At 48.6% G+C, this 231865-nt stretch overlaps 6 protein-coding genes and 1 long non-coding RNA gene across 35 annotated transcripts; 3 read left to right on the top strand and 4 right to left on the bottom strand.

Moving 5' to 3' along the window:
- Positions 1-280: 280 nt before the first annotated feature.
- On the bottom strand, positions 281-12292 carry Mtrfr (mitochondrial translation release factor in rescue). Its single transcript, XM_048343091.1, has 3 exons — positions 12148-12292; positions 3657-3966; positions 281-710 (listed from the first exon to the last, which is right to left on the bottom strand). The coding sequence occupies exons 2-3, from the start codon at positions 3936-3938 to the stop codon at positions 468-470; spliced, it is 525 nt and encodes a 174-aa protein (XP_048199048.1). The 5' UTR covers positions 3939-3966; positions 12148-12292; the 3' UTR covers positions 281-467.
- A 145-nt stretch (positions 12293-12437) lies between these two features.
- Positions 12438-65419, top strand: Mphosph9 (M-phase phosphoprotein 9). 12 transcript variants are annotated; one of them, XM_048343079.1, is made up of 24 exons: positions 12438-12607; positions 12955-13095; positions 21050-21203; positions 22543-22632; positions 22814-23337; positions 26139-26259; positions 31230-31320; positions 32900-33003; positions 37781-37906; positions 38066-38505; positions 39388-39543; positions 43887-43974; positions 46791-47006; positions 48263-48310; positions 48436-48500; positions 48994-49095; positions 52662-52799; positions 54030-54202; positions 55613-55759; positions 56773-56893; positions 58130-58233; positions 59897-60144; positions 60473-60541; positions 64914-65419. In XM_048343079.1, exons 3-24 carry the CDS (start codon positions 21147-21149, stop codon positions 65013-65015), a joined length of 3330 nt encoding a protein of 1109 aa, XP_048199036.1. In that variant the 5' UTR covers positions 12438-12607; positions 12955-13095; positions 21050-21146; the 3' UTR covers positions 65016-65419. The 12 variants fall into 12 exon arrangements, with proteins under 12 accessions (XP_048199036.1, XP_048199039.1, XP_048199037.1 ...); XM_048343082.1 differs by lacking the exon at positions 12955-13095 and having other exon boundaries at positions 21094-21203; XM_048343080.1 differs by lacking the exon at positions 12955-13095.
- Positions 65420-70130: 4711 nt separating this feature from the next.
- On the top strand, positions 70131-184667 carry Pitpnm2 (phosphatidylinositol transfer protein membrane associated 2). Of its 11 annotated transcripts, XM_048343061.1 has the most exons (27): positions 70132-70317; positions 102689-102785; positions 154331-154507; positions 160796-161010; positions 162215-162336; positions 163343-163570; positions 166927-167232; positions 168160-168255; positions 170092-170196; positions 170559-170629; positions 172825-173072; positions 173490-173679; positions 173939-174058; positions 174894-175120; positions 175380-175558; positions 176461-176631; positions 177127-177276; positions 178275-178439; positions 179922-180083; positions 180870-181018; positions 181372-181488; positions 181789-181905; positions 181999-182147; positions 182248-182397; positions 182969-183152; positions 183292-183420; positions 183498-184667. In XM_048343061.1, the coding sequence occupies exons 3-27, from the start codon at positions 154430-154432 to the stop codon at positions 183819-183821; spliced, it is 4152 nt and encodes a 1383-aa protein (XP_048199018.1). In that variant the 5' UTR covers positions 70132-70317; positions 102689-102785; positions 154331-154429; the 3' UTR covers positions 183822-184667. The 11 variants fall into 11 exon arrangements, with proteins under 11 accessions (XP_048199014.1, XP_048199012.1, XP_048199015.1 ...); XM_048343057.1 differs by having other exon boundaries at positions 70131-70317; positions 173939-174046; positions 181372-181905; XM_048343055.1 differs by having other exon boundaries at positions 70131-70317; positions 181372-181905.
- Positions 184668-185317: 650 nt separating this feature from the next.
- On the bottom strand, positions 185318-200898 carry LOC125349190. The gene is made up of 3 exons (XR_007210478.1): positions 200887-200898; positions 199133-199139; positions 185318-185454 (listed from the first exon to the last, which is right to left on the bottom strand). It is a non-coding gene; the product is annotated as an uncharacterized LOC125349190 (long non-coding RNA).
- Arl6ip4 (ADP ribosylation factor like GTPase 6 interacting protein 4) lies at positions 186957-189538 on the bottom strand. Of its 3 annotated transcripts, none has more exons than XM_048343075.1 (6): positions 189362-189538; positions 188813-188987; positions 188204-188518; positions 188005-188122; positions 187303-187372; positions 186957-187223 (listed from the first exon to the last, which is right to left on the bottom strand). In XM_048343075.1, exons 2-6 carry the CDS (start codon positions 188970-188972, stop codon positions 187167-187169), a joined length of 720 nt encoding a protein of 239 aa, XP_048199032.1. In that variant the 5' UTR covers positions 188973-188987; positions 189362-189538; the 3' UTR covers positions 186957-187166. The 3 variants fall into 3 exon arrangements, with proteins under 3 accessions (XP_048199032.1, XP_048199034.1, XP_048199033.1); XM_048343077.1 differs by having other exon boundaries at positions 188204-188494; positions 189362-189534; XM_048343076.1 differs by lacking the exon at positions 189362-189538 and having other exon boundaries at positions 188813-189090.
- Ogfod2 (2-oxoglutarate and iron dependent oxygenase domain containing 2) lies at positions 190457-193729 on the bottom strand. 2 transcript variants are annotated; one of them, XM_048343072.1, is made up of 8 exons: positions 193687-193729; positions 193184-193410; positions 192741-192876; positions 191948-192061; positions 191778-191877; positions 191314-191441; positions 190873-191130; positions 190457-190805 (listed from the first exon to the last, which is right to left on the bottom strand). In XM_048343072.1, the coding sequence occupies exons 1-8, from the start codon at positions 193687-193689 to the stop codon at positions 190542-190544; spliced, it is 1230 nt and encodes a 409-aa protein (XP_048199029.1). In that variant the 5' UTR covers positions 193690-193729; the 3' UTR covers positions 190457-190541. The 2 variants fall into 2 exon arrangements, with proteins under 2 accessions (XP_048199029.1, XP_048199030.1); XM_048343073.1 differs by lacking the exon at positions 193687-193729 and having other exon boundaries at positions 192741-192797; positions 193184-193388.
- On the top strand, positions 194170-223225 carry Abcb9 (ATP binding cassette subfamily B member 9). Of its 5 annotated transcripts, none has more exons than XM_048343068.1 (12): positions 194170-194862; positions 203947-204634; positions 210398-210512; positions 210962-211092; positions 211836-212041; positions 213763-213960; positions 215005-215133; positions 216601-216789; positions 217461-217634; positions 218699-218858; positions 219193-219329; positions 222131-223225. In XM_048343068.1, exons 2-12 carry the CDS (start codon positions 204034-204036, stop codon positions 222389-222391), a joined length of 2301 nt encoding a protein of 766 aa, XP_048199025.1. In that variant the 5' UTR covers positions 194170-194862; positions 203947-204033; the 3' UTR covers positions 222392-223225. The 5 variants fall into 5 exon arrangements, with proteins under 5 accessions (XP_048199025.1, XP_048199027.1, XP_048199026.1 ...); XM_048343069.1 differs by lacking the exon at positions 194170-194862 and adding an exon at positions 199225-199573; XM_048343067.1 differs by lacking the exon at positions 194170-194862 and adding an exon at positions 199225-199580.
- Positions 223226-231865: the final 8640 nt, after the last annotated feature.

Here is a 231865-nt window from a genome sequence, read left to right as displayed (position 1 = left end):
CTATTTCTAGCCTTATTAAAATAAATGCACAAGGCAATGTCTACCAAGAAAAATATGGGAAACCAAGCACCAAGTAGTAATGGCTTGTGTTTAAAAGTTTTATTTGTTGTAATTTTTGTCATAGTGGGGTCTGAACAGAGCCTCACTTTGCAAAGCAGGTGCTCTGCCATGACCCCTAGCTCTAGAGTTTTAGTCACCCCCTCCCCCTCGCCAAGTCTTGGGGCTTGAACTCATGCCTGTGCATTGTCCCTAAGCTTCTTTTGCTCATTTTGCCCCTTGAGCCACAGTGCCACTTCATGCATGGTAGGCAAGCACTTTGTCACTAAGTCATAATCCCAGTCTGATTGTTTTATTCTTGAGAGAATGAGCTGACATTGTCTGCTGTCTGTCTGTGTGGATGCTTGCTTTAAGTGTACACCCAGTGGGAGATGGGCCTGGCCACTTCTCTGTGGAAACTTCTCATGGATTCAGTCCAAATTGGCAATTCTTTTCTCAGTGACATTTTCACTTGATTCCCTTAGTTCTTTCAGTAATTTCTTTTTTTCTAGAGTTTCCTTTGCTCTTTTTTTCCTTTCTTGCTTTTTCTTCTCTGCCTCTCGTTTTTCTTTGTGAACAAGGCTCTTTTCACCATTGTAGAAAACATCCACTTTTTCTTGTAGGATTTTCCGAGCTAGCTTTCTGTTTTGATCAACAGATCTTGTCTGGTGGCACTGCAAGAGATCATGTTTGGTCATGTGAAATCACAGAATGACAAGAGATTGACAGGACCTCAGAAGTCATTTATTTCCAGCTGGTCTCTACAGATGGGAACAGACCGTGGAGCAGTAGTGAGGGCCAGGCCCTTTTTGCCTCTGGCCTGTGCCTCTTCACATACCAGCTGTTTTACGTGACTTTCACTTTCACTGGGAAAGTTCTATTATTTATTTTTGGATTGGTCGTGGGGCTTGAACTCTGGGCCTGGGCACTGTCCCTGAGCTCTCAGCTCAAGGCTAGTGTTCGACCACTTGAGCCACAGTGTCACTTCTGGTCTTCTGGTGGTTCACTGGAGACAAGTTTCACAGACTTTCCTGCCCAGGCTGGCTTTGAACTGTGATCCTCAGATCTCAGCCTCCTGAGTAGCTAGGATTATAGGCCTGAGCCACCTGTGCCCAGCTTAACAAAGTTTTATAATTAAGGGTATTATTTTTGGCCAGGTAGTGGTTCACACCTATAAACTGTTACTCAGTAAGTTGACATCTAAGGAAGATAAAAATACAGAGTAGAAGCCGGGCACTGGTGGTTCACGCCTGTAATTCTAGCTACTCAGGAAGCTGAGATGTGAGGATCATGGTTCAAAGCCAGCATAGGCAATGGTATCCTTGAGTCTCTTACCCCAGTAATAGCTAGAAGTGGTTCCAGTTTCTAGCCTTGAGCAAAAGAAGCTCATGGACAGCACCCAGACTCAGAGTTCAAGCCTGAAGACTAATTAAAAAACAAAAGAGACCAGAGCTTGATGAGAAAATAAGTAGCAAAAAAGCAGAAAGTGGCTGTGTGGCTCAGATGGCTGAGTGCCAGCCATGAGTTTAAAAGCCTAGGAAAGCTTGAGGCCCTGAGTTCCAGTCCCAGTACTGGCACTGGCTTACAATGAAATCTCAGCTATAAAAGAGGATCACAGTTCTAGACCAGCCTAGGCAAAAGGCTCATGAGATCCCATTCTCGATTACCAGCTGGGTGTGGTGGCCATATGCTCGTCACCCCAGCAGTGCTGGAAGTTGAGATTGGGAAGATAAAGGTTCTAGGCCAAACCAGGGCAAAAAAATTCACCAAACCCCATCTTAATGGAAAAAGCTGGGGGTGCTACTATGCAAATGTTATCCTAGATAAGACTGGAAGCATAAGAGGTGTGAGGTCCAGGCTGGCCTGGGCCAAAAGTGAGGCTCTATTTCATAAATAGCCCGAGCATAAAGGTTTGGAGGTGTGGCTCAAGTGGTAGAGTGCTGGCCTACCAAATGCAAAGCCCTGAGTTCAGTCCTCAGCACTGCTAAAAAACACCCACAACCTTCAAATACATTCTAAAAATCAAAGGGGAAGTGATAGTGACAAGATGGAGAGACTGACTGGATTATAGTGTAAATGTGTGGAGATGTAACCCTGAAATTTCCCTCTGTAAAACTGCAAGCATATTTTTAAAATGCTAAAAACAAAAATCTCTCAAATAATTATGAAAACATTAAGTGATGAATCTAGTTTGTGACCAAGGAGTAAACTTGCACCATTCACAGGTATAAGGTTCTATCTGGAGGAATAGAAAACAGCATTTTCATTATTAGCTGACCATACAAGATGTTCAGTATGGGCAAGTGCCTCGCAAAGCCCATAAAGGAATGAACACTAGAAGCAAACGTGAAGTTCTCTAACACAGGGAAGCTGAGTCAGATTTCAGTTTGTTCTTCATAAATGAGTTTTCAAGAGGAAGGATGGGATGGCCTTAGATCCCACACCTGAGATTTTGGAGGCTAGAGTTCACATGCATGCAGCACCCTATCATGTGGTGTGCACACGTTTGCTATTGCCTTCATTAAGGATGGATGCCTTTGTGCTCACTGTCCTGGCTCTCAAGACTGTGCATGCTGCTCTGGGGCCCTCTAGTGGTCAGTCATTGGCAGTGCATGGTGAGCCTGCAGTTCCACTGGCCAAGGTTCCTCTTTCTGAGACAGCAGGGCTGCCTCTCCCAAGTAAGAAAGGGCCTATTCCTAGAGGCCGGATTTGTTGAGAGCTGGTCCTTGGGCTGGGAATGTGGCTTAGCGGTAGAGTGTTTGCCTAGCATGATCGAAGCCCTGGGTTCGATTCCTCAGCACGACATAAACAGAAAAAGCTGAAAGTGACGCTGTGGCTCAAGTGGTAGAGTGCTAGCCTTGAGCAAAAAGAAGCCAGGGACAGTGGTGCTCAGGCCCTGAGTCAAAGGCCCAGGACTGGCAAAAAAAAAACAAAAAAAAAAACAAACCCAGCGACAGCGTGTCCAAGCTCCAGGATTTGCAAAAAAAAAAAAAGCTGGTCCTCCCCTTGGCCAGAGTTTTGTTTTTGTAAGTCTGGTGGCTTGAACTCTGGGCCTGAGTTGCTACTTCCAGCTTTTTTTGGAATAGTTTATTGGAGATAAAGAGTCTCATAGACTTTCCTGCCTGGGCTGGCTTTGAACCATGATCCTCAGATCTCAGCCTCCTGAGTAGCTAGGATTACAGACATGAGCCACCGGATTTTTGCCTGCAGCTGTGCCTGGCACTCAATCTCACTGGGCATACCTCTCTCCACAAAGACCAGGGTCACTGATATTTGCCAAAGACAGGAGAACCTTAGTCTTCCTGGTTAGCTGAGGGCTGGATGGCAGCCTGGGGCTGTTTGCTGCTGCTCAGGGGACTGGAGCCAGTGACAGTGGCCTTTGTCACACTGCCTTCTGCTTGAGACGGCAGCACTGTCTGCTACACTCAAGCAGCCATATGCCTGGCCCTAGGGCAGTGGGCCAGGGCTACTAAGACTGAAGGCTCTGCCTTAGCAGAGTGCTCCACTAGGGGGCTGACAGGGTGGGCAGTGCCAGGATGAGCTACTCTTCATGGCCAACCAACTGCATTCAGGAGAGGCCTGTGTAGCCACAGGGCCCAGATCCCCCATCCCATGTCTACCTTGACCACGATGCCGGAGGGCATGTGCTTCAGCACCACACAGTTGCTGGTTTTGTTGGTGGCTTGGCCCCCTGGACCATGTCCCTTCACAAACTGCTCTTCCAGTTCATTCTCATCCAGGGGATGCAGCACTGAGCAGGCCTTCTTGCCTGCCACCTGCACTGTAGTGGGGCCCATTCCTGGGGACAGCAGTGCCAGCATCTCCCACAGCCCAAGTCCCTGTGGTGCTGTGCATGTTCTAGTCAGTGGTGCAGGAAATCGCCACAAAGCCCAGGTGCTCATCAAGGATGTGGCTCAGCCTGTTTGAGACCTGGAATAGACAGAGGGCAGTGTTTCAATACAATGCCTGGGCTCTCAAGATGATACTTCTGCTTCTAAGGCAGCATCTATCGATAGCCATCGTACCCAGGGTAGTTAAGAAACCAGTGGCTGAGCAAGGCACACCTCTCCAGCGCAACTGCCCACTGCCCACATCCTGCTGGCTACTAAATTATTTCTTTACAGCAGACCCAAAATACCTTCATGGCACCAGAGGTGTGTTTTCCCCAGGAAGATGTTTTGAGTGTGAAATTCAAAGAAATGGGGTTGTAATTTGATAAAGAAAAAAATAAACAGTACAACAGGCAAGAATTAGCATGTGAGTCAAGGGACAGTATTTAGACATTTGTGAATCTGAAATCTGCAAAGATGACAGTATGAGAGACTATTCTATGACTGAGCTTCAAGAGTCTGACACAGTAAAATTCATTATCAATCAGTGTCATGATTGTTGTTTTTTTTAATGTTTCCAGTTTCATGGATCTGAATAGGAACATTTGTTCCCTGAGATATTCTGCCAATACTGTGATCAAGCTGGCCCTCACTAGTACAACTTTCAAAGCAACTGATTTTTATTAAAGCGCCTATTAGGTTTAACATGCCAGGAAAGGTATCATGAGATGAAAAAGAGTTGGACTATCTTTGTGGATCTTATGAGCTAGGAGGAGAGAAGAAATTCAGAGCAAGTTCTGTTTGTTGTAGGGATCATGGCTAGTGTTGAGGATTGAACCCAAGGCCTCATGCATGTGAACCTACATTCTCCATCCCAGCCCCACTGCAACAGCAAAAGACATGAATGACAAGACCCAGCATAAGGTGGAAATGACCTTGCTGACATGATCAGGACAAGAGGCAACAGTGAATCCCCAGAAGCCTCGCAGTTTTCAGGGGTCAGGGGAAGAAGAATCTGAAAGGTTTCCCGTGTGAACAGCACTCAGTTACAACCTGGGTCAGCATTCCTAAGAAAACAAGTGAATCAGCCTTTCTCCATCAGCCTATACAGACAGACCTGGGGGGTCTATCTTCCTCAAATCTGTCAGCCAGGTGGGTTCTGATCACTAGGGCGTCTTCACTGAGGAAGAGGGGGTGCTTCCGGAGAGTTCACCATAGCTGTGGTTGCCATTTGAAACCTTCTAAGCCCTTCTGAGGTAACTGACAGGTGCCAGGTGGCTCTGTACCCCCACCCCCCTTCGTCACAGTCCCCTGTGACAATGACATCTGCTGAGGCTCACCTGGAGCCCTAAAGAAAACATGTCATAGGGAGTGCACTTCCAGTGTGAGTAATCAGTGCATTGGAGGTGACCCTGGGTCCCTTAGGACCACATTCCTCACCTCTGCCCCTGCCATTTCTACAGGAAACAAACCCAAGGGAACCCGACATGAAGTACTTCCTTTTCAAGCCTCATGCTACTGCTGGTTCTTCATTCCAGTGATGGTGGGCCTACAGCTGGGTCTTTTTTTTTTTTTTCCGCCAGTCTTGGGCCTTGGACTCAGGGCCTGAGCACTATCCCTGGCTTCTTTTTGCTCAAGGCTAGCACTCTACCACTTGAGCCACAGCGCCACTTCTGGCCATTTTCTATATTATGTGGTGCTGGGAATCGAACCCAGGGCTTCATGTATACGAGGCAAGCACTCTTGCCACTAGGCCATATTCCCAGCCCTCAACAGCTGGGTCTTTTCTGATTCAATGTGCCGGTAGTCCTAGTGGGTGACAAGACAGTTCACGAGGTGGGGAAGGGATGTGTTTGGAAACAAGAGTGCCATTGACCACAGGGCTTGTTTACCATCTCAGAATCAACTGCTCTGATGACTCAGAGTGCAGTGAAACAGGCTTTGTTTAGTGTGTGGAATATTCTACAAGTATTCTCAAGAAAAGATGAGTGAGTGATAAACCAAGACAGTCTCCTTGGAGCATCTCCGATAAACAACTAAGTGACACAGGAGAAGGGAGCAGACTCGAGTTAATATATAGTTTCCCTTCCTTCGGCTCTGAATCTGCAGAACAACATTCCTTTGTGTATGAGACGGTGGCCTCACCTGGTCCTCTTGCGCTAGTGAGGAAAATGAGTTGGCAGGATAGCCCCAGGACACAGGGCAGTGACAGGGACAGGAAGCAAAGGGGAGACGGGAGAGTGTTCCAGACAAAGGCTGGGGAGAGTTTTATCAGATTCTTTGTCACAACCCACTGTTTCACGTGGCTTCCCTTCTGTCCTAGCTCAGAGCGCACAGATGTCCTGGATGTGCTCCCACCCAACTGAAGTTCAAGAAGGTCCCCAGTGTTTAGTTACTGGCTGCTTTGTTTAACAGCTAATCCCAACAGCCAATCAGACAATTCTAGACACTTCTAGTATCTCCTGGAGCTTTGGCCCCATGCCAATGTCTGCTAAAAATGACAAACACACCCATGGTTCCACTTCTCTAAAGCCCAGAGAATAAGAGACTGGATTTCAGCTCTCCTGACACCCACAGAGTCACCCGACGTCCTTGGGGACAATGAAAGCAGCTTGAATTGTAGCTTGTTGTGACATTTTAATCAAAGAGAAAGAGCAAAATGGTGAAAGGAGTGCTAGAAAGGGGAAACCTGCAGTGGCGACAGGAATTGCCGGGTCCCTTTCTGAGTGAGGGTTGAATTCAGGCCTGGCTCTCCATCCCTCCATTTGACTGGTCCTTTGACCATGGCTTCTGCTCTAGATAGCTAATCAAAGTTTAGGTAAAACCCCTGAAAAACTCATTGTCTTGAGTCCCTTCTAACTTGGACGCTCAAGAGACACAGGTCTGAGGACTTTACAAAAGGGGATGGATCATTTGTCCAATGACTGTAACCATCTCCTGAGTATCTATCATAGGCCTCAGGGAACACAAGGAGCTATACAGGAACAGAGAAATGAGGAAGTCCATAAATCCTGCATGTGTCAGAGCCTCGCATGGGCACCCCACCACAGAACAGCAATTCTCAAACTTCCGGATGCCCTGTTCCATCACTGTCAGGACTTGAACTTACTGCACAGCCAACCAAATCATGCAGTGTCTGACCCTTAGCTAGATGGCCAGCAGCAATCCCAGGGCAAAAGTAGATATAGGAGGTCAAGCTGCATCATCCACAACTCCAACAGCCTGTCTCAATTCTGGCTGCCTTTAAAAGATGTTTATTTTTGCCACATTTAAAGAAGCTGAGGTCATTCTCACTCCACAGATGACCCACTTCTAGTCTACTGAAAGTATGTTGTTTTCCTAATAAACTTTCTTAGCACTTTCCAAAAAAAGAAAAAAGCTGAGACTAGAACTCAGGAGTGCTCCCCACTTATTTATGTCATCTCCTCCCTCCTCAATAAGGAGATGAACACACAAGTCTAATTCACAGCAATCAAAAATGGTTAAGGATCCAACACAGTGAACTCAAACAGCCTATGGACAATGTTGGAGCTTTGAAAGAGAAAATGCCCACTGATGGAGGCACCAGAAGGCAAGTGTGAGCACAATGGTTTTCTAAGAAATGCTTCATAGTAATTCATGTTTCAAAAGTATAGTGTTTCTTTGGTTAAAAAAAAAAAAGCATAGGGGCTGGGGATATGGCCTAGTGGCAAGAGAGCTTGCCTCGTATACATGAGGCCCTGGGTTCGATTCCCCAGCACCATATACAGAAAATGGCCAGGAGTGGCGCTGTGGCTCAAGTGGCAGAGTGCTAGCCTTGAGCAAAAAGAAGCCAGGGACAGTGCTCAGGCCCTGAGTCCAACGCCCAGGACTGGCCAAAAAAAAAAAAAAAAGCATAGTGTTTAGCTAGGGGTGTGGTTCAAGTGGAAGATCACCTGCCTAACAAGTGTAAGGCTCTGAGTTCAAACCCAGCACCGCCAAAAATGGAAAACAAAAATATGTGGTGCCTTTTTAGACACAAGCCCAAGCTTGAACTCTAAGTCCTCCTGCCTCTGGGTCCTAGTGCTGGTAATACAGGCATACACCAAAATGCCTGGCTCCCAAAGTATAGTATATTTTAATTTTTGCAGTTCGGTGAACAGAACACAGAGCCTTGAGCACGCCCAACAAGTGCACGACCACTGAGCAACACTGCCAGGACTTCCTAAGTGTTGTGGTGTTCCCTACAGGTGTTTGAGTTGCTTTTCCCAACTATTCACATGCAGCTTATCCCTGGGTTCCATTCCCGGGCCAGCAGATCCTTCCAGGCATACACAGCAGTCTAGTGGGGCCCAAAGGAGGGCTGAGGGCCATCAGGGAGGCTGGAAACGGGCAATGTCCTTCCCTAGGCTGGGACTTCACATATGCGATAAAGCAGCTCCATGATAAAGCAGCTCTGACCTGCAGTTGTTGTTCACAGCAGTGACTTCTCTAACATGGAAGCACTGTGCTGTTAGCTCTGATCTGGGACAAGCAGAATAGGTGACCCACCCTGAGTCAGGTTTGAGTTCAAAGAGACAACTAAGTTCACCAAGAGAATAACATCCAATCATACAATACTGACATCTCATTCATCTTTTTTTAAAAGAGAACTTTTAACCCAAGGAATGACACCTCCCCTATTTATGTGCACCACTGTGATTTTCTTCTATTTGTGGCATGGCACAGGAACCTCACAACTTATCAACTGCAATATTAAAATAAGACAGACACAGCAATCACACCACATTTTCTCTAAAATCTTAAAGCCTGTATTACCACTAATAATACCTTGTACTTAGGAATTACACAAAACATCAACTGTTGTATTTGATACAAATTAAGAGAATTATGATATGCTTATCTTGGAAGACCATTGGGGCTTCAATTTTTGAATTAAGTTTCTCCCATAGCTTGTTTTGCTATTTTCATAACATCTCCTGTTTTTTTCCAAGTTCCTTAAAAAAGAAAAGTTAGTTCATTTTCTCTTTTTGGCTCTTTGTTTGTTTGAAAAGGAATGTGAGTTTTAGATTTTTTTTTTTTCTTCTTTCTTGGTCAGTGCTGGGGTTTGCACTCAGGACTTTTTGCTTGCTAAGCAAGTCCTCTATCACTTGAGCCATGGTGAGCCATAAAAAAAAAAAAAAAAAAAAAAGAGCTGGACGTTGGTAGCATACACCTGTAATCTTAGCTACTCAAGAGGCTGAGATCTGAGAATTGTGGTTCGAAGCCAGCTTGGGCAGTAAAGTCTGTTAGACTTTCTTGTCCCCAAATAACCACCAGAACACTGGAAGTGGCATTGTGGCTCAAGTGGTAGAGTGCTAGTCTTGAGCAAAAAGAGCTCAGGGACAGCATCCAGGCCCAGAGTTCAAGCCCCATGACTGCCAAAAAAATAAAATAAAAATTAAAAATAATAAATCCTTGGTCATTTTTCTTGCATTTTTGTCCAGGTTTGGCCTACCAATGCCTCTTGCACAACTGAGATAATAGGCATAGGCAACGCCTGGCTTGTTGGTTGGGATGACAAATCTAAACTTTTTAACTCAGATGGTCTCAAACTATAATCCTCCCAATTCTTGCCTCTTAAATAACTGGGAATACAACCACATTTGCTTTTTTTTTTTCCCTTAGTGTAGTCTAGGCTGGCTTCAAACTCCAGATCTTCTTGGCTTAACCTCTTGAGTACTGGAATTACAGGCCTGAAACAAGTGCCTGGGCAAGTGCAAACTTTGTAATCACCATGTCCTGTATGTATATTTCAAGGTTGTGATTTACTTACTATGCAATGTTGGCCATGTTTCATTTGTAAATGAAGATACTGCCTAGGGTGAGAATAGAAACTTACATAATGCCACAAATGAAAAAAACACTTCAGCTCCCTAAACTACAAATCCGAGGAGCCAGTGACTTAGAAAACGGAAATTGTAGTATTACGATGTAAACCCAGTGACTGGTAAACAAAAGTCTCATGGACTTCACAGAGGTGAGAGTAAACAGCAGCTAACATAATGATCTGCAAACTATTCTACTTGGGATGGTCCAATTTAAGAAGTACCTGGAATACAGGATTGCCAAAGACATGCTATTTGGTGAGGTCACAATTGTGGCCTATGAATTTAGGTACCAAGGAGATTATTATGATGCTGAAACACAAGCCTGACTTCCCACTAGGCTCACATTAACAGAACCATGGTCAGCAAACAGAGTGTATTCTAAAAGCCATAAATTAGCAATAAACAGCTCACTTACAGGTAGTGCGAGTATGAGGGGTGAAAGGTTCCTTAGATGAATAGTTATGAACGTTATAAGCATATTTACTTGAATTTCTGAAGTCTTCTACTTCTGTTTTCTTTTAATTTTTTGTTTTTGTTTTTGCCAGTCCTGGGGCTTAAACTCAGGGCCTGAGCACTGTCCCTGGCTTCTTTTTGCTCAAGGCTAGAACTCTGCCACTTGAGCCACAGCGACACTTCTGGCCATTTTCTATATATGTGGTGCTGGGGAATTGAACCCAGGGCTTCATGTATATGAGTCAAACACTCTTGCCACTAGGCCATATTCCCATCCCCTCAACTTGTTTTCTGTATTTGGAAATTTGCTGGGATTTTACTTTTTGTCGGTTGTGGGGCTTGAACTCTGGGTCTGGGTGCTGTCTCGGAATTCTTCAGTCCAAGGCTAGTGCTCTACCACTTGAGCCACAGCACTACTTCTAGCTTTCTGGTGGATGGAGGTAAAGTCTCACAGACTTCCCTGCCTCAGCCGGCTTTGAACCGTGATCCTCAGATCTCAGCCTCCTAAGTAGGATTATGGGATTGAGCCACTGGCACCTGGTGGATTTTACATTTTTAATTTGTTTATAATAAAGTTTTTCAAAAGACTTTACAAAAATGGGATATATATGCATATGTTCATGAAAAATGTCATGATGAAATACATTAAGATGCAAAAACAAAAATCCTCCAAAGAGTCAAACCTAACATAAGAAATATGGTATAGAAAGCCTCACCGTTTGGCCTCAAGTGAACTGAGACTGTTTTCAAGAGACTGATATTATTGTCTGTTGTAGAGAAAACTAATAAAGTGTTCGTGTGTGAAAAAAAAAAAGCCTCACCAAAAGATGTCACTACATCAGTTCACGAGGTGACAGTGTACCAGAACACTAGTTTCTGAGCATGTTGGCTTCTAAAACAATGGGTTAAAAAGAAATGACTTGAAAATTACCTAAAAACTGCCTAAAATCATACTGTCAAAAAGACTCAAAAACATACACTCAAAGTAATATAGCCTAAATGTGTGTCTTGTACAGAGTAACTGGTCACTAGCACTTGCATTCTGGCTTAAACTTTTTTCTAGTAAGGAAGCACATTTCTTCCTAGTATTGTCTCAGAAAGCCACACTTCTCAGATCTTCTTTGAGTGCACAGTCTCTAATAGACTTTGTGACCAACTGCAATAAGTGATAAAATTGCCTTTCTTTTTTTTTTTTGGGTGGGGGACGACTTGAGATGTAGTCACTGAAAAAGTCTGTGTGTTTGATTCTGGCTAGGTGCTACATGATCATAATATTGCTTCGTGGATTAACACATGGGGGGTTCCATCTATTTAACCTTGAGGGTTTACACTGCTGGGGTTTTGAATGAAGACAGGCTTACTGTTGAATACCTAGTAAGTATTCTGAGGATGCGTCGAGATGGAAGGCCTCCGGTGGAACGATAATTCCAAGGGCAAATGTCTTTCCCTCTTCGTCTTCTCAGTGCCAGCCTTGGCACCCTTAAATGAAATGCCAGTAACTACAGATGGCTCGGGCCTGGGCACTGGAGAGAAAACTAGTTGTAAGTACTTCAACCGGGGCTGAAGACTGTGGGCTGGACAGGGCGTCTGAGAGACTGTATCTGCATAGAAGGTTGAAAGCCCAGCAAGGGCAGTGGGGACACCCACTATGTGCTATTCCTAAAACTGCTCTAGCTAGCAAGGCCAGAGGCGCACCTGGCTCCAGGAATAATTAGGCCACCCGGTCAGCCTTTCTGGACGATCTCTCCTCTTCCCTCCCAGCATCCTCCGCCCACAGTGCGTGTACACACCCCGCCCCTGCAGCCGACCCCTTCAGGGTAAACTGAGTCCGCAGAAATCTTCGAGGTCAGGGCCGGCTCCTCCCCGCCAGGAAGCCCACAGTAAAGTTGCGCGGCTCAGCCTCGCAAGCGGGGAACTCAGGCGTCCTAGCTCCGGGACCTCTCTCCCGTGCCAGTCGTGCGCAGCCTTGGGGGTACGTCCACTTCTCCGCAAACGCTTACCTGGCCTCCCGCCCGAAACACGCGGGGAGAACCCGAACTCCGCGGACCCGGGAATCGCTACCGCGCTCCTCGGTCTGCGCACGCGCACTACAAGCAGTGACGCTTCCCTCACCTACCCAAGGCTCGTTCTCACTAACTGCGCATGCGACAATCTGGGAGGTCCTTTCACGTGACGTGGGTAGGTTCCCAGTAAGCCAATCAGAACGGAGGATTTGACCGCAGCCCCGGTCCCCGCCCAGCTCACGCCCCTTTAACGTCAGGCAGGCTTTCCTCTTTGGCGTAAGCCTCGCGTCAGGGCAGTGGGAGGTCAGCGTGCACGTCACTCTCGATATTCTCCGCCCCTTTGAGGAACAGCCAATCCGCGGGCGAGACGCCGGGCGCGTGCACGCTCCCCGGAGTTTAACGGTCGCGAGAGGCTGGTAGCTAGATCTTAACACCGGCTGAGGAGCCAGCGGCCAAGGTAAGGGATCCTGTTCTGCAGACAGCCTGCTGGCTGCGAGGGTTGAGGGGACGAGATTCGCAGGACACCGTCCTAGCGGCCTCCTGGGTGTATTGTTAGGAGTGGCCGAAGGAAGGCAGCGGGCACAGAACCTCCTCCACCGAAGCCCGCTGGCGTGTGGGGGGCTCTGCGCCCTGCAGACGCCTTCTCTACACTTGTTCCCTTGAGTTACGTCCGCGCGGCCCAGTCGCAGAACGTCCTGCGGTTGGAAGTGACTGGAGGGCGGGGCTTGAGGGCTTTTCTTTTTTTTTTTTTTTGGAAGATGCTTAGGCTTCTTTTGTGAATCAACCTCATGGTGGTTCTTCTAGGTCCTGTCTGGTGTCTTTTCGCTCTGGACACTGTCTGGGCTCTTCTTCGGCCCACTGTTTTGACCCAATAGCCGCCACCAGAGTCTGGGGTCCGGCTTCCACACTTGGAATCATCCTGCTCTCGTTAAAGAGGGCGTCTAGGTAACTCTTAAGTTATTTAGTTGATCCCTTTCCCCAGCTCCCATTTTTTGCTATGAGTTGTGGGGTGGAACGGGAGCATTATTTTGTGGCTGGGAAGTATAAAAATCTATCTGTTCCTATAGTCGTTTCCTCATGGAGTTTGCCAACTTTTGTTTTGTTTGTTTGGGCCAGTCCTGGGGCTTGAACTCAGAGCCTGGGCACTGCCCCTGAGCTGCTCCCCCCCCCACTTAATTGTACATTTTTTATTACTATTAAGCAGTTGTACAAAAGGGTTACAATTCCATAAGGCAGATTATGAATAAAACATTTCTTGGTCAATGTCCACCCCTTCTTTTGTTCTCCCCGATCCTGAGCTGCTTTTTGCACAAGGCTAGCACTGTACCACTTGAGCCACAGTGCCAATTCTGGCTTTTTCTGTTTATGTTGTGCTGAGGAATGGAACCCAGGGCTTCATGCATGCTAGGCAAGCACTCTACCACTAAGCCACATTCCCAGCCCTCAAAGTTGTTGTTTTTTTTTGGCCAGTCCTGGGGCTTGAACTCAGGGCCTGAGCACTGTTCCTAGCTTCTTTTTGCTCAAGGCTAGCACTCTACCACTTGAGCACAGGTTCTATATATGTGGTGCAGAGGAATCGAACCCAGGGCTTCCAGTATACGAGGCAAGCACTCTACCACTAGCCCACATTCCCAGCCCCAAATTCCATTATGTATAAGTACCACATTTTTGGATCCACTCATCTAGTGTAGGGCATTTGGGCTGTTTCTTTTCTTTTCTTTTTTTTGGCCAGTCCTGGGGCTTAGACTCAGGGCCTGAGCACTGTCCCTGGCTTCTTTTTGCTCAAGGCTAGTACTCTGCCACTTGAGCCACAGCGCCACTTCTGGCCATTTTCTGCATATGTGGTGCTGGGGAATTGAACCCAGGGCCTCATGTATATGAGACAAGTACTCTTGCCACTGGGCCATATCCCCAGCCCTGGGCTGTTTCTATAACTTGACTAATAGTGTAGCAATGAGCATGGATGTGCAAGTGTCTTTACAGTATCTTGACTAGTGATGTTCTGGGTAGATACTGAGGAGTGGTATGGCTGGGAAGTCCTATGTTTAGTTTTTTGAGGAACCTCCAGATGGCTGCCCAGAGTGATTATACTAGTTTACATTCCCACCGACAGTGCAGTAGGGTTTCTTTTTCCCCATATCCCTGCCTACATTCGTTATTGGAATTCATGATATTGGCCAATGTAACTGGGATAAGATGGAATCTTAAGAGTTCTTCTCCACCCCCAAGTCCTGGGGCTTGAACTCAGGGCCTGGGCACTGTCCCTGAGCTTCTTTTGCTTGACGCTAGCACTCTACCATCATATGCACCTCTGTGCCACTTCCGGCTCTTTCTGTTTATGTGGTACTGAAGAATCAAACCCAGGACTTCGTGCATGCTAGGCAAGCACTCTACTACTAAGCCACATTCTCAGCCCCTAGAGTTGTTTTGATTTACATTTCCTTTAGGGCCAGAGATGGTATTTCCTAATGTGTTTCTTTGCCATTCTTACCTCTTCTGAAAAGTCTCTCCTTAGCTCCTTTCCCCATTTAATGATTGTTTTTTTTTTTAGCTCTGGGTGGGGTTGATTTCTTGAGCTCCTTGTATATGGAGATAATTGGTTGAATTTTGTTTTTTGATCAAATCTGCTGCTCTATGTCTTTTGGTTGGGGAGTTAAGCCTGTTTACTTTGCATATTTTGCTTCCTATATGGAGGTCTTTTCTTCCCTTTCTTCTCCCCCCCCCCCCCCCCCCGCTCTTTCTTTCCTGGTATCCACTCAGGCCCAGAGAAGCATCATTGAATTTCTAGTGGTTTTCCATTGGGAACTGCTTCATCCGGCCTACCGCAGCCCAGGAAATAATGGATGGAGTTGTCCACCACCAGGGGGGTGTCCCTGGAGAACTTGGGTTTCCAGGGGCTAAGAGCAAGGTAAATGGAGTCCAAGTGTGCTCATTGCCACTGGATGGGGCAGCCTCTGACTTTCAATACCCATTCATGGAGCTTCTGGGAAGAAATCCATTTAGTTAGATCAGGTTTCTCTTAGCTTTCTACACCTGTCCCTAAAGGAAGTGCTTCCTTGATCTGATCTCTCTTTGTTTTGTGTGTGTGATCTCTTTTTTTCCCCCTCTTTCTTGTCTCCCTGCCCTGCAGTGCTTTATAAAACTAGGCCCTAAATATTGTGAATCTAGAAGAACCAGAATACAAGGTAATTTTGTTGAATTCTAAACTTTTCATTTTGTAAGCAGTTGGGTGTAGGTTTTCTTCCTTCCCACCCCCCCCCCCTTTTTTTTTCTGTCAGTCATGGGGCTTGGGGCTTGAACTCTGGGTTTGGGTGCAGTCCCTGACCTATTCAGCTCAAGGGTAGTGCTCTACCACTTGATCCACAGTGCCACTTCTGGTTTTCTGGTGGTTTATTGGAGGTAAGAGTCTAATGGACATTCTTGCCCAGGCTGGCTTTGAACCGAAATCCTCAGATCCCAGCCTCCTGAGTAGCTAGGATTACAGGTGTGAGCCACTGGCACCTGCCTGGCGCAGCATCTTTTTTAAATGCAGGAATTCTTTAAAAAGGAATTTATTCAATTTGCCTCTGCATACCCAACTCAGTAACATTTTAGCTGGGCTGGCAAATAATTTGTTTTTCAAGAAATGAGCATGCAGGAAGTGGTGCTGTAGCTCAACTGGTAGAGCACTAGCCTTGTGCACAAAGAAGCTCAGGAACAGCCCTGAGTTCAAGCCCCACAACCAAAACAAAAACAAATTCCTGATTTCATTTGGCTGGGGATATGGCCTAGTGGCAAGAGTGCTTGCCTCTTATACATGAAGCCCTGGGTTCAATTCCCCAGCACCACATATGCAGAAAATGGCCAGGAGTGGCTCTGTGGCTCAAGTGGCAGAGTGCTAGCCTTGAGCAAAAAGAAGCCAGGGATAGTGCTCATGCCCTGACTAAGTCCACGGCCTAAGACTGACCAAAAAAAAAAAAAAAATGAACATGCACATGTGGGTGTGGTGGCTCACACATGTAATCCAAGCTACTTATTAGGTCGAGATTGGGAGGATCAGAGTTTCAGGTCAGCACAGGTGAAAAGTTCACAAGATCTTATCTCAATAAAAAGCTGAGTGCAGGGCTGGGGATATGGCCTAGTGGCAAGAGTGCTTGCCTCGTATACATGAGGCCCTGGGTTCAATTCCCCAGCACCACATATATAGAAAATGGCCAGAAGTGGCGCTGTGGCTCAAGTGGCAGAGTGCTAATCTTGAGCAAAAGGAAGCCAGGGACAGTGCTCAGGCCCTGAGTCCAAACCCTAAGACTGGAAAAAAAAAAAAAGAAGCTGAGTGCAGTGATCTGTAGTTTATCATCCTAACCACTAGGAATACTACTGAATAGCAGTAGACTGCCTGCCTAGCCAAGTGGGAGAGGCCCTGAGTTCAAATCCCAGTACTGCCAACAACAACAAACCCAAAGCAAATATGCACAGTATAAAAGGCTATACAGTACAAATGTACTTGTAGCTAGTCAGGTGTGTGTGTATATGACAACGTATTAACAGTTTAAATGGTGTTCTCTTGTTGTTGTTGGTTGTAGAGCTTGAACTCAGGGCCTGGGTGCTGTTCCTGAGTCTCTCTGTACTCAAGGGTTGCGCTCTACCACTTGAGCCACAGTGCTACTTCCCGATTTTGAATGGTCAATTGGAGATAACTTTTCTGCCTGGTCTAGCTTTGAACTGTGATCCTCAGATCCCAGCTTCCTGAGCAGTTAGGATTACAGGAATGAGCCACTGATACCTAGCTAAATGGCTTTAAATAAAAAAAAATTTTTTTGTTGTTGTTAAGGTGATATACAGAGGGGTTACAGTTACCTTATTTGTCAAACTTGTTACCCCTTCCCTCATTTTTCTCCCACTTTCCCTCCCCCCAAATGGCTCTTTCCCTCCCTCCCTCAATGGCTTTTTTAAATAGCAGATTAAATTATTAAGTTATTCTAGTCATTGTGCAAATCAACATGTACACACACTTGGAAGAATTTACTAAACTAATGAACAAAGTATGTAAGTATTCCAGTTGTTATGTAAGAGAATTGTATGTAGAATTGTATGTAGATTATTAAACACATAAAAATTTGAACTGTCACCTTAGAAGAATGCTGCTGCTTTTACAAATCATCCATAATAGAAGTTTTTGTGGAGATACTAAAAGTAGATACCAAGAAATTCACCCTTTTCAAAGTGACCTTAGTGTTTACAAGTTCTGTCTAATTCAAGGACTTTTCATGGTCCAAAATGAAACACTGTGCTCATTGCATTTCCTGCTTACTGCCATTTTCTCCCTTCCCAGCTGCTGGCCAGCATTAATCTCCTTTCTGTTTCTGTGGATTTTCCTGCTTTAGTTGCTTCATATGAATGGATGTGGTCCTTTATGGCTGGTTTACTTTCCTTAGCATGGTGTTTTCAGTGTAGCATATTCCTTCTGTGGCTAAATACTATTCTACTACATAGACGTACTATGAGCCATTCACCCATTCATGGTCATTAGGGTTGTTTATACATTTTGGCTTTTGTGAGTAAAGCTGGTATTCCTTAAGTAGATTTTTTTTTTTTTTTTGGCCAGTCCTGAGGCTTGGACTCAGGGCTTGAGCACTGTCCCTGGCTTCTTTTTGCTCAAGGGTAGCACTCTACCACTTGAGCCAAAGCGCCACTTCCAGCCTTTTCTATTTATGTGGTGCTGAGGAATCTAACCCAGGGCTCGCACATCTTGCAAGGCAAGTACACAAAGCCACATTCCCAGCCTCCCTTAAGTAGATTTATATGAAAGAAGTGAAGGCTTCCAAAGTCATAAAAACACAATTTCTAAGTTTAGTGGCTTTTTATAGCAGTATTTTTCCTCATTCATTTTCAGACTCTTGGAAATTTAGGATATTTCACAGTTTTGAATGTTAGCAACTGCCAATATCAGTATATGGTGAAATATCTGAAGATGACTTGGATCAGTTTCCTCACACAGTGAACAACTGTATATTTTCAAATAAGAGCATATAACAATTTCTGTACAATATGGAGGATTGTGCTTTGGTGAAAACGTTACAAAAAACTTCATTTTCTGATAAATCTGATATAAAAAATTCTCCCCATTCTCTTGGACTGAGCTTAAATACTAATAGGTAAGAATGGGGTAGATTCTTTAATGTAACAACAAACCCAGTAAACTTTCATAGTTTGCCCATTTATCCAAGTAGTGTCGTAGTTGCTGATTTGAGTTTGTTTAAAAATCAAGACAACTATGATCAGGAATGAATGTCAAGGACAGTTAAATTTTCAAGTTAAGAACAGTTTAAGTTCTATTACATCTTTTATTTCATGCAGAGACATGTACTTTTGAATGGGGAACTTCATGAAAAAAGAACTTATTTTGCTAGTTGTAGATTGCTTCACACATTTTTTGTTTTTAGTAAATTACAAACATAACTTTACATTTTAATCTCCTAAATACTTATTATTACTGTAAATTAATGATATAATTAAGGCTTTCCCATCTGGGAAACACCAATTAAGGTTGAATATCAGAAATGAAAGCAAAAAGCAGTTTCTGAGTTGACAAAATAATCAAGAAATACATGTTAGTTTTAAGCTATCCTGCAGTTAGGTGTTGTTTTTCTGTTCTGTTTGTAACTACCTAAGATCTCATATCTATTCTACCATTGAGCTAAGTCTCCAGCCACAAAATAATGTTCATATGTTTGCTTTAGTAGTACATAAACTGTAATTGGAAGGATACAGAGATTTTTATGGCTCTTACACAAAGGTGATACATAAATTGGTGAAATGTTCCACATTAAAAAAAAAATTAGCTGTGTGCCTGTGGCTCACCCCTGTAATCTTAGCTACTCAGGAGGCTGAGATTTGAGGATCGCAGTTCAAAGCCAGCCCAGGCAGGAAAGTCTGTGAGACTCATACCTCCAATTAACCACCAGAAAAGTGGGAGTAGAGTTGTGGCTCAAAGTGGTAGAATGCTACCTTTGAGCAAAAGAGCTCAGGAACAGCTCTCAGGCCCTGAGTTCAAGCCCCACAACTGACCAAAAAAAAAAAAAAGGAAGGAAGGAAGAAAGAAAGAAAGAAAGAAAGAAATTGTGCTGGGTGCCACTGACACATGCATAATATAATCCTAGCTACTCAGGAGGCTGAGGTCTGAGGATCAAGATTTGAAACCAACCTGGGCAAGAAAGTCTGAGACATTCGGTTTGCTTAGTTGTGGGGCTTGAACTCATGTCCTGAGTACTGTCCCTGAGCTCTTTTGCTCAAGACTAGTACTCTATCACTTTGAGCCACAGCACAACTTCCAGTTTGGGGGAGGTTAATTAGATATGAGAGTCTCATGGGGACATGGCACTGGGGCTCGTGCCTGTTATCCTAGCTCTTCAGGAGGCAGAGATCTGATGATTGCTGTTTAAAGCCAGCTCAGGCAAGAAAGCCCACAAAACTTATCTCCAGAAAAAAAAACAACAAAAAACCAGAAGTGGTGCGGTGGCACAAGTGGTAGAGCACTAACCCTGATCAAAAAGAAGGTTACTTAGCCTAAGCCCTAGTTCAAGCCCCAGGACCATCACAAAAATAAACATAAAAATAGTCCGTCCTTGGCCTACCTCACAGGAATTTAAAGCTGCTAAGGATAGTGGTGCATGCCTGTAACCCACCTAATTGAGAGACTTGGTTAGGAGGATCATGCATGAGGTCAGCTAGGTAAAGGTAACAGGGAAGCCCAACAGGGAGACCCTGTCTGAAACACTAGATAAAATCCAAAGAGCTGAGAGGTGTGTTTCAAGTGGTGGAATAGCACTTTCCTATCATTTCCAAAGCCCTAGGTTCAACCTCCAGCACTGCAAAACAAAATAACAAAGAAAAACAAAACAAGGATGCATAATGAAGGGAAAATTTGTGAAATATGGTCCAAGGACATCTGAGACGTTAACCTATATGGGCTCACTCAACATGGGCCCCGCATTTTATTTCTGGCCACTTGGTGGCCCTACTAGCGTCCACTTTCAGTGGTTAGATTTAAATGAATTTTAACAATTTGAGCTATGCCTTTTGTATGTTTATACAACAATTCTAAAATAAACTTGTTTGGTAAAGTATTCTGCTAGAAAGTAGCAGTATCATTTTACACACTAAGTAGGCTAAATAAATCCTGACTATTTGCTGCTAATTTGGTTGGCATAACTTTCATTCAATGACAGTGTAGAACGATAAGCATCAGCTTATCAGCAAATTAGAGGGATCTAGTGAACAAGACTTGACTGTAAGTCTGGCAATGGAGAGAATCTCTCTGCACAATGGAGGGCTGTTCTTAAAGTGGGCCAAAATGATCCTCTGGAAGAATTCAGAGCAGGGAAGCTGGACAGTTTTCTTCTTTATCACAACTTATTTTCTGCTGGTACTCTGTAGAGTGTTCTCTCACTTTGGCAGAAGGTCTTTTTTTTTTTTTTTTTGGCCAGTCCTGGGGCTTGGACTTAGGGCCTGAGCACTGTCCTTGGCTTCTTTTTGCTCAAGGCTAGCACTCTGCCACTTGAGTCACAGGGCCCCTTCTGGCCATTTTCTGTATATGTGGTGCTGGGGAATTGAATCCAGGGCCTCATGTATACGAGGCAAGCACTCTTGCCACTAGGCTATATCCCCAGCCCGGCGGCAGAAGAGGGGTGTGTGTGTGTGTGTGTGTGTGTGTGTGTGTGTGTGTGTGTGTGAAGTTAGTGCTGCCTGTCACTTTATTTTCATTTTTTGTACAAGCCAATCAGATTTTCAACAAATGAGGTGCCATTAGAAGTATTAAATGTCAGTGGTTTTGTACTGCTCTACTAAATCTTGAACTACTGAATTATTCAACACTTTGGAAGGATGAAGAAAACCATTTGAATTATTTATGTTTCAACAGAAGTAGTCCCCACCTTAGTACAAATGGGGTATCCTCTTTCTCAGGGAAGACTAGACCGCCTGTCATTCAAGGGGCAGCCAACATCCTAACCTCTTTGATGCAAGAGCTACAGAGCAGTGGGAAGACTGATTCAGAACTTTGGAAAAACTGTGAGGTATTTTATTTTGTTTTATTTTAGAGACAAATGTACTTCTACTGAGCATTAAATTATTAGAAATTTCTTTCCAGACTGACTGACTGCTAAAGTTAGGTGATCAAGTGGACCCGACTTTCATTTTTTTAAAATTGTTATTATAAAGGTTATGTACAGAGGGTCAAGTCTATTAATTGGATGAATAACATTAAACAAATCTGAAAAAGATAATCAAAATTATTTTGGGGGCTGGGAATGTGGCTTAGTGGTGCATGAAGCCCTGGATTTGATTCCTCAGTACCACATAAACAGAAAAAGCTGGAAGTGGTGCTGTGGTGCAAGTGGTAGAGTGCTAGCCTACCCTTGAGCACAGAGAGGCTCAGGGACACAGCCCAGGCCCTGAGTTCAAGCCCCAGGACTGAGACAAAAAAAAGTATTTTCAGCTGGGTGCCAGTGGCTTTACATCTGTTTTCCTAGCTACTCAGGTAGGTGGGATCTGAGAATCATGGTTCGAAGCTAGCATAGCCAGGAAAGTCTTATCTCCAGTTAATCACCAAAAAGCTGAAGCTGAAAGTAGAGCTGTGGCTCAAGTGGTAGTACACTAGCCTTGATTATAAGAGCTCAGGGATAGTGCCTAGGTCCTGAGTTCAAGCCCCAGGACTGGCAAGTGTGCACACATGTGTGTGTACATGAGTGCACACACACACACAAATAGTTTTTGTGAGCTGGGAGTGTGGCTGGAGCTAAACAATTGCCTAGTAAATGAGAGGTCTTGAGTTCAATGAAGTTTGTCTTTAAAAGTATTTTAGCAATATATTAGTAATTAGACATACTAATTTGTATGTTAAATGTAAGTTAAAATGTCTTTGTTCAGAACTGAAGAAGCAGGCTGAGCAAGTCCAGGCCCTGAATTCAAGCCCTGTTACCCACAAAGAATAGAAAGAAGTAGCAAGCTGGGAACCAATGAGTTATGTTTGTAATCCTAACAGCTCAGGAGGCTGAGATCTGAGAATTGCAGTTTTAAGCCAGCTGGGACAGGAAGGTCCATCAGACTCTATCTCCAATTAACCACCAGAAAACCAGAAGGGTAGCTGTGGCTCAAAGTGGTAGGATGCTAGCCTTGAGCAAAAGAAGCTCAGTGACAGTGCCCAGGCCCTGAGTTCAAGCCCCAGTACTGACAAAAGAAAAAAGAAAGCCATCCCTTCAAAAAAAAAAATCCCAGAAGACATTCCTTAATGATTAATGGATAGAGAAAGTTGAGAATACAGGAGAAATTAGGAAAAAAGTCTGTTTGTCACTGGAGGATTTTTCTATTAACTACTGGGTTAATTTTTAACTAAGATATTTTACAATTTAATAGACCAGGTGGTTACAGTTGTTCCATTTGGTGGAAAAGCAATGCCAGGAACAGATAGTTGCTCAGCAGGAACAATTCCACAACCAAATTCAAGTAAGTTGTCATTTATATTGATTTTTTTTGTAAGATTTTCAGAAAACCAATTCCTATTATTACCTTTATTTATAAATTAAAAGATGAGGCATCATATTTAGAGCCGCATCATATTTTGAAACATGCTATTTTCCTAACATTTATAAAAGTGTGATACCCAGCTCTATAATTTTGTTCCCAGCGTATACAGGAGGAGATAAGAAATTTAGTCAAGTTACAGACCACTAATGTTTCCTGGACTTCCTGCGATAGACATTCTTCTGGCACACAAGTATCCTTGGAAAATCAAATGGGTTTTGTCTCTGAAAACAGTGAGAGAAATGAGTCTGTTATTAGTTCTCCTGAGCCCAAGGAACCTGAGCTTCAGCAGGAAGTTTGCACGTCGCTACCAGACTCCAATGTGGACAGTAGTTCAGTGAGCAGTGGGTATGGCACCTTTTGTGTCTCAGAATTGAATACCTACAAATCTAAAGGCCCCACAGAACTCATGGAGCACACGAGTGCTTCTAAGGGCCAGTTTGGAACACCTGTTGTACAGACAGAGTCACCTGGAGGTGGTGCAGGAAACAGGACTTTTTATACACAGGCCCCTGAAGAGTTTTGTGCATCTTTGAAGAAAGATAATTCCACATTTCCTGGCGAATTTCAACATAATTTTCTTGGTGAAAATAAGATTTCTGAAGTATACAGTGGAAAAGCAAAGAAGTAAGTAGAATTGCTCCATCATTTGAAGGGAGTTGACTTGTTATGTTTAGAATCTAATAAGCAAAGTTGCTTTTCATTGGGCTTCAATTAAATGAAATTATGCCATTAAAATCACCCAGTTTCTTCATTAAAATCAGTTTTGCCATTAAAAATTGCTCGGGGGGGCTGGGGATATGGCCTAGTGGCAAGAGTGCCTGCCTCATATACATGAGGCCCTGGGTTCGATTCCCCAGCACCACATATACAGAAAATGGCCAGAAGTGGCGCTGTGGCTCAAGTGGCAGAGTGCTAGCCTTGAGCAAAAAGAAGCCAGGGACAGTGCTCAGGCCCTGAGTCCAAGCCCCAGGACTGGCCAAAAAAAACCCCGAAAAAACCCAAAAAAAACAAAAAATTGCTCAGGGACAGTGCCTAAGCCCTGAGTTCAAGCCCCACAACCGACCCCCCCCCCCAAAAAAAAAATCACTCATTTGCATGTGAAAGATAAACAGAATACAGTGGATATTAATGATCTGACTCTTCCCATTTGCAGTTTTTAGGCTGTTAAAACTCTTAAGGGTAGGGGCTGGTAATGTGGCTTAGTGGTAAAGTGCTCATCCAGTATGCATGAAGCACTAGGTTAGATTCCTCAGTACCACATACACAGAAAAAGCCAGAAGTGGGTGCTATGGCTCAAGTGGTAGAGTGCTAGCCTTGAGCAAAAAGAAGACAGAGACAGTGCTCAGGTCCTCAGTCCAAGCCCTAGGACTGGCAAAAGCAAAACAAAACAAAACAAAAAAGCCTCTCAAGATAGAAGAACTTGCTAGAAAATATCTTACTTTCTAGTCACTGTAAATTTGCTTGAAGTTAGAGTATAGTTGCATTCATAGGTGAATTTTATCACACATGTTCATGTGATTTGAAACAAAAATTATGCATGCATAAAGTTTAAAAAATACATACATAAGGGACTGGGAATATGGCCTAGTGGCAAGAGTACTTGCCTGGTATACATGAAGCCCTGGGTTTGATTCTTCACCACCACATATATAGAAAAAGCCAGAAGTGGCGCTGTGGCTCAAGTGTTAGAATGCTAGCCTTGAGCAAAAAGAAGCCAAGGACAGTGCTCAGGCCCTGAGTTCAAGCCCCAGGACTGGCAAAAACAAAACAAAACAAAAAACATACATAAAGAATTTTTTAAGTTTAATGATATTTTACTTGACTTGGAACTTTCTAGTAAAAGATACTGTGACTGAATATAGAAGAATAATATTGGGGCTGGGAATATGGCCTAGTGGCAAGAGTGCTTGCCTCGTATACATGAAGCCCTGGGTTCAATTCCCCAGCACCACATATATAGAAAACGGCCAGAAGTGGCTCTGTGGCTCAAGTTGTAGAGTGCTAGCCTTGAGCAAAAAGAAGCCAGGAGCCAGGGGCAGTGCTCAGGCCCTGAGTCCAAGCCCCAGGACTGGCAAAAAAAAAAAAGAATAATATTGTTTTGTGCCTTGTGCTAAAACTCAGTGCTTGAACTCAGGGCTTTAAGCTCTATCTTAAATTTTTTTCCCCTCACTGTTGGCATTCTACCACTTGAGCCATGCTTTTTTTTTTGCTAGTTAATTGGAGATAGAGTCTTTAGACTTTTTAACTTGGGCTAGCTTCTAACCTTAATCCTTAGATCTCAGCCTCCTGAGTAGCTAGAATTATAGGTGTGAGTCACTGGGGGCTGGATGATCTTGTGAAATTTTAGACTATAGATTTTCATTTTTTTTGCACTCTTTGGAACAGGAATTGTTTCTGTCTCTTTCTCATTTCTCTTTAGTTTAACCTTATTGTACTAAAATAAATCCTTTCTAAAACCTACATTTATTTGTTTATTTATTTAGTGCCTGTTCTGGGGTTTGAACTCAGGGCCTGGGTGCTATTGATATGAAGGTTCTTTTGCTCCAGGCTATTGCTGTACCACTTGAGCCACATTACCACTTCCAGCTTTTTCTGTTTATATGGTACTGAGGAGTCAAACCCAGGGCTTCATGCATACTAAGCAAGCCTACCAAACCATACTCCCTGCCCGAAAACTTACTTTTATGTCTCTGAAGTGTATCATCTGCAGTAAGATATTTAGATATATGGTAATGCTAGTATCATTACTAGTCCATGCCAACAAATGTTCTTTCATAGTGGAGATTAATACTTGAAGGGACCAGAGTGGTGGCTTTTGTTATAGTCTATGTCTACTATGTGTTATTAATTACTGTTATTTTGTTCACTTGGCTTTTGGAAATAAAAAGCTTAAAAAAATTTAGGCAGGGCTGGGAATGTGGCTTAGCAGTAGAGTGCTTGCCTAGCATGCATGAAGCCCTGGGTTTGATTCCTTGAGCAAAAAGAAGCCAGGGACAATGCTCAGGCCCTGAGATCAAGCCCCAGGACTGGCAAAAAAAAAAAAAAAATTAGGTAAATCAAATAGAATCTATCATTGTTCCACTTGGAACAGTGGACCAGTGCATTTCTAAACACTGAGGCAGTGTTTATTTATTGTGTTTGCCCTTACAAGTGAAGAACAGCATAGAAAGAAAGTAATATTGAGGGCTGGGGATATGGCCTAGTGGCAAGAGTGCCTGCCTCATATACATGAGGCCCTGGGTTCAATTCCCCAGCACCACATATACAGAAAATGGCCAGAAGTGGCGCTGTGGCTCAAGTGGCAGAGTGCTAGCCTTGAGCAAAAAGAAGCCAGGGACAGTGCTCAGGCCCTGAGTCCAAGCCCCAGGACTGGCCAAAAAAAAAAAAGAAAAAGAAAGTAATTTTGATTTTCTCTTTTTAAACAGTAAGTCTATAACATCATGGGCACAAAAGCTGAAGCAGAACCAGCCAAAGCGAGCACAAGTAGAAGATGGAGGCTCAAGATCTAACCAAGGGCCTGAGCAAAGCAGAAAACCTGTTGAGAAAGTAGGTGATATATCATTTTTTCTCTGGTAGCTTTGGCTACTGACAATCATGTTTACTATTTACTCATTGTCATCATTAGTTTGTTCATTTATACATCTTTGTATTGTTTTGGTGTCTCAATATGGTTTTTTTTTCTTTTCTTTCTGGCATTGTTGTTTAAACTCAGAACCTCATTAGCTTGTTTTCTCTGCTGGTTCTCTGCCGTTTGAGCCATACTTCCATCCCTAGCAAGCATGAAACCCTGAATTTAGACCCCAGCATTGCCAAAAAGTTTAAGTGATGTCTTTACCAAAGTATGATAGTATGAAAACATTTGGAGATGGGTTAAAAAGTGCTTTTTTTTACTGCAGTAGGTTTACATAAGTGGAGAATGTTTGTCTACCTAGTAGTTTATTTCATTTTTATGACTGGAGCCCCCTCCCCCCTACTTTCCCTTATATAGGATCTCTATACAGCTTAGGCTAGCCTTTAACTTTTTTGGGGGTGGGGGAGAGTTAGTTGTAGGGCTTGAACTCAGGGCCTATGTGCTGACCCTGAGCTTTTTCACTAAAGGCTAGCTAGTGCTCTACCCCTTTGAGCCACAGTGCCACTTCCAGTTTTCTGATGATTAACTGGAGATAAGAGTCTCACGGACTTTCCTGCCCTGGGCTGGCTTGGAACCACAATCCTCAGGTCTGAACCTCCTGAGTAGCTAGAATTACAGATGTGAGCTACTGGGCCTTGAACTTTTTTTTTTTAAAGAGGAATATAAAACTATTGACCACTGTACACCATTATTTACAATAAAGTAAACAATATACAGTTGGGTAACATTCTGATTACTACAAAGTTGTTTCTCTGGCTTTTGTGGAACCAGTAACCCAGTACTGAAAACAATTGAGCCTACATGTAAGGAATGAGTTGGGGTAAAGAAAAAGCATGCAGGTCAATAATTATAAAATTCTGTTAATTCATTTAGGCCAGCAGGTCCTAAATAGTCACATCTCTAACCAGCTGATTTTACATTTCCATGAGCTGAGTGTTAGATAGATAATGACCCAATATTCTGTAAAGGAATGCTCACTACAGAAAATTTAATGAAAGGAAATCAAGATTTGTCTTTTCTCATTTGAGTGAGGGAAGTTGTTATTAGCTTAAATTTTTTCTTTTTTTTTTTTGGCCAGTCCTGGGCCTCAGACTCAGGGTCTGAGCACTGTCCCTGGCTTCTTTTTGCTCAAGGCTAGCACTCTGCCACTTGAGCCACAGCGCCACTTCTGGCCGTTTTCTGTATATGTGATGCGGGGGAATCGAACCCAGGGCCTCACCAGCCCCTAGCTTAAATTTTTTCATTCAAGAAGTTTTGCAAAGCTATTGCATTTGCATATCTATGGCAGAGGAAGGAGGACCTAAAGTTTGAGGCTAGCCTGGCTACCTAGGAAGTTCAAGGTGAACCTGAGCTGCCTAGAGACCCTGTCTCAAAAATCAAAAAACTAAAACAAGGGCCAGGGATGTAACTAAGTGATACATCATTTACCTACATATGAAAGGCTCTGAGTCTGATGCCCAATACCTCTCAACAAGCAAAATCTCCAAAACAAAAAATTACCTATGTAAGTATTTTGTTTACACACACACAAACACAAAAAAGAAAATCAGGATGGTCCTTCAATATAGCAGTTAAAGACAAGTTGTTCTGATTAAGTAATGACCCCCCCAAATTGCCTAATATTAAAAAAAGCCACAATCTGTTCCTGAATGCAGAGGAAATATACCATGGTATTAAACTTTCTTTTCTGATAAAGTAAGCAACTACAGAAAGCCTTTATTATATTTGTTCAAAGTAACCAGTGCTATTGAGGAAAAAACACACAACTCAACTCCCCCAATACTACTTTCAAAACCAACATATCATACTTGTTTTTCATTAGAATGTAGTTATTGTTTCACACCATTAATTAAAAAACCAAGACTCGGATTTTATATATATATGTATAAATATATATAAAAAGCAATGCAAACAATTATTGAGCTTCATCTTCTGGACAAGAATGCCAAGTTAGTCTTTCTTCATAGAAAGCAATCACAATCTGAGGACACTTCATATTCGCCTCTTTTTCCAGCACCAAGTCAGCCTCATCTGAAGCCATTTCATGAGAAACATCAATTCTCCACTGCTGCCTGTGGCACCAATGATTCGTTCAGGATCCAGACCCCTGGCAAAGCCCCTTGGTTTTATCAGCAGTATCTGTTTCCTTTTTTGATTTGCTATCATCAGATTCACTGTCGGCTAAAGATTTTCTTTTCTTTTTTTTTTTTTTGGCCAGTCCTGGGCCTTGGACTCAGGGCCTGAGCACTGTCCCTGGCTTCCTTTTGCTCAAGGCTAGCACTCTGCCACTTGAGCCACAGCGCCACTTCTGGCCGTTTTCTGTATATGTGGTGCTGGGGAATCGAACCCAGGGCCTCATGTATACGAAGCAAGCTCTCTTGCCACTAGGCCATATCCCCAGCCCCATAAAGATTTTCTTTTTGTACGATCTTTTTCTTTACCAGCTTTTTGAGAATTAAGAAATGCTTCAGGGCTGGGGATATAGCCTAGTGGCAAGAGTGCCTGCCTCGGATACACGAGGCCCTAGGTTCGATTCCCCAGCACCACATATACAGAAAATGGCCAGAAGCGGCGCTGTGGCTCAAGTGGCAGAGTGCTAGCCTTGAGCAGGAAGAAGCCAGGGACAGTGCTCAGGCCCTGAGTCGAAGGCCCAGGACTGGCCAAAAAAAAAAAAAAAAAAAAAGAAATGCTTCAATTAATTCTGGACAATCTAAGTTTTCTTCAGGTTCCCAAGTATTATCAATATCTGTAAATCCCTTCCACTTCAGGAAATATTCTACCTTCCCATTCACTACACGTCGGTCCAGTACTTTTTCTATAACAAATTCTTCAGGCTCTGCATCTTCCACTTTTTTACTCTTTCCATTCTGTTTCTTTCCCATTTTTTTGCAATGTAGTCTTGTTAGAGGCCATTTTTAATTGTAGACTTGAAGAGCTATTACCAGCTCAGACGCTTCGGTTGTGATCCTGCAGCAGCAGTGTCTCTGGACTGTGGGCCTGGCCTTGAACTCTTGATCCTTTGGCATCTGCTTTCCAAGTGCTAAGATTGTACATGCGTGTGCCCCAATGCCCAGCTTGTACCTTTTTTTTTTTTTGGTGCTGGGCATTGAACCCAGGGCCTTATACATTTTAAGCATGTGCTTTACTACATCCACAACCCTGAGATGTGTCTACTTTGGGTTTGTGGTTATGTTTTAACTAGATGAATTCTTGTTATCTTCTGTGTTTGTAACTAAGTCTATATGAAGTGGCCCAGTGATTCCCAAAATTGGTTGCATTTTGGAGTCACTTGAGAAGATTTAATACCATACTTACTCTGCCTATCATCCTAGATGTGCTCATTGCTTCAGTGGAGTGCCTAGTCTGTGTGTGAGGAAATTTGTAAGTTCCCTGGGTGATTGTGACAGTTAATCCACCTGGGAACAGCTGTTCTAGCCCAGCTTTCTGCTGCTCATTGCAGTGGCAAATCTTGTCAGCTGCTGCCACCTAGTGGTCTACTGAGAAATGCCTTCTGTTAGCATGTTTCATCTGGGGACTGGAAGGGTAGTGTGGAAGCTCAGAGCATGAGGTGATTCCCTCTGAGTCTTTCCTCCTTTTGATTTTTCCTTTTTCTTTAGGGGAATGATTTATTTATTAAGTCATTTGGAGAGAAGTCAAGCTATTTTGCTATTTCTGAACTTGGAATGGTCTTGAGGTTGTACTCTTCCTACCTGCATAGTCTGGTTTCACAAAAGTAGGAACTTTCCCCTTCATTTGAGCATTTTTCTTTCCCATTGTTTTCAGTTTCATCCTTTTCAAATCTCTTTGGGTTGAATTTCCTTCCTTTCTTCCTTCCTTTTCGGTTGTAGCGCTTGAACTCTAGGTCTGGATGCTATCTCTGAGCTCTTCAGCCTAAGGCTAGTGCTCTGCCACTTTGAGCCACAGTGCCACTTACAGTTTTCTGGTGGTTAATTGGAGATAAGAGTCTCCCAGACTTTCCTGGCCAGTCTGGCTTTGAACCATGGTTCTTAGATCTTAGTCTCTTGAGTAGCTAGGATTATAGGTGTGAGCCACTGGCGCCTGGCTTTGAATTTTCTTTTGGTACACTGCTAGCTTAGTTTGGGTAATAGCTACTTTGTGAAGTGCATCTTCATACTATGTTGTTTAGCACTAGCGTTTTCCAGAACTCACATTGTTCTTTGTTTCCTTGGCCCTTTGTCTTTGACAGCCATGACTTTCATTTCACAGACTGAAGAACTTTATGGGTATTTCTAGTACACAAGTCACTAGACAGTTATGAAGATAATTAATAGGCCCTTGTGGTAGGGGTAGGACAATTTCTTTGGCTCTGAGGCTTTACATTTATTTATTTGATTAGCTTTTATTAGTTATGAAGGGGGATTTCATTGTTACATCCCCATACATGTTCACACTGTACTCCAGTTCTCACTCCCTCTACCATACTCGTGCTTTTATTTGTATTCCTATTTTCTCCCTTGCTTGTCCATTGCTCTGCCGCTAGAAGCTGTGTACAGGAAGTTCAGTGTGGATTCATCCAATGCGTTGAACTTTGTACTTAGAATTGTGGCAAGACTAAATTTTTTTTTTAAGACTAAATATTTTGCCTGCAAGTATTTGATTTCTACTTCTCTAGTTACCTTTCTGTGGTCTCTTAAGTACTATATAAATCCAAACAGGTAAACAACTATTTGAGATTTACATTGATTTGTAGTTCTCCGAGTTAATTTGATTTATTGAAGTTGTAATGATAAAAATGAAGCAGTAAGGCTTTTTAGCTGGGGATGTAGCTTGGTGGCAGAGTGCTTTCCTAGGTCAGTAGTGTGAGTCTTTTGGATTTTAGCTGTCTTAACAATTAGCTGTCTAACAATTCTTTCTTGAATTGCAGTTTGATTTTGCTGCTGCTCCTCATCCTCATTCTTTTTACCTCAGTAAGCCGGATGAAAGTCCAAATTCTTGGGTGTCTGATTCAGGAACAGGTATGGAACTTACATTTTTAAAGGTGTGTGTGTATGTGTGTGTGTGTGTACATATGTTTAGCAGTTTTACCTGTATTTCTTAACTACAGAATGAGAGTCATATATGGTATACCAGTGTGGCTTTGCAAATGGCTGTGTGGTGTTCTTCTGGTACCTGTAACTTTCTTTCTGCCTTAATTTGTGCCACAAGTTCTATAGGACAGAGGGAAGAAGCATTAATTTTGTACAAACACTTGAAAAAATCTCAGCTCAGCCTTTTTCTATTGTTCCTAAATAAATTAGTAAGCTGAAACCCTTTGTAAGCCATTCTTGGTTTTCCATGGAGAGCTATTCTAACCTTTCTGGCTTCATATACTGACTCCTCCCTCCCCACCCCATCTTCATTTTGTCATTTTCCACATCCAATTTATCACTTTCAGTTAGCTTTGCAATATAGAAATTTCCATAGTCTAACCTCATTTCATCATCCACGTGTAACCCTCCTGTATTTCACCTGGTTGCTGAAGCTTTATGACAGCCTCTGCCACCACCTGTGCTCCCTACAGTCTGTTCTCAGCACAGTAGCTAGAGCAATGGCAAAGGATAAATTAAGTCATGTGATTCCAAGGCCCATAAGTCCCAGTGGAATGGGTCCTCATTACCTCTCTGTCCTCTCTTCTTACTCTTTCCTTCCTTTCTCTTCCTCAGCAGAGAACGTTTACTCTGAGAGTACTTAGTGTCTTGTTCACCTTCTGTGTGTTCTGCATGGGTTACTTACTCAATTCTCAATGCTCCTGCCTCCTAGCCAGGCACACAAGATTAATAGGTACTTGAATTATTGAATTTTTACACACTGATTCTGTGTAAGTCTGTATTAGTAGTGAGGAAGTTGTTTGTTATAAAATATATTTTAAGCTGATCTAATCCTTTTGACTTTTAATAATGTTTCAGTTTTAAGTAGTTGCATTATTAAATTGAGATCCTTATATGTTACAACATTCATGTGACTTTCCCTATAAAAATTCAACCTGCTACAACCAGCTAATACAAAAGTATCCTTTTTTTTTTTTTTTTTTTTTTGGTCAGTCCTGGGGCTTGAACTCTGGGCCTGGGCTGTGTCCCTGAGCCTCTCTGTGCTCAAGGCTAGAGCTCAGGACCTAAGCTACAGCGCCACTTCTGGCTTTTTCTGTTTATGTGGTACTGAGGAATCAAACCCAGGGTTTGGGGTTAGGAATATGGCCTCGTGGTAAAGTGCTCACCTCGTATACATGAAGTCCTGGGTTTGATTCTTCAGCACCACATATACAGAAAAATCCGGAAGTGGCGCTGTGGCTTAAGTGGTAGAGTGCTAGCATGCTAGCCTTGAGCAAAAAGAAGCCAGGGACAGTGCTTGGGCCCTGAGTTCAAACCCCAGGTCTGGCAAAAACAAACAAACAAACAAACCCAGAGCTTCATGCATGTTAGGCAAGCACTCTACCTCTAAGCCACATTCCCAAACCTTCTTCCTATTTTTAATTTGTTTTAGATGTGAATAAGTTATTCTGAAGGCGTTTTTGTTCTTTTCTCACTCCCTTGTGTTCAACATGTTGGTGCACATTAGGACTCACTTATTGGAAACTGGAAGAGAAGGACATGTATCACTCGTTGCCTGAAACTTTGGAGAAGGCGTTTTCACCCTCCTCTGTAGAGAGCTCTCCAGGCCAGGTAATGTGAAAGTACATTATGTTGTGCATATTTTGTGTTTTACCATTGTAGCTCAATATGCTAGTATACAGTGTGTTTTGTAACTTCTAGTACTCTAGAAAAAGCATGAGCTTAAAGTTATACTCACCTGCTTCAATTTTGTCTCTAGTTGCATGCCAGTGGCTTATAACTATACTCATAGTGTACTCCAAAGCCTGAGATCTGAGGACAGTGGTTCAGAGCCTGCCCTGGCAAACAAATCCTCAGTTAATCAACAAAAAGCCAAAACTGGAGTCATGGCTCGAGTGATAGATTAAGGGAAAACTCTGAGAGTGAGAGGCTGAAGTGGTAGAGTGAGGGGAAAAGCTGAGTATGAGAATCCTCAAGTTCAAGCCCTAGTACCAACACACCCCCCCCCCTTTGTCATTTTTGTCTTATGTGATCTTAGAAAGGCTACTTAAACGTAGAAGTAAAGCTGGACAGTGGTGGCTCATACCTATAATCACAGCTACTCCGCAGGCTGAGATCTGAGGATCATGGTTCAAAGCTAGCCCAGGCAAGAAAGTCCATGAGATTCTTATCTTCAATTAACTACCAAAAAGCTGGAAGTGGAGCTGGGCTTAACTGGTGAACTACCCTTGAGCAAAAAAGCTAAGAAACAATGCCCAGGCCCTGAGTACAAGCCCCAGGACCAGTACAATAGAAAAAAAAGTATATATATATATATATATTTTTTTTTTTGTTGTTGTTGTTGTTGTTCAAAGCAAAGAAATAAAACTTTGTTATTTTTACATTGATGTACATTTTGTTCTTGTGTATTTTGATAATTGAGTAGATTTGGGAAAGGAGAGATGTAATTAAAGTAACCAAAGAAGATATAAAATGGGTGACACGTGAAACAGATGGGACTGTGGGACATCAGGTACTCCTAAACATCAGAGTCCCAGAAAGCAACTGAAACTAATACTCCAAACTTGATGAAACAAGATGAGAGGGCTGGAGATGTCCCTCAGTGGGAGAGCAATTAATTGTCTCCCCTGTATGAGGGCACTCCCTCTGCACAGCTCCTTTCCTTACCTTTGCATAGATAGATAGACAGGCAGACAGATGGATAGATAGATAGGCAGATAGATTAGATAGACAGATACGTATATACATGTATACAAAAGATAAATGATTTTAAGGGTGATAGAATTGTGAAGGAGATGAAATCTTCATAGACTTTGTAGTTACATGGCTTACTGCATTACTGGGGTCTTGAATATTAGTAAATACTGTTAATTGAATCTAAGATAACAATAATAATCATCATCATCATCATCACAGCATCATCAATTATCATTATTTTTGCTGGTCCTGGGACTTGAACTCAGGGCCTGGGTGCTGTCCCTGATTTTCTTTGTGTTTAAAGCTAGCACTCTACTTCAGGCTTTTTTTGAGGAGTTTATTGGAGATAAGAGTCTCATGGACTTTCCTGCCCAGGCTGGCTTTGAACTGTGATCCTCAGATCTCAGATTCGTGAGCAGTTAGGATTACAGTGTGAGCCACTGGCACCCAGCTAAGATATCAATAGTTTTAAGAAATCCTGCCTCATATTTTTCTAAAAAATTACCAGTTAAACCAATATTATACTTTATTTTCACATACAATTTATGTTTTATGTTTATGGATATTTTAGACTTTTTTTTTTTTTTGGCCAGTCCTGGGGCTTGGACTCTGGGCCTGAGCACTGTCCCTGGCTTCTTTTTGCTCAAGGCTAGCACTCTGCCACTTGAGCCACAGCGCCACTTCTGGCCATTTTCTGTATATGTGGTGCTGGGGAATCGAACCCAGGGCCTCATGTATATGAGGCAGGCACTCTTGCCACTAGGCCATATCCCAGCCACGGATATTTTAGACTTAAATGAAGATTTTCATTATGTGACTTCTGCATACTTAAAAGTAAAAAGCATAAGCAAGCTGGGTGTTAGTGGCTCATGCCTGTAATCCTAGCTACTCAGGAGGCGGTTTGAAGCCAGCCTGGGAAGAAAAGTCTGTGAGACTCTTATCTCCATTTAACCACTAGAAAACTGGAAATGGAGCTGTGGCTCAAGTGGTAGAGTGCAAACCTTGAGTGAAAGAGCTCAGGGACAGCACCCAGGCCTTGAATTTAAGCCCCATGACTGACAAAAAAAAAGCATAAACACGGGCTGGGAATATGGCCTAGTGGTAGAGTGCTTGCCTCGTATACATGAAGCCCTGGGTTCGATTCCTCAGCACCACATATATAGAAAATGGCCAGAAGTGGTGCTGTGGTTCAAGTGGTAGAGCGCTAGCCTTGAGCAAAAAGAAGCCAGGGACAATGCTCAGGCCCTGAGTCCAAGCCCCATGACTGGCACACAAAAAAAAAAAAAAGCATAAACAAAAAAAAAATTGCTGAAATATCATCTATAAAAATTTATACTTCTTGGGCTGGGAATGTGGCTTAGTGGTGCATGAAGCCCTGGGTTTGATTCCTCAATACTACATAAACAGAAAAAGCTGAAAATGGTGCTGTGGCTCAAGAGGTAGCGTGCTAGCCTTGAGCAAAAAGAAGCCAGGGACAATGCTCAGGCCTTGAGTCCAAGCCCCTGGTCTGGCAAAATTAAAATAAAATTATACCCCTCCCCCTCTCTTTTCCCAGTCCTGGGGCTTTAACTCAGGGCCAGGACTCTGTCCCTGAGCCTTTCTATGCTCAAGGCTAGCATTCTACCACTTGAGCCACAGCACTACTTTTGGCTTTTTCTGTTTATGTGGTTCTAAGGAATTGAACCCAGGGTTTCATGCATGCTAGGCAAGCACTCTACTGCTAAGCCACATTCCCAGCCCTACACTTCTCTCTCTCTCTCTTTTTTTTTGCCAGTCCTGGGGCTTGAATTCAGGGCCTGAGCACTGGCCCTGGCCCTGGCTTCTTTTTGCTCAAGGCTAGCACTCTGCCACTTGAGCCACAGTGCCACTTCTGTCCATTTTCTATATATGTGGTGCTGGCGAATCGAACCCAGGACTTCATGTATACTATGCAAGCACTCTTGCCACTAGGCCATATTCCCAGCCCCACTTCTCATTTAATAAAGTTTTACCACATGTTTTCTTCCAGGGTACCAAGAGCATTGGTGATTTAGCATTTCTGTTTTCTTTTTCGGTAGTACTGGGATTTAAACTTGGCCTTCTTCTCGCTAGGCAGGTACTGTACTTCTGAGTCATGTCTACAGCCTTTGTTTGCACTGGTTGTTTTAAGATAGGTTTTGCTTTTTGCCTAGACCATATTTAGACCACAGTCCTCTTTTAAAAATTTTATTCTGCAGAAGCTGAGATGGCAAACGTGTTCTTATCCAGATTTTTTCAGTGAGATAATCTTCTAAACTTTTTTTTGCCCATGTTGGCCTCCAACAATGATCCTTTTATTCTCAGTCTCCAAAACCTCTAGGATTATAGGGGTAAGCCATCGTGCTTGGCTTCAGGATTTCTTTAACAAGATGCAAAAAGCCTTGGTGTCATGTTTTTATGTTGAAGTTGGTCATTGGTGGTGCATGCCTGTAATCTTAGCTACTGGGAATGCTGTGATCTGAAGATTGAGGTTTGAAGCCAGCTTGGGAATACAAATCTAGGAGACTCTCTCTTTTTTTTTTTTTTTTTTTGGCCAGTCCTGGGACTTGGACTCAGGGCCTGAGCACTGTCCCTGGCTTCTTTTTGCTCAACGCTTGCACTCTGCCACTTGAGTCACAGTGCCACTTCTGGCCATTTTCTATATATGTGGTGCTGGGGAATTGAACCCAGGGCCTCATGTATACGGGGCAAGCACTCTTGCCACTAGGCCATATCCCCAGCCCCATAGGAGACTCTTATCTCCAGTTAGCTAGCAAAAAGTTGAAGTGGAGGTGCAGCTCAAGCAGGAGAGCACTAGCCTTGAGCAAAAAAACAAACTTGGTTTTAAGCCCCATTGCTGGCACATACTCAAAAAATTGTGTTGAACTAACTTTTGACTCTCAGATGAAAATGACTAAGTCCTTTCCTTGAATATCGGGTCTCAGAAATTCTCTTGTAGTTGCTATGATAAAATATGTAAGATAAAGGAGGGAAGGTTTGGGTCATAGTTTCAGATGTTTTGGTCCATGGTTACAACTTGGCCAAGTTACTTTTGAGCCTGTGGCAAGGCAGTACCTCATAGCAGGAGTTTTTGGCAGAGAACATTGCTCACCTCATAGAAAATGAGACACCAAAAAAAAAAAAAAAAGAAAAAAAAGAGAGTACAAAGGACTGAGGTCCCATTGTCCTTCAAGGATGTGTCCCCAGTGCCCTAACTTCCTTTTACTTAACCTTACCTTTAAAGATTCTACCTCACAGTACTGCTGTTAGCTGGGGACTAAGCCTGTAACACATGAGACTGTTGGAACATTCAAGATCCAGACCGTTTTAGAGACTATCAAGGATTTAATTCTTTGGAAGTTTTGATAGGCTGCTAAATAATTAGTATAACCTGATCCCCTTAATGTTTATCATTACAAGATAAGGAAATACTTTCATTATGAGAGAGCCTCCTGAGAAATGACTTCTGAACTTACTATTTTTCTTTTGATGGTACTGAACTCAGGGCTTTATGCTTGCTGGGCAAGCATTCTACCACTTGAGCCACATTTCAAGCCCCAGAACTTGTATTATTAATCTAACAGTCCAGCTTTTCAGTCTAAGATCTTTCAAAACTTTTTGTGGTGCTGATATTGATATCAGCTATTTCATCACCAATAACATCATTTAAATGATTTTGTTTCATATCTTTAAGTTTAAAACTAGTAATGAGATGAAGCTACCATCACTGAAGGATATTTATCATAAAAAACAAAGAGAAAACAATCAATTACCTGTGAGGAATCTCACTTCTGCTTCCAACCCAAATCATCCACCTGAGGTAACGTCATCATTCTGTTAGTGGAAGTGAAAGATGCTCATAACTGACTTTCTCATAGCTCTCTTTCCCCTGGGAGATCTAAAGCCTTCTTACTTAAAAGTAAGCAAACCAATCTAAGTATCGAGGGCAGAATCTTATAGGTGTCTGTCTTATTTCTAGGTCCTGACTTTAGATCCAACATTACATAGGAAGCCAGATCAGCAGATTTCTGGGACTCAGCCACCTGGTTTCTTGAATGCTTGTGGTGACAGAATATCCTTTTCACCTGACTCTGTTCTACAACCAAGTATGTCTGGTCACTCTGACATCGACTCATTTTCACAAGCAAGTAATAACGCTTCTCAGTTATCTGGATTCCCAAAATATCCTTCAAGTACAAAAGCGTCACCAGTGGACTCTTGGAAAAATAATGTGTTCCAGAGTGAAAGTAGGACCAGTTCCACATTTCCTTCCATATATACTGTTGCTAGTAATGATATCTCAGTCAATACTGTAGATGAAGAAAACACTGTCAGTCAGTCCCAGCTTCCTGGTACAGCCAACAGTGTCCCAGAATGCATTTCCTTGACTTCTATGGAAGAGCCTGTGGTGATGTCTACGTATGTATTTCAGTGAATGGTTTGCAATGTTCATAGCTATTTCTTTGGTGTCTGATTGAAAAATAAAAATGATTTTTATCAGTCTCCAAGCAATATAACAGCAAGTGGTGCTGTGGCTCAAGTGGTAGAGCACTAGCCTTGAGCTGAAGAGCTCAGGGACAGCACCCAGGCCCAGAGTTCAAGCTCCATGACACATCCCACAAAAAAAAAAGCGAGGGTGCTTATGGCTCAGGCGTGTAATCCTAGCTACTCAGGAGACTGAGATCTGAGAATCATAGAGAAGTGGCACTGTGGTTCAAAGTGACAGAGTGCTAGCCTTGCGCAAAAAAACTCAGGGATAGTGCCCAGCCCTTGAGTTTAAGCCCCATGACTGACCAAAAATAAAATTCATTGTCAGTTTTTTGAGATTTTAGACAAGGTGCTGATGAAAGTACTCACTACCAAGTAAGCAATAGCAACTTAGGGTACTTGTATATGGAGAAGGTGGTGGGGTGCACGGAGCCTCTGTTATATTTTTTATGGGTATGTAGAAAAGGCAAGCTGTACTTTTTTTTTTAATCCATTGTGGGGCTTGAACTCTGGGCCTGGGCACTTTCTCTGAGCTCTTCAACTCAAGGCTAGCTGTCTATCACTTCAGCTACAGCAACACTTTGGTTTTCTGGTGGTTAATTGGAGATAAGAGTCTCATGTACATTCCTGGCCAGGCTGCCTTTGAGCTGTGATCCTCAGATCTCAGCCTCCTGAGTAGCTAGGATTACAGGCATGAGCCACTGGCACCTGGCCCAGGCCCATTGCCTGTGGAAATGACATACTGTTGTTTTCTCTTAGGGATAGAGAGGGAGAATGTGCTGGCCTGACAGTGTGTTTTACCCTCATCAACAGGATCAGGCAGAATCTAAAGGAAAAGCATGCTCGACATATAGCTGATCTACGAGCTTATTATGAATCAGAAATAAATAGTTTGAAACAGAAATTAGAGGCGAAAGAACTTTCTGCAGTTGAAGAGTGGAAGAAGACTAATCAAGTTCTTATAGACAGGTAAACTTTACCATGAAGTTAGTTTTTCTCCCATGTGGATGCATTTCTTCCACATAAGTATGCTATGTGGTAATAAAACACTTTGAAAAAGTATTTGCATTTGAAATTTTAGCAGAGAGACATATTTACTTAAGTAACTTTTTTTCTTGATGCAAGGCCTGGGTACTGTCCCTGAGCTTTATTTTGCACAAGGCTGGCAGACTATCACTTGAGCCACAGCTCTACTTCTGGCTTTTTTGGGTAATTTACTGGACATAAGAGTCTCACAGACTTTCCTGCCTGGCTGACTTTGAACCATGATGCTTAGATCTTAGCTTCTTTTTTTTTTTTTTTGGCCAGTCCTGGGGCTTGGACTCAGGACCTGAGCACTGTCCCTGGCTTCTTTTTGCTTAAGGCTAGCACTCTGCCACTTGAGCCATAGCGCCACTTCTGGCCATTTCCTGTATATGTGGTGCTGGGGAATCGAACCCAGGGCCTCATGTATATGAGGCAAGCACTCTTGCCACTAGGCCATATCCCCAGCCCAGATCTTAGCTTCATGAGTAGCTCGGATTACAGGCATGAGCTGCTGGTGTCCCCCAACTTCTAAGTAAATTTTTTGGTGGCATTGGAGTTTCAAACTCAGGGCCTCACACTCATTAGCCCTCTACCACTTGAGCCAAACCCATAGTAAGTTTTTTGTAATGTTTTTTGTTGGTCATGGGGCTTGAACTCTGGTGAGTGCTATCCCTGAGCTCTTCAGCTCAAGGCTAGAGCACTACCTCTTGAGCCACATCGCCAGTGATTACAGTTCTTGTCAAACTTGTTACCTCCTCTCTCATTTTTCTTATGTAATGTCGTTTATGGGAGGAATACTACTATGGGGTCCCTAAGAAGAATTCTGTGACTTCCAGGGCTGAGGTTGTAGCTCAGTGATAGAGCCCTTGTTGGTATACTCATTAAACAGGTCTTCCCCGAGCTCCTAGCATCATCTATTCTGCTTTCTTTTTAATTTTTTTTGCCAGTCCTGGGTCTTGAACTCAGGGCCTGAGTACTGTCCCTGGCTTCTTTTTGCTCAAGGCTAGCACTCTGCCACTTGAGCCACAACGCCACTTCTGGCTGTTTTCTGTATATGTGGTGCTGAGGAATCGAACACAGGGTTTTATGTATAGGAGACAAGCACTCTACCATTAGGTCATATTCCTAGCCCTATTCTACTACTAGCACTCTGCCATTTGAACCACAGCTCCACTTCTGGCTTTTTCTTTTCTTTTTTTTTAAATTTAATTTTATTGACAAAGTGTTGTGCAAAGGAGGTACAGTTATATAATAAGGCAGTGAATACATTTCTTGTGATATCTTATACCCTCATTTTTTTTCCCCTTCCTAGATCAGGTAGTCATATATACAATATCTAGTGTACCAAAATCATATACAGTAACCATGTAGGGTACGCCAAAGGAAATTCACCTCGAACTTTAAAGATAATGTCAACAGTAGAATCCTTCTGTGTCCTTCTCTTGGAGTTGTTTTTGCTTATCCTCGTCTTATATGATTATGTGTACATAGCTGTTGAGCTATTGTGGTCCACTGATAGTTTTATTCTAGATAGACCTTTTAATGTTTAGTAGTTGTTTGGTTTTAGATACATAATGTAAAGTTGCTGACCCAAACATGTGGAAATGCCATTTGAAAAGAAGTTTGTTGTTTTGCAGACCTGGTCTCTACTGTCCTCCCTCCCTCCCTAACAGTCATATATCAAGGAAACCATGCCCCTTTGTTGTCTGTGTTCTAGGCTTGTCTCGCTCAACATTATTTGTTCAAGTTCTGGCCATTTCCCTGCGAATACCAGTATTTTATCATTTCTAATCACTATGTAGTATAGTGTAGTGTATAGGTACCACATTTTTTGAATCCATTCATCTGTAGTTGGGCATCTGGGTTGTTTCCATATTTTGGCTATTGTGAATTGTGTAGCGATAAACATGGATGTGCAAATGTCTTTATGATATCTTGAGACCTGTTGTTCAGGATAGATGCCTAGGAGTGGTATGGCTGGATCATAGGGTATGTCTATGCTGAGCTTTTTGAGGAACCTCCATACTGTTCTCCAAAGTTGTTATACTAATTTGCACTCCCACCAACAGTGGAGAAGGGTTCCTCTTTGCCTGTATCTCCTCCAGCATTTGTTGTTGCCTGAGTTCAGAGTATAGGCCATTCTAACTGGGGTGAGGTGATATCTCAGGGTTGTTTGTATTTGCATTTCCTTTATTGCCAGGGATGTTGAACATTTCCTCATATGTTTCTTTGCCATTTTTATCTCTTCTGTGAAATCTCTCTTTAGCTCCTTTGCCCATTTCATAATTGGTTTACTGGGCTTGGGGGGGTTAGTTTTTGAGTTTGAGTTGATATTAGGCCTTTGTCTGTTGCTGTGCTGGTGAAGATCCTTTCCCATATGGTTGGCTGTCTTTCTAGTTTAGTGGCTATGTCTTTAGCTGTGCAGAAACTTTTTATTTTGTAGTAGTCCCATTTGTTGAGTCTCTCCCCTATCTGTTGTGCCCCTGGGACTATGTTCAGGAAATTCCTACCTGTGGCTATAAGTTCTAGTGTATCTCCTACTCTGTCCTTCAGTAGTTTCAAGGTTTCAGGTTTGATGTTAAGGTCCTTAATCCATTTTGAGTTGATCTTGGTGCATGGTGATAGGCTAGGGTCCACTTTGAGTTTTCTCCATGTGGCTACCCAGTTTTCCCAGCACCAGTAGTTGAAGAGGCTATGTTTTTTCCATTGTATGTCTTTTTTTTATTTTATTTTGCCAGTCCTGGGCTTGGACTCAGGGCCTGAGCACTATCCCTGGCTCCTTTTTGCTCCAGGCTAGCACTCTGCCACTTGAGCCACAGCGCCACTTCTGGCCGTTTTCTGTATATGTGGTACAGGGCTTCATGTATGTGAGGCAAGCACTCTTGCTACTAGACCATATTCCCAGCCCATCCATTGTATGTCTTTAGCTCCTTTATTGAATATCAGCTGACTGTAAGAATGCGGCTTTATTTCTGGGTCTTCTATTCTATTCCATTGATCTTCAGGTCTGTTTTTATGCCAGTACCAGGCTGTTTTTGTGATGATGGCTCTATAATATATCTACTCTTATTGATGAATTCATACAGTATTTGTCTTGTTGTGACTCACATTTTGCTCATCATAATGTCTTTAGGTTCATGCTTCAGAGTTTCCTTCCTTTTAAAATTATATGTGGGGCTGGGGATATAGCCTAGTGGCAAGAGTGCCTGCCTCGGATACACGAGGCCCTAGGTTCGATTCCCCAGCACCACATATACAGAAAACGGCCAGAAGCGGCGCTGTGGCTCAAGTGGCAGAGTGCTAGCCTTGAGCGGGAAGAAGCCAGGGACAGTGCTCCGGCCCTGAGTCCAAGGCCCAGGACTGGCCAAAAAAAAAAAAAAAAATTATATGTGTATGTGTGTGTATACATACATACATATAACTATATAACTAACTATATATGTGTATATATATATATGTATGTACCATTTATCTGTTGAAGGACACGTGTTGCTTCCTGCTGTTGGGTGTGTTGTGAATATACTGTTGTGAACATGAGGTAGAAAGAACTTTTCATATGATGCTTCTTCCCTTCTTTTCTTTCTCCCTTCCTATTTTCCTCTCCCTCTGTTTCTGCTTCTTTCTTTTCTACCTTTTAGAATCTCAAAATAAATCTCTCTCTCGCTTCTCTGTATTAAATTCAGAGTCTCACCCATGCTAAAGCACATGCTGTAGTGCATAGTTTATAAATATGTATATATATACATATATACATGCATTTATTTAAATACATGTATCCTTTTTGCAGTACTAGGGTTTGAACCCAGGGCCTCATGCTTGTTAAGTGGGCACTCTACCACTTGAACCAGTCTTCAAGCCCCCTACTTAATATTTTTTAAGAAGCTTTTTACATTATTCTTTTAGCCTTATCTTTTCTCTAGGAACTAGAGTAATATCATATTTGGGGGGATTTATTTTACTGAAGTTGCATTCTTAGTCAACATTGGAGAATTTGCTTTTGTAATGCACATTGGTCAATCAGTTTGGCTTATGTAATACTTTTTTGGAGGGTGGGCCAGTCTTGGGGCTTGAACTCAGGGCCTGGACACTGTCTCTGAGCTTCTTTTGCTCAAGGCTAGTGCTCTACAACTTGAGCCACAGAACTACTTCCAGATTTTTCTGTTTATGTGGTACTGAGGAATTGAACCCAGGCAAGTCCTCCACCACTAAGCCACATTCCCAGACTTGTAATACTTTTCAAAGGGAAATGATTATGTTCTAATTTAATCTGAACTTATGATTTTTAGATGTGGCCAGTTAGATAGTGCTTTGAATGAAGCTACCAGTCGCGTGAGAACACTTGAAAATAAGAATAACTTACTAGAAACAGAATTGGTAAGTGCTTTAAAAAAGTTTTTTTTTTGGTAATTATTCTAGTGGTTTAAAATTTAAAATCCAGCGTATGAAACTGACTGCTCTGTATATCAGTTTGACAATAAAAAAATAAATAAATAAAATTTAAAATCCTTGTTTTGGGGCTGGGAATGTGGCTTAGCAGTAGAGTGCTTGCCTAGCAAGCATGAAGCTCTGGGTTAGATTCTTCAGCACCACATAAATAGAAAATGCCGGAAGTGGAGCTTTAGCTCAAGCGTTAAAGTGCTAGCCTTGAGCAAAAGGAAGCCAGGGATAGTGCTCAGGTCCTGAGTTTAAGCTCCAGGACTGGCAAAAAAAAAAAAAAAAAAAAAAAAAAAAAAGCCTTGTTTCTTGTTTTGTGTATGTATGTAACTGGTCTTGGGGTTTGAACTTGGCCCGGGGCACTGTGCCTGAGCTTTTATTATTCAAGGCTAATGGACTACCATTTGAGCCAAAGCTCCATTTCAGCTTTGTGTGAGAGTTAATTGGATATAAGAGTCCCATGGACTGCATGGACTGGCTTTGAACCACAATCTACAGATCTCAGCCTCCTGAGCAACATGAGTTACAGGTGTGAGCCATCACTGCCTGGCAACTACCAGCCTTTTGGTAATTAGAGATAACATTTTCATGGACCTTTCTGCCCAGGTTAGCTTTACCCATAATCCTCAGAACTCAGCTTCCTAAGTATCTAGGATTATTGGCATGAGCTATATCAGTGTCTGGCTTACAATTCAGTGTGTGTGTGTGTGTGTGTGTGTGTATGTATGTGTGTGTGTATGAGTATATAGTTTATGTGGTGGTGTAACCATCACCACCATGGATTAAGAATATTTTCCTTAAGGGGTGGGGATATGGCCTAGTGGCAAGAGTGCTTGCCTCGTAGACATGAAGCCCTGGGTTCAAATCCCCAGCACCACATATGCAGAAAATGGCCAGAAGTGGCGCTGTGACTCAAGTGGCAGAGTGCTAGCCTTGAGCCAAAAGAAGCCAGGGACAGTGCTCAGGCCCTGAGTTTAAGGCCCAGGACTGGCAGGAAAAAAAAAAAAAAGAATATTTTCCTTAAAAAGGAGCTCCAAGCAGAACATTTATGGCTCACTTCTGTTAATTCTAGCTACTCAGGAGGCTGAGATCTAAAGATTGAGGTATGAAGCCAGTCTGGACAGGAAAGTCCTTAAGATTCTTTTTTTTTTTTTTGCCAGTCCCGGGGCTTGGACTCAGGGCCTGAGCACTGTCCCTGGCTTCCTTTTGCTCAAGGCTAGCACTCTGCCACTTGAGCCACAGCGCCACTTCTGGCCATTTTCTATATATGTGGTGCTGGGGAATCGAACCCAGGGCTTCATGTATACAAGGCGAGCACTCTTGCCACTAGGCCATATTCCCAGCCCCCATGTCCTTAAGATTCTTATCCCCAATTAACCAGCAAAATGTTGGACACTGAAGTGTGGTTTAAGTGGTAGAGCCTAGACTTGAGTGAAAAAGCCAAGAGAGGGCATGAGTCCCTAAGTTTAAGCCCTGAGTGTATACACACACACACACATACACACACACACACACACACACACACACACACACACACACACACTCTCTGTCTCTACTGTGCTATAACTGCATGAAGCTATTCTGTAAAAGTGATCCTTTTTGGCCAGGTGCTGGTGGCTCACACCTGTAATCCTAGCTACTCAGGAGGCTGAGATGTGAGGATTGTGGTTCAAAGCCAGCTTGGGCAGGAAGGTCCATGAAATTTCTCTCTAACCACCAAAAAGCTGGTCATTGCCAGGCATTGGTGGCTCATGCCTGTAATCCTAGAAACTCAGGAGGCTGAGATCTAAAGATCGCAGTTCAAAGCCAGCTGGGACAGAAAAATCCTTGAGACTCTTATCTCCAATAAACTACCTCCCCCCCATAAAAAGCCTCAAGTGGAGCTGTGATTGATGTGGTAGAGCACTAGCCTCAAGCAAAAGAAGCTCAGGGACAGCACCCAGGCCCTGAGAGTTCAAGCCCTAGGACTGGCACCAAAAATAAATAAATATACACACATATATACATACATACATATATATATATATAATTACACACACATGTACATATATAGGAGGCAAGCACTAGGTTTTTTTTTTTTTTTTTTGGCCAGTCCTGGGCCTTGGGCTCTGGGCCAGAGCACTGTCCCTGGCTTCTTTTTGCTTAAGGCTAGCACTTTGCCACTTGAGCCACAGCGCCACTTCGGGACATTTTCTGTATATGTGGTGCTGGGGAATCGAACCCAGGGCTTCTTGTATAGGAGGCAAGCACTCTTGCCACTAGGCCATATTCCCAGCCCCCCCCCCCCCCAACTTATATATAGTAATCCTTTCTGGACTTTCCATTCTAGAATAAAATAAACATTAAATGTATTGTTACTTTTCTTTCTTTCTTTCTTTCTTTCTTTCTTTCTTTCTTTCTTTCTTTCTTTCTTTCTTTCTTTCTTTCTTTCTTTCTGTCAGTTATGGGGCTTGAACTCAGGGCCTGGGTGCTGTCCCTGAGCTTTTCTGCTCAAGGCTAGCACTCTACCACTTTGAGCCACAGTGCCATATCCAGATTTCTGGTGGTTAATTGGAGATTAGAGTCTCATGAAGTTTCCTACCTGGGCAGGCTTTGAGCCTCGATCATCAGATCTCAGGCTCCTTAGTAGCTAAGATTACAGGTGTGAGCCACCAAGTGCCCAACTTATTTCATATTTTAATGCCCATAATTTTATTAACTACTACGGACGCATCTGTTTTTTCACTGCAAATAATTTAGTTGTCCTTACTCCATAGAATGATCTGAGGGAACGCTTCAGCGCAGCCAGTAGTGCCTCCAAAATTTTGCAGGAGCGAATTGAAGAAATGAGAACCAGCAGTAAAGAAAAGGACAATACGATCTTTCGACTGAAATCTAGACTGCAGGATTTGGAAGCAGCATTTGAGAATGCTTACAAACTCTCAGATGATAAAGAAGCTAGACTTAAACAGGAAAACAAAATGTTTCAAGACGTAAGTGACAGCTGATGGGGACTTGAATGTGCGGTTGCTTCAGCTACGGAGTGTGTGTGTGTGTGTGTGTGTGTGTGTGTGTGTGTGTATTCCAGTACTGGGGCTGATGCTCTACCACTTGTACCACTGCTTCACTTCTGGCTTTTTGATGGTTAATTGGAGTCTCATGGATTTTCCTGCCCAGACTGGCTTTGAATGGCAATCCTCAGATCTTAGGCTCCTGAGTAGTTAGGGATTACATTTATGAGCCATTGATGCTTGGCCTGGCATTGTATTTAAATCCTGAAGAACAAACTTAGCAAAATGTACTATGGAACAATTTAAAAGAGAACAGTACAGGGCTGGGAATGTGGTAGAGTGCTTGCTTAGCATGCATGAAGCCCTGGGTTTGATTCCTCAGCACCACATAAACAGAAAAGCTGGAAGTTGCTCCGTGGCTCAAGTTGTAGAGGGCTAGCCTTGAGCAAAAGAAGCTCAAGGACAGAGCTAGGCCCTGATTTCAAGCCCCAGAACTGGCAAAAACAAAAACAAAAACAATACAAATAAATTATAATTTTTTTTTTTTGTGCTGATCCTGGGGCTTGAACTGAGGGCCTGGGTACTGTTCCTGAGTTTCTTTTATTCCAAGCTAGTGCTCTACCACTTGAGCTACAGCTCCACTTCTGATTTTCTTTGTTGTTGTTGTTTTTGTGATTAATTAGAGGTAAGAGTCTCATGAATGTTTCTGTCCAGGTTGGCTTCGAACCTCGATCCTCAGATTTTGGCCTCCTGAGTAGTAGCGAGGATTACAGGCTTTGTGCTACTGTACCTGGCTTAAATTAGGAAAGTTTTTTTTTTTTTTGGCCAGTCCTGGGGCTTGGACTCAGGGCCTGAGCACTATCCCTGGCTTCTTTTTTGCTCAAGGCTAGCACTCTGCCACTTGAGCCACAGCGCCACTTCTGGCTGTTTTCTGTATATGTGGTGCTGGGAATTGAACCCAGGGCCTCATGTACACGAGGCAAGCACTCTTGCCACTAGGCCATATCCCCAGCCCAAATTATGAAAGTTTTAAAAGTCACCAATTGGTATTATTTTGTTTTACTTTTGAAATAACTTCAAACTTGCAAAAATGATGCCAGGAATTATCACATTCCTTTCACATTCTTCCCTCATGATAGTAGCATTTTTTTGAAAGGGTCCTGTGGTTTTTGGAGAGCTCCTGCAGTTGATGTTATACCATTTAATTTTGTGGTGTAATTCTTTGTTTTTCTTTGTAGCTCCTAGGAGAGTATGAGTCCCTTGGAAAAGAGCATGGTCAAGTAAAGGTAATAGGCTTTGTATAATTTGCACATAGCTGATTTAGCCTTAGGTTAGTTTTATATTATGCATTTTAACCTGAAAGAATACATCTGAATACATCAGTGATTTGAAGTTTTCTTTACTTTTATAGGATACCTTAAATACAACTGAGAACAAATTGCTTGATGCATACACTCAGATTTCTGATTTGAAAAGGTAAGATGTCTCAAGAATAACCAAGGGCTGGGAATGTGGCTTAGTGGTAGAGTACTTGCCTTGCATTCATAAAGTCCTGGGTTCAATTCCTCTGTACCACATACACAGAAAAAAGCTGAAAGTGGAGCTGTGGCTCAAGTGGTAGAGTGCTAGCCTTGAGCAAAAGGAAGCCAGGGACAGTGCTCAGGCCCTGAGTCCAAGCCCTAGGACTGGCAAAAAAAAAAAAAAAAAAAGTATAGACCTCTACTCATTCTTGTGTGTGTGCTTGAACTGAGAGTGACAAGAAGGAATCTGTGCCTTTGTTTTATTTTTCCTGATTTTGTTTGACTTTCAAAGTTATAATTGTATTTTTCTGTGAAAAAGGTTTGTGGGCAGGGAACACTTTTGTCACCCCTTTTCTGGGGGTGGGCCATTACCATAAGTAACTTGGAAGTGAACTATATTCTAAATAGTGTTGAAATAGACTCAATTTATCTTATTGCTTTTGAATTAGAATGGTTTCAAAACTTGAAGCTCAAGTGAAGCAAGTAGAACATGAAAATATGTTAAATCTTCGTCATAATTCTAAAACTGCCATGAGACCCTCACGTGCCAAGTAAGTTATGTCATTTAATCTCTGTACGTCTCTAGAAGTAAGTATACATTTCCATTAAAATGAGAAACTCATCTGTTTAAATCATACTGATACTAAAGTCATGCTTAAATTTCCTTGGAGAAGTAAGACATGTATTAAGAAATTAATTTTGGATCTTGTCAGTGTTCCTACACAGAGCCATTTGGGTTGTGAAGAAAAATATCAGGAAAGCATTTAGTTCTTGACTACACCTGGAAAATGCACATGTTGAAGCATCCTCCTGCAGGACACCACTGTGGCATATCCTTCACAAGCTATGCCATTAGACCAAATTCAGCCTACACCAAGTCCATTCTTACACTCACTGTGTGAGTGAGCAATGATTTCTTCATTGTTTAGTGTTCAGAGGAAAAAAGAATAATATTTTGTGACATGTGAAAATTGCATGAAATTCAAATACTAGTGTCTATAAATAAGGTTTTATTGACACACAGGCAAGGCTATTCATTTACAGATTGTCTGTGGCTACATTTCCATGACAACACCAAAGTTGCGTAGTTCGTACAGATGTTATGCCAGTAAAAATTAAAATATTTACTAAGTAACTCATTAGAGAAGAAAATGGTTGACCTCTGAACTAAACTGTCAACATGATTTCATTTAAGTACCAGGTGGGAAACAACAGAAATCTAGTTGTAGAAGAAATAAGTGCCTTATTTTTTCTTAGGCTGCTAATGATGGAACCCAGGGCTTTATGAATGCTGGTCAAGCCCTCTCCCACTAAACTGCATCACCAGCTTGAAATAGGATACTATTTATAGTAACTTCAATAGGTCTCCTCATTTTCTGGGTCCAGATGTAGTAAAGTATGAAAGCTGGGAATACATAAACTTAGATAATTGATTTGGTGGAGGGAAGAATGACTTGGGATTATAAGCATGTGACACTATGTGTGGTCTGAACTATTTTATATTCTGAATGTTGAATTGTGAATATTTTGAATGTTGAATGAATTTTGAATTTTGTTTTGAAATTTATATTTGAATTTATAATGGAATGAAGAATGATTATTCAGAATATAAAAAAACTCAGAATTCAATAAAAAAGACAACTTCCTTAAAATGGTAAAAGAATAGGAATATCCCTAGTATCTTAATTTACAGAAAACCAAACTGTGGCTAATAGAAATGAATGGATGCAGGAGCTGGGAATATGGCCAAGTGGTAGAGTGCTTACCTCACATACATGAAGCCCTGGGTTCGATTCCTTAGCACCACATATATAAAAAAGCCAGACGTAGCATTATGGCTCAAGTGGTACAGTGCTAGCTTTGAGCAAAAAAGAAGCCAGGGACAGTGCTCAGGTCCTGAGTTCAAGCCCCAGGACTGGGAAGAAAGAAAAAAAAGAGAGAGAAAGGAGAGAATGCTTGTGGTCATAAGTAATCAGAATAATGCTAATTAAATAGCTGTAAAACTGGGCTTGGTAGCTTAAACCTGTAATTCCAGCTACTTGGGAGGCAGATGCAGGAAGATCTTGAGTTGGAGGCCAGGGGGAAAATTGAGGTCTTAATTTGAAAACAAAAAACAAAAAGGTTGGGAGTGTAGCTCAAGTGGTAGAGTATTTGTTTAGCATGGGCAAGGCCCTCACTTCCTTCCCTAGTATTATACATAATATACACAACAACAACCACAATAACTGCATACCATTCACAAACAGATTGACCACACAAAATCTCATAATTCCAAAGTTTGTTAAAGATGTAAAGAAATAGGAAGTTATACTCATGGCTGATTGCAAGTTGGAACAGCCTGTCTGGAGAGTGGTTTTTCAATAGCAGGATGACTGGTGATGGTGGGGATACCCAAAATTTCATAGTTCCATTTTTATATATTTACTTTAAATGAATTTTTCCACCTGTTAATTATGGCATTGTTGATGAGTGATGCATTAGAAACTTAGCATTGTTACCAGGAGAAAGTATAAACAGTTTGTGAGATAATTGTTAAATGACCTATATTAACAGAATGCATCATAAACATAATGTTGAGCAGGACAGTAGCAGAAAAGAATGTCTATACCATCATCGAATTTAACAAATATAAGTATACATATAAAATTTTTTGTCCTAAATGATAAAACCAAATATGGAAAGATCTTAACATCAGTTAGAACTGTGGGTGGGTGCTTGTAGTATGTCTTATAATTTTTTAAGGATGTTTAATACATTTAAAAATTGAGGGAGAAAGGATAGAGATGTAGCTCAGTGGTAGAATGTGGACTTAACATGCATGGGGCCTTGTGTTCCATCTCTAACATCTCAAAAAATTTTTTTCTTGAGCAAAAGTGACTTGGAGTTGATTTGACAATAGATGAGAGATACTAAATCTGGCTGTGAAAGAAATGGAAGCAGAGAGAAGGGAGTAAGAGTTATGAGTTTTTATTTCAGGGTTTATGCTCACTTTGATGTTGGACTTGAGGTTATTGTTTGACATTGAGGGCTGGTACAAGAGACTTACATAGTGGAGAGAGGAAAGTCAGTTGTGTTGGAGAACAGGAGCTTGCTGATCGTAGATGTGTGGCCATCTCTGTTCAAGATGCTGACGATGACACTGTGCCATTGGGTGACTGCTTTCCAGTGGAAATGGACTGTGCAAGTACACAGAGGAAGTATGTCCATTGCAGTCAGTCAAATTTGGGATTTTGCTGCTAGCTAAGTATGAATGGGAGAAGACATGAGGGTAGGGATGGAGAGTAAGGGTCATGAGTAATTGGATTCCAGAGCAGATAGTGGAGGGCTTGGTGACCAGGGCCATGGTTTACAGGCAGGTTGCTATGGTAGGTCTAGGCATGCATGCTGAAAAGTAGGAGAAGGGTCTTTGGAGTGCTGGTGTTTTCATTGGCTGTGATCTCTGGAGATAATGGGATCCAAAGATAGCTTTTGAGGTGGACAACTGAGGAGTTATAGGGTCAGGTCACTGAATAGAGGCCAATCATAGCTCCTGAGGGTGTCTGTTGTTACGACATCAGCAGGTGTGGAGAAGAAGAGACAGGAGCAACATGACGATGGGGAGCCTGAGGCAAGCAGAGTTTTTATATAACAACATGGAGGAAATGATGACCTAGAAGGACGCTGGGCCCTGGTGGAGTGATAGCCACATGTGACTTGGAATTGATCAACATTTCTGTAGCCACTTGTCAGGTGTTCAATAGCAGCATGTGACTTGAGGCTTCTCTACTGGATAATACAGACACGGAATGTTTCTGGCTTGGCTTCATCCCTTTGTGTCTAAGGAAACACAGAGGGTGGCCCTGCTTCCTTTCCTTCCCCAAGTCCTGCAGCAGAGTAAGCCATGTTGGAGAATGCTAAGAAGTAGTTGAGGGGCTGTGGAGTACCTCAGTCTTGACTGCAATTAGGGAATATTCAAAAGTTCTGTTCAATTCATGTATCTAAAGAATAGATTATTACATGTTTTTAAGTCACTATGCGAACATGCAAAAGCCACGTGAAAGCAGGTTGTCTTAACATACATGTAATGTGTGAATTGAAGAGCAAAACTTGCAGTGTTTTGGAATGTTTCTCATTCCAGTAGCATGCTAGCCACCTCGGATGTCAGCAGGCGGAAGTGGCTGATACCAGGTGCAGAATATTCCATCTTTACCGGTCAGCCTCTAGACATCCAAGACAGGAAAGTGGATAACCAGCTGGAGGAACCCCATGTTCCTGGGTAAGATAACTACTAAAGGGCTAGTTAAGAGCGTTATGCTTTCTTCAGAAAGATATAAAAAGCCACCTTTGAGTTTCTGTTTTTATGGGGCTCAGACCCAGAGCTTGAGCATGTCTGGTAAGTGGTCTACCACTGAGTTACAGCCTCGGCCCAGGAGCCATTTCTTTGGTCCTTTTTTAAAACATGAGTTCTCAGTATGTATCCTAGGTAGCTTGGAACTTGATGTGCAGTCCAGGCTGGTTTTGAGCTCATGCTCCTCCTGCCTCAAGAATTTTGGCTTGCAGATGTGAATCACCATGCTCAAGTCTTGATTTTTTTTAAAATGTTTTAATTTTGAGGCCCTGAAGACTTAACTTGAGCTTGGGGCAGCTAAGCAAGAATTCTACCACTAAGCTTTACTGCAAACCCTGGGCTTTTTGAGACAGGGGCTTTAAACAATGTATACAATTAAATTTTTTTTCTTTAGTTGTACAAAGGTGTTTCAATTCAGCATGTCAACTTATGAGTACAAGACACAGGGTGTTGACAAGTAGCCCAGGCTGGTTTTGAACTCTGAATTGTCCTGCCTTAACCTTCTAAGTGCTAGGATTACAGGCATTGTCAACTTTGCTTCTTAATCCTCTGTGAATCCTAGTACTGTTGTCCTGGCTTGGTACACTCTAAGCAATTATCACAGAATTAATGGCTTAAGCAACAAACACTGATTTCTTCAGTCTGGAGATTGCAAGCACAGGGTCAAGATGCCACATGGCTGAGGTCCTTATAGCCCATCTTTAGTGTGTGCTAAACAGTGCTCTCAGATTTCTCCTCCTCTTCTTTCTTTTTCTTTTTTTGTTTTTGCTAGTTTTGGGATTTGAACTCAGGGCCTGAGCACTGTCCCTGGCTTCTTTTTTCTCTAGGCTAGCACTCTACCACTTGAGCCACAGTGCCACTTCCAGCCTTTTCTGTTTATGTGGTGCTGAGTAATCAAACCCAGGGCTTCATGCATGCTAGGCAAGCATTCTACTACTAAGACACATTCCCAGCCCCTCCTCCTCCTTTTCTAAGGACATTAATCCCAGGGCTTCATCTTTCAGCACCTTTTTACCTTTTTACCATTTACAAATGTCCTTGTAAAAATCCCTCCTCAAAATACCATCCTGTAAAGATCAGGACTACAACCTAAATACATTTGTCAGGTGGAAGATTTACAAATACTCAGTGTGCTTACAACTACAATTATTATTTAAGGTACCATTCTCCTCCAGAAAAGGATTCTTCATCTGGAAGTTCATCAACAAGCTTATTGGTTAAAAAACAAAAAGAGATGTCAGACACGCCAATCATGAAAGCTTTGAAAGAACTTGATGAAGAAAAAATATTAAAAAATTGGGGGACACAGACAGAGAAAGAGGACACCTCAGGTAGTATTTTATTCCTTGTTTAAGATAGACAGGCATAGGTATATTTACTCCTCCAGTTCTTCATTTAATTAATACTACTGTCTTTTTGCTGGGTGCCAGTGGCTCACATCTGTAATCCTAGATACTCAGAAGGCTGAGAGCTAAAGATGGCGCTTTGAAGTAGTTGGAGCAGGAAAGTCCATAAGACTGTTATCTCCAATTAATCACAAAAGTCAGAAGTAGAGTTGTGGCTCAAATATTGTAGAGAGGCCCTGAGTGTGTGCTTGCATGCTTGAGTGCATCTGGAGCTTGAACCCAGGGCCTTATGCTTTCGCTCAGCTTTTTGTTTTGTTTATAACTGGCATTTCTGGCTTTTTGCTAGTTAACTGGAGATAAGAATCTCAATGATTTCTGCCTTGGCTGACTTTGAACCATGATACTTAGATCTTAGCCTTCTGAGTAGTTAGGATTATAGTCCTGAGCCACCATCACCTGACCAATATTACTTACTTTAATATTAAATGTGATAGTACATACCTAATTACCCCACCACTCAGGAGGCAGAAGGCAGCAGGATTGCAAATTCAAGGTCAGTCTGATACCTTATCTTAAAAAAAAAAGTCCTCAGATAATATAATGAAGTTTAATTTATGGAACTATTGCTTCAGCCCCATTTCATGAACAATTACATTCTCTACTTAATAATTTGTCACTGTTCTGGTATAATATATTCCTTTTATGCAAAGAAAATTGCATATTCAGATGATGAAAAGACTTAAATTCCTAAAAGCATTTGAAAAAACATTTGTATTGGTTTATCTTCTTTGCAACATCAGAAAATTGTGACAGACATTTGGCATTCAGAAAGCAGAGAGTAACACACTCTATTTTTCTTCCTTGGTTATTGAGTCTCTGTAGAGAGGAAGAGAAATATCTTAATTGATGTTTAAGATTAGGGTCTCACTTGGTTGCCTCCCCTGGCCTTGAACTTGCCATCCTCCTGCTTTAGCCTCCCAAGTGCTGAGCTTACGGATGTGCTACCTCTATGGGGAGCTGAGAAGCATCTTTCATGCTATATCTTTCTCCTTCTACTTTCTACTGTACATACATACATGCTCAGATCTGCCAGCCCCAGCCTTAGGTCTTTGGAGTTGCAGTTCTACAGCAGCATCTCTACTAGTAAATAAATTAGTAACCTGCTTCCTAAAAATAAACTTCTGAAAAATCACCTTGAATGCCTGTTGTAAACAAGAAGCCATGTGAATCTGTTAGAAGTCTCTTATTTCAGCACATTTGCAGATAATTATTACACCCTTTATGGTGAGAAGAAATTTTTGAGCCAAGTGTATGTTCAGTGGAGGACCCTTGCGCAGTGTGACATCTATAATAAAGGCTTGTTTTGACTTTGGTTTTTGTATTTGTCTTGTACAGAATTAGTGAGTTCTCGGCACACTGAGTCTTCACTCAGTACAAGTCGTTCACCTGAAAAATGTGCTCAACAGAGACAAAAGAGACAGAGTTCTACTTCGCAAAGATCGTCATCTTTACCACCTTCAAATCGTAAAGCCAGCACTCCAAGTAAGAATTCGGTGCACTTTTCTCTTAGGCTAGAGAGAGTGACAGGTGCTTGGTTTCCAGCATCTCTGTGCCTGCACAGGCTGATTCCCATTGGTCCACACTGAAGGGGCACAGATAGATGAACATCTTAAGTTTAACCAGGTGCCAGTGGCTCACGCATGCCTGTAATCTGAATTACTCAGTGAGGCTGAGATCAGAGAATCAAGTTTTGAAATCAACCTGGACAGGAAAGTATGTGAGACTCTTATCTCCAGTTAACCACCAGAAAAATCTAGAAGTAGAGCTTTAGCTCAAATGGTAAAACCTTGAGCAAAACAAGCTCAGGGGGGCTGGGAATATGGCCTAGTGGTAGAGTGGTTGCCTCCTATACATGAAGCCCTGGGTTTGATTCCTCAGCGCCACATATATAGAAAAGCCAGCAGTGGCACTGTGGCTCAAGTGGTAGAGTGCTAGCCTTGAGCAAAAGAAGCCAGGGACAGTGCTCAGGCTCTTAGTTCAAGCCCTAGGACTGATATACGCGCACACACACACACACACACACACACACACACACACACACACACTGTTTATTAATCCAGTGTTTTTGTGTGTCCATTAAGTAGACAGTTACACATTAAACATGATTCCAACTAGTGACTTACTCATCTGAAAAGAGAAACTACTTTTTAAATATTTGACCTGAGTTACTTCCTTGAGCTTCCTGTGTTAGAGGAGGATTCACTATTGCCCTGGTGTTCCCTTATTTCCAGTTGACTTCTAAAATCCTGAAAAACCAGTTTTGAGTCAGTCTCAGAAACTCCAGTCTGCTACTAGAAAATGTCATTAGGGCTGCCTTTAGGTGTTAAGATTATAGGTTATTTTATTTTTACTTTGTGTACTCTTACTTAGCTTTCAAAATGTTATGGTAAAATTATGTTACTTTTAAAATTAGGAAAAAATATTTCCTACTGAAAACGAACATATCTATTTAATATAGCAGGAAAAGAATATTTCATCTTTGTTTTCTTCTTCAGCCAAAAGAGAGATTATGTTAACACCAGTGACTGTGGTTTATAGTCCAAAGAGATCCCCTAAAGAAAACTTGTCCCCAGGATTTAATCATCTGCTTAGCAAAAATGAAAGCAATCCAATTCGGTAAGTCCTCTAAAATTATAGAATAATATACTTAAGTGTGTTTGATTGGCTTTTAAAGGTTGACTTTTGCCTATAAACTATCACTAATTTTTCTAGTTATGAGTGGGAACTTTGTAGGTTTATTATTTACATGAATATCATACTAAATAAGGTATTAGAAAACATGAAAACAATTTTAACTATGTAAACTTGCTATTACTAGATTTTAAATACTATCTCAGCATCTTATGCAGCTTTTGTATATAGAATGATAGTTCTTTGGATGTGTGTGTATTACACACACATGTGTGTGTGCATGCACGCCAGTACTGGATTTAAACCAGAGGGCCTGGGCACTCTCCCTTAACTTTTTCACGGTGCTTTACCACTTGAGCCACAGCTCAATTTCTGGCTTTTTTAGTGGTTAATGGCAGGTAAAAGTCCCATGGACTTTCTTGGCTGAGCTGACTTTGAACCCTGATCCTTAGATCTCAGCCTCTTGAGTAGCTACGGTTACAGGTGTGAGCCATTGGTGCCTAGCAGAATGTCCTTCCTGAAAAGGTTAAATACATGGGGAAACTTTGGGACAAGACATTGGGCTGCACAGGTGCAAGTTCCCCTGTCCCCACCTGTCCTCTAGAGGGGGAGCAGGGTGTTCTGAGTGGGAACCCCTCCCAGACCCACTCCCCTGGGCACTTAGGAGCTCAGTTAAGCACATCAAACTCTAGTTTTTCTTGCTATAAAATGGGGAATGATGCTGACCTGCTGTTATAAAGGTCAGATGACATAATGTGTGTTGAAAGACTTTAGATCTGTGTGTGGAAGTATAATTTATTGTTAGAAAATGGACATTAAATTTCAGCTTTAGAAAATTATGACCAGCTTTGTTATAAGAAAATATGTAGGCTGGGTGCTGGTGGCTCATGTGGTAATACTCCCTACTTAGGAAGCTAAGATCTGAAGATTGTGGTTAAAAGTCAGCCTGGACTGGCAGACTCTTATCTCCAGTTAACCACCAGAAGACCAGAAGTGGTGACGTGGCTCAAAGTGGTAGAGCACTATCCTTGAGCAACAGAGCTCAGGGACAGTTCCTAGGCCCCAAATTCAAGGCCCATGATCACCACCACCAACAAAAAATGACAAAAAAAAAAATGTAAATGTAAGAGTTCACTGGATGCCAACTCATCTTTCTAGTGGAGATAGGGAAAACCAGTTAACATTTTTTTTTTCTCACAAATAACTTGCTTCATTCAATAGATTTGATATACTTTTGGATGATTTAGATACTGTTCCTGTGTCCACATTACAACGAACCAATCCAAGAAAACAGCTCCAGTTTCTTCCTCTACATGATTCAGAAGGTATCTTTTTCTAAAAAAATAAATTGATCAGTCCTGGCTATAGTAATTCATTTCCCAAGATTTTGATAGCTTTTCAAGGTTCTTTTGTTTATTTAAATTAAATTAAATTAAATTTTTGTGTGTGTGTGTGTGTGTGTGTGTGTGTGTGTGTGTGTGTGCGCGCGCATATGTGTGCGCATCCAAGGCACTTTTCTTTTCTTTTTTTTTTTTTTTTGGCCAGTCCTGGGCCTTGGACTCAGGGCCTGAGCACCATCCCTGGCTTCTTCACTCTGCCACCTGAGCCACAGCACCCCTTCTGGCCGTTTTCCATATATGTGGTGCTGGGTAATCGAACCGAGAGCTCCATGTGTAGGAGGCAAGCACTCTTGCCACTGGGCCATATTCCCAGGCCCTTAAATTTAATTTTATTGTCAAGGTGATATACAGAGGGCTTATAGCTATATACAGAAGGTAGTGAATACATTTCTTGGCAAACTTGTTCCTCTCTCATTTTTCTCCCACCTTCCCTTCCCCTCCAATTCAAGATTCTAAGAGATAATTCCTACAATTAGCCATTTGTGATGTTGCACTTTGTTGCCCTCATGCAATTGGGCAGCTGAGGTGTGGGGAACTGGGCTGTACTCCATTATTACACTCTTTACTAATCAGCCCAGGCTTGGGTAATGCTCTCACTGTGTTAGAAGCTTGGATAGAGTCACAGGTAATGTGTGTGAAGTTTCTTGGGCAGGCTCTCTGAGCATCAGCTTTTCAATGTCCATTCATGTCCACTGAATGTCAGGATTCATTTTCAGATTTTTTTTTGTTTTGTTTTTTGTGATGGTCTTGGGGCTTGAATTTAGGGCCTAGATACTATTCTTGAGCTCTTTTTGCTCCAGGCTAGCACTCTGCCACTTTGAGCCACAGCTGTACTTCTGGTTTTCTAGTATTTAATGAGAGATAAGAGTCACTTGGACTTTCTTATCTGTGTTGACTTCAAACTGAGATCCTCAGATCTCAGCCTTCTGAGTAGCTAGGATTACAAGTGTGAGCTACCGGTGCTTAACAAGGCTTTTATTTTTTTTCCCTCTGCTTTAAGTTTATTATATGGCATCAGTTAGACTCTCCTTTTCCAAAAAGAGTTTAAAATTCAACTACATTTACATAAAGTTTGCTTACGATCATTTAGGGAAGCTGTGAAGATTGTCAAATGGAGGGCAGAGCTTTTAATTTTATGGAGAAAAAAAATCTCTGAACAAATATGATTTATTACGCAGTAGAGAAGTCCAGTGGTGTAACTTCTACAAACAACTAACTTACAAAATGAATTTTAGGAGGCCAGAAAGAGTGTTGATCGGGGAAGGGAAGGATTGGGCAGAAGGAGGGGCAGAAGAATGGAGAAGGAGTGGGAAGTTATATGAAAATGGAAGCAGGCAATTTAGGGATGGGTGGGGTTGGGAGGGATGATGCTTTGCTTTGTACACCACATAACTGTGACATGTTGAATTGAAATTCCTTGTGTAACTATTTAATAATACTATGATTCATTAATATATCTCTTCGTTACTGGGCTATTTGCATCTATTTCTAGAAACTGAAGTTGGGCATATATTTGATATACATACATATCTATATATTATCTGTTGGAAAAAAATGAAAAGTATAAAATTTCTTTCCTTTCTGACAGAAAAAAACTATTCAGAAAAAGCCACCGACGACTATGCCAATCATAGCTCTAGCCCCGAACCCTTGCCAAACGGAGTGAAGACAGTGTCTGTGAGACCAGCCTGGGAGAAGACTAAGTCAGTTAGCTATGAGCAGTGTAAGCCTGTTTCAGTAACACCACAGGGTAATGATTTTGAATATACAGCAAAAATTAGGACCCTAGCTGAAACGGAGCGATTTTTTGATGAACTTACAAAAGAAAAGGACCAGGTAAAACAAACAAAAATGTCTCTAAAAAATCTTTTTCTGAACTTAATGCTAATGTCTAGGAAATAGTCAGAAGGGTGTTGAGTCAAACTGTCCCATGGAATTATTGGGTCCCACACCATGGGGTAATCAAAGCTGTGTTAGAAATGTCATGAACTATGTTGTTGTCAGTTATCAGCACCTAAAGACAGAGGGAGCTTACATTATGCTAGAGCAGAGCAGAAAACACTAGGCTAAAGTCTTCCCCCCCCCCCCCTTTCTATGTCATAAACCTCCCTGCCAGGAATCAGAATTCTTCTATTTTTATTTGGCTATTTTCTTATGCTAACAGATCGAGGCAGCACTGAGCCGAATGCCTTCTCCTGGAGGAAGGATCTCTTTACAGACGAGAATGAATCAGGTGAAGTGGCTTGGCTTGATCACTGTTGGCATCTGTGTTTCAGCACTCTACTCATCCAGGAAGAGTTTTTAACTGCATGGAGTGCTAAAGCAGCAATCAGAACATTGTAGCCTTTGCAGGAAGTCTTTGACAATCACAGTTATTTTATAACTGCCTGTTAGCTTTCAGGAATAAAGTGGGCCTTACCTGTAGACCTCAAGAGAATGATGTTCATATCATCGTATTTTCAGGAAACTAACTCAGGAACAGAGGGCAATCTATCTTTTTTTTTTTTGCCAGTGCTGGGGCTTGTACTCAGGGCTTGGGCACTGTCCCTGAGCTTCTTTGCTCAAGGCTAGCACTTGAGCCACAGCGTCACTGCTGGCTTTTTCTCTTTATGTAGTACTGAGGAATTGAACCCAGAGCTTCGTGCATCCTAGGCAAGCACTCTACTACTAAGCCACATTCCAACCCCTCTTTGGTTTTTTTATTTGTGGTGCTGGGACTGAGCCCAAGGCTTCATGTGTGCTAAGGACTCACTCTAGCATCTTCCTAGTATTACACAAACCTTTGAACAGATTTTACATGGTCCAGTTAATGCTACCTTCTCTCCTTTCTTGTTATCTTATTTGCCACTTATCTCTATTTAATAAAATAGCACACACAAAAACAGTTGCCCATATCACTGGACTAGCAGTAGGGAGAGATGTGATTTCCAGTTCTGAGCAGGAGGTGGTGCAGGCGATGTGGCCAGTGTACACTGCTTTTCACAGAGAATTAAAATGCATGAAGCCACAGGACGTTTAAAATATGCTCGTTTAGAACATTTTTAAACAGAACAGCAAGTTATATATTTCTTATAGCTTCTCAGTGCCTTAACTTTAGCTAAGGTTCATTTTCACACTGATCTGTGGTAGCAAAGAGACCCAAGGAAAATAGCAGAGGGCCTTTTTCAGGGTTGGTTGCTGCCTTGCCTTTTTCTCTGACCTTCAGTATTTCCTTGTTGTCCTGAAGATTTTTATTGAATAATTTATAGGATTCAAAACATGGAACTTAAAATAATTGCCTTGGGAGGCAGAAGGAAAATTTGATACTCTGATTCTAAATCACTTTGAAATGCTAATATATTTATAAATGAATGTAGTAAGGTCCTTTTCACTTTTAAAATAAGACTTTTGGGGCTGGGAATATGGCCTAGTTGCAAGAGTGCTTGCCTCATATACATGAAGTCCTGGGTTAAATTCCCCAGCACCACATATATAGAAAATGGCCAGAAGTGGCGCTGTGGCCCAAGTGGTAGAGTGCTAGCCTTGAGCCAAAAAAAAGAAAAAGAATCCAAGCCCCAGGACTGGCAAAAAAAAAAAATAAATAAATAAAATAAGACTTTTTGAAGGACAGTAGTTCCTATTTGTACAGGTTAATGCTTCAATCCATTGAGAAAACAAATCTTCAATCCATTGAGAAAACAAATGGCAGAAAAAGGTACATGGGGTAGAGTGCTTGTAGTTCAAGCCTGTAATCCTAGCTACTAAGGAACCTGAGATCTGAAGATCGGGGTTCAAAGCCAGCCTGGGCAAGAAAGTCTATGAGGCTCTTATCTCCTTTAGACTTTTGTGCTTAAAGTGGAGCTGTGGCTCGAGTGATAGGACACTATCCTTGTGCACAAAAGCTCAAGAACACCCAAGCCTGGAGTTCAAGCCCCAGGAGCAGCACCAAAACAAAGCAAAATCTACAGGCACTTTTGGGTAATTTACTCCTATAATCCTAGTACTAGAGGACAACCGAAAGTTTCAAATAACTTACAAAACACAGAAAAGCTTGTTCTCATACAATGCAGGTAGAAGTTGAAATTGTCAGACTTTCTGGAATACAACATGACATAGATCTAAAGCCTCAGAATTTTGCATTTCTTTGAACCTAGCACTTTTTTACTTCTGGGAATGGTTCCTAAGCATTATTTATAGATACTGCAAAGAGATGTGTTTAAGAAACTTATTGCAGCCTTATTTATAGTGTCCCAAATTAGAAGCAACCTAAATTTCTACTCAAAGATTTCCTGGTTAGATATGTTAGTTGTGGAATGTTGTATATTGATTCAAGAGGATGTCATAAGATAAAGGAAATTCAGTTGAAAATATTGGAAATAATAGTTTGTTTCTGTTTTCCTTTTCAAAAGTGTGTGCATATATGTTCACAAGAAGTAGGAAAGAGAGACTCTTCTGATTATGTAATGCAATTCTTTTACATTTAAACTTATTAAAATATATATAAAACACATATATAAGTTTGAACACACACACACATATATATATATATATCAATTTTTTGTGGTACTGAGGTTTGAACTCAGGGCCTTGCGCTTACAAAGCAGTCCCTAGCCCTAAAGATAGAAATTTGTATCTTTATTATCTTTTTTATCTCTTATTTTTATTATCTTTAATTTTATTATCTTTATTTTCAGTTTTTGTTTGTTTTTGTTTTTTGGCCAGTCCTGGGCCTTGGACTCAGGGCCTGAGCACTGTCCCTGGCTTCTTCCCGCTCAAGGCTAGCACTCTGCCACTTGAGCCACAGCGCCGCTTCTGGCCGTTTTCTGTATATGTGGTGCTGGGGAATCGAACCTAGGGCCTCGTGTATCCGAGGCAGGCACTCTTGCCACTAGGCTATATCCCCAGCCCCTTATTTTCAGTTTTATTTCATGATAACATTAGAATTAATACTGAGTAAAGTATCTAAAATGATAAATACGTATTGTGGATACTATTCATTGGTGTTACTTATTATAACTTTGAAATCTTTTTTTTTGTTGTTTTTTTTGTTAGTCCTAGGGCTTGGACTCAGGGCCTGAGCACTGTCCCTGGCTTCTTTTTGCTCAAGCTAGCACTCTACCACTTGGAACTACAGTACCACTTCTGGCCTTTTCTGTTTATGTGGTGCTGAGGAATCGAACCCAGGGCTTCATGCATGCTAGGCAAGTGCTCTACCACTAAGCCACATTCCCTGCCCCTATTTTTTAGAATTATTTTTAATTTTTTGCCATTCTACTCAGGACCTGAGCACTGTCCCTAAGCTTCTCTGTGCTCAAGGCTAGCTCCCTACCACTTGAACCACAGCACCGCCTCTGGCCTTTTCTGTTTATGTGGTACTGAGGAATTGAACCCAGGGCTTCATGCATACTAGGCAAGCACTCCACTGCTGAGCTACATTCCTAGCCCTTATTTATTTATTTTAGAAGTCTCCAGTTTTGTTCTTTCCCAGGCCTGGTGCTTCAAATGGGTGTGGGTGCTATCTCTGAGCATGTTTTGCTCATGGCTAGCACCCTACCACTTGAGCCACAGCTCCACTTCCAGCTTTTTGTGGTTAGAGATGAGAGTCTCATAGATTTTCTTACTTGGACTGGCTATGAACAGTGATCTTTAGATCTCAGCCTCCTGAGTAGCTAGGATTACAGGCATGAGCCACCAGCACTTGGGTTCCCTTCCATTTTTATATTGCTATTTCTAGAATTTGCACACATATTTGGCAGCACTAGGACTTGAACTCATAGTCTTATACCACCTTTCACCACCCTTTACCACCTGAACTGTCTAGTCCTTTTTTGCTATTTTTTTTCTTCTTTATTGTCAAAGTAAAGTACAGAGGGGTTACAGTTTCATATGTAAGGCAAGTACATTTCTTTTTTTTTTTTTAACATTTCTTTTCTTTTTTTGGGGGGGGTTATTACATATATTTCACAGTATACATTTTGACATTCACAAAGATGAAAATTGTCATTCTACTCTACATAGCTTATGAAATCTATAATATTTAGTGCTTTACTTATTTTTCAGACAGGGTCCCTCAGGGCAGATCCTCCTGCCTGTGCTTTCTAATGCCCAGCTTTTTTTGTTGAGATAGGGACTTGGTAACTTTTTGACCAGACTGGCTTCCAACCTTGACCCTTCCTAACTCTGCCTTCTGAGTAGCTGTGATTATAGGCGTAAAAGACGATGACTAGCTAGAATTTTCAAATATTGACTATGCCAAGCATATTAAGAATATTTTGAAGTGCAACAGTTACTTTGAAGGGTTGTGACACTGACACATTGTTAAGTTTAAAACAAATAGTAGGACTGAGAATGTGGCCCAAATAGTGGCATACTTGTTAGCATGAAGGAGGCCTCAGATTCAGTCTCAAGTAACACAGCAATAGAGAGATGCTAGCATAGAGAGAGGAAGAGGGGAAGAGAAGAAAGAAAAGAAATAATGAAAATAAAGAGATTTTCATGGAAAGCAAAGTCAGTATAATTTAAATGTTCATACTCTTTTGTTAAAAGAAAAGATGAACTTGGTGGTTACAGAACCAGTGAACTTGATGTGGAATTCTCATTACATTTTTCCCATTATTCTCACCTAGGAAGCACTGGAAGATCGCTTGGAAAAGATCAACCGAGAACTGGGTTCAGTTCGCATGACGCTAAAGAAGTTTCATGTTTTGCGCACGTCTGCAAATCTTTGAGATTTGTAGCCATTAAATTCGAGACATTTTTGTTTGCACTAATATATGTATAATTATGCAGAAAAGGCAAGCTATTTTGTACTGGTTTATAAGCCTTCAAATAGTAGTTTTACAATCATGCTATTCTTACACTTGCTATTTTATACTTCAGACGGCCACATATTTTCAAGATATTTTTGTTATACTCAGGAATCTCTTGTATATTTTACTATTTAAAAAGTATTATTTTCAAATAGAATAGGTCTTCAATTTATAGCAAGAATAAGGAAATGTACCCAGGGGAAGCAACTTGTTTCTAGAGAAATAGTGTTAACCTTTTATGATGAACTTTGCACACCAATTTTATACAGTTCTGCATTGTAAATACATTTTTCAAAATAAATGCCTAACAGCTTCCATAGTGATAGATGAGTACATGTTGAATATTAAAAATATAGCATATCTTGGCTTTCAGTTATGTAGAAGGTGAGTTTCTTTTTCCTTTTTGTTCTGGTCCTAGGTCTTGAACTCAGGGCCTGTGTGCTGTCCCTGAGCTTTTTTGCTCAAGGCTTAGCCCTCTACTTGAGCCACAGCTCCATTTCTATATGTTTTGGGAGTTTATTGAAATTAAAGTCTCATGGATAGGCGGGCACTGGTGGCTCATGCCTGTAATCCTAGCTACTCAGGAGGCTGAGATCTGAGGATCAGGGTTCAAAGCCAGCCCAGGCAGGAAAATCTGTGAGACTCTTATCTCCAATTAACCATCAGAAAACCATAAGTCTCACTATGGCTCAGTTGGTAGAGTGCTAGCCTTGAGCGGAATAGCTCAGGGACAGTGCCCAGGCCCAGAGTTTAAGCCCCACAACCAACCAAAAAAAAAAAAAGTCACATGGACTTTCCTGCCTAGTCTGGCTCTGATCCATGATCCTCAGATCTCAGCTTCCTGAGCAGTTAGGATTAAAGGCATGAGGGCATGAGCACCTGGCTTATGTAGAAGTTTTTGAGGATGGAATTCTTGTATAAACTATTAGACTATTGAAAACTGTGCAAATATAATTCATCTTATTTTCCTATAACTTCATTGTTTATAAGGAAAGAAAACATGAGAGGGATGTTGGTTCTTCTGTAATTTTGTCTTAGTTAAGCCACTAGAGAGCTGTAGATCTCCACCCATCATTTTGAGTGTGACTGTCCCATCCTGGACAATAAATACATGGATAGTGTCAATCTTGCAAAGGCTATTACCCATGGAGAAACCAGAATAGCCATGCTTTCTTTCAGGGGTGTGGCTTCAACTACCAGTAAAAATCCAAATATTTTAACCTGCCAAGCTCTGATCCACCTCCTCACTCCTGCCAAAAAGAAAAATAAATACTTCATGGGTGCTGTAGTACTAGATTTTAAGTCAGAGCAATCTACTCTGCTTGTTAATGAAGGAGAACTATATCCAGGTAGAGCCTGGTGCTACTTTGATTCTGGGGCCCCAATTGCTGAAGCAGGTTTGTGTTGGGACTGTTGAGGAGGGCCAGGCTGCCTAGCCACCCACTTTGATGGCCAATCAGATCTCAGTGCCCACATGTTCTAGCTTGGCACATATTTATAAACAGACTCCTCCAAACTCAAAACTAATTCCCACTCAAAATGCTCAGGTTTTCAAGTTTAGTTTCCTTTTGAGCTTTTTCTCCTTATGTGGTTCTTAATATATAGTTATAATGAACTAAACCAACCCATTTATTCCATGAACCCAGTTATTGTGTATGCCTTCAAGCAAGCTCTCAGGTGATTTTTGTGTACTTTTCACCAGTTTCACCTAGCTGCTCTGCAGGGTTGGAGCAGGGGTACTCTCTTCTTGTGGAGACTCTCAGCCAGGAGGGGAGTCCTTGGGATGAAACAGTCGAGCCTTTGTGCTCCCCTTCTGCACCCACTTGAAGATGTGGACCTAATCTGAATTACTTGTCAAGTGCCTTTATTCTTGATTTTTCCTAGCCTTTAAAAAATTAATCTTTTAGTTATAGTAAAGAAAAAGTTCATTTAAATTCAGCTTGTATCTAGACCTCATGAAGAAAGACTTGTTTCATTTCCTCTATTATGTCCCCCATATGTGACGTTAAAGACTAACCTGCTGGTTAGGACATCTCCTCATTCCCTACTTTCATTTCATTGTGAAGTCTAGACTACATTCTTGTTTTTTTGTTGTTGTTTTTTTGCCAGTCGTGGGCCTTGGACTCAGGGCCTGAGCACTGTCCCTGGCTTCTTTTTGCTCAAGGCTAGCACTCTACCACTTGAGCCACAGCGCCACTTAGGGCCGTTTTCTATATATGTGGTGCTGGGGAATCGAACCCAGGGCTTCATGTATACAAGGCAAGCACTCTTGCCACTAGGCCATATCCCCAGCCCTAGACTACATTCTTAAGAACGAGAAAATTGCCATTTCAGAAGAGGATATGATTGTTTTATCTTGCCAAGGAGTTATCTTCTGAGTAGCCTATAATTGGCTTATTCCAAAAAAGGCATCACGCAGACGTCTTTGGTGCCTCTCAGAAAGCGTATGTCTTGATTTTTGAAGTGTATAAGAGATTGAGACTATTAGTTGTTTTTGGTTTTTCTTTCTCTTTTTGGCTAGTCTTGAGGCTTGGACTCGGGGCCTGAGCACTGTCCCTGGCTTCTTCCCGCTCAAGGCTAGCACTCTGCCGCTTGAGCCACAGCACCGCTTCTGGCCGTTTTCTGTATATGTGGTGCTGGGGAATCGAACCTAGGGCCTCGTGTATCTGAGGCAGGCACTCTTGCCACTAGGCCATATCCCCAGCCCCTAGTTACTTATTTTTTAAATAATCTTTTCACATCTGTGAAGGGGGACAACAAGAGAAATTCTTCCAGCTGCCTTTCCTCTTGGTAATTCTTCTGAACATTGAAAAACAACTCAGCCCCAAAGTGAGAAAGGTAGCAGTTTTAAAGAACATGTGTTACCTCAGAGAAGTCAACTGTGCGTGGAAAACAGTCAACTGTGCCACCTAGGGCCTGCCCCTTTCTTTGCAGGAGTTGCTTATGAGGCACATCTCCAGCTGAAGCAGGAAAGAAACCATGCTGGGGCAGTGCAGCTGGGCACGGGGCACAGGGGGAGGGTTGTCTTGGAGCCAGGCCGACCTGGATCATACCCTGGCAGTCCTGCTTTCCTCACCTGAGAAGCCTTTCATGAAGGGAGGTGAGGTGAAGTGCCTGATGTTGAGTAAAATGCACAGTAAATTCTGTGTTTCACATTTCCATTATGAGTTCTTGGGCTTTAGAAGGAGCAGGAAAAGGATTAATGTACAGTTGATCTAAACACGCTGAGAAGGCATTTCTGTTAGGTGCACCTGTCTTAAGATGGTCATCACTGAATAAAAAGCATGGCTTTCCTTGAAGTTTAAATGAGTTTCCCTCTGGTGTGGGTCTTTTTGATTTGACTAAAAAAGAAAAAAAAGGTAACCTGTCCAATGTAAGTTGATGAAGTATTTAATCTTGATAAAATTGGGGATCTTGGAATCCTTTGATATAAGCTGTTTCTCTAAAACTTTGGTGCCAGTTTAATCAAAATAACTTTTCTTTCTGATGTTCCTTGAGTAGACCTCTAAAGGCCATGGCTGGTAGACAGGAGTACCTGGAGGACATGTCTGACTCTGGCTGCCAAGTTTATGCAGAGATTGTGATTTAGAAGTTGATAACCGCCCCCAGGGACCAAAGCCAGGTGCTTTGCTTAGTGCTATTTGAATTCTGAACCCTGCACCCATGTGTGTGGTAAAATAAGACATTTCTCTCACCTTAAGTTTTACATCTCTCATAGCAATTTTCACAAAGTTTTAGTCTATCACAAATGCACACCTAAAGCCCTTTAGGAGTTGTAAAGGTAAATCATATCTCTCCTATGTGAATCATGTATAGTTTGAGATTTCCAGGTCAGATGAAACTGATAATGTTGTGCTCTGCCAAGCACTCAGTGATAGTTTGGTAAAATACTAAGTCAACTACACCAATATTCTTAGGCCTGTGTTACTAATCCTTTCCCTATTACATTTGCCCTTTATTTTAGTAGAGTCCTCATATAAGAGGAATCAAGTAATAAATTCGCATTTGCTGGATTTTAAATACAATGTCATCACTGACTAGTTTTAAAGATCATTATGTTTTTCATTTAACAATTTTACTGTAGCTGTGACCACTGAAAAAGTGGCTTTATATAGTGTTGCTGATGGTTAGACAAAAGACAAGTTTTTGTTGCAGTTTTCAATCTGGTCAGATATTGGAGTAATGCAATTGTAAGCGGGACAGCAGGGACCATGTTGTCTTCATCTTGAATATAGGCTAAATAAATCTGTGGATATGAGCTGTCTGTGCGGTGTTGGTGGATTTATTCGCGGCGGTTCCCTGGTCTGTAGTAGTTGTTTAGGTCCCTGGCATCACAAGTCTTTGGAACTCGCTTGGGTACCACCAAAGGTTGGCTATAGTTACATTCACCGGGGAGCTCGCTTCCGAATGGCTTAACGGGCCAGGAGCCCCACCCTGGGGCCAGTCGGCTCGCAGCGTGGGTCGGGGACCCCTTCGTGGGCCTGTCTCATGGAGGAAGTGAGGGGGGCATAGAGGGAACACCTTCACTTGCCTCTGGGGCGGCTCAGCCCGGCGGGAGTCCGCGCCCCCCGTCCTGCTCCCGCCCTGATTACAGAAACTTCTCTGCATCCACCCACCGCCCTTCTGGAGAGGAGACCGTCGCGGGGCGGCGGTGGCTCCGGGGCCCCGCTATCTGTCCACGTAGGCTGCACACCTTCCGCTCCCCCTCCCCCGGGAATTCGAGGCCCAGGCGCCCCGTGAGCGCCCCTCGCGCCCTTTACCCCGGGTCGACAGACGCGGACCCCACGGGGCCGCGGCCGGCCGGCCGCTCTTCCGGAGACGGCGGTGGCGCCCGCCGCGGGCCGAGCCGCTCCCCCGCGCGGCCTGAGGAGGCGCCGCCCGCCGCCGCTCTCCGCCGCCGCCGCGAGTGAGGGAATGCGCGGCGGGCCGGCGCGCGCGGGCAGTAGCGGCCGCTGAGGCGCGGGAGCGGCGGCGGCGCAGAGCTGTCCAGCCGGCTTGGCCCGCGGCGCCGCCTCAGCCGCCGGCGCCAGCACGTGCGCCGCCGCCCGCCCGCCGACGGCCCGGAGCATGCCCGCCGCTGCCGGGCCGCTCGCCCGGGGCCAGCTGGCGGCACGGCCGCGGGGGGCCGCGGGGTGAGGACGGCCGGGCCGGGGCGGCGGGGCCCGCGCTACCGGGAGGCGTTGTGAGGCGGCCGAAGAGGACGAGCGTGGCCGCCGTGCCGGTGAGTGCGGGGGCACGGCGGACGGCCTCGGGCCCGCGGGAGCCCGCAGTGCCGACCGCGGGCCGGGGGCCCGCGCGCCGCCCCGAGGACCCGGGAGGCCGCGGGTGGGAGCGGAGAGGACCGCGGGAGCCCCGGGCCGGCGCGCGGCGGGGCGCGGGGAGCGGGATGGCGGGAGGGCGGCAGGGAGGGCCCAGGGAGGCCGGGGCGAGTCGCCGCCACCCCGTGTGCTCCCCAAACGCTGGTCCGAATTGGGTGGCCGCGGCCGGGTGATGACCAGTGTCACCGCGGGCAGGGGTGGGGGTGCGTGCGGTGCGGCCCTCGGCTGGCGGGCCGGCGGGCGGGACTCCAGCCCCGGCCTGGTGGGGTGGGCGCCGGGCCCAAACATGGGGTGTGGCCCATCTCCATCCCGAGTGGCCTTTCCCGTAGTCCCGGGAGATGCCAGCTCGGCCTGCGGGCTGCCTGCTTCCTCTCGCACCCACCGCACATCGTGGCCGGACAGGTGGGTAGCTCGGGGAAGCAGAAACTTTGACGAACCCCCTCCCCAGTGTGTGCGAGCCAGCCGTACCCCCCATCCAGCGGGACTACATCGCCCGTAAACCGTGTGTGCCTCACAAACGCTGCTAGCTCAAGGCCAGGCCTCAGCGTTGCTCTTTTTTTTTTTTTTTCTTTTTTAACGGTCTTGCTCCTGCATAGAAACCCGTGTGTTCCCCAATCCCACCATCTCTAAAAGTCCTGGCCTCTCTGCTCCTCCCTGCTGAATCTGGGTTCTTCAAAGGACATGCCACTGAACTTTTTGTTTGTTTGGTTTGGCTTGGTTTTCTTTTTTTTGTTGTTGTTGTTCTGGTGCCAGTCCTGGGGCTTGAATTCAGGGCCTGGGCACTGTCCCTGAGCTTTTTCCCTCAAGCCTCGTTCTCTACCACTTGAGCCACAGCTCCACTCTCAGCTTTTCGTGGTTAATTGGATCAAAGAGTCTCTTGGATTTTCTTGCCCAGGCTGGCTTTGAACCATGATCCTCAGATCTCAGCCCCCTGAGTAATTAGGATTACAGGTGTGAGCCACTCCAGCCTTGCTGACTGCTGAGCATCTTTGTCTATTGTCAGCTTTCTCCCCTGCCTCCACCTGGGAGTCACCACAGCTAACACTCTGCTCTGCTCTGAGGAGAAGATATTACATGTACTGCCCATCTGAATTATGCCTTCATGAAACCCAGATTCACTGGGCTTTATCTGTGTGGCTCTTATCACAGTCTGCCTTGTTTTATAGTTACTTTTGTGCCAGGTTTATCTCCCCTTGAGGGTGGTGAACTCCTGGGTGGAGTTTGAGTTATCTCCGTCCCCTGACCTGGGTAGCACCTCTCTGTGTATAATCTGTCTGTGTGGAGCACAAGTCCCTCTGAGCTTTTCCTCCCCACCTTTGCTTATGTGGCTGCTGGGCCATAACCATCCAGTTCTTTTTCTCTGATGAAGAGATTGTTCTGGGATTGGAATAGATGCTCAGCCCTCCTCTACTGCAGAGAAACACAATGAGTTAGGAAGGACTGTTCTAGGGAGTGACTTGCCAAATGACTAGGACAGCACATTCTCTGCTGTGAAGATGGCCAGTTCCACATGTAGGTTCTCTCTTCTGGCCTTCCCCAGCTGCCAGGGCTTGAGAGGTCTACTGGAGGCGAAGATTGGGCTGCAGGAGTCTAGACAGCTAGGTAAGATCCATGCTTGGTTTTCCACCTAGCTTGCTGTGCAACCTTAACTAAGTCTCAGATTTCTTAGTCTTGCTTGGTCCTCATGGAATTTGTAAGAGCATTCCTCTGCATGTCAAGGGTCTTGAGGGTCTGGACCCTGTCCATCCTACTTGTCTCCATTGTGTCATCCCTCACATTCTAAGCTCCAGCATCCTTCAACTTTCCCTGTGTGCCTTATGCCCTCATCTCTGATGGGGACTCAACTTGGCTGTGTCTTTCCTGGCCTTCCCAGCAGGTCAGTTCCTCTGCCTCTGTACCCCTCTGATTTGACTTGCCACCCCGAATTGACAGCAGTTTCCTGTGTCACTGGAGCCCAGTAGACTGAGCCCCCAGGCAGTTGGTGCTGCATCCTGTTTCTCTCTCCCCAGTGCCTGGCCCACAGTAGGCACTTGCCCATTGGTGATGTGATAGTGAGAAGGTGGGCCTGGATGAGCGTCTGAGAGCCTTCCTAGGCCACAGTCCCGAGGGACATATTCTGTCCTCACATTGTCTTCCTATTTTAACACCGGCAGATGTTCTTTTAACCAGCCCTTCCGGTTAAAGCTTTCAGACTTGTTCTTCTAGAAGAATCAGTCATGGAGGATGTGCAGTTATTTGTAGAGATTAGCTGAGGAAACGTCTGCTGTTTCAAGAGCCCCATTTGCTGTTTTGGGAAAAGAGGCTGGGTGCTCTTGCATGGGAGGACAGGGATGGGCTCTGCTGCCTCTTGCCACCATCAGGGAGGCTGCTGTTGGTCGCCAGGCAGTCTGTCCAGAGGCAGCCATTAGTGTTTGCATGCCAGTTCTCAGCTTTGCTCAGATAGAGCAATCTTTGTGCAGACAGCCATCCTCAAAGCTGCTAAACAGAACCCCTCCTCAAGACACTGGAGCAGCTAGGGGGTCTTTGCAGCTTCTCTGTAGGTCATCAGGATGTTTATTAACCTTCCCTGGGTATTTGGTGATATTAGTAAATAGAGCCATAACAAATCTCATCTAGTTTGCTCTAAAACCATAATCTGAAGTGTTACCCCCTCTGCTGAAGGCATCTTACAGTGTTTCATATATTTTTAAAAATTGCTTTGGAATTTAGGGCCAGGCAAACTTTGCTTTCCCTGGGAAACTTGTTTCTTTCTCCTTGGATAAAGAAAAGGAAAGTGTTTACCTGCTATGTACCACCCAGGGGGCCTCATACACTCCGTAGGGCATGTGGTATTTATTTCCCAGTTTCCCAGAGTCCAGTCCTGAGTCTGTCTAGATTTGTACCTATTTCTGCCCAGTGTGTTCCATAACACATTGTCTTTTAGTAGCTATTTTCCTCTTCTTCTTGGCTCCCAGGGTGCTCAGCATACAATGTGATATTCATCCATGTAGAAACGATACTCCCCTTTATGGTCAGCATACTTATTCCTGCTTTATTGTCTGACTCTCTGTGTGTAGATATTCTTATGTAAATCTATCCACAACGTTTTATTTTGTTTGCTTTTTTTTTGGTTGTTGTTGTTCTAGTTCCAGGGCTTGAACTCAAGCACTGTCCCCAGCTTTTGTGCTCAAGGTTGGCGCTGTATCATTTGAACCATAGCTCCACTTCCACTTTTTGACGGTTAATTGTAGATAAGAGACTCAGACTTCCCTGTCTGGGCTAGCTTTGAAATATGATTTTTAGATCTCAGCCTCATCAATTCAAGAGTGAGCCACCAGTGTCTGGATTGTTTTTGGGGAAACAGCTATGTAATCAGGGCTGGCCTTGAACTCATGGTTCTTCTGCCTCAACCTTTGGAGTGCTGGGATAACAAGTGCAAACCACCATACCTGCTTGTTTTTTTTGTTTTTTGTTTTTTGTTTTGGTGGGGGTACAGTTTGATCCTGGGGCTAGTTCTCTACCACTTGAGCCTCCAGCCCTGTTTTTCTGCTGCTTATCGTGGAGTGGGAGTCTGAGAAATTTTTCTTCCTGGGCTGGCCTAGCCCCTGTGTAGGTAGGATTATAGGTGTGAACCACCTGCCAGCCTTATCCATATTCTTTTTTTCTTTTAAAAATTTTTAAAAATTTCTTTCTTTATTGTCAAAGTGACGTACAGAGGAGTTACAGTTTCATACGTAAGGCAGTGTGCACATTTCTTTTTTTTTTTTTTTTGGCCATTCTTGGGCCTTGGACTCAGGGCCTGAGCACTGTCCCTGGCTTCTTCCCGCTCAAGGCTAGCACTCTGCCACTTGAGCCACAGCGCCGCTTTTGGCCGTTTTCTGTATATGTGGTGCTGGGGAATCGAACCTAGGGCCTCATGTATCCGAGGCAGGCACTCTTGCCACTAGGCTATATCCCCAGCCCCAGTGTGCACATTTCTTATCCAACTTGTTAGCTCCTCCTTCATTTTTCCCCCTGCCTTCCCCCCTCCCCATTTTCTTCCCCACCATCCATATTCTTTATAAGTAATCACAAAAGGTTTCTGGAAAACAGATAAGTGAATTGAATACAAAAGTAACATTTATCCTAACGCTTATGCTGAATTGCAGTGTGTTTAGAGGCAAGTCCTCAGGTAACCCTCTGTGTGTGTGTGTGTGTGTGTGTGTGTGTGTGTGTGTGTGTGTGTAATAATTGGTTCTCCAAGGCAGAGTTCAGAGGCAGACACCCTTTGTGTGTAGGGTAGTCAGGGTTAACTTCCTGGAAGAGTGGGATTTTAAGAATAGGTGCAGTTTGGATCAGCCACAATGACTGTCAGGTTCTGTGGAACTTAGAATCTAAAATTTCTGGCAGTCATCATAGCCCCACCACAGCAGGCCTGATCCGGGACAGGGAAGATTGCTTAGAAGCCTGCAGTGGGTGGGAGCCTGGTGACTCCCTTTCCAAACCCTCATCACAGAAAGCAGAACTGGTGGACCACCCTGTTCGGAACCAGAGGCTGAGGCTGGCAGAAAGGATTGATTAGCCCAAGGCCACACTGCCAGCCTGGGACCAAGGCCCATAATTGCCAGTTACCACTCTTTCTTATACTCACTAGCCTGGGGCAGTGGCCAGCAGTTCTTACATTGCTCCTTTTTCCTGTGTAATAACTTCCTTAGGCCCAGCCCAGCAAACACTATGATAGCATTCTGCCAAACCTTTGTGGCCAAAGACAGAAAGAGTGCTGTTATGAGGAACAGCCTAGCATTTGCTTTAGTTACGCACATTCATAGCTGCCCTTGCCAGAGGACAAAGTGGAAGTTAACCAGAAGGCAGGGATCAACCCCAGGTGTGGTGGCACATGCCTATAATCCCAGCTTTTGGGAGGCAGAGGCTCAAGGATAGGGAGTTCTTGGCTGGCCTAGGTTACATAGCAAGTCTGTCTCAAAAAAACAAAACCTAAACTACTATCTTCAGAAAGATAGTCTCATCACTGTCACATCCTCTCCTTGCTGAAGTCAGTTTCCTGACTGCATGTACTCGCCCTGCACACTGTCCCCCCTCCCTCCCATGAAGATCAGATGTGAAGATCAATGGAGAGCAGAGCGATCAATAATGGAGGAGGTGGGTAGAACCTTATAGAAACAGCAAGGGAGACCAAGAGGTTGATTCTGAATTCAGCTGATAGGACTTCTTGCTAGACTTGGGTGTGGCCATTTGCAGCCATAGGAGCAGATGACCCTGCAGAGCTGAGCACTTCTGTGAGAGAAATGAACCACACACCATGTGTTTATACAGTCTTCTTATGCAAGGTGGTCCTGTTTACTAGCGTCACATCAAACACACAATCAGTACTGCTTTACTTAATGCATATGGCGGATTCATTCATGTGGCACCCATGGCTAACAGTGCCATGGTAGCTCGTGTCTGAAGGATGCGCATGTAACAATTCTCTCCGTGCACGTCATAATCTCCTGCCTTCAGAGACACTGAACGGCATTTCAGCACTAGGCTTGGGGACATGTTAAACAAAAAATTCAACAAAAAGTACAGTCATGTGAAAAAAAATGGCACTAAACAGCCCACAGAAGACACTTGTTTACAGGAGGAGAACCGAAGTAAACACAGAGTGCGCCTTGCTTTACCTCAGCTGGGAGGCAACCCATGTTCTTTTTGCCATTCTACAAGTTTGAACATGACCTTGTGAACATTTACTTGGGGGTTACAGAAAAATCACCGTGAATAGCTGAGTTTGAATTCATCAATAATGTAACCCGCCATCTTGGACGTGTTTTCAGCATAGGTCAGGGCCTCTCTGTGCTGTGCAGCTGGTGCTGGGGATGAGTCTGAGGGCCAGGTTGGTTGAGGTCCAGGCTGTGGTAGATTCTTTGTGTTTGTTGTTATTGTAGGAGCTAGCTCCGGCCACTACACATAGCTTCTTCCAGAAAGGGCCAAAGAGCCTACTTCCTGCTGAACAGTGCTCTCTCCCCTTCTCACAGGAGAGGATGGGCCCTGTGCCCTCATATAAGGGGTGGCAGCAGCCCAGTGTCCACCCACAAAGGAACTGGACCTTGTTATAGGGAGCTAAGGACAAACTTTCACCCAAAGGCCTGGCCTGATTTCAGGGCCATGATCCCAAGGACCCCACACCTTCCATCCTGAAATCTTGACTTTGCAAATTACTCAGCTCTTACACAAGAACCTTCCCCCAAATGTGCCTCTGTGTGCCCTGTCAAGCCTCTTCAGGGCTCCTAGCCCCTGTGAGCAGTGGCTCCTGGTGAGGGACTGCGTTGTTGAGTTCTGCATTTCCCCTGTCCAGGTCAGCCCAACAGGATGTGCCTATTTTCCACCCTTGGCCTCCTGTGATTGGAGTCATAGCCTCATGGGACCCCAGCATCCTCTGGGGTGGCAGGGCATGGACTCAATGAGATGCCATTCTCATTTTCTCACCAGCCCAGAGGCTGGGCCTCCAGGTCCTCCTGCCTGATGTTCCCAGGGAGGAAGGTGGCTCCTCTCTCTGCCTTCTGCCCATTAATTGCTTTCCTTGGCACTTTGTAAGAGTTGACTTTTCACTTGCATTTTTTTTTCCTAAAAGGGAGTGAAACCAAACTTTTTTTTTTACAATTAGACTTTTCCCCACTTGGGTAATCACACTGAAAAAAAGGCATTAACTCCTTTGAAAACCACACTTAAGTGCAGCTCGCCAGGCGGGCAGGGGTCAATCAGCATGGTGAGCCAAATGTGCTGGTGGTTCGGAGGGTTCTCGAGTAAGGAAACGGTAATTTCACATTTATTTGAGGTTTGCTCATTGTAGCATATTTCAATTAGTTTGTCAGTGTTGTGCATCTGACAGGCCAAACGTTTATTGTGGTTGGACCATCTGGGAGGTGGGAGGCCCGCAGCCTTCCCGGAGGCAGGCAGCAACTAACAATCCAAAGAAATTTGTTTGATATGTTTGAGAACCCAACACTAAAATATCATTAATAACCAAAGTCTTGGCATTCTGAAAGCATGCTCCTCTGCTCAGTGCCCCCTGCTGTGCTACACCTGAGACTTCATTCTTCCCCATGCCTGGCTTTTGCCAACCTAGTGAAGCAAAGTCCTGGAGTGGCTTCTTTAATTGGTTCAGAGCACGATTTGTATTAAGCCAGAAAGGAAAGGAGCCCAGTAATTTATCCTGGGACATGATGTAGCTTGTGCATTTGCTGCTGGAAGTAGCAAGGGATGTGTGTCACAGATTTTTTGCCATTAGCACACGGTCGAGCTCTTGCCCTGTTTTGTGACAGAATACTAGTTTGATGTCAGTGACAGCCGTGGGTGACTCATGGAAGCATCGTGAGTTCACAGTAATGACTGCTGACAGTGCAATTTGTCTTGCATGCCTTGGTCCCAAGGTTTGTAGTGTTCATTTAGTACTCACTCGTTTTTCTTTTCACCCTGTTCATCCTGCCCCCTTCCGCTTCCCAGCCAGGGGCAGGGAAGAGGGAAGGAATCTAGAATCAAACAAATAGAGACAGGAGGAGCACTGGAAAAAACCCGAGTCCAAGAGTTTGACCTTTCCATCAAGAGCAAATGACTTTCCATTTCCCTGAAACCCTAAGATCTCAGGGCTGGGTGTGGGGTGTTGGCAGTGGAGCAGGATTAACACTCAAGGATGTGGCTACTGAACTGCAGGCTGGCTCGTAAGATCTAGGAAGTCTGGTTCGTTCAAGGTTGCCCTGGTGGTCTGGGAAGCTCAGGAGGTTCAGGCTGACTGTACCCTACCCATACCAGGCTCTGGATCATGAACTTTTACACTGTACTAGAAGGTAGCTCTTCCCGGTCATTACAAACTACAAGGACCTGGGGCCAGCACAGCTGCTGCCCGGGCCATGAGGGACTGTGGCTTGTCTTGGGGTCACCGCTGCCTGGCACAGAGGCTTGGAGCTGATTCATCTTGGTGCCCCTGGGGAGCACCCCTGGTAGGGTGCAGAGGTAAGGGGCCCTTTCCCACACACCCACCTTTATGTGCCATCCCACAGTGCAGAGCACTTCTGCCACTCACTGCATCTGACTCACAGATGCCACTGCACTTGTACAGCTGAGGAAACTGAAGCTCAAAGAGGTCATGACTTTGGTCCAGCCACACAGGAAGTTAACTGCTGGCCTACACTGGGCTTAGAGAGTTCCTGGCTTCCTCACATGCTCATTTGTGTTTGGTCATATTAAACAGCCCACATTGGAGGTTTATGCTAGTTTTAAAATTCATCAAGTTCTTGATCTGGCTGCTTCTAAACAGTATGAAAAAAATTTAATTTGAGTTTGTGTAGGTTATTGCTTTTCTTTTTTCCCAGAACTCCTCTTCTATTTGTTCTCTAGCCTTGCTTTCCAAAAGAGGCCAAAGGGCTCTGTCGACTGAAAACAGATTCCCTGAGACAGGATCACATGCCTGGGATCCCATCTATTTATGGAATTTTGAGGCCAAATTCTGATCCTGCTGTGCGTTCTCTGGCCATGAACTGGAGACCTGGAGGTCAGAGGCCAGGTGTGGGCCATGTTCTGAATGTGGTCTTAGTGGTCCCAGAAATTACCTTACCTGGGAATCAGTGTCCTTTTTTCTGCCCTGATGAGGAGATCAGAGTGGACAGATCACAGCTGGCCAAGGAATTCCTGTGTATGGCCTTTACATGTTGGTACGAAAAGAAAAGGATTTATTTTTTTTTGGCCAATCAATCCTGGGCCTTGGACCCATGGCCTGAGCACTGTCCCTGGCTTCTTTTTGTTCAAGGCTAGCACTGCCACCTGAGCCACAGCGCCACTTCTGGCCATTTTCTTTATATGTGGTGCTGGGGAGTGGAACCCAGGGCTTCATGTTTACAAGGCAAGCACTCTTGCCACTAGGCCATATTCCCAGCCTGAAAAGGATTTTTTTTTTTAAAGACAGCAGTTCTGAGTGGGCTGTGGCTTATCTTAGGACAAGGTATGCTACCCTGGAGCCAGGGCCTGCTGAGTCTCCATCTTTCCATTCTGCCTAAAGACTTTTAGTCCTCTTCACTGAGCTGGTCTTGTGAAGGGGCAATGGGAAGCCAGCCAGGGCAGGAGTAGGAAGCTGGACCTGGCCTCATCCTCCCTGTAACACGCAGCTTAGCTCTGAGTTTGATAGTAGAAGGAGCTCAAAAGTCTGTGGCTGCCCAGTTAAGAAAATCAGCTGGGGCTTGAGTCTGAGGCTCAGCAAGAGATGCTGGATCTGTTTGCCCAGAAAGCCTGGCAGTGGAATCTACTTGGCAGACCCTTGAATTCACATTTGCATGATTGTCCTCTTGGTTTAGCTACAGGGGCCCTAGTGTCTCAGACAGGGAGCCCACTAGGACAAGCCAACTTACTCCTTACAACTTACTGCCTGGTTACAACTCAGGACCTCATGCACTTGATCAGCTTTTTCATTCATGGGTTGATACTGTGCCACTTGAGCCACATTTTCAGTCTGGCATTTTCCTGAATAATTAGAGATGGAATCTCATTGACTTTTCTGCCTGGGCAGGATTCAAGCTGTGACCTCCCAGGTCTCAGCCTCTTAAGGAGCTAGGACTATGGACTAGCCACTGGTTTCCATTGGCCCATTGTTCCTTCTCTATCTCTGTGGATTTGATGACTCTAGAAACCTCAAGTCATTGGAATCATCTAGAAACCTCAAGTAGTTGGAATTACATAGTGTGTTTTGGTTCAGGCATCTTTTTGTTGGCACAGTGTCTTCAAGGGTTACCCACAGAGTAGTACATGTCAGAATTTTCTTCCTTCTTGGAGGTGAATGATAGTCCATTGTATGCATAAATCATACTTTTATTTTCTGGTCATCAAATGAAGGTTTAAGTGTTTTGGGATGATTTCTGGCTTTGCTTTGTCTCTGGATGAGGAACAATGACTAGACTAAGGCAATTAGACCAGAAGCCTGAGTGCCCCATTCCCAGGCAAGTGGCCTTTGATGATGGCCCCTTTCAGGGCCTTGGTTTCTGTATTCATCCACTGAGGATGTCCCTCCTGGCAGGGTTGCAGTGTCATGTGGCAAGAGATGGGCTTTGTGAGCACTCAAGCCCTGCCTACAGGAGCAACAGTCATCCTGGCTGAGTGCAGAGCAGGTCCTTATCAGGCATAGGTACAAGAGCTGGTGGTTCTAGATCCCTGCCCAGACCTGCCCAAAGATTCATCTGTGACTTCCACCTGCCAGAGGGTCCCTTCTCTCTCTTGGTTACTCTCTTGGTATTTCAGGAAATACAGCAGGAGTTGCATGGGCAGCCTCCTGGGTAGCTAAGTGAGAGAATGAAGTCAGTTTGGAATGCACAGTCACACTTGCTTTCATTTGTCTAATTAACTTTCCTGTGCATTAACTCTGAGCAAGGGACTGGTGGGGCCAACATCACTGGCAGTGATGTCTGGAAGGTGGTGCCACTCCAGACTCACTATAAACAATGCTTAATTATTAACTTAGGGCCTTGACTACTGAGGAGTTGCTTTCACCATGCTTTACTTTAGAATTTTAAGGCTGTTTATAAATTGGAGGGAATGTAGTTAATAATCATACCAGAATCTTAGTTGTGGCCTGCGTTGCAGATCACACAGAAGATCATCTGTGAAAGAAGGATGGATCTATGCAAGGTCACATAGACTGGAAGGGAGATTGAGATTGGGGGTGAGCAATCAAAAAGGATAAGTAGGGGCTGGGAGTGTGGCTTAGCAGTAGAGTGCTTCCCTAGCATGCATGAAACCCTGGGTTCGATTTCTCAATACCATATAAACAGAAAAGGCCAGAAGTAGCTCTGTGGCTCGAGAGATGGAATGCTAGCCTTGAGCAAAAAGAAGCTCAGGGACAATTCCCAGGCCCTGAGTTCAAGCCCCAGGACTGGGAAGAAAGAAAAAAAAAAGGATAAGCAAAGGACCTCCAAATTAAACTTTTTATTTCCATTTAGTTTTTATTTCTTTCTTTCATTTTTGTCAGTTGTGATGGCAAGGATGGACCTTGAAGACAGGACAGTGGACAGTATGCTAAGTGAAATAAACCAGCCTCAGAAAGACAAATACTGCATGATTTCACTCATGCAAGGAACTTAGAGAAGCCAAATTCAGAGTATCAGTGGACTAATGGCTGCCAAGGGCTGGGGTCGGGAGTAGAGAATTATTTATCAACAGGTAGAGACATTCAGGCAGGCAAGATGAGCAAGCTTTAGAGACTAGCTGTGCAGCATGGAATTACAGCCAGCCCTCTATCAAACATGAGAAAATAAAGAGAGTGGATCTCATGGAAACTATTCTTATTGCAATAAAGTATCAATCATTTAAAACACCTTGGAAACCAGGTACCCATGGCTCATGCCTGTAATCCTAGCTACTCAGGAGGCTGGGATCTGAGGATCGTGGTTCCAAGCCAGCCTGGGCAGAGGAAAGTCTGTGAGTGGCACTGTGGCTCAAATGATAGAGTACTAGCCTTGTTCAAAAGGAGCTCAGGGACAGTGCCAGGCCCAGAGTTCAAACCCCAGGAGTGGAAAATAAAATAAAATAAAAAGCCTTTAACAAGTAAAGTAGTGGGGCTGGGAAGGTGGCTTAGCAGTAGAGTGCTTGCCTAGCATGCATGAAGCTCTGGGTTTGATTCCTCAATACCATATAAACAGAATAAACCAAAAGTGGCACTGTGGCTCAAGTGGTGGAGTGCTAGCCTTGAGGGAAAGAAGCTCAGGACAGAGCCAAGGTCCTGAGTTCAAGCCCCAGGACTCGAAAAAAAAAAGTAAAGTAGTTTTAAAAAATATAAAATGAAAAGTAGTGTTCCTAGTTATAAGCACTTTTAATTCCCTTCCCTTCCTTTCCTTCCTTCCTTTCCTTCCTTCCCTTCCTTCCCTTCCTTCCTTCCTTCCTTCCTTCCTTCCTTCCTTCCTTCCTTCCTTCCTTCCTTCCTTCCTTCTTTCCTCCCTCCCTCCCTCCCTCCCTCCCTCCCTCCCTCCTTCCTTCCCTCCCTTCCTCTCTCCCTCTCTCCTTTTCTTCCTCCCTCCCTTCCCCTCTCCTTCTCTCCTTCCCTCCCTCTCTTCCTTCCTCTTCTGATCAAACTCTAGGCACCTCATGCAGTGTATCACTGCCTTCCCACACCTATTTTGTTTCTATTTTGGCCAGTACTGGGGCTGGAACTCAGGGCCTAGACGCTGTCCCTGAGCTTCTTTTGCTTAAGATTAGCACTCTACCACTTGATCCACAGCTTCACTTCTGGTTTTTTTTGTTATTTATTGGGAAAAGAGTTTTATGAACTTTCCTGCCCAGGCTGGCTTCAAACCACTATCAGATCTCAGCCTTCTAAGTAGGATTACAGGTGTGATTCCCTGACACCTGGAGCCCTGTGTGTTTTCAGTGGCATTTGAACTATAGGTCTGTGGTGTCACTGGGAGGGATTTTGCCCTCATCCTGGACAGCTTGACCTCTGTCCTGTGGTCTCTGGGGCTGGGCATAGCCAAGCTGAGTTCTAGTGTATGATGTGCTTGGTGACATGAGAGTGTCCGGCCAGCACAGGCAGGACTGCAAAAAAGCTGCTTTCACAGGGGATGTCCATTCCTATCGCTTAAACTTAGGTTCCCAGGCTAGCCCACCAGCAACAAAACACACCCATATTGCTGAGTCACTGAGTTGGTCCTGGCAGGTACAGTACTGCGGAGCACCTGGTGTGCCCCAGATCGTCACCTCACTTCACCACACAACTGAACTTGGCCCAGAGCTGGAACCTGGAGAGGAAACATAGCGGCCCCAAGGTCCCATAGGTCCTGGGTCAGATCTACATTGTCTGGCTGTGAACTCTGTTGATCCACTGCTTTTGACAGTGCTGTCTTGTAACACACTTGGGGGTTGGGCAGGTCTGGGGGTTACCTATTAGGCCACTGTGCGATGGGAGCACCGTGGAGCCGTTCTTTAAGCACAAACCTGTGGTAGGCTCACCTGGGAAGGGCATCTTGTGCTGTCAAGACTTAAGGGGATGCAGCTTGCCAGGAAGGGGCGTTTGCCTGCTTGTGCTAGAACATTCTGCCAAGGCCTTCTGGGGCTCCCCATAGACTCTGTTTTCTCAGGACCTTGGCTGTGCTGCACACTGCTGCTGCCCTCCTCCCCACCCTCACGACTGTGGCTGGTGCGGTGGGAATGCACTTCCCTTCTCTTTGCTCTTGGGCTTCTGGGCACCCTGGGAAGCAGGAGCTGCACACACGGGGCTTTCAGCAGGTAGAACTTCTATTTTTAGCCCCACAGCCTCTGTCACTATGGAGATACCTGACTGGTGGCCCACAGGGCTGCATGCCTTTCCTGACGGGGAGTGGGGGGGGTCCTCTTTCCTCCCTGGAACTTCTCAGGATCTTAGTCCACACATGCACATGAGTGTGTGTGTGTGTGTGTGTGTGTGTGTGTGTATGTGTAGGGGAGGAGAGATAGACAGGGATTAAGAGAGTCCTGGGGGGCTGGGGATATAGCCTAGTGGCAAGAGTGCCTGCCTCGGATACACGAGGCCCTAGGTTCGATTCCCCAGCACCACATATACAGAAAACGGCCAGAAGCAGCGCTGTGGCTCAAGTGGCAGAGTGCTAGCCTTGAGCGGGAAGAAGCCAGGGACAGTGCTCAGGCCCTGAGTCCAAGGCCCAGGACTGGCAAAAAAAAAAAAAAAGAGAGAGAGACCTGGAGCGGGGCAGAGAGAAGAGGCCGGTTGCAGCTGCTGAACTGTCTCTGGGGCTTGGCCCTGCGTGTGGACAGTGTTTGCAGCCATCTTGTGCTAGGTTGGACTGGACTAGCAGCTTGGGCCCTCATTCGAATGGGGCTGCCTGACCACGCGTGGGCAGGGTTGTTTCAGCTCCTTTGGCCTGCTCCACCTGCTTCTCTGAACCTGGTGACACAACTGGGATATTTGACGCAGCAGGGAGGAGCACCGTGTGTGTACATGCGTGTACACATAAATGTGTATATATGTTCACTATTGTGTTACTAAGGTTGCCCTCAGGAAGATAACTAGATTTTTTCCTTACTTTTTGTTTTTCTGCTTTTTATTTTGCCTTCTCTACTTGAAGGCAGAGAGGAGGTTGAAGGGAAGAAGTATCTTAGCTCTTTCTGTGCCTTGTCATAAAGGATATTTCAAGGGAGAGTGATACAACCCTCATCCCACTGCCTGAGTATTGTCCCATAGAGTTTGAGACTTTTTTTTTTTTTTTTGCCAGTCCTGGGCCTTGAACTCAGGGCCTGGGCGCTGTCCCTGGCTTCTTTTTGCTCAAGGCTAGCACTCTGCCACTTGAGCCACAGTGCCACTTCTGGCCGTTTTCTCTATATGTGATGCTGAGGAATCGAACCCAGGGCTTCATGTATACGAGGTGAGCACTCTACCACTAGGCCATATTCCCAGCCCCCCATAGAGTTTGAGAACACTCAATGTGTCACATGCGAAGCCCGCCTCTAGGGCCAGTGACACTTGGTGCAGAAGCCCCTTGGCCATTGCAGACAAAAGGCTTAGAGAGATTCAAGTATTTGCCAGTAAGCACCAGAGCTAGAACTGGAATTGAATTCTCTACTAGCATTTCTTCATTCCACTGCCCTGTGCAGAGTGGAAGGTCCAAAGCAAACACATGGCAGCCTTGGCTGGAGCTGCATCCAGGGGCCTGTGGGACTTCCCTCTTCCCTCTCTTTGATATTTCACCTCTGGCTGTTACCCAACAAGTTAAAATAAAATAAGTGCTGGAGATGATGTGGAGATTTTGGAATGCTTGCACACTGCTGGAGGAAGTATAAAATGGGGCAGCTTCTGTGCAAAACAGTCCAGCAGGTTCCCCAGAGAGTTTACTGAAGATCACTCTGGGACCCAGTGAACCTGCTTCAGCTCTATACCCAGAGAACTGAGAGCCAGGGCCGGGGTGTACCTCACTGGTAAAGGATGTGTTTATTAGCATATGCAAAGCCCTGAGTTCTGTCTAGTCACACACACACACACACACACACACACACACACACACACACACATGCATGCACACACACGTGTGTGTGGGGGAATTGATAGCAGAGACTCAAGCAGATATTTGTTCACAACACACTGTGACTCAGAGGTGAACTAGCCCAAGAATCTAGATAAACTTGAGTATGGTCTACCCATACAGTGGAATATTATTCAGCCCTGGAAAAGGAACGAAGCACTGACACAGGCTGCCTGCTAAACAAACCTTGAAAGCATGAGGCTAGTGAAAGAAGCCAGGTACAAAAGGACAGTACTAGATGGTTCTGCTTATTAGATAAGGTTCCTCAGAGAGGCAAATTTGCAGAGACAAAGCTGAGCAGTGGTTCTCCTAGGGCTTGGTAGGACGAAAATGGAAGCTGTTGTTTAGTGGGCACAAATTTTTTGTTTGGGATGATGAAAATGTTCTGGAAACAGTAGTGATGATTGTGCAACATTGTGATTGTACTAAATATATTGAGCTGTACACTTAAAATGATGAAATGGTACTACAGAAAGAGAAAACAAACACCAATCTCAGGCTCGCTGGCTCCCTCGTGGGTATTCTGAGATACCCATTGGCCTTCAGGCTTATGGCACCTTGCTGTGCATTTACTGAGAGCCTCATCCCTGGCCTGGCAGGGGAGGGAGTGCTGAGACAGACCTCCCACTCACCAGGGCACTGAGCTCTCCTGCCAGGGCAGGGGTGTTGCTGGCAGTTAACGGCCTGGTGTGTGAACGCCATCTGTCTCTGGAGTGCTGGTGCACCTGACCTTGGGCATGCCCTTTTATGGCTTTCTTTGCTTTCAGCAAGTGGAAAGACAAATACCTTTTCAAAGACCACATGCCAGCTGCTGGAGGTCCCTCAGCCGCAGCTGCAGAGTGAGTGGGAAATGGCCCTACCAAGGGGCACAGGTGGCAGCATCAGGAGAGGGTGGGCCCTGAGGACCCCAGGCCCTATGTTGACAGCCTGGGTCTGCCACAGAGGAGATGGGCCCTTGAGGAGGTCTTGGGCTTCTCTGGGAACTTGTGTTTCCTTTCCTACCTCTGGCGGATTCTGAGATTTAAAGGAGAAAGTGTGAGAGTGCCCAGCACCAAGCATGGGCCTGAAGCTTGATGGTGCCCTGATCATCTGTGGGCCCCCCCCCCACCCAGGCTGCTGTCTCACCCGGCTCAAGGCCCCCAGTTGATGGGGCTCTGCACCTTCCTGAGGCATGCTGGAGGCAAGGCCAACTGACATGCAGGAGGACTGCCATGTGGAAGTGTGGAACTGCAGCCCCGGAGATGCTCTCCAGTGTGTCTTTCTTTCTATTTGTGTCCCAGGACTGCCATCACAGTGTACCATGAGCTGGGTAGCCTCAAACAACCAGAATTTATTCTTTTACAGTTAAGAGGCCAGAAGTCCAAATGGAAGGAGTGGTAGGAATGCTTCCTTCTAGAGCGGTGGAGAATCTTCCAGTCCTCTCTCCTTGCTGCAGGTCCTGGATATGTTGATGTATCATACACACACACACACACACACACACACACACACACACACACTTTGCTGTCACTTTGCTGTCTCCTTGAGTGTCTTTTCTTATAAGGTCTCCACTGTGACTTCGCCCTCACCATGTCTTCATATGCCCTGTTTCCAAAACTAGGGGTGTGAGAAGATCATGGGGACATTTCATCCTAGCAATGTCTTCTTGTTAGAATGGCCCTTGTGTGTTTGCTTGAGTGTGTTGGCATAGAAGGTAGGGGCAACTCTGGTGTCCTGGTGTGTCTTTGGAAGGCCTCAGGATCACCCCCCTGCACATGCAGGCCTTCCTTACCACTGGGCTTCACACCTAGAGTCTGATACACAGGCCACCTCCTGAGTCAGCCCATTTTCCAGGTAGGAGCCATAATATTTAGCACAGGAAAGTCACACTACATAGGGTGTTCTTTCGCTTCTGCCCAAGATCTCAGAGCCCTCAGTTGTTCACTTTTTTTTCTCCCCTTCTCCTTTCAGCCACAGACATAGGTATGGGCCACCTTTGAAGCTCAGCCTCAGTCTTCAGTGAAGGAGGCTCACCTAGGTATCTGAATCTCTAAACGTCTTTTTCAACCTGTAATTATTTCTACTGTTTTACTGTAGGCCAGAAGTGTTCCCTAGGGCCCCCACACAAAGCAAGGCTCTAGTCCAGAGGCCCTCATTCTTACCTCATTCCGGGTGTTCTGTGTCTTCTGCAGGAGGGTTCCTGTGGTTATCTTGATTCAGCTAGGGTGGTCTTTGCTAGGCCCAGTTTGTGACATATCTTTTTCCAAATACTAGCCTGCTATTTCCATGTGTGCAGAGGTGTGTGTGTGTGTGTACATGTGCACATGCGTGTGCAGGTTGTTTTCCCATGCTCCTCCACCCTCACCTTCTTCCAAAGGCCAGAACCCCATTTCTCTGCAGCTCTCTGTTTCCCCAGTACTCTGCCCAGCACTGGGCTTGTTGCCCTGGGTTATGGACCAGCCTAAAAACGTAGCAGATGGTTCTGTATTAGGTGATCTACTAAAGAAAAAGAGGGAAAAATAAAACAACTGAGATGATTTGGATAGAGGCCAGAAAGGCATTCGATAAAGTCCAATATCCATTACTCTTATAAACAGAGATTGAGGAGTAGGCAAAGATTTCTGCCTTTCATCACCAGTCAGCACTGATTTTTCCCTCAACAGCCGAACACTCTGGCAGCACTTTCCAAAGTATGTTTGAGAAGCACAGACCCGCTGAGCACTGCTTCCAGACAGGGTCATGGGGCCGAAAGTATCTAGAAATCTATAGAAGACATCGCTTTACATGTCTAATGCAAGATAAGCATCTCTTTCCTGTCATTACTGAATCTTACTCCAGAATCACACCAATTCAATGGGCAGGTGGGACTTAACCCTTAGAAAGGCGATTGCCAAATTAATATCTTGAGTGGATACAATGGTGCTCTTAAGTTTTGAAAGTAAATTGGAAAATAGTTACAAATATAGTAGTAAAACAATATGGTAGCCAGGTGCAAAATAAGCAGGCCATGATCATGTTCCATTGTGTCAGCAGAAACTAGTTGGTGAGTTTAACAGGAAGGAGCCCTCTGACACATGTTTGGGTATCAGTGGCCAGTGACCCAATTTTTTTGGTTAGAGTGACACCTAGGTAGTTCAGGCAGTTGCCACATACCTCCCTCAGGGGCTTCCCTGGGACCCAGCAACCCAGGAGACAGAGTGGCAGAGGTGTGCAGGGTTATTCTGACAAGTCTCCCAGAATGTTCCAGAACACATTTGCATACCATTAAGTTGTCCTTACAGAGGGTGGATGTTCATGATCTCAATCTGGGATAATGAGTTCCCTCCGGGGAGGACATACCATTCTCCAGGAATTCTTCAAGAGCAGATCTGGGGACAGTGCTTTAGCCAAGGATGCTGGGTGGAGTTTGGGGAGGGCCACATTTCCAGGTGGAGGAACGTTTCTAGAAGTAAAACATTAACTTCTGCTAGAAACCGGAGCTCAGCACTGCCACAGTTCGGTCACCTGAGGCTGTCTGTCAGCCAGCTTTATCACATTTTCCCAGTCGATGTGCCGATCTTTCAATCAATAGAGAATGCAGGGGATAATTTGTTCCTTGAGGATGGCTGAGTCATCCAGCTGACTCCTTTAAGTTCCTTCATCGGGAGCTGGGCTGTTCCCTGAAATGACCGGGAGGTTGGACTCCTAGGGGACCCTCTACTCCCTTTTGGTGTCATCTGTGCTTGTGTGATTGGGCCAGCATAACTCTCCCAGGACTGGAATCTTCTGGCTTCTACTGGCTTTTCTTCAAAGCTCAATGATCTGCCAGTCAGCCTGCTTCTGAATGGTTCAGGTTGTTGCCAACCTGCCTGGTGGGCGTGGCTGTGGGGTGAATAGGGAGGAGTTAGAGGTTCACAGGCATTCCCAAGCCAAGCAAGCAGCAATGTCTGCAGAGTCAACTGGTGGGAGCATCTGATTGTTTCTTAGTTCTATTTTCTGATTTTTGGCTCATAGGATAAGGGTCACAGAAATAACACAGTCCATAATGTGGTTCCAGTAAATGTATCTAAAACATGGACCAGTTATTATTTTCATTGCATTTTACTATTTCAAAAGAAATATTAAAGGTCAGCACCTTTTTGTATACATGTGGTACTAGGGTTTGAACTCAGGGTCTTATGCTTGCTAGGCAGTGCTCTACCACTTGAGCCACACTTCCAGTTTTAAATGTCAGCATTTTTTTTTTTTTTTTTTTTTTTTTTTTTTGCCAGTCCTGGGCCTTGGACTCAGGGTCTGAGCACTGTCCCTGACTCCATTTTGCTCAAGGCTAGCACTCTGCCACTTGAGCCGCAGCGCCACTTCTGGCCATTTTCTGTATATGTGGTGCTGGGGAATCGAACCCAGGGCTTCATGTATACGAGGCAAGTGCTCTTGCCACTAGGCCATATCCCCAGCCCCTAAATGTCAGCATTTTAAAACACATAAAATAGTGCTAATTGTTTTAAAAAGTTAAGTCCTATTGACTTCTTTTACTCAACCCTACTCAGTGGTGTGTATGATCCTCTAATATCCCGAGTCTTTGTTCTTATACCTAGATATCTTCCCATTAGTTCCAGAATATCTCCCTCTTCTAACAGTTTCAGGGTCATGGCTTTCTAGTATTCAAAGAACAATCATTTTTGAGTGCTTTTTAACACTATTCATTCACTTATTTATTCTCTTTCTCTTTTTGTCCATTGTGGAGCTTGAACTCTGGGCCTGAGCTGTCCCTGAGCTCTTCAGCTCAATGCTAGTGCTCTACCACTTGAGCTACAGCACCATTCTGGTTTTCTAGTGGTTAATTGGAGATGAGAGTTTCATGAACTTTCTTGCCTGGGCTGGCTCTGAACTGTAATCTTCAGATCTCAGCCTCCTGAGTAGCTAGGATTACAGGTATGAGTCACCAGTACCTGGCTTGTCTTTTTCATTTTTAATAACAACAGTCAGTTACTGGTAGCTCATGCCTGTAATCCTAGATACTCAGGAGGCTGAGATCTGAGGATTACAGTTCAAAGCCAGCCCTGACAGGAAAGTCCATGACATTTTTATTTCCAATTAACCAGCAAAAAAGCTACTGTGGCTCAAGTGGTAGAATGCTAGCTTTGAGCAAAAAAGCTAAGAGAGAGTACTCTGCTCAGGCCCTGAGTTCAGGCCCCAGTATTGACATACAATAAAAGTTACAAAATAATTTTTAAAAATGTGTATGATATAGTACCATACACTGGCAAATTAGATACATTCTTTAAATTTCTAGAAGTCAAGTAGATAGCTTATTGGAACATAATAAAATATATGGTAAAGGTCATATGTGTTACTTCAAAAATTGTTTGGCCAAGTAATGAGTTTTGTATTTGGCAAATGCCAGACTTCCTGCGGGCCTTGTCTTTAAGTGTCTTCATCTCCCTCTGCAGAGACAATAATGGTTGCTAGTTTGTGTGTGTGTGTGTGTGTGTGTGTGTGTGTGTGTGTGTGTGTGTTTCCAAGATTCCCTGCATATATGAATATACATTACTTTAAAAACAAACCCAACACAAATAGCTGCCTACTGTACTGTCATGCATCTGTGGTTTTGACTTCCCAGTATGTAAATCGTGGAGGCTTCTGGTAGCTCATTTAGGGTTGCTGGTTCTTTCAACCACAGGCTTTGTGTTCTATTGCTGGTGGACCCTCGGTCCCTGTAGCTGGAGTGTGGCTACCAGTGGAAAATGGGAAGCTAAGGTTCTGAAGCTAGGTTCTTGGTAGCAAATAGCTCTTCTACCTGCAGAACACAGTCCCAGAGAGGGAACTGCTGGGTCAGTGGGCATTTATTTTTTGTTTCTGATAGCTATGGCTAATTGCTCAGTATTTAAGAATGTGAGTGCAAGGTGGTGGTTTTTAACCTCAGAACCCCATTTCAAGTATAGTAGAAATCTGGAGACAAGTCCTGGGAAAGCAGCTCTTTGATGAGGACAGGCCGAGGCCTGCGCCATCAGGCCCATGTGAGCACAAGAGAGGAGGGGGCTGGGGGTTTGGAGCCCTGCTGAGGATTCCTTCTGGGAAGAAGGTGGAAGAGGGGACAGCAGCTGCCTTTCCCTTCTGTGGACATGTCCACAGTATGGCTAAGAAGCACCAAGCACTGTGTGCCTGAAGGTCTGGTATGACCAGAGATCGTGCCTTCAGGAAGCTATGTGTAGGACACCCAGATTCCAGGAGGAACCTTGGATTTCATGGACCTGTGAGATTAGAATTAGTTTTTCCAAACAAGGACATTATACCAGGGTCTGGGGGTGTCCACTGGGGACAGATCTTGGCCAGAGAAGATGAGATACTCTGGGGAGCTCTGACAGTTCCCCCATGCATCTGAAGACAGCTAGCATGGTAAAGGTGTGTATTTAACCACACACAAGGACACAGGAATGTTGCAGAGAGCTGTCTTGACCTCTCATGGCCACCCTGCCTCATTGAGGTCCTGGGTGTTGGCCAGTGAATGCTGTCATCCAGATGGTAGTTATTCTTGGGCAGCTCAGTCAGTAGGTCTCAGTGCTGTCCTAGGGTGTCCATTCACTCATCCTTGCTCTCCAGAGTGGCCTCTCAGCAGATGAGCCTCTGCCAAATCTAGCCAAGGGTTCTGACTTTGGTCCCCGTCCTCTATCTAGAGGTGAGGTATTCAGCCTTACCACATTGCAGAGAGAGTTGCACGAGTCCCCCAGGAAGACCACTGGCCCTCCATGGAATCAGTAAAGCTGATTCCAGGAAGCCCAAGTCTGCATATTCAGATGGGCAGAGATGGCATGGCAATGGACAGCCCTAAACACCCTAATTTGGCATTTCATTTATTTAATTCATTTAATTTGGAGGAGGGAAGGGTACTGGAGTTTGAACTCAGGGCCTTGTACTTGCTAGGCAGTCATTCTACCATTTGAACCATGTCCCAGCCCTTTTTTCCCTCTGGTTATTCTTGTATTTTGCCCAGGTTGACATGGACCACAATCCTCTTATTCACCCTTGTCATTATAGCTGGGATGACAGGTATGCACCACCATACCAGCTTTGTCTATTGAGATAGAGAGTCTCAGGAACTTTCAGCCTGAGCTGGCCTTGAGCCTCAGTGTTCCCAATTTCTACCTCTTGAGTACCTGGGATTACAGGTGTGAGCCCCTGGTGCCTGGCTCATTTAAATAATTTTTTGAGATAGTGATCTCACCATGTACTTTTGAAATGGCATTTCTCCTGCCTGGGACTCCCAAGTTCTGGGAGAGATGAGGTTAGGCCTCCCCTGAGGTGTGCCCCCTTGGAAAGCCCCAGTGAGAGTCATTAAGCAAACCCCAGTGGCCATGCACATACCTGGGTGAGCAGCTCCCTTTGCCTTGGTGGCTGTCAGGAGGACATGACTTGCCATATCGTGAGTGACGCTCACTGCTCAGAGCTGACACAGCCTCCTTGCGTGGGCAGCAACGTATGCTTCTCATTAAGAAAATTGCTACTTTAGAATAGACTTCCAGTGGAACTTTTCTCCCTTTACTAAAATTAAGAAAATAATAAAACAACCCACCCAATATTCCAAACTTAAAAAAACAAAAGGAAAAAAAATAACATTAACCTCAGAGGAAAACTCTGCATATCCAGTGAGGTGTCAGAACTCAGGGACTTATGGGCAGAAGGAGGAGGAATTTCTCACCAGGTCTAAGATCACCATCTTCCATGTCTGCTGCATTCGAATCCTGAGCCTGTCCAAGTGTGACCATGTGCAGGCAGAAACTGCTCCAGTGCAGAGCAGATGAGCTGAGCTGAGGCACTGAGATGTCTGGGGAAGCCCAGGGGTGCAGAAGCAGCATAGTCTTTGAGTGCAAAGTCTTGAGGATCACACACTTGTAAGGCCTCAGGTTGGGGGTCACCACTATCCACAGATGAGTGGGGGAATTAGGAGAGCCCTGCGTTGACCTTTGGGTCACATAGACACAAACAAGAGGTGGCCTCTCTTTTCCCTAGGGTGGACAGTGTGACAAGGATGGGGCCAGGTTCCCTTTGGGTTCCTGCAGCCCGGCCTCTATGGGTACTAAGGCATAGTGTCTGTGGAAGGGCCATGTGTTTGACAATACTTATTGCATCCAGTAGCCAGATGGTCCAAACAAACCCATCAGTGGTGCGGTATGTAAATATTTTCCATCATTATTGTGGTGCTGCTGCGTTCACATTAACGACGATGGAGAATTACTCCAAGGAGCTCTTTGTGAGGAGTCATCAGGCCCCAGTGGGGTTGTCAAGGGGCTCCTGGGCTTCCCTAGGGGAGCTAGGTCTGTGGCTGCTCCTTCCCAGCACTGAAGTCCCAACTGGTGACCCCTTGGACCATTCCCTTTAGAGCTCTTTTGCCAGCACAAAGTTTATTTCTCATCATGACCCAATGTTTGTCAGTTGGGAAGAACTCTGTGACCTTGCTCATTTCCCTCTTTACTTTGCCAATCGGGAAGCAAACCAATAATAGTTTTACTCATTTGCTGGAAGATTGCTTTTATTTGTTTGTTTATTTTTGGTGCTAGTCCTGGGGCTTGAACTCAGGACCTGTGCACTATCCTTGAGCTGTTTTTACTCAAGGCTAGTGTTCTACCTCTTGTGCCAAAGAGTCCCTTCCAGCTTTTTTGGTAGTTTATAGAGACAAGATCTTACTATGGAGCCTCAGCAGATCTTGTATTTTTTTTTTTTTTTTTTTTTTGCCAGTCCTGGGGCTTGGACTCAGGGCCTGAGCACTGTCCCTGGCTTCTTCTTGCTCAAGGCTAGCACTGTCACTTGAGCCACAGCGCCACTTCTGGCCATTTTCTGTATATGTGGTGCTGGGGAATCGAACCCAGGGCCTCATGTATACGAGGCAAGCACTCTTGCCACTAGGCCATATCCCCACCCCCTTTTTTGGTAGTTTAGTGGAGATAAAAGTCTCATAGACTTTCTTGCCTGGGCTGGCTTTGAACCGTGATCCTCAGATCTCAGCCTCCTGAGTAGCTAGGATTATAGGCATGCGTCACCAGCTCCAGGTGCAGATTGCATTTAACTAGGAGTCTTTAGATTTTCTCCTTAAATTTTCTTTCTTTGTTCATTTCATGTTTGGGAGAAAATGCAGTGAATATTTTATGGTGCAAGATTTTCAAAAAACAGGCAATATCGAATAACATGAGTAAGCTCCCCTTGTGTGCTTAGTCTGTAGTTTGTGTCCCATCTCCCTGAATTAGTGGCTAGGCTGGTGGTTCCAAGAGGCTTAGCCCCAATGGGACCTGGGTCTACTTTTCCTGGTTCTGTTGTGTATTTGACACATAGTTAGGTAAGTGGATTAGTTAGGATAAATAATACTAACTGCTGTACTAAGCAATGTGCTGGTATCGGTTCCTATCACAGCAAGGCATGCTCTCACTCCTCCCTGTCATCTTCCAGTTGGGTGAGTGCCTGCCATGCAGTGAACTGGGGACCCAAGATCCTTTCACCTTGTGATTCTTTCTGCTGTCCTTTAGAGTGCCCTTGGAGTCCTTCTGTGGGTCTGGTAGGGGCAGTGGATTGCATGGTGGTGTACATCCTCTAATCCCACAGTCTGGCTTACAGTCCCAGGGATATGGTTCCCTTCTGCCTGAACTATAGGTATGTCTGGGGTTAGCAATGAATTGAAACACATTTTAGAAGGCATGGAGCTCATCTCTTTCTGCAGATGGGAAAACCAAGGTCTAGCAAAGGGAGCTGACGTATGCAGTCAGCAGGTATTGCTCAGTACACACAGTGAATCTGTAAACCATTTACACATCTCTGTTCTTATGTAAGCAAGCAATGGCTTGCGCTGATTAGCTGTGGCCTGGGTCCTTCCTTGCTCTGTCGGAGAAGTTTCCTGGTCTCAGAGCCGCTATTGGACCTCAGCACTGACTTCATTCCAATGCATGCGTGCATGTATGTACATATACTGGCGCAAGTGCACACACACACATGCTGGGACACTGCGGATGGAAAGTCAGTCTCTTCCCAAGAGTCACTCACGCACTGGCTCCTCTTAGTGACTCACGGGACTCAAATATACTGAGAGTGCACAGAACTTCTGACTCTCCCACTAGAAACAGAATTTTCTGCAAACCCCTCAGGCAGCTGCATCATCACCATTGTTTATTGCTGTATAACCTCCCAAACTTAGCCATTTGTGTATTTGCTGATACAGTGACAATTTGGAGTGGGCTTTGTGGGGACAGCGCCTCTCTGTTCTCTGGCATCAGCTGGAGGGTGCACTTCAAGATGGCTCTACTGGGGCTGGGAATATGGCCTAGTGTCAAGAGTGCTTGCCTCTTTTATATGAAGCCCTGGGTTCGATTCCCCAGCACCACATATATAGGAAACAGCCAGAAGTGGTGCTGTGGCTCAAGTGGCAGAGTGCTGGCCTTGAGCAAAAAGAAGCCAGTGACAGTGCTCAGGCCCTGAGTCCAAGCCCAAGACTGGCAAAAAAAAAAAAAAAAAAAAAGATGGCCCTACTCCCTTAGCTGGTGAGTTGGGCTGGCACTTGGCTGTGGCATCTGTGGCTGTCTCCCTATAGCTGCTTCCCGAGTCTTGGCTGGCCTTCTCACAGCTCAGAGACCTCTGATTAGTTGACTTCTTATGAGGCCACTGCTCTCCCAGATCACAAACTCAGAAGCATACATCCTGTTACTTCCATAATCTCCTCCTATATCTTACTATTAACTTTTTCCAGTACTAGGGTTTGAAGTCAGGGCTTCCAGCTTACGTGGCTGGCACTCTATTGCTTAACCACGCCCCCAGCCCAGCTTTTTTGCCTATTATTTTGGAGATGGACTCTATTAGACGTTTCTGCCTGGGCTGACTTTGGACCATGATCCTCTGAATCTCCTAACACTTTTAAGTATTTAGTTTGGGAAAGTGGCATTAACATGCATTCAATCTGGAACTCTATTAAGTAAACACTAGCTCCCCCTTGCTCTCCCTCTGGTCCATGGCTCCCACCATTCAACTCCCATTTCTTGAATTTGACTACTCCAGTTACCTCATATAAACGGAGTCATATAGTATCTGTCTTCCTATGACTGGTGTATTTCCCCTAACATTCTGTTCTGAACATTCATCTGTAGTGTGGTATGTACCAGAATTCCCTTCTGGTCAGTTCTGTGGAGAGACTGCATTCTGTACCCATCTGTCCACCTGTGGACGTGTGGGTTGCTCCCATCCCCTGGCCATCGTGAGTCATGCTGCTGTGGGCATGGTGGACAAATACCTGTTTGAGGCCCTGCTTTCAGTTCTCAGCCTGTTCTTCAGGACCAGGTACAAACCTGGGACCGTCACTCTCACACAGCGCTATTGGTTACGACTAGTGAAGGGCCAGGCTGTATTCTAAGGGCGGGACACTTGAGGACCTTGGAGGACACTTAGAGGCCCCTAAGTAGCAGTCTGTCACACTCTGGCAAAGGCTTTGCAGACCTGCTCACACAAACCCACCCAAGATGGCTCTGCTTGCTTATGCCTGGGGAACCCTCTGGAACACACAGACTCAGTGGCCCAGGCGTTTAGACAGGGTACTGGTGAACAGCTGAGGCCAGCCCCCGTCTGTTCCCTCCATAGAGAAGGCCATTGCCTGCTGGCTCTATGTCCTGTGTTGCTGATGGCTGTGCTGCTTATTACATAATCTGTTATTCTGTGCTGCAGCAGGCCCTGGTTACTTGTCAGAAGTTTCTGAAAGCCAGCTGCAACGGCTCCCAGCAACTGGGGTGCTGCCTGTCCCTCATAGTATTACTCACTCTGTACTTAGCTAAATTTAACTTGTTATCATCCCAATGATATTTTTGTGGGCTTGGGATTTTACATAATGCTACCAACTGCTGCAGGCTAAGAATTTCTCCTTTTTGTTATGTGTGTGCATGTGTGCTGAGTGCATGCCCGCGCACACACACTCCACCCCCCACCCTGAGACCTTGCACACTCACAGAAGTATTGCTGTTTTCCTTTGCCCAGATCTGCTTCCCAAGCCCTGGATTTTGTGCTTCAGCTCTGCCCTTGCTATCTACCACCTGGGACAAGAGCTCCTCACTGCTTCCCAGTGGCCCGATAACACTTCTGTCCACACCTGAGTCCTCTCCACTCTGAGAGCCCTGAGTTCCCTGCTGCCTTCAGTGGGCCAGGCCTGGGAAAGAGCAGTGTGTTTGAGCCAGTGGGAGCTTTTGGGGGCTGTCAAACAAGGAGAAGCACGGCTACCTTGCCTGGGTATGGGGACCAGGATGGGCACCATCAGAGCGGTTCCCAGGGAGAGAGGACAGGTGCCCAGCTCTCAGAAGGGCCTAGGACAGCATGGGAGGGCATGTGCATGCAGCTTGACCCCTGTGACTCTCTGGGCTCTGCTGCCCAGAAGTGGCATTGGCTAGACTCTCCCCCTGGGGTCTCATGTATCTGTGATGCCTTCTCGATTCTCCTGATGAGGAGGCGGGGTGAGTTCTGTAGGAGAGCAGCCACAGTAAAAAGGCAGCTACCAAGCACATGCTGTGTGCCAGGCGCCATGCACGCAGCTGGGTGAAGTAGGTACTAGTGTTCTTTTTCTCAGATAAGAAAACAGAGTCCCACAGAGGCCAAACATGGACACCTCAGTGCCAGGATGTGGCCAAGCCTGAGTTCGGAACCTGTCTACCTCCAGGCCCCAGTCAGCTGTCTCTTCTAGGCTAAGCAGCTTCTCAGGGCCTAACACTGCCAAAGTAGACAGAGGACCCGCCCTGTGCCCTCGGCTCTTCCACTGGCAACCAGGCTCAATCAGGTCTCTCCAGCATGATCTAGTTGCCCAGTTCCTTCCAGGCACTGTCTTTACAGTGAAGTAGGGTGTGCATGTAGAGGTAGCCTCTAGGAAGATTAGACAGAAGCTGGAATTTGCCTCTGGGTAGAGGAAGTGGGTACTGGGGTACAAGGACAAGAAAGAAACTCACTTGAGTTATTCTGTGCCTGTTTAACCTTCTGAGTTTTGAGAATTTTCATAACACAGATATAAAGCCTGCTAGGATGGCATACACCTGTAATCCCAGCACTTGGGAGTCTGAGGTGGGAGAATCGTAGTTTGAAGCCAGTCCTGACTAGCAAGACCCTGTCTCAAAACAACAAATATATGTGTGTGTGTATATACACAATATATAAATATATGTATATATGCATATATATATATATATTTAATGCTGGGCCTGGGGCTTGAACTTGGGCCTAGGGCTGTCCCTGAGCTCCTTTTGCTAAAGGCTAGCACTCTACCACTTTGAGCCACAACTCCTCTTGTGGTTTTTGAGTGGTTAATTGGAGATAAAAATCTCATGGGAACTTTTCTGCCTATGCTGGCTTCGAATCATGATCCTCAGATCTCAGCCTCCTGAGTGGCTAGGATTACAAGTGTGATCCACCAGGGCCCAGCTTCAGTCCATAATTCAAATGACATTGTTTCATTAAAAATTTAGGAACTCTCAGCTGGGTGCTGATGGCTCAAGAACCACAAGTAGAGCTGTGGCTCAAAGTGGTAGAGTGCTAGCCTTGAGCAAAAGGAGTTCAAGGACAGTGCCCAGGCTCTGAGTTCCAGCCCTATGACTGACCAAAAACATAAAAATTAAAAAAAAGAATTGAGGAACTCCAGGTATATATGTAAGAGAACTGAAACATATGTCCACACAAAAACTTGTAAAAAGTTTTGTGGTAGCTTATTCATAATTTCCAGTAGGCAGAAACACCCCAGATGTCCAACAGCAGCTGAGTGAAGAAACAAAATGTAGTTTATGTGTTTTGGCATACAGTAGAATATTTCTCTGTCACAAAAAAAGTGAAATGAGTACTGCCACACACTTTGACATGGATAAACTCTGAAAATGTAATGCTTAGTGAAAGAAGCCAGACATGCAAGGCCACCTATTATGTAATTACACTGAAGTGAAAAATGTCCAGGATAGGCCATTCCATAGAGGCGGAAAGCAGATTAGTGATTGCCAGTGTCTGGTGGGGAGAAGACATTGGGTAGAGACTGCTCATGAGTCAAGTTTCTTTCAGGGTGTTGAAAATGTTACAAGTCAAACTAGTGGTGATGGTTGCATAACCTTGTAAATAAACTAATAACCACTGACCTGTACACTTTTTAGAAGGGTGAACTCCAGGACTGGAGGCCCAGCTCCAGTGGCTTGAGAGCATTTGCCTAGCAAGTACAAAGGCTGTGCTCCATCCCTGATACCGATCCCCCCAAAAGATGGACTTTATGGCATGTGAATTATATCTCAATTTAAAAAACTTAGGGGCTGGGGATATAGCCTAGTGGCAAGAGTGCCTGCCTTGGATACACGAGGCCCTAGGTTCGATTCCCCAGCACCACATATACAGAAAACGGCCAGAAGCGGCGCTGTGGCTCAAGTGGCAGAGTGCTAGCCTTGAGCGGGAAGAAGCCAGGGACAGTGCTCAGGCCCGGAGTTCAAGGCCCAGGACTGGCCAAAAAAAAAAATAAATAAAATAAAAAAATAAAAATAAAAACTTAGGAGCCCTTCTGTATATCACCTTTATTTGTTGTCAACTGACAAAAAATAAAATTGACTGGGCCTGGGGCTTGAACTTGGACTGGACGCTGTCCCTGACCTATTTTGCTCAAGGCTAGTACTCTACCACCTTGAGCCATAGCGCCACTTCCAATTTTCCGGTAGTTAATTGGAGGTAAGAGTCTCATGGACTTTTCTGCCTGGGCTGGCTTTGGACTGTGATACTCAGATCTCAGCCTCTTGAGTAACGAGGATTGTAGGGTTGAGCCACCAGTGCCCGACATTGTATATCACCTTCCTAATAACAATAAAAATACTTTTTAAGAATTAGGTGCCTTGCCTCCCCATGGAATATGGAGCCCTGGCTTGGCATTAGATCCCAGGCAGTTTGCTTCAGGAGCACCTTCCATGTGTGTCAGTGTCCACCTATTTTCAGCCACCACCTCCATGTCCATGTCAGTGGGAGTGGAGAGTGTTCTTCAACCGCACTCCCGCTTCGTGTGGAGCCTCCATCCCAGCCAGGGCCAGCTCAAGGCATGTGGATGTCTGGGCAAGCTTGCAACTTGGCACCCCATCAAACCAGTATTCTTTAAGTGTTTGTTTGACATTTATTTAGTGGTGATGAGGAGAGACTGATAGTCTATTAATAGAAGTGGTGTAGAGAAACAGATTCATGTACTAATTCACTTCCCCAGACTGAAACAGCATCAGGGTTCTGAAAAATTTTTAGCAAAGCAATTCTGACTTCTGTTCTTGTATCTGAGGCGGTTATATTTTCTTTTTTCTCTCGCGTGCAGTTCTCTGCATCACTCATGAGGCATACTAATGATTTAGATGTCAAAGTTAAAGCAATGAAATGGTTTTCCCCCCTTGTTCCTGGGCACAGCAGAGCCCTGTGTGTTATTTGGGCTGACTCCCTGCCCTAGGGCCATGGCTATGATCCTGTGGGACAGGCAAGCATTGGATCTCAGCAAGGAATTGTGCCTGAATTTTCATTTTCCTGTCAGGCAATGGACTGGTTTGTTTTTCCACACTTAAGTGTGGAGTCATTGGAGGGGCCCTGAGTTATGAACAGCTCTTTAATTCCAGGGATGTTTTGTACCCCCAAGGTCTGTTTCCTAACCTCATCTTGGGTTGATTACTGAACTCAGGGTACTTTGGTCAGAGACTTAAGTTCCTGCAACAGCTCCTTTGTGTTCCCATAGTGCCTTTTCCCTAATCCCTGCCAGTGTGAGTCACCGCTGAGCTTCTCAACCACAGGTGGAATGGAGGAACTTACCTATGTCATTTGCTCTACCTCCACAAGCCCTCACCCCTCTCCATGAGTTGCCTTATTCAAAAATGGCGCTACTTAGCTCTGACCTCCCAGTGGTTGGGAGGTGTATCCAAGAAAGCTAAGATTCTGGCTGGAGAGGTCCCTGCCAGGGTTTGGTAAGCTGTGGCACTTGGTGACATGTAGAGGAAAATGGTTGAGGGCCTTGGAGAACTGCCCCCGCTTGGCAGCATTTTGTTTTTCAGGGGTCAAGTGTGTCTTTGGTTGTGTACATGTAGCTGTGGAAATGAGGGGCAAAGGCAAGATGGCTGAGAAGCCTGGGGCTCTGAAGGCCGCCCCACAAGTTTCTTGCTCCCTGTGCTATGGATTTCCCAGGAACGTAGGATGTGTGGCGGGGCGGGGGTGGCATGTAAAGAGCCAGAAGAGCCAACGTTCTCTGAGCCTCACCTCCCACTGCTCTACACGCAGTGCTCTCTGCGCCTCCCATTCCCTTCTCTTCTGCTCTGGCTCCGGCTAGCCCTGCTGCTCACTGACAGTTGATCACTTTGTCATCTTGAGCCTCTGTGCAATTCCTCCCGGGTATTACTTTTACCTCTATCAAGACCACTCATCCTTTGTGGCCAGGGAGTGGTCCCAGGAGCTCCGTGCCTGGCCTCAGCCCTTGAAGGGGTGCCTTGGACTTGGCAAGTTGTTCCTGGAACAGTCCCAGCGCCTACAGCCTGCAGGGAGCAGCTTTCTGGTCACAGTCATCTGAAGGTCTCCTAGGCTGCTGCCTGCTCCCTGGGCAAAGGTACAAGGGGCTCATAAATGTGTCAAATAAGGTGTGTGTTGAGCTGTGTTGTGGGCCCTGAGGTGTCTCAGTTCCCTGTGGGAGCTCTAGGCTGGGTGGCAGCTTTAGGGTGTCTCTGCGTATTTTGTGTCACCTGTGAGGTCACCCGGGCCTGGGACTCCCTGAAAGTTCATTTCTCTGTCTTTCTCATTCTGTTTTGTGGGCTCGGCTCTGGCCTGCAGGAATCAGTCAAGGTGGGTGTTGATCCCACACCATGTAGCTGAAAGGCATGCTGGGAAGCCTCAAGGGCTGTGTCTGCTCACCCAGCACCATTGGGCTGTTTCCCACTCCTTGCTGCTTTGTCCAGGTCTTCTGCCCCATCTATCTGCAGCCTCAAGTCCTCCAGCCTCAGCAGGGTCCTGGGTAAAAACCCTCAGGCTATAGTGCCAGAGCTCTAGAAGGCAGCTGTGCGTGCTGGGGTTTTGAGTTCCAGCTCCCTGCACAGTCTAAAACAGAGGGGTTCAAGCAGTGTTGCGGTATTTCCATCATCTGTTCCTTAAACACTTGCTCTCTGAATACATCCTAGACAAGATGCATTTGTAAAACAGAGACCCTTCAGCTGGATACCCATGTTCCACTTCTTATTCTGTGGGGGATTTGGGTCTGGTGTTGCTCAGGCTGAGTCTGGCTCTGCATTAGTGTGAAGGGAGGGGATGTACAGGTGTCTCACCAACTCTCCCACTGGGCTTATTGCAGGATGCTGGCACATGTGTCCTGGTCCCTGATCCCCTTCTGTGGGCCTACTGAATCTTCTGTCTTCCTGAGACATCAACGGAGCTCTTCAAACCTACAGGTAAGTCCCAACCTCCTTTCAGTGAACTTCCATCCTGGTATTGGGGCCATCCTGGCCTCTGGGGGTGCAGAGGCTTTGCTGTTTCTTTTTTCCTTTAAGAACTTGACCATCTGATTGCTATAGGATAGACTATGTGTTTTGATTATGCTTCTTGGAAGTATTGACTCAGCTTCACTAACTTAAGGGAGGATGATGTTCTGCCTCAGATATCTTGAGATTCCAGGATTCACTACAACCTCCAGGCTAGCCTTGCAGGCTACCATTCTCCCATTCACAGAGCCACTTGGCTGGTGGCTCAGCCCAGTCTCACCACTGAGGACCCAGGATCAGGACAGGATACACGATGAAGCAGGCAGGCATTTTGGCTTGAAGGTGATAGCCCCTTCTGGGCTGTGAAGCCTGGGCTCTGACCACTCTGTAGCCATGGCCGTGAGCAGAGGCTGGACTGCTTCTTTGCCCTGTTACCCAAAAGCTGTTAACAGTGGCCCCCAAATCTCCCTGCACAGGTTTTCTTAGGCGCATCTCTCTGTGCACACTCATTCCCACATTGAGAGACTGAGGCTGAGGTTGTTGGCAGCTATGTCAGTGCCAGGGATGGAATGGCCCAGTGCTGGACTCCTATCTTATGCCCTAGCCAAGAGCAGAAGTCATGAGACTTCCGGCTTCTAGTCTATTCAGGTCTTACCCTGTCTGCTATTTTTCATGTCAAGGCCTTTGGCAGTTGAAACAGGAAGTGAAGTGATTTTTCATTTTTCTTCCTTAAATTCCCGGACACCTTGCCGCCTGGGTACTCATTAGCCAGTCAGAACTTCTGGGCATGAAGGCTGGGTATTCCTTTGAGGGAAGGTGAGGAGTCTGGGCAGGGGAGTGGAAGTTTAGTCTCTACCCTATGTTGCATGGGGTCTTTAAGTGCACCATCTGCTAGGTCCACAGCAATCCTGTGAAACTGGGATCCCATTTTACACTAAGGAGCTGAAGCCGAGGCTTAGCAATGGCAGATGTTGGGCTTGTGTCACACAGCTAGAATGAGACCCCGAGTCTGAACTCTGAGGTAGGTTGTGTGATTTTCTAAAAGGAGGTTGCAACTCAGGGTGCAGTTCCAGGTTAAGATCCCACCCTTATTTGCTCCCTACCCTGGCTCCTACTTCCTTGCTGAAAGACTGGGATGGAGCGCAGGGCCTCTGAGGCTGCCTCTAGCTTGGTGAGTGTGCCCCTCTTGCTTCTGCTTTTCCAGGCTGGCACCGCGGGGTGTTTTCTTTAATTGCTCATTCTCTTTGCTTGTTGTGAAAAGGCCTGCAAGTGCTAAGAAGAGAGCAAGTGCTATGTTGTGTGTTTTGGTTTTTGTTTTGTCTTAATTCACTTTCCAAGGTGTCTTAGCCTCAGATGTGGGTGTGGGGAATGCGACCCCATTAATCCATGGTTACATGGGTTCTGCGGGCTTAGAGCCCCATGGTTTCACATGCAGGTGAACATGGCTTCCTACTCTAGGTGGGGACCTTCACAGCCTGAGTTCTGCTGACCCCAGCAGCCTTGGCTTCCTGTTTCCTTTCTTACAGAAAGGGGGTTCTTTACCTGGCTGGCAGCTGTATCTCAGAGACCAGTGGGTTTGCAGAGACAATGGCCTCACTGGAACCCTGAATGTCTTCAAAGATTTCTCTGCTTCACTCACTTCTCCAGAAAATATTTATTAACTCTTTAATGCCCTGGGTACTATTCCAGGGGCCCCTGGGCATCAATGAACTAAATACAAGAAGCCCCATAGAAGCAGTTTTGTTCTTTGGTGCACTCTGCTTTGCTTGTGCCATTTTAACATCCTGAAATTCCCTTCCTTCTCCTGCCTGTCAGGTTCCTGACTTTGCTTCGCAGCCCATTTCAACACCTCCTTTTCTCAAAAGATCTTTGCAAGCCAGGGATCAACACTGACCTGTCCTTCCTTCCCCTGTTCATCTCAGCATTCTTCTCTATTCTGATAGGGTTCTTGGCATCATATGCCTTGAAATATTTGGAATTCTATACCAGCACCTGCTGGGGCCCAAAACATGATAGGCCCAGCTGGGATAGTAAGGTTCACTCCTGCAGGCCTCTGAGTTGCCCCAGCAGTTTGTGGCTGTGGTGGGGAGAGTGAGCAGTTAGTGCTAAGCTCTGGGCAGAAAGGAGAGTAGAGAAAGCAGCCCTCCCCCACCCCTAAGGGTGCTCCCAGTCCTCTCCTCCTTGGGGAGTGGAGGAAGGAAAGGGCCCAAGGAACAGGTTTTAGTTTTAGAGAAGCTGCTAGCTCCAAAGGAACTCAGAGTCTTTCCTTCCAGGGAAGAGGGATGCTGGGTTGTTTCTCAGCACAGCTTGGCATTTTCAGACTCTACAGTGGGGGCAGGGGTCCCACTTCAGGAAAACATTTGACCCCAGTATCCCACTTCAAAGCGGGAGATGTTTGCCATTCCAAGGGGGTAAGCAGGCTCCTGGCCTTGCTTTCCACCTTTATGTCCCTGGGGAGGGAGCCAAACAGGGAGGATCTCTTGACTGGGCCCTGGCTTCCTTCCGACTCCCTGTAGTGTGGGCTCACAGGGAGGGGTGCTTCCTGTCATTGTCTGTGACAGGTCTGGCAAGGTCACTGTCTCCTGAGAAGGAAGAGAACTAATGATGTGGGCAGAACCTCAGACCACAGCAGCAATGGATACAGACTCCCATTGTCAGTGCCCACCTCATGCTGGAGTCCTTTCCTTTGCCTGGCCCTGTGCTGAAGCCAGGACCTAGGTGGATGCTTCAGCCTAGGCAGCAAGACCTCTGAGCTGCTCTTCTCTCTTCCTTGAGGTATCCTGGGTCTCACAGGGAAGTTTGCTAGTCTGCCCCCGTGGGTAAACATCATGCCATGAGCATAAGGAAAGAAGCTTATTCTGAACTCCTTGCTGTCCCCCAGTGCTGCTAAGAAGCTGAGCAGGGTTCATGGCCCTGGTCATGTAGGGATCAGCTCTGTCCTCTCACCTTGACACCCAGCACTACACAGGACATAGCTTCAGTTAGTTTTCCCAGACTCATCCTTTACCTGCTCTTTGTACTCCCCTGCCTGGCTGTGTACCTCAGTGCTGTCTTTTTCATTCTCTATTCCATTCCCCTAAGCTGCATTGCCCTGTAGCTTAAGTGGGGCATGTCTTCCCGAGAGAACATTGTGGTTTTCCAGCCAAATGGCATAGTCTGGCTTGTGCTTCCTACCATCACCTGTTGAGGTACACCCAGGTTTTCTTTTCTTCTTTTCTTTTGGCCAGTCCTGGGGCTTGGGACTCAAGGCCTGAGCACTGTCCCTGGCTTCTTTTTGCTCAAGGCTAGCACTCTACCACTTGAGCCACAGCATCACTTCTGGCTTTTTCTATGTATGTGATGCTGAGGAATCAAATCCAGGGCTTCACGCATGCTAGGCAAGCACTCTACCACTAAGCCACATTCCCAGCCCTCAATGCACCCAGGTTTTCTATTCTTCAGGAGAGATGGGCACAAAAGCTCTAGGCTGCTGAGCTTGGAATAGACAGAGCCAGCTGTGAAGCCAACCTACTCTGTTCAGGCCCGTAAAAGAAGAGGGGCTCCTCAGAGCTAGGCCTACAGGCTCTCCACTGGAATCCCCTTCTCATACCTTCTTTCTTTCTTTTTTTTTCTATTTATTGTCAAAGTGATGTACAGAGAGGTTACAGTTTCACATGTTAGGCCTTGGGTACATTTCTTTCATACCTTCTTTCTTCCTGCTCCCCCTGGATGTCATAACGAGCCTGTTATTTCCTTTCTTACTTGTGACTGATTCTTGGCATGCTCAAGAAGCCCCTGTTAGTGACCTCATCTTGCTTGGTCAGGAGGCAAGCCTTTACTGGTGAACTAGTTATACCTTCCATAGCCAGATACTCTCAGCAGGGATTTCTGGGTCCATCCCCTGTGTCATTTTCTTGCTTTATTCTTTTTCACACTTCTTGTCTTGAATAATCACTTTTATTTCTAGCAACAGTGTCCAGAACGAGGAATTATTGGAAGGATTTCTGAGAGGATGCATTCAAGTTCATACAATTCATCTCAGCAGTATGAGTAACCCTACAGTGGATCGAAACATAGGATAAATCTCTAAATGGTTCTGGCCCTCCTGGGGCTTGCTTGTATTTTAGTGGAGTAGACAAACTGTGAGTCAATAGGCAGTAAGATGTGCAGGTGAGCAAGGTGCTAGTGGCTCATACCTGTACTCCTAGCTACTCAAGAGGCTGAGATTTGCATATCTGGGGATGGTGATTTGAAGCTATCTCAGGCAGGAAAATGTGTCAGACTCATCTCCAATCAACTACCTACCTTCCAAAAAAAAAAAAAAAAAAGCCCAAAGTAGAGCTGTAGCTCAACTGGTAGAGTGCTAGTCTTGTGCAAAAATGCTCAGGGACAGTGCCCAGGTCTTGAGATCAAACCCCATTACCAACACAAAATTTTATAAAAGTAATTAAAGGGCTGGGAATGTGGCTTAGTGGTAGAGTGCTTGCCCAGCATGCATGAAGCCCTGGATTCGATTCCTCAGTACCACATACACAGAAAAGGCTGGAAGTAGTGCTGTGGCACAAGTGGTAGAGTGCTAGCCTTGAACACAGAGAGGCTCAGGGACAGAGCCCAGGCCCTGAGTTCAAGCCCCAGGAACAGCAAAAAAAAAAAAAAAAAAAAAAAAGGTAAAGACAAGCTCCTTGGGCAGTGAGGACACTTGTCTTTAGCACTCTGTCCTCAAGTGCTCCAGCACTTCCCCCTGCTCAGCTGTATCTTGTACTATGCTGCAACACTCTAGAAGGCACTGTGAGGGACTCCTTTGTTGCTGGGGTGACTCCCAGGTATAGACCTGTGCTCAAGGGCCCTGAGGCAGTCTGGGATCCCTAGATCTGGGACCCCTGTGGCTGTGCCTGGACTGCGGTGCCACATGTAATGACTTAAAGACTCAGCTCACTCCCTGGCTTCCATCTCCTCAAAAGAGGAGCTGCTGGCTTGCCCTTGGAGCAGGTGGGATCACAGTGGGAGGAGCGGGCTTGATAGGGAAGTCTTGGGAATGGCAAGTACCAAGCACTCTCTGTGCCTGAGCACAGAATAGATGTAAACGATATAAGTGGTATGTTTTGAAGGGTTCAGGAAAGAGAAAGACCCTTCACTCTCCCTGGTGCCTGAGCTGTGTCCCCCTCTCTCCATGTGCTACTCAGAGGTCAGTGCCCTTGGGATATGAGGCATAGTTACTCCCTGATCTTCACTGTGAAGACATTGATAAAAGCAGAATAAATGGGGAATAGTGTGACAAGATGGGGGTGTAGAGATGACACCTTAGCACAGGGGACCTGCTTCTATGCCACAGATTGGCCCAGAGCCAGGCCATCTAATGTCCCCTTTACTCTATGAGTGATGGGACAGAGCTAGAAGGCAGCTGTTCCAACTCCATAGGTGAGTCTTTTGATTGCTTTCTTTCCCTCTGGGAGGTCTTCAGTGTATGTGCCAGCTAGACTGAAGATGGGCACTGAGGCTGGAAAAAAAAGAACAGGGATCCCCCCATGCCCTGGCTGTCCCCATCTTCTTCCCTAGCCAGCTTCACTGTTTGCATCTTCCCCTGGATCCTGGCTGGGAAGTGGTTTGGATGCAGGAAATGGGCCCACACTCCTGCAGCTGGCTAGTGCCAGATCCAGAGTGAGGTAGGGCAGGAGGGTGGCTCCCTAGAACCTCAGGGTAGCAGTGACCTGCTTTCAGTGAGCCTGGGCCTACTGCCTGAGCTGGACGATCTCCTCTGATTAGACACTGACGTCAGAAAACCATGTCAACTCCAATCTCCCCTCAGTTTGGCAGCTGTGATGTGTCGTTTTAGACGTGTCCCTGCCTCATTACAGAGGGCAGAGGCCAATGGAGAAAAGGATTATGTTGCTTCCATCTGGCTGCAGCCGCCTCCTTGGCCCCATCCAGCTGTTCCCCATTCTACACTGCCAAGCGCAGATGTCGGGGTGAGGTCAGCCTGGGAGCTGAGGACCTGCCCGTCAGCTTCACGTGAATGACTTCAAGGCTATTTCTGGCCTTGCCATTATCCCAATGGCTCCAAGTGATAAATATAGACACAGATTGAAAAGCCCCAGTGGCAGACAGGCAGGCAGGCAGGAGCACAGGAGAGTGTGTGGACGGGGGCTTGGCTATAAATAAGTCTGCTGGAACACCGCCCCAGCCATGCTGCCACTGCCAGGCCCAAGTGCATGCATGCATGTGGGCAGGCTCTCTTCCTTCATGCCAGAGTGCACTTGTACCTGTGGTATCTTGGGCAGAGGAGAGAGGGAGGGAGAAGGGCTGCTGAGGAGAGGGAAGTAGGTGCCACCATTCACTAGGCACCTTGGACAACAGGACAGGCTGCTGGATGTCATCCTGTTGGCACTTATTTATAAAGGGGCATAGTGGGTAGCCCAGCAAGAGGGTCCTGGGAACAGCCATATGGGAGGCAAAGTGTGTTGCAGTAAGAACACTGGCCTCACTCCAGCATCCATCATTCCCCCTAGCTGAGCTGTTTTGAGGGGCAAGTTGGCTGAGGCTGGACTTCAGGAATTCTTGAGTCTGGGTTTGGAGTCCTGCTAGGAGCTTTCATATGCCTTGCACCAATCTGTTTTTGTCTGCTTTGCCTTGCCTGAACACATCCTCTTTGTAGGAGCACAGCTCTGTTTATTTTCTGGCCCCAGTCCTCACTGCTGGGGCCCCAGGCTGGCTGGCCTGGTCGCCCTTGTTTAGGTTAGCTGCAGGGGTGGGGATCCTAGATGTTCCTGCCTTTTTGCTCCTGCCAACATCTGTCTCCTTTGGCATCTTTTGCTTTTCTCCTGCCTCTCCTCCCCAATATCCCTCTAACTCCTCCTGGCTTGAAGCAGATACCTGAGATTGTGCTGGATGAGAAGCAGAACTGTGCCCACGAGACACTGTTCTTGAAAAAGAAAAAAGGTTAGTAAGCTGGCAAGAAGCCCAGGAACTCACCCTGAATGAGGCACCATTGTGTAGTTACCAGTCCCGGAACCCTTGTCCACAAGCCTGTTGCCTTCTGTAGCCTCATTAACAAAGGCATGGAACATGCAAGTTGGGTCTGGCATGTATTAGTACTGTGTGAATAAACAATACTGGCATGTACTCATATGCTTGCTGGCTACACTGGTGTGTGAGTGCTGTGATCCCTTAGCACTATGCCCCCCATATATTCTCTGCCTTAGGGCTTCATGGGGCAAAGGGAAGCAGAGGGCCCCTTTGGCCTCTTGAGTGGTGTGCTCATGGACCCATTATTCAGTCCTGAGTGTGAACTCTGGGCTCACAGCACCGCCAAGATGAATTGGGTTGGGACCCAGGCTCCAGGAGCTTATGAGGGACCATAATGCCAAGTCCCACGGGAGTGGAAGATTCAATTCCTTGGGTGCTGACTCATGTACTGTGTCCCCCAAAATGCTGAGGTCACTCACCGTAGGTCCGGTGTTGGTTGGGGTTGGGTGGATACAAAGGAGGGCCTTCTAGGAGGAAGAAGTAAGAGCCTTGTGCAAAGGCACCAAGGCAGGAGTGGGTACCCTGGGATCCTGTCTGTGGCAGCCTGGTCAGGGCTGTATCAAGGAAGGTTGGACTGAGGGAAGGGCCAGAGGGAAAGAGCTAAGGCAGGAGTCCAGATGTTGTCTTGGAATCCAGGGAGTGTTGAAGGACTTGAACTGGAGGAGTGACATGCACTGGGTGTACATTAGAAGCTTCATCTGACTGTATGGGTGACCAGTTGGAGGCAGGAAGTGGGAGCAGGGTGGTGATATCACTTGTTTAGTTGAGTACCTGGGAGGTGCTTTTGCTTTTCATGGTGCCTGTAAAAGTGGGATGTACAAATGTGGGTCTGATTATTTCTAAAGATGGCTGCACGGAGCAGCAGCAGCAGCGCTGGCTAGGGGCCTTTGCTGAGCACAGGGCTGTCAGCTCTGACTGGCTCAATTGGCTCAGCTTCCATCACAGGTAACTTTGTCCAGCAAGCGTGGCCCAAGTCGGTAGCTGGGTCTGGAGCAGAGATAGCTAATCCCCTGTGTCCTGACCTGGGGCTTCCTTGCCAAGCTCCCTGACTCGAGGTGACTGTGCAGATGGTTACTGCACTGGCCATGGCTGGCTCTCAGGGTCTTGCTTGCCAGTCTGACCTCCTCACTGCAGTGCTGATGCAAGCTGGGAGCTCCAGCCCCAAAGAGAAAGGAGGAAAGCAGGCGTATTCTGTGATGGATGATAAGCATGTCTGCTTGAGGGACCACAGAGCTCAGGAGTTAAGTCTGGTTGTGTAAATATTTTCATGTGTGGTTCTGTGGGTGCTGAGTGATAAACATAGTGAGGAAAGGAGACTCGGTGGCCTCCTTTGCCCTGGGGACAGGGAGGTGTTTATGAAGGACCGAGGGAGAAAAACGGTGACAAGGCCACTGTTCCCAGATTGAGGTCATCACAGAAGCTGCTACTGGGCCCTTCAGGCCCAGGCCCCATTTCCTTAACACAACAGGGAGAAGACAGGTATACAGGTGCACAGGGAACTTGGAAGAGCCTGGCCTTGAATCAGAGCTGTGACCTGGTTCCCAGGGCTCTCTCTGATGAATGCTCTGGGACCTGTGGCAGTTGTTTTCTTCCATTCCTGAGCAGGAAGGTGCGAAGCCATTCACTGAGGGACCCCCTCCCCCATCCCAGAGGCTTTCCTATACCCTCTCTTTCTGATGAGCAAACAGACTGGAAGTTGCTATACCATCCTCAATGGGGACCCTGATATTCTTATCTAGCTGTTTGTGCTTGTACCTTTGAGCAAGGCCTGGTGTCTGCTGCTTTCTTGTGTGCCTTAGGAAACAGGTCAGGGCGGCACTGAAATGTTGTCTTTGGGTCTAAGTGGTTTGAGCTCTGTGGCCTTGGACAAGTCAGTTTGTTCCTCTGTGCTTCTACCAGTCACTGCAAAGTGGGAATGGAATCCTAAGTTGCCAGCCTTGTGAGGTTGATGGAGTATTAGATGAAATAAGCTGAAGCAGGTGAGTAAGCTGGCCATTCAGCCATCCTTTGATAGGGATTGTGGTATGGGGGGAAACTGAGGCTGAGGAAAGCCATGATGGGTGAGGGCCACAGAGCTGAGGTCCTCTTGGACCTGCCCCTTTCCCATCTAGGGTTTTTGTTCCTATGCAGCAGTGGAAACACCTCTGAGGTATGCTACAGGTGGCTGGCAACAATGGAAAGTGGTCTGGTTAGAGGTCAAGGTGGACAAGCATGGGTGAATCACTGCAGGCTAAGTTTCCTCACTCATCCAAGTGCTTTCACACATTGTCCCAGCCAGCAGGCACTGGGTGGGTTATAGGAGTTCGTTCCCTTGGCTGGCACTGTGGGGGTCTTTGAAGGCCATTCTTATGCAAGCACTAGAAGACTGAGGAAACTTTGTGTTACCTTCCTTTCTTCCCTGCTTCTTCCTTTGTGTGGAAGACCTGGGGAAAAGCTTAGGGAAGGTCCTACTATCCTTCTGAGATGGGTTCTCAGGACTGGTCTAGATGAGTGTGGCTACCTTCCATGAAGGACTCCATCCCATAGCTGCCGGCCCTTCCCCTTCTCTGAAGCCTGGAAACTGTCCTTGGGATGTTGGGGCTGAGCAGAGCCCTTACCCCCACCTTGCCCAAGCCCAACTTGGGGCCTCAGAGAGGCTGGGCTGGCCTTTGACTCATCTATGCAGATGGGTTGCAAATTTATGATGCTGGAGGGGGAGAAGAATTCCTCGATCAGCTTTCAGGATTCTGGCTTTATGGCCAGAGTTGGAGGCAGCTGTTTGGATAACATCCCCAGAGGACTCAGCCAGCTTTCCTAGGCCTGAAGACACAATGACGACTTCAGTGGCAGTCTTGTACTCCAGCCAGAGGTGCCAGATTTTGAGTTTAGGGTGCAAGCACAGCTCATAGAGCATTTACTAAGCCCACCAGATGAGGACGTAGAGCCTTTCTGTGATCAGCCTGGGTCACCAGGGTCACCTCCACTGGGAAGTCTCCTCTGAGCACCTGGACCGTTTCTGTGCCACTTCATTTCCATCCTCGATTGAGCTGTCAGAGCTGAGGCTTCTTCCTCTAAATCTGTGGTCCTCCTGGGCTAGTGAGGCTCCAACAAAGTGAGCACTTCTGAAATGCATTGCCTGGCTTGCCTGGCCAGGTTGGTAGCTCTGCAGATAGTTGGAGACCTATGATGTGTCTGCCACTCTGGGCCAGCCCTCAATAACTCTTGCTTGGATCCTGAGCTTTGTACCCTGGGATGAAGGGAGATCCTGGGAGTTCTGGTCAGAACCCTCCCCGCCCTCCCTCCCCCGCAGGGTGCCGCCAGGGGCAGTCCTGCCCAGGCTGCTGGTTCTACATTATTTCCGACCCTTACTTTAACTTCACCTCAACTTTGTTCTAACCCATGTGAGTCCAGTGCCCAGGGTTGGTAGCAAGCCAGGCCAGGATGCATCTGGGCCAGACAAGGGAGGATGATTGGAGCACATCTGTCTCTGGATGTGGGTGTTTGTTTTTCGGAGCTATTGTGTTGCAGAGATAAGAGGCACCTCTTTCTACCAGCCCTGTCTATTCCCAATCCAACTGGATATCTGCTTTGCTTCTTTTGGTCACAAAGTGGGAAGGGTCAAAGACATGGGATAACACTTTCTGCTTGGGCCATGGCCTGCCTGCTAGGTCCTCTGGGGAACTGTGTCCTCCCACTTTTCCTGCCCAGGGCTGGCCCCAAGTTGGTGCTTCAGAGTCAAGAGTGTCATCTGTGTCCTAGGGGAGACTGACTGATGAGTGGCAGGAGGGGAAGGGTCACAGGGGCTCAGGGGCCTGCACCACAGAGCCTTCAGCAGCTAAGAATATGGTGACTACAGGTAGTTATTTGGGGTTACTTTCCTTCCTTCCTTCCTTTTTTTTCCCCCACTACTGGGGTTTGAATTTAGTGACTTCACACTCAGCTTCTTCTGCCTGGACTGGCTTCAAACTGAGATCCTCCAGGTCTCGGCCTCCTGAGTAACTAGGATTACAGATGTGAGCCACTGGCATCCAGCTGATTTTCTGCATTTTAAAATAAGCTTTATTTGAAATGTTCAGAGTTTTGTAGTCATCATCATAGTCAATTTTAGAACTTTTTTCTTTACCCCCAAAACTTATAGACATTATTCCTCCCCCTCCCCCCTCCAGGGTGGTGGTTAGGGGTTGTTGTATTTAGGGTCTTGCACTTGAGTGTTCTGCCACTTGAGTTATATCCCCGGCCCTTTTTGCTTCAGTTTTTTCAGATAAGGTCTTGCTTCTGCCCAGGGCTGAACTTGGACTGCATTCTTCCTACTTTATGCATACATAGGATGGCAGACATGAGCCACCAAACCTATTTTTTTCTTTTTTTTTTTTTGCCAGTCCTGCAGCTTCGACTCAAGGCCTGACCACTGTCCCTGGCTTCCTTTTGCTCAAGGCTAGTACTCTACCACTTGAGCTATAGCGCCACTTCTGGCTTTTTCTGTGTATGTGGTGCTGAGGAATCAAACTTAGGGCTTCATGAATAGTAGGCAAGCATTCTACCACTAAGCCACATTCCCAGCCCCCAAACCCAGCATTTTTGTTGAGATGGGAAGTTCACTAACTTTTTTGTCCAGTTTAGCCTTGAACTGTGATCCTCATCACTTCCTGGTCCAATATCCTTTCTTTTTGTTTTTTGGTCAGTCCAGGGAGTTGGACTCAAGGCCTGAGCACTGTCCCTGGCTTCCTTTTGCTCAAGGCTAGCACTCTGCCACTTGAGCCACAGCGCCACTTCCGGCCATTTTCTATATATGTGGTGCCGGGGAATTGAACCCAGGGCTTCATGTATACGAGGTAAGCACTCTTGCCACTAGGCCATATCCCCAGCCCCCCAATGTCCTTTCTTAAGCAGCCACTAATGAGGGAAGAACTGGGGAGGTCTGGCAGGACAGTTTCTTTCTTTCAGGTTGCCTGGTAGCTCATTTTTTTTTCTTTTCCAGACCCAGAGTGGACAAGCTGATTGGTGTTTGAGGAGGTTCAGCATAGGCAGACTTGGCTCTGCAGGAGAAGGGGGCATGGGAGGGAGGCAGGAACCGTGGAGCCTCTGTCTGTTTCTGTTTTAAGGAGCTGATCTGAGGCCTAGAGGAGCCTCATAGGCAGTTCCGGAAATTGAACTGAGATTAGAACCAGCCTGATTGATAACAGCCTGGGGATTAGAGGAAGGGCAGTTAAATATTTGTTTAATCTTGCTCTGATGGTCTGTCTTTTCTTACAGTCCTATTGACCTGGTGGGGCAGTGCTTTCTGGAGAACAGAGCTCCTCTAGTGCAGGCGATGGCCATCTTCTGGTAACATGTCAGGCTGGGGGAGGGGTGGCTCCTGCAGGCTCTGGTGGCCACAGGGAGGTGCCTCCTGTGTGGTTAGTGTGGCCCACCTGAGGATTGCAAAAGTGTCAATAAAGCTGACCCTAGTGCTTGTTTTCTTTATTTTTTATGGTATTTTATTTATTTATTTATTGTTATTATAAAACCAATATACAGAGGGGTTATAGTTACATAAGTCAGGTAAAGAGCACGTTTCTTTGTGGACGATGTCAGCCTTTCCTTCAATGTTTGGTTATTTGAGATAGTGTCTCTCGGTGCAGTCCAGACTAGCCTCTAACTCTCAATGTTCCTGCTGTAGCCTCCCTAGTGCTAGACCACTACGCTCGCTTGGCTGGACGTGTGTCACATTGGGGTGCTTACCACATTAGAGGAGGTTGGGGGAGTTAGAAAGCAGATGGCGTACTGATTTCAGCTTCCACTCCTGATGCCAGCCTACTCCGGCCAGGCCCATGTCAGAGAGTAGCCAGGATGGAGAACCGAGGAGCCCAAGACAGAGAAATTAGATTATAGACTGAGCACTGCTTTCTCCCTGTTGTGGTAAGAATGAAGTCAGGGAAATTTATAAGCCGGTTGTGGTTTATTGAGAGACCGACCAGGAGGCTATGGCAGCTGTAGAACTGATGTGTTTTCACCTGGGTCCTGTGCCTTAGAGAGGCTGCAAATTGTGCACCCCATGAGGCAGCACCTGCGCCCCAGCCCCAGCTCACTTAGGTGCCTGGCCCTCCAGCAGGCAGCTGGAGGCAGCAGCTTCTTAATGAAGTGGCTGCAGGCTGGGATCCCGCTGTGGAGTCAGGCACCTTGGCAGGGGGTGAGGTGGCAGATTGAGAGCCGAGATGCTCCTTGCTGTTTCTGCAAGGCCCTGGTGGCAAGAGAATGAGGATGGTGTGAGGGCCCGCCTGTCCACCCTCCCAGCCGCCTTGTAGCCGCCTGTCTGCTGGACTCATGGCCTGGTCCTTACCACCCAGCTCACTGCTAGTTGTTCTCTCTGCCCAAGGAAGCTGGAGGCAGTGGGGCCTGCAGAAGCCTTGCTGGCTGGTAGGGGATGTGGACAGGTCAAGACATGCACTTCCTAACTTGTTCATGCAATGGCTGCTTTTCACTGAGCCTTGCCACTGAGCATCTTGTTCCCTCGGTTCCTCAGTAAGCAGAAGACCATGACTTGATTGGCCTGGGATTATAGATGATGGAGCTCTGGGAGATTTAATAACAAGGCCAGGCATTGCTGACCTGGACCTTTGGCTTCCTGGGGGTGGGGGGGCGGGGAGCCGGCAGAGCAGGACTGGCTGTTGGCTGGTCTCTAACTGCCCTCAGGATGTGGGGCAATTAATTGCTCACTCAGAGCTTCCGCCTGTAAAATAAGATAAAATGCCTGTCTCCCAGGCTGCCTGGAGGGTGAAAGGAGATGGTCTAGGTCAAGGGTCAGGCCCACCACAGCGGCCCAATCAGTTGTCCCTTTGGTCACACCCTGTGCTGTCCTCATCCATGCTGAATAAGCCAACCTGTACATGTTTGGAAATGCTAAGATATCACTTCCAAGACCCAAGTCTAAAGACTGTGGCTTATACTGTCATTTCTCTTGGATCATTGGCTCTGGGAGGCTAGCTGCCATCTGTGAAGACACTCAGGCAGCTCACAGGAAAGGTCTGGAAAGGTGTTGAGAAACAGAGAGAGAGGAAGTGAGTTCCTCAGGAGTGAGTCTCCAGTCCCAGCCAAGCCTTCAGGTGAGCAAAGCTTCACATAACGACCCCATGAGGATCCCTGAGCCAGAAACACCAGCCTGGCCACTTTCAGCTTCCTAACCCACAGAAACAGAGTGACATAACAAGTGTGTGTTGTTTAACCACTGTTTGGGGTGGTTTTTATGCAGCCATGGATAATACTTCTATGTCTCCCTAAACATCAGCCCCTTCCTTTCTGCTTTGCCACTAAGTCAATCTGTTCCTGGAGCAAAGCTCATTTTCTCACTATGCCAGGTTGCCCACTTGTTGGCTCTCATTCGAGTTTGTAGGTCTCCAGGACTTGCAATGAGGCTTTCCCTCTCTGGTGGCCCCACCTGCTTTCCTGCTGTATGGCGGCCTACAGCCTGAGCCAAGCTAGCTAGGGCTTGGGCTTTGGGACTGCCTGGGTCGTGTGGTGAGTGGGAGAAGGACTCATTTGATGGGGCTTCTTCTGGCATGAAAGGCCATAGTTGGGCATGACACTGAGGTGTCTCAGGATCTCTTGTGGCAGGTATATGTGGGGGAATCTGTTCTCTTCCTCTTCTACTTCCTTCCTGTCTTTGCCTCTGCTTTAGGGATTACAGTACCTAAGGCACCAGGCCTTGATCTCTTTACTCTCACTGCAGGGTTCCATCCTCCATCAATAAAAGAAGGGCCTTGAGCTACATAAAGGGGGAAGTAAACATCTAGAAATGTGAGACCTGAGACTGTTTCTCACTTTCTTCTCAGCTTCATTTGGGAGGAGGCATGATTTCTTTTTTAAAATTGTATTTATTGTTTATGTGGTAGGGAAGAATTGAAGCCAAGGCCTCATGCATGCTAGGCAAGCACTCTACCACTAAGCTACATTCCCTGCCTCAGGAGACATGATTTCTGTGGGTCACCATCTTCTGGCTCATTGTAGGAACCAGAGACTAACTCCATTGCTCTCTGCTGTCCTAGCGAGGTCAGGGCCATGCAGTCTACCTGCCTTGGTCTGCAGGCCCACAGCAGAGGTACTGAAAGCTCTTAAGTAAACAATGTGTGATTGCCTCTAGGCCTTTTATGTTATTGTTCATTTCCTCAGCCACTTTTAGCATATCTGCTGTGCTTTCAGGCAGTGGGGATAAGAGCTCGTGTTAGGAGTTCCCACCTTGGTTATTATTGAGCAAGTGAGTCTAATAGCCGCCAGTATTCATGGGGTGCTCCCTGTGTGCTTTAAGACCAGAGTGATGGAATGAGTTGGGCGGGGCAGAGTTCAGACCACAGAGGTCTGTGAAGTGGAGAAGGACATTTCTGGAGGAGGCAGCATTAGCACAAAGGAGACTCAGCACGTGGTTCCCTGGGTGATCCCAAGTTCTCAGACCCAGATCCTACTCTAGGGCCTGTTTATGAAGACGCTTGGCTCCCGCTCCCCTCACCCCCACCCCACCCCCGAATTTTCCAGAGTTTTACTAGAATCACTATCCTGTTCTCTGGGCCTGGTTCTTTGGGGAAGGGTAACAGCACAGCAAAACTTTTTTTTTTTTTTTTTTGGCCAGTCCTGGGGCTTGAACTCAGGGCCTGAGCACTGTCCATGGCTTCTTTTTGCTCAAAGCTAGCACTCTTACCACTTGAGCCACAGCGCCACTTCGGCTTTTTCTGTTTATGTGGTACTGAGGAATGGAACCCAGAGCTTCATGTTACTAGGCAAGCACTCTACCAGTAAACCACATTCCCAGCCCCAGCAAAACTCTTTGATGGTGATGGAATTTATTCATGCTGTTTAGCTAGGCTCTGCATTCTTTCATCTATCCCCAGCAGCCTCTCTTGCCTCCATCTTCGTACTGCTTCCACCATCCAAAGCCATCAGCAGAGGTTTTTGATGCCACTCGTGTGCCAGGCTTTATCTTAAAAACTGGGGTTCAGGGCTGGGGATATAGCCTAGTGGCAAGAGTGCCTGCCTCGGATACACGAGGCCCTAGGTTCATTCCCCAGCACCACATATACAGAAAAAATGGCCAGAAGCGGCGCTGTGGCTCACGTGGCAGAGTGCTAGCCTTGAGCGAGAAGAAGCCAGGGACAGTGCTCAGGCCCTGAGTCCAAGGCCCAGGACTGGCCAAAAACAAAAAAAAAAAAAAAAAAAAAAAAAAAAAACAACACAAAAAAAAAAAAAACTGGGGTTCAGAAGAAGTTTCTTCCTAAAATATATCCCTCAGAGCCAGGCACAGTGGCTCAGGCCTATAAATCTAGCTACTTGGAAGATGGAGATCAGGAGGTTGAGGTTTGAGGCCAGACTAGGTATAAAAGTTTGTGAGACTCCAGCTTACTCAGTGGCTGGGTATGGTAGCATGCACCTGTCATCCCCACTGGGGGAATGGGGTGGCAGGGGAAGCACATGGCTGATCGCAGTGGTGCATGCATGCCTGTCATTCCCAGTGGTACAGGGAAGCATGAATATTTCAGTCTAAGCCAGCCCTGGCATAAAGGGAGACCCTACCTTAATGCACAAAAGCAGCTGGAGATGTGGCAGTGTGGTATAGTGCCTACCTAGGAAATATGAGGCTAAATTTAATTCCCAGTACTCCTAAACAATACATACCTGTATGCTGCTGTGTATGAGCCTGTATACACTCTCCAGTGATATAAATGCCCAGAAAAAAAATAAGCAAGGGAAGTGGGGAGGTGTTGGTGGACTTAGCTAGGATGATCAGAAAGAAAGCCACCTATCTATTCAGTCAGAGACACATCTGGAAAAGGGGAAAAGGGAGTAGGTCCAAGGCCCAAGATAGAAGTTGGGGGACAGTGAGGCAGAGACAGGTTTTGAGAGAGGCCACTGGAGGCAATGGGGTAAAAGTCATGGCCCAGTCTTAGGGCACTGGTGGTCATGTGAAGACTTTGGACTTGGCCTCGGTGTGAGGGCATCACCGATGTCTGTGAGGCTGAGTGACATCCTTTCCTACACACCTGCATTTACCAGGCTCATTTCAGCCCACTTAGAAGTTCTGTATGGCAGTGGCCTGAGTCACCAGCTAGGGATTGCGCAGGTATTTTCAGAACTTGCTTGGAAGGTGCTGTAGCATCTTCAGATTGTGTTGAAAATCCCTGAATTGCCTGAATTTGGGGCTCCTATGTCCAGCCCTTGGAAGAGTTGGGCCTCCAGGTGTCTCCAGGTCTCTGAGGAGCAGGGAAAATTCCCATATTAAGGGTATCTAGTCTTCTCTTGCTGAGCTCGGCTCTGGAGTTCATTGCACACTTGGGTGCTGACCAAAGCAGCTAGCCTAGTGAAAGATGTATGAAGCTCTTGGCCTGAATCCGGGGCTCAGCCATCCTGTCCTGGGCACTTTCCCCAGGGTCTCCATCCCTATGTCAGAGTCACAGCAGGCCCTGCTGTCTGCTGCTGCCTACCTGAGGATCCTTTCTGTGCTTCCCTCCCCACTTCCTTCTTCCTCATTTCCCCTAAAACTTTCTATGGAAGTTTCACCGGTAGTCACCAGCTCTGTCTGGGGAAGGAGGATTTGAATGTGGGCTTCATTACCTTGTAGCTGTGTGATCTGGGGGCAAGTCAGCCAATCTCTGTGTGCTTTGGTTTGCTCATAAGCACAGGGGGCAGAGGAGTGAAATGACTTACATGCTGTGAGGTGTGGTTGTTATGGCTCCGGTCTTCCCCTGCCTCTAGGCCAGCCTTGAGTGATTAGTGTTGTAGGTTAGCCTTCTTTGAGCTTTCTGGGATGGCTGCCCTGATCCTCTTAGGAAGAACATTCTTCATGTTTTGGAGATTATAATCGTAATCCGTTTGTTGTTACCATTTATGGATTTGACCATGTTCTGGCCATATGCTAAACACTGTATGTGTGTCATATCACAGGGTCCTTGAAAAAAGCCTAAGAGACACATATTATTTCCACCTCCATTTTGTAGAAGAAAGAATGGAGTCTGAGAGATGAAAGAACTCTAGCTGGTAAAAGAGAGAGCCAGGACCTGCTGGCCTTCTATAATGTCTCCAGCCAGGAAGAACACATGAGGCTGATTTTTCACACCCATGCAGAGCTCTTGGCTTCCTGTTCTTGCTCCTGGCTCCCCTTCCTGGCCACAGTGACCTTCCTTGATGTTTTCTGTTGTTTTTGTTTTTTTTTTTGCCAGTCCTGGGCCTTGGACTCAGGGCCTGAGCACTGTCCCTGGCTTCTTCCCGCTCAAGGCTACTCTGCCACTTGAGCCACAGCGCCGCTTCTGGCCGTTTTCTGTATATGTGGTGCTGGGGAATCGAACCTAGGGCCTCGTGTATCCGAGGCAGGCACTCTTGCCACTAGGCTATATCCCCAGCCCCCTTGATTTTTTCTGACTGTAAATGGTCAAAGAGGAGCGCAAAGTAAAAACCTAAGTAAACAAGGGAAGCAAGTGTAACTAGGGCAGTACATTCCATGGAAGGACATAGCAAGTGCTAAGGCCCTGAGGTACCTTCTGGGGAGGGTGTCCCCTGGGTCTTCAAAGCCTTGCCTGTCCTTTGACATCTGGCAGGCCTCAGGTCATCAAAGGCCAGGGAATTCTGACTCAGTTATGTGAGCTAACATAAGGAGTCTTGCTCTTAAGGTTGAGAGGACCATGGACTCCTGAACTGCACTGTTGGAGGAATCTTGCCTAGAACTGGGGCAGGCTGCAGAAGGTCTTGTCACAGTGACTGTGCAGTGACCTACCACTCCTGTATCTTCAGTAGCATTTGGAAAATAGAACTCTATTTCTTGTTTTGTTTTTGTATTTTTAAATCATGGGAAAATGTACATAACATGAAATTACCCTGCTGGCCATTTTAAGTGTCCAAGTCAGTTTCATTAAGTCCGTCCATAGTACTGTGTAGCATCACCCCATCGAGTCCCAGAACAGAAGCCATTTGCCTTCTTATGACCAACTCCTGTACCCTCCCCTTCCCCTGTCCTCTCTCTATGGACCTGTCTGTACTGGCCATTTCATAGGATCCAATTAACGGGATGCGTGGCTTTTTGTGTCCACTGAGCATCATGTTTTGGGGGGTCATCTGTGTGGTTGGAGGTGGACATTTTTAACCAAATGAGGTGTCAGTGCTGTGTCACCAGGTGCTGCAGGAGACAGGAGAGAAGGAGAAGCCCAAATCCTGCTATCTGCATCTGGCAGGTGGCAGTAACTCACATTACTGGCTCTCCAGCTCAGCTGCTCACCTTTTCCCAGTCAGGTGCACCTAGCATTCACATCAGCTCCATAGCACAAGTCACAACTCTTGTTGCTTAGAGGCTTTGCATCTCTCAGTTATACTTTTCCCATTTGTGAAATAGATCTTGGGCCTTGACTTGTAAGAGTTATTGCTGGCCTGATTAGGCTGCCTTCTCAAAGCCAGACCTAGCAGTGGGAGGGGTGGAGCTGTGCTTCCTAGGCTGATTGTTTTATTTATTAAAAATTAATTGAGGGGCTTTCACGTATCCGGACTTGAGAGGAGTTGACAGGTCATGTGGTCTCTGAAAGCACAGGCTGGTAATCCATTTAAAAACATTTTCTTCTTCTTTTTAATTTAATGGAGGAAATCATTAGCTGGGAAATTGGTAGCACTGATTTATTCCTGTTTGAGGGAGAGGGAGTGGAAGAGAAAATCTACTCTAATTGCTGCTTGTTCTGAAAGTCAGCCGGACAGTCTCATGGGGTGGGGCTTGGGGTGTGGGCCCTGATGGGGGCAGCAGGTAGCATCTCTTCCCTGTAAGCCACACCCCAGGGGCGGGAGGGGCTCTTCGGGCTCAGGTGGGTAAAGAAGTGTCAGCAGCAGATCATCACTGTCTCAGCAAAGCTGCTGGACTCTGGCTGTGAGTGGTTGTACTGTGTGCATGGGCTGGGAGAGCCACGCTCAAACCCTCATTCCCAGGGAAACAGGAGCAGGACCCCCATCTGGGAAAAGAGACTACGTGCCTCCAGGGCTTCATCCGGTTCCAAAGGAGAGGCAATTGGGTTCACCCTAAAAATAACCAGAGATGCAAACAGCTTCGGCGTGCAGATAATTTAAAGGTACAGCTGTTTTTCCACTGTCCCAATTTGTTTGTTCTTCTTCGGGCAGAGGGAGTCTGGGGCAACCTGGGCCCTTGAGAGGTCACCATCTTCCAGCACCCCAAGCTGCTGCCCTCTTCTCAGATGCCATCTCCCCAGGGCCACCCCAAGCCTGGCTGGGCATAAATCACCTGTGACTCTCAGTAGGCCCTGGGGAAGGCAGGGGCTGGTCTAATACTACTAGCCCTTCAATTTGCTGAATGCTAAGGTGGGGGCCCACCTGACTTCCATTTATCAAGTTGCTTCAGCTCAGAAAAATGGATAAAGAGGCGGGGGACCTGGGGGGGGGGGGCTATAAATAGCCAGACAGGCTGTGGAGAAGGTAAGTTGCAAGTGGCTACAGAGGTTGTGAGCCTAGCTCCAGAGCATGGCCCCAGGCTTCTGAATGCCCCTCAGGCATCTGCCCTTCTGAATGCCCCCTCGGATGGCTATCCTTCTGAGGCTGTCTGGCCTTTGGCTTCATGGTGGGATCTGTGTGTACTGGGCATCTTTACTGCCACCCACTGCACTGATGGTTGTTACTCTGCCAGACTCCCAGCCACACTGTGACATTGTTGTTGGGAACTTTCATCTGCCTAGAAAACCTCTCCTGAGATGTGTCACATCTGATAGGAATGCCCCAAAGCAGCTAATAAGCCTACATTAAGTGAGAGGTTTTGCTGTGCTGACTGTGGTCTCTCCTGAGGGATGATGGGTCTGGGCTTCAGGGCAAGGGGCTGAACAGAAGTGGGGTCAGTAGTTAGTAGTTGTGGAAAGTGGACACACTTTTGGCCAGGTGCAGACCCATGAGATACTGATCTCTACATCCATCCCTCCATCTGCTCATTCATTCGTTCATCTGTTCATTCATCCATCTACCCGTTCATTCATCTATGTGTCCATTCATCCATCTCCCCATGCATTCATCTACTTATTAATTCATCCACTCTTCATTCAGAAGAGTAGTTCTATGTCAACTGGATACCAGCTGCTCTTCCAGGCTCCGGGGATACACAGTGAATACAACCACCGCAAATCCTGCCCTATACAGAGTCTCTATTCTAGTTCTTTTTATGAAGAAGATGCTGCAACATAGATGAACCTGTAAGACATGCTAAATGAGAGAAGGCAGACATAGAAGGACAGGTGCTGTAGGATTCTACATACCACAGTTATATTATGAAGAACCTAATGGAATCAAATCTGTAGAGATAGACAATGGCAGTGGATGCCAAGGGCTGGGGCTAGAGGGGAAGGGAATTATTTTTAAAATTCTTTTTCTTTTTTATTAGCATAAATTGTACAAAGGAGTTTCATTGTGATATTTATATACACACATATAATTACTTTGATGGATTCATTCCCTCTAAATCACTTTTTCTTAACTCTCTACCTTCTCCCTTCCTTAGGAGTTTTTAGTGGGCTTTATTATACTATTTTCATGTATTTAGGTAATTTGCTTCTATAATCTTCACAATGATTATATTTACTGTTAATTATATATTTATTATATTTGCTATTCCATAATATTCAAACCTGTCACCCTCTTTTTTCTTCCTTCCCCTACTTGCTGGTTTCCACCCCCTGCAAATAGTTCCCTTTATACAATCACGTCATATTACTATTTTTTTAAGGTCTAGATAGCACAGATTGGTAAAAAGATGTGATATTTATCTTTCTGGACTTGGCTTATCTCACTTAATATGATGATCTCCAGTTCCATCTATTTCCTTGCAAAAGACATTTCATTCTTCTTTATAGATGAATAGTACTCCATTGTATGTATGTACCACATTTTCTTTATCTCATCATCAGTTTTTGGGCACCTTAGGCTTGTTCTATATCCTGGCTATTGTAAATAATGCTGCAGTGAACATGGTTGTGCAGGTGTCTCTATTGTATGCTGACTTAGATTCCTTAGGATAGATACCCAAGAGTGATATAGCAGGATCATGTGGTAGCTCTATTTTTAATTTCTTGGGCATCAAGATTTTTGGTTTTTTTTGGCCAGTGTTGGGGCTTGAACTCAGGCCTGGGCACTGTCCCTGAGCTTCTTTTGTTCAAGGCTAGCACTCTACCACATGAGCCACAGCGCCACTTCTGGCTTTTTCTGTTTATGTGGTACTGAGGAATCGAACCCAGGGCTTCATGCATGCTAAGCCACATGCTCAGCCCCAGGAGTCAACTTTGAATGGGTCCCATTTTGGTTTGCTTTATAGAGATAGTAGTGAGGGCTGCACAACAGTGTGAATGTACTTCATGCACTTAATGATTTGGCCAATGTTGTGGGTGTGTGCTACCATCATTTAAAAAACAAAGAATAAAAGAAAGTATATAGTATGTTAGGTAGGAATTAGTGATCTGAAGAAATGAGATTAAATGAGTGCTAAAGCACTGAGCCACTGGCCCTGCTTAGAGACAAATATGCTTATTGATCCCCCCAGGAGTTTCTGCCACCTCAGTGGGGCAGTGGGGAAGGTCCAGTCCTGCAGCCCCTGCCCAGACATTCCAGGATGACCTCAGGAGTTGCTGAGGGAGACCAGAGCAGGAGAGTTCTAGAACAGGGCAGAGAGGAAGGACTGTGGCTCAGAGACTCTTGTTATTATGGAGTCTGAGGAACCCACTCCCCAACTGACATCTGTTTGGTTCCCTGAGAGTCCAACCATCCATCCTCTGGCCTTCTAGAGGTCCCATGGGTCAGGCTGCAGAGGTAAGCCTGCCCCACCACCCAGCACCTGGGGTAAGTAGGGAGAGGAAGGGGAGGGACAAAGACCTAGAAGCTAGGCGTTGGCCTGAGCCATGCCTCCTTCCACGTTTGCCATCTCTTCAGCCTGTAGAGCTGCTCTGTCCAGAGCAGTCACCACTGGCCCCATGTGACTCTACTTTTCATTGTAAGTTAAAGTGAAAGTTCCCACTTCCCCCTCACATTAGTCATATTTTGAGTACTCAGTAGGCACCTGATAGCAGAAGCCAGCAGGGATAGTGCATGTGTGTGTGCTGGCCAGCACTGGTCTCTCTGTGGAGCTACCCCTCAAGGCAGAGACCATCACCTCCACTTACAGATGGAGAAACTGAGGCTAGAGAGGGGAATGACTAGTCATGCAGCCGGAGAGTACCAGACAGCACCGGACCTGGGTTTGTCTGTTCTCATGAGGGTGTGCAGTTGGTACACATGTCTTACACACACACGCACACACACGCACGCACACACACACACACACACACACACACACACACATACCACACCAGCCTCCTTGGGACAGGAGGCTGAGGCCACTTGACCACTCTGCCTTGGACCCCAGGCCAGAATGAGTCTTACTTGTTGGCTATCCAGCTGGGAACTTTGCTTAATGGCAAAGCAGTATACATTAACACTCAATTTAGGGGTCTACGGTCTAGAGACTAAATATCCTGAGAGGGTTTGGGGGAGGGGGTGGTTATGCCAGGACACTTTTTGAGATCTAAAAAACTCACTTTAAAAGTGAGAAGAGGGGAGAGGAAAGGCAGGAGAAAAGTGAAGGAGGAGGTAACAAGTTTGATAAGAAATGTACTCTGCCTTACATATGACACCGTAACCCCTCTGTACACCATTTTGATAATAAATAAATTAATTTTTTTCAGTGAGAAGAGCCAGGCACCAGTGGCTCATGCCTGTAATCCTAGCTACTCAGGAGGCTGAGATCTGAGGATCTGGGTTCAAAGCCAGCCTGGGCAGGAAAGTCCATGAGACTCTTATCTCCAATTAACCACCAGAAAAGTGGAAGTAGAACTGTGGCTCAAGTGGTAGAGCACTAGCCTTGAGCTGAATAGCTCAGGGACAGTGCCCAGGCCCAGAGTTCAAGCCCCATGACTTACAGAAATATTTAAAAAAAAAAAAAAAGGAGAAGACTTACTAGCCAAAAGAGGAAACAACCCACTGATGAATGTATAAATGTAATCTATCTACTCAGCCATGTAAGGGAATGAATGGAGTGCGACATAGGCTGTGGCAAATGAGTACCTGAACATGTGACATGAAGTGAAAGAAGCGAGGTGCGAGGCTCCTTATGCTGCCTGACCCCACTTGAATGAGTGTGTCTACTCAGTGGATGCAGAGTACATTAGTGGTTGTCAGGGGGTAGAGGGAAGGGGATATAGGCTGTCTAGTACGAATCCCATCAAGGTGATGAAAATATTAAGTGTACACTTCAAAATGGTTAAAATGGTGAATTCTATGTTATATGTATTTTACCACAATAAAAAAGTGAGAGGAAACAGAAGAATATAGATAGTGAGTATAGGGATGTTCCTTATAACATTTTCCCGACTTTACCATATGCTTGACATCTCTACAGTAAAACATCTAGGGAAGAAAAAAATGTTTCCTTGGCTGTGGCCTTCAAAGACAGGGTTGAGCATGCAACCTCAAATCATCCTGTATCAGAGTGACAAGGCCTTTTGCTTGTGATCCTGAGGTTGATATTAGGTATTATCCCAAGGGTGTTGAGTGCTGTCCAAGTACTTCTACCCCACAGTTCAGTGTTCATGTCCTTAGTCCCCACCCCCAAGCATGACAGTACCCCAGGGCATAGAGCAGGCAGTCTTGTACAGTAATAAGGAAATGAGAGACTTGCCCTCCCTGTCATCCCCAAGAAGAGCAGTGGTGCCTCCAGCCCCACCCCAGCTCTATCCCCAACCCCAAACTGTAGATCGGTGCATGAGGCCAGTGGCCCAGGCCAGTCCTACAGCTTTGGCTTTTGCAGCAGTGGGTGGGCGATACAGCTCAATGCTGGCATGGCTGAGGGTATCCAGGACAAGCATGCTCCTCTGCCAGCTGGTGCCCAGAAGCCTTTCTTCTCCTGCCTGGGCTCTGGGCCATGGAAGCCCTCCTGTAGGTGGGAAAGTGTGACTCAGGATTTTAGAAACAGGGAGGCAGGTGTAGACTAGCAGCCTCCTCAGACACCAGGGTTTGGGTGTTCTCCAGGGATGAGAGGGGCCTGTGGTCTCCTTAGACTTGACCTAGGGTTCTTGCCAGGCAGTGTGTAGATGGAGGTATGAGATGTAGGTTGTCTCCCAGCTAAGGGGCAATACAGCACCCCATGCAGGGAGGAAGCCCCTTGGGCCTCCCTTTCCTTGGGTGGAAGTGGACAAAGGCCACTGTTTTGCCCACCATCTGGCCCATGCTTACCACCTGCCCCAGGCCCTTCCAACCTTGATGCCCAAGGCCCAGAGGTCTGCTGGGGGAGGCTGCAGCAGCAGAACTGTGGGATTGGCTCTCTGCTGACGCCTTCCCTCTGGCATATGGCTCCTCCACCCGCCGCAAGCTCTGCCAGCGGCTCCCTTTTCTCCATGGCAACTTAGCTCAGTGGTCCCAGTGGAGGAGAGAGAATCAATTCTCCCTCCTTCCCGCCCTCCTGCTTCACTCCCCACCCCTTCCTCTCTGGCCTGCCTTCCTCCCTGCCTCTGTTATCCTTGCCCACTGTGGCTCCTCTGTCCATCTAGCCCAGGAACACGGGCTGACACCCTCCTGGCTCCGGGCATGGGCTGGCCTGAACACTGCAGGCCAGCGGGAGCTCCCTGAGGCTGGCACATGGGGAGCTTGACAGACCTCTGCAGGGATGGGGATGCTGGAGGAGCCCCAGCCTGGCTCCTGCGGCGAGTGGCTCCTGGCTCTGATACTTTGTCCCCCCTCTCCCCTTACCTCACATTGGCTTCCTGAAAGGTAATTTTCTGCTCCTTCTGAAACATGTCTCAGCCTTAGGATGGATTTATTTGTGAAAGAGGCTCCATCTGGTCACGCAGGCTGCTTGTATTTCTCTTCGAGTAGCAGAGATAGGGAGAGGGAGGGAGAGAAGAAGGAGAGAAAGGCCTGGCCTGGTGTGTCTGGGCTCAGCCAGCAGGGCAGAGTTTGGGTGCCTGGGCTTCTCTTGAGTCCGTGAGTAGCTTGGCTCCTGCCTCCCCAGGCTGGGGACCTCAGCTGTGTTGTGCTTCCATTTCTCACTGTGATTGCTCTAGAACACAGTTTTCTTTCCTGGAGTGTGGTTGGACTAAGGAGAGGATGCACATGCCCCCCAGCGGGCAGGGCTCTGGCTACAGGCTGATGTCTCTGACTAATCCTTTCTCCTCTGAAAATGGGCATTCAGTACAGAATGTTATGTCCCTCCACAAAGATCTCCAAGAAGCTGTAAGATGGGAGGCTGCCTGCCCGAGAGCTGCCCCAGCCCTGCACTGCTGGTGCCTTCCTCCGGTAGAACCATCCTGCCAGTATGTCCTGTGTCAATTGTCAGCAGTCCCATGTGTTTGGGTTAGCCCTCACCACTGTTTGATTTGGACTAAGGATTCTAAGACTGCTGCCCAGTAGCAAGCATTCTCCATGTCTTCCCACTTGACTGTGGCATTCAGAGAGTGGCTCCCCGAGGCAGTACAAAGGCAGGCCATCCCCATCACCTCTGCTTCCTGTGCAGCTGGCAGTGGAAAAATGAAGCTGTGGCAGTCAACAAGAGCATCTCCTGTGTTGATGGAAAGTGAGGGTGAAGAGACCGGATTTAGCACCCAGTTCTTAGAAGCTCCAGGTTTGAATGGTTTTGGAGTGTAAGCCCTGTCTGATCTTTAAATAGAAAGCGCACACCAAGTTGCCCTGTCTGACTCACAGGGGTGCTTCAAAGTTTGGTGTGGGTATCAGGGAATCCATATTCAACTCTGAAAGAGGTACATAGCTCAGAGTGCTGACTTGACTGCAGAGCGATCGAGACTTTTGGGTATGTTACCTGTGTCCCCAGGTGCTATGGGATTGAGGGTGGGAATAGTAAACACAGGACTTAGTTTCTGTGTTGAGAAAGTCAGGCTTGCAGCTATCTGAGTGGGTTTTATTTTTTGCTTCAGCCTTCTCTCTGACAGATTGCTTTAATAACAGAATCAAAGCCTTGAAGGCGGCCACAACGCGGCTCCCCATGTGATTCTGTGGTTAAGTGCTCATCACCCCCCCCCCCCCCAGCCCTGTTTCTTTTAAGCTGCCAGAGAACTTCCATAGACCCTGCATTCCTGGTGCTTCCCTCTAGGCATGAGATACCCTGTTGGACAGGAAGAGACAGATTCTGTGTCTGCAGACAGTCAGAGCTGTGCCTTGCTTTTTCTCTGCTTGAGGCTGGAGACTTACCAGCCCCTTCTGGCATCTGGTGGTGTGCAGGCTTCTTAATGGCATTATCCATATCTGGGTTTTGGTTGGCTGGCAGTGAATTGTGATGGGTGGAGGGACTGGTTTTGTTTGCCTTCAAATGGAAAATGTGATGTGACATGATACAGGCCAGCCTTTAAGTGCAGCACTCTTTTCTCATCTCTGCTCTTAGCCTTCATGGGAGGCCAGTCCCGCTCCACTGCTGCTGTCACCCGTGCAGCAGGAACTCCTCTGCCTGGGGTCTTTCATTTGTACACAAAGCCATCCATGGGCAAGTTCACTCAGCAAAACAGGAGGGACAGCCAAAACCAAGCTCAGGAGGAAAGAGGCAGTTTCCCTCACCCTGGCTGCTTTTATCCAAGAGGGACCTGCCCCTGCCCTCCCTATCCTTTCTTAGTGGATGCTCCAAAGTGTAATTGCCAGTGCATAGCAGTGACTTACTTGAAAGCATCGGGTGAGGCTGCAGAGGTGTGAGAGCAGCTTGGAGAGGTGGGAGCCCTGGCTGTCAAGGGCTGCAGCTGGCAACAATGTGGAAAGCTCATTCCAGGAAAAGTGGAGTGATCACTGTGCTGGCTGACTTTCAGACGGTGAGTGGGTCTTTCTTTAATTTGACAAGAGTGCTGGGATTCAGGGAAAGGCCAGTTGGGAACCTGTAGTTCAGACAGACCTTGGAGCCCAAGAGCTCTAAGGGCAAGGCATGGTGTGTTTTCCCCTGTGCTCTGGTCTACTACCCAGGGCAGAGTGTGTGGCTCCGACTCAGCTCAGAGTTTGTGGGGCTCAGGATAGCATCTACCTGGGAAGATGAGTCACTTTCTCCATGCAGCACACCTTGTACCCAGCTTTTTAAAAGTGTCTTGGTAGTGGGGCACCGGTAGCTCATGCCTATAATCCTAGCTGAGGCTAGGTCTCAGGAGGCTGAGACCTGAGGATTGTGGTTCAGAGCCAGCCCAGACAGGAAAGTACATGAGACTCCAATTAGCCACCCATAAAAATTCAGAAATAAAAAAATAAATAAAAATTTAGAAATAGAGTTGTGGCTTGGGGACAACATCCAGGCCCTGATTTCAAGCTCCAGAATGGCCACACCAAAAAAAAATGACTTGGTAGTTTTACTTCAATTGCACAGAAGGAATAAGGTCATAAATTCAACTCTCCTTGGCTCTATGATCTCCCTCATCACCTACACATGTGCATATACCCTGTGTGCAAATACACTTGTACAGAAGACACACAGACATGTGTACACTCACATAGCCCATATCCACCTGAACACAATGCATGCACACGTACACACACCACACACAGGTACTTCTTTTCCTTCTGCTATGTACCAGTTGGCCTTCTGCTTGTACTACTAACGTGATCTCAGGTAATTGTTCCCAGCACTGCTGAGATCACACGCTGGCCCTTTATGCATTTCCTTTCAGCTCAGGTGTCTCGAGGCAAATTGCCCTGTCAGCTTCTGGAAAGAGCTATCTGCCTCTTCTACTCTCTTTCCCTCCCTATGTTGTGCTGTGCTGTCTGGTGTGTTACAAAGATGGGCCTGTTTTTTAAGAGAAAGCCTGGGATGAGGGTCTCCTGCCCTAAAGGAGGGGTGTTGTCAGAGAGATGGCTAAGATTAGGGTATGCTGAGTTGTAAGCCTGAGTAGATGTATGTGAGAAAGTGCTGTGTACCATGCATATGTGCAAGAAGGGCTATGTACGTGTGTAAGAGTGTATATAATATATAGTGTGTAATATGAATATGAACAGGTATAAGTATGTGTCACATGATATATGTGCACATATATATGAGCATGTGGGGTGTATGAAATTAGGTGCATCTATATACATGGTCTGTTGTGAGGTGTGGGTGAACATATATGAGTGTGAGCTCTTGTATGCATGTGAGTGATATGTGTGATTGAAGTATGTATAGGTATGTGAAGTACGTTATGTGCCTGCTGTGGGGGCTATGTGTGTGTGTGGATGTGGCATGTGTGGATGGTATGTTACATGTGTGTTCATACAGAGGATATGTGAACATGTGCATATGTGTATTGTAGTATGTGGGGTGTATGTGTATGAGCTATTTGTGGCATATACATATGTGGTGTCAAATTGTAAGGAGTGTTTATAGTATGTACATGTGTGCTTGTGTATGTGTGATGAGTGTATATGTGGGGTTTGCATGTGTTGGTGTATGTAGTGTGTCTGTATCTGTATGTCTACTGTGTATGAACTTCTTCCACATCTCTTGGAGCTGGGTATCCTGGCTGCCTGTCCATTTCCCTGCTTTTTGGCTCAGTTCCAGAGCAGGGCTAGGCAAACACTTGTGGCAAGGTTGACCTGGGACCTCTCTGTTGCATCTCACTGATTTGCAGCAATGTCACTTCACATATAAACAAGCCAGTTTCAGGGCTAGAGCAGCCCACACTATGAAAGCAGAACCAGAACTCAGCTCTCTGACTACTCATTTATTGATCAGTTATTTATGCAGTTATTCTCCATGACAGCTTCTAGGTGGATAGCCCTGGGGAGGGAGCCCACCTGGGAGGAGGCCCAGTAGGTGAGAGGAGAGCACGGCAGGTGGCACTCGCTCTACCTGTGCTCCTCTTCCTTCATCCCAGTCATTTGAGAAAAAGAAAAGTATAACAGGCTCAGGAGAGGTGAGAGGAGAGCTCCTGAAGTGGATGCAGCCTGACTTGCTTTCTTTTGAAAGTTGTTTTGACCTGGGTTGCCACTAGCTACTCAGGAGGAGATCCAGAGGATCTCAATTCAAAGCCACCCTGGGTGGGAAAGTAACCAAGACTCCATCTTCAAAATAACCAGCAAGAAAAGAGGGACTGGAGGCATGACTCAAGTGATAGAGCTCAGCCAAACAAGCAGGTCAAGCAAGTAGGAGGCTCTAAATTCAAACCCTGGTACCTTGACCCATCATCAGGAAGACAGTCTGTGTGGTGGGTCTGTTTGTTTTGTGAGGAGGACTTGGGTGTCATTGGCTTTTAGAGTGGGAAGAGGGCTCCACGTCAAGAGACCCAGGCCTCAGGTACAAAGCACTTAGAAATGGACCAAATGCAGGGATGGAGGAGGTGGAGCTGTTGTAGACAGAATATTCTGGTAATTTCCTCTCTAATGGGCCAGGACAGATGATATGCCCACAGAAACGTACACAGAGGGAGACACAAGGTAAACAATTAGCAATTCTGGGTAGAGTATAGGGAAGTCCTTATGTTAGTTTTGCAAGTTTTCTGTAAGTTAGAGATGATGTGAAAATAAAACATTTTAAATAAGCCTTAGGCATTCAAGAACTCTTCCTCAAATGTAGACAGAATGCTGTCTGACAGAAGAGGATTCATAATTTAAAGACCCCACAGGAAGCCAGATGAATAAAGCCAATGCTCCCTCTTTATAGAGGCTGAAGGTGGAGATGGGGCAGGGGGCAGTAGCTGTAGGGTGGGCACTGCATTAGCCAGAGTCTCAGGCAGGGCTTTCTCTACGCATGAGAATCTCTGAAGTCTGTGCTTGGGATTCAGGCTTGGCAGTATTCCATGGGGCCTCCACCTGGTGGATGCCAGGCAAGGGCAAGTTGGATTTTATTCTGGCTTCTAGAACTGAGCTCTGGTTTCTTAGGAGTCCAGTGTTCAGTGGTAGGTTCTCTTGTTGGAAGAGGTTCTCAGCTGCCATTCAGCCTCTTGTGAGCCCCTTTCATATCAACTCCAACCTCAGAACCTTGATATCTGATGAAAGCGAATTCCAGATCCAGGATCTAAGAATCTGGAGTCCTCCCATTGCTCTACAGGGACCTAAATGTGCTGTCACCTGCAAAGGGCTAGGGAGTTGTCTTGGGAGAGGGAAGAAACTGGGTACTTTGCAGCCTTACTGCTTTGTGCCTCACTTTCCCCTCTTAATTGCCATAGCAAGTGGAACTTTCCTCACCAAATCCCCAGCACCTCTCCCAAAGCAGAGTTGAAGGGAAGGGATCAAGCAAGTCAAAAGACTTTGTCTGGGGCTGGGGATATGGCCTAGTGGCAAGAGTGCTTGCCTCGTATACATAAGGCCCTGGGTTCAATTCCCCAGCACCACATATATAGAAAACGGCCAGAAGTGGCGCTGTGGCTCAAGTGGCAGAGTGCTAGCCTTGAGCAAAAGGAAGCCAGGGACAGTGCTCAGGCCCCGAGTTCAAGCCCTAGGACTGGCCAAAAAAAAAAAAAAAAAAAAAAAAGACTGTCTTAGCCAAGCGCCAGTGGTTTATTCCTGTAATTCTAGCTACTCAGGAGACTTAAGATCTGAGGATTGTGGTTCAAAGACAGCATGGGCAAGAAAGTTTGTAAGACTCCTATCTCCACAAAACCACAAATGCACAAAAAATCCCCACAAAAACAAAAATATGCTGGAAATGGAGCTGTGGCTCACATGGTAGAGCATGAGAAAAAAAGCTCAGGGCCTGTGCCCAGTCCCTGAGTTCAAGTCTCAGGATCCACCCCCCCCCAAAAAAAAAACAACCTCATCCCAGTCCCTGCTTTGCCTTCAGACTTGGCAGCAAGGTCCTGGAGATTTCCCTGGCCTCTCTGAGCTGTTTGCACCACAGGGTTAGTGATGGATGCCCTCAAGAGCCTGGGAAGGACAAAAGGGTTGACATATGCCATGCGCTTTGTTCCATGCTGGTGCCCTACTCTGCCTGGCGCCCCATGCCCTTGTAAAGCACTTCACAGCTTTATAGGCGTGGGCACAGCACGAGTGCGGCCTGTGGCTGTGAGCAGGCTTTGTTAAGGCTGTGCAGACAGGGAGCAGAGAGCGGTTAATTTTAAAACACTTGCCACCCGATTTCATTTGCCTTCTGGGCCCCTGCTAAAGGCATGACTGAACTCCTTTCCAGGACTGGGTTCCTGGGCTGGAGGAGGTTGGGAGCAGGCTGCTGGAGGCAGGGAGTTCTTGGTGGTAGGAACTACAAAACATAGCAGCTACTCATACCAAGGTTTGAGTCTTGGCTGTAGGACCCATGGCACCCATGGGATCCTGTTACACAGAGCATAGGCAATTGTCCCCAGTGTCCCTTGCTCTTCATTCTGCTCAGAGTAAGGGCACAGGACAGGGTGGTGGTTCACAGGCTCACCTTCATTAGCCACATTGTACCAAGGGGTCATCATAGAACTGGGGCAGGCCAGGCCACTGAACTGTCTGTCCCCACTATCCCCTTGACTGCAGTGTCTCCTAGACCAGGCTTGTCTGCTAGAGGAAGAAAGTGCTCATCAACCTTCAGGTCTTCCTTTGGCTCCCCCACACCATTGCAGATGCCAGGAGGCAGCCCTGTGCCCCGCTGCTGAGGTTGTCATGGTCACAGTGCCAAGGGAGCCTCCCTTGGGTCCAGAAAGCAGCCTCAGCTTGGGGTGGGGGGCTGACACAGCTGTGCCTTCTCTATTACCGCAGTCCTCTGCCCTCTTCCTCCCCACTGCATTATAGTCTACTCTCTGGGCAATTATACCCAGCTAGGATCCCAGGTCAAACCTGATAGAGAGGGAAACTGACATTCAGAAAGCTAGGGACTTGCCCAAGTCACTGTAGCACACCTGACAGCATCCCTTCTGTGTAGGTTGGGCAGATGCACAAAGGGGAATGTTGCTTCGGGGTCCTTAACCTCCCTCCCCAGCTAGCCTGGGATGAAGAACTGGTCCAGCCCTTGAGGTAATGCGGAAGGCTCAGGACTAACTACCTCCACCCCCACCCCCAACTCCTCCTTGACAGAGGCCTGGGCTGAGCTTTCTACCCAGCCTGAAGAAGCGGTTCAGTTAACTCTTATAGGTTCACCAGTCCTAGATCCTGTAGCAGCCAGCTGCAGCAATGTGCCTGCTCCTAGCTTTGGCATAAGTCTGTCCTCTAGCTAACCCACTGTCCTCCAAGAGGCATTTCTCTCCAGGGTACAACCTTAATTGCTGCCCTGCCAGAGGCCCTGATGACAGTGATTCTGCCTGTATGGACCTAGGTCCTGTGGATGTGGTCTAGATCCAGCCCCTCCTCTGTAGCTGGAGACTATGAGATGCCAGCTTCCAGAGCCTTGTGACCACTGCTTGATGTGAGATGTCTGCAGCCTGTGGGAATTCAGGGGCTGGTCCCAGATCCCCACCGTGGAAGCTATGTTGGGGCAGGGCCACCTTTCACCCTGGGCTCCATGCAAGGAGGAAGTGAGTGGGGCTCTAGAATCTGCCCCCATACTGGAGACAGGTAGGGAATACTGAACATTTGTTCGCTGGGTTAGTACTGACGGCCTCTTGTGTCATATAATAAGCCCTAGGATTTTTGACAGAGCAGGGCTCTGACATTGGGGGTCTAAAAAGGGCTCTCCAGGTGCCAAGGTGGAGAAGTGAGGAGAGCAGAGAGGCTGGGTGGCAGAAAGTCAGTGTGCTACAGGCTGAGTGGCCAATTCTCTTTGAGTATCTTAATAGCTTGGATACAGGCAGGCTTCTCACACTGGCTCTCAAGTGTTCTGAGCTAATGTGCTGCAGCCCTGGTAACTGCCTAGCAACAGGTCAGTCCTGTGTGAGTACTGGGGTCACCCTCCCCACCAGGCCATCAGCTCTTCTCCCGCAGGGAGCCCAGAACAGTGGATCGCATGTGGTCAGCCTGGAGTATATATGGTCTCCTGAGGCCGTCATGACAAAGTCCCACAAGCTGGTGGCTTAAACAGCCAAAATCTATTCTCTCACTATTCTGAAAGCCAGAAGCATGAAATCCAGGTTTCCGCAGGGCGACTCTCTCTCTCTGATGGCCTTGGGGAGGATCCTCCCTGCTTTCCAGCTCCTGATGGCAGCAGGATATCCTTGGCTGTGGCTGCATTATCTGCCTCTGTCCTCACAGGGCCTCATCCTCTGTGCTTCTGCATCTTCTTCTCCTAAGGACATTAGTGATTGGTTTTGATCCTACTCTAAATCCAATATGATTTAATCTCAAGGTCCTTGACAAACACATCTACAAAGACCCCATTTCCAAGTAAGTTCACCTCTGAGGGTCCAGGTAATTATGATTTGAGACAGAGGGCCAACCTGCTGTGCTGGTCAGGGAACAGTGGCCTAGCAGATGGTCTTGGAAACAGATCTGGAACTTTTTTGCTGCCCCAGACTCATTACCATCTAGAACAAATTGCCAGGGAGTGGCTGGTTGTGCAGCCTTCCTGAAGAGGACACCCTCAACATCAGCGACAAGGTGTCCAGGAGAAGAAAGGCTGAATGAAGGTGGCTCTGAAGAGCCAGCCAAATCCTGAGTTGAGTCACAGAGAAGCAAACTTCAGAGTATAAGGACTTTAAACAGTGCCTGGTAGGTGGTGAGAGCCCTGTCCAGGGAGGTGTGGAGCTATCAGCAGGTTGAGTAGTGGAGAGATTTGCATCTGTTCTTCTCAGGCCTCAAGACAATTGGTGGCATAGCCAGCCTCAGACCTAGAGCCGCTCCCCTTGGCCTGGCCTAAGCTCTTGGGCCTGGGCCTGCTTGTGAGTTTGTGGGGTAGGGAGAGTGCCCATGATGGTTTTGCCTCCAGGGTGGCGGCAGCAGGTCCCCTCTCTTAGGCTCTCCCTTCATTGTCCCAAACTGTTCCAGTCACAGCTGCATCTTCTCTGAGCATCATAAGGCACTCCCCTCTGTCTTGAAACAGGAGCTGCACACTCCTCAGCCTCCTCTTTGTCTTCTGGGGCTCTGGACTCATTGGTCAGGTCAGTTGATGGACACTGATGGGCCTTGAAGCCTTCACCTGTGTGTGTCAGGGCCATCCAGGATAAGGCGCACTGTATGCCTCTCAGCAGTGAGAGTTCTGTTAGTCTCCACTAGTCTCTGTGTTCTGGGTTGGACTGGGTGGGATCAGACCCAGCTCTGTTGAGTCTGCCACAGACCTTGGGGGAGTTTCTGCCCCTCAAAGGGCTCATGTCCCCATCAGTTAGTGACAGAAGTCTTGATGCTTTGTGAAGCCCTTACCGTGTGGAACTACAGGAAGTCTCTGATGTCCATGTTGACCCAGGATGGTGGGCCCAGGTGGACAGCACATTACCCATAGTCACATTTCCAGTGCCCCATGTGGTCTTTTAGCAGTGTTAATTGGCCCAGCCCTGTGAAGTGGTGCTATTCTTACAGATGAGTAAACTGAGGCCTTAAGCAGTTTGTGACTTGCTCAGAGACAAAGCTTGCATTTGAATTTAGTCTTTCCTTCTGTATCTTGTCTCTAACATAGTTTTGTTCACTGTTTTCTCCACCACACTTCTTTTTCAAGGGTGGGGGCGATTGTGCTCACCTCCCCCGATTTTCCCCCATTCCTGCTGTTCTGTTTGGGGCTGTTCAGCACCTCCTCACCTCCCACCCTGTTGACACAGGGCTGTTGCTGGGCTGCTTTTGTTTTTGACCCAGTCAGCCTGGCAGGGAAGTGACGGGCTGTGTGCAGAGCTTCCCAGAATAGCCCCCGGCTCCCCGCCAAAGATAGAGGAGCCAGACTGTGTGCGATGGGCTTAGACCAGATAGAAGATGACTCAGTTCCCTGCACCCTGGCCACCCCCTCTTCTTGCTCTCCTCTTATTACTCTGTGCCCCACGCCTCCCCCAGGCCAGGCATAGAAGCCCTTCCACACACCTTGCACTGGGTTGTCCAAAGGCTACTGAGGCCACTGGCTTCAGGTTGCTGGTTGGGACTCACAATCTTATATTCTTATCCTCTTCCTGCTGACCTGCTCAATGACCTTGACCAACTTCCCATTGCTGTTTTCTAATGTGCAGTGGGAAGAGGGCACCTACCCACCTGGTTACAGCATGGCCACAAGAGTGAGCGAGGCAGTGGGGTAGAGGTCCCACAATGCTGGGAAGGCTGATGATGAGGCAGAGATGAAATAGTAATGTACCTGAGTGTTTCCCTCTAATTTCTCTTCTTATATTAGTTATATGGGAGGGATTTCACTATAACATTTCCACACATTTAAAATATATTTCCATCAGTTTCACTCCCTCTATCATTCTCCCTTTTCCTTCCCCCTTCCCCAATTTCAAGAGGCTTCATGGTTCTCTTTTCATATTTGCAACAGTATTCGTCCTGTTTGTTAACTCAGACTCTTCCTGCTACTACCCACTGCCTCCATCAGAGCCTGCTTTTTTTCTCCACCCTATCCCCTGTTAAAAGCTTTCATTGAGGTTCTTTGTGCTGTTTTCAAATATAGTTGCAATGTAATTCAGAACTATTCACCCTATGTCTTTTTCCTTTCCCCCTCCCTTTCTCCTTCTAAGTAGTACCTTAGTTAGATTTTGTTCTGTGTTTATCTATTATCCATATGTGTGTATGTGGTATGCATATGGATATGTAAGTAGATATGGATATATATATGCATATACAAATACATAAATATCCATGAGTGTACATGTCCTTGAATATATATATATATATATATATATGGAGAGAGAGAGAGAGAGAGAGAGAGAGAGAGAGAGAGAGACAGTCATGGGGCTTGAACTCTGGGCTAGCTCAAGGCTAGCACTCTACCACTTGGGCCACAGCACCACTTCTGGATTTTTGGTGGTTAATTGGCAGTAAGAATCTCACAGACTTTCCTGCCCAGGTTGGCTTTAAACTGTAATCCTCAGATCTCAGCCCCCTGAGTAGCTAGGATTACAGGCATGAGCTACCAGCACCTGGCGAGTGAATATATATATTTTTTTTCACATAAAAATGAAAACATATTTTGTTTTGTGAACCTGGCCTGTCTTGCTCAGTATGATGTTCTTCAATTGCATCTATTTTCCTGCAGCTGATATTATTTTGTTTTTCTTTATGGCTGTGCAATATTCCATAGCACACACACAAACTCACCACACCATACCAAATCCCATCTTCTTTGTTCATTCATCTGTTGTTGGGCATCTCAGCTGGTTCCATTGTTTGGCTATTGGGAACAGTACTATAGTAACCATAGATATGCAGGTTTTCTTCTGGTATATTGATTTGCTCTCCTTCCAATATATACCCAATAGTGGTAGGGAGGTCATTGGAGAGGTCTATTTTTAGTTTAGGTTTTTTTTTTTATTCCAGGAACTTCTATACTGATTTCCATAGTGTTTGTACTAGTTTACATGTCCACCAATTTCTTCTAATCTTGCCATACGAGTGTGAGAGTGCAGGTCAAGGGAACTGGGGACAGGGCTGTCCCCATCACTGTCATCATCACAGCACTCTTGTCATTTCCAGGGTGTTGTGTGCTTGATGCTTTACCTTCACTGTCTCTTATTTCCCTCAATCCTACCCTAGGAGATGTCTGTGGTATCAGATCTACTTTCATAAACAAAGAACTGAAGCTCAGGCAATTTTTTTTTTTTTTTGCTAGTACTGGGGCTTGAACTTGGGGCCTGAGCACTGTCCCTGGCTTCTTTTTGCTCAAGGCTCTAGAGCCTTACCTCTAGAGCCACAGCACCATTTCTGGTCTTTTCTGTTTATGTGGTGCTGAGGAATTGAACCCAGGGCTTCCTGTATATGCTAGGCAAACACTCTATGGCTAAGCCACATTCCCAGCTCAAAGCTCAGACAATTGACATAACTTTCTTAAGACCAAATGAAGGGTAGAACTGTGACCAGAACCCCTATGCTGACTTTATCACCTGTGTTCTGTCACTGGATTTGTGCCCTCTCCTGGGAGAAGGCTGCCATGCTCCGGGTTCTTTGCTGCAGATCTTGAATCTGACCTCTCAGAGGAGCCTCAGCAGGTTCTACTGTCATTCAGACAGGGAAAACTGGTGTAGAATAGGTGCACATGAAGAGCCCAACCTTGGCAGAGGGGCTCAGGACATGGGAGAGCCTTTCTGGGAAGAAAGGGCCACCCATTTGAACCTCTGATTCTTAAAAAAAAAAAATATATATTATATATATATAATATATAATATATAATATATAATATATAATATATTATATATATACATATATATATATAGTTAAGTAGCTTTCCAGAATGATTAATAAGCATTTCCCAGATACCAACTACGGACCAAGCCCTGAGGGTGCCTTCATTCTCCTCACAACCCCGGTGAGGCCTGTAGTATGCAGACTTCATTGGTGAAAAAGTACAACTCCACTAGGTCAGTTCCTGATGGGAAGCTGACCCACTTGTGTGGCTCCTTCACGCCTAATGTGTGTGTATACACTGGTGAGCTCTCACCCACAGGGCTCTAGGAACCCTAGAGTTTGTCCCAATGCTGGCTCTTGCCAGTGTGGGAAGGCAGAGATCAGCTGGGGCAAGGGTTGTGGCAACTGGGTGCTGCCCAGGTTCCATCCCTGAACTGGGCACTCTGTCCCTGTTTACTTCTGTATCTGCTATCATGAATATATTTCTAGGTGTTGCTATTTGTGCATTTGGTTTTATATGTGACCAGTGTCCTTGGACTGTGTCCCCCAAGGTCAGAGGGCCTGGTGAGTCCTAAGAGTGAGGCACACATAACCCTGATCTGAACCGTGTGGGTTGTGGGATGAACCAGAACCGATGTGCAGTTGGCTCATGACATGTGGTAAGAGCATTGACATGCACACCCACAATTCCGTACTCTCAATTCCAAAAATCCAGCACGCTCTGAAAACCAAGCTCTTTGTCATAGCTCATTTGGCAGCAAAGTCCTGCTACGGCTGAGGTGAGGTTATTTATAGTCCAAGTGAAGCTATTTATAGCCTTTATGTATTCTATACTCATGTCTTCAGTACAGAACTTTCTATGTATTTGATTCTTGGATGCTGCTGAAATATGCAATATTACCTGTCTGACATGCAGAAAATTCTGCACACATCTGGCTCCCTGGGCAAAGCACTTTTTTGCTAACTGAACACGATTGCTAGGCCTGGTGTAGGATGCTTATGCCACTTAGGTCGAACCTTTTACTGGCCAAATTACTGTTCCCTTTACAGATGAGTAAACCAGTTTTGAGTCTTCAGAGGAGAGAAGGGCCGGCTGGAGCTCAATCACTCCATCTTGCCCGCTCTAAGGAACTGGGGGCAGGGCAACTTGTCTCCCTGTATTTGCAGCCAGAGAACATTGAGATTGAGAAAGGGCAAGTGTCTGGTGGAAGATGGTGAGTGTAAGGTCTGCCCCTGGGAGGGCAGATGCCCCATCCTGTTTGTCTTCGCCCAGTACCTGCATTACCTAAGTAACTGGAATACTTGGAAGTAGCCACCTCCCCTCATCTGGCCACACCTCCCTGCCTTGGCCCTAGATAAGGCTTGGCCCAGAGGTGGCTCAGCCCTTCTCCAGCCATGCAGTGAGCAGAGAAACATAGGCCAGGACAGCTTCCCCTGGGGCAGTGGAGTCAACAGGGGCTGCTTCAAGGACTCCCTGGGGAACCACTATACCCCCTAGTTCTTGCTTGTTAGTCCCACTCTTAGAAAGGGGATCCCTCTCACTTCCCACCTGACTATTCCTAGCAGTATAGTTCATGTAGCAGCTCCAACCCTAGGATCTTCTCCCCATACTCTCCAATGTCACAGGCACACAGCAAGAGGATGTAAATTTCCAGACTCTGTATAGTGGCTGTTCTCTGGGATTCTGGTGGCAGCCATCTCCCCAGCAACCTGCAAGTACTCTCTTGGTTTTGGGAAGTTTGGTGGGCCCAGATGTCCCAGGCTTCCCCACTGTAGTGTCCAGGCTCTTTGTCATCTGTGTCCTTTGAGACTCATCCTCCTGTGACCACCCTAGGCTCCCTCCATATGCCAGTCTTTCTGCTTCCCTGGAGACCCTGTCCCAGCTGCTCCTACCAGAGAACATCTTATAGAAAAAAAGGGTGTGATCTTGGCATGCAGACAGCCTTTGAAGTAGTCATGGCTGCCCCCATTCCTATCCTCTGGGTGGTTGGAAGCCTCTTCAGAGCACCCTCTCTCCTGCAGAGCAGTCCTAGGGACAGCTGTTTGGCCACTGTGGATGAGCCCGGCCAGGCAGAGGATAGACCTCACCTATCAGGAGCTCTGATCCCCTTTCCTAGTCCCACAGGCAGAGGCTGCCACTTAAGGGTTTGGGTTTCTCAGAGCTACTAAGAGCTTAAGTAACTTAACAGTGGCCCATCAGAAGAGCACTGGGCTCCAGTCCCAGTTTTCCCTGGCTCCTTGGAGTGGGGGAGGGAGGGAGGGAAGGAGAGATAAAGGGAGGTGTGTATGGGTGGGTGGATGCAGAAGATAGCTGATTACTTTCCTCTCCCCAGACCATCCTGGAAAAGCCACAGGCTGCTTTTCTCTGGGCATGGACCTGAAGCAAGTGGACCTCTCCATACTGTGACACCCTCCACTGGTGTCTCATTGTCTGGCTCTCCTTAGCCAGGGTGCTAACCTCTGCCCCCAGCTGTGCCTCCCTCTAGTATTTAGAGTGCCTGGCCATGAGCTTGGTTAAAAGACACAAATACTCTCAGCAGGGCTGGGAATGTGGCTTAGCCATAGAGTGTTTGCCCAGCCTGCAGGAAGCCCTGGGTTCGATTCCTTAGCACCACATAAACAGAAAAAGCTGGAAGTGGTGCTGTGGCTAAAGTGGTAGAGTCCTTGAGCAAAAAGAAGCCAAGGACAGTACTCAGTCCTTGAGTTCAAGCCACAGCTGGCAGAAGGAAAGGGAAGGAAAAAGGAAAGGAAAGGACTGATTCCCAACAGGCACAGCCCTGAGCTTCAAGGTTAGCACAGAGCACCAGAGGCTGTGGCGAGAGGAGGTTGAGTCCTCTGGGACCCCTGGGGAGTCGGTGCGAGTAGACCTTCTCCATGGAGGAACAGGCAGACCTGAACCTGAGCTCATGCCTCAGGCAACAGTCAGCTCCATAGCATGCTGGGCTCAGGTAGCATTCTGGATTCTGGGGCTGCCTGTAAGGGTTTCCAAACACAGGGTGCTGAGTTTCAGCCAAGAGGGAAATGGCAAGGCATATAAATAGGGGGAGGATCAAGAGAGGTCCAGGGTACAGAGCACTGGCCTTGAGTGACATTCTGAGGATCTGTCAGATCTGCCTCGGGAAGATATTCTTGGCAGCTTCTAGAAGAAAGATTTCAGGTGACCTGAACTGGGAGCAGGTGGAGAAACTCGGAGGTGTGTCTGCCATCTCAGGACAGTTGATGAAGACTGGCACAAAGCCCCTTGCCAACAGGGAGAGAGCAAAGGGAAAAACTGGAAGGGGTCCAGCTGGTGTGGTGCCCAGGCCTAGGATTCAGCCACGGGTGACCTGAAATCCCCCTGAGTGCCACCGAGGGACCTGGGGCACATTTTGGCCTCAAGCTGGGTAGCCACACAACTGTGGCTGAATTGTCTGATCTCACCTGGTCTCAGTTTACCCTTCTGCTCAGGAGAGTGATGCCCAGAAGGAATGAATAAGAAATGCTGGTTTTCAAGTGCTCAGAAGAGGAAAAGGTCAGGGAATGGAGCCCTTGTATGAATAGCTCTGGGAGCAGGATGAGCCCAGTGGTATCTAGGAGCAGTGACCCAGCTGTCATTGGAGGTCACCTCTCAACTCAGCACCAGAGGACCCCAGTCCTGCCCCAGCCTCCATAGGGCAGGCACACCAGGTGCCCACCTTGGCTCACCGGAAGCCTTGCCTGCTTCTCCATGGTTAATAAATCAGGACCAGCAGATGCTGCTTTCTCTCACTTCTCTTCCACAGCCTCCCAGGCTGTTCTCAGCTCAGAGGGTCATAGAGCTTCAAGATGGGGCATTATTAACACCGATGAATTCTCATCAGAAGGTTGCACTTAACTCAGGAGATCCAGACCCCAGTGTTACTGTGGCCCTTGGTCTGGTGAAAGCAGGAAGGCAGGCCAATATCCAGTATTCCCCAGGGCAGAGAAAGCCCTTCTCTATTGACCCAGGAGGACACTGTTGAAAGGAGTGAGAGTCCAGCACAGAGCTGTGAAGCAGCTCTAAACAGAAAAGATGACATGCCCATGAGACATCAGCTTTGCTCCCTGCCAGCACTGCCTACAAGTTGGCCAAGTTTGGTGTTAGGTCCTCCCCAGACTAGTAAACTGAGGCCGGGTCTCACATGCAAGTGGCCTGCTTGCCCTTTCCACAAATCCACAGCTGTGACCCAGTGCCACTGCTATAACCTCTGGACAGGGGCCTCAGAGAATTGGGATGGCCCAGGGCCAGGCAGTGAGCTAAGATCCAGAGTGAGGTTAGCACCACAGAAATACCCCAGGGAGATAAACCGGCAGGGTGCAGGGTGTGAACACAGTGAAAAGGAGCCATGCTCTCGCTGCCTTCTCTCTGTTTTCCTTCCTGTTTTCACTCATATTTTGCGTGTGTGTGTGTGTGTGTGTGTGTGTGTGTAAACTATCAGATTAGCATATTGGGGAAGCTGCAGGTCTCTACCCTTGTGCTTCTGCTGTGGAGACGACAAGTGGGTGCTGAAGAGAGCCTAGCAGCCTTACAGCAGGGATCTGCTGTAAGGATCTTGTTTGGAAGTTAAACAGAGGGTCCCAAGACCCGAGCTGCCCTCCCATGGTCCAGGAGCATGCGTTTCTCAGCCAAGTCTACTGATTAGTTTACAAATCAGTGTGCAGAGTGGAACCATGTGTACACAGGAGCCTGCTGTCCCTACAGAGCTACAGCAAGATGTCACCCAGCCACTTTCATTTCAGTCCCAAGTATTATATTTGTTTAGCACCCAGCCTGTGTGGTGCCGTGTGCACAGTGAGTTTGCCGAGCCTGGTGGCATTTGCTGCCTCTTGAATGGAAGATTTATCAGAGCGTTTCAGGCTCCATGCAGGTGGTCTGAAAACACCTCCCCAGAGTTGCACGTTTCACCGATGGTGACATGTCCAGAACATGGAACCTCAGTTGGCCTTGCACTTGCCTTCCACCCCAACCAGGATCACACCACATCTTACTGTACTCCAAGAACATATTACACAGAGAAAAACCACATAGCCAACTGGGAGTTTTGAGTCATCTTTTTGCCCTATGGTAGAGGAAAATGTACGTTAAGAGGAAAAAGTTGGCTTAGCAAATGGGTGACATGCTAAAGATCAAAAGACATGTCCCACAGTGAATGAGAACTTGTGTGGTTGTAACAGAACTCTCATTGAGTTCTCCCACTGAGCAAAAAGGGACTGTTGGTGTCACCCCAGGAGTGCCATGGCCTCTTCAGTGGCGGGATCCAGGCTCCTCCCACACTGGTTCCATGGAGGAGGACATGGCTGCTGACAGCATCCTGGCACTCCCTGCCAGTGAAGAGATCACCCACACCCTCTCTTTGACCCCAGGATTAAAAAGAACAAAGTCCCAGGGAAGTTTAAGCAGGGGTGAGAGCATGAGGAGCTGAGGACTCACCAAAACCCCCTCTTCTGTTACAAAGTCCTCAGTGCAGTGGAGCAAACTATTAATGCCATTTCTGTGGGAACAGAGATGCCTGTAGCAGAACGGAAACCACAAGGAACCCCAGGAAGGCTGAGTGAAACCTTGAGCTTCAGTGTTTCAGTGAATGGCAGTAAGTAGTAGCTGATGTAAACAGCTGTGAAACAGGTGAACCCAGGTCAGCACAAAGGACACTTTGTCATCCTGAATTCTACTATTTGGAGACAAATAAAACTCAGAATTGCTGAACTTTTTAATCCACAAAGCTAGAAAAATAAATGCATTCAAAATGGTAAAGAAAGGGCTGGGAATGTGGCTTATGCCTAGCATGCATGAAGCCCTGAGTTCAATTCCTCAGTACCACATAAACAGAAAAAGCCAGAAGTGGCACTGTGGCTCAAGTGGTAGAGTGCTAGACTTGAACAAAAGAAGTTCAGAGACAGTGTCCAGACCCTGAGTTCAAGCCCCAGGACTGGCAAATAAACAAAAACAAACAAACAAAATGGTAAAGAGAAATAATTAACGATGAAGTCACAAAACATCAGCAATTCCAAAAACTGGTGTTTGAAAGACTAACAAAGTCTTCATCTTTGGAAGTCTGATTAAAATAAAAAAGCAGAAGCTAGACACCAGTGGCTCATGCACATAATCCTAGCTACTCAGGAGAGTGAGATCTGAGGATCTCAGTTCAAAGCCAGCCAGGGTGGGAAAGTCTGTGAGACTCTTACCTCCAGTTAACCACCAGAAAACTGGAAATGGAACATTGGCTCAAAGTAGTAGAGCACTATCCTTGAGTGAAAAAGCTCAGGGACAGCAACCAGTCCCTGAGTTTAAGTCCTACAACCCAGACCCTGAGTTCACGTCCTATAACCAACGAGAGAGAGAGAGAGAGAGAGAGAGAGAGAGCAAGCTGCTTCTAGCTTAGAATTTTTTTTCTTTCTTTTTTTTTTTTTTTGCCAGTCCTGGGCCTTGGACTCAGGGCCTGAGCACTGTCCCTGGCTTCTTCTCACTCAAGGCTAGCACTCTGCCACTTGAGCCACAGCGCCGCTTCTGGCCGTTTTCTGTATATGTGGTGCTGGGGAATCGAACCTAGGGCCTCGTGTATCCGAGGCAGGCACTCTTGCCACTAGGCTATATCCCCAGCCCTCTAGCTTAGAATTTACAGTCATCTCACATGGACTGTAACCCAGGCATTTGACAACACAAAGTTGTCTCTACAAAAACAGACCTTTGTCTCAAGGTTCCAAGAATGTCTTCAAATAACTTCTACCAAGAATGAGCACTTGGGGCTGGGGATATAGCCTAGTGGCAAGAGTGCCTGCCTCGGATACACGAGGCCCTAGGTTCGATTCCCCAGCACCACATATACAGAAAACGGCCAGAAGGGGCGCTGTGGCTCAGGTGGCAGAGTGCTAGCCTTGAGCGGGAAGAAGCCAGGGACAGTGCTCAGGCCCTGAGTCCAAGGCCCAGGACTGGCCAAAAAAAAAAAAAGAATGAGCACTTGCAGACTACTTGTAGACTAAGGGGGTAGCTCAGTTGTAGACTGCTTGACAAGCATGCGCAAGACTTTGGGTTCAATCCCAACACTGCAAAACTTTAAAAAATGGTACAAACAAAGGAGGACTTCAGATGCTGCAGCATCAAAGCCTAGCCATGGTGCATTTAAATCAACAAAAGGTAAAGCTAACAATCAGTGCAGGGAACAAAAATCCCTAGAGAATGATGAAGCAGATTTGAAAAAGAACCAAACAAGCCAGGTACTGGTGGTTCAGGCCTGTCATCCTAGCTACTCAGGAGGCTGAAATCTGAGGATCGAGGTTCAAAGCCAGCCCAGGCAGGAAAGTTCATGAGACTCTTATCTCTACTTAACCACCAGAAAACCAGAAGTGGTGCTATAGTCAAAGTGGTAGAACGCTAGCCTTGAGTGAAAAAGCTCAGGCAGGGACTGCACCCAGGCCCTGAGTTCAAGCACTATGACCAACAAGAAAAAATAAAAGAAAAAGAATAAAACAAATTTATAATAGACCATTCATGGCTGAAGGAAGGAGCAGTATGGGCAAGCCTAAATGTGAAGAAATTATTCAGAATACAAAACTAGAAAGAAAGGAAACCATCAACCATATGGGAAAGAGAAAGTCTAACATTCATTGCATGAGGTGGCCAAGAAAGAGCAGAAAACCAATCCAGAGTCCATATGTGGGAATCAGCTCTTGAGATGGCTAATAGTTCTCTTGGGTCTGTGCTTGGAGTAAGTTCTAGCCCAGCCCATACTTGTCTCAAGAAGTGATCGCAAGGGGCTGGGAATATGGCCTAGTGGCAAAGAGTGCTTGCTTCATATACATGAAGCCCTGGGTTTGATATACAAAATGGCCAGAAATGGCACTGTGGCTCAAGGGGCAGAGTGCTAGCCTTGAGCAAAAAGAAGCTCAGGCCCTGAGTCCAAGCCCAGGACTGGCCAAAAAAAAAGAAGTGATGGCAAGTCCTTTAAGTCGTTTGCCTTCACTCCTCCTTCTTGGTCAGTTATTTCTGTCTGAGGATTATGGACCAGCAGTTCCTGAGAACTGAGCAATCCTCCAGCTTGTGCTTTGAGATTATTGAAGACTGTCCCAGACATAGCCCTTTCCCTGCCCTGTGTAACTCAACAGAGTACCATTTGCCTTGCAGTCTGTGAGAATGGCACCACTTAGACTTGAGCAGTATGCAGCCTATGCAACCAAACTAGGCCACCCAGCTAGTTCTGATGCAACGGAGCTTTCCAGGGCTGACCAGTGGTTTCTTCCTTTATGCATTCTTCTTCCCTCCTTCCCTCCCTGGAGAGGGATGGCCTCCATCATCACCTGGAAGTTTTTATGGGACAATGAAAGGAAGTTAATAGCTCTGTAAAGTAGAGCCAGTCACCTGGGAAACTGTCCAGGCATGTTGTGTTCCCGGCAGCCCTGGGAGGCCTGGCAGTAAAGGCCACAGCACTCAGAACAAGAGACTGGAGTGAAGTTGCTCCAACATTTTGCATGTGCCTGGCCTGCATTCCCTGGGGACAGTGGCTGAACTTTTTGTTGTCCTCCAGGGACTGTGCAGTCCCTGGATCCAGGTCTGCTCCCTTGAGGTAAGCATTGAGAATGCTTGTTGGCCCTGAGTTGCCCTGGGCCTTTGCTTACCCAAGAATTCATTGGCCAGGAAATGAGGGTTCTGATACTATTCTGGCTGGCTGTGTGGCCTTTCAAATGACTCAAACTCTACTTGCCTAGCATGCATGAAACCCTGGGTTCAATTCATCAGCACCACACATACAGAAAAAACCAGGAGTGGCTCAAGTGCCAGAGTGCTAGCCTTGAGCAAAAGGAAGCCAGAGAGAGTGCTCAGGCCCTGAATTCAAGCCCAAGAACTGGCAAAACAAAACAATAACAAAACAAACTCTCTAGGCTTCCTTTCCTCTTTCCCCTTTGCCTTGATTCTCCTTAGCATCCATATTGCAATTGTCCCACAGTATTTGAGAAACCATGATGTGTGCTCTGTAACAGGGGATCTTTGAGGGTGTCTGGGGTGCCTGGCCTTGCTTGGCCTCACTGGGGTCCAAGCTTGCCTCTCTCCACCCCCATCTCATTGGAAGTGGATTGAAGTGGCCCAAGCTACCCCATGCCTGCCACTGTGCCATGGAGGATAGCCCTCATTCATCATGTGTGTCAGATGGGTTTGTGCCCCTGCATGTACCTTTGGGGGAAGTGAGTCTAGCTCAGGAAGAGTCTGAGTCAGATGTGTCAGGAAGCTGGGCCATGGCAGGCGGGTGGGGTAGTGCACTATTCTTAGAGAAACTTAGTAGCTCTAAGGAACAGCTAACAGAGCAGTTGGGAATTAGTACTCTTGCTATTGAGCTGTCTGGAGAAGGGAGTTGAGGACACTGCCAAGCAGCCCTTCTTAGCACCTACAAAGTGCAGCCTCGCCCCTGCTGTGACAGTACGCCACCCTTCTATGTTTCTCCAGCTGGGATTCTAGCAGTGGAGCTGGCCAGGTGCCTACCCTCCCATCTCATAGGAAAGGGAGGAGGTTTACAGTAAACAAGTGACATGGTCTGGGGAGGGGGCTGCAGGAAGGGACCAGGGCACAGAGGGCATGACATTTGAACTGAGGCCTGGATGATAATGGGGAGCAGCTGTGCCCAGATGTGGGGTAGGGTGGGCACTTAATGGGTACAGCAACAGCTCAACATCAAGGGTGACCAAGAAACAGCAGCATCCGGTGGCCAGAGTTCAGTGGTGGAGGAAATGGGGCTCTGGTCAGCTGAGTGCAGTGGTGGAGGAAATGGAGTTCTGAGCAACTGAAGTGCAGTGGCGGAGGAAATGGGGCTCTGGGCAGCCAGGGCTGGGACCACAGGCAGTTAGTTCTACAGATATGCCCTGGAGCCACCAGGACAGAGCCCAGCACAAATCCCTGCCTGGGGCTGAGGAAGGAGAAAGAGACAGTAAAGAAAAGCTGGGAGAGGGGCTGCCCAGGAATCTCCAGCAGCTCTGGCCCTGCCAGAATTTGTGTTTTCTAATTTTGGCAAAATCTACATAGCCTACTAACCTACAACTTACCTTGTTGAGTATATTTTGTGAACAGTTCTGTCATTAAGAACAATTCACCCTGCTGTGCAGCCTTTCTACCATTTACCTCCAGAATGAATCTCTGTTCCATTAAACCAGTGCTCCTCACCCCATGTCCACCATTCTGCTTCCTGTCTATGCACTTGACTGTTGAGACATCTCAGCAATGGAATCATCCTGTGTTTGGCCTTTGGGGACTGGTGGGTTGTTTTTTTCTTTTTTGTTGTGTTATTGTTGTTTCTCACTATGTATTCTAGACTGGCCTTGAACTCACAATCCCCCTGCTTCAGCATCCCCAGTGCTGGGATTACAGGCATGCACTGACATACCTAGTTTGAACTAGTATTTTTCACTTCACTTAGTACCTTCAAGGCTCATCCATGTGGTCGCATTTATCAGTACTTCCTTCTTAAGACTGAATATTATTTTCTGTCAGGCTTTAATGACTCTTGTCATAGTACCATAGGTCCCCTGAGGACTTGATTTTGGTTCCTGGTACCCTCAACTCCCATCTTTTCCTGTGGCTTCTAGCAGGTGCCGAGTAAGCATTTGCTACAGGCATGAAGTTCAGATTGGCTGGTGGTCTCCAGAGGACTGTGTGGAGGTAGTTCCAGAGAGGCCCCTGCTCCATGACATGGGTTTCAGTCAGTGTCACGTCCTCAGTTACAGGCTTTTCCTGACCTTTCCTCATTCAAGGTTGTGGTGCTGGCAGCCACACCAGGGAGAAGTCATAAACCAATACCCTGATGTATGGCTGTCCTTGGGCAGGGCGCCACCTTCTCCAGGGCTGATCTGAGGGTGCAGGTGTCACAAGTAAAATTCCCTGCAGAGTCCCACACCTCTGTGGTGCCCAAGGTGGCTGCTGGGCCATGGGGTCTGGTGACAAGTCCTGCAGTGGCTTGACAGTCACCCTGGCTTGGCACTCCAGGCACACAGTGCTGAGATTTACAGCCTTCTGAGACTTCCAGCAACTGCAGCAGTGTCCAGGGCTTTGGGACTCTCTGAGCCTGCCTCTTTACCACCCAGGGCAGAGAGAGCTGGGCCTGCCCAAAGGCCACAGATACTGGGAGGACAAGGGCTCTGCCCTCTGCTTGGTCCCTCCATTTTCCTGCCCTGCTCAGCAGGGAAGGTGGACGAGAGAATACCAACCTCAGACTCCTCCTGTGTCAGGTGAAGGTTATTGGAGCTAGTCTTAGTTCAGGAGCCCAGAGTCTGCCAAGTGAAGGCAGAGCTTGGGGTAAGCCTAGAGAACTCAGCAAGATATGGCCTCTCCTGCCCAGAGACTGCTGGTCAATGCTGACCACACAGGCCCATCCAGAGCAACCCAGGCCTAGGACTGCTCTCTCCTGTGTCCTGCAGGTGGCCTCTCACCTACCTTCACCCCTGCACTCAGAGGGACTGAAGAACAGCATGGGGCTACCTTCCTTGCCCTTCTGGGTTTCTACTTGGGGAGCAGAGGGCCGAGGTAAGGCCTTCCTGACCAGCAGGAAATTTCTAGTGCAAGCAAGTCACTGCATCCCAGGGATTCCCTTTCCCAGTACCATCCTCCTCATGTCTACCAGAGTCGAGGTGCCTGCTGGCTTAACTTAGAGCCATTTCCATACTGAATGGAGTGCAGCTGAACTGCCTTTGGACAGCTTCCATTCTCCAAGTCTGCATAGCCTCACTCTAAGTCCTGTCCCTGACGTCAAACTCTAACTAATCCTGGAAAAAACAGACTAATCTTCCCACCTTCCCTCCCTCCTAAGTCAAGGTATCTCCAGGAGCAACTCTCCTCCCTGCTAGCTCCCTGGCCCCTGTAGAGCCAACTCCTAATAATTTTCTAAGTCTTTCCCAACTGGCCAGCTCCACACCATGGTTTGGCTGTGGCCTTCCCCTATGAAGCCCACTCAGGAAGACCTCTGCTCTCCAGGCCCAGGAGGAAACTAATTCTGTGTAAGCAAGAACCAGAGATGAGGCGTGTGTCTCATGTCCATACAGCCAGACATGGGTCATGTTGACTATCAAATTTATATAGCATACCATGATGCTAAGTGCCCATCCAGGAGATTCTAGTAAATACACTACTCAATGTTGTTAGAGACCCATTAATGCTTTACTGCCAGGGTGATGTTTACCTTCCCTGTGTACATCAGGGCCTCTCTGGAGTGGGCTTTCTAAAGTACAAGTACACTCTAGCTGTGCCCTCCCTCTGTCAGAAGCCTGGAATAGCATGGAAGCTGGAGATGACCCAGAAGTCCTCACATAAAGCTTTAGCCACCAGGACATGGATCACACAGGAAGCAGTGTCTTCCTGATGGGGGGAGCCTCAAGCACTGAGTATATACGGTTATCTTTTAAATTTGGTTTTATTAAATGCAAAACTTTGTTAAGTATAGTCTTTATCATCTTAAAAAGAAGTTGTGCCTAGCATGATAGTGAAGGTCTATAATCCCAACATACCAGAGACAGGCAGGAAGATAGTGAGTTTCAGGAGCTGGGAATGTGGCTTAGGGGTAGAGTGTTTGCCTAGCATGCATGAAGCCCTGGGTTCAATTCCTCAGCATCACATAAACAGGAAAGGCCGGAAGTGGCGCTGTGGCTCAAGAGGTAGAGTGCTAGCCTTGAACAAAAGGAAGCCAAGGACAGTGCTCAGGCCCTGGGTCCAAGCCAAGCCTCAGGACCAAAAAAAAAAAGATAGTGACTTTCAGGACAGTGTGGGTTACATAACCCTGGTTTGTTTGGGGTCTTTCTTGGTGATACCAGGTCTTCAATTTGGAGCCTCTCATTCATGTTTGGCTTTTTCACTCAAGGCATTATAACACTCTACCACTTGAGTAGCCAGAAGGCTTTAAGAGTTGGTCTGAGCACTCTGCTGGATTATCTAATTTAATCTCTTCTACCTCTAAGACATAGTACAATGCTGTCATTGGAAACGGAGCCATAGGTGGTTGGGTAGAACTGGAACCAAGCTTGTCCTGTGCCAGTGTGCAGCAATGCTGTGCACATAATGTGTGACAGAGCTGGTTGCCTCAGCAGTTGGGCTCCATGCTGAGATTGTATTCCTTGCCTCTGCTTGTTTCATTTGTCCTGCCTTCTTCCTCATGGCCAGAAGTGGAGACTTGTACCACAGAGGAACTGAGGCTGTGGCTTGCTGGGATTGTATGGCAAGAGTGCCCCTCCCCTGGGGTGGGAGACCATCCTTTACTTTCCCGAGGCTGTGGTGATTGGAGAACTCCCAGTCCTGCCCGCAGCCCCTCAAGATTGCTTAGCAAACAAGGAAACAGCTGAAGCCAGAGAAGTGAGGAATTTGCTGGAGGTCACACTCTTCAGAACCAGAATTCTAGCCTCAGGTCTGGACTGGAGCTTTCCCCTGCTATATAAGTACTAACTACTGTTCTCAGAATGTGACTGTCCTCTCTCTCTCTCTCTCTCTCTCTCTCTGTCTGTCTGTCTTTCAGGGGTCCTTGGTGAATCCTATCATGGTTATTTAAGGAACCTTGCCTAGAAGTCTCCACACAAGCGCAGTTCCCCATCGCCGGGAAGGCGTGGACTCCAAGATGATTATAAAGGAATACCGGATTCCCCTGCCGATGACTGTGGAGGAGTACCGCATCGCCCAGCTCTACATGATACAGGTGAGTCCCGGGTGGCTCGGCAGGCCAGGTGCACAGGCACCTCTGGTTTCTGATGATGGCTGTCTTCCTGGCTTCATATGTCCACCTCTTCCCTGTGCCCTCACATGGTGTGAGGGGGTGGGATGCTGCTATCTTTTCTTACACGTACACTAATGATGCCACCCCCATGACCTAATCTAAACTTGGTTACCTCTGAGCTCCCTTCTCTACATACCATCAGTGTGGGAAGTTAAAGCACACCCAGTATTGACCCATTGCACCTCACTTGTGGACAGGGAAGCGTGATGCAAAGAGGTTATGACTTCTCAGGAGAATGCAGCCTGGGCCCACACAGTCACAGCAGTGTAGAGTGTGGCTCATTTACTGACACACCTGAATTTGAGGGTGACAGGCTCTCTGAGGATCCAGAGACCATCACCCTGTCCCAGGACATTTCCAGTCTCCCTCCTCAATGCTGGCCAGCCTAGAGCACAGACTTCGCCACTGGGGTTCACCTCTGTACTTTCTGCCCAGCCTGGTGGCTTTCCTCCATGCTGAGGGCCGTGGGGCCTCTCACGCTGATTGTGAACATGGCTCCTCTGGACATATGGGAGCCTACCTTGGTTCAGCTTCTGACTGCATTGTCCCCATTTATGGCCTCACACTGGACCCTTGGCTCAGGGTGGGGGACAGGGAGCCACAGCTGGCAGCCGGATTCTCCTGTGAGCTCATAGCCTCAGCCCAGATCAGGGTGGTGTTGTGAACCCCCAGCAGATGGTGGAGGCCCAGCTGCAGTCTGGGAGGGACTTGAAGGAGCTGCCAGGGTTTAGCCAGGCTCCCACATGGGACACTCATCTGGGAAGAGAGCAGGAGGCGCCCTCAGCCTCTCTGAGGGGCTGTTTGCTTTGAGCTGCTTCAGAAGCGCCACTCAATTTCCTCTTGAACCACTTACCCCCTAATTATTTCTAGAGAGTAGGGAGAGGAAGAGGCTTAAATCAGGCCCTAGCGCTGGAGCACTCTGGAAATAGCTCAGCCTGTTCAAGAACCAGACTCATCTGAAAAGCTGTCATTTGCCCTGTGGCTTCTCAATTCCCATCCCAGCAATGAACCCCTGATCAGAGCTGACAGAGCCGCACCTGGCCTCCGCTGTGCTGAGGGCCTCAGGCTCCTCCACACTGATTAGGAACCTCACTGTGAACAGTTGAGGCCCAGGAGGACAGACATCCGGCCTCTGGGATGGGTCATCCCAAAGCTTTTCTTGAGCATAGAATCCTCTCTGATGCTGGGCTTCTCCACCCAGACACCTGGCATTTCCACAACCTAAGTCCTTCTGCCCCTGATGAAGGCAGCTGCTGAGTGACTACATGAGCATCACATATCACATGAGCATCACAGCTCTCATGATGCTCAGACCTTCATCTGCTTTGGAACAACACGTGCAATGCCTTTTGGTACAGTGACTATTGCCTGTTAACTAGGATTTTGGTAGACAGAAATGTCTCCCACCTTTCAAATCATGAGTGTCAACACTGCCACATCCTGTCACTGGGTGTCCCCTTCACATGAACTGAGCCAGAGTGACCTCTTAGTGTTGGCTAGACTCCTCTGCTGCTATGAGCTTCCAGGTTTTTCCCTGTATTTCTGGTGAGCAAGCATATGTGCACACACCAGCCAGGTGTCACCAGGAGCCATGTTTTGTGCCGAATGCTAGCATGTCTGGAGGGAGTGGAAGCTGCGGAGCATGTTTGGAGCACACTAACCCCTGTGAGGTGCTTGGCAATACTTTGCCAAGAGGGGCTCCTGGAGCTTAGCCAGGACCCTGGAGAGCTCAGGGTTTCTACAGGGTTTCTCAGTGTTTGCCCCATTTCCTCAGCCCCAGGACAGTGGCCTGACTGCTGACCCAGGTCACCTATGGATCAATTGACAGAGACAGGAGGCACCACTTCCTCCTCCATGGCTTGACTATACTGTGGCTGTGCTAGAGCAGGCTACCCCCTCCATCTTATGTCCATGGGGACCCTGAGGTCAGCCAGTTCCTGAGCATTCCCCCGGGGATGCAAGTTCCTGGTGACAGTGGTTCAGTCTTTACCAAGTAGCTACTGGGCAGAGGCTCCACAGTGCTATGTGGGTCACACAGACCAAGGGCCATTCTAGCTTCGCTTTTACCGTGTACCTCACACCACTGAATCCCCCATGAGTGGCCAGGGTGATGACAGAAGGACAGGTGCCCTGAGCCTGAAGGCCACCGACTGCTTTATTCTTTGGCATAACTCTCAGAGTTGGGGCTGTTCCTGCCAGCCCCTTACTGGTGAGGAGGCTCAGAGATGTCAGGGAGCTCATCAAAGATGCACGGCTGACCCAGTGAGGCCACTCTTTGTCTGGAGGCATAGCTGGCCCTTTCCACACTTGGAGCACACTTGATATTCTCTTACCTTGTTTTAAATCACAGCTTTAAGGATTAGAGCAAGAAACCCTCTGCCCTTGTTTTCCTTACACGGTCCTACTCCTTGTCCCCCAGACTCACTCCCATACCCACACCCACACACAACTTGAGTCCCCCCTATGGATGGCCAAGCTGGAGTGTTGTGATTAACTGAAAGTCACCACCTCCGAATAAAGTCCTGCAACTGCAGGTGTGGCTGTACAGGATGATGCCAAACAGATGATGCTCCTGTTATGTGACAAGTGGCAGCTAAAGCTTAGTCCTGGGCCATGGTGGGTGCTTGCCTGGCTGGCTGACTAATGCCCCTACTAAAAATCCAGATCCATATACAACTAGGAACATGATTCATTTGAAATGAAGGTCTTTGTATATATGCTTTGTTTTCTTTAGTCTCATAGCCCAGCCTGGCCTCAGAGTCACAGACCTCCTGCATCTGCCTCCTGAGTGCTGCAATTACAGGTCGACAGATGTAATTAGTTAAGGATTTTGAGAGATCATCTTAGATTTAGGATGCACCCTAAATGAAATGAAATGACAGTTGTTGTTCCCATAAGAGGGGCAAAGAGCAACACAGGGAAGACCAGAAGAAGAGGTAAGAGGGAGACTGTCACCAGCCCGAGAAACCAGGGGTTGCTGGGAGCTACCAGAAGCTAGAGAGGTAAGGAAGGGTCCTGGCAAGAGCCCTGGTGATGCTGGCTTAGTGACAGGCTGACTTTTCCAGGAGGCACCTGAATATAGCTCAGGCCTAGGCCTACCTGAGTGAATGGGAACTTTTATGTATCCACCCCTCCTACACACACACCCCAACATCTGTGCCCTCCAGAGTTGGTGGGCATTCCCTTGCCTTGCCCTTTTTCCAGCTTTCCATATCCTCCATGCTCAGAGATACTTGTAGGTCCTCACTCCACCCCCAAAGCAACTGGGATTTGTTTTTTTACAATTCAGGAACCCAGAGGCTGAAAATCAAGATTTTGGCAGGTAATTTTGGCAGGGTGGTGATCTTCTTCCTTGTCTCTTCCACCTGCTGGTGGCTCCAGGCATCCTGTGGCCTGTGGAAGCCTTATTTGCATACATCTACAAGGACCCTTGTTCCAAATAAGGTCACAAGCTGAATAAGGCTCTAGGTGGATATCAGTTCAGGGGGTTCCGTTAGCTTTCCTCATTTTAGCTGAAGATCCTTTTCCAGGCTGAGAAGGAGTTGGCCACAAATTGAATTGTAGTATCATTTTTTTTCTTTTTCTTTAGTCTTTTGTGGGGCTTGAACCAGGGCCTAGGCACTGTCCTTGAGCTCTTTTTGCTCAACACTAGCACTCTACCTACTACTTTGAGCCACAGCTCCACTTCCAATTTTCTGGTTGTTAATTGGAGATAGGCATTTCACAGACTTTACTGCTCAGGCTGGCTTGGAACCATGATCCTCAGATCTCTGCTTCCTGAATAGCTAGGATTACAGGCATGAGCCACCAGAGCCCAGGGCTAGAATCCATTTATTTCAGCCATAGATACTTAATGAACATCTGCTCTGGGGTGATGAGTTTTCCTTGAGGCAGCTAAGGCTGTGTAGTTGGAGCAGGTCCTAGACTCAATCAGATTCAAAGCCTAGCTCTGCTATGTAAAGTTGTCCAACTAGGGACAGGTCACCACTGTCTATATCTGCAGATTGAGGTCTGTGGTCCTGCCCTTGCTCAGAGGGTAACACAAGAACTAAGGAAAACCATGCATAGCCAGGGCACAAAGCCACTGTGAGAAGCAGAAGTGTAGATAGATTCCAGACTCAGGAGCTGCTTGTGCTGTGAATCTGGTCCACTGTCCAGAAGCTTGGAGTCATGGGGTTCATACAGCTGTCTGACCCCATCTCTGGCCTCTACCAAGGCCTTTTTTTCTCATTTTATACAGAGGGATCCAGTCACTCTGGGCCCTGGTACTGGAGCACATCCTTGTGCCCTGCAGAGGTTTTACACTAGGAGCCGCTGTGTGCACACTCACATCTGTGCACAGAGGTGTGTGCTCACAGACACAGCTGCTGTTCAAGAGCTGACCAAAGATGGCCTTGGCTTTGTGGTCATGTTGCCATGGAAACAGATGCTGGGCTTAAAGTCAGCAGCACCTCAAATATAAGGTCTTTGAATAAGCAGAAAACTGACCTTTTGGACACTGGGGAGGACAGTGGTATCAGACACACTGAAGAAGTGATCTAGGTGATCCACATTTGACCCTTCCCCCCCCCCCTTTTTTTTTTTGCCAGTCCTGGGCCTTGGACTCAGGGCCTGAGCACTGTCCCTGGCTTCCTTTTGCTCAAGGCTAGCACTCTGCCACTTGAGCCACAGCGCCACTTCTGGCCGTTTTCTGTATATGTGGTGCTGGGGAATTGAACCCAGGGCCTCATGTATACGAGGCAAGCTCTCTTGCCACTAGGCCATATCCCCAGCCCCTTAGTTTCTTTTCAATGTCTTTTTAAAACACGAGAGTTAACTTTGTTGAAGTAAAGTTTATCTGATTTTGTTTGTTGCTTGCACTTTTGGTTTCATGGGTCTAAAACAGTTGTCTCACCCAAAGTTGTAAAGATGTATATGTTGTGTTTTCTTTTGAGGGTTTTACATTTAGTTCATGTTCATCGTGTCCTTTGGAGATTTTGTGGCCCTTTGTGCTGCGGGGGTCCTGCCAAAATCCCTACTGCTTTCCCTACTGTGCTGACCCTCTGGCTGGGTGGCCCCTATTTGCTTCCTGTCTCTGGCATTGTGTGTATATATTGTGTTTAGTCTTTGCCTCTGAAGTCTGTTCAGAGACAGTTTCCATACACTTGCTTGCTGCCCTGCCCTGAAGAGCCCTGAGTTCATTTGCACTTGTACACATATAGTACCACATACATGCCTCACACGTGTGTACTCACACATGCATCACACACACACACACACACACACACACACACACACACACACACACGACCCAGCTCAGCATGAAGCTACAGCCCTCATGCTCCCAAGTGATATGCTGAGCCCAGGACACCCTGGAGTCAGGCTCTCTGGTAATCACAGGCACTTGTAGATGTCTCCTCCCTCCAGGGAACAGGAAGCCTGCCTCCTGCTGGGAGCTGAGTGCCTCTGTCAACTGTAAAGTAGATGTCAGGGTTAATGGTCAGAAGATACAGCTAAATTGGAGACCAAGTCACACTTAGCGGCTAGAGCTAGTCTTGCTTGGTCCAGTAGGGCTATGGGGGGAGGAGCTTGGAGGGGCTGGGGAACTGCAGCAGAGCATGTCCTCAGTTCCCAGACCTCAGCATCTGTGACTGATCCAGGGTCAGGAAATGAAGTTGGGCAGAGAAATTGGCAACAGTTTGGGGCTTCAGTGCACAAGTTTTCACCTGGTTAAATTTATTTGTAAGTATTTACTCATTCAGCTGCTGTTGTCAATACAACTGACTTCTTCATTTCCTACTTGTGTTGATTTTGTATCCTGCAACTTTGCTGAGTTCATTTACTAAAGATTACAGACTTGGGGACCATTCCTTTGAGCTTTTAATATAAATTTAGATTATATCATCAGTAAACTGAGAAGGTTTTACTTCCTCCTTTCTAATTTGATGCCTCTTATTGCTTCTTTTGCTTGCCTAATTAGTGACTAGAGTCTCCAATTCAGTACTGACAGAAGCAACTAAGTTGGCATCCTCTTCTCGCCCCTCATCTTGTGGACAGACAGAAGAGAGTGTGTACTGGGGCTTAGAGAATCCGAGGCCTTTGAGAGTCTTGGAGCCCATGGAGCCTAGGTCTAGAACTGAGGGGAGGACTCTGCAGTGGCACAGGAGGAGGTAGCTTCATGGCCAAAGCCACTCTGCCCTGACCACACATGACATTGCTTTGCCCCCACAGAAGAAGAGCCGTAATGAGACACATGGCGAAGGCAGTGGTGTGGAGATCCTGGAAAACCGGCCCTACACAGATGGTCCTGGCGGCTCTGGGCAGTACACACACAAGGTGTACCATGTGGGCATGCACATCCCCAGCTGGTTCCGCTCCATCTTGCCCAAGGCAGCCCTGCGGGTGGTGGAGGAATCCTGGAACGCCTACCCTTACACCAGAACCAGGTGCCGCTGCCTCTGCCCTCTCCTCCATATGCCACTTGGGGGCTGGGGGAGGAACTTTATGGCCTAGGCCCACAGACTGGGACCATCAGGCAGGCTTAATCAGTGTACCCTTAGGGCTACGTCACAGACTGGTGCCCAAAAGGTTCCCCAGAGCAGCCACACACAGAAAAAAACTATGTACTCTGGGTGCTTCCTGGACTTCCCAGGAGTGGAGACCACAGGACAGGAGTTGAGCGAGGGCTACTGGAAACTCCATTGACATCTGGAAAATCCAAAGAATGCCAGCTCAGTCCTAAATTCTCCCAGATAGCCAGCCTGCTGGGAGAAATCCGAACTGAGGGGTAGACCAGATTGATAGCTCTGAGATCTTCAACTCCTGTGACAGTGTTTACTGCATCACATGCGGAGCAGGGCTTTCCCTGGGACACCCCCCCAAAAAGGGAATCTTCACTCTGTGCCCCTAAGTGCATAGCTTAGCACTACTGCTCCCACCAACCACCCTCTTGTCATGTAGAATGCTCCCCAGAAGCCTCTCAGAGTACCTACCTTCCCCACACTCAGGAAGAGCTGGACCTCAGGAGCTGTACTCCAGCCTAGAGAGGAGCTGTTACCTCGAAGAGGTAGCTGGGCCCACATCCCTCCACTCCACAGCATGCTAGCTGCCATGTTATGCTTGCCTAACATGACGCCATGAACACTTGGACACCAGATGCAGGCCTTCTAGAAGCCACAAGGGCGTTAGGCAGCTTTCCCTGCAACCCCCTCTTTTTTTTCCTTTTTGCCTTTACTGGAGCTTGAACTCTGGGCCTAGATTCTTTCCCTGAGCTCCCTTTTGCTCAAGGCTAGTATTCTACCATTTGACCGATGGTGCCACTTCTGTTTTTTTTCTGTGATTAACTGAAGATGAGAATCTTCAGATGGACTTTCCTGCCTGGGCTGGCTTCAAACCAAGATCCTCAGGTCTTGACTTCTAGAGTAGCTAAGATTACAGGTGTGAGCCACTGGTGCTTGGCCAACCCCCTCTTCTTAAACCCATCCCTCTTCCCTGGGATGTTCTAAGGATAGGGTGAGGGTCCAGGACATGGATGGAGCTGTTGCATCTCAGGCAACTCCACCTTCTTTCCTTCTCTGCCTCATTCCAACTCCAAAAGGCAGCCTCAATCCTTCCCCACACCGTCCCAGCGGAAACTGTCCTTCCCCTCAGGTTCACCTGCCCCTTCGTGGAGAAGTTCTCCATTGACATTGAAACTTTTTATAAGACTGACGCTGGGGAAAATCCTGATGTGTTCAGCCTGTCCCCTGTGGAAAAGAACCAGCTGATAACAGGTAAGCAGGAGGACCAGCCCTACCCTCCTAGGAGCAGATTGGAGTCCCAGCAAGAATCAGGGACTAAGGGTGAAGCAGGACAGATCTCTGGGATCCTGATGTGAATTCCATGTCTAAAGGTCTCTCCCACTCAGAGCCCTTCCCTGTATCACACGAGTGTGCATGTGTGCTCAGGGCCATGTATTCTTGGAGAGCTGTCTCAGGCTGACAGCCAGGGGCTGACAGCCCTGACAGGCCAGGGGCTATGGCACATGGTAGGGCCCATATCTCCTTGCAACATGTGGCCTCTCTTCTCTATGCACAAAACAGGCCCCATTGTTGAATCTTTTTTAAAAGAGGCCAGAGACTAGGATTTTTATGTGAAATCTTCCAATTCCTGAACATTGGCAACTAATGAAAAATTGGTAAAATAGACTTATGCTGATCAAACAAAACACATCTGTGGGCCAAATGCAGCTCTGCAGTCCCCTCTATCCAGATGGGTTTTCTAATTAGTCAGCCAGCAGGACCCCTTCCAGCCCGCTTAAAAGCCCTGCATGTTATAGGGCTGACTTGGCTTGGGGTGTTGTTTGGGTGCCTGGCCAGCATATCTAGCTGTATCTCCATCACTTCTGGGAGAACTGTCCTTCCTCCTCCATATACACATCCTGGCGTTTCCCAAGTCTCCAGTGCTGCTGGGACACTTGGCCTCACAATCCCACTCTTCTAGCCAAAACACTACCTGTCCTAGCCTTCTCACCTGTCTCTCTGCCCCAACATTCTCCAGGAAAATTCACCCTTTAGTGTGTCCTCAGTTCACTGCCTCACTTAGGTGCTCTGCAAAGTGGCAGAGTACACATGGACTCTGGGTTTCCCTGACATGACTTCCAGAAAGATGGTCAGGAAGCCTCACTGTCCTTCATGTCACAGGACCAGGGCCACTCAAGGCCTTCAGGGTAGAAGGAGGCCTAGGAGGTATGGGGTGAAGGTTAGGCAGATGTGGCCACTTGCAGGGTTGTCCCTACAGACTTCATCGACATTGTCAAGGACCCTGTTCCCCCCAATGAGTATAAGACCGAGGAAGATCCCAAGCTGTTCCAGTCAGCCAAGACCCATAGGGGCCCATTGTCCGACAACTGGATTGAGGAGTACAAGAAGCGCCTCCTCCCTGTCATGTGTGCCTACAAGCTCTGCAAGGTGGAGTTCCGCTACTGGGGCATGCAGTCCAAGATCGAGAGGTTCATCCATGACACAGGTGAGCACACCCCAGGTTGCCTGCCTGTCTACCTCCCTATGCTGTGTTTACCTGAGATTCTCTGCTCCCATTTCATTCCTAATAGGTGATCCCAAAACCTGTGTCTCTCACCCAGGACCATCTGTGCTTGCAGTCAGATGCCTAGATGTCCTTAGCCTGGCTATGTTTGATAGCATGTAGTCTAGACCACACTCAGGCCAGAAGCCCAGCAAGGACAGCTTCCTGCTGTCCACCAGGGCCTCTGACTCTCAGGCCTTTGTTTCATTTACTTGAGGAGACCCAGACCCTGGGCCCAATCCATAGCTGTGCCTCTACTACAAAGTTGAAAGTCCCAGGCAACAGAGTGGCCCAGATTTTATAGTGCCTTTTGCATTTACACAGGCCTGCGCAGAGCAGGTGCCCAGCAATTGCCTGGGAGCTCCCAGAGCAGTGAGTGCTAGCTGAGGCTCCTGCCCTCCATGCAGTCTCTTAGCCCCTGCCTAGCCCCCTCATGGCATGTCATTAGCTCCCAGGTTGGTCCCAGATCTAGGTTCATTGCCTGAGAGACTCCATGGGCAGATATCTCCTGATACCACAATCAAGGACAGCTTACTTAGATGTAGACAGAGCCACATCATTGAGAACACACTTCAGCCTTGTCATACACACTCAGGATGATCCTGTTCACACAGGAGGGAGCAGAGACCCAGCCTTAGACAAATGTTCTCTGCCCTGGTGGTAGCGGTATCTCGTTACACAGCCACGTGCAGTGCCAGTGCTGGGGGCCTGAGAATGGCTTCATGCCACAGCAGGTGCAGCATGGCCAGAGCCTTGATGGTGTGTGGTGGTGTCGCCAGCTCTACCCCAGGGCAGAATCTCAGGCATGTATATTGTTTTAGTGTCTGTTGCAAGAGCCAGGAAACGTGGTCAGAGGAGAAAGATGTATCTTATCCCATTGGCTATCTAACCACATGGGAATTGAGATGACCTAAACCAAGCTCCCCATTACCCAGAGCTCACAGGCAGGGACTCACTTCCCCTACTCTGAGGCCCAGGCCAGAAGGACAATGTCCTAGAGACAGCCCAGGTGTCAGTTCTGCCTGCCTGCCTGCCAACCTAGGCCTCACACCTCCTCTTGTGGGCCCCACTTTCTAAGGTGGGAGTGATAGTTCTCACCTCACAGGGGACATGAGATAGGCTGGGGGAGAGGCTCTCTATCCTGCTCAGTCTGCCCAAGCCTTGCCCCCTGTCCACCCAGGGGGAGAAGGGAAGCTGGTCAGTGCTGGATCTGATCCATCCCCACAGTCCAGCTGGGATATAGTGCCAGCTGACAGAGGGGAGAGGGAGGATGGCTTGGGAGACAGGAAAGAGGAGGATGTATGCCCTGAGAACCAGCCACCATTCCTTCTGGGTTTGGACACCGGAGAGAATCATGCACATTCCAGAATGTTCAGAGTCACAAAACAGAAAAAACAGTGCAAATGAGCCAAAGGCCCGCTGGCAGGAAAAGGAGTACATGAAATGTGGTGTTGCAAATACATAAATACTGCCGTGCAGCCAGCCCAATGCCCTTGAGCTCCACATGCGTGTAGACTCGGATAAAACTCACCAGAGAAGCAAGTGGCACATGGCAGGACATGTGTGAAAATTTCAGCAGCCGCCAGAGCAGCCCAACACATCGTATAGGAAAACACAAACATATCTTGTGATAAAGCCAAACAACACAGGTGACAAGTTAAGGACAGGCTCTTCCAGGAGGGTGTATGGGACTCTGTTACTGGGAACTCTGCTCCCTGACCAGGTGGAGTAGACATGAGTGTTTTATTTCCTGTGACTATTAGGGATGAAGAGTCACTTTTGGTTTGATTGAAGTACTGAGCCCAGAGCCATTTCATGTTTTGCTCAGCAGCCTGCTGTGATGGTGCACACCCTCTGGTTCACCATGGAAGAGAACAGTTGGATCAGCCTTGGGACACATGTTCATTCACAGTTGTGCACCAAGCTTCAGGGTATCACATCACCCCCAGAGGCTTCCTGTTCTTGGCCATCCTCATTCCCACCCTTGCTAAAGCAGTCTCTGTAACTCTTCAGTTATTCTTTATACCTTAAAAGGTTTGTTATTAAGTCAGGCATGGTGGGATATACCTGTAATCCCAGCACTCAAAGCAGAGGCAGGACAATTGAGAATTTAAATCAGCCTAAGCTACATAGTAAGACTTTATCTTTTTTTTTTTTAAAGCGTATTAGTGTATCTTATGAGTATAATGTATTTGTGGGAGGTTTTGTTTTTCCTGCTGATCCTGTGCTTGAACTCAGGGCCTGGGCACTGTCCCTGAGCCTTTTTGCTCAAGGCTAATGTTCTACCACTTGAACCACAGCTCTCTACTTTGGGCTTTTTTTGGTGCGTAATTGAAGATAAGAGTCTCATGGGCTTTCTTGCCTGGGCTGGCTTCAAGTGAGATCCTCAGATCTCAGCTTCCTAAGCAGCTAAGGTTACAGGTGTCTGCCACTGGTACCCAGCTTGTGTATAATATACTTTTTTTTTTTTTTTTTGCCAGTCCTGGGCCTTGGACTCAGGGCCTGAGCCCTGTCCCTGGCTTCTTTCCGCTCAAGGCTAGCACTCTGCCACATGAGCCACAGCGCCCCTTCTGGCCGTTTTCCATATATGTGGTGCTGGGGAATCGAACCAAGAGCTTCATGTGTAGGAGGCAAGCGCTCTTGCCACTAGGCCATATTCCCAGCCCTGTATAATATACTCTTATCTATCACATGTACATAATATATCCTATTGGTGGAATTTTTAAAGAGGAGGTAAGATCCATTATGAACTTGAACTTTAGTAGTAAAAGCAGAGCCAAACATTAGATGAGAGACTTGGGAAATCCTATTCTACTTTTCAAGACAGGACTCTCCCTGAATTAACTGGGGCTTCTGACCAAATATGTTACTAAGGAGGCATCTCTGCTGTAACAGTAGAAACATTATCCCCTTGGTTTACAGGTAAAGAAGCTGAAGCACAGATGAGTTCTGATTTGCAATTTTTGTTTTTTTGGATCGGTCATGGGGCTTGGACTCAGTCAGGGCCTGGGTGCTGTCCCTGAGCCTCAAGGCAAGTGCTCTACCACTTTGAACCACAGCTCCACTTCAGGTTTTCTGGTGGTTAATTGCAGTGGAGATAAGAGTCTCTTGGACTTACCCTCCCAAGCTAACTTCAAACCACGATCCTCACATCTCTGCCTCCTGAGTAGCTAGGATTACAGGCATGAGCCAGCAGAACCTGACTCATGATTTGCAATTTGAGTGCAGCCTGCCTAGGCAGGCACTGCTGTGGGCCACCTCTGAACTGGAGCCCTCCTCTGCCCCCCTGCCCCATCCAGGCTTGCGGCGGGTGATGGTGCGGGCCCACCGGCAGGCCTGGTGCTGGCAGGACGAGTGGTATGGGCTGAGCATGGAAAACATCCGTGAGCTGGAGAGGGAGGCACAGCTCATGCTGTCCCGCAAGATGGCCCAGTACACCGATGATGAGGGAGCTGTGGAGCTTGCCAAGGACCACACTACCCAGGACCAGGCATCCGGGGTGCAGCCTGAGCCCAGCAACAGCAATGGGGAGCCCCTGGTGGGGAGGGGCCTCAAGAAGCAGTGGTCTACATCCTCCAAGTCTTCACGGTCATCCAAGAGAGGAGGTGAGCTTCCATGCCAACCAGCCCCTGTACCAGGGTCCTTGACTTTTGGTATAGGGCCTTCCCTCTCGTCCTGCACCCTTCCACAGGAACACTGTAGGACTCAGCCCATCAAGAGACAGAACTCTTCTCTTTCTGACAACAGGGACCTTCACCCAGCATGCCCCAGATATCTACACGGCCTAGAGCAAGACAGACAGCGGCTAGGAGATGGGTCTGGGTGGGCCCCTCAGGCCTGTGGAGGGGCCTACCCTCCCAAGGGGCCCTACATGACATCAGATTCTAGGAAAAGGAAGCAATCCCCTGTACAACCCTGCCTGCCCTCTGTAAGCCTACTTTTCCAGTCCTGTGTGTCTGGCCCTAGCCCCAGCTGTAGGAATAGATTCACATCTCCCCTGACAACCCTGAAATGCCACACCGTTTGTCTGCTGTGCTGTAGCCAGATTTAAGGAGTTGGTTCATGGTTCAGACCCATTTGATCAAACATATGCTCTGGACTTATGCACCATGCCCTCCTGCACCCACATTCCTCCTGGACACGGCTCCTTTTTTTGTTGGCTAGTCCTGGGGTCTGGGCACCCTAAGCTTCTCTTGCTCAAGACTAGCATTCTACCTCTTGAGCCACAGCACCACTTTTGGCTTTTTCTGTTTATGTGGTACTTGAGGAATGAACCCAGGGCTTCTTGCATGCTAGGCAAACACTCTACCGTAAGCCACATTCCCAGCCCCAGAGGCCCTTTTGAAGGAGCTTCTACCCAGATAGGCCCAGTCTACTTCACCATTTTTGTTCTCTTTCATCTCTGGTGAACCTTCCTGGACAGCTTCTGAGGATGCCCACCGTGTTTTCCTTCACACCTCCTTGCTTTCCACAGTAGGCTGCTGGGCTCTCTGCCTACAGGCCAGAGGTCAATATGCGTTTTTGCTTTCCAGCCAGCCCTTCCCGCCACAGCATCTCAGAGTGGAGGATGCAGAGCATTGCTAGGGACTCAGATGAAAGCTCAGATGATGAGTTCTTCGATGCTCATGGTAGGTTGGAGGTACCTGCACCCTTGGGTTTTCTTGAGTAAAGTGGGACCTACTGCTGGAGAGAGGACAGCCTAGGGGCTGGAAATGGGGCATGGAGAAGGGGATGACACCATAAGGAGCCCAGTGCCTTTGAGTCTGGGGTGTCAGGCTCACTCTGGACAGACGTCAGAATATGCTGTGGGCCTGGTGGGAGGCCTCTCTCTGAAACCTTAAAAAGAGATACATAGTGACATAGGCATTTTCCTTTTTTGTTGTTGTTGGTTGTAGGGCTTGAGCTCTTCAGCTCAAGGCTAGCACTTTACCACTTGAGCCACAGAACCACTTCTGGTTTTCTGGTGGTTAATTGGAGATAAGAGTCTCATGGACTTTCCTGCCTGGGCTGGCTTTGAACTACAATCCTCAGATCTCAGCCTCCTGAGTAGCTAGGATTACAGGCGTGAGCCACTGGTACCTGGCACATAAGCACTTTTCTATATGTGAATTTACTTCTGCAAGAACTATAAATTACAATGTTCTGTATTTGTATTTTATTTTGTACTTACCTTGTTTGTCTTGATTAAATACAATAATTCATATTAAATTAAATATGCACATAATGTAGACACTTTAGAAAACATAATAGAGAATAGATGAGCTTCCAATTTCCACACTAATCCCAAAATGAGCACTGCAAGCACACAATCAATGGCTCACTGGTGCTGGAAAGATGAAAGTGCCCAAGTCCTCTCACAGCCATCAGTGGGGCCCAACAGGCAAGCACAGAAAGATGGGTCCCCCTGCAGGCTGGTAGCAGAGCCAGCCTCACTGCATGCAGCAGAACAGGGGCTCAGAAAGGGATAAGGACTTGCCTACAGATGCACAGCAGTTAAAGGACACTGAGAGCCTTCTTGTTGCCACAGGCATAGCTTCAGGGGGACAGAAGAGTTGCTCCAACATGGCATCTTAGTTAACTTATCAACAGGACACACATAGGGGTGTGGGTTAAGTGACACCTCATGCTAAAACCAAAACCAGAGATATCAGCTATTTGGGAGGCAGTGGAAAGAGGACCAAGAGTTTCAAGCCAGCTGAGGCCAAGGGCTAGCAGTGTAGGTTTTTGCTGTTGTTGTTGTTGTTGCCAGTCCTGGGGCTTGAACTTAGGGCATGAGCACTGTCCCTGGCTTCTTTTTGCTCAAGGCTACTACTCTGCCACTTGAGCTACAGTGCTACTCTGGCCTTTTCTATATATGTGGTGCTGAGGAATCAAACCTAGGGCTTCATGTATACAAGGCAAGCACTCTTGCCACTAGGCCATATTCCTAGCCCAGTGTAGTTTAAATAGTTAGGCAGCATGAGGTTCTGGTTCAGATATCTGCTCCTGGGGGGGAGGGAGGCATCACCTGATAAATAGGTAAACAAAAGAACCAGGTTCAGCCACATAAAGGAAGGAAGCAAAGAGATATCCATTGTGGATAAGCCTTAAATGTGTGATAGTACATGTGGTTCTGTTGATGGGAGAGGAAGTAGATTGGTTGCTGGTGGCCAAGGCAGAGAGTGACTGGCTGTTCATAGGTGGAGGTTCCCCTGTGGCTAACAAAAACATTCCACAGTTGGGGAGTGGCAGCTGTGGCACAGCACTGTGAATGTACCCACTGCCACATTAAAATAGTTTAAAAGGTCATTTTTAATAATATGTGTGTGTTACCACAACTTTAAAAAAAAAGGGTCAGTTGTGTGTGGGCTGTATGACCATCCTCCTAGGGAAGGGAGAACAGAACCCAGCATACAGGGCACGTGGGACTGGGAAGCACAGGTCCCTGCATGGCTCCCAACCTCAATGAAGGCCTCTCCTCCCAGAGGACCTGTCTGACTCGGAGGAGATGTTCCCCAAGGATATCACCAAGTGGAGCTCCAACGATCTCGTGGACAAAGTGGAGAGCCCAGAGCCAGAGGACACACAGGGTGACCAACTTGGGGGTGTGGAGTACCCAGAGCCAGAGGACACACAGGGTGACCAACTTGGGGGTGTGGGGTACCCAGAGCCAGAGGACACACAGGTGACCAACTCGGGGGTGCGGGGTACCCAGAGCCAGAGGACACATGGGGTGACCAACTTGGGGGTATGGGGTACCCAGAGCCAGAGGACACACACGGTGACCAGCTAGGGAGGTGTGGGATGCAGAGGACACACAGGGTAACCAACTCAGTGCATAGTGATGGGTTTAAGGGGACCCCTGAGCCCTGAGCTCCTCTTACCATAGTCACAGGCTTGGACCAGGCTGCCCTGCTACACCTCAGCTCAGACTGTGACTTCTGTTTTGCAGACAGTCTGTACCGCCAGAGTGGCCCTGAGTTCAGGGTGGCCTCCAGTGTGGAGCAGCTGAACATCATTGAGGTAGGTGCCCACTGGGTGCTACAGACTAGGGTTGTGCTGCCTGAGGCTGCAAGGAGGGGCAAGGCATAGAGGAGTACAGAACTGCACAGAGGAGTACAGAACTGCACCAGAGCATCACATCTATGCCCCCAGGCACTGGCTGGAGGGGCCCACCCTACCCTTTGCTCACTGCCTTTCTAGGGAGGATTTGCCAGCCTCTCTCTCTGAGAAACAGGGACAGCAGATAGCTCTCATGGAAGATCTTGACCAAGCTCCACTTGTGGGAAAGTGAAATGAGAAACTTATAAATTCCAGATGAAAAATAAGATCTTCACCTTGTGCCTATGCCCAGCCTGTCTGTTGTCCCTGAAGATAAAAAGACGGAAGGAGAGGACACAAAAGCCATCTAGGCAGAAGTGATGTGGCATGGCCTTCAAGGTGGCACATGGAGTCAGGCAGAGCTCAGTGTATCAATAAAGCTGTCTTTGTGGAGCTTGTGTCCACTCGGGGTTCTTTGCTGGCGCTCACACCCCTTCCTTCACCTGCCGGTGGTCAGAGCTGTTTGCCCCGGGGTCAGGAGCCATACTGTGGTCACCACACTGCCATGGCCCCAAGAAGCTTAAGGTGGAAATGGCATCTCTGTGGGGACTCAGTTCCCTTGGTAAGATCTGGGGAGGAGAATCCACACCACTCTCCACTCCTGGGGTTTTCTGTTTTGAGGTCTGAGGTCTCAGTGGGCTTTTCTGGAAGGGCAGATAGAAGAAGGGAGTGATTTCAAGTTGCTGCTTAGTGGCTAAAGCAGTTGCACACAGCTCTGACTGCCCCGGCGGGAAGGGCATGAGGGGCCCAGGGCTGGGCTCTGCCTCGGGATGTGCATTTGGAGCCCAGCATGATTCTGGGCCACCACCATCCAAGTCAGACCCCCCTGCTGGCAATAATCCTCAAACTAGAACCTTCCCTTGTGGAAGGAGGACAGCTTTACGGAGACACTGATGGGGGCACCCTGGCTCTCCAGAGCTGGCCCATGGCACACATGGGCTCTGTTCCCTCATGGCTCAGGGCAGGTAAAATTCCGTGCAGAGTCCAGCCTGACAGTGTGTGCAGCATTCTCTTGGCCCCGAAGCACAGACCCGCTTATCCTTAGATGACTCGGTGCCTTTGGACTAGCTCCCTAACCTGGGTACAGGCAGGCAGCCATAGACTTTGGCCTTCAGTATTGGAGAGAACATTCTTGTCGCACGAGCCTAGTGGGGCTGTCCAGCCATTCCTCTAACCAGGCCAGTCACTCTTGGGCGGGCCCTCTATTGATCCTGACCTACAACTGGTCTCTGTGAGTAACCTTCCCCATCCCACACTCACACTGTGGACATACCTGACATATCATGTACTCCTCAGTGCCCCTCCTCAGGTACCTCCCCCCATGTCACATGAAGCTCACATTGGAGCTAGTGGGAGGGTCCTGGGAATAGGACCATGGCCTGAGTTTGGCTGTTTGGGAGAGCCTGGGCCTCTGTGATCGAGTCTGGCTTGGTGCTGACATTCAGTGTGTCCAGAGTGATGCTAGCTCAGTCCCTGGGTCTCTCCTCTCCTATCACTTCTTCTCTGAAGATAATCCCTGGATGTCATTCTGGGGTCCCAGTTAGACCTTACAAATAGACCTGGCCAGTAAGAAGGTGTTAGGACCCTCTAATCAGACAGACAGCTGGTGCTGCCCTCCCTGAAGAGACCTTAGGCCCTGCCTCTGTCAAGGTGTCTCTGCACTTGGGAAACTTGGTCTTAGAGAATTCAGGAATAGCAGGGCTATGGTCCAAGGAGTTCTTAGAAGAATTCAGAGCCAGGCTCTGAGTCAGTGATGGCCTTGACTGCTCAGGCCAAGATAATCCATGTCCAGAAGCATACTGGGCAGCCTACCCCACCCCTACGCTGTTCTCTCTGCAGCGGGGACCCTAAGCAGAAACTACTACCTGGGCCATGAAGAAAGTGGAGCTGGTGCTTTTGGAGAAATAGACCCTCCCTTGTGTCCCTTCCACCGTTCTCCACTAACATCTAGTCTCTGCAGGGACCCCAAGGAGCCTAGGCAGCAAACCCCAGACCCCATAGCTAGATACAAAATAGGGCCTTTAGAGGGAGCAATTGGGTCAAGACAGGCTTCCCCACACACACACACAAAGCAAGAATGTTCTGGACATGAGTGACACCCACCCCTGCCCATGCAGGATGAGGTGAGCCAGCCACTGGCCATACCACCCTCCAAGATCCATGTGCTGCTGCTGGTGCTGCATGGAGGCACCATCCTGGACACAGGCTCCGGGGACCCCAACTCCAAGCAGGGTGATGCCAACACCATCGCCAACGTGTTCGACACAGTCATGCGTGTGCATTACCCCAGCGCTCTGGGCCACCTTGCTATCCGCCTGGTACCGTGCCCTCCCATCTGTGCTGATGCCTTTGCCCTTGTCTCCAAGTGAGTGACTTTTTCCTACAGGCACTTGTCCTAGCCCTCAGTACATGGTCCTCCCCTCTGTCCCTAGAGCATCATGGGGCTCTTCCAGTATAGGATCCCCTGTCCAGATGTCCTGTCCTGCCACCCAACCCTCTGCCTGCCTGGAGGCAGCAGAACCTATGCAGAGCTGCTATGCAGAGTTCCAGGAGGGTGGACCCAAGGTTGACCTTCAGTTTCCAGTTTTGTAGTGGGATGCTGATATCCTCCATCTTCTAAGGAGCCCTGGTCCCTTAAACCTGCCCAGGGCCTGGTCCCAGAGTATCTCTGTGAGCACTTGGGAACAGGCAGCTCTAGCTTCCTGTCCAAGGCAAGGGAAAAAGGCCCTTTGGGTTGGGCTGAGGCCACCTTCCTTCTCTTGACCTGGCCTCTCACCCCTAGCTTGAGTCCCTACGGCCATGACGAAGGCTGTCTGTCCAGCAGTCAGGACCACATCCCCCTAGCTGCCCTGCCCCTGCTGGCTACTTCCTCACCTCAGTACCAGGAGGCAGTTGCCACGGTGATTCAGCGGGCCAACCTTGCCTATGGGGACTTCCTTAAGTCCCAGGAGGGCATGACCTTCAATGGGCAGGTGAGTGGATTACAGAGGCGAAGACTGTAGGGTGGGCTGGCCAGAGGACCAGGGGTATTCCCCTGGTGCTTTCCCTTTAACACCCACAGTGGAGTGGACACCCAGACCCCTGGACCCCTCCTGCCTCCAGGTCTGCCTGACTGGGCACTGTGTTGGGGAGGGTGTGGCCTTCAAGGGGCCCTTCCTGCCTCCAGGTCTGCCTGATAGGGCACTATGTTGGGGGAGGGTGTGGCCTTCAATGGGACCCTCCTGCCTCCAGGTCTGCCTGATTGGGGACTGTGTTGGGGGCATCCTGGCATTCGATGCCTTATGCTACAGCAGCCAGCCCGTGTCGGAGAGTCAGAGCAGCAGCCGGCGGGGCAGCGTGGTCAGTGTACAGGTACCTGAGCAGTGGGCACAGTGCAGGAGGACCCTCCATTGTGCCCAAACCTTCACCAAGGCCCAAACCTTCACTAAGGCCTGCAGTTTCCTGTGGGCCATATAGAGTGGCCACTGTGCCTGCTGCAGGCCACCAAGCTATCACTTTGGCCCCGTGCTGCATGCACCCTGAGCAGCATCCAGCAAAGACCTCAAGAGCTGACTTGGACATCACCCAGCCTAGATCCACTTATTCTGTTCACTTGACAAACTATCCAAGCCCCTGAGCCCCTGCAGTAGCTCCCCTCCAGGCCATGACCTGAGGGCTGAGAGAGGCACGGGGGATGGAGGATGCCCACCCAGGACTTGGGGTGAGGAGTTAGAAAAGGTTTACACTGGTGCAAAGGAGTTGGAGAGCATTCCTTAGGAACCTCCGCCCACCAAGAGGATGAGAAGGGCAGGAGCTGCTGGGGCAGGTGACCAGAGATGGCAGGGTAGTAACATAGGAGTGGGGAACCACTACAGCATGGTTTCATGGACCACCAACCAAGGTCTGCACTGCACAGAGTGGGCTCTGGTCCTGGGAGGTGAGAGGGGCAGGCCCTGGTCCCCCATCACAGAGTAGCCAGTGGCCTAAGGAAATTTATCAAGATCCTGAGTGGCCAGCTGGGCCAGGAATGAAGGCTGGTAAGAAGTGGCCAGTGGTTTAAGCCACAGGGGACAAAAGTGTCCCTTTTTCCCTCTGGTTTGGGCAAACTCTTGTGGATGGGCAGTGGCCATGTGAGCCTGGAGTCAGGAGGGTAGGACTGGACAGTCCAGTAGCCAGACAACAGTGAGCATCCATGGGGCCATTTCAGGACGCTGACCTGCTGTCCCCGGGCATCCTGGTGAACACAGCACACTGCTCTGGCGGCGGTGGCAGTGCCTCCAGCCTAGAGAGCAGCCGGCACCTCAGCCGCAGCAACATCGACATCCCCCGCGGTGATGGCACTGAAGACTCCAAAAAGCAGCTGCCCCGCAAGCGGAGCGACTCCTCCACCTATGAGCTGGACACCATTCAGCAGCACCAGGCCTTCCTGTCCAGGTAAGGCTCCAGGGACAGGCTGATCAACAAAGGGTGTACCACACCAGAGGGAGGAGTGACCTGATTTGCTGGCCAGGGGCCAGCTTGCCACATGGGAAACACTGTCCTGACAGTGGGCAGTGCAGTCCAGTCAGTGCTGTCCTGAAGATAGTTGGCTCCTGACGGTGTGACTGTCACCCGAAATGTCCTGACAGGTGCTAGGCAGCTGTCTTCTCATGAGACTGGGGGCAGCCCCCTTGATTTGCATGTCTCCCTGCAGCCTCCACGCCAGTGTCCTGAGGAACGAGCCCAGCTCCCGCCGCTCCAGCAGTTCCACCATGCTGGATGGTGCTGGAGCCCTGGGCAGGTTTGACTTCGAGATTGCTGACCTCTTCCTGTTTGGTTGTCCACTGGGGCTGGTTCTGGCCTTGAGGAAAACGGTCATCCCTGCCCTGGACGGTGAGAACCCTATAGGGACAGGCAGGGGTGCACAAGCTGGGTAGTGGTCTCAGGATGCATACTGAGGCTTTGGCCACACCCAGCCCTTCCACCTCCCTGACCCACAAAGACTTCTGGCCTCTGTTGCTTCAGTGGCTCAGTTGCTGGTGTCTCACACTTGCTGCTTCTCTCAAAGCACCCAGGAATAGATGCTGTCAGGGTCTGGGGACAGACCCAGTTTCTAGCTGGAAGACCCTCCAAGAGGGAAGCTGGGAAGCCGGGCATCCCAGGTCTTCCTGGGTGCAGTGCCTTCCTGGCTTCACAATAGCCTGGGCAGCCCATAGTAGCCAGAATAGCCCCTGAAAGGCCTAGCTGAACACCCACCAACATTAAGTGAGCCATGGTGCTGGGTTAAAATGCTGGCCCTGAACCATCCCCCTCCCACAAGACAACCATAGCCTTAAAGGGACCCAGGGGCTAGGCAGGCTTTCCAGGACAAAACTGTCCCATAGACTCATACATGTGCAGAGGCTACCACGGGACCCTTCCACAGCCACCACAGGCAAATGAGGGGGCCATGAGTGCTGCCCTGGAAAACTCCAGCTTTTGCACTAAGTGGGGAGTCACAGCATGTACTTCAGTGTCTGATAGAATGCGCACAGCCGTACCTGTGCCCTGACCCTCACACACTCTTCCTCACAATTCTAGGAGTGGTCTTTGGAGGGGAAAAAAATGAGGAAATTTTTTCATTGAGGTGTTGAGGATGTAGCTAGTGATAGGGTGCTTGTCTAGCACGTGCAATGGGATTCCATCCTCAACACTGAAGAAAAAAATCCAATTTGAAAGAGATGTGGCAAAGACAGCCTGGGACCCAGGCCTGGCCTCCTGACCTGCTTTCTGTGTATTGGGTCCCCTGTTCCCAGTGTTCCAGCTGCGGCCAGCCTGCCAGCAAGTGTACAACCTCTTCCACCCTGCGGACCCATCAGCCTCCCGGCTGGAGCCATTGTTGGAACGGCGCTTCCATGCCCTGCCGCCCCTCAGTGTCCCCCGCTACCAGCGCTACCCGCTAGGGGATGGCTGCTCCTCGCTGCTGGGTAAGGCTCCCAGGAAGGTGGATCTGGAGTGGCCTTGGCAGTGCCACTCCCCTTAGGGCTCTTCCCAAGGGGAGGGTTGGGCACTGACACCTGTTCCCAGTGGATACCTGGTGGGGTCAGCCAGTAGTGAGTCTCAAGTGACTTCTTCCTGTCCTGCCAAGGACACTGGTCAGGACTTCCCCGGGTGGCATGGGGCAGCCAGGGCTGGTTCTCCCGCCCAGCAGGCACACAGCTAAGGACCCTAGAAGGCCTGGTTGAGTTGTACACATTGTGAGTTGGGTCCAGGCAGCTGGTCCCGACACAGGGCAGAGTGGAGGATGTGGGCTGGAATGTGAGAGGGGCCTCCCTAAAGTGGCCTGTCCCTGAGCCCCAGCGTGTCCCACCTGACACCGTGTCATGTCCTGGTCCTTGAGCCTGAGTCTATGTCAGTGGGTGTACAGCGGCCACTCGAGTGTCTGTTCTTGTCCATTCTGTTCTCTCCCTGACTGCCTCCAGTTGAGACCGTGCAGAGAAACCCTGAGCTGGTCCTGGAAGGTGGCCCCCTGGCCCCTCTCCCCCAAGGGGATGGCTTCCTGGAAACCAGTATCCCTGTTCCCGCGCTCACCTGGCAAGATGGGCCCCGCCCAAGTCCGGGCTGTGCTGAGTGTGTGTACCCCTCCATGGTGACCAACATCTGCTTAGCTGCTGACCCCTGGTCCTTATGCCCCCCCCATGCCCTCTTTGGCCACTCAGAGTTGTGGGACATTGGTAGTGCAACACCCTGGGGAGTTGGTCTTGGTGCCTCCTCACCGCACGTGGAGTACCAGTGGTCCAGAGATCGGTAGAGGAGAGGCTGTGCTAGGGTCATGCAGCATGCCAGTGACATCCACAGGTGCTGAATCTTCTTGAGGCTGACAGAAGCCAGAAATGGGGTGAAGCCTTGACAGCACCTCCCACCCCTTACCTAGGAGAGGCAAGGAGTTGGATTCTCTGAGCCCCTGAGTTTAAAACTCCAGTACAACGGTGGGGGTGGGGTGGAGGGAAGGAAAGGAGGAAGGCAGGGCCAGCCTCACTCCCTGAGGATTGAGGATGCCAGGCCCCTCCTGCACCTGCCATCCAGACCGGCACCTTGGGCTGAGTCCTGACCTCAGCCAGGACCCAAATGAGCCTGGCTGGAGGCTTGAGCACCCAACTTTGTGCCAGATATCCATGAGGAGCTGACTCAATCTGATCCATGCATGAAGACCCCCTCTGTACTCAGCATATGAAGGGCTTCTAGAGAGCCAAGGCTGCTGTGGTTTGTGTCCCTCAAACCCAGGTCAGGCTGTACTGCCTGGCAAGCTGTGAGTCAAGGCAGGATGGGACTGCTGGAGACCAGCTTAGGAGCCATACGGGGCAAGTGGTGGCCAGGGGGGGCAAGATCCCAGGCTTTGCCTCCCTACCTTGTCTCTGTACTGTCTGTCCGTCCATCCTTTCATGCCTCAGCCCTCCTTGTCCCTGCCTCCATTCAGACCTTTGGCTCTTGCTACCTTGAGCTGCCCCCTCCCTAGTCTTCCCAGCCCAGGCGCATGCTGAACCCAGCACGCTGGTCCCCCTCTGGGCTGGAAGGACTAGGGCCAGGCTGGGCCTCTCTCACCTGGACCTCCGTCCCTGTCTACCTGTAGCAGATGCACTCCAGACCCACAACACGGTCTTCCAAGAGCATGTGGCTCCTTCATCACCTGGCACCGTTCCAACCAGCCGTGGCTTCCGCAGAGCCAGTGAAATCAGCATTGCCAGCCAAGTGTCAGGCATGGCTGAGAGCTACACAGTGTCCAGCATTGCCCAGAGTGAGTACCACTCCTGTGCCCTTCTCATTGTCTCAGTGGGCTCAACTGTGACCCATAGGACAGCTGGCCATATCTGTAGCCATTCCTAATTGCCACACTTGGGGAGCCGGTGCTAGTGGCATCTAGCTGGTAAAGTGGACCCCACTCAGGAGGAGCTGGAGAGGGGACACCAAAAGGCCCATAACCCCTCTTGCCACTTGGCCCTGCCCACCTCAGAAGCTCCAACTAGCTGGAAACAGAATCCAGGGTACAGGTTCTTGGGGCTGTAGTTGGAGCAGCCGCACTAGAGCTGAGGCTGGTGTCAGTGTTTCTAGTTTCTTTGGGTTTTGTTTTGGTAGGCTTTTTTGGTCATGGGGCTTAAATCAGGGACTGGGCGCTGTCCCTGAACTCTTTTTGCTCAAGGCTAGCACTCTACCATAGCTACACTTCTGGCTTTTTTTTTTTTTTTTTTGGCCAGTCCTGGGCCTTGAACTCAAGGCCTGAGCACTGTCCCTGGCTTCCTTTTTTTGCTCAAGGCTAGCACTCTGCCACTTGAGCCACACCGCCACTTCTGGCCGTTCTCTGTATATGTGGTGCTGGGGAATCGAACCCAGGGCCTCATGTATACGAGGCAAGCTCTCTCGCCACTAGGCCATATCCCCAGCCCCCAACTTCTGGCTTTTTTTTTTTTTTTTTGGCCAGTACTGGGCCTTGGACTCAGGGCCTGAGCACTGTCCCTGGCTTCTTCCCGCTCAAGGCTAGCACTCTGCCACTTGAGCCACAGCGCCGCTTCTGGCCGTTTTCTGTATATGTGGTGCTGGGGAATTGAACCTAGGGCCTCGTGTATCCGAGGCAGGCGCTCTTGCCACTAGGCTATATCCCCAGCCCAACTTCTGGCTTTTTGATGGTTAATTGGAGTTAAGAGTCTCACAGTCTTTCCTGCCTGGAACTGGCTTTGATCCGCGATCCTCAGATTTCAGCCTCCTGAGTAGCTAGGACTGTAGGTGTAAGCCACCAGTGTCCAATGGGTTGTTTTTTTTGTTTTTTTGTTTTTTGTTTTTTCTCAGTCCTGGGGCTTGAACTCAGGGCCTGGGCACTGTTCTTGTGCTTCTTTACTTAAGACTAGTACTCTACCACTTGAGCCACAACACCACTTCTGGCTTTTCTTGAGTAGTTTATTTATTTATTTTGTTTGTTTTTTGCCACTTCTGGCCGTTTTCTATATATGTGGTGCTGGGGAATCGAACCCAGGGCTTCATGTATATGAGGCAAGCACTCTTGCCACTAGGCTATATTCTCAGCCCCTTGTTGGAGATAAAGAGTCTCATGGACTTTCCTGCCTGGGCTGGCTTTGAATCGTGATCCTCAGATCTCAGCCTCCTGAGTAGCCAGGATTACGGGCATAATTCTGGCTGGTTTTGTCTTTCTTATGGGGAGAATCTGGCCCCTGGTAGTATGGTATCCCATGGTATCTGAGCTGTTCCCCTTGTTCTTGCTTCTCAGAAGCCCCCTCATCGCTCAGCCACACCCCCAGTGTCAGGCGCCTGTCCCTTCTCGCCCTGCCCTTCCCATCCCCAGCCACCCTTGGCTCTCATCCCCAGGGCAGGCAGGCGAGCCCTAGCCTGGAGAGGGCCCCCTGCCTCCCTGACTTGGACGTCGGAGAAGGTACCGGCTTACAGCACTCTCTCTCTCTCTAACACGGGGTCACTTGCTGTGCTGAGCATGTCACATCCTCTCACTGCCAGACCTTACCCTCTGCCCCAGCCCCTGAGGCCTCACAGAGATAGCTAGAGCCGGGCCGGAGAGACCCCAAGGAATTGTATTGAGGCCAGATGAAGACCAAGGAGCACACGGGTTGTGAACCAGGACCATAAAACAGGCACCACCTGCTGGACACCTCCTGTATCCACAGTCAGGGCATGCCCCACACCTTGTCACTGTGACAGGAGGTCCAGGACTGTCCCTCTGGCAGGCTTCAGGCTCTTGACTCACACTGAGGCAACCCAGATGCTGGGGAAGTGGGCAGGCCTCTCCTGGCAGTTCTAGAATTGAGACCAAAACAACAACAACAAAAAACCCAACAACAACCTTCCTTTGCAATGCTTTTCATGGCCTAGAGGTCAGAAAACACAGGAGAGGCCAGGGAGAGCTGAAGCAAGCAGGGGGCAAGGGGTTCACCCCAGCAGCAGCACCTGGGAGGAGTTGGCCTCTGAACTGTCCTGCTCCTCTGCCCCACGCCTCAGGGAGACCTTAGGAGCCAAGGGCTCTGTGCGGGCCCTGGGTCCTGTGGCTGCCTGGGCATCTTGGCATTTGCTGCCCACACAGCTACTGTCTCTCATGGGTTGTACAAGGAAGGGAGGATGAGTCTGGGGTGCACAGGCCTGAGGGGTCAGTGACCGGACCCCTGGCTGGTGCCCAGCCCAGCACAGTCATGGCTCCTCTTTCCAATAGTTGCTGCAAAGTGGTGGGGCCAGAAGCGGATCGACTATGCCCTGTACTGCCCCGATGCTCTGACAGCCTTCCCCACGGTGGCCCTGCCCCACCTCTTCCACGCCAGCTACTGGGAGTCAACCGACGTGGTCTCTTTCTTGCTGAGACAGGTAGCTGGAACCCCACTGCCAGGCCCACAGACCTCACAGGGGGACCCTTAGTGGCCCTGCAGGGAGATGGCTGGGTAGCGTCTGCAGGCAGGGACTAAGGGGCCTCCTCCATCTGTCACCCACCTGGCCACCACAGGTGGGGAGCCTTCCTGCTACAGTAGGTTGACTTTGGGGAATGTTGGTGGGGGCATTGCAATCATGGGGCAGGTATGCTCTGGAGGTTGCTGGCAGACTACAGAGGGCTGGAAAGGATCCCCCCAAACTCTCACAGCTCCCTACTGCTAGCCCCTGGGGCCACGGGGTCTGCTGGAATAGCAGCCCAGGTGGGAGACGGCCTGTTCCCCCTCCCCCAGGTCATGAGGCATGACAGTTCCAGCATACTGGAGCTGGATGGCAAGGAGGTGTCCGTGTTTACCCCCTCGCAGCCGAGGGAGAAGTGGCAGCGCAAGAGGACCCACGTGAAGCTGCGGGTAAGGGTCCTTTGGGTGCCCAGACCCCAAGGCTGCCAGCTGTCTGTCCTATTTAATCCTTATCAGAAGCCTGGTGTCACAAAGGAGGAGCCCAGCAGCAGAGGCACACCGTCTCTTCCAGCCTCCTGTGTGGTGGGAGAGGCCGGAGCTCTGAGCCCATTTCACACACAAGGAAGCCCCGAGATGCTCCTCCCCTGCCCAAGGCCCAGAGCCAGCTGGCCAAGCTCACTACTCAGGCCCATGAGAGTGGGAGCTACCTCCATGCCCACCCTAACCACTGTGCCACTCTCCACTCCCCAGAATGTGACAGCCAACCACCGGATCAACGATGCGGTTGCCAACGAGGATGGCCCTCAGGTTGTGACAGGCCGGTTCATGTATGGGCCCCTGGACATGGTCACTCTGACTGGAGAGAAGGTGAGAGCACAGAGGACCTTGGCTGGGGTGCAGGGACTGGGGGGGGGGGGGTCCAGGACAGGGCTGGCTGTGACCAGCTTGCCTGGGCTCCAGGTGGATGTGCACATCATGACACAGCCGCCCTCGGGGGAATGGCTGCACCTGGACACACTGGTGACAAACAGCAGTGGACGTGTCTCCTACACAATCCCTGAGACACATCGCCTGGGGGTGGGTGTCTACCCCATCAAGATGGTGGTCAGGTATGGAACTCTGGGGGCCGGGTGGAGCAGGGCAGGACCAGCCTCCTGGGGACAGGAGGAGTGGCTCTGGTTGGTTCTGACGAGCTGTCCCCATGGCCAGGGGAGACCACACGTTTGCCGACAGCTACATCACTGTGCTGCCCAAGGGCACAGAGTTTGTGGTCTTCAGCATCGATGGCTCCTTTGCCGCCAGTGTGTCCATCATGGGCAGTGACCCCAAGGTGCGGGCCGGGGCTGTGGACGTGGTGCGGTGAGTGGCCTAGAGACACACAGTGCAACTGTCACAGGTGGGTGGGTTCTGAGGCCAGAGGGAGGAAAACCTGTTGGCACTAGGAGAGGGACCTAGGTCTTAAGGCCCTGAGTTTGGATCCCAGGGCCACCCCTTACCAGATGTGTGACCTTGGATGAACTTCAGTTCTCCGGTGAAAAGGAAGATGAGAAGCCAGACACCATGGCTCAAGCTCACCCCTGTAATCCCAGCTACTCAGGAGGCCGAGATCTGAGGATTGCAGCTTTAACCCAGCCCAGGAAGGAAAGTCTGTGAGACTCATCTCCAATTAACCACTAAAAAGCCAGAAGTAGAGCTGTGGCTCAAGTGGTAGAGCCGTAGCCTTGAGCACAAAAGCTCAAGGACAGCACTTAAAAGGTGTGGGGGGGGGGGAAGAGCAGGTGTCTTTACACCCAGTGAACGCCCCCGAGGCTTGCTGTCACTCACACTCTTGACCATCGTCCAGCTCCATCATGGTGCTGATTGGGAGGCAGTTAGGACAAGGAGCGGGGAGGGGTGGCCACAACACACTCAGGCCTGTCCCTTGCTGCAGGCACTGGCAGGATTTGGGCTACCTCATCATCTACGTGACAGGCCGACCTGACATGCAGAAGCAGCGAGTGGTGGCGTGGCTGGCCCAGCACAACTTCCCCCATGGCGTGGTATCCTTCTGTGATGGCCTGGTGCATGACCCACTGAGGCACAAGGCTAACTTCCTGAAGCTCCTCATCTCGGAGGTGGGGCCGGGAGCAGAGGGCAGGGCTGGGGTGGGGCTGAGAGGAAAGGGAGTACATGGGGGGAGAGGGAGGTCTGAGGAGAGGGGGAGGAATAGGACTGACCCTAGGCCCGTGTGTGCTCTTGTCTGCCTTCCCACAGCTGCATCTGCGTGTGCACGCGGCCTATGGCTCCACGAAGGATGTAGCGGTGTACAGCTCTATCAGCCTGTCCCCCATGCAAATCTACATTGTGGGCCGGCCCACCAAGAAGCTGCAGCAGCAGTGCCAGGTGAGCAAAGAGGCTGGGGTGGGCAGCTCCAGGAGCCTTGGGCCCCCGACAACCCATCTGCTTCACTGCTCCTACAGTTCATCACGGATGGCTATGCAGCCCACCTGGCCCAGCTCAAGTACAACCATCGCGCAAGGCCAGCCCGCAACACCGCCACCCGCATGGCACTGCGCAAGGGCAGTTTTGGCTTGCCCGGCCAGGGTGACTTCCTGCGCTCCCGGAACCACCTACTCCGCACCATCTCAGCCCAGCCCAGCGGGCCTAGCCACCGGCATGAGAGGACACAGAGCCAGGCGGAGAGCGAGCTGCGGGGCCAGCGCAGCATGAGCATGGCAGCCAGCTGCTGGGGTCGTACCATGACTGGCCGGCTCGAGCCGGGGGCAGCCACAGGCCCTAAGTAGGGCACTGTTACATGGCGCTGTGGTCTCCATGGTGCTAGGCCAGGGTGCCAGCTCCACTGGGAGGCCTGGCCTGGAAGCTGGCAGGCAGCTGGGAACAAGCACATTTGTGGCCTGGGAGCTGGTTCCAGGACCCCTTGGGGATACAGCCATGCCACAGTCCTCTCAGCCATGCCTCATCTTAGGGTGTGTGGAAGCTGGCAGGACACCCACTTAGCCTGGCCTGGGAGGCCGCCCTGAACATCCTGCTGTGCATAGAGCTCCCAGCCTCCTAGGGCCAGCTGTGGGCCAGACTCAGCCTCCACCTCCCTTCCCCCTAGCGCCCCCACCCCTGGGGCCCCTCCCATTTGGGAGCAGCTCCAACAGGGGTCCAGCCTGCTTTCTGTTGACTCCAGTTTCTCAACTGTTCAACCTCACTGGTTTTGCACTGATTTTTGAGTGGAGACCCCTTGCCATCTCTGACGGCTACAGATTTGTTGACATGCATGAAAATTCAGTACTTGCTGACCCAGGACTTCTTACAATACAGAAGGCCCCAGCGTGGCAAATCTACATGCAAGCAGGAGAGAAAGGCCATATCTTACTTTCTGCAGCCCTGGACTGCTGCCCACCACCCCCTGCCTCATGTGCAGCTGGGTCTGGTCGCAGGGCTGGTGCACAGCACAGGCCCAGTGCCCATGATGTCTATAGCAGGCTCCCAAGAAGCCTCATGCTGGGCTGCAGGGCCCGGCCTCCACCTCTGCTCCTTGCCTGCCACTGGCCAAGGCCCCATGCCATGGCCCACCCGCCCGCGTTTCTACGCCTTTCTACTTCTCAATCTGATTTCTATAAGGTTTTTTTAATGAGCAATCCTTGGCTGCTTCCTTTTCTTAACTCTTTGCGTACACGCGCAGCCCCTCCACATGAGAAACACCCAGCACTGTGAGCGTCCAGCCTGGTTCTGGACGTGGGCCCCGCCCCCCCCCCCCCCCCCAGCAAGGTGTGGGCTCCCTGCCTCGCCTGACCCATGGATTCCACTGAGTTTCTACTCTGGGGTGGGTGGGGCACACACTTAGGTTTTTTTAATGCCAATTCCGTTTTGATGCTGAATCTAAGAAGCCACAGTTAGCTTCGTTAGCTTAAGGGCAGGCAGCCCTGATCCATTTTTCACGTGAATAAGGACAAACTGTCCAGCACCCACGTTCCCATCCCAGCACTGAACAGCAACCTCCTGTGCTCCTCCCTGAAAGTGGGCACACCCACCAGGCCCAGCCGCACTGTCTCAGGGCTGCATGCCTGGGCTGGCAAGGTGCGGAGCGGATGCTAACTTCCCTGTGTGTAGATATGTACAGTCAGAGGGGTAAGTGTTCTGCGAAAGCAGGCTTGCATTCAGAAGGAAAGCTATTTATTTTGTGCAGAGAAAAATGTCTGGAGGGATGGAACCTTCAGGGTTTATTCATATTTAAGATGTAGCTTTTTGTTGTTTCAGGCATTATGTATAAAGCAATGATGATTTTATGGACCAAGTTTCCATGTTAGTGTTGCAGTCAAGTGCAATATCTGGCCCCTCTGCTCCAGGAAGGAGGAGGCCGTCGGCCCGACAATCACAGCCCCAGCTGGGGCCCAGTGGCCAGTGCGGCCTCCTCTCATGCCCCCCCTACCTTGTCCTGCCTACACCTTGGTGACCAGCCATTTGGAGAACTATCTGGAAGTCCCAGACCCACCTGCAATACAGGAGGCCTCCTGGCCAGGGAGACCCTACGGGCAGTGGGCTTGGCCTCTCCCCACTCCCTTCCCCTCCCCTGCCCAGCCGCCAGCCATGCCAAGGACAACAGCAATAGTCCCCTGGGCCTCTTCCATGGCCCTCAGCCATAGATGGTGAGATGGGCAGCTTCTCCCCCCCACCACCTCTGTAACCTGGTCTGCTTTTGGCCTTCCTAGTATTCAGTTGGCAGTCTCCAGTTTCCCACAAACTATGAGAGGGAGGGTCCTTTAAAATACCAAAAATGTTTACAGTGTCAGGTGCTGAGCTGCAGGGCTCAGGCCTGACCAGTGGTAACCAAAGGGTGAGGCAGGCCTCATTGACTGCCACCCCACCCCAGGCCTGTTAGAATAGAAGCCTTAGTGCCCCCTGCCCCAGACCCCAGGACTGACACTTGGTGGCACCCAGCTCCAACCACCTGCCTTCTCTGATTTCTGAGGGATTTAGCAGAGACCCCCACCCCGTCCCAGCTCAGTGTGAGCTGTCCACCTGCTTACCCCATCCAATCTAGTCCTCACACCTCCACCTCTTGTCTGTCCTTGTGCTGTTTGTCTCTCTGGGCCATGTGAGCAGTGTCCTCCCCTGCCCTGCTGCCCCCACATTGTCAGCCTGAGTGTGCTCTGTATGCAGCGTCACTGTCTGTTACATCAATTAAAGAAGCAGGAGGCTTCCTTCTTGTCTCATTACTGTGGCGATCATGGCACGGGTTGGGTAGGGCCATCCTCAAGGAAAAACTGGTGAGGAGGGGTGTCCCTCCCAAACAGCGGATGGTGTACGTGGCTATACCAGCTGACCGCCATTCCCAGTGACGCAGGTCTGTTGGTCTCTGCTGCATAGGGGTCAGCCAGTAAGCCAGTGGGCACTCCCACCCAATACCCCAGAACTGCAGCACCAGGATGATCTATGGGCAGGGCATGGGCAGTGGTTGTATCCTAAGCCTGAGTGGGTCAGAACTTAAGTGCTAAAGACTTGACTTCGGACTCACTGGGCATAGAATCAGGGTCCCGTGGGAGCAGAGGTGGCTAGGATGGCTTGTGTTCACTACCAGGAGGCATCCCAGCTCTCCCTAAAGCCTAGAGCCTATCCTCTCCCACCCTCACCCTACCCCCCCCCCAAAAAAAAAGTATGCCAAATACTGGTGGCTCACACCTGTAATCCTAGCCACTCAAGAGGCTGAGATTTGAGGACTGTAATTAAAAGTCAAAAGTAGGCAGAAAAGTCTGTGAAGTTCTTATCTCCAACTGACCACCAAAGAAGTAGAAGTAGAGCAGTAGCTCAAGTGGTATACTGCTAGCTTTGAGCACAAAAGCTAAGAGGGCCCTGAGTTCAAGCACAAAAAACAACAGGTAGTACCCTCAGTACCCCCTCAGCAGCACAAGAAACAACAGGACAAGAAGTCTATGGGAATATTTAATATTCATTTAATATTGAGATGCAGCATTCTTCAGATGCATTGGGGCCAGTGATCCCATCCTCTACCCCTTCCTGAGAGGCCACTGGGCCGGCTCAGGGCAACCCACAGGTGGGCATCAGACTAGCTGCCCCCACCAGGAGACCTGTGTCCAAGCTACCATCAGCAGGCCACAGGCCCCAACCAGCTGGAACCCTCAGGGAAGCAGCCCAGCTCGCATCTGGAAGGCCAGGCCATCCCCTCGGGTGGCTTGCTGAAGAAGAAAACACAGGAGGACAGGGCCATCAGAAACAGGGCTGGGAGCAGACTATGGGAGAAAGGGCAACACCAACCTTATTGATCTCTCTGTGTCGTTCTTTGGTTACGATTTCCTCTAAGACCTCTCCATCACCCTTAATAAGCCTGTGGATAGGATAGTGTCCATTCAGCAAGAAACAGGCTAAGTCCCTTGTGCCAGAGCAACAGAACCAGAACCTCACAGCAGAGAAATCCCAGTGCTCCACCATCTCCAAACTGGTGCGAGGGGGTGGTGGCTGATGCCTATAATCCTAGCTGAGATCTGAGGATCAAGATCCCAAGGCAGCCTGAGCAGGAAAGCCCATGACTCTTATCTACAGTTAACCAGCAAGAAGCCAGAAGTGGAGCTGTAACTCAAGTAGTAGAGTGCTAGCTTTGAGTAAAAAGGCTAAGGGAGAGAGCTCAAGCCTGAGTTCAAGCCCCAACACACACAAAAATCTTCAGCCTGAAGAGTACCCACCCCCAACACTGCACCTGTGACAGGGATGGAGGCAGCCCAGGTAAGCTCTGCCTTGCCAGCCTACACCTGTCCAACCAACAAGAGCCACTTGGAAAAGCCTCAAGGCCTCTTCCCTCCAGCCATTTCCATGGGAAACCAGAGAAGAACCAGGAAGAACGGCTGAGCTGTGACCAGTTTCATGCATAGTGGGCCTTTGGGAGCAGCTGCAGCCACACCCCCACCCCAATGGACACTCCCAGAGGCACAGCATGAGGCCTAGCTGCCCCAAGCTTGTCACCTTGTGCGTCCTGTCTCGGGGTCTACCACCTTGCGGATGACACTCTGCCGGGCATCCCACTCTTCCTTGGTCATGGGTTTCATGGCCTGGATGCGGGACTTCTGCTCATCAGTCAGGACTGAAAGGAACCGTGGGAGACAATGTTAGGCAGGCCTGAGGAGGGGACCCTCTCCCTCCTGCATGTTGGTCAGCACAGGACCTGGGCCATCATCTTCCTCCCCAGCTGATCTGTGCCACTGGTCCAGTGAGGGGCCAGGCAGAGCCTCGGACTGCTGCACCTCTGCCTTCTCTTTGTCTTTCTTCTTCAGCTTCTTCTTCCTCTTCCTCTTCTTCTTCTTCTTCCTCTTCTTATCCTTGTGCTTCCCCCGCTTCTTCCGGCCATCACTGGAGGAAGAGGAGGAGGACGAGGAAGAAGAGGAGCTAGAAGAACTGGAAGAAGAGGAGGAGGAGCTGGCTCGAGGTCTCCTCCGGGCCTTGTGCTTGCTTCTCTCTGTGATGCAGGGAGAAGGTGAGGCTAGAAGGCCAGGATGGCAAGAAGTAAGCCTGGGTCCCCCTGCTGGGAGCTGCTCGGTGGTTGAGCCCTCCCGGCAGGGCTGTGGCCGGGTCCAGCCGCACGAAAGGCCTTCGGACCAAGCACGGCCAGCCAACCCCTCAGCTACCAGGCGAGCCCTGATCCTCCTCTGCCCCCAGGGTTGCAGCCTCGGCGCTCCGCTCCGCACCCCGGGCTGCTCAACGTGGTTCCCACGGCTGCCCCAGAAAGGCTGGCCAGGAAATGGTACCGCACCCTCCCCGTCCCCAGGGTCCTCACCCTCCACCCCAGGAGTGCTGCTGGTCTTTCGCCCTCGGGATCCCGATGCCGAGCAGCTCCTCGAGGCGTCCGAACCACTCTTCTTCCTTCTCCTTTCCGACCCTCGCCCCCGCGATCGGCTGCGACTTCTCGAGCGCTTGCGACCAGCGGCGTGAGCCATGGCGAGCACCGCAGGCTGGAGAGCGGGAGAGGCGCGCTCAGTCCCAGGCCCAGCCGATCAGGCCTGGGGAATAGGCCCTAAGGGCGGCTCCAGCCCGACGCCCCGTACCAACGCCAGCGCTGCGGCCCCTTTAAGGCCCTGCCCCCTCCGCCCCCACGCCCCACGCCAGCGTATCGGTCCCCCCCGCTCCCCCGGAACCCTCTACAGTCCCCGTCCCTCGTCCCTGCTCCACGCCTGCGCACCAGCCCCGCCCCATAGGGAGCCCGCTGCTCTACGCCTGCGCAACAGGCCCAGGTCCCCCTCCCGCCCCGGGAATCCTCCGCTCTCCTCGCTCCCCACCCCGTCCCCTTAGCTCGGCCCGGCCACCCCGAAGCTGCTGCGTCCCCCACCTCAGCGGCCCATCCGGCCAGACCGCCAGCCAACAACGCCGTCCTGGGCGAGAGGGGCGGCTTCCGGCCCACTTCCGCCTGGCCTGCGCACGGGGAGGTGTCCGACGTGACTTATGGCGTTGTTGCCCAGAGTTCCGACGCTTCCAGGTCCACCCCTGGCGCCCTCACTTCCTGCCCCGGCCAGCTGGGGATCCGGGCTTCGGTCCCTGCTCCGGGCTGGGCCGACCCTGCGCCAGGACCAGTGTTCTCCGGGTCTTGGTCGCAGCTGTGCTATTTCCCAAGACTGCCTTTCAGAATCGCGCTTGGGCCACACGTCTCCGGACAATGGCGACGCTCCCGCTAGGTGCTCTGCTCGCCTCTTGGGCCGGCCCGTCCCCTCCGTCAGACCGAGCTCCGCGCCGAGACGCCCAGGTCTCAAGTGTCATAACCATGGATGAAGGCATGGACCATAGACCGGTCCACAGCTGCTTGGAGGAGCATGAGGATGGGACCTCCCCACTTTGCCAGAGAAGCCGGAACTCTGGGTTTCAATGTGGAAGTCTCCTGGGTTTCAAATGTGTCGCCCAGCAAAGTATGGCTGTGCGATGCTCATCTCTTAACAGTCTTGGAGACACCAACGTCATCTCTCCAATAAGGACAGGGACAAACAAGCTGTTATAAAGCGCTGTGTAACTGTCAACTCATTGGATTCTCAAGACCACCCAAGGCAGAGAAAATCCAGACTTAACTGCCAGCCCTGGATGTGGCAGAAGAGGGATTCAAACCCTGAAGTGTGGCTGCAGGCCCTGTACTTCTCTCGGCAGTCAGCCCTCCACTCCCACTCTAGAGGTAGATATCTAGGAAGTACTGAGCCCTCCTTGCCCCCCCTGCCCTGCCTCATCCTGGAGCCGCTGGCCATTGCTGAGGGGTGGTAGGAATCCCACTCAGAGCCTCCCTACCAGGCTGAGGCTGAACATCATTATCTGAAACCACATCTTCATCGGGCTACTGAACTCCCAAGAATCCACACCAGGCTATGTTGCAGCAAACCTGCACTAAAGCAGCTTATGTGCTGAGTGACTAAGAAGCCAGCGCAGTCTTCTGACCCACAAGGAGTGTTGTGACTTCACTTTATTTCTCTCAAGAAGGCAGAGCCCTCACTTGCCCTAACACCGCACCACTGCCTCTTGGTGCACACAGCTCATGTGAGTGCACACACGTCCACCGTGGAGGGCTCATCCCGAGTGAAGCCATCGCCAAAGCCTTCATCGTCCACCAGATTGGGCTTCTGGCAGCACATGGGGCAGAGGTGGTTGCGCACAGCAGAGGCCCGAAGCCAGACGATCAGGTTCCAGCGTTCACCAGTCCTCAGGGGCCGGGCCCCATGGAGCTGACCTCCCCGATGCAACACACCCTGGCCCACCACATGCTCCACCTCCAGGGGTTCCATCAGCGCTGCAGGTGCCTGCAGATAGTTGGGTTCAGGCCTGGGGATTCCTCACAGCCCTGGGCCCCACAAGTCTCATACTCACTTGGAAGAGACCCCCAAAGTATAGGGCGCCCCCTGTGAAGGCTTTGCCCAGGGCCACGTTGAGGGTGAGCTCAGCATTATCGTAGTGGCAGCCCAGCTCCAGGTCCTGGCCCAATGCGTATTTGACCACAAAGGCACGGTGACTGTCCAGACAGCCCCCACCGCACTCTGGGAACAGCAGGGCCATCAGTGGCTGCAGGAAGTGCTCTCGAAGTGGTGTCACTAGCGGCTGGTCCAGACCTAGCTCACTCATCAGCACCTGGGAGGAGATGCCCAGACCCAGTGGGGAGACTGCCAGGCCTCACCTGCATCCCTGGGTGCTGCTAAGTGCTCTGCACTCATGCTCCTCAAAGCAATTGGGGTATATTGCTCCCCTGCAGCCTCTCGAACACAACCCTACTGCTCCCACCCTCAAGCAGGTGGGCCAGGCCTCCCCACTCACCCCATAGTTGTTCATGGTGTTGGGCCTCCCCTTAGGCATGTCTGACTGCTCGAAGTGCTCCAGTTCCTCCAGCAGGGCCTGGCAGAAGGACGCCGTGAACACGGGCACTCGGTAGATGCGCTTCTCCTCTGTGGGTAGATGGATGGATGGATGGATGGATGGATGGACACTTGGACGATAGGCTGGGAGCTCATTATGAAGAACTGGCATGGTTTTACTGCCCCAGTCTCACAGTTTGTGCATTTGTACAGTGATGGTAACTGAGGACCTTCCCTTCTTGGGGCCACTGCCTGCTCCTGGCAGCTTGGCCAGTGAATGAGGACCAATGCCCTGGCTCCTGGCCCTCCCAGCTCCTGCTGATTCAGTTTCTGAAGGCAAAGATGCTTGAAGGGATCCCGGTCTCCCATTCCCAGATATCACAGACTGCTGAACCCAAGTCTGCCAAACCAGGGGTCAACACTCACCTGACACTGTCTCCAGCTGCTGAAGAAGGCCCTGGAGGTCTGCACCTGGCGACGCACTGTACTCACTTGCAGCCAGAAACTCAGGGGCCAGAGCTGCATCCTATGGCAGAACACACCTGAGTGCCAGCACCTCCTGGCAGAGGCCAGCCCCCAAGCTGGCAACCTGGTACCTGCAGTGAGCTGTAGATCTCAGGCCGTGCTGCGTGGTAGGAGCTTGCAATAAGGGCTCTCCTAGCAGCTGACTCCTGCCCCAGCTGCCGCCGCCGTTCCACCTCCTGTGCAAGCTAGGGTGACACAGGTTTCAGTTACCAACAGGGATACTCACCCCACAAAGCCATTGTACAGGTGGAAAGGCTGAGGCCCAAGAAGGCCAGAGCAGGACCCACGGTGGAAGCCAACCCTCCCTATACTCCTGAATCTATCCAGGTCAAGTGCAGGTACTGAGCTGTTAGCTGGAATGGATGGCTAGAAGGAGCTTATCCTACTCTCCTCCAGCCTGAGCTGGGCATCTGGAATGAGAGCCCCTGGCACCCCCCAGTCAGCTGGATCACTCAGAGGAGGAAGAGGGTCATGGTCAATCCCACCACTAACCCCAGGAGGGCAATGGCAGCAGCTCCAGCACCAGTCTACATTAGAGATAGGGGCAATGAGGAGCCGTGGTGTGCAGCCCTGGTGAGGATATCTACTCCACCTGCTGTGACAGGCTCTAGTGAGGGACTGACGCCCCTTTCTGGGCCTCTGGGCCCCCAAATGGGGGTGATGGCCATAGCTATCTCACCTCACAGCTGTTAAGAAAGGAGAAATGCAGGCAACTTCTCTCTTTTAGTAGTAGGGCCCAGGAGTGACAAACTGGGGAGGAGGACTTAGAAGTCCTTGGGGATCAGGAAGAGGCAGGCCCGCGGCTGGGAGCCCCCTCAGCCTGCTGGCCCGACCTAGAGAAGGGGCGGGGCAAGGGAATGTCACCTCTGCTAGGAGCTGCTGGAAGTCCTGGGAGCTGACACAACCCCGACGGCGCAGTATCTGGGAGTAGAAAGACCAGCGAGCGTAACGGCGTGATCTTAGGAAAGTCACTGAACCTCGGTTTTTCCTCTGTGAACAGCTAAGAGGCAGGTGTCACGCGATCCTTGAGAGGAGCTGTGTTAACCTCGTGGGCCCGCAGCCGGCTCTCCGTGGCTCCTTCTCACACTGCCCGCAATCGGAGCGCGTGCACACGCTTTTACCTTTGCTCATTCCTCCCGCACCAAGCAAACACGCGCCCTCATCCCCCCTTGTGCACCAAGGAAGCGGGGGGGGGGGGGGGGGGCGGGCAAGGCAGCCCGCGCGCCCGCGTGTGCAAAGCGGACGACTCCAGAAGGGAGGAAGCCCCGCCTCTCCCCGGTCTGGGCGTAGCCGGCCAGGCCACTCACCGGGCCGTAGTCCCGGCGCAGCTGCTGCTCGCTCCGGAAGCGAAGGTGCAGCCCGTACCGGGCCACGTACAGGTTCTCAGAGCAGAAGCAGGCGCAGCGGCAGAAGCGTCGCGGGCCTCCCGCCGTCGCCATGGTGCCGCGTGCCGCCTCCCAGCCGGCCTCCGCAGGGGCACTTCCGGGAACGCCCCCACCCGAGGGGGCGGGGCGCCCACAGTCCAGGGGCCCCGCTAGGTTCACAGGAGCAAAAGAAAACGGAAACTTTGGGCTGGGAATATGGCGTAGTGGTAAAGTGCTCGTCTTGTATACATGAAGCCTTGGGTTCGATTACCCACCACCACATATATAGACGCCAGAAGTAGCACTGTGGCTCAAGTGGCAGAGTGCTAGCCTTGAGCAAAAAGAAGCCAGGGACAGTGCTCAGGCCCCAGGGCTGCCAAGAAAAACACACACACACACTAAGACTTCACCGGGAAAAGGGGACCTCGTTTTGCCTCAGTTCTCACCATGAGGCGCAGACTGACTCAGAACCTCTTTAGACATTGCTCCTTCATCCGCTTGGGGCTTTTAGAGAACGAGCCGCCCTCACGTGGGAGCCGGACAGTTCGGAGGTCTGACCTCGTTTCCTCTAGTTGCTAGGAGCCATCGGTTCTGTGCGCGCAAGTTCGGGATTGAGCATTTACTCCAGGTCCCTGCCCGGCGCTCCAACGCCAGCTCTAAAACGTCTCACCGGGCCCCCCCCTCACAGTTCGCGTCACTTCCGGCAGGGAGAGGGCGTGGTCTGTGTGGGTGGGCGGGGCCGAGCGTCTAGACCTGGTTCAAGTTCTGTGGCGCCGGTGTGAGACGAGTGTGCTTTAACGTTTTCCGGGCCCGGCCTCCGGGTTTCCCTTGTGGTCCGCCGGGCCCCACCCCACCCCGCTCAGGTCTCCGGAGCTGCTGGAACTCCTTGACCCGCTCCGTGACGTTCCGTGCGGGGTGCGGGTGGAGTAATGCCTCTCGTCGATGCCTATCCGGACCTGCTCTGAGGATTTACCGCCTACCCTCTCTCTTCGTCCCTACACCAACTTATATTACAGATGGGGAAACTGAGGCTCAGAATGGCGCAGTGACCTGCCCCAGGGTACTCATCCAGCGCCGTACCCTGTGGATTTGAATCCAGCAGCCTCTCCCCCCTCCCTTTCCCCACCACAAGGGGTCACTGGTGCGAGTCTGGGACTTGGGGGGTTTTCCGTCCTCAGCTTGGCCTTGTCTCGCCGATTCTGCCCTCTGTCAACGCCGACAGGAGCGCACACTCATGCATGCACATGTACACCACGTTCACCACGCATTATCGCACGCACACCATTGTGCCCAGGAGGCCATGACCAACGTTTGGAATTCACTCTAGAGAAGAGGACCTGCTTCCCCTTCAACGACTGGACTCCGCAGCCCAGGCCTGCCAAGCCAAGAAGGTGTTTAACGTTTCGCATCATCTTGATTGCCCAGCGATAGAGAAGCACCTGCTGTCCAGGAAAGGATCTGTTTCCCCAGCTCAAATGTCCTTACTCTCAACTGCCCTGGCTCCTCTGGAGGCTCAGGGAGGCCTGCTTCCCAGTCTGGCTGGCACCACGCAGCCTGGCACCTGTAACCCCCACCAGCCTCACCCAGCAGGGTTTTTCTCTTTGCACTGGTTTGCAAGATGAGTATGTTCCTTCTATCAGGTTTTGGGGGGAAATTTTTGGAGGTGTTTTTTTTTTGGGGGGGAGGGAATGGTACTGGGGCTTGAACTCAGGGGCTAGGTGTTATCTTTCAGCTTCAGCTTTACCTCCAAACTAGTACTTTACCACTTGAGCCACAACTCCACTTCTAGAGTGGTTAATTGGAGATAATCTCATGGATTTACCTGCCTGAGCTGGCTTCAAACTGTGATCTTCAGATCTCAGCCTCCAAACTGGCTAGGATTATAGGCATACGCTGCTAGTGCCTGGTTTTTCAGTTTTAAGAGTTTCTTCTCTGTTTTAGTTAACAGCCCTCTATTAGGTAAATCCTTTACACAGACTCCTTGTGTGAGGAGGTCTTCACTGTCTTGACATTGCCCTTTGCAGGCCACATGTTTGTTTTGAGAAGGTCTAGATTTCACTTCGTCTTATGGATGGTGCCTTTGGCCTTGTGTCTAAACAGTCTTCACTGAATCATCCCATCTAGGTTTTTTCCTATTTTATCTCCTAGAAGTTTATACTTTTACCTTGTTTTTTCAAGATAGGGACTCAATACGTTATTCCATTGGTCTCCCTAGGTCCCAAGACATCCTCCTGCTCAGCCTCCCAAGTAACTGGACATGGCTGTAGTTTCACATTTCCATTTGGAGTTTGTTCTTTTCCTTTATTTTTCTAGTACTGGGTATTGAACCCAGAGCTTTGTGTGCTAGGGGAAGCACTCTGCCACTGAGCTACACACCCATTCCTTTTGTGAGTGAATTATTCATACATTTATTTATCTGTTTATTTATTGGCAGTTCTGAGTGAACTTAGAGCCTCTACATTATGTGTTTGTTTTTGTTGGTCATGGGGCTTGACCTCAGGGCCCAGGCCCTGTCCCGGAGCTTTTGTACTCTACCACTTTGGGCCACAGTGCCACTTTCGGGGTTTTTTTGTTTTTGTTTTTGTTTTTTGTTTTGGTAGTTAATTGGAGATGAGAGTCTCCAGACTTTCCTGTCCAGGCTGGCTTTGAACTGCAATCCTCAGATCTCAGCCTCCTGAGTAGCTAGGATTATAGGATTGCCATCAGCGCCTGGCAAAAGTTCTAACTTTTACCTTCTATGAATTCTTCTTCTTTCTTTCTTTCTTTTCTTTTTCTTTTTTTTTTTTTTGCCAATCCTAGGGCTTGGACTCAGGGCCTGAGCACTGTCCCTGGCTTTTTTTTGCTCAAAGCTAGCACTCTACCACTTGAGCCACAGCGCCACTTCCAGCTTTTTCTGTATATTTGGTGCTAAGTAATTGAACTCAGGGCTTCATGTGTACTAGGCAAGCTCTCTACCACTAGGCCACATTTCTAGCCCCTATGAATTATTTCTTGTTGGAGAAAAGCACTTTTTCTTTGGCAGTCATGAGGCTTGAAATCAGGGCCTCAGCAGTATCACTGAGTTCTTTTGCTCAAGGCTAGCGCTTTGCCACTTTTGAACAACAGTACCACTTCTGATTTTTTGAGTGGTTAATTGGAGATAAGAGTCTCATGGGGGCATTTCTGCCCAGGCTGGCTTCGAACTGTGATCCTCAGATTTCAGCATATGGCTCAAAAGTGATAGAGCACTAGCCTTGAACAAAAGAACTCAGTGAGCTTTTATGCTCAAGGCTAGTGTTCTACCACTTGAGCCACAACTCCACTTCTGGCTTTTTTGTGCTTAATTAGATATGAGTCTCACAGACTTTCCTGCCTGGGCTGGCTTTGAACTTTGATTCTCAGATCTCAGCCTCCTGAGTAACTAGGATTATATGCAAGAGCCACCTGCAGCTGGCTTTTTTTGTTTGTTTGTTTTTTGCCTCTGATGCTAGCATAGGTCCTCTGATGCTAGCATAGGTTCTGAGTTCAAGCCCCAGTAGTGGCACACCAAAAACCACAGCAAAACAAAAAACAAAACAAGTAGGCTAGGTCTCATGCAAACGATGTGAAAGAGATCCAGTAGCCAGGTTTGGGGAATCCTGTCCTTGGCAGAAGGACAAACACAGAGAAACGGGGGTTCAATGAGGGGCAGAGAACTTGCAAACTTGTTAACAAGAAAGTGGTGTGTATGTGGAGAAATGACCTGAGTGATGGAAATGACACACTTGTTCCTCTCAGTTTGTCATTTCACACGGTTCTTGCTGGTATTTTTGCAATGCTATTGAGTGCATAAAGGCGTAGAGGCAACTCATGTTTCCTAAAAATAATCCTTGTTCCCATTTCTTGTTTATCACATGCCGGGATAGCCCTCCCAAGCCATGACCATTGGGTCATTTTTCCTTGCCAGTACCCCAAAGCACTGTTTATCTCTGGTGAGGACTCAGCTCTCTCATCTACCCAAGGTCATGCAGCAACGTGGACAGACCCAGCTTGAAGCCACTCAGGCTCTCTCTCCAAGTACAGTTGTTGACTTGCTCACATTTTTGCCTGACAGTTGGATCACTAATTCAACTTCACTTCCTACATGGAAGAAGTCATTTCCTACCTGTACATAACTTCCCACCATATATGTGCATTTTATTCCTGCTCTAGAACATTTTACTGGCCAGATACTAATTATTCCTCAGGTCCCTGTACAAGGATATTTAGGTTATTGCCAGGCTTTTGCTACTCTGTTTGCAAGCTAGTATTTTAGCTCCCTGCCACAAGTCTGTCTGTAGAAAAAGATCCCTTCTGGGTCAAAAAATGTTTTCAAGTCTGAACTTTACCAAATTCCCTTCTAAGGAAGCTGTCCCATGGGAGCAGCAGAGACTTTTAAGTTCAGAGAGCACAGGAAGGCCCTGCCCTAGCACGCAGGAACGTGGGAATTGCCTTCCCCACTGGCCACCTCTCAGGACCCAGTGTTTCCGCAGCTCAGGCCACACTGACCTCAGAGCCTTTGAACTTGCAGTTCCCTTAGTGTAGGACGCTCTTCTCCAGATCTCCCTGAGGCTCACTCCAAGAGTCACAGTTGTCCCATGCCACTTTCCATGGCCCCTCTGGGGCTTATTTCCCTTACAGAACTTTATATGAGCTGGGCACCAGTGGCTCACACCTGTAATCCTACCTGCTCCAACACTGAGCTCTGAGGATTATGGTTCAAAGCCCACCTTGGTAGGAAAGTCCAAAAGACTCAGCTCCATTTAAGGACCAAAAAGCTGGAAGTGGAGCTGTGTCTCACATGGTAGAGTGCTAGCCTTGAGAACAAAAGCTCAGAGACAGTACCCAGGCCTGAGCTCAAGCCCCAGGACTGGCACAAAAAAAGAGAGATAGAATTTAATATAACTTGAAATGATCTTATTTAGTTTCAGCTTTCTTATCTCACCTGCTCTACAAAGTCTGCATTTCTGGCACCTAGTAGCCACTCTGTCTGTAAGGCTTCCTGACCTCCCTATCCCAGAACATTTAATTTTTCTCCCTATGGCGGATGTATTCCCTTCTAACATGTGTGTAATTTCCCTATTATATGTAGTCTGATTCCTCACTAGACTGTCAATTCCTGGAGAAGAGATTGTGATTAGTTCATAGCTTAATCCATTTTTTTTTTTTAAATTAAGAGCTGGGTGCCATGGCTCATGCCTGTAATCCTAGTTACTCAAGAGGTTGAGATCAAGGCTCAAAACCAACGGGGGCGGGCTGGGGATATAGCCTAGCGGCAAGAGTGCCTGCCTCGGATACACGAGGCCCTAGGTTCGATTCCCCAGCACCACATATACAGAAAACAGCCAGAAGCGGCGCTGTGGCTCAAGTGGCAGAGTGCTAGCCTTGAGCGGGAAGAAGCCAGGGACAGTGCTCAGGCCCTGAGTCCAAGGCCCAGGACTGGCAAAAAAAAAAAAAAACCAACGGGGGCAGGAAAGTCCGTGAGACTCTTATCTCCAATTAACTACTGGAAAATTGGAAGTGGCGCTATGGCTCAAGATCGCTAGCCTTGAGCTGAAAAGCTCAGGACAGCACCCAAGCCTAGAGTTCAAGCCCCCTGACCGAAAAAAAAAAAAAAGAGATGATAGCCTCACTAAATTGTTCAGGCTAACTCTGAACTCTTGGACTCAGGGGATCCTCCTTCCCATCTGCCTCCCGAGCAGTCTGGACTACAGATGTGCCCTACCGCGCTCTGCTTCTCACATCTTGGAATGGGGTATGGCATGCACCAGGAGCTTCCTCAGGAGTTGTGGGTGGATGAGTGGCTGGACCAGGGTCATAAACCCCGTCCATCGCTCTGGGGCTGGCAAGGCTGTTCCTGCAGAGAACAATCTGTCCCTGTTAAGAATCAGCAACCCCCCCCCTCCCAGCAGGTGGGGCCATTCCTACCCGCGGCTGAGGCGTCAGGTGAGGAGCCCAGAGCGCCGAGGGCCTGCGGGGCCGGGCGAGTTGGGGTCTCGGCTGGTGCGGCGGGGGCGGGGCGGAGACGAGCCTGGGCGGCTCCGGCCCTGCCCGCCAAGCTCCATTGGCCCCTTGCCGGGGAAACCACGCCCCTCGCCGAAACCACGCCCACAAGTCAGCGGAGGCCCCGCCCCACCCTCTGCCGGTCGCGACGCCTGTGGGGTTCGGCTCCGACCTTGCCGCGGCGCAGCGCGGGCGGGAGGCGGGAGCGGCCGCGGGCGGGCGAAGCGGAGCGCGCGCTGGGCCCCGCGCGGGCTCGGAGGAGCGGCGCGCCACCTGCGGCCCCAGCGACCCGGGCCCGCCGCGCGCCCCTTCCTCCGGCTCACCTGGTGCCAGGTAACAGGTAAGGGCGCGGCGCCGGGCCCCAGAGCAGCTAGGGCTGAGGGGGCGACCGGGGTGCGGGGCAGGGAGCGGGCGTCTCGACGCCCTTGGCGGCCTCCCCGGCGAGGCCGCTGCCCGCCCGCATCCCGGCGGCGCCCGCACCCCGCTGCGCCGCGGGACGGCTGTTGCACCGTGTCAGCCCGCCAGCAGCGCCGTCTCTTGGAAAAGGGTGCGTGGGCCGCGTCGTGAGGGGGCCGGGGGCTGCTGTCCCCCCGGGCTCGCGCCCGCGACTCCTGAGGGCTCCCCACCCCCACGCGGGCACCGGCGGCGGGGCGGCCTGGCTTTGCCCACCCCCGCCGGGCGAGCCCTCCCTGCCACCCCTCATCCTTCCCTGCTGGACAGCGGGCCGGCGCTGCCCCTCCGTGCCGCGCCCCGAGGCAGGTCCGTGGGCCCGCGGCCCCTCCCTGGTTGCCGAGACGTCTCCCCACGCGTTAACTGAGATAGCTTTAGGCTCGGCAGACAGGATTCCCGCCCTCCACCCCAGCCCCAGTGATGAGGGGTCCCTCCTGTCCCTGCTCCCCCCCGACGGCGCTAGGTGACCAGAGGAGGCTGTCCCTACTTTGCTTGGCCTGGAGCCACAACTACCTGAAGCTACTTTCCCACATCTCAGGGAGAGGATCAGCCCCAGCTTGGGGTGTGTGGGCCCAGACATTGGGGCCATCAGGGAGGACCCAGCCCAGGGGTGTTGCTGCTCTCTGAAACCCGTTGCAGCCCCTTCCGGCCAATGAGCAGTGGCTGGGCCTTCCAGGGCTCTGCCCACCTAGGGGGAGAAAGCCCACCAAGAGAAGGTGAACTAGGGCCACTTGGGCGCTAAGTCAAGACCTTTCCCTGTGACCCCTTTGTAGACCCCTAGATGGCAAACCCTCCCGTTTCCATTCTGCTTCAACTACTACTTACCAAGGGTCATTTAACTTATCCAGCTGGGATGAGCATGGCGACCTGAGCCTCGGAGGGTAGTGGGTCACTGAGCCAGGAGTTGCCAGCCGCTTTAGGAACCCCAAAAATGGTAGCTGCTATGCTTGTAGTAATAGTTATTATCTCCTGGCTGTCCCAGTCTGGCTTTTCTGAGCTCACAGCTAGTAGTTCCAGCCAGGATCTCTTCTATTGGAAAGGAAAGCCTTTATTAAGACTCCCCCCTCCACCTCCACTACACCTAGGGTCACTGGCCAGTCCTGGGCCACGTACAGCATTTGGGGGTTAAACAGAGTTGCCCCTGGCTTCCTGGACCAGGTTGTGCCCTGAGAAAGCCCTGCCTGGCCTTTGGCCACCACCTTGTCCTTGTCTCTTGGGCCATGCACATCACCCATATGCCCACAATTTGCTCTCCCTCTCCAGCTGGCGGGAACCAGCTGTGTCCTTGTAGTCAGACAGAGAGGGCGGGGACATACCTACAAGCATCCTTATTGTCCCCATCCTCCCTCCTTGCAGTCTTGACTTGTGGTCTTGTCCCCTTTATTTTCCTGCTCAGTAACTTTAAAAATAACTGAGCAGCCTGCTCCCCGCCCCCCCCCCCCCCCGCACACACACACTGTAACCCAACCTGGCCCCAGTCGGATATTGCTTACAGGGAGTGGAAGGACTCAGCCCTTTGGGGCCGGGGTCTGGTACTATGGTTCCTGTGCCCCAGACAGCCCTACAAAAACCTCACCTCCACTCTTCTGCAAAACATGCTTCCATCATCTTTGATGTTGGTCTTTGGAGATTTGTTTATTCTAAGGAATATAAGTAGCTGGGGCTAGGGGTGTAGCTCAGTGGCAAAGCATCTGCTTAGCATGCACAGGCTGTCCTCAGCACCAAACAAACAAACAAAAATAGGGTTCGCAGGTGGGCAACTGGCTGCCTGGGCTGTGGTCACATGGGGAAAGAGTTCCCCAATGCCTGGAAGTTGGAGGTGAGGAGAGCCCAGCCCATGTGTCTCTGATCTGAGTCTCTCTGAGCCTCAGCCTGGGTCTGGGGGCCCAGATCTATGTGCCCACCTAAGGGAGGCAGCAGCCGAGGTGGCTGGCAGGCTCTAGTGCAGCTGGCAGTGACTGGCAGGAGCCTGAGGTGGCACTGGGCCAGGAGCTTTTCTTCCTGGTCTCAGACTGGAGCTCGCCCACTCACTCACTCTCCCTGAGGCCTCTGCATTGCAGCAGATAGTCTGGGAGCCAGATAGCGCTGGCAGCTCAGCAGGCTGGGATGGAGCAAGGGCCTGCCAGGACAGGAGTGCCTGCTTGTCTCACCTCCTCACTATGCCTTGACCCCACTTGGCCCTGGCTCCCTTTGGAGCTGCTGAGTAAGCAAGTGACAGCACCAAGACAGGCTTGAATCTGCATGGAGGTGCTTCCAGGGCCCAGGCTTGGGGACCATCACCCCATGCCCTCCCTCTCTGCATCTCAGACCCACCTCCTTAGCACCCTGAAGGGGTCCTGTCTACCCCTTGAAGAGTTCTGCTCAATCATTCGATATTTGGAATAGGGAACCCTGACTTTTCCCTTTTTTTGCTGGTCCTGGGGCTTGAACTGTGGGCTTGAGCACTGTCTCCCTCTTTATGTTCAAGGCTAGCACTCTACAACTTGAGCCACAGCACCTCTTCTGGCTTTTTTCTGAGTTTTTATTGGAGATCAAACTCCCAAGGACTTTCCTGCCCAGGCTGGCTTTGAACTGTGATCATCAGATCTCAGCCTCCTGAGTAGTTAGGATTACAAGGGTGAGCCACTGGCACCCGGCAGGAACCCAGATTTTTGAAGCCTCACAGCCCAGCTCTGTTTAGCTGTGTGGCCTGAGGCAGGTCACTTGATCTTTCTGTATTTCTGTTTTCTCAATGGTAACATGGGGATAATAGTAGAAGCTACTTCGTTGGCTTCTTGTATTTATGTAAATTGCTTGGAGAGGTCTCTTGTACATGTTAGTACTAATGTGTGGGCTATGGCTGTCACCATCCTGACCATCTCACTTCTGCACTTGACTGGGGCCTGTGATATAGACCTTGTTTTCCTTAAATGGACATGCCCTGTAGGCATTCACTATGCTGAGAGATTCTTAGTTTAACAGTCTAGAACCAGACTCTGGATCCAAACAGCTCTAAGTTCACATCTCAGTTGTGTCATCCACCATCTGTATGCCCTTGGACAAGTATTTGCTTCTCTGGGGATGACCACCATGCAGATTCCACAAAGATTTTTGTGAGGATTAAGTCAACACAGGAGGCACTAGCACAGAGTAGGCCCATAGAGAGTGCCGGGTTATGTAACTGTGGTGCAGTTATTGGACACTTACTGCATGCTGAGGTCCTTCACATCTCAGTTTAAGTCTTGATTTGGGTCCTTGTTGGTTGAGTATCTAAAGTAGGTGGTTGTGTCATTGTGTGCCTCAGTTTCCCCATGGGGAAAAACTAGTTGATCCTCTCAAGTTGTGGTGTGGTCACCCCTGGACCTGGCATGATTCACATAAGGTTCAGAGATTTACCCATTTTCAAATGGGACAGCAAAGGCCCCTCCCAGGAAGAACTGTTCAGGAGGTGTTCAGGGGCACCACAGTTTGGCCCCAACCCTGCCCTGGACAAGTTCCATTCGCAGCCCCAGACCACCAGACTCATTGCCTGGTATCCCTCAGCTCTGGGACCCCCTAGTCCTGGTGCAGGAGGTGCTAGGACAAAGTAGGCATTGAGATGCGGATCCCCACTGGGCCCTAGGGTTAGGGGGACAGCTTGGTCCTGGGTGGACTGTCAGCCTGGGCCAGGATGGACACTCAGCCTCGGCTGGGCTCTGCTACACAGACAAGAGCTGTCTGGGTTGTGTGGGACCTGCAAGCAGCTCCACCCCCTTCAGTCTTCCTCCTGTGTAAGGGTGCAGGTTATCCGAGGCATTGTTGTCTATTGCTGACAGTCACCAGCAATAATAATTCTGTACCACACACTGGGCCCAGGACTCATGCCCATACACTGAACTTCCCATTGTCATTGTCCACATGAAGACATGGGTTTTGAGAAATTTGTATATTAAAAACAGTGACCATCTGTTGACCTCTGCAGCATCCTTGTTCACCCCCCCCCCCCATTCTCAGTATTCTACGTTGTTTTTTGTCAGAGGTGTCCCCCAGGGCAAGCCCTCTCTGTGAGGTCTGCGTCATTATTATTTTTGTTAATGGGTAAGGCCCCAACCCAAAGAGTTGCCTCAGAAATATGCTGAGTGGGAGCCTCTTCACACCCTGGAAGTCAGTCTTCTTACTTCTGTTTCACAGATGAGGAAACTGAGGATCAGTGATAGCAAGTGTCTTGCTCAAGCTCACCAAACCCCACATAGCCAGCTGAACCCCACACCAGATGTTTACTGTCTTTCCCCCTGTAGGTCTGGCCTCTCCCTGCAGACAATGATGGCCTTGCCACGGTGAGCCATAACCTGTTCCTTGGTACCTGCCCACTGCCAGCTACCAGGATGCGTCTGTGGAAGGCGGTAGTAGTGACCCTGGCCTTCATGAGCATGGATGTTGGTGTGACCACGGCCATCTATGCCTTCAGCCACCTCGACCGCAGCCTGCTGGAGGACATCCGCCACTTCAACATCTTCGACTCGGTGCTGGACCTCTGGGCTGCCTGCCTGTACCGCAGCTGCCTGCTGCTGGGGGCCACCATTGGTGTGGCCAAGAATAGCGCCCTGGGGCCCCGTCGATTGCGGGCCTCGTGGATTGTCATCACCCTCGTGTGCCTCTTTGTGGGCATCTATGCCATGGTCAAGCTGTTGCTCTTCTCCGAGGTCCGCAGGCCCATCCGGGACCCATGGTTCTGGGCCCTCTTTGTGTGGACCTACGTCTCCCTTGCTGCCTCCCTCCTGCTCTGGTGGCTGCTGTCCACTGTGAAGCCGGATGCCGAGACCTTGGAGCCCGGTGTGGGGGCCGAGGCTGACGGTTTCTCCGGGGAAGGCCGCCCACCCACTGAGCAAGCATCTGGTGCCACGCTGCAGAAGCTGCTCTCCTACACCAAGCCTGACGTGGCCTTCCTCGTGGCCGCCTCCTTCTTCCTCATCATGGCGGCTCTGGGTAAGTGAGGACCTCACACTGCAGGCCCCGGAACTCCAAGCGAGGGTCCCAGCCACCTTCAGCATTGGGGTTTGAGTTCATAGTCTCACATCTGCTAGGCAGGCACTCTTCCACTTGAACCACATACCCAACCCTTTTTTTAGTTATTTTTCAAGTTGGGGGGGTCTTACACTTATGTGTAACCACACCCTGCTTTTTGATTGAGGTGGGGTCTTGCTGACCTCGGGGCTGGCCTTGAACCATGATCTTCCCAACCTGCTCAGAGTAGCTGAGATTATAGGTGTACACCACCATAACCAGTCTCTTCTTCCCTCTTGAATGTGTAGCATTTTACTTAACATGATTCCAACCTCAAGTGAAATGAGAAGGAAACATTGTGAATTATACTCTCCTCCCACCCAGAATACACTATAGAAGAAGGTTCTAGAAACTTCCAGGTATGAGCAAGGAAACAGTTTATTTCCCTTTTTTGATGCTTCAGGTGTTTGCTTGAACAATATCAGGCCTGTGGGACCCCTTGACCTCTACCTGGAGCATGCCCTTTGGTGTCTTGCTCTTTTTACTTAATACATTCTGGAACTTTCCCCCTCAGGACTTTGGTATTTCCTTTTAATTGCATCATAGTATAGGTTTTCCAGTTTTCAGATGGTTTTCTGAGTTGTTTTGAGTCTTTTTCTCTTAAATAATAACTTCCTTCACATGCATTTCCTGTGACTGTGAACAGACCTGAGGTCTGGCCCCTGGGAGTGGGGTGTCTGTGCCCAAAGGTGATAAACAGAATAGAATGAAGATTATGAAGACTTGCTTTGTGGATTTTTTTTTTTTTTTTTTTTTGGCCAGTCCTGGGCCTTGGACTCAGGGCCTGAGCACTGTCCCTGGCTTCTTCCCGCTCAAGGCTAGCACTCTGCCACTTGAGCCACAGCGCCACTTCTGGCCGTTTTCTGTATATGTGGTGCTGGGGAATCGAACCTAGGGCCTCGTGTATCCGAGGCAGGCACTCTTGCCACTAGGCTATATCCCCAGCCCCTGCTTTGTGGATTTTTATTTACCTATTTTTTTAATGTTTTGGCCATACTGGGGATTGAACTGAGGACCTTGTTAAACAGGTACTCGGCTGCTTGAGCCATGATTTTAGTTTGGTTTTTGGACAGAGTCACCATTTTGCCCAGGTTGGTATCAAACCTCAATCCTCCCATTCTGCCTCTCAATAGCTGGGACGACCAGCATGTGCTGCCATACTTGGGTCTTGTGACAGTTTTGGTCGAGTAAGCATCTCTGGGTTTGGACATGTGGTGTATTTGTTGCCATGGGTCCGGTCCCCTCGGGCAATGTGGGCATTGCTGGGTTGAGACTTCCCAGGCTCTGGCACCTGCAAGTCTGGGTGCAAAGCTGTGTGGCCTTGCCATTTTGCAAACCTTTCTGAACCTCGTGTCCCTCTCTGTGGAGGGAGTTCAGGGAAGACCTCTCACAGCCTGTGACTGTTGAATCAACGGGACAGAGACTGAGCACCGAGCTTGACACGCTCTGCTAAACATCCAGGAATGTTAGCTGTTGTGAGGTAGTAAAAGGTTAACTCATAGGGACAGTGTCCAGGAGGGTGGTGTCTTCAGAGAAGGCCTGACTCTGCCACTCCTTCCTGTCATCATCCATCTTGTCATCCTTTAAGTCCCACCCCATCACAGCTGTGTGACTTTAGGCAGTTGCGTAGCCTCTCTGAAAATCTGCGCCTCTATGCCTAAAAAGTGTGCATCAAAGTGCTGTGCCTGTCAACTGTGCATTGTTGTGACAAAATGCCTGAGATAAACAACTTAAAAGCAAAGGTATCTTTTGGTCATGGTTTCAGAGGTTTCAGTCTGCCAGTCAGCCTTCTCAGTTGTCTCTGTGTGGGATAACACATCAAGGTGACAGTGTGTGGTGGAGCAAAGCTATATACTTTATAGTAGCAGGAAACAGAGAGCAAGAAGCAGAGAGACAGGAAGCAGAGAGACAGGAAGCCAAGGAGAGACTAGTAGCAGAGCAACAGGATGGAGCTGGAGTCCCCATATGCCCTTTCAAGTCCATATTCCAGTGACTTATTTTCTCCAAGCAGGCCCCTCCCTAAAAGTTTCACACCCACCAGTAGTGCCATCAACTGTAGGCAAACTGTAGGTAAAGGCTAAGCCTTTACCACACATGCTTTTTTATGGGAGGGGAGGGGAACATTTAGGGAATAAAATGCCTCAAACAGCTCTCAGAATGCAGGAAGTGACTGAGTATTGGGAAGGCCATTTCTGTTTAGCCATTCTACCTGGCCATTGGACCCAGATGCCCCTCCTTGGAATCTCCTTGCATTCTACTGACCATGGTCTTTGCACCTCAGTTATGATGTTGGTGATTAAAATCACCAACCCCATCCTTCCTCCCTACCAGCCCTGAGTCACCAAAGTCTAGAACCCCAGCATAATGCTCACGGCATGAATGAGTGAAGGAATGAATGACCACCTGTCTGCACAGGCAGATGTCACTTCATGATCTGTGCAGGGCCCTGTTGTCAGCTGCTGTCTGCTCAGAGAACACTTGACACCCTACAACCCAGCCCTGCAGACTTTGCCAGCCTACGGGACTGAATGAAAGTCAAGGGCTCAAGTCCATACTTGTGAACCTTAGGCAAGTTATCTAACTTACTCAAACCTTAGTTTCCCATCTGGACATCTGAGGTTTTTGTTGTTGTTGTTGTTTGTTTGTTTTCTGCCAGTCCTGGGGCTTGGACTCGGGGCCTGAGCACTGTCCCTGGCTTCTTTTTGCTCAAGGCTAGCACTCTGCCACTTGAGCCACAGCGCCACTTCTGGCTGCTTTCTGTATATGTGGTGCTGGGGAATTGAACCCAGGGCCTCATGTATAGGAGACAAGCATTCTTGCCACTAGGCCATATCCCCAGCCCAACTTAGTTTCCCATCTGGAAATGGGGGCTTTGATGGGCTACCCTGAGAATTGATGGCCTATCTAAGAATTAAAAGAGATGAAGCCTGATGTCTTGCAAAAGCAGCAGTAAATGTGAATACTGGTTACTGAGATACTATTCAGCCAAAAGTTCAATCAGCATTCATTCCTGCCAGCCTTTTTCTGCACCCCCATAATGGAAGGAAGAGAGGAAGGGAGGGGCAGGCAGCAAGAGAGGAAAGAAACCCTACCACCTACCCACTGGGGATAAGGCCATATGCAGTGTTGAGTATTTCCTAAGTCAAGATTCTTTAGTTGTTGGCATTGTGCTTTGCTTTTTGAGACAGGGTCTTGGTATGTAGCCCAAGCTATATGACCCAGTGCCAGGATTACAGGTATGGCCACTACACCTGGCTAGGATCCTTTAATATGGGTTTCTTGGCAACCCAACCATGTAAACGTGTGCAAGTGATTTAACTGCTCTGAGCTCCAGTTCCCTCTCAGTGGAAGTAATGTATTTCCACAAATAGGAAGGTTAAAAATACCAAAGCTAGGGCTGGGGATATAGCCTAGTGGCAAGAGTGCCTGCCTCGGATACACGAGGCCCTAGGTTCGATTCCCCAGCACCACATATACAGAAAACGGCCAGAAGCGGCGCTGTGGCTCAAGTGGCAGAGTGCTAGCCTTGAGCGGGAAGAAGCCAGGGACAGTGCTCAGGCCCTGAGTCCAAGGCCCAGGACTGGCCAAAAAAAAAAAAAAAAAAAAAAAACCAAAGCTAGGAACATTGGGTGGCATTTGGGTTTGAAGAAAATAAGAATTCAAAGATAAGGGGTCTGGGGGCTGGGAATATGGCCTAGTGGCAAGAGTGCTTGCCTCAGAGTGCTTGCCTCCTATACATGAGGCCCTGGGTTTGATTCCTCAGCACCACATATACAGAAAATGGCCAGAAGTGGCGCTGTGGCTCAAGTGGCAGAGTGCTAGCCTTGAGCAAAAAAGAAGCCAGGGACAGTGCTCAGGCCCTGAGTTCACTGCCTAGGACTGGCCAAAAAAAAAAAAAAAAAAAAAAAAAAAAAAGATAAGGGGTTTGGGGTAAGAATCCAAATGAGGGACCAGCCACACAAAGGTACCGAGGTAGGTAGGTGCCTAGTGGTTCAAGGACTAGTAGAGGTCATTGAGGCTGGAGCAGAGTGAGCAGAGAGGGAAGGGTAGAAGACAAAGGTCACTGGGAAGGGGGTGCTGTCATTCAGGTTGAGTGGAAGCAGCAGACTGTGTTGAGCAGAGGGGAAACAAGATTTGAGAGAGCATCATCAATAGGATTCCACTGTCTACTGATGGAGAGGAAAGAGGGAAGGAGCAGTACTGAGGCGACTTAGAGCAGTGTGAGGGTGTGGCAGCAGAATGTAGAGGCTCCGTCACATGACACTGCAGATTCAAGCATCTGCATAATTCTTCGCAGGGCACATAGGACCCAGTAATGGTTGTCATTGTCATCAGTATTTGATGTCAGAGCTTATCTATGACCTTTTCTTCCCTGTGGGTAAATGGGCAGGAAGAAGGCAGTTCAGGTGGAACTCAGTGGGCCCAGAGCCCAGGGGTGGGAGGCCCTCTGGGCTGCCACCTCCTGGCTTCTGCTCCCAGGCCCAGTAGAGGGCACCAGAGCCACATAAAAATGACTGGCCCCGGATGGAGTCAAGTCAGAGCTGCCCAGGCTCCATTCACTGACCTTTATTATAGAGTGCCAGTGGCGTGCCCAGCTTCTAGCTCAGCTTGCCTGTGGATAGATCCTAGGACAGGCAGGGACCCAGCCCAGAGTGATGATGTTTCTAGGAGAGTGGGCATTCTGGGGTTGGGTGGGGGAAGGCAAGTATCCTGCTCCAACTCACACAGCCTGTGTGATTTCCAAGCAGTAGGAATATCTTCCCCACAGTCTGGAGCTTGGGAAGGCCAGGCTCAAGGCTCAGGCAAAAACAGGGTTCGAGAAGAAGCATCCTCTGTTCCAGGATGAAGCCTGGATGCCTTTGAGGGGAGGGATGTACACTGGAGGGAGGGATATTGTGTTTTCACATGGAAAAGCCAGAAGGCAGGAGAGAGCCAGCCTACTCTCTAGACCCTTCTAACGGACCACAAACCCTCCAAGAGGGTCTTCCTTCATCTATGACTTAAATACATTCTAGAAACCCCTAAAAAACTATCACAGAAAGGGTTGAGTTTCAGCATAGGAATTTGGGGGTCATTCAGATAAATGCAGGAAGGGACAATGAAGAAGTCCTCATGTGGGAAACCTTGAGTCTGGGCCCTTCCCAAGCCCTTGCTCTGCGACCTGAGCAAATTACTAGGGCTCTCTGCATCTCCAGGGTTGTTGTAAAGAGATTTGAGGGAGATATCACCTGGAAAGCTGTAAAGGACTCCACTAAGAAGGGCAGGGCAGCAATTGATGACATCACCGGGCAGAATATTAACACCTTCCAGCTTGTAGACTTTGGATTTTTGACTCTCCACCTAGGTGAAGTGATGCCACCTTTACCATCTATCAACAGCCGATGAGCTGTATGGCCCAGTGTGGCCTTGTACCTCAACCTCTCCCCTTCCCAAGGGAATGAGCCCCCCCTGGGAGACTTGGCTGTGTGCCCTCCATGTCTGGTGGCCGTCACTGTTAACATCAGCCCAACTCAGCCCAGTTGGTCTGAACTATAACCAAGGTCTCCTGTGCCCATTTCCTGAAGACAGGGATCATAAGCAGCATGGGGTGGGTGTGGGGGAGCAGAGTTTGCTGGGAGCAGAGTTTGCTAAGAGGAGAGGCCCCCAGGTGCACCCAGCCTCCCTGAGCCTCCCTGCCTCCTGCAGGTGAGACCTTCCTGCCGTACTACACAGGCAGAGCCATTGACAGCATCGTCATCCAGAAGAGCATGGACCAGTTTAGCACAGCGGTCATCGTGGTGTGTCTGCTGGCCATCGGCAGGTAGCCACTCAGTCCTGCACACCCAGGCCTGCATCCAGGAGTGGGAGGGACCCGTTCCTAAAGCAAATGGGGGCCAGGGAGGTTCAAGACAGGGTCCCTCAGTCCATTACCATGGCAACTAGCTCCCCAAATGGCTTTGGTTGGTCCACACCTTCTTGTCCTGGGGCTTCTCTGGCATGCCCTATGGCTGAAAGATGGACCTACCCTGTCTATGCTGAAGGGAGAGGCCTACTGGCAGGTTTGGGTCCCCTGCCCTGGCTGTGGGGGTCCTGCGAGGTGTGAGGGCTACCCTGCAGTGGGACCGGCCCTGGACCAGTGGCCTGAGGTTGGTGCCTGTCTGCCCCAAAGGGCCCTGGGGCCATTGGCAGGAGGGCAGGGGGGGTTGGCTGGGTGATGGCTGTCACCTGTCAGAAGGACGTCATGCTATAATGTCTCTTATCTGCAATTAGCTCATTTGCCGCAGGTATTCGGGGCGGCATTTTTACCCTCATATTTGCCAGACTGAACATTCGCCTCCGAAACTGTCTCTTCCGTTCGCTGGTATCTCAGGAGACAAGCTTCTTTGACGAGAACCGCACAGGTTGGTCCCTGGGGGCTTGGTGTGGAGGGTGGCTTGCCTCCCATCCAGGAGTCAAGTGGGTGCAGTGGTAGCCTCGGCTCTGCTGGCCCTCCCTGAGGTCATGTTCAGAGTGGAAACACACTAGGGCTTGGCTTGCACCACTGGCCTAGCCTATGCCCTGGTAATATTTGGTGTGAGCTGCGGCCTCCGTAGGACCCTAGCCAGGCCATTGAGGTCCCTGTAGGGACTGAAGGACTCACTTCTTGCTACCCCATGGCAGCCACAGAGCCAAGACTGCTCCACCCTGTGGCTGGCAGAGGCAGAGCCCAGCCCTAATGGGCTGAGCACAGCCAGCCACAGTCCCACGTGCTGAGGTGGAACAGCCTGGCTTTCAGCTCTCAGAGCCAGTGTTCTCTGTGACCTGGGGATGAGACCCACAAGGCTATAAGACTCCCACACAGGGCACCTTCCCTTCTCCTCCCCGAGGTCGGAGGAGGGCTCCTCACCACACGGGCTTAAAATCTGGCCCTGTTGTGGGCGCATATCATGCTGAGACAGGCCTTCCCCTCTGAGCCTCAGCTATCTCTTGTATAGTGGGAAAGCAGAAGAAAATGCCAGTGTCTAGCCCTCCAGTGCTGTTTCCCCCACCCCAGACCCCCATCCTGCCCAGACTCCCCAGTGTCCGCCTCAGAAGGGCCTTAGTGTCCCCCGCGCCCACAGTGGCCCTCGAAGCTGCGGCAGGAGCTGAGCTGCCTGTGTTCCAGGGGACCTCATCTCCCGCCTCACCTCGGACACCACCATGGTCAGCGACCTGGTCTCCCAGAACATCAACGTCTTCCTGAGGAACACGGTCAAGGTCACAGGCGTGGTGGTCTTCATGTTCAGCCTCTCATGGCAGCTCTCCTTGGTCACTTTCATGGGATTCCCCATAATCATGATGGTGTCCAACATCTATGGAAAGTACTACAAGGTAGGCTGCTGTTCCCTGCTGTGGTCTGAGCCTTGGCCATTCCTCAGCTTCCCTTAGGTGAGGCCCAGGGGGCCATCAGGGGCTAGGAAGGGGCGTTGTGAGGCTGGGTTGGCATTCCTTCATCTGTTGGCTTTAGCACTTGCTGTGTCTGGGAGAAGCAGCGTGGGCCTTGTACTCCAGAGGAGGACCCGGGCCATGGTGGCAATGGTGTAGGATGTGGTGGCAGGTGGTGGGCACTGAGAGGCATGCAGGAGCCGGACATGGGGGTGGTGTGTTCTGAGTAAGAACACACCGCCCCTGCCCTCCTGCCATGGGATGGGAGCATGCCCGGTATGTCTGAGAAACTTCCAGGCAGCCAAGGAGATGAAAGGGAGAGGACATGAGGGCAGGGAGGTGACAGGCAGGATGGAAGGTAGAGGCCCTTCAGGTCACTCTTTCTATGGATTGGGGGGCTGGGGGGTGTAGGGCAGGCTACTGTTCTCTCCAGCCACCCACCCCCCATGCTTCCTGAGAGAGCTGGGCCTCACTCTCTCCTGCCTCCTGATTGGCAGGTACCCCTGAACTCTAAGGAGCCCAGGCAGGCTGGGCTGAGTCCCATGACAAGTGCAGGTGGCCTGCTCCAGAGAGCCAGGCCCCTAGGGAAGGGACCCCTAAGCAGAGCTCCAGGTTGTCCTGGTTAGGTCACTGTCACCAGCTCTGTGGGAACCTTCTGTGCCCATCAACTGAGGTCAAGGGAGCAAAGGGATCATGTCCCACCCAGCATGGAGTGAATGCACCCTCACAGCCTCCTCCTGGCGCCCAGGAGGGGTCTTGGGTCTCACTGTCATCCCTCACTGAGGAGAAAAAATAGTTGGGGATCAGGCCTGGTTTCCTTATTCCTGACTTCCCCCAGCCCTGGCTGGGCACAGGAACTCCCTAGCAGTCCCCATCTCTCTGCCTCTCAGGCCCCTTCTCTAAATTCAGGTGGGTGGGGCATCTGGAAAGCTCCACCCATGTCCCACTCCATGCCTGAGTGGTGACTGTCCCCATCAGTCATGCCCACAAACCACACATCACCCACAGCCAGACATGACTCAGGGCAGCGGCATGGCTCCTCCACTATGCAGAGTGCCTGCCTGATCCCAGACACGGGTCATGAGACATTCTGGCCCCTGGGCAGCTTTCCTGGCTGGTTTGGGAATTTTAGTAGTCTAGCTGCTGTAGTCTGACCAGCTCAGTCCAGGGACTTCTGCTACAACAAAGCTCACATTTCTGCCATCTGCCTCTGGTCACACACAGTGTGGTGGATTTCACAGCCCCTGGCTTACTCCACCATATAGGGCTTGGCTGAGAGTTCTGGAATCTTTGTGCCAATCCTCAGACTCTTGCCTAAGTATGTGGTGTGCAGCCTGGACTGCCATCCAGGGCCTCCAGCTCTTAGGCCAGCTCAGGAACAGGTGTTGAAGCTCTTTTACCCACAACTGAATCATTGAGAGCAGCCTCCTTTGGGTCCTGAAGATGATTTGATCATCCCACCCTCCAGTCACCCAAGCGCCTCCTGGAGTGTGCTGAATCTGTCTGTCAGGTGTAGAGGGGAGGAGGCCGGGGCCAGTGGGGTGTTCTTGTCCTTTTGACCTGAGCTGATGCCACTGAAGGGTGGAAGAGTGAGAGATGCCCAGAGTAGGAAGATAGTAGGGCTCTCTGTTGTGAGGTCTCCTCTTGGTCCCCTTTCTGGCCCGTAGAGACTCTCCAAAGAGGTCCAGAGTGCCCTGGCCAGAGCCAGCAACACGGCCGAGGAGACCATCAGTGCCATGAAGACTGTCCGGAGCTTTGCCAACGAAGAGGAGGAGGCAGAGGTGTACCTGCGCAAGCTGCAGCAGGTGTACAAGCTGAACAGGAAGGAGGCAGCTGCCTACATGTCCTATGTCTGGGGCAGTGGGGTATGTGTGCCTGGCCTAGGCCCCTAACCACAGGGGGATGGGTGTACATGTGAGGGATCTGCCCACCAGGACTCTGTATGTCAGCAGCAAGTCAGCAGAAAATCCTTCCAGGAATGAGCACAGTTCCCTCTGGGCATCTCTATTGTCCTGTGTCTTGGTGGGGGGCAAGGAAGGGGAGTAGGAGCTTTCTTCTCCCAACTGAAGACATGTTAGCAGACCCCATCTGCAGGCCAGCCAGGACCTCACCTGGGCCACTTCCCAGCATGCCCCATGTCTGGGAGAATGGGGAGCACTCCATCTCCTCACTGCCCCTCAGCCTCATGGGAGGTGGCTGGTTGAGAATAAGCTGAGGGAGGAGGGCTGAGTTTTAGGGAAGAAGATGTGGGTCTTCAGGGGAGCCTGGGTCAGGGATTATCTGGTATCCCCTAGAAGCTATCACCCCAAAGTGCCAGTGAGGAGGAGAAAAAAGATTAAGTCTCTTAGTGATCCGTCCACACCAGGACACTGTAGCCTCCATTGGCTTTTTGGCTCCAGCTCTGAAGTCAAGATGTGGAGGAGGAGTAACCAGGGATCCCAGGCAGGTTGTGTGTTGTCACTGGTACATAGAATCTACTCACCTCCCAGAACCCTTACCAGACAATGGAGCCCTTCCTCCATGGGGGAGGAAACAAGCTTCCTTGTGTTACACTGTGCAGCTGACTGACTGATAGCCTGTGCACCTGAACTTCTCTGAGCCACAGTCTCTCCAGGGGGGAGGATGAGCAGCCACTGCGGGGCCCAGAGAGGAACTCAAGGGGGGATGTCGTGTGTGAGCCAGGGCCTACAAAGGAAGCCTTGTTCTCAGGCCAGGCATGAAGCCTGCCCCAGCTGGAGGCCTCGGAGGAAAATGCTCCAAGGCATCCTGCCAGTGGCTAGACTTGCAGTTCATGGGGGTGCACGGAGCCTCCAGGCTGCTCTCTTCTCTCCCTGGGGTGGAGAATGCAGGGAAGTCAGGGTCTGAGGCAGAGCTCCTGGTAACCCAGGCCCCCTTTTCCCATGCCCCAGCTCACACTGCTGGTGGTCCAGGTCAGCATCCTCTACTACGGGGGCCACCTCGTCATCTCGGGCCAGATGACCAGCGGCAACCTCATCGCCTTCATCATCTATGAGTTTGTGCTGGGGGACTGCATGGAGGTGAGAGGCCATGGGGAGGGTGGGGGGCAGAGGGTAGGGGAGAGATCAGAGAAACTCCAGGAATCACAGTGCTGCTAACAGGTGACTTCATTGACTACACCATGGGGCAGGACAGAGAAGGCTTCTGCAAACGCTCAGAGCTCTTTGAAAAAGTCACATGCTGCTGAAAGTCCCCTGCTGGCAAAGGAAACTGAGGCTCAGAGAAGCAAGTGACTCACCCCCAAGCTCACTGGATGGGACTTCACCCATTTAAAAGCAACACCACAGGGTGGAGATACTGGGGTCCCCAAGCAAGCAGAGAATGTGGTAGGATGAGGGGCTACTGATTTCTGTGGGAAGCACCTAGAGAAGAAGGGAAGGAATTCTACAAAGGGCCATCGTGGAGCTGTCACTGGTGTGGCCCACTGGGGCTCCATCCTGGGGATAGCACAGCACCTCAGAGCACCCCATCTGAGGACAAGGAAGCCCCTGAGATTGTATGTATTGCTTAAGACAGGCGAGACCCAGGAAGTACGAGAACCTTGGGACTTAGGTATGGGCAGATTCGAATTCTACCTCTGCCACTTCCTAGTGATGAGACCCAGGGCAAGTTACTTGAATTCTCTGTCCTCAAAGAATATAGAAAGTGCTAAAAAAAAAAAAAAAAAACTGGTTGTTGTGACATGTGTGTCACCACCTATAATCCCAGCCCATGAGAGGCTGATGCAGGAGGATTTCAAGTTTGAGGCTACATCCTGAGATATCATCTTTAAAAAAAGTCCAGAAAAAAGTACTCAATAAAAAAGGCACTATTATGACTTTCTTTACATGCTATACTTGTTTTTACCCAAGGTGAATCTATATCTGTAGACTACATATTAAAACCCATTTAAAAAGCTGAAATCATGCCAGGTGCTAGTGGCTCACGCCTATAATTCTAGCTACTCAGAAGGCTGAGATCTGAAGATCATAGTTCAAAGCCAGCCTGGGTAAGAAAGTCCATGAGACTCATCTCCAGCAAAGTACCTCCTAAAAATCTGCAAGTAGAGCTGTGACTCATGTGGTAGATCACTAACTTTGAGCAGAAAAGTTCAGTGCCCATCCCCTGAACTAAAGCCCCAGGACCAGCACAAAAACCCTGAAATTCTCCGAGGCACTGGAAGGTGAGGCTGGTTCCTGCCTTGTACCTTCTGTCAATTCAAGGGCTGGTACCCTGAGCTCTGCTGGGTGCCTGTGAGAATTAATAGTAATGACAGTGAGAGGCAGGCTCCTGATGTTCTCACAAACAACAGTATTACTTTTCATTGCTCTCCTCGTTTTTTTTCAATGATTGTTATTGTCTACTTCCTAGCAGGTGGTACCCCCCTGGGCCTCCTTTCTTTCCCTCAAAGCTGCTGTCTGTCCTTGCTCTCTCCCCACCCCCTGGCACCTGGTAGGTGTCAGGCACAGGGTGCTAGTGGGACAGGAATGTGTGTCTCCTCCCTGCAGTCTGTGGGCTCCGTTTACAGCGGCCTGATGCAGGGTGTGGGGGCCGCTGAGAAGGTGTTCGAGTTCATCGACAGGCAGCCGACCATGGTGCACGATGGGAACTTGGCCCCTGACCACCTGGAGGGCCGGGTGGACTTTGAGAATGTGACCTTCACCTACCGCACAAGGCCCCACACCCAGGTCCTGCAGGTGAGAGGCGGTTGCAGCTGGGAATATAGGAGGCAGGGGTCCTTCTCGCCTGCAGTTAGACTCCAGGGAACTCCTACAAAGAGATAGGGAAGGGGCTGGGAATATGGCCTAGTGGTAGAGTGCTTGCCTCATATACATGAAGCCCTGGGGTCGATTCCCCAGCACCAAATATATAGAGAAAGCCAGAGGTGGTGCTGTGGCTCAAGTGGCAGAGTGCTAGCCTTGAGCAAAAAGAAGCCAGGGACAGTGCTCAGGCCCTAAGTCCAAGCCCCAGGACTGGCAGAAAGAAAGGAAGGAAGGGAGAGAGAGAGAGAGAGAGAGAGAGAGAGAGTGAGTGAGAAGATAGATGGGTGCTGTTTGCAGATAGTGTGGGAGCCTGAGGATATCAGTCCCTCAGGGCTTCTTGGAGGAGGTGACAAGGTGATGTTTGAGCTTAGACCTGCCCAAAGAGCAGGGGCTGAGCAGGTCGCTCTCTGCCAAAAGAACATTGCAGGCAGAGGAAATAGAAAACTTAAAGGCACCTCCAAATCCTGGAAAGGGGTTATCCGGGGACCAGCCATGCCCAGCCAAGGCAGGGTGCATGCACCCCCACCCCCCAGTGTCTGAGGCAGGCAGGAGCCTCCGGATGTGAGTGGTGACTCCACATGGTGCCGTGCCTCTGTCCCGTGCAGAATGTCTCCTTCAGCCTTTCCCCCGGCAAGGTGACCGCCCTGGTGGGGCCCTCGGGCAGTGGGAAGAGTTCCTGCGTCAACATCCTAGAGAACTTCTACCCGGTCCAGGGTGGCCAGGTGCTGCTGGACGGCAGGCCCATCAGTGCCTATGACCACAAGTACCTGCACCGAGTGGTGAGTGCCCTGCCCTCTCCCTGCCCCTTCCCTCAGGCCTCACTCTCTCACCCAGCCTCCTTGCTCAGGTGACATTCTACCATTTGAGCCACACCTCCAGCCCTGTTTTTTCTGGTTATTTTGGAGATAGTGTCTCATAGACTTTTCTGCTTATGCTTACTTTGATCTTCCAAATGATCTTCTAAACCACAGCCTCCTGAGTAGCTAGGATGACAGGTGGGATCCACCGGTGTCCAGCTTGATTTATTGATTTCTGTGCCAGTACCTGGGCTTGAACTCAGGACCTTATGTTTTCACTGAGTTTTCTTGCTGTTGTCTGACATTCTACCACTTGAGTCACACCTCCCGTTTTAGAATGTTAACTCTTTTTTTTTTTTTGCCAGTCCTGGGCCTTGAACTCAGGGCCAGAGCACTGTCCCTGGCTTCTTTTTGCTCAAGGCTGCCACTTGAGCCACAGTGCCACTTCTGACCTTTTCCTATATATGTGGTGCTGAGGAATCGAACCCAGGGCTTCATGTACAAGATGCAAGCACTCTTGCCACTAGGCCATATTCCCAGCTCTGGAATGTTAACTCTTTAATCTCCATTTTATGGGTAGCCAGAGTGTCTCCATTAATTCATTCTTTTCTTTTCTTTATAGATTGCAGCAGTATCTCCTATACAATTACTCTTGTAGGCCAGATTCCTAACCCAGATCCTAAGGCAGTAGCTCCTTGGAGTGGTTCTTGGGAGGGCGGGGACATTCACAGAGCAGCATTCTCTCCATTTGGTCAGCACTGGGACAGGGACACATAGCAATCTTCCTCTTGATGGTCAGGGAACTTGGCTTAGCCCAGAGCAACAATCTTGGGGTGGGGGTGGGGGGCTGTGTGTCAGCTGGGGAGGCTGAGGGTCTGGAAACTGTGAGACTCCTGTGGGAAAGAGAAGCAGTTGAGTGCAGCCTGTAGATCGGGTTTCAGACCTAAGACTCCTGGCATCAGCCAGGCCTGGCTGGTGACGCTGCCGCTGGCAACAGCTAACTGGACCCATTCCCAGCCTCTTTCCCCCTCCTGCCTTGCCTGCAGATCTCCCTAGTAAGCCAGGAACCTGTGCTGTTCGCCCGCTCCATCACCGACAACATCTCCTATGGGCTGCCCACTGTGCCCTTTGAGATGGTGGTGGAGGCTGCCCAGAAGGCCAATGCCCATAGCTTCATCATGGAGCTCCAGGATGGCTACAGCACAGGTGAGGAGCTGGCATGGCCTCCAGGCACTGCGGAAGTGAGATCGTCTGCATGAGGCTATGCTCTCCGCCCCTGCTTGGTCTTCTCTTTCACCCTATAGGGTGAAATTCACATCCCATAAACACTGCATGTTAACTTGTGGCTGTTTAAACAGAGGCTAACTCTGCATGCCTTACACTCGGGGCAGGGAGCATCATTTGATGAGCTTCCCATCAGGGAGACTCTGAAATGTCTAGAAAGCCCAGCATCAAGGGTGGCAGGGAGAGACTTTATGCCTTTTCCAGGGCCTTCCTGGCTGTCTTTCCTGCTAACTTGCCCTGTGCTTCCACCGTGCAGAGACTGGAGAGAAAGGCGCCCAGCTGTCCGGTGGCCAGAAACAGCGGGTGGCCATGGCCCGGGCCCTGGTGCGGAATCCCCCTGTCCTCATCCTAGATGAAGCCACCAGTGCTCTGGATGCAGAGAGCGAGTACCTGGTGAGTGCTGCGTGGCAGAGCTGTGCCAGGTGGCCACGTGTTCCCCCTGACAGGCATGGGAAGGGCATTAGAGATGGACGCAGGGCTGTCCCAAGCATCAGCTCCCTGACTGGTAAATTTGCAGGGCTAGCCATCTTGGGCTCTAGGCAAAACTAAAGCTATAAGAAGTATGAACAAGAGGTTCTCACAACTAGGAGATTTGGATTAGAAGCTCTATCCTGAAGCTTATTTCTTTTTTGGTTGTAGTAGGGCTTGAACTCAGGGCCTGGGCGCTGTCCCTGAGCTCTTTTGCTCAAGGCTAGCACACTCTATCTACCACTTTGAGCCACAGCCACCACTTCCTTTTTTCCAGTGGTTAATTGGAAATAAGTCTCACAGACTGGCTACTCAGACTGGCTTTGAACCACAATCTTCAGATCCCAGCCTCCTGAGTAGCTAGAATTACAGATGTGAGCCACTGGAGCTTGTTTCTGAAAGAGGCTAACTTTTTTTTTTTTTTTTTTGGCCAGTCCTGGGCCTTGGACTCAGGGCCTGAGCACTGTCCCTGGCTTCTTCCCGCTCAAGGCTAGCACTCTGCCACTTGAGCCACAGCGCCGCTTCTGGCCGTTTTCTGTATATGTGGTGCTGGGGAATCGAACCTAGGGCCTCGTGTATCCGAGGCAGGCACTCTTGCCACTAGGCTATATCCCCAGCCCCACTTTTTTTTTTTTTTTAGTGCTGGGGCTCATAACCAGAGTTTGCATGAGTACTTACCCTGAACCTTAACCCCAGCCTCACGTCACAGCTTATAACAGACCTTGAGACCTTGACCTAGGCTCTTCTCTCCATCTCCTTTTTGTTGGCAGAAAGGGTCCAGAGTCATGAACAGACATACCCCACCCCTATGCACTGGGGTTTCAGTGATAGCTGGACCAGACACACAGTCTACAGCCCCCATGGGGTTTCCATTCACAGTGGATGGCAGCTAACAAACAAGGACACAAACCCAGGGACTGTCATGGCCAGCACTAGGGTGTCATATGAGGCAGACAGTGGGGCAAAGGGAGGAGGGGTGCCACTGCCTAAGACAAGCACAGCTGAGGTCCTGACCCAGGTTTTGTTCATTGACTAGTGATGGGTAAGGAATAGCTGAGCTGTATTCCACTGGTACAGAGGTGAAAGGCGGGGCCGAGGGTGTAGGGAGGGGAGAGCAGGGCTTCCAGGCATACAAAGGGGTCTCTGTATGTCGCATGAGCCCTGGCTCTCCGGGCAGTGATCCATGCTAGGAGCTTGGGATTCTGGCCTCGCACAGAGGCATGCCGAGCTGGAGATGGCAGACACCTGAGAGGAGCAGTGCCAGGACTCCCACGTGAGGCCATTTTAGTAACTGCTCCAAGAAAGGGTCGATAGGTGATGACCTAGGCAGGTGATGACCCTGTCCACTCTGGGCTTTCTCCAGCAGGTGTTTGTTTAGCTGGTACTGGGACTTGAATCTAGGGCCTCACCCTTGTTGGGCAGGTGCTCTACCACTTGAGCCATGCCACCAGCCTGATTTGAGAGCATTTTTAAAGTTTAAATGAAGCAGAAAGTAGAGTCTAAGCCTTTTAGCCCTTCCTAGTCATTCCCCTTGTTAACCTGCTGGTCTGCTTGGCAAACCAATGTGAGTCCATTATTACTGACGAGGCATGGCTGGCGTGGGTCTCTCCCTGTGTCTGCAACATCATGGGTTCTGACAGCTGCAGGATGTCCCTAGTGACAGTGTGGCATGGGGCAGCTTCACTACCCAAGGTCCCCTAGGAGTTCAGATAGTGAGCTGAAGAGGGATGTGGGGCTCTTGAAGGGTTTGGGACAGGTGTTTAACAAGAACTGATTAGAAAATTTTAGGGCCTGAGTATTTCAGTATTTTAGGGCTCAGTATTTCAAGCACTTGTTTAGTATACAGTGTACACAAGGCCCTGGTTTTTATATCCAACCCTTCAAAAGTAAAGATCAATAAAACAACAAAAAGAGCTGGGCACTGGTGGCTCATGCTTGTAATCCTAGCTACTCAAGAGGTTGAGATCTGAGGATCACAGTTCAAACCCAGCATGGGCAGGAAAATCCATGAGACTCTTAGCTCCAATTAATCACCAGAAAACTGGAAGTAGCACTGTGGCTCAAAGTGACAGAGCAATAGCTTGAGCAAAAGAGCTCAGGGACAGCACCCAGGCCCTGAGTTCAAGCCCCATGACAAGACAAAAGAAAAAAAATACTATCCATTTGGGGAAATGGACAGGGCCAGGCAGGAAAGCCCATTGGGAACCAGGGGAGACAGTGGGAAGAAGCTGCAGGACTGGCAGGTGAGCTGGACTCTGGGATCTCTGGGGGGGTTGGGGGGGAATGCCTAGCTTGGGGTCTGATGGAAGGGCAGATCTCCACCTCATGGGGTGCCTCCCTTAGGTTGGGACCTAAATTCTCTTAGAATAATCCAAGAGTCAAGCACTGTTCCAGCCCTCATTTTAAAAGTGAGTAGCTGAGGGGCTGGGAATATGGCCTAGTGGCAAGAGTGCTTGCCTCCCATACATGAAGCCCTGGGTTCAATTCCCCAGCACCACATATATAGAAAATGGCCAGAAGTGGCGCTGTGGCTCAAGTGGCAGAGTGCTAGCCTTGAACAAAAAGAAGCCAGGGACAGTGCTCAGGCCCTGAGTTCAAGTCCCAGGACTGGCAAAAAAAAAAAAAAGTGAGTAGCTGAGTTTCAGAGGGGTAGGGGACAGTGAGAGTGTAGGGTATGTGGGGTGGTGGGAACACCCCCTAAGTTGGCTCCCTGCTGCCCCCCACAGATCCAGCAGGCCATCCACGGCAACCTACAGAAGCACACAGTGCTCATCATTGCGCACCGGCTGAGCACCGTGGAGCGGGCGCACCTCATTGTGGTGCTGGACAAGGGCCGTGTGGTCCAGCAGGGCACGCACCAGCAGTTGCTGGCCCAGGGCGGCCTCTATGCCAAGCTGGTACAGCGCCAGATGCTGGGGCTTGAGCCCCCTTCGGACTACACGGCTAGCCACAAGGAGCCGCCCAGCAATGACAGTCACAAGGCCTGACTGGTGGCCTGGCCTCTCCCAGGGGGGCAGAGGCCCCGTACCTGCCTGACACGTGTGCCCATGTGGCCCGCCCACAGAGTCCGGGCCACAGCACTGGAGGCCGACCTGCCACGTCCCACGTTTCACGCTTCCTGCATCTCGCCTCCAGCCCCACGCTGCCATGAGCCCCCTCTGCTGATCTCCCCACCCAGTCCTCCCAGACCCCGGCAAAGGTAGAGCCACCTTTTTAAATCAACATCTCACCAGGTTTTTTACTGCTTGGTTCAAAGCGTTCCACTCACTCCTAGATTTCAACAAAACATTTTTAAAATTGGGACTAATGTGGGCGAGAACTCTAAATTAATGTTCTAGAAACTTCTGAGCCAGGAGTGAATAGCTGCCCTTCCTAACAGCCTGGGGGATGTTGTAAAGAACTAGGCTCTTCCCCTTGCCCCTCCAGAGAAGAGGGCACAGGCTGGGTTTGCTTTCTCCTCCCCTAGCTCCGTGAGTCAGGCTGAGGGTGGGTGGGAAAGGGTCCATCTGCCCATCAACCCCCTGCCAATCAAAGCCAGTCTCACTGTGAACCACTAGGAACCTCAATGGGGGAGTGAGGGGCTGGCCAGGCCTGCCGGGGCCTCGGGTGCCCCAGCCCTGCACCCAGCGCTTTAGCCCCTTGGCCCTGCCTTGTTCCCCACCCCCTGGCTGGCAGCCTTCCCTCACGTCCACCCCACCCCTTGGTTTTGTGTGAGATGCACTCTGTTTGTGGACAGGACCTTGGCCAAGGCCAGGTCCGGCTTTGTCTGGGATTGCGAGATGAACCTGGGAGAACCCGTCAATAAAGTGTACTACCTCTCAGCTCTCCCCTCTCCCCACTTCCCTTTCCCCTCTCCTCACTTTTCTCTCCCCTCTCTCCTCTCTCCTTTCCTTGGGCTATCTGCCCCAATGCCTAGGTTAGGTTTTCCTCTACTCTCCTCCCAGGCCTGCCTGGTAGAGATGCAGAGGGCCCTTGGGTGCCTGGAAGCCTCCACCCAGGGCCTGGGAACCCCCTTTGTAGTCCTCATATCCTCTAGATCTCCAGCACAGGCATGTGCTGTAAAAACATTCTTCTCCAAATCTGGATCCCTGTGTTCCTGGGGAGGCTGGGGCCTGGAAATCACTTTTTCTGTTCTGTGGGGTCAGGGCTGTATGTGCAAGGTACTGTTTGAGGCTCTGGGTCCTGGTGTGAAATAAGAGGCCCAAGACACCTTGCTTCCTAAGGGATACTAATCCCAAGTAAAGACAAAACGGGGGAAGACAAGAGAGTGACTGGGGAGGGGTGCTATTGAACTGGGGTAGTCTGGGGTGATGATGATAGACTGATGTTTGAGTGATGAGGAGGGACCAGCCTTACATGTCTGGGGAAAGAATTTCACAAGCAAGTCTAGTAATTCTTAAAAATGAATGGGAGCTGGAAGTTATGCTGTGGCTTCAGTGCTAGAGCGCTAGCCTAGGGACAGCGTCCAGGACCAGCGTTCAAGCCCTACCACCAGCAAAAAAATATAAATGAATCAATGAATAAATGACTGAATGAATGATTGAGTGAATGGGAGGGTTGCCAGGTGCTGGTGGCTCAGGCCTGTAGTCCTAGCTGCTAAGGAGGTTGAGCTCTGAGGATCGCAATTTAAAGCCAGCCAGGACAGGAAAATCTATGAGACTCTTATCTATAATTAACTACTAGAAAAGCCAGAGTGGATCTGGGGCTCAAGTGGTACAGCACTAGCCTTGAGCAAAAGAAGCTCAAGGACAGCACCCAGGCCCTGAGTTCAAGCCCCAGGACTGGCACCAAAAAAAAAAAGGGGTGGTGGTGGTGAGTGTATAGCTAAGAAGTGGAGCCTATGATTAGCATGCAGGAGGCCCTGGGGTCCATCCTCAGCACCAAAAACATTGCAACATGAAATTACTATATGATCTAGCAACCCTACTCCTAGATATTTACCTAAAGAAGTGAAAGTAAATTGGGTGTAGACACACAAGGCTGCAGTCAGGAAAACTAGTTTAAGGCCATCCGGCGGGGGGGGGGGGGGGGGGGGAACGTTTTCAAGACTCCTTCCCAACCAAAAGCTGGGCAAGGTGTCAGGCTCTTACCACCCAGCCGGGCAGGAGACTAAAATCAGAAGGCTTTTCATTCCAAGCCAGCCAGGGCAAAATAAATCTCAGCTCTCCATCCCAGGGGAAAAAGCTGGGCGTGTTAGGTGCACCTGTCACCCCAGCTATCATGGGAATGCAAAATAGGAGGATCATGGGCCAGACACCAGCCCAGACAAAAGGCAAGAACCTATCTCAAAATAACCAGTACCAAAAAAATAAATCCTTGAGGTTTGTGACTCAGTGGTAGAGCACCTGTCTAGCAAGTACAAAGTTCTGAGTTCAAACTCCAGTACCACATTTACACACACCAAAAGAAAAAAGAATAAAAAGAAAACCTGTCTTCACAGAAATATGTGTGAATATGCACAGCAGCATTATTTCTAAGGGCAACTGTGGCCTATGCAAATCATGGAATATGATTCAGCCATAAAAAGGAATGAAGTACTGATACATGCATGGTACAGGATAAACCTTTAATTACACAAATGAGAAAAAGATCCTGGTCCTTTTTAATTTTTCTAGTGCTGGAGATGACACTCAGGGCCTTGCACATGCTAGGAAGCAATCGACCCCCAAGCTATATCTTCAGCCCTGTGTATGTTTTTTATTTTCTTTTTCTTTCTTTTTTTTTTTTTTCTGGTCCTGGAGCTTGAACTCAGGGCCTGGGCTCTGTCCCTGAGCCTCTCTGCCCTCAAGGCTAGCGCTCCACTTCTGGCTTTTTCTGTTTATGTGGTACTGAGGAATCTAATCATACTGAGGAATTGAACCCAGGGCTTCATGCATGCTAGGCAAGCACTCTACCACTAAGCCACATTCCCAGCCCCCTGTGTATGTCTTTTTATATGCTATATTCAGAATAGGCAAATCTTAGCCAGATGCCATTGGCTCATGCCTATAATCCTAACTACTCAGGAGGCTGAGATCTGTGGATCAATATAGAAGCCAATACAGGCAAGAAAGTCTATGAGATGCTTATCTCCAGTTAACTACACCAAAAAAGCTGGAAGTGGAGCTGTAGCTTAAGTAGTAAAGTGCTAGCCTTGAGCATGAAAGCTCAGGGACAGCACCCAGGCCCTGAGTTCAAGGCCACCAGGACTGGCTTTTTTTTTTTTTTAAGGCAAATCTACAGCTATAAAGCAGATTAGCATGGCCCTAGGGGAGGGAGGTTTTATGGGAAGGTAAAATTTTGAAAGAAGAAAGACCTATGATTTCAACACATTGTGGGCACACTAAATACCCATGAATTTGCAGTTTAAACTGGTAGTTACATCTTATGTGATTTTCACCTCATTAAGGTATAAAAGATGTATAGGAAAGTTGATGGGCCAAGAAAGAGCCAGTTCACAGACCAAGAGGCAGGAAGAAGCTGGGCTATTGGGGGAGAGGGGAGTGGACAATGAGCAGAAGCCGGGAGGAGGGAGGAGAGAGAGGGGAGAGGGGACCGGAAGTAGCTGGGCAGGGATCCCGGGGTCATAGATGTTTGGCTTTTCATCTAAGAATTCTGAGGGCGTTGGAGGGTTCTGATCAGAGCATGACACAATGGCTCCTTCTGGCCCGGAGTGGAGACTGCAGCAGATGGGGAAGGGGAGGCAGCATCTGCTCTGCCCCCAACCCAGGGCACAGGACCTGGCTCACCCCACTGTCGGTGAGGAAATCAGCCTGGAGGGAGGAGCAGCAACACTTGCCTCATCCTTGAGGCTTCCCATGGTGAGTATTCAGGATGTCCTGCTGGTATTTATAACTCAACCAACCTTAGAGTTGAGATGGCTTAGAGAAATATTTCAAGGGATTTCCTTTTTTTTTTTTTTTCCTTTATGCCAATACTAGGGCTTGATTCAGGGCCTGGATACTGTTTCTTATTTTTTTTGCTTCAGGCTAGCCGCTCTATCACTTGAGCCATACTCCACTTCCGGCTTCTTACTGGTTAATTGTAGATAAAAGTCTCATAGGCTTTCCTGCTTGGACTGGCTTTTGAAGGGCAAGCCTCAGATCTCAGCCACCTGAGTAGGATTATAAGGGTGAGCGGCTGGTGCGCGGCTGCGAGGGATTTCCTGCATCATCAGAGGCCCTTCACCTGTCCCGGCGGCCTTGGGTCAATGCCGGATACGCCCTGATGTCATGAGAGCCTGCCTAAGAATAACCCACTGGTGGTCACAGTTATGTAAGCCCTGCCCAGCCCTGTGCTGACAAAGCCTGGTCAGCTGACCTCTGACCCTTAATTATCTGGCTTTTCTGGATAAAAGCCTAGAACAAGGTAGGGTTTCTTCCAGGCAGGAGCCTGGCAGGGCAGGAAGTTGTGGCAGCCAGAGTAACAGCTGTCTTTCCAGAACAGGAAGATAGCTGACTCGAGGACCTGTAGATTGTATGTGGACTGTGTCCACCGCCTCCAGGAGGCCACCCCTGAAATTCTTACCTCCCCAGCTGCTCTCATCCATCCTCATTTCACCTGTCTGGGTTTCCCTAGTATGTTTCAGAGCATTCTAGAAACTTCTTTTAAGACAGGCACTGAGCCCTTACAGAGGAGTGTTCCTGGCTCAATACTCACACTTCCCTCCTTACATAAATCAACCCAGCTCCCTCCTCTGTGCCTTTCTGATAAATCAACAGCCAGACACGGCAGGGCAGGAGCAAACCAAGTCTCCTGAGATGTCTTCCCAACCTGTTTTCCTCCCACTCGAGTGCATCTGAGGAAATGGTGCTGGGTACCAATTTGCTTATGCTAGAAGATCCAGGCTGGACCTCCTGCCTGTCCTCAGGCCCCCCAATTCCTTGCTTGGCACAATGAGTGTGTGTGTGTGGGGGAATCCCAGCTCCACCCACACCCAAGCCCCTGTCTCACCTGGGGGCTTTGGTTTTCACCTCTGCCTTGATGATGCCCCTCTCTAGCCCCACAAAGCAATCATGATTTGGTTTTAAACTAGACTTTATTCTTTAGAACAGCTTTAGATTTGCAGGAACAAAAATCAGTAGATAGCATGTTCCAAATCCCCACACACATTTTTTCTTTCCAGCACTGGAAATGGAACCCAGGGCCCCACCCTGTAGGGCAAGCCTCTACCACTAGCTTGTTATGTAGCCCAAGCTGCCCTCAAACTCACGATTCTCTTTCCTGAGCTCCAAAGTGCTGGGACTACAAGTGTGCACCACTGTGCCTGGCTCCCCTAATAACCTTTTAGTTTTGTTCTGACATCCTATCCAGGGAACTGTGCTGCATTTAGCATTTAAATCTGGGCTGTGACAGTATCTCAAACCTCTTATTTTGATGACCTTTACTGTTCTAGCTGGACTGGTGAGGAGCTTTGAAGGTCATCATGGCTGGGATCTGTCAGATGTCTTTCTCATGAGTAGCCTGGGAGGCGGGGAAGGAAGGGCCCAGATCTAGTCACTGGCTAAGGTCATGGATATCAGCTTTCTCCAGTAAAGCTACCCTTTCTCCCATTTCCCTTGGAAGGAAGTCACTGCACAGCCCACCCCTAAGGCGAGGCACATCCATAAGCCAGATCCTCTTACTGCGGATCCCAAACTTACAAGGACTTCTCCATGCTTCTAGCATCCACCTGACCTCCCAGGCCACCTGGCACTGCCTCCCCCCCCCCAGCCCCATATCTTGCCACTTCCTCATCGCTCGCCACACTGCAACCACCTGCTCCTCCTCCTCCTGAAATCTGCCAACATGGCTGGCTGGGTCTCTGTCTAGAGCCCCAGGGGGGCTCCTGTGGGTCATTCAGACTTCACCTCAGGGCAGAGCCCACCACTCCTGCGCATAGTAGAGAGCCCAGAACCCAACCCACACAATGGGGCAAAGGGCAAAATAGCACTTCTAGAAATTGTGGGGTTTTGGGGCTGGGGATATGGCCTAGTGGCAAGAGTGCCTGCCTCATATACATGAGGCCCTGGGTTCGATTCCCCAGCACCACATATACAGAAAATGGCCAGAAGTGGCGCTGTGGCTCAAGTGGCAGAGTGCTAGCCTTGAGCAAAAAAAGAAGCCAGGGACAGTTCTCAGGCCCTGAGTCCAAGCCCCAGGACTGGCCAAAAAAAAAAAAAAAAAAAAACAAAACAGAAATTGTGGGGTTTTTTTCTTTGTTGTTTTGTTTTGTTATGTGGTATGGAGGAATTGAACCCAGGGCCTCATGAATGCTAGGCAAACATCCTACCACTAGGCCACATTTCCAGCCCTAGAATTTTTTTTTTTTAATTAAAGGAACATAGCTAGGAGATAATAGCTTTCACCTGTAACCCTAGCTACCTAGGAGACTGAGATCTGAGGATCACAGTTTGAAGCCAACCCAGGCAGGAAAGTCCATGAGACTCTCAGCTCCAATTAATCACCAAAAAGTCAAAGGTAGAGCTGTGGCTCAAGTAGTAGTGCCAGCCTTCAGTGAAAAAAGTCAAATACGAGTATGAGGCCCTGAGTTCAAGCCCCAGTACTGGCGCAAAATAGTAAACTCAATCATTACATTTGGCAGAAGATGGGACACAGTGGAAGAAGAAATGATCCAGAATTCCACATGCAGAGAAAAAGGTAGAGGATGACACAGCATTAGACTGGATAAAAGGCTTCCCCAGAGTGATCAAGGAAGAGGAAGAAAAAAAGCCAAGAATTTGAAGATTCTGTGAGAAATTGTGTTGTCCATTTGTTGGTAGTTTAAACAGAGAGACCACAGAGAATGGGTTGAAAAATCCATGCAGGAGTTGGTGGCTGAAAACTCACTTAGACCTGGCAGACAGCACGCTCCAGATTAGACACAGATTCCTGGACACATGCACTCTCCCTCTGCCCTGCCCTGCCCTGCCCCCCAGTTGTGCGCCTCCCTGGGCACAAAACTCTTGTGCATCCATGGGGACTACTGTCCATCTCAGAAGCCAGTCAGCTTGCCACCAGCCTCTCTGGATGTCCTTCACCCACCGAAACCCTGTTGTCTTGCCTCCACCTCCCTGGTTATCTGTGGGTTTAAAACAGGCAGAGGGGAGGAATGTTGCCCAGCCGCTCACTTGACCAGCTGGGCTTGTGGCCTTCAGATCCTCTAGACCTTCCCTCAGGGGAAAGCCATCCTCTACTGGGCTGGCAGGTTTAGTCTTCTGAGTTAAAAAAGTGCTTTAAAGCCAGAGGCAGGTGGCTCATGCCTGTAGTCATAGCAACTCAGGAGGTTGAGATCTGAGGATCAAGGATAAAAGCCAGCCCAGGCAGGAAAGTCCCTGAGACTCTGATCTCCAGTTAGTCAGCAAAAAGCCAGAAGTGGAGCCTTGACTCAAATGGTAGAGTGTTCTCCTTGAGCAAAGAGCTAAGGGACAACAAAGAACAGGGTTAGAAGAGGATGCTGGCGTCACCTTCCTGTGGCTGTTGGGTCCCCAGTAGGTACCAGGCAAGCACACACCACCCGTGCCAGGCTTTCAGGAGCCAACTCTCTATGTCAGCGTGCTCTGCCACAGTCATGTTTTTCTAGAAGCATCATACCTCCTTTGCATAGCAAAGGAAATAAGACACTATCGTCCCAGTTTCTGGATGTGTGTTCCCTCTCAATGACTAGATCCCCAACCAGGTCACCCCGTCTCACTGAAACTGTCACCAATAGCACTCACCACAAACCACGAACCAACTGCCTGTTGGGGTCACAGAAGGCAGGATAGAGGAGGCTCTCTGTTTTCCCTGACCCACAGTTCACAGCCAATGGACAGACACAAGTCAAACCTCATGGCAAAGGTTTCCAGTGACTTTCTAAAAAAAGTTCAAACAAGGACAGATTGATAGAGAGCAAATGGAAGACATGGCCCAACAGGAGCAAAGAAACACAGCAGCACCAGCAAACCCAGGCTGGCCTCCTGTGGCCAGATGTCCAGAGCACTGCTGTGTGTGTGTATGTGTGTGTGTGTATGTGTGTGTGTGCATGTGTGCGCACACACACACACCGAGATACAGAGAGATCTTCATAATGTGAATGACATCCTCTGCATACAGCCCACTGTTGCTTGCTTTTTCATAATACATTCCAATCTTGTCACTGTAATAAAAATGACTTGGGCAGAGATTGTAGCTCAGTGGGAGAACGCTTACTTCCATGCCTGGAACCCTGCATTCCCTCCCCAGGGCCACACACACATAGGTAGAAAGGTCTGCATTAGACCAGGCATGGTAGTACCCACTTGTAATCACAGCTACACAATTTGTTTCCTTTGCCATCATATATTTCTGTTCAGTGGAATGTAAGCTTCATGAGGACAAAGGCCTTGGCTGTTTTGTCCGCTGCACTATTCTTTGGATCTAGAATGGTGGCTAGTTTATAGTAGGTGCTTAAAAATGAAAGCACAGGGCTGGGAACATGGCTTAGTGGTAGAGTGCTTGCCTTGCATGCATGAAGCCCTGGGTTCGATTCCTCAGCACCACATAAACAGAAAAAAACAAAACAAAAAATGCCAGAAGCGGCGCTGTGGTTCAAGTAGCAGAGTGCTAGCCTTGAGCAAAAAGAAGCCAGGGACAGTGCTCAGGTTCTGAGTCCAAGCCCCAGGACTGGCAAAAAGAAAAAAAAAATAAAATAAGAAGAAAGAAAAAGAAAGCACAAAGGAGGATTTGTTTGAAGGAGGAAGACAAAGAAGAAGACAGAGGGCTGGCACCACAATATTTCTTGGACACACAGATCCTTTACTAGTGAAAATGTTCTACAGCTTCATGTGATCCTTAGAACACTGTGAGGTCTCATTAATCCTCATTTTCCACTCTCCTTTCAAGAGGGCTTGCCCTCCCTGATCTACAGCAAAACTCTCTCCTTTCAAGTCGAGTTTTCTTTGTTTATTTTGAGACACAGTCTCACTGTGGAGTCCAGGCTGGCCTCGAGCTCCAGAATCCTCCTGCCTCAGCCTCCTGAGAGTTGGGATGACAGCTATTTACTACCACAGTGATCATCTAGTTTTTCTTTTTAACTTTTTTTGTTGTTGGTTGTGGGCCTAGAACTCCGGGCCCCACCGCAGTCTTTGAGCTCTTTTGCTCAAGGCTAATCTTCTACCACTTTGAGCCACAGCTTCACTTCTGGCTTTTTGAGTAGTTAATTGGAGATAAGAGTCTCATGCAGACTTTTCTGCCAGAGCTGGCTTCAAACTGTGATCCTCAGACCTCAGCCTCCTGAGCAGCAGGGATTATAGCCATGAGCCACCAGCACCCAGCTTCCTCTGGTTTTTCATTATATATAAAACTTCACAAGTAATTATAGAACTGCACAAGGAAGCTGTAGAACATGTGGCGGGGGAGGGGCTTCCAGAAGGCTGCAGTTAGAAGTGTGGGGTGGAGGAGGTGGGCACAAGTGTGAGATGAAGTCAGGAGATTTGGGAATTCAGGGCCCCTGGAGAAAGGCGAGGTGTCAGCAAAATCAACTC

Source organism: Perognathus longimembris, chromosome 3 (genome assembly GCF_023159225.1).
Source record: "Perognathus longimembris pacificus isolate PPM17 chromosome 3, ASM2315922v1, whole genome shotgun sequence".
Classification (NCBI taxonomy): domain Eukaryota; kingdom Metazoa; phylum Chordata; class Mammalia; order Rodentia; family Heteromyidae; genus Perognathus; species Perognathus longimembris.
Note: the sequence above shows the minus strand (reverse complement) of the source record. Positions and strands in the feature narration are given on the sequence as shown.

Excerpts from the sequence above, each read along its gene's own strand:
- Mtrfr (XM_048343091.1), bottom strand. The coding sequence starts at position 3,938 with ATGAGCACCTGGGCTTTGTGGCGATTTCCTGCACCACTGACTAGAACA. Across the intron at positions 711-3,656 it reads CCTCCGGCATCGTGGTCAAG|TGCCACCAGACAAGATCTGT; the intron begins GTAGACATGGGA and ends GATCTCTTGCAG.
- Mphosph9 (XM_048343090.1), top strand. The coding sequence starts at position 18,178 with ATGGAGGATTGTGCTTTGGTGAAAACGTTACAAAAAACTTCATTTTCT. Across the intron at positions 39,544-43,886 it reads AATCAAGTTCTTATAGACAG|ATGTGGCCAGTTAGATAGTG; the intron begins GTAAACTTTACC and ends TATGATTTTTAG. Across the intron at positions 56,894-58,129 it reads AATGAAAGCAATCCAATTCG|ATTTGATATACTTTTGGATG; the intron begins GTAAGTCCTCTA and ends TTCATTCAATAG.
- Abcb9 (XM_048343068.1), top strand. The coding sequence starts at position 204,034 with ATGCGTCTGTGGAAGGCGGTAGTAGTGACCCTGGCCTTCATGAGCATG. Across the intron at positions 213,961-215,004 it reads CCTATGTCTGGGGCAGTGGG|CTCACACTGCTGGTGGTCCA; the intron begins GTATGTGTGCCT and ends CCCATGCCCCAG. Across the intron at positions 217,635-218,698 it reads ACAAGTACCTGCACCGAGTG|ATCTCCCTAGTAAGCCAGGA; the intron begins GTGAGTGCCCTG and ends CCTTGCCTGCAG.
- Arl6ip4 (XM_048343075.1), bottom strand. The coding sequence starts at position 188,972 with ATGGCTCACGCCGCTGGTCGCAAGCGCTCGAGAAGTCGCAGCCGATCG. Across the intron at positions 187,373-188,004 it reads CCCGAGACAGGACGCACAAG|GCTTATTAAGGGTGATGGAG; the intron begins GTGACAAGCTTG and ends TCCTATCCACAG. Across the intron at positions 187,224-187,302 it reads GACACAGAGAGATCAATAAG|CAAGCCACCCGAGGGGATGG; the intron begins GTTGGTGTTGCC and ends TTTCTTCTTCAG.
- Pitpnm2 (XM_048343055.1), top strand. The coding sequence starts at position 154,430 with ATGATTATAAAGGAATACCGGATTCCCCTGCCGATGACTGTGGAGGAG. Across the intron at positions 175,121-175,379 it reads CACCAGGCCTTCCTGTCCAG|CCTCCACGCCAGTGTCCTGA; the intron begins GTAAGGCTCCAG and ends GTCTCCCTGCAG. Across the intron at positions 182,398-182,968 it reads GGGGCTGTGGACGTGGTGCG|GCACTGGCAGGATTTGGGCT; the intron begins GTGAGTGGCCTA and ends CCCTTGCTGCAG.
- Ogfod2 (XM_048343072.1), bottom strand. Across the intron at positions 191,878-191,947 it reads AGATCTACAGCTCACTGCAG|GATGCAGCTCTGGCCCCTGA; the intron begins GTACCAGGTTGC and ends GTTCTGCCATAG. Across the intron at positions 190,806-190,872 it reads ACTTTGGGGGTCTCTTCCAA|GCACCTGCAGCGCTGATGGA; the intron begins GTGAGTATGAGA and ends AACTATCTGCAG.